Source organism: Ixodes scapularis, unplaced genomic scaffold (genome assembly GCF_016920785.2).
Source record: "Ixodes scapularis isolate PalLabHiFi unplaced genomic scaffold, ASM1692078v2 PGA_scaffold2__306_contigs__length_199485367, whole genome shotgun sequence".
In the NCBI taxonomy this organism is placed as follows: Eukaryota; Metazoa; Arthropoda; class Arachnida; order Ixodida; family Ixodidae; genus Ixodes; species Ixodes scapularis.
In genome coordinates, this window is record NW_024609857.1 from 122,204,394 (window position 1) to 122,492,751 (window position 288,358).

The 288,358-nt window shown below is 45.8% G+C and overlaps 2 protein-coding genes, 4 non-coding genes and 1 pseudogene across 6 annotated transcripts; all 7 read left to right on the forward strand.

Annotated features, from left to right (window-relative positions):
* The first annotated feature begins 11,593 nt into the window (after positions 1-11,593).
* Positions 11,594-14,180, forward strand: LOC115316876 (putative nuclease HARBI1). The gene is made up of 3 exons (XM_029976399.2): positions 11,594-12,168; positions 12,758-12,899; positions 13,693-14,180. The coding sequence occupies exons 1-3, from the start codon at positions 11,626-11,628 to the stop codon at positions 14,178-14,180; spliced, it is 1,173 nt and encodes a 390-aa protein (XP_029832259.2). The 5' UTR covers positions 11,594-11,625.
* Positions 14,181-54,493: 40,313 nt separating this feature from the next.
* Positions 54,494-174,205, forward strand: LOC8032054 (fatty-acid amide hydrolase 2-A). The gene is made up of 6 exons (XM_040219488.1): positions 54,494-54,875; positions 131,090-131,312; positions 138,768-138,977; positions 152,264-152,544; positions 155,535-155,633; positions 173,315-174,205. Exons 1-6 carry the CDS (start codon positions 54,678-54,680, stop codon positions 173,954-173,956), a joined length of 1,653 nt encoding a protein of 550 aa, XP_040075422.1. The 5' UTR covers positions 54,494-54,677; the 3' UTR covers positions 173,957-174,205.
* On the forward strand, positions 84,204-84,275 carry Trnap-ugg. The gene has a single exon. It is a non-coding gene; the product is annotated as a tRNA-Pro (tRNA).
* Positions 94,106-94,177, forward strand: Trnap-ugg. The gene has a single exon. It is a non-coding gene; the product is annotated as a tRNA-Pro (tRNA).
* On the forward strand, positions 106,242-106,313 carry Trnap-ugg. The gene has a single exon. It is a non-coding gene; the product is annotated as a tRNA-Pro (tRNA).
* Positions 112,458-112,529, forward strand: Trnap-ugg. Its single transcript has one exon. It is a non-coding gene; the product is annotated as a tRNA-Pro (tRNA).
* Positions 174,206-197,540: 23,335 nt separating the features above from the next.
* Positions 197,541-198,073, forward strand: LOC120847622 (annotated as a pseudogene).
* The last annotated feature ends 90,285 nt before the right edge of the window (positions 198,074-288,358 follow it).

Genomic DNA, 288,358 nt, shown 5'->3' on the forward strand with positions numbered 1-288,358 from the left:
GCAGTTTAGCCTTGACTTCCGCGTTGGCAGGATCAAGCACGAGGTAACGCCTCCCTCTGATTTGCAGTTCTTTCGCTTCCACCAAACGCTGCTTTGCGGCGAGTGAGTGCAGACGTAGCACCCAAACGTGATTCATTTGGTGGGCGCCTGCCGACGCCAATTCTTGAAGGACATCCAGTTGCTCCAGCTCCTGTTTGAAGTCTTGAATTCGGTAGGGCGGTTGCGTACGTCGCAGTGCAGGAAAACTGCATTCGTCACGATGTATCCGGTAGGCAGGGGACAGCCATCGCATAGAACTTCAGGCAGGTGAAGAAAGTGTCCCAACAAGATCAAAGTGGCAGCCAAAGAATTGTAGTTGTAATCAGTTGGATCTTCAGAAACAGATATACCCCTGCCCGTATCGGCCGTTGCTGCCGCTCCAACAGAGCTCGTCATCCTGCGTCCGTCTCGGGCGAGCGCTGGAGGCAGAATAGCCACGGCCGTACTGCCTACTTGTCCAGCTGCGCGCCCTGCAATATATACTAAAAGCGCAAATCATGGGACATTCGCTGCTCTTGATTGTTTTAGTCCAGGGGTCTCCAAACCCCGGTCCGCAGAGGTCTTTCGACCTGCGCGGGGCTGGCCGTGGTCCTTCCAATAAAGCCCGGCCCCCAGCTCGCTTCCAGCAAACCCGCTGTTAACGCAGCGCAACGGAAAACAGCGCAACAACGTGCCAGTTTCTTGCATTTTCTGAACGCGTAGATGCTTGTACCATTTGAAACAGTTTACGCGGTTATTTCACCCGCGTAAACAAAGATAAAAAAGCAGAGAAAATACAATCTTAATGCATGTTCGCTCATGTTCTTTGTTGCCAATGGATAAGTGACCTGTTTGTTTTATTTCCATGCCTGTATGTACGCGCGCTAGCATTCCCTGAGGTTATCTTTCCACCACCATGCCTTGGCCCTCAAAAGTTGGCCGGCAGTATTCTCAAATAAATAAAATAAATAAATATTATTCATTTGACATTGTCACTTCCATCATCACTATTTCTTTCATATCTGGGTAACTACGAATGTTAAACTTATCTTTCGTTCCCATGCATAGTTTGCTTAATGTCCTGTGTCGTGTCTACCGAATCTTGTCAGAATTAGTTCTTTTGTTCTCCTTAGCCTTCTGCCAGCTGTGAACATGCCCAAGTTCCTACTTTGATTTATGCGTGGTAAGATTTCTGGGTCCCAATTATCTTGTAATGTCATAATGACCTATACTCGTTTCCACCTATAAAAACAAAAACAAATTTTCCGCAATGTTCATACGCCGCTCGAAGCAGTTCTTACAAGATTTGGTTGTCGGAGGAAGAAGCGATGCTTTTGTCGTTTGATACGCGTGTGCGTCTTGGTTAGACGACACGTATCTAATCTAAAATGCTTCGACATATATCTTAATTTTGTATATATTGTGGGAGATTAGTAATGCGCCACGAGGAGCCGGACTTTTTTGTTTCATTACGGTTATTGACGTGAATACGAGTATAGATATTGGTTTTGAAAAATAAAGTTTATGTATTCATCCACTTTAGATTCTTTTGTTTTTTTCACTCCAACTTTTAACTTTGTATTTAACTTTGTATTTTTAACTTTGTACGAGGAGCCGTACTTTTTTGTTTCATTACGGTTATTGAGGTGAATACGAGTATAGATATTGGTTTTGAAAAATAAAGTTTATGTATTCATCCACTTTAGATTCTTTTGTTTTTTTCACTCCAACTTTTAACTTTGTATATGCTTATCTAGGCTTATTAATGTAGTGCTTCCTGATTTATCTTGACTCATTTATTTTCCGGCCCTCGAGACAGCAACAGATCTCCGATCCGTCCCCTTAGCCAAAAAGATTTGAAACTTCGTGTTTAGGTGATAAAAAAAAACAAAAAAAAACACGTATAGGATTTTGGACGAATGCCATGATGTAGCGACTTGACACTCTTTGGTTAGTCCAATTGGCTCATAGCGTCGGCAGTGCTTTGAATTAAGGTGAAACAAGGTTTAGGGATTGCTCGCGAACCGCGGTGGCCGGTGGATGCGCTGGCGGGTTGATCGCCGGCATCGTCTAAATTTTCAGACGATGTCGGCGATGTCAGGAACCAAAAGTTCGCGAGAAAACATCGCAAAATACTAGGATGGTGGTTACTCTGATGAGACAGGACCAGGGTCTTGTACTCCTGATGAGATCACTTTATTATCAGGACTGCCGCATGCCCCCGTGCCGCCTGTCACCGCATTTCACCATCGCGCGCGTCCATGTTCACCGTTTTGCACCGGAGTGCTAAGAGCAGCGATAGGCTGGGAAATTAGGCTCAATACTACTAGAGGGTCTTGATTGTAGGTTGATCTCTATTTTTTAAAAAGCCTTACCGAGAAAGACAAAAACAAAAAGGCGTATTTGAGTAGTTCCCATGCAGCTGTCGATCGAAATACCAGCGAACTTTGACAGTGACTTCACCCTGGTTCAAACACCGGTACAGGGCAGTGTCACATTTAAAGCACAAATACAATATTAATATAATATTTACGGGTGGTTGTTTTGCAATTTATAATATTAGTCTCGAGTTTGGTTGCATTATAAAACTTTGTGTGAGTGGTTGTTTTGCAGTTTATAATATTTTTTTATTGATAGGTGTACTCTAGCAGTAGGCTGGTTTTTGCATGCAATTTTACATAAATCATATTTACAGGCAAAATAAACTAATGTTCAAAAAGCGTGAACAGTATTTTTACTCGATGTTAGCACGAAGACACTTCAGTTGTAAGTCAGCGCCTTGTTCGTCTACCTTCTTGTTCTTGTCGTGTCCTTGCGCTGCTTTAATTTTCACTCATGAAAAAACAACTAGCTCAAACTTCTATGTTAGGTTGTCAGTTGCCATTTTTCTCACGTTAAGGAATCAAAGGAATGGAATGGTGGAGTTCAGCCATTCCAAGAGTGGGAAAGGGCACAATGTTTTCATTCCAAGGAGTTGAAAGGATAGGAATTGTTGGACGTTCTAATTCCCCGCAACGGAATCGGAATGGAATGGGGGTACCTATTCCTTAACACTGATTTGTACATATTATCTCATAATCGACAGCGTCATACATATCATCTCATCAATTGCCATCAATCGCCATCCATGAGGCCGGACTGTTGCTCTTCTGCGCTGCCGTGGCTCTCCTGAGCCAATAAAGATAATTTTTTTTGTATTATTATTAATATGATTGTTACTGGATTTAACGAAAAGACAGCAGGAATCGGCCAAGAAAGCACAGGAGGTACAGTATACAAGCGTCGGTGTCCGAGAGACCTCAATGTGAGCGACCTTGTCCTTCGAGACAGTAATACGCCCAGCGACGCGAGCAAGGGCATCTCGGCCAAACTGGCTCCCAAGCGTGAGGAACCCTCCCGTTAGGGTTGGGCAGTATCGCGATACAAATGTGTCGCGATAGTATTTCACAAATAAATGCCGTATCTGTATTTTTGTATCGCGATACATTTTTTCACCAGTATCTGTATTCCTGTATCGAAATACATTTGGAATGTTCCTTTGTATCGCGATACAATCAGGGTGAAATATGTATTTCGTCACATTTCTTGAGAAATACACCCCCCCCCCCCCCCTTTCCCGGCCCCCACAGAAAAAAAAAAGTCCGACCGTTTTTTTTTCTTTTTTTTTTTAGGGTTAAGGAGGTGCTGGGGCATTGTTACTATGCTGACCAAGATTCCTTCCGATTCTCAAAACTATTTTTCTATGCGTCCTCTTCTCTCTTCTGAGAAGTGTTGGGTAGTCGGGGACTCGAACCAGGTGGCGTGCCAGGAGTGGCGTCAGCGTCTTCTGCCGCAAATCCTTAGGAAGGGATTTCTTGAGTAATTGTTTGCTGGCATCCAATACCCGCTGCTAATAGTCTCTCTTGCCTTAGCGTACACAGTACACCGAGCCGGCAAAGCTGAGTCACAGTCCATTGCAGCACGAGCCTAGCGGTGGTTTACTTGAAATGGTAGGATGACTCACGCTGTGAAGTTCAACCCATATTCGAATGCGTCTGTGGCTGCGCCCGTAATATTTCACGGCTCAAAGGTACGTCATCAGCCGACGTGAACTTGACCCGCTGCTCTGGTGATTCTAAACCCAGGGAGGAGGCCAAACGTGGCCTCACTGTTGCCACCCAGACTTCGTACACCTCCGACTCATCTCGAGCGCGCTGTTTCTCGGAGAGCTCCAACCTGTCCAGGCAATATCAGCTTGCAATCCACGAGGTCTCTGTTTGGATGACGCTAGGCAAAACACGAGGACTGCAATCCATGCGTCGGTGGCGGAGGGTCGACAGGAAGGACCTACAGAACAGCGATGCCACCGTATCGTTTTTTCAACCTTAACGAAGATAAGATATGTGTTCCAGGATGCTTCAGGTGGTCCACTATTCTCGAAAATTTCAAATGACACTGCCTGCACAATCTTCAACGAGGTAACCTACAATGAAAGTACGTATCGTCCTTTCATACAGCAGCGTGGTAAAGTTTCATCTTCAAGGCCACACCCACAGATAAAGAATACTAGTTCATTCCACCGTGACGTCATGTGATCAATGTTGACAGGGGAGTCCTTATTGGACAGGGGCGTGGTGACGTCTTGATGGGATTTAGGCTGACATAAAATTTATTTAGAGGTCGAAGTCTTTTCGCATCCCTCGTCAGACAGACAGGATGTCAGGGAAGGGACCGCGGTCAGTCCTTGATGAAATGGTTTTTTGAGCCGACTGAAGACTCCTCGTCGTTCGAAACCACTACCTTCAAGGCGAAGTGCCAAGCCTACGGGAGAGTAATTCCGGGATCAAAAACTTCCACTTCACACTTCAAGCTTCATCTCAGTTGGCGTCTCAAACAAATTTGAAAAATGTATCGCAGTATTAGTATTTCTGTATTTGTATTTCTGCCCTCCCTAAGATGTATTCCTGTATTTGTATTTCCAAAGACTTTTTGCCTCTATTTAAAACATATTTGCGATACGTATTGCGATACATTTTTACAGATATATTTTAGTATCAGTATTTTAGCTAGTATTTGTATTTCCAAATGCATTCTTCAGTATTTCTGCCCAACCCTGCCTCCCGTGTACTTGACCGCGTTGGGGAAAACGACTTCTTCCTAAGCGACCCAGCTTCAGGATGTTGCCGAGGAACGGCCCACGCCGGCCACTTTTGACTTCACCATGTAGCATGGTCAAATTCACCTTTATTCACTGCTTCACACCTGATGTGCCATGTGCCACGTGCGAAGTGCCAGGTGAAATGTGTCAAACATCTGGGCAGAGAAGAAAAAAGGGGATTAGGCATAGCCATTTATCTCAAGAATAACCTAGTCTGAAGTTACGAATGATTTTACAAGAATGCGTGAAAATGTCGAAAGCTTTTTCAATAGAACATCTAATACTGTAGTTGCTGCCTTTTAAAGACCATCCTCTGGCAATGTGTTTTAATTCGTGCAATTTCTTGAAACGCAATATGCATCCTCGGGTCGTTATATATGTGTCACTCATTATTGTCCGAAGTATGAACCTAGATACGCTTTCGGGTGACCGTCATGCGAGAGAATTACGTGACATCATCCATCAGTATGCCTGTAATAATGTGGTAACACTGCGAACCAGGGTGACTACAGACACTGCTGGTACATCTCTCGACGTCTGCGTCACAAACCTAGATAGTGGTCATATTACAGCTGGCGCTATATTATACGACCTCAGTGACCATCTGTTCATCTTTTGCTTTGACTCTTATTTTACTGGGGAAAATAATCGAAATACAAATGTTTTGGCACCGCCCAGGAAACGACGACTCACTACAAAAGTTTGGCTATTACAAGAATTTCCGCGGAAGGCGGTGAGTAGGAGACCCCTGTGTGTGTCTTACAGGCAGATAAAAACGTACCGGATTGCCAGTTGAATAGTTGAATAAGGCAGTGCAGCAAGCTGCAACTAATCCAGCAAATCCTGCCTTTGTTCCGGGCAAGAGCCGTTAAAATTAAACGTATTCCCGCCTGGATAGAAAAAAAAGTGACTCAAAAACACTACCACAACAGCATGTAAGAGGGGTCTCCTGGAATGTGGCCCGAACTACCTTTGAAAGTAACGTCGACAAAAAAATCTTAGACATCAAATACAAAAAAAAAAAAAAAAAATGCATGCTGGCAACTACACCAAGCATGCAGAGAAAAGGGAAAACATTTAAAAAGGATTGGCAGTTGAAAAAACCATCATACCATCCTGGGTGAAGGTAAAACCGTACGTTGGTACACTAAAATGACTGGCGAGTTAAATTGCTTGTCAGTCAGGATGAAGGATGGAACTATTTCCGCATGAAGCGGTTAAGGCAGATGAGTGAACCAACGAGTGCTCGGGAGGAAAGCCACGCCATATCCCACCTGGGAAGGCCGAGTAGGCCTTCTCCATGAACAGTCTCGTTGCAGAGCATGCTTCTGGCCCCGAACGCCAAGCCGACTGCCGTAACGACCTTATCAGGGAACATTGGTCTCAGGCAGTCGTACTTGGCGCTCTTGAAGTTACACATGCGTGTTAGTGATGCGGGGCGGTCGTCCCAAGACACCGCAACATCAGCTATGGTCACGGTGTTGCCCTCGAGTACAATGATGTCCGGCTTGAGACGGTCACCGGTCGGGCTTTGGTAGACGTGTTCTGTTTGGATGGTGGCCGCTGGTCGATACTTGGCGACCAGACGACACACCTGCTTGCATATGAAATTGTGTCTCTCTATCCTGGGTAGTTTAATGAATGAACACTCCTGTAAGATGTGGAAGGGTGTTTCCACGGATAGGTGGCACTTCCTGCAGAGCCTTGCCGCCTCGTTGTTATGATGAAGCATGGCGTTAGTATGATAGGTGTTAGTACGCACCCGTAGTGCCTTAATGCGATCTCCATCCTTAAGGTGGTGAGAATCGGGCTGAAGCCATGTGTTTCCTAGGGCTTGCCCGTGGTGAGCAAAAAGATCTTTGTTTGTTTATTGAGCCCGGTGCTCATTCCACCGATTGGTCCGGGATGCTGTCGTTAGTTCTTCCGCCTCGGTCAAGTCGGGAGGCACGTGAAGCTGGGAGGCCAGGCGACAGTGGAAGGTGCCGATGGTGGTGTTGAAGAGGCTGTCCACCGCCGCGTTGCCGAGGCGAATCAGGCGAGCGAGTGCCTTCAGTTGCACCTCCGTGCTGACCCGCTCGATGTTCATTGTGCCGAGGCCTCCATCCCTCGCTGCGAGGTATACGTGTGTGTTATAGGGAATGATTGTGGGAGATGGAGTATTGTCTTGATGCGCACCCTGAGTTTTTTGTCGATGCCGGCCGACTCCCCTGCCGATCCCAGAATTGATGATGCTGCGCATACAGGTATTTTGGTGTGATTAGGGTTTTGATGCACCGCAGCTTCTGGAAAGGCTTCCGGGAGGCGGCCTCTATGATTGTTATGTCATCCTCGGCGTGATGGGAATGAACCATTGGGCATTTGCTAATAAAGAAGTCAATGCCGAGGTAGCGGAGGGGTGTATTGATGGGGGTGGATGGGACGGGTATGCCAGCGACGATGATTGGAGGTAGGTCGTAGTGAAGTCGGTCAGCTGTCGCCTTCCAGCCAAACAGGACTGTCTTTGCTGGGTTAAGCGACAGCCCCACCTCTGCTAGGTATGATTCTGTAGTCGCCAGCAAACTTCGGAGCCCCTCGAAGCTGGAAGATGTTAAGATGAGGTCATCGGCGAAGGCGAGGGCTCCAATGGTTTGGCTGCCGACGTCCAGACCCACCCGGCCCCGGTTAAGATCGATTAGTAGGGGGTCAAGCACACAATTAAAAAGGAAAGGTGAAAGGGGATCTCCCTGCTTAATTCCCTGTCGTACAGGGACCCTGATATTGTCTGTTGTACCGCCGGGCCCAGAAGGTGGTGGATGAGCCGGCGTATAGATCCCCAATGACTTCAATTTAGGCTGGTGGCAGTCCCCTCCCCTTGAGGACCTCGATGATTGCGTGGTGGCTGACAGTGTCAAACGCATTTTTCATGTCGAGGCTCAAGGCTAAAAGGCTGCGGCAGTCAGTTTTTTTTTTTTTTCATGAGCGCTTGTAGTATGATAATGTTTGATGATGCGCTTCGGTCATCCCCAAAACCCCCCTGAAAGTCGTGGAATTGATGGTCCTCTGTGAAGCGTTTTAGTAGTGACCGGGTGTACAATCGGAGGAGGAGGGAAGAGATAGTAATGGGACGGAAGTCCCCCCCCCCCCCCCCCCCTCCCCCGTTGTGGCATTGCGTGTCTGGCAGAAACACCGTTCGAGCAGTTTTAAGGTCCTCTGGAATGGACGCGAACACCAGCCAATTAGTAAACAGGATAGCCAACACCGCTGGAGGGATCCTCCGTAATTCCGGCAGCGTTAGCCCGTCCGGTCCAGGGGCCGTGCTGGTGTCTGTACTCTTGAGTAGTTTTTGTACCTCGAACTCGGTGAAGGCCGGTATGTCTATTTGGTCTAGGTTAAGTTCAGGAATGATGGCGCTGTCAACTGGTCGTGAAAAGCTAGACATGAGGGGGTTATACACTCTATGCAGTTCTTGTAGGGTGATGCTAGGATCCCCTCCCCCTATCCGTAGTTCGTCGACCAGCCACTTTAGGTCCTAGTTTGTATAGTCGCTGGTGTTCTGCGTATTGTTGACGGCGACTTTGTGACCGGTTTTTTTGGCGGATGTTGGTTTTGCCGCCTACCGTGCTGTTCCTTTGGCTGCCGTGCTGCAACCCCGAAGTGTCGGAAAATTTGGTTAACCTCTGCCATACCCGCGGGGCGAGTGCAGAGGGCCCCAATCAGTGCCTCGTTCGTGAGCCCCACCCTTTGCAGTCACGTCTGCACCTCCTGGGCATCCAGCAACGGGGAGGGGGGGGGGGGCGGACTGGAAAGAGGTTGTTGCAGGGGTTGATGGTGCACGTGAAGGCGTCCGCGCTGGCCTCGCTGGTTGATGTCCCCAGAGTCTCCTTCAGATCTTGCTGACTCCAATGTGAGTGGGATATCGATGGAGTTTCCTGCCCGAGGATGACTGGGTGTGGCTGCCTTGAGGGACTCCAAGATATCTTTATACCTCTTGGTATTCCGTTGCCCTGTAATACCTTGCCAGGAGCGGGTTGTAAATGTCTTGGCGAGCGTCAGGTTCATGTGTGGCTCGTTTCCGCAGGCGAGCTCCGCTCTGGCGAGAGCTGTCGACTCCGATACTGTCCATCTCGCGTGGAGGTTGAATTCAGAAGGTGGTGGTGGTTCTGAGGCCTCGATACTTGTGGTCTCGTTCGGTCTGGTAGTAGTTATGGCATCTGGATGGCTGTCTTCCCTTCGTGCCGCGGTGGGAGCGGTCTTAGGAGGTGGTGTCGGTGGGGTTGGTGGACGCTGCTTATCCTCTCGCGCCTGTCTCTCTTGCTGCAGCGCCTCTTTATAGGTGGATGTCTGGCGATGGTCGCGAACACTTTGCCCTGAGCGGTTTGGCAGTAAAGCAGCCAGCTCCTCGTCGCTGTTCATGCAATGTGGAGCCTGCAGCTCGCATAGAACCAGCGCCCTTGTGTCCTGCGCTGTCCAAGGCCTGCTGCCTGCTTCGGTTGAGGTTTCCCGTGGTGTAACTGGCGCTCTTGCACCAGTGGTATTTGTGGCAGGTTTTCGTGGGGGAGTTGTCGTGTCCGTCTTAGAAGACCTGGCTTTCGGTTAACGGCCAGAGTGGTCTTTCCCATGAGGTAGTGTCTCGGATGGGGTCCCTTTAGGCTTACCGGGGGAGAGCTCCTGTTCCTGTGGGCTGGGCAGCCTTCGCCGCATCTGTTCTTGCTCCCGTAGTCCCCGGTATAATTTTTTTTTGCCCGTATGTCCTTAATCTTCTTCCAGGACACCCTTACGTAACCCTTAGCGAGTTCTTTATTTACGAACTTGACCTTGGTTGCCATAGATAGTTCTCTTTTTGCTAGGGTCCGAATGTCTTCCGTGCTCGATGCACCTGCGGATGGGCAAGTCAAGGCCTCCATGCCGCTCCCAGGTGGACTCGGCGTCGTCGTCCCCTCCAAGTCTTGGGTGGCCCCTGGGTTTTTTTTTTCCTTGTGATCTAGTGTGGAGGTGGGTGCCGTGGGGTGCAGTGGTGTGCTGCCAACTGTCAGTAGTGGGCTGCTACCCACTACCGGAGCTGAAGATGACACGCCTTGTTCTGTGTGTCGACATTTTGTGTAGTGTGACGATAGGGAGGTGCTTTTATTGTAAGTCTTCACCTGGCAGTGGGAGCACCTCCATAAGAAGTGACATTGATGGACTAGTGTGTAGTGATCTCCGAAAGCGATGCGGGAGGTGAGTCTTTTTTTCGCACAAGTGACACACGAGCTCATCCGGCGGATATAGCCACTCAAACGTGGGTTTAGTGCCGGGTGTAAGATGATTTCCTAACATGATTAAGGTAATGTAGGGGTGAGAGAAAAAAAAAAGTGAAAGCCGTTTACAAATCCCTGTAACGCCGAATTGGAGCGCAGCTCTTGAGGAGGAGGAGTGAAGGGTACTGAGGGGAGGGTAGACCCCTCCCCCTTCTCCTCCTCCCCTCATTCTTTAATATGCTCCGGGGGGGGGTGTCACGTGACTTCGGGGAGGGGGTCACGTGACCTCGGGGAGGCGTGACCTGGGGGTGACCTCAAGGCCACGTGACCCCAAAGGTGACCCCCACGTGACCTTGGGGTCACGTGACCTGGAGGGGTCACGTGACCTCGGGGGGTCACGTGACCTCAGAGGGGTCACGTGACCTCAGAGGGGTCACGTGACCTGGGGGTCACGTGGGGTCACGTGACCTTGAGATGACCTTGGAAGGGGTCACGTGACCTTGGGGTCACGTGACCTCGGGGGTCACGTGACCTTGGGGAGGCGACCACGTGACCTCGGGGGTCACGTGACCTCAGAGGGGTCACGTGACTTGGGGGTCACGTGGCCTTCAAAGGGTCACGTGGGGTCATCTTGGGGTCACGTGACCTTGAGATGACCTTGGAAGGGGTCACGTGACATCGAGGGGTCACGTGACCTTCAGGGGGTCACGTGACCTTGAGATGACCTTGGGAGGGGTCACGTGACCTTGGGATGACCTTGGTTACGCCGACGCCGACGGCGACGGCGACGCCAACGCCGACGGCGACGCCGCTCAAGCCGGGAACGGGCCCCTAAGAGCTGCGCTCTAAAATTAGATAGATAATAAAAAAAAGGGGAAATTTCCCTTGCCGCGTGCGGCGTAAGGGAGTGAGAACGAGGGAGGCAGCTGTTAGGCCGGGGGGAAAGCTGGTAGTGCGGCACGTGCTGGGGGGCTAAGCTCGGCGCGGCGAGATCGAGGCGAGTTCTCCGCCAAACTCGCCGACCGCCGCGATTGGTCGGCGCCGTGCATGACGACACGCGCCGACACTCCCTAGATCTTGACGTTAAACGGAGGGTTTTGAGGCGGTCGGAGAGTTGCATATTCGGAACTCGCGGTGCGATGCGGTGACGTCATTGTGACGTGGCAGAAGCCGCCGCGGATGGGAAAAGCTTGCCGGCTCCGACGTAGGCGAGCTTGGGCGAGTTGGGCGCGAGATCGGGGAGAAGCGTCCAAAATGGCAGCGTTTTTGTTCGTGTTTCGCCGCCGGCGTAGGTACTTAAACCACGCCAATGCGTTTGACATGGACGACGTTGATTTTCAACGACACTATCGCCTCTCGAAAGACGTGGTAAGGTGGCTGTGCGACGAACTGCGTGACGATCCTGGCTTGAGACGGTGGAGCCGTGCACGGACCGTCGTCACCGTTGAGCAGCAAGTCCTCGTGGCGTTGCGGTTTCTCGCGACGGGAAGCTACCAGGGGTTGGTGGGGAGCGATCGAAATCTCTCCGTCCACCAGACCACGGTGAGCTCAGCCGTCCGTGCCGTGGCCGTAGCCATCGTTCGCCGCCTGGGCCCCGCGTGGGTCGCTTTCGCCGAGACCGTGGAAGAACGTGCGGCCCCACAGGAAGCCTTCCTGCGACGAGGCACCCTCCTGGGCGTCGTTGGGTGCGTCGACTGGACGTTTGTGGCCATCAAGGGTCCGTCACGGTTCGACCAAACCGTCACCAAGGCGTTGTATTGGTGTCGCAAGCTCCACTACGCGCTAAACGTCATGGTGGTAAGTTTCCATTTTTGGCTCCTACCGAGTTTGTAACATGTGGTCACGTTTGTTGTAATCTGAAATCGTTATAAATCGGGGGCTTGGGGGGGGGGGGGGGGGGGGGCGGGCGGGCTGGGGGCTGGGGTTGAGGTGACTGGGATGTCCACGACTTGGGGTGCGGAGAGGGGGATGGGGGGGGTCACAATGCATGTGTATATTTAGGGTCGGCTAATTTTTTTTTTTTTTTGGGGGGGGGGGGGGGAGGAGGGCGGTTTGGTTGGGCTCGCTGGCTGGCTGGCTGAAGCCCCATGAGCCCTCCCCCTGGCTACGCCCCTGGGTCCGAGTAGTAATTGCTGCACAGCTCTATGGACATTGTAAGAGTGTTGGGAGACGTGCTTCTATTCATAATTTATACCTGTTGATGTTCACCGAGGGCACCGGTACAAGCATATTGCACAATACTATTGACAGATGATTATTTCTTTCTCACAGTGCGCGGGATCACTGCTAAGTTGTCTTTTTCAAAATGAAAGGAACGTAACAGGTGTACACAAGCTGCGATCATCTGTTCGTCTCTCTCTTACTGTCGCACTCTTATTTGTTGCAGGTGTGCGACGCCAACATGCGAATCCTGGCAGTCGACCCTTCGATGCCTGGCTGCTCACATGACGCCCTTGTGTGGAGGCAGTCTTGGGTGCGGCAGCAGTGCATCGCTGGCAGGCTCATCAGGCACGGGGAGTACCTACTCGGTGAGTGTACCTAAAGTGGCAGCACATTGTCAGCTCGCATGAAAACAAAATGCAGAGTACCCAGACGTTTCTTGACTTTCACATGAACAGATTGCTGTAGAACTATACACCAGTGTTTGGATGACTGGCCTAAAGCAAGGCATCATGCAAAGGCTTACTTTCATGTCCTTGCTCGAGGCTATGGAGCAGAGATGAGGAATTTAACAGTTCATCTTTAGTGCATGAGGGTCGAAACTGTTGAAATCAAGAAGTGTTGTCAGTTAACCACTGAATTACACTAGGCACTGCGAGAAAAGGAAAGAGAGGATTGTGGTTGATAGGTGCTCCGTGTCCAGCCTCCAGCTGCAAACAAGCTCCTTCAAGTGTACCATTGCGTTTTATTTCAATCTCATCAAGGTGAGACTCTCGCGGGTAACAGACATGAGAAATACTCTTGGAGATAGCCTCACGGTCCTCATTCCCAGAGCTTCCACAGCATTTTCCAAAAACTCGTTTCCAAGGCGTGTCATCATCACCATAGTCGGTGTCATCTGTAAAAACCTGTTGAGACGGCAAACACCTGATATTGGTTGACACGTCTGCGGCGTCTCTGGCATGCAAAGAAGATATAGCGGTGGTTTCAACAAGTAGTACTCGTTATCAGCACTACTCGGAAGCTACAAGGTTAACGCTGAATGCACACCACCTGCTTGTGGAAACGGCTTATGGAGGGTCGGACGGGATAAATCAAATTTGGTTAAAACGCAGCATGTGGTTCACATATCTGAGATTAGACTTGCTATTTTTCATGCAGGAGACAGTGGGTACCCGTTGGGGCCATGGCTCATGACTCCCGTGCCTGGCCGGCGAGCTGTCTCCACACCTGCCGGGCGTTACAACGCTGCCCACGCCTCAATGAGGTCGGTGGTGGAGCGCTGTATTGGGCTGCTGAAGAGTCGTTTTCGATGCGTGCAAAAACACCGGGTTCTTTACCACCATCCAAGGATCGCCGGCACGATCGTGGCAGCCTTTGCAGTGCTCCACAACATCTGCCTCAGCGCAGGGGAATCGGATCCGGGATCATCGTCGTCGGAATCCGAGTCAAGCAGCGGCTTTGACGATGACAGCGAGGCAGACGAGAGCAGTGACGCAGCACGAGAGCGCAGAATCCTGCAGTCGAGGCGCCTCTACATTGAGGGTAAGGCCATGCGGGACCAGCTTGTGCTTGGAGCTACCACAAGTCATGTGCGTCGTGTACGTCGCCGGCTTCACCGGATCCGCCATCGTGGTCGCCACCGGTGATGGCCTTATACTTTCTGAGTGTAATGCGTGCTCAGTGCTGTAGATGTTCTGCCGGAGCCTTGTCGGACCCCGTGTGTGTGCCTGTACAGTAAGGTCTGTGTTGTGCCGGAGCCTTCTCGGACTCCGTGTGTGTGCCTGTACAGTGAGGTCTGTGTTGTGCCGGAGCCTTCTAGGACTCCGTGTGTGTGCCTGTACAGTGAGGTCTGTGTTGTGCCGGAGCCTTCTCGGACTCCGTGTGTGTGCTTGTACAGTGAGGTCCATGTTGTGCCGGAGCCTTCTCGGACTCCGTGTGTGTGCCTGTACAGTGAGGTCTGTGTTGTGCCGGAGCCTTCTAGGACTCCGTGTGTGTGCCTGTACAGTGAGGTCTGTGTTGTGCCGGAGCCTTCTAGGACTCCGTGTGTGTGCCTGTACAGTGAGGTCTGTGTTGTGCCGGAGCCTTCTAGGACTCCGTGTGTGTGCCTGTACAGTAAGATCTGTGTTGTGCCGGAGCCTTCTCGGACTCCGTGTGTGTGCCTGTACAGTGAGGTCTGTGTTGTGTCGGAGCCTTCTAGGACTCCGTGTGTGTGCCTGTACAGTGAGGTCTGTGTTGTGCCGGAGCCTTTTCGGACTCCGTGTGTGTGCTTGTACAGTGAGGTCCATGTTGTGCCGGAGCCTCTTCGGACTCCGTGTGTGCTTGTACAGTGAGGTCCGTGTTGTGCCGGAGCCTTCTCGAACTCCGTGTGTGTACCTGTACAGTGAGGTGTGTTTACTGCCGGAGCTTGCTCGGACTCCGTGTGTGTGCTTGTACAGTGAAGTCTGTGTTGTGCCAGAGCCTTCTCGGACTCCATGTGTGTGCCTGTACCGTGAGGTCTGCGTTGTGCCGGAGCCTTCTCGGACTCCGTGTGTGTGCCTGTATTGTGAGGTCTGCGTTGTGCCGGATCCTACTTGGACTTCGTGTGTGTGTGTGTTTGCCTGTGGGTGAGGTGTGTTTACTGCCGGAGCTTGCTTGGACTTCGTGTTTGTGTAGAGTGTTTCCACTGTCCTTTTCGCAAGATTCACAGGTATGTGGATCCTATGCAGTGTTTTGAGCTTTTTGTTTGGTGTTCTTTTGACAAGTTTCACGTGTACGGGTGTCACGTGTGAAGAAGTAGTGAGTGATGTCATGTTTGATGTTCTTTTTTGCGAGTTTCACGCATACGGGTGCCTCAGGAGAGCAAGTAGTGACTCTGACGTCATGTTTGATGTACATTTTTGCAAGTTTCACATGTACGGGTGTTCCGTGAGGGCAAGTAGTGACCCTGATGTCGTGTTTGATGTTCTTTTTTGCAAGTTTCGCACGTACGGGTGCCTCAGGAAAATAAGTAGTGACTCTGACGTCATGTTTGATGTACATTTTTGCAAGTTTCACATGTACGGGTGTTCCGTGAGGGCAAGTAGTGACCCTGATGTCGTGTTTGATGTTCTTTTTTGCAAGTTTCACACGTACGGGTGGCTCAGCAGGATGTGTTTTTGCATTAGACTTTTGTTGCGGCATTTCTGCAAGTGTACGGATGAAGGTACCTTATGCAGTGATGCCCGGCTAGCAAAGTGTTTGCTAGAGGGGAAAGGAGCTGGTATCAACACCTTTACCCACGCATGTGTTGAACCATTGATGGAGCACATTGCCGGGCAGTTTATAACTCTTATCTCAACAGTTGCTTCCGAGGAGGCTCATGGGCTCTTGTTAAACTCAACTGACAAATGTAGTTTGTTATACGCCCTGTTTTCGTCAGCCAACACGCATTGTTCAAGATTTCGCTTGGTGTACAGATTCCTCGGTGCTTGCAGAGGTTGCGAGGTATCTAAAACTTCAGAAAAAGCGCTTGTGAAAAAACTTTTTCACAACATGCATATAGTTGTCGGTCCCTGCCTGTGAATGAATAGGTCACACTGATGCATAGCTTAAGGCAAACAGAACTTGCTCTCAGTTCTAATCTTTATGGGGAAGAATGTTTGATGGTTGCAAGAACAGGGGCCTTGCAGTCCAGAGCTTGCACAGCTGGTTTCACGAGCTCTTCAAGACAGAAGCTTTCGGTATCTCCTAGTCGCAATGCTTTTCAAGGACGGGGTAAGGGGATATTAGCTCAGCCTCGCAACTTTTGTCGTTACGAGGGAAAAGGTTACATGATTTGTTGTTATTGATGGAGATGAGGGTTAATTTGTTTACATGTTTCATGTCCCTCGTAGGTTGGGACGCCAGCTTTTGTTACAAAAGGTCATACGGCCACCTACATAATCAAGAGCGGCAGTAGTTCATTTCACAGAATGTTCCAGATTTCTCCACGTAAATGTTTGTGAAACATGCTAGAAAAGAAATAAAATGACCACATCTTGTAAAACATCTTTGTTGACAATGATTCATAGAATACTATTAGGAATACAGTCGCCCACCAATTTTTCGGATGCAGATAACTCACACTTGTTCGATATTTCTGGCCTAGAGGAGGAACCGTGACCTACCCGATAGAAAGGGTGCATATTCACAACTGATGTATCGGACAGCTTGAAGTCCGAACGTTTGATTTTTTGGAAAAAAATCGTCGCGAGCGGTCACCATGAAGCACCACCGCCATGCGGCTATTTTTAATTCTTGGTTTGGCAGGCCTCATTGAGTACTGCTAAGTTTACTGCTACGTGATGCTGTATGGTTTTTTTTCTTTTATTCTAGCTGCTTTTCATTATCATCATCATTGTTGTTACCATTTTTCTTTGGTGATTCGCCATTGCAGTCGTGGACTTGCGCCTCATCTCGACCTCGTTTCGGTGGATCGTGTTTTTGGAAAACGCTAGCTTGGACGTCATTGCCCATCTGTTCTTCGCTGCTATGATGTTTTGGTAAGAAGCGCAGAAAGTACTCGACCATAACGCTAGAAAAGAAGGCAGCAATTTTCAAGTTAGTAAAAAGTTGCTGAACGCAAACGGGCGTAACCTAAAACAAGGCGCGTTGACATAACCCGAAGTAAGCTACTATTTATGGCTTTTTTAAGCCGGCTTAGACGTAATAAAGGCAGTTTTTTAATCTGCTGAATTTTCAGACTACTATCTTATTCAGACGGTTTTTCAATCACTGCGAAGTCCGAAAAATCAATTGGCGACTGTATACATTGTCCTAAAAATAATTATGCAGGACTACAAACTCTGTAGCATTTCATAAAAAAAAAAAAAAAAACGGGTAGGAGTGACTTAGTTCAACTGCGGCGGTGTTGGGGGCCTGCTCGGCACAAGCACGACGCGCTGGAATGTGGTGGCCAACATGGCCACAAGCAGCAGGAGTGCTCTGGGCACCTGCATGGCCGCAGCCTGCTGTTCCATGGCTGCGGCTTGCCGCTCCATTGCCGCAGCCTGCCGCTCCATCGCTGCAGCCTGCCGTTCCATGGCAGCGGCCTGACGTTCCGTTGCGCTGCATTGTCGCCTCATTTCGGTTAGCAGCGATTCCACGTGCTGGATTGATAAGAGGTGCAGAAGATAACTCGGTTCACAAAAAGTTGCCTGTTTGTCACCATCAACCTGTTTCAACACTCGGTACTCCACATATTTTGGACATGTCCCCAAGACAAGTAAGGCCTGTTGCTGTTTCCAATTGCCCGAACATCATTTTGTTGATATGTTGTTCAACGACATGCGCAATTTAAAGAATATCAGAATGTATGTTATTTTAATACCAGTGTATCATGCAACTTGCAGCAATCGGAGCCATCAGTCTAATCAGATGACCTGATAAATCTATAAATTGGAAGCACCCCATAATTTGAACGTTTCATACTTGCTTTGCTTATTACCATTCTTCCGAATGATTTGGCTTTCTGGAATTTACTGTCGGGACATAAACAACGAAAACACTGATTATGATGATTCCGAGATAGCTCTAAGTACCTCCCCCCCCCCCCCCCCTCCCCTCTGTGTGATTGTCGAAAGGAAATTTTGGGCCGGGTATTGCCGTATATATAGCATCTATCTTTCTCTAGTCAATCCGTAATCTTCCCTGGTCACGCCTGTACCAGGAACACCAAATTGTAACAGCTGTAATTTTTCTCATCATTAGACCATCAATTCTGTACCATAACCGTGCTGCTGAAAGGATAGGAGACAGCAAAGGCATGCACTAACAAATATTGGCACATGCACCAAGACATGTCAGATGACATCAGCCACCGAGGCAAATGCCGCTTGAGGAAATAGGTCCCATACCCGTTCCGAAGCAGCAGCCCTCGCCTCTGCGGGGTCCACCAGGCGTCGTTGGTCTTCAACATATTCCTCGGCAGCATCATGGCCCCCCTTGCGTTTTCGACGCCGTGGTGCCCGTACAGGACACTGTGCAAGGGTGGTTGGCTGGCTGGGAACTAAGGGCGAAAGCAATTGTAAACAAAGTATGAGGTGAACGAGACACAGCCAGTAAGCAGCAAGCAAGGACTCTTTGCCAAGCTCCATGTGCTATCTCAAAAAGTATTAGAAACACCTGATAACTACCATAATATGCCCAGAATGTGCATGTTTCACAGTACATGTAAGGGTGCTACTTTTAAAATGTGTGGAAATTATTCAGAAGGTAACTTGGCCACCCAACTGATTGAACTGACCCGTCGTGTCGGCTGCTTCTCCAAGCACACCCGTGCACGGCAGTCAAGGCTGACGCGGGTGCAACAATTCTGAACGTTAAGGCCTGCCATATGCTATGTATATTTTGTGCAATTTTTTTTTTCTTTTTAACTGAACATGTGCTTAGACACTAATTTTTCAGAAATCTCACACTTCGATTGCACATTTCCTCAGTATTTTCAGGCAGCACTCTTAATGTGGCCCACATATTGCTCTTCCATGCAGTTATCTTATGGACGCGTGCATTGTCAGACCTCGAGTCTGAATGTAATGTAACAAGCCATGCATTTGTCTTAATTTAGGATCATTCTTAAATTTGTTCTCACAGGCAGGACATATATCATTCGAAACACTGATAGCAATGCTTGCTATAGTAAGAAACTTACCGGATGTGTCGGTCGTGCCCTCATTTCCAGGTGACAAAAGCCCGGAAGCTGGTGGTGCAGCTTGGTGTCCTGCTTATATTTGTTCATATTATAAAGGACACATATCAACTGAAACACAGACAGCATTGCTTACTATATTGAGCAACTTAGTGGATGCACCACTTGTCCCTGGAATCTCCCCAACCGAAACTCTTGGTGGCGACTCGGGTGAATGTGGTAGTGGTGCACCCTGAAAGTGGTGCAGGGTTTTGAAGGTAAATATCTCCGTCGTCTAATGGCAAGAGGGATTTAGAGACGGAGGCAAAACAATACTTTTTGGTGAAATGGAAAATGGGGAAACTTATTGCTGTATGCTTCAGCAATATTTACAGGTGTCGACACTGCACTATGAAACAACATTCAGAAAACTGTGTTTTGCTTTTCTTTTAGGCTGTGGCTAGGGTTCCCTCTAGACAGAACAATTGTCATCACTAGGGTCCTGTCGAGACGGAAAGTTAACAAACCTTGTAGACTTCCGTCCAGACAGAATCACATTCACCACTGGAGGTCCATGCAGAGAGAACTCTAGCCGCCGCTCAAATTCCGTCCAAACTAAAGAGAAACACGCGACAAGCTCCGTCCAGCTACACGGGGGTTGGTCGCTATATGCTGGTGCCCCTAATCCATTTTCGGAGTAACAACTGGCAATGTTCCAGTGTCAAGTTTAATTTAGTCTTTAAGTTAATTGCGATTGTCCCAGCAATCATGTTTTTTTAAGTTTGTATTTATTGAAAGCCAGGCACAGTGAATGTGGTGGATCATTTTCAAAGTTTTATTTAGGAATGACAACCATTCTAATGCAAGACCTGAGGCTGGGTGTATTCTTATAATGAAGGAGCAGTTCCTGTCTCCACTTCCCTCAACGTTTCTCCTAGATTGCAGCATATAGTTTTGTAATTAGGTTTGAATAAAAAGAAGCTTGTGTTGTGGCTCCAGGTTGCAAATATTCACAAAAAATATCCTTGGCGTCCGAAAAAATTGACTGAGAGCTTCTTATTGTTTTTCAATCTTGAAGACGAAAAGACAAAATGCTATCCACTAGGCCCTCTGGGCGGAACCCTGCTGGGCCTGCTACCGTTCCACCTGGACAGAACTCTCCTGCGTCTGCTGCTGTTCAGACTGGACTGAACTCTAGACACTCCATTCCTCTTATGTTCTTTAGACTTGTCACATTCTGATCCCAAGCAGATCAGTGTGCATGCTCCCTGCTGATTTCAAAACCATGAAGCAAAAAAATAACCACATTGGAAAAATTGGCATGTTAAATGGAAGTTTACCCCTTATGTTTCGATGCAGCCTCTTATTCGTGTAGGTATCCTCGCCAGATAGCACACTTATGTGGTGTGCTCGACACTTGGCCCAAAATCCGTAGAATGTGCTAAGCGACCAGCCTCAATTTCTCGGTGTCCATATATAATACACCTGTATAGGTCCTATGCACAAATAGTCTACTTAGCGCGTCCCAATTTTTTTTGTTTATGTACAATCATTTCAGCTTTAGAGAAGCTTACGTTCTTACCTCTGGCCGACCAGGCAGCTTCACGGAGCCGCAATCGTTAGATGCGTCGTGACCAACGACGTCCAGAACGACGCCGGCCTCGCCGGGCACCGAGCCGCCGCCTGTACCGCTGGGCAGGAACGTCGAAAAATGAGTTCTTTCTGATTCGCAGGTATACAAAGATTGCACTGACGGGAATTAGGAGATCACAGGGCTCCCTCGAGATATCAATGTGACTCCGTAAGGCCAGCGTTCCCGAACAATGACGGGCACATACAGGTTACACATCAAGGATCAAGGGTCACTACTACTCACCCACTGCTCTGGCGGAAATCTACGGCCTTTTTTTTGGCCCAGGACACCTTGTCCGTCCAGTAATGTCGCCACCGGGCGGGCGGCTTGATGGCTGGTCCGAGGGCGTTCAGTTCAGCCGTGAGCTGTCTCCACAGCTTTTCTTTGCTTTCGCGCGTTACCCCTCCTGTAAAATCACTGGAGGCGCGTGTAATTTGCGGGTGGTCGCGCATGAATGAATACAAGTGCTCTTGTTGAGCAGCAGAAGCTCGAGGCTGCAGCCTTTTAGCTTGCATCGCGCTTTCTTGGCCGTCGTCAATGGTGTTCTTTTCGCCCGCGTTCGCTCATAGCAGACGAACAGCATGCTCGCAGTGATTCCTATAAACACATGGGTTTTTACGGCAATTCGCAACCAGGAACACAATTTATTATTACCTAAAGGCTTTGATAATTAGCATCCATGCTTTTTCCGATTCTTATTTGTCATTTCCGATTTAAATCAAATTAAACCCTTCACTGCGGAGCGTAGGGGCAAATCGGAGCTACGCTGGGGAACTCGCCGACGTCGGGGGGGGGGGGGGGGGGGTGTCGGAAATGTAAGAGGAGGAGTGGGAAACTCGCCGGGGCGGAGTCAAAAGAAGCTCCTCCTCTCCCTCGCGACGCTGCATCGGAGAGATTCCCGCCGGAGGCGAGCTTAGCCCCCCTGGACAGGCCGCGGAAAACAAGTTGTTTCTACCTAAATGACCAGACTTCCAACCAATAGAGGTTAATGGAGATGCTGCACCACTTATGGTGCATAACCACAAAGTGGAAGCCCCAGCATCTCTTTTGCAGTGAAGACGTGTTCACGGGGCTGTAAAAGAGCTCCTTGGTACGTGTTCCATTGAGTTCGCACTACACTAAAGAAAACTCAAGCCGAGGCCCCGCCGCCCACCTTGCGGTCAACGAGGCAAGCTTGTACACGTGGAAAAAAAAACTGTTGCCTTCAACCCCCCTGAGATGTGAACCACCGTTCACAAGGCATAGTGTAGCCTTAGTTGCAAAACAAAAAAATAAAAAAAAAGGTTTGTGGTTAACCACCTAAGCCGTGTGGTGGTTAACCACAAACCACAAAGAACCACAAAGAAAAGGGAAAAAAGTTTCCCCCGCTGCTGGTCAGACAGAGGTGGTGAAATCCACGAGAACGGGTGGAACGTACCGCTCTCTGTTGACCGCCGGCGCAACTAAGCACAATCGCGGGCACTCTCAGTCCGCGCGCAAAATTCAGATTGAGAGCCGGCAAAACTGCCTTGAAGAGAAAAAAAAAAAAAAAAAAAAACTTAAGGCAGTGGAATCAGTGTCGGTTTTGCGCGGTTCAACGCAGTGAGACTTAAAAAAAAAACGTTCAAGGTACCAAGCAACGACCGACTAGCACAGAGCACAAACTCCGGCAGCTAAAAACTAGCGACCGCTGAGGGTGAAGGGGGACCCAACGGCCAGCTGCTCACGGTTTTGGAGATGTGCTGAGATTGTGCGTAGTGGACTTGGTCACCTCCGAAGGACAGCGGGGATTGAGCGGCGGTGTCCGGATGCACTCAACAGTCTCGTAAGGGTGCAGACCCGGCCGAGGACACGACCGTCGAAAACTCCCCTATTGAAAATTCCATCAAGGTACGTAATTTGAGACACTGACTGCTAGTCAGCAGCCTTGGTGGAACGTGATGGACCATCAGACGTCATCTGATGGTCCATCAGATGACGTCTGACTGCGACTGCCAAGGGAATTTCATCAACAAGGGCAGCATGTATATAAAAGTAAAGCTATACGCACTCATAAATATCGCCAAATGCCTCGATAAAACAAAATGTTCGAAAAAAAAGGCAGGACCACCGCGCATCGAACCCGCCACCACTTGCGTACAAATCGGAGACCCCGAAGGAAAAATCCATCAATGTAACCCTGTTTGGCAGTCAATGTTTTCTAGTGGACCGCTGACTGTGCCTGACTGTACGTCAAGCATGTCTGATTGGCCAACAAGTTACTCTGACCGACAGTCAAACTCCAGTCAGACCCCGCTTGTCGGCTTTCTGATGGTTTCCTGGTGGCAGTCGGCCGCCGCGAAATGCCATCAGGATGTCCTGGTGGTGATTCTGACTGTACATCGATTGTCTCTAACTGTACGCCAGAAAGCTTTGACGTGCAGACAGACGTACGGTCAAAGGACGTAAAGTTCGTTCGGATACCACAATTTCGTCAAATCTATGAATACGAAAAGTAATCTGTGCACGAGAAAACGATTTTGGGACGTGAGCCCATAAAACCGCTGACGTTAGAGATATGACACGCAACCGACCGACAACCTTGATCAGAAGCCCGCCGAAGCGCCGAACACGACACTTCGCACTTCGCTTCGCCCATAGAGGCTTTGCCGAGCTTTCATGAACGATCGCTCTCGACTCGTTTTGTTTGCCCGCTCGCTCCAACCTGTCGATCCTGCCCGGGCTCTTCAATGCCTTATGTTTTAGTAGAATTTCTACTCGACAAGACCCAGCCTGTTGTGAGTTCCGACGATGTAAGGGGCTTTAGCCGTGTAGTTGACGACGACAGGGTATACCAGGTCTACTGGGCCGGTGATGCGCGAACAAAAGGATCGTTCTACGACGCGAAGGTACTCTTCATGGCAGGTGAGTAGAACTGAAGTACGGCGAGTGATGTACGAGTGCTTTGCATAACATGCTGACGGCTTAACTGCATTTGCAGCCAAAGCTTTTCGTATAAAACGAATAGTCAAATCGAGTTTCTCTAACGGGACCCTTCCATCACCCTTGTATAGGCCGCCGCCAGTACCCGACGGCACAGCAGGACTTTTCAAGCTCGTGCGCCGTCTCCCTGTCTCTGCGGCCAGCAAGGACTTTTTTGTGCGCATGCATCTGGAGGTGCTTCCAGTCAAAACATGGCTGCACCGGAGGGGGATTTTTGTGCCCTGGTCGCTCAACTGCGACCTCTGCGGTGCCACCGAGACCATCCCACACGTCCTCGTCGAGTGCTCGAACGCCTACCTGTTCTGGGACGAGATGAGGACGATTTTCAACCTAAGAACGGCTTTCGACGTAGAGTGGGTTAACCTCAAGTATCTGGCTCTAGGCGGCAGGGAGACGGCGGAGGTGACCTATGTGTTGGTGCTACTAGGACTGCACGCCATCTGGCAATCGCGCACTGCGATGGTGCAATGCCACATAGACGCACGCCCAACCTGGGACTACTTCGTGGCCAAGCTGGACTGGGTGATATCACTGATTGACAGGGGGACAAGCACAGCGACCGACGAGTGGCGGTGCGTGGAAAGACAGCTGGAGGCCGGGGGTATCCGCCGTAGGCACCGGCCTCAGCGTGGTGGGGTTTGGCGGCTACCTCGCGAGAACCAGTGCGGGGAAGCTGAGTGAGGGGCGCGCTGCGCAGGGGCGCCCTGTTGTGTTGTAAATACGTCATGCCCATGCCCATATAACGTATCTTTCCTCTGTTTTTGCTCGGGCCAGTGACGGTCAAGTTCGTTCTGCTTTGTAAGTCTATCTGTTCAACTGTTGTGCAAACCACCTGCGAGTGGAAATCATCTGTAAATAATATGTAAATAAATGTGTTTTTTAGGAAAAGAAAAAAAAAAAAGGTGGCGTAGCATAGCGGTTAAGGTGTCCGATTTGTACGTATGTGGTCGCGGGTTCGAGGCGCAATGGTGCTGCTTTTTTTTTTTTTTTTTTCTCGAGCATTTTGTTTTATCGAGGCATTTGGCGATATTTATGAGTGCGTATAGCTTTACTCTTATATAAATGCTGCCCTTGTTGATGAAATTCCCTTGGCAGTGGCAGTCAGACGTCATCTGATGGACCATCAGATGACGTCTGATGGTCCATCACGTTCCACCAACGCTGCTGACTGGTAGTCAGTGTCCCAAATTACGTAGCTTGATGGAATTTTCAATAGGGACCCTAACCCCTATGCTATGCCACCGCTTTGGAAACTCGATTTGACTATTCGTTTTATACGAGATGCTTCGACTGCAAATGCAGTTAAGCCGTCAGCATTTTATGCAAAGCACTCGTATATCACTCGCCGTACTTCAGCTCTGCTCACCTGCCGTGTAGAGTACTTTGGCGTCGTAGAACGATCCTTTTGTTCGCGCGCCACCGGCCCAGTAGACCTGGTACACCTTGTCGTCTTCAACTACACCGCTAAAGTCCCTGTCGAGTAGAAATTCTACTAAAACATAAGACATTGTAGAGCCCGGGCAGGATCGACAAGTTGGAGCAAGCGGGCAAGCAAAACGAGTCGAGAGCGATCGTTCATGAAAGCTCGGCGAAGCCTCTATGGGCGAAGCGGAGTGTCGTGTTCGGCGCTTCGGCGGGCTTCTGATCAAGGTTGTCGGCCGGTTGCGTGTCATATCTCTAACGTCAGCGGTTTTATGGGCTCACGTCCCGAAATCGTTTTCTCGTGCATAGATTACTTTTCGTATTCATAGATTTGACGAAATAGTGGTATCCGAACGAACTTTACGCCCTTTGACCGTACGTCTGTCTGCACGTCAAAGCTTTCTGACGTGCAGTCAGAGACAATCGATGTACAGTCAGAATCGCCACCAAGACATCCTGATGGCATTTCGCGGCGGCCGACTGCCACCAGGAAACCATCAGAAAGCCGACAAGCGGGGTCTGACTGGAGTTTGACTGTCGGTCAGAGTAACTTGTTGGCCAATCAGACATGATTGACGTACAGTCAGGCACAGTCAGCGGTTCAAAAAACATTGACTGCCAAACAGGGTTACATTGATGGATTTTTCCTCCGGGTCGGCGCGTGAAACCAGCGCGGCCGACGCGAAGCAGAGTGTGAAGAACGTGAGGCGAAGAACGTGAGACGGCCCGTGCCTATAAAATCTTTGGGACGAAACTTAGACAGAATTATGATGCTGCGTTTCCCTTGAGAGAGCTAAAAAGAAGGAAGAAATAAAGAAAACCGTGGGTATCTGGTGACCTGTATAAAAGAATAAAAGAAAAAAAGCCGTAAGTATCATATTTCATCATAAGTCAGGATCGTTGTTGTTTAACTGAATTCAAAAGGCTTAGAAACAAACACTGAATTCCGGTCTGAAGAGCGCGAAGTGTGATTATTATTAAAATAAGTTTCTGCATGCTCAGAATGATAACAGAAAGGTATGGGACACCGTAAATGATTTACCCAATAGAAGGTCAACACGATGTAACTTGAAGGAAATCTTAATAGATAATATAAATACTGAACAAAATTATGTTGCTGCTGGAGATGATAGAATCAAATCTTAACCTGTAATCAGACTGCGGACATTAAAAGTCCCATTTTGTCCGATATAATACATACGATGCTTGAGTCTGGTAATTTTCCCGAAGAATTAAAAATAGCCTAAGTAACCCCTGTGTATAAGGGAGGAGGAGAGGAAAATATTAATATTCATAGGCCGATTTCGGTTCTTCCAGTATTCTCAAAGTTTTGAGCGCATTATCAATGACAGTCTAACGAGTTTTTTTTTTTCAGGAGCACCAAATAAAAACGCAGGCTCAATACGGTTTTTGAGAAGAATAAGTCTGCGGGACAAACACTAACTGAGAAAAAGGATAGAATTGGTGAAAATATTGAAAACAAATTAATCACTCTTGATAAATGTTTGGAAACACTTGAAATCTACGGTGTACAAAGAGTTGCGCTAAGACTATTAAAAACGTATATTTCAGATCGTCCTCAATATGTATAATAAATGACCATTCATCTAATAAAGTGAAAATACGACATCGCGTTCCTCAAGGCCAGATTTTAGGCCCTCTATTATTCATCGTGTACGCTAATGGCATTAGAGCAATACCAGGTTCTTGTGAACTAATAATGTACGCAGACGGCACAAATATATGTTTGCTGGTGCGACGAAAAAGCGCGTCGAAAATTTGGCTAATGAATATCATTCCAAATTATCAAAATTGTTGCAAATACATCGTCTACTTCTAAATACAAAGAAAGCTAAGCATATTTTAATCTAATAAATATTCAAGACTACAGTTTCATTAACGTGATATACGAGGGCGTATCATATTAGCAGGTGGCAGAACAAAACTTTATAAACGTATGGTTTGCTGAGAACTATCATGGAATTGTCATGTAAACAAACTAAAGGCTGATTTATCCCGGGTAACAGGATGCATTTATGGAATTCAAAATTTGATACCTATCTGGTTAAAACACACATTATATTATTCCTTATTCTATACCGAAATTAGTTATGGCATTCTGGTCTGGGGAACGACGACAGCGGTGAATTATAATTAAATTATCCTTTTCCAGAAAAAAATATCTTACGAATATGTGAAAATTATAAAGGGACCATGTTGAATAAACCTGAGACTGGGGCAGAAATGAAAACATAAGTGTTAAAAACTATTAGAAACTATTCGAAATGGATAAGTCCGGAAAGTTTGCCGTCTTGCCTATGACAGTATTCAAGAAAAAAACAAAAGTTGCAATGGAATCTTTGTTTTTTGATTAAGCAGGCAATGTTGGAAAATTCAGAAGGAACATTTGTGCAGTCCTGAAGGAAGACGACTTAAAGGATGTAGCAAAAAGTATCACGAGTGCTACACATTCGACATTAAGTATCAAGTTCTTTCTCGAGGACCATAGACCTGAGATGCCTCTTCGTGCGGTCATGAATGAGAGCGGTACTTGGCAGGAAGTAGTTTCAAAGTTTCTCAAGCGAGGTTTGAATTATGCATGATTAGAGAAATCGTTGTCTCTGAGAAATTCAAATGAATTGATCGACATGTTGGAAAAGTATCATGGGCAGCAATGTTCGATATTGTCCATGGATATTAAGGACCTTTATTACTCCCTAGAAAAGACTCGGTTGATGCAGAGTGAGAGAGGCATTGGAGTTAACTCTCGTAAAGTTCCAAGCAGGTTCAGGTATATTGGTAGGGAGCTTCCTAATGATCCTCGAGTTTTCTCTGAAGTCGACGGTTGTCGAATACGAAGGAAGGAAGTACGTACAGAAAGAACGGTGTTTGCCTAGGTTCGCCGGTCGCACCGATTTTAGCGGAAGTCTACTTAAGCTCCTTGGATCGTGTAGTGCATAATAATGCAGGCGATGTCTCCGGGTATGGCGTTAGTAAGAATATATGTGCACGACATCTTAGTAATATGTACCGTAACGAATGGTCAATCAGGCAGTCTAGAACGTGAGATAGGATCAGCGACACGGAATTGAGGCTAGTTTACGACGTAAAAACCGGAGAAAGAAGTCCCAGAGTTCCTAGACTTACGTATTCATGTGAAAAAGGGTTATGTTGGAAATACGGAAAAGAAAATTCTAAACTGGTGTTGCCAAGGATTAGCCGTCACTCGAAAACCGTAAAAGCTGAGGTTGTAAAGTCGTTGGTCAGATACGCGCTAGACAGGTCGTGTGTTAATTTTATCCCGGATTCGGTTGAAAGACAGTGCAAAAGGTTGATCAGTGTGGGGTATGGTGACAGTTTTATCAAACGGCAGTTAGAAATGGTTATCAAAGAAAGGAGAGAAACGGAACAAGGTAAAAGGACCAGATTCGCCGTGATCCCATATTTTCATGAAAATTTTTCACAACTTGAAGGCATGTGCGAAAACGTTTGGAGTAGACGCGGTCTTTAGCTCGGATTTTAAACAGGTTAGATTAGCGCCATTTCAAACAGGTGCGAATAACTGCAAAAAGAACCATCGGGAAAAATCGTTCAATTGCGAGAATGTTGTGTATGAGATACCACTGGAATGTGGGTTTAAGTATGTAAGCCAGACATCACGATGCATCAACGACAGATTAAGCGAACACAAAAGAAACATGAAGAACAGTGCACCGAACTGGAAAATCTCGAAACATGTCCACGAATGCACAAGTTATTTAATATGCACAAAACGAGAAGGAGCCAGCCACCGTTGACCGTTGCCGCCGATCCGATTAGCATGGAATTCTTCGCGCTTTCGCGCTCGCGCTTTTTGACCGCTGGGCATCTTCGTCCGCTTTGTTGGTCGCTATAGACCATTCCATTTAGCGCTTTCTGGGTGGCACCATTTTGTTCGACAGCAGCGCCCTCTCCATACATCCGGGAAATTCAGCGGGTTCGGCGGTGTAAAACGAGAGAGAGGGCACGCGCCCGACTCCGCTAGCAGACGACAAACCGGGGGTTTCCCATTCTCCATCTTTGGGCTGTACCGGCGGGCTGTACGGAACATCGAACTCTCGCTCGTGGCTGCCGTTGTGAAGTGGTTCGCGTTCTTAAAACAGTTATAGCTACTTCAAAGTCAGCTTAGAGCTCTTTGTTGTTCTATTTCGGTAAATGATCAACTGGCATATCTTTTTTCCGTTACTTAAATAGTGATTGAGTCAGCCGGCAGTACTACCCTCAACTACTGCGTGTATTGCGGCAAGAGCACGTTTTAGAGCGCAGCTCTTAGGGGCCCGTTTCCGGCTTGAGCGGCGTCGCCGTCGCCGTCGCCGTCGCCGTCGGCGTAACCGCGCGGTGCATCATGGGAAATGTCCCATAATGCACCGCGCGAGCCCCCCCACCGGGGTCACGTGACCTCGTGGGGGGTCACGTGACCCCCCCCCGAGGTCACGTGACCCCCTCCTCAAGGTCACGTGACCCCCTCCTCGAGGTCACGTGACCCCCGCCGATGTCGCGTGACCCCGATGACGTCATCGTCACTGATGACGTCACCGGCATCCACATCGTCATCGTCATCATCACTGATGACGTCACCAGCATCCACATCGTCATCGTCATCATCACTGATGACGTCACCGGCATCCACATCGTCATCGTCATCATCACTGATGACGTCACCGGCATCCGCATCGTCATCGTCATCATTACTGATGACGTCACCGGCATCCACATCGTCATCGTCATCATCACTGATGACGTCACCGGCATCCCCATCGTCATCGTCATCATCACTGATGACGTCACCGGCATCCACATCGTCATCGTCATCATCACTGATGACGTCACCGGCATCCACATCGTCATCGTCATCATCACTGATGACGTCACCGGCATCCGCATCGTCATCGTCATCATCACTGATGACGTCACCGGCATCCCCATCGTCATCGTCATCATCACTGATGTCACCGGCATCCACATCGTCATCGTCATCATCACTGATGACGTCACCGGCATCCACATTGTCATCGTCATCATCACTGATGACGTCACCGGCATCCACATCGTCATCGTCATCATCACTGACGACGTCACCGGCATCCGCATCGTCATCGTCATCATCACTGATGACGTCATCAGTGACGTCACTGATGTCGTCACCGGCATCCGCATCGTCATCGTCATCATCACTGATGACGTCATCAGCGACGTCACAGATGACGTCACCGACATTCGCATCGTCATCGTCATCATCACTGGTGAAGCCATCAGTGACGTCACTAATGACGTCATCGGTACCCGCATCGTCATCGTCACGGATGATGTCATCAGTGACGTCAGTGATGACATCATCGGCATTGGGGGTCACGTGACCCCCAAGGTCACGTGACCCCCCCCCTGGTTAGTTTACCCCCCCCCCCGTGCCCTTCCCTCCTCCTCCTCAAGAGCTGCGCTCTAATTCGGCGTTACAGGGAGTTGTAAGCGGCTTTCATTTTTTTATTTATTATTTCAGACTTTCGCTCATGGTCACTAAAGGCCTACACGAGTACGAACTTTGTATAGTAAAAAAGGTACATCAACCGGATTTACTTTTAGCCGGAGAGACCGGCCAATCTGACACAGTTTTCCCTATTTTTTTTTAATTTGCACACAGGTAACAGCGCAATTGGACCCATTTAGTCTTTTTTATCTAGCATAGTATTACATGATAACTGACACACCAAAATCTGCGCATCTGCGCTTGAAATTTTCGAAATGACGCGATTTTAGACAGAGTTTGCACGCCAGCCGGATGCTAGGTACAGCCCACTCGGCGGAACAGACGACATCGGGTGAGAGGAGGAGGGCATTTTTGTCTCTCTATTACCCTTTCTGCTATGACCCACAGCGGTCTATAAGTGCCCCCTCTTAGAGTAGTGGACGGCAGGGAGGCTTAGCCCAGGTGACGCGTCGACAGCCACGTGGCTCGATGGCAGCTGCCAAGTGCGCAGCCTGGAGTCGGTCAACAGACACAGTGTCTGTTCGGCCTCCTAAGTCCAGTACAAAATGTTTGTCTCTCCGTTCTACCACCCTGAAGGGTCCCTTATATGTTTGTTGTTGCGGCTTACGAACTGCGTATCGTCCAACGAAGACGTGTGTAGATGTTCGGAGATCGTGTGGCACATAGATCGGTGTTCGTCGTTGTAGTCTTGGCTGCACTAGACGTACTCTGCGCATGGCAGCTTTTAGTTCATCAGCGTAGGTTGCCGGGTCCGTTTCAGCTTCTGGATCACTTGGGGGAAAAAAATCACCTGGAAGACGTAAAGTGCTGCCTTATACGAGTTCTGCAGGGCTGCAGTTGAGCTCTTCCTTGACTGCCGATCGGAGGCCAAGCAGGACGAGTGGCAGCTGCCTGCAACACTGGGTAGAGTCTCCTTGTGCCTTGAGTGAGGACTTGAGTGAGCGATGGAGTGTTTCCACCTCACCGTTGGCGATAGGATGATACGAGATTGTGCGTATACGGTGTGTACCAAGTACCAAGTAGATGCATAAGGGAGCGAAATAAAGCTGACTCAAACTGCCGTCCGTGGTCAGTTATTATGGTGGATGGCACACCAAATCTTGCAACCCATCCGCTCACGAAAACCCGCGCGACGGTGGCTGGCTCCTTCTCGTTTTGAGTATTTTAAATAACTTATAGGTGGTGACCCGAACGTGATTTCAACACGCAACTTTCTGGCACCAGAGCAGAAGGTTGCGTGTTCAAATCACGTCCGGGTCACCACTTATAAGTTATTTAATATTCACAAAACGATAAGAAGCCAGCCGCCGTCGACCGCTGCCGCCGACCCGATTAGCATGGAATTTCTTGCGCTTTCGCGCTCGCGCTCTTTGACCGCTGGGCATCTTCGTCTTCTTTGTTGGTTGCTATAAATGTAACAACTGCACTGCGATTTGGTAGGAGACAGAAATCATTCACGAGGAGAGGAATGATCCAAAAAGATTAGTAAAGGAGACGGTGCGGATAAAATCTCTAGGAAATTGTGTAAGTCAGGCTTCGTTAGAGTTCGGTAAAAATTCCAAAAAAATTTTAAGAATATAACTTTTTTTTTTTTTTTTTTAGTACGAGATGTGTGTATTGAAAACATTTGCCCCGTTGTCCAGGTTAAGTGTGTGTCGTCCCTTTATTGTTGGCAAAAAGTTAGTGTGTTTTTGCTGGTAAAGAGGGCATCGTTTTTTTTTGTTTTTGTTTTTTGTGAACCTTGGTTCAAATATGATAGGCACTGATCCTTTTGTTAAATTTTTTTTTTTGGGGGGGGATTGTAGAGTTATTTTTGCTAGTCGGCCTGAAAGCCGTCCATAGTAGTACTTTGTGTTGGAGGCTTTGGACTGTTTAGAATTTGCCCCTTTGTGTTGGTGTTCGCTGATTGTGGGTTATATAAGGAGGCGGACTAAATAAACCTGGTAGCCTAGTTTGAGACGTCGACCTATCCTTTTCTGTTCCGTCGACTTATGTGTTCATCTCTGCTCCAGTCTCGGGTTTATTCAACATGGTTAACATTCACCAGCTCGTCTGCACCTTTATTATATTATTTATAATGGGGACACCGGAAATATAAGCACAAACCACTTTTCATGAAATATAATGTGCTTAAGGCAGACCAAGTTTATTACTTCAAACTTTTAAAATGGACACATAAAAATAGACTTTACACCGCACGGCAAGCAGCCTAAGGGCATATCCAATTAGAAACCCAAAGCGAAGAATACCATCCATAAGAACCAACTATGGTCAACAATATTTAATTTTTTCAAACAACTAAAACTCCAAATTGAAAGGACCTGGACATTAACTTTAAGAACAGTTTCTTGGTTGGCACTGAAATCGAATTCTCATTTGGATAGTGTATTGCACCAATAACATAATCTCTAGGTATAGCTATTTTCAAAGATATATGTTTTCATTGTATACCTTCATCTGAACTTGCTTTTGATGCTGACGTGTCGGAGGTACATACGGTTGCATTCTAGTTTTTCGTTTGTTGTTTCTGTCTTCGCTTTTTCACGACCAACACTAACTGACGTTTATAGTGTTTTTTTTTTTTACCGAATGATTGTAGTGCTTATTTTCCCTTGGTTTTAGAACTTTCTTTTTGTTTTATTCAAATTTTATAATGTTTCGTAGAATCTGTCATTATGTAACTATTTTGAGCTGCTTAACTTTAGGGCGCAGAGGTTTTGTAGGCACCACGCCTTTATCTGTGCCTCTTACGCGGCGAACCCGCGAAACAAATAAATAATAATAATAAAAAAAACTCAATTTAATTTTTTCTCAATTTTGGACGCCGTTTTAAGATTGTTGACTTTACTCTGACGGTGGATAAATTTTTGCGTTGTAAAGAATGTTATGGATAGTCTTTGTCAATGAAACAGCGAATTTTACGGTTTATATATAAATATTATAAAATAGTGAACTTGGAATTTGGAGCAATATCGACTCCTATTTGAATTGTGCCATTAAGCGAACAGTTATTGATAATGACATAAAATAATTATCACTGCAATAATCGTAAGCTATCTTGTGGTATAAATTTTATCTTAATATTATTTATATATCGAAAGCATTATGTACTACCAAAGTTTTGTGTCAGCTGTAGTATCAATTTCCTTTTCTCATAGCGAATTCTCTCTCATCAATCAAGCTGACACATTTATGTAACCGTTGTGATGAGTTTGAGAACTGTTTAATAAATTTAAACTTATAAAAGTTTTGTCAAGGAAAGGGCCTTACTTGGTCCTCGCCGCCAGGTTTTAAGTACTCTCTCTAGCAATGCGGCTTCCGTTATATCTCCCTTATTTTTGTTTGTTTTAGAGATTCATTCGAACTGGCGCCTTCACTAGCCTTCCTGCTCTTGTTGCGCTTGTTGTACCATGCTTATTTGTTGACTGAGATTCCCTTTCACTGCAGCTTGTCCCGCTGGATGGTGGAGAGTCAATGCTTCTCTGGCTTGTAAGGTGTGGCTGTGCGACAGTGTGTACCGCAGTTTTTGTGTCTTTCAAGTCTGCATTGGTAGGTCTAATGAAAGACCTATTTATTCTGAGGTTGCCCCTTGTCTTCACAATGAAAGACCTTGGGCGAGGCGTCTTTCCCACGATTGTTCCTGGGATCTATTTTTGGTGACTGCCGAAGGCTCTGACTTTGCATGCTTCTTTTACTTCTGGAGCGGATGCTGCATGAACGTCTGCATACACCTTTTGCTTTGTACGCAAAAGCGCTTCGAGCGTGTGCTTCGAGCTTTCATTTTATGTCGTCAAATTTTTTGGGCTTCAGGACCACTGCGCTAATTGATAGTGTTGTCTTGGCTCGACAACGAAAGATCTTTTGTGCTTATGATCCGACCTCTTTCTTTCTTGGCACGTTCCGCATGTTTAGCAATGCCTTATTTATGCCTGTTCCGTCTCTTTCACATTTCTTTATGATTATCTTGGTCATTTACACCGCTCTCCTAGCTAGTTCATTTGATTGTGGGTACCTGGGACTCGATGTTTGTGGTGTCCATATACCCCATTTCTTGGTGTTCAAATACCCCCTTCCTTTTTGAACTCTTGGAAATATTTTGCTGAAAAGCAAGGTCCATTGTCCGACTCGAGTATCCATGGTACTCCATGTGTTGCGAACCAGCATTTCAGTATTTTGATGACGTCTGCAGATGGTACACTTGTTTGGGCTTTTAAAGTCGATATAGCCCGAGTAGCTGTCCACTATCACCAGGTTGGTTTTTCTCGTATGATCGAAGCAATCCACTGCGACTATTTCCCACGGGAGGCCTCGTACTTTTTTTGGTAACACTGCCTCCTTCGGTGGCTTCTTCTGGCTTGCTTGGCATATTGCACAACGTTCAAGAAACTCCATGATCTGCTGTGACATTCCAGGCCAGTATACTGTTTATTTGGCTCTCTTGATGCAACTTCTTGTTCCAAGATGTCTCTCGTGTATCTGCTAGATCAGACGTTTCCTCCAGGTTTTGGGAATGATTGAGCACTTGACTTTGAAAAGAACGTCCTCGTAGACAGCAAGTTCGTGCCGGAATGAACAAATAAACTTTGTTTCGCCTGACAGTTCACTCGTTTGTTCTGGCAGCCCTTGAGGGTTGCTTTGATGACTCCTTGTAGCTGTGTATCTTGATGTAGGGCTCTGTTTAACTCCACCAAAGTTGTTGGAGTCATAGAGATGATGCCCAACAGCTCCATATTGCCGCGCGCGCAGCTGGCCAAGTAGGCAGCGCGCGCGTGGCCTAACGGTTATCGCGCTTGCCTCTCACGCAGAAGGCCGGGGTTCGATTCCTGGCAGCGGCCACACATTTTTGTTGACAGTGTAATTTGATGTTCTGGTGAATTCGTGAACCGTCTTGTTGATTCGCGGTTAGAATGTTCTACGCGCCGAACCTTCTACGCCGAACGATCCAGAAACCCACGAGGGTACATAAGGGATTCCGCCAGGCGAGCGCAGTCAGTCTCGCCCCAGCGTTCGACTCTGCTGCCACGCCGACTTCGACGCCCGCGACGCTCTATTATTATCTTTTGTACTCTTTTATTTTTGGCACAAGTTCGCCACATTAAACGTTTATTTCTTCCTGTTCATTTATTGTTTTTAGTCGCCACCCGTGACATTTTGGTGGAGGTGCGGGGTACCCGCATGCCCGTGCAGCGCTCCCCTCCGAGTTCCCGCAGTGCAAGTCCGGACCCAGCCTCCCGAGGACCGAGCGAAGACCAGATCGAGACCCGATCCAGTCGCCGCACCCAAGGTCTACCCCCGGAACACGGACTTCTACCACCCAGGACCAGGCAGCCGACGATGGCCAACCAGTCGCAGACCCCCGCCGCTCCTGCCGTCGTCTACCTACCCGTCGCCCCTCGAACACCGGCTCCATTCCACGGCGAACAGTACGAAGACGTCGAAGACTGGATTGACCAGTATGAACGCGTTGCCCGCCACAATGGCTGGACCGACGAGCAGCACCTGCACAACGTCTACTTCTCGCTTGAGGGGACCGCCAAACACTGGTACGAGAACCATGAGTCCTCTTTGACGTCGTGGGACATTTTCAAGACCAATCTGAAGGCTACGTTCGTCAACCACCACCGCCGAGAGAGAGCCGAGGACCTACTGCGAACCAGGACCCAGGGCCCCAATGAAAGCGTCACGAGCTTTGTGGAAGACGTGCTCCGCCTGAGCTCCCGCGCCGACCCTCAGGCCACCGAGGGAAAGAAACTGCGCATTTTGATGCGGGGCGTGTAGGACGACATCTTCGGAGGCCTCGTCCGCAACCCGCCGGCAACCGTCGACGCCTTCGTCAGCGAGGCGACAAACATCGAGCGCGCCCTTCAAGCGCGCGCTTCCCACTACCAGCGGCAGCCAAGCGTCACTGCAACCGCTCTGCTTAGCGGCGAAAACGCTCCTGGTACGGACATCCGCGAAATCATCCGGGAGGTCGTCCGGGAGGAAATCCGCCGGTTGCTGCCAGCTGCAAACCGACCAGCGACGCTCTCCATCGCCGAGGTTGTGCGGGAAGAAGTTCAGAGAGCCATCCAACCAGAGGCTCCCGTCGCCGTGGCAGCCACCGAGGAGCCCACGTTGACTTACGCCGCAGTGGCCCGACGGCCACCGCCTCCTCCTCGAGCCTATGTTGCGCCGCCCCGACGTCACTCTCCTGCGCCGCAGCACGACCGACGCCGCGACGACCAGCTCCAGTACGCCAGTCAGGAGCCCCGTGCACCCCGGAAGCCCGATGTCTGGCGAACGCCCGACCGACGCCCTCTGTGCTTCCATTGCGGGGAAGCAGACCACACCTACCGCCGATGCCCATACCGTCTACTCGGGCTGCGCGGGTTCCACCCGAACGACCCGCGACCCCGTCATGGTGAACGCCCTCGGGAGATCGACGAGTACCTGCGACGACCTCAGTCCCCCGAGCCTACGTCCCGCCGAGAGTTCCGGTCGCCGTCGCCACGACGTCCAGCTTCGCCGATGCACCGACCCCGACGTGAAAGCCTGTCGCCCCTCGCTCCTCGCCGGGGAAACTAGGCGCGGCAACCCCTGGAGGTGGAGTTGCCGAAAACGACCGACGCCAAGATCCTCCACGAACGTCGGAGGGCCCCCACTCGAACGCTACCAGAGATCGAAAGCACGCCCCTGCAACGGTGTCCAATAACCTAAACGTCATCATCGACGGCCACGACGCATCAGCGCTCGTGGACACCGGAGCAGACTACTCAGTCTTGAGTGGGAGGCTCTCCCGTCGCCTGCGAAAAGTGACAACGCCGTGGGAGGGCCCTCAAATACGAACCGCCGGTGGGCACCCCATCACACCAGTCGGGCGATGCACCGCTCGCGTCGAGATCCACGGTGAGACGTGCCCTGTAAAGTTCGTCGTTCTGCAAGACTGTTCGAGGGACGTTATCCTCGGAATGGACTTCCTCTGCGAGTATGGCGCCGTCATCGACCTCGGAGCAAACCGGTTGACGCTGCGAAAGCCTGTTTCACCACCGGAGGAACCCAAAGCGACGTCATCTGCGGCCCGAGTCCTCGCCAGTCACGTGAACTTACCGCCGCGGTCGAGTGTTTTCGTACCCGTCGGGATCACCGAAGATTTCTGCGGCGAAGTTCTGCTCGAAGGAAGCCTCCAGTTGCTTCTGGGAAGAGGAATAGGCGTCGCAAGAGGAGTTGCTGAACTTCAGGATGGCCGCACTGTGGTCCTCGTCACGAACTTCCGAAATGAAGCGCAACACCTCACAAAAGGTGCAGCCGTGGGCCAGGTCGAGGAACTCCAAAACTCCGCCGCTGTCGCCGCCATTACTGACGAATTCTCGCCACCTCAGCAAGACAGTGCGTCGCCAGCGCAGCTCGACATTGACCCTAAACTCCCGGGCCCGAAACAACGACAGTTGATTAACCTTCTCGCCGAATACCGCGACTGCTTTGCCACGTCGTCGAAGGTGCGCCAAACCAGCGTTGCGAAGCACCGCATCGTTACCGAGGACGACGCGCGCCCTGTGCATCGATCGCCATACAGAGTCTCCGTTAAAGAAAGGCAGGCGATCCAGGAGCAAGTTCAAGAAATGCTCAACGACGACATAATTCAACCTTCAAGCAGTCCTTGGGCCTCTCCAGTCGTACTGGTTAAGAAGAAAGACGGGACGCTTAGGTTCTGTGTAGACTACCGGCAGCTGAACACGGTGACGAAGAAAGACGTCTACCCACTCCCCCGCATCGACGACACTCTAGACCGGCTGCGCCACTCTCGATATTTCTCATCGATGGACCTGAAGAGCGGCTACTGGCAGATCGAAGTCGACGAAAGGGACCGAGAAAAGACAGCCTTCGTCACGCCGGATGGACTGTACGAGTTCAAAGTGATGCCCTTCGGACTGTGCACGGCGCCAGCAACTTTCCAACGTGTCATGGACACCGTACTGGCAGGACTGAAGTGGCAGAGCTGTCTCGTCTACCTCGACGACGTCGTCGTGTTTTCCAGCGACTTCGACGAGCACTTGCGACGACTCCGAGCAGTTCTCCAAGCCATACGGACCGCCGGACTCACCCTGAAGCCGTCAAAGTGTCGGTTTGCTTATGACGAACTGAAGTTCCTCGGCCACGTGGTTAGTAACGAAGGTGTCCGCCCAGACCCAGAGAAGACTCGTGCCGTCGCAGCATTTCCAGCGCCAAGAGACAAGAAGGCCGTCCGAAGGTTCCATGGGCTATGTGCCTACTATCGGCGCTTCGTTCGAGATTTCGCAAGAATTTCCGCACCGTTCACACACCTCACGAAGGACGCCGAGAAGTTCGAATGGGCCGATGAACAGCAGCAGGCATTTGACGAGCTGAAGCGACGACTGCAGACTCCCCCTGTTCTTGGACATTTCGACCAGGATGCGGAAACCGAGATTCACACGGACGCAAGTAACGCAGGGCTTGGCGCGGTTTTGGTTCAAGTACAAGAAGGCACCGAGCGAGTCATCGCCTACGCAAGTCGGGCATTGACCAAGGCGGAGAGAAATTACTCCACGACTGAGAAAGAATGCCTTGCGGTCGTCTGGGCAATCACGAAGTTTCGTCCTTACTTATACGGGAGCCCGTTCCGGGTAGTCACGGACCACCACTCGCTCTGCTGGCTTGCGAACCTCAAGGACCCGTCAGGACGCCTCGCGCGGTGGAGTCTCCGACTACAAGAGTTCAACATGACCGTCGTCTACAAGTCAGGCCGCAAGCACAGCGACGCCGACTGCCTGTCCAGAGCTCCCGTCGCAACACCTTCCGGCAGCAGCGACGACGATGACGACGAGTGTTTTCTGGGCGCAGTGAACATCGACGACATGGCCCGGCGTCAACGAGACGATCCTGAGCTGCGCGCACTAATAGAGCACCTGGAAGGGCGCGGGAGTGCTATGCCACGTGTTTTTTCACGAGCGCTGCCGACCTTCGCCATTAGACAAGGTGTACTCTACAAAGAGAACTTCGGGAACAACAACTCGCCATGGCTGCTGGTAATCCCGACCGACCTTCGGGAGGAGATCTTTCAAGCCTGCCACGACGACCCGACGTCCGGACACCTTGGTTACAGCCGGACCCTGGCCCGTATTCGTGAAAAGTATTACTGGCCCAAGCTCCCCAAAACCGTCCACCTGTACACACGATCATGTCATGAATGCCAGCGACGAAAAAAACCTCCGACGAGGCCGGCCGGACTCTTGCAGTCAATTCCTCCGCCAACAGCACCCTTCCAGCAGATCGGAATGGATCTACTTGGCCCTTTTCCGCCGTCGACGTCGGGAAATCGCTGGATCATCGTCGCCACAGATTATCTCACGCGGTATGCCGAAACGAAAGCCCTTCCTTCCGGAACTGCTGTGGAAGTTGCCAAGTTTTTCATTGAATCCATCGTCCTCCGGCACGGCGCTCCCGAAGTCCTGATCTCAGACCGTGGATCATCATTCATGGCCCAGCTGACGCAAGAAGTCCTTCGTCTCAGCCACACCAGCCATCGCCGCACCACGGCGTACCACCCGCAGACCAACGGGCTAACGGAGAGACTCAACAAGACCATCGCCGACATGATCTCCCTGTACGTCGACGTGGAGCACAAGACGTGGGACGAGGTGCTGCCGTACGTCACATTTGCCTACAACACGGCCGTACAAGAGACCACCGGAATGACACCCTTTCAGCTGGTGCATGGGCGCAAGGTAACGACAATGCTGGACGCTATGTTACCCCACGAAGCGGCTGTCGACGCAAGCTGATCATAAAATCCTGGTATTCATTATTCAACTCTCTAAATCGTCGTCCCAAAATTTTTGTCCGGGAAGTGTTGTTCGAGATTTTCAAAACTCCGATGAGGTGTCTATTCTCGACTACTTGGAATGGCATTTTGATGATTTTTGTCAACTCTCTGACGTCGGTGAGCTATGGGGGAAATTTAAGAGTATTGTATCTCACTGTATATATCATTTTGTCTCTTCAAGAAACGTCAGAGCAAAGAGGGTCCATCCTTGGATTACGAGGGAAATCCTACAATTAAAACGAAAAATAAAACGCCGAAGGAAAAGCAAAGTTAAAACTTCCGCGGAGATAGCAGAATTAGGGCGAAAGCTAAAGAATCTCGTCACGCAAGCTCGAGAGAGCTACTGTGGTAACGCGCTCTCACGGTTCTTGAAGGAATGCCCACAAAAATTTTGGCGTTTCTTTTCATCACCTAAGGAGGTGACCTCGCAAATCATAGTTAACAGTGAAACTGTTTCTTCTCCTTTTCAAATTGCAGAAGAATTTAACAAGTACTTTCAGTCAGTTTTTACTCTGTCACGTGACCCGTCGGGAGACCCTGCCTATGTTTCTTATCAGTCACAAATGCCGGAGCTCGTTCTGTCGGAAAGCGGTATCTTTAACTTGATTTTGAATATAAACGATAAAAAGGCATCTGGCCCAGATGACATTCCGAATGCTTTTCTAAGACGATACGCAGAGTGGGTGTCTCGGTACTTATTTGTAATTTTTCAAGCTTCACTTCGGCAGAGCAAGCTACCGGCAGATTGGTTATGTGGGAAAATTGTGCCAATTCACAAGTCCGGAAACAAGATGGCAACTGAGAATTATCGTCCTATATCCTTAACATCGACATGTTGCAAACTCCTAGAACATATTATATCAAAACATATCAATCACTACCTGGAAGAAAATAACTTACTGTATAAGCACCAGCATGGGTTTAGGCAGGGTCTGTCAACGGTCACGCAGCTACTTGAATGTACGCATGAGTTCGCGTCTGTTATAAATGAGCGTGGTCAAGTTGATGTAATATGTATGGATTTTTCGAAAGCCTTTGACCGTGTTCCTCATGACAAATTGCTCGAAAAGCTACGTAAATTAGGACTGAATCGGAGTTTGCTATCATGGATACGTTCATATTTAAGCAACCGAATGCAGTATGTCTGTTATAATAACGTATGCTCTCCCCCATTAGCAGTCTATTCAGGAGTACCCCAGGGTTCCGTTTTAGGGCCACTCTTATTCTTAGTCTATATCAATGACATAGCTTCGAATCTGCCTTCTTCTGTACATGTTAAGCTTTTTGCGGATGACTGTATGCTATTTTCTAAAATTACTACAGTTCAGGATCAGGAGTTACTAAATGAGTCTTTGGGGGTAATCAGCTCATGGTGTGCTACATGGGGCATGGTTATTAATTTTAATAAGACGGTATTTTGTAGTATTACAAACAAGAAGAAAGTGTTAGATTTCCGCTACACTATAGGGAGCACAGAACTTGCAAAAGTAGATGAATTTAAGTACCTAGGTGTGATTTTTTGTAATACGTTGCGCTGGAATAGTCACGTGGACTATATATGTGCAAGGGCATATCAAAAACTAGCGTTCCTTAGAAGGCACCTAAGACATGCAAATAAAGATGTTAGATTAACTGCATATAAATCCTATGTGCGTCCGATATTAGAGTATGCAAGTTGCGTATGGGACCCCTACAGAAGAAAACAGGTCACACAAATAGAAAGAATTGAGAACCTTGCTTTACCGTTTATTTTTTCGGAATATAGGCGTACGTCGTCTGTTACCGCAATGAGAGCTGAGGCGCGGCTGGATCGCCTAGAAAACAGAAGAAAAATTTCTAGATTAAAAGAATTATACATTATAGCAAACGGACTGACAAAAATAGATCCTGAAACATATCTGCTACCTTCGACGTCTCGTTCCCGGAGAACGAGCAACACTAAAGCCATTTCACCGTATCAATACAAGAATGATGTATTCAGATATTCATTCTTTTGCAGAACAATAATTGAGTGGAACGCTTTACCAGAAGAACTTGTCAGTTTCTGCAGCCTTGAGCTATTCGGAGCCAAATTGACCGAATTTTTTAATTAAGTGATGCATGTAAAGAATGCGCAGGCACTTCGAACTGCCTGCGCACGCTTGACCCGCACAGAGTGCATGATCATGTATTTATTATGTGCTTTTGTACTTCCTCTCCTGCGTAGACCGAAAGGTCCGCAGTATTGTAAATAAATAAATATAATAAATAAAAGCGACGACGCCCAGGTGGTTGCCCAAAGGGCAGAAGAAGTCCGTCAGCTGGCCAGACTTCGGATTCAGGCTCAACAACGTGTCGACACTGGCCGCTACAACCTTCGTCGTCGGGACGTCCACTTCCAGCCCGGAGACAGGGTGTGGGTGTGGACACCGATTCGCCGCCGCGGTCTCAGCGAGAAGCTCCTGAAACGTTACTTTGGACCCTACAAAGTGCTTCGTCGACTCGGGGATCTGAACTACGAGGTGATGCCCGACGGAACACGGACTTCATCACGCCGCCCTCCACGACCAGAAGTCGTCCACGTCGTGCGCATGAAGCCGTACTACGCTCGATAGGACAGTGGATCTTACGTATTCCAAATACTCTTTAGTTTACCGTTCTTTTTATTTGCTTTGTTTTGTTTTTGGGTTGCATCGGGACGATGCACTTTTTAAAGCGGGGAGTAATGCCGCGCGCGCAGCTGGCCAAGTAGGCAGCGCGCGCGTGGCCTAACGATTATCGCGCTTGCCTCTCACGCAGAAGGCCGGGGTTTGATTCCTGGCAGCGGCCACACATTTTTGTTGACAGTGTAATTTGATGTTCTGGTGAATTCGAGAACCGTCTTGTTGATTCGCGGTTAGAATGTTCTACGCGCCGAACCTTCTACGCCGAACGATCCAGAAACCCACGAGGGTACATAAGGGATTCCGCCAGGCGAGCGCAGTCAGTCTCGCCCCAGCGTTCGACTCTGCTGCCATGCCGACTTCGACGCCCGCGACGCTCTATTATTATCTTTTGTACTCTTTTATTTTTGGCACAAGTTCGCCACATTAAACGTTTATTTCTTCCTGTTCATTTATTGTTTTTAGTCACCACCCGTGACAATATCCTGTATCGCCGACTTTGCTGTTTCTGTCGGTCTACAGTCTCAGCTCAGGTGGTCTGCAATGACCAGCTCCTTGTCCTTTTTGTAGACAATCTTTGGCATATTGTGCTCCCTATCAAGCAGCTGCCTTTGGAGGCTTGTTGGGGCTTTTTCCAGCTGCTTTTGGCTGATTGTTTCCAGAGGTTTGTGGCCCGTTTCTAGCGTCATAAGTCTTCTGTATATGACCTGATTAAGCTTCTTACAGCTATTCCTGAAGGACGGCCAATGCCACCTTCTCTATCTGCAGAGAGTTTTGTTGCGCAGCAGTCCGTGCTGCTGAGGCATACACCGCTGGTTTTCTATTTCTTAGGAGCATCGCACCTAGCGCTGTCGAGCTTGCGTCAAACGAGACTGTCATGTCTCCATTCACGTCGTAGTAAGCCAGTGTTGGGGCCTTTCTACAGTAGAGCTGTTAAGGGATAGTTTCTCGAGGATCGCGTCCGGTACCAAACAAATGTCGACACCCGTGGTCGACACAATTCTGGTTGCCGCCGTCGCTCATAGATAGCGGTAGCTATTTAGGGTATCGTGTTTGCCGGTTGTCTGCTTGCCGCCGTCGCTCATAGATCGCGGCAACCTTTCCAGCCTCGGCAACGAGACGACTGGTTGCTGCTGTCGCTCATAGATGGCCGCAGCATTTCTTTGGAGGAAGAAGAGTGGGAACGGAACGAGTGGCGATGTGCGCAGCAGCGCGAATAGTTCCGCAATCGCCGCGAGCCTGTTATCGCTAAAGTTCCACTGCGTCAAGCGCTTCAGATTCCCTTGCGAAAGAGGAGCAGATCGCTCGCCTGGAAAGCCACCGCCGAGAACAGAAGCTACAGCTCCGCTGCTCTTCCTTCTTGACCAGTGTGGAGAGGCCGAAAGTTATTTTAAAGCTTCTTTGATTTCTTCCAAAGCGGAGCTCTGTTTCTCGGTCCATAGCCAGTCGATGTTTTGTTTGGCAAGTTTTCTTAGTGTTGTGTTTTTTCCTTCAAATACGAAACAACTTTTTTGCATGTACTGTAGCATTCCTAGCACTCTCAACAGCTCCGCCTCGTTCTTCGGCTCACCATTCCTCTCAATGGCATTCACCTTTCCATCGTCAATTCGCACTCCTTTTTGAGTGAGCACGTGAACAAGGAGCTTCACCGTAGGTTGGTCAAACACACACTTTTCTGTGTTTAGCTTCGCTCCTGCTTCACGCAGTACTTCCAGGACAGCGTCTGTGTGCTTTTGTATCTCTTCGCTGGTCTGGCCGTGAACCAAGGGGTCGTCCATGAAGTTCACTATGCTTGGAAGGTAGCTGGCTGATTACCTGTTGGAACATATCTGGTACTGCAGCTATTCCAAACTGCTCTCCTGTGGAGTAGCATCTTCCCCAGGGCGTGCTAAATGCGAGGTAGCTCTGTGCCTTCTCCAAGACTTTCAATTGCCAAAACCCCCCTTTTCAAATCCAGCAACGCAAATAAGTTGATCATTGGATGTGCGCCACTGCTTGTTCGAGAATTTTGAGAAGATAGTGTCTTCTCAGCAACACCTTGCTGAGTTGGACTGGGTCTAGGCAAATTTTGAGTTTTCCATGCTGATTAACTACCACCATCTGCGAAACGGCGTTGGTTCCGTGACTTTCTCTTTCCTTGTCTTTCCATGCTTTCTAGGTCTTCCTTTACTTCATCCATCAAGGCGCACGGAACCTTTCTTGCTGGCTTGTCTTCCAGATTTTGTGCTGCACCTTCCTCAATGTCAGCTTCGTAAACATAGTCTTTGATGCAGCCTATCTCCTGAAAGATGCGCTGGCGGCTTTCGGTGTTTCAAACGAGCGTACACGCATCACCAGTTTGATAATTTCACATGCTGTCTATCCAAGAACTGTTGTGATCAGGGCCGTCCACAGCAATAAATGTTAGTCTTGCTCTTTGTCCACTAACTCAACTTTGCCGCAACGGGATGAGGTTCTAGTGTTTGGTCCTTTTTTTGCTGCGAGCTGGCTCCAGGGCTCTGCTCGGCGTTGCCGCGTTCCAATTGTCCCGTCTTCCTCACGCTCTGTGTTCTATACGTCTTACACTACAACAACCTCTGAGAAAGTCGCATTTCCATTTCCGCTACAGAAGATGGCACCCACAAGTAAGGCATCCACAGGGCGATTTCGCGCTTCCCGCGCACGAGACAGGGCTGCGATGTTAGCTGTGCGCCCGGAGCCTTCGAAGGCTGCTCCCTGTCCGCAACCAATCGGATGAGACTCTAGGGGAAACTCTTCAATATCAATGCGGCACCGAATTCTACCACATGCGCTATTCAGTCTCCACATGTGTAGACATGCAGTTTCTCCGCACAAACTCATCAAACACTACCTTTGCCACTCAGAGTGCGGTAAAGGAGTGACATATTTGAATCATTGGTACTTTGAATTTAAGGTTCCGTTTGCGTGTACATATGATATCTTTTCTTTTTTTTACAAGGGTGGAGTTTTGTTAATACTTTATTTATTTATTTATTTATTGATACTGTCGGCCCTTTACAAGGCCTTTACAGGCGTGGTAATACATACGAGATGTGAAAGAACAATCATGCACTGACACTTCAAAAAAGTGATTCACCCGGAGGAATAAAAAAGCAAAAGAAATACATTCAAAACACAAAGTCACGGCACAATATCAAGCATTATACTGTTTATATGTTTAACAAAATCACAGACATTTGTCATAGTGACAACGGAATTCGGGAGTTAGTTCCATTCGTTTATTGTCATAGGAAACAAACTCAATTTAAAACAATCATTTTTGTCAGATGGTTCTCTGATGTGCATTCTATAACGATGTCTCGTACATTCACTGACGCGTACGTCCATGTAATCATTTTTGTCTACCTTAACTAGACCATGAATGATAAAAAAAAATTGAATTTCAGGCGGTCGCACTTTGTTCCTAATTCAAGAGAAGGAAGTTCAGCAAGTCTACAGAGTTCGGTGGGGGAATGGTCACGATTATATTTATTAAAGATAAACCTTGTGGGAACCACGTGTTTCCCGTCTCCCTATCTAGGCCTAGCACAAGCAGGCCGTGGGAGCGTTATGGCACGGCCGCTGGATCTTCTTTCCGCGCGCTCCCTGTGGTTATGGCGACGTCATCCCGGGTACGGGGGTAAGGCCGCATTCCTCGAAGAGGGCGTGTCTTCCCTCGCCCTTTTGGGTGAAAGTGCCTCCGGCGCACCCTTCGGAAATGATTGTGGACGTGGCCCATCTGCGGGATAAGCCACACTACCTACCCCGGGCGCGTCCACTTTCCGCTGGCTAGATAAGCGGCCGCGAACGGCGGCCCTGTCTAATGGCGCGTTCACACTGAAAGCGGATCCGCGTTCGCGAAGCGGATCCGCGCGTTCTCAACCGCAAAGCGGCTAGGATCGAGCGGTTGGAGCGCGTTTTTGCCAACCGCTTCGGGACCGATTTCTCCCAACCGCTTTCACGAACCGCAAAGCGGTAACCAGTCACAATGCGACGTTGACGTGACGTCAGTGACTTTCGAAACAAGATGGCACCTGTCGCTGGGTTGGCGTCCAAGGCGCTGTAGTCCTAGCGCCGTAGTCTCAGCTTTCGACAAATACACGGAGAAACTTGATGTTCACGTCCGTCACTTGAATCCGCCGCGAAAAGAATTGACTCGTAATTTTAACGGGCTTCGCACCGGTGATTTGGTTCGGGTAAGGGTTTGTTTATTATTGCGGGTGCCACAGCCAGAGCTCGCTGCCTTCTTAATCTCTGCCTGTAGAACGTCGGAAACCGCCTTTAAACAACCGAAATGTCAGCTTTTCTACCCACTAAGATAGTCGCGAGAACTATTGAAAGCTTTCGACACCGTTCATGACCACCACGAAGGCCGATAGAGACGTCGTGAGCTTGATTGCGTAGCCAACGCACTACCGCGGACGGGGCAGGGTACCTGCGCGAGCTCGACTTGTAACGTGTACTACTAACAAAATAAATAAAGGGAACCTACTCAAGGAATAAAGTGTACGTACCAGACAATGCAGAGGTAATCCATACGGCGTTTATTTGAGCTTAATGTCAAACAGTAGACTCGATCGACGACCGAGAGACGAGTGGAGAGTCCGCCACCAACGAAGCCACGACCGGCTAGCACCGAACACATTCCTTCGCACCACGGTCCGCCCCACCGCTCACAACTTCGAAAATGAGAAGAGCGAAAAACGAAAGGGGAAAACTGGCCCTCTATCCCGAAAACAAGGTCAGCTATTCATGCGGGAAGGGTCCACTTCGAAGAAAAGGTCGGGGGCATCCTGTTCTGAGCCAGCAAGGTGCGCCTAGCTGGGCTTTGCTTTTGGGCGAAGTCGAGGGAATCACAGGCGAGTCTGGTGGGTCCGTGCTTCTTTTTTCGCTGCCTGAACTCGTGATGCGTGCGAACATCCCGGAGAAAAATATTCCGAGTGCCAAAATGGCCAAAATAGCAAAAGTTTGGCTTTGGATCTTGAATTAAAGTGGATTTTGGATTGTAAAACAGGGTTGCCAGACGCAAGTCTCAAAAGATCACGCGTGATCGCCGAGAAACCGCCAACCGCCTTTCGGTGTGTCTGAACGGAGTCGTTCGCGAACCGCATCCGCGACCGCTTCGCGAACGCGGATCCGCTTCCAGTGTGAATGCGCCATAAAGGTGACATATTGAGCTTCCGGCTCAGCAACACTTCCTTTGATTTCCTTCTCCCAAGACTCTGACTGACTGGCGGCCCTGTCTCTCGTCGGGGAAGGCTCTGGGCCACGGAGCCTCGTTCCTTTTAAAGCTTTCCCCTTTCCACGAATCTGCCTAATACGGCAGCGTGGGCCCCCTCCAGGTGAATCTGTCTAATGCGACAGCGCCGACCTTTTTCCGTTCATTTCTTTTATTAGTTTGGCCGACGGGCACAGCGTGGTGGCACAGGAGCCAATTAAACCCGCTTCTTCAGTATCTTTGTGTTTTGGAGTGAATCCTCTCCTTGGAGTCCACGGCAGCCTCCGGACGGACCCGGCCGTAGCAGTCCTCAACATCGAGCTACGGAGTGGGATCGACCTCGTGGTGCAGTAAGGCAAGTTGGATCCCACAACCTGGAAGCAAGCCGCTGGACTTTATCAAGTTTTGACGAGTTAGCTACTTTATATGGATCACACACTACTTTTGCGTATTCAAGGATCGGTCTCACCAGTGTTTCGTAAGCTAATGTTTTTATATCTGGCGAAGCGCTTGCAAGATTTCTTCTGATTTACCATAGTGCCTGGTTAGTTTTTCTGTGCACTTTTTCCGTGTGTGTATTCCATCGTAAGTCGCTTGTAAAGGTCACTCCTTAAGCACTTATTTTAGTCTAAACGGGGTAGGTTGGTGTTATCTATAAAGTAATCATAGTTTAGGATGTGTTTTTTTTTCTTTCTTTTTATAGACATAACGACTGATTTTCGAGGGTTTAACTCCATTTGCCACTCGTCGCACCAATGTTTGATTTTGAGGAGTTCATTTTGCAGTTTTAGTTGATCTTGTTCAGTTTCTATTTTATTGTACAAAATGCAATCATCCGCAAACAGCTTAATTGGAACTAATATTAAAGCGTATGTCATCTATAAATATTAAAAATAAAAGCGGTCCTAGCACACTACCTTGTAGAACTCCAGAAGCAACTGTAGCGGGTCTAGACACACAACCTCCCAACTCAACGAATTGAACTCTCGATGAAAGATACGAGCAAAACCAGTTTGTAATGATGGGGTTCTTAAACAAGGCGTAAATTTTAAGCAACAATTTAGGATGAGACACTTTATTGAATGCTTTTACAAAATTAAAAATATGACGTCTGTTTGACCACGGTTATTTATAGTTTGGGAAAGATCGTGCACGGTTTCGATGAGTTGTGTCCTTGTGGAAAGACATTTACAAAAATCCATGTTGATATTGAAACAAAATATCGTGATCGTTAAGAAACGTTAAAAGATGCTTTGAAACAATATGTTCGAGAAGCTTAGAGCACGTGTTGATGAGAGATATAGGTCGGTAGTTTTTCACACAAGAAACAGAGCCTCCTTTATGTATGGGTACAATTTTGGCAACCTTACAGGTTGCCAAAGTTGGAACATATGGAACCATTATTTATAGACGACTGTAGAATTGTAGTAAGATATTTGGCAACCCAATCAGCGTACCGCTTCAAAAACGCATAAGGAATTCCGTCAGGCCCGGGACGTTTCTTTACATCTATGTTAAGCAAGAGGTTAATGACTCCCTCCTCTTGAATTAATAAGTCACTAATTGGAGGATAACCAGCAAAATTTCTACCTCTTGGTAAATGTTGGTTGTCTCGAGTTAACACAGATGAAAAAAAGGTATTGAATTCTTCCGCTCGTTGCTGACTGTTGTCGAAAGTAATTTCCTTTTTTTTTTTTTTTTGGGGGGGGGGGGGGGGGGGAGGATTAAGATATCGCCAGAATTCACCCGGGGCTTTTGTATTAGATTTCTTACGAGTGACATTGTAAAATTTATGCTTTGAATCTTTAACAAGCCTCTTCAGATCGTGACTCAAGCTTTGCAGTGTCATTTTCTTAGTCATTTGGTTTAATTGCATTAGCTTTCCGACATCGCTTTATTTTTCTTTTTTATAATTTCTTTAGTGATCCAGGGGTTCTTATTTCTTATTATTTTGATACGCGTAGGCACAAATAAACCAATACACTGTGCTGTCACATCAGCAAAACAATTTCGGTAGCAGCATCTAACTGGTGGAGTGACTGGAAATCGTCAAGCGATTTTTCAAGATAATCTAAAATGCTAATGTCATCTGCTGCCTCAAAATAAAGGGCCTTTTTATGCGGAGGGCGACCAAGCCTGCAAGGGCTGAAGTTTAGTGTCATGCATGTCATTTCGTGATCTGAGATGCCTTCAAAAAAGTTCACATTCCGAAAGAAGAGGTGTTAGGTTTTTGGAAACAAAGATTAGGTCAAGTAAAGATGATGCAGCAGAAGTCGTTCTTGTGTGCTCTGTGACAACTTTAGATAAATTATAGCAAAATGCAATTTCCAGTAGTTGCTCGCAGCTGGCCCCGTCTGTTGTTCCCACCGAAAGCGTACTCCAGTCAAAGTCTGGTAAATTAAAGTCGCCTACTAACAAGATGTTTTTATTATGACATAATACAGAGTCTATATATCGTCGCAACCTGACTAAAAAGTCAACTGAGGAATTGGGAGGTTTGTTTACACCGCCCAGGACTATAGCCCGGGCATTCATTCTAATCTGGACCCATAGAGCTTCGATATCTTTAACCTCATCCAGTACAGTAAATACAATATCGCTTTTGATCAAAATTGCTACGCCTCCGCCACGTGCTTCCCTATCTTTCCTAATTATGGTATAATTTGGTGGTGTAATTTCACTGTATAAAATATTGCAATGTAGCCACATTTTTGTAATTACCATAGCGTCGGGTTCGTGCTCAAAAACAATGCTTTCATTTAGGTCAACTTTATTTACAATAGTTCGGGCATTTATGTTAATTAGTTTGAAGCGTGCTTTGTTGTGACGTCATTGATCCTTATCCTGCGTACTCGGATATGATGAGCATCGATATCTTTCGTTTCTAACCTCGTCGCAGGCATAGAGAACGTCGTTTATTTTGACGTTATCAAAAACCAATCTAGCTTTTTCGCCTTCCTTTCTTTCATCTGCAGTAGAGTTTCACAGGTTCTTTCGTATCTCCACAACTCTTTTTGAGAAATCATCTTTAATGCTGATTTGGGTACCCTTTAGTTTGGAACAGGGATGGGCAGTATTTCACATACAAGTATTTGAAATACGTATTTCAAATACTTTGTGTATTTTGCATTTGTATTTAATTACAAATTGGGTAATGTATTTGACGTCTGTATTTAAATACTAAAATGTGGGTATTTCAAATACAATTGTAATTAAATACAATTTTGTGGGCGAAAATACATCCCTCAAATTTATTGTCACCGTCCAGAGCAGGAAGAAAGCTATGTTCTGCACCGAATGCAGCGCCTCTCAGTCAAGGACAAGCGTTTAGTGACTTTGTAATTACGGTGCTAGTCCAGGGAAAGAATAGTGACGAAATCGACGTTCACGGGCAGACTGGCTAAATAAGTGCCTTTGACAACTTGTGATGCTTTGCAGCCTGATTTCCATCCATATTTTTGCCTGGAACATTCTAAATGTGCGGGTCGTCCAGATTTTCGTAACTTGTGCGAGTTGCAACAATAAAATATTCTCTAGCTAGTGCTGCGTGTCTTGGTCGTCTCGGTTCTTTGTTGGTCTATAACAAAATGTAATCGACAAAAAAAGCTGCTTGAAGCTCTGTACTTTTTTCACCTATTACATTCAAGCTGATTACATTTTTTTGTGATTATATTTCTATTACGTTACTATCTCGCACTAACTCCCGAGTGTGCGATGCAAAATTAAAATGAGATACCCAGAAACCCGTTGCAGGTGCCCTGAAGTCGCTGACGCAAATTTTGAGGAATGTATTTGGAAAAGTATTTGGAGGAGACCAAATACATTTGGTTGTATTTGTATCTTGTACTTAAAGGCTTTTTTAGAAATGTAATTAGATTTGTAATTAAATACATTTTTGACAAAGTATTTTGTATTTGTATTTCGATACATATTTGCATGTATTTTGCCCATCCCTGGTTTGGAGCAATGGTTAAGAATTTTCATTTTATCCCGAGAGTCAGCGAATTTCATAATAACAGGCCGAATTCGACCGGGTATGTGCCTCCCAAGCCTGTGAATTCTTTCAATGGAATCAATCTTAACTTTCAGTATACCATCAAATACCTCATGAGTTACGCTTCTCAGAAGGACTTCTTCCGTTTCTGGTGTTGCTTCACTGATACCTCTAATAATCAAATTATTTCTTCGGGATCAATTCTCAAGATCGTCGATTTGTATAAAGAAGTAATTTCGTGATCGTGACCGGTAAGCGTGGTTTCAATTTGATCAAGCCTGCCACTGGTTTCATCGACGATTTGTAATTTTTCCTCGATCGTGTCCAGCCTGTTTTGCAGCTTCTTTATATTGATTTCTGAAGTGTCTTGTTTTACCTGAATTTCGTTGACCTTTTTAAGGATCTCTTTTTGAGTCTGGAGCATCTCAGAAAACATCTTTTCAGTTATGGGCCTAGGGTTTTCTTCAACATCGCCGGATAGTTTAAGTAGCATGCCCGCCACAGACAGACAATCATAAACACACTGGCCAAGCACCCGTGGACACGGCAACAAAACCAAGGCAACGTAGTCACTACGGAACCCGTATTTGCGATCGCCAACCTGTGTGAACGTGATCAGGTGCATGTTAGCCGAGGATGCCACGGCAGGGTTGCCGTGTCCACTGGAGCTGGCGGCCGAGGGCATGCTTCTTATATACTGTTCGCCAGGCAAGCGGCGGTCTCCTGATGACGTCATCCTGCGCAGAGCTGCTGCGCCGGGAAAGTGATATTATTCTCCACTTTTGACAGGATATTGGGCATTCAACAAAAGAAGCTCCGCTGAACGAGATAGCCGCCTTCCGAATCTCACGAAAACAATGAACGCCCAAAACACGGGACCCTAATAATAACTAAGATCCTTCGTTTTTGGGTAATACTCGATATTTTCGTACCTTTACGCCCCAGACATGTTTCTTAAAAATCGTGATAAAACCGATTTATTCCCAAATTCGGAAACTTAATTTCACCATTTACCGAATGACTCTGCTCTGAAAGTATTTGATAAGAATCAAAGGGTTTGTAGGAACACGTGTGCTAACTCCAGACCTCGGAAACGAACCTAGACTCTGTTGGCTTCAGTGTGCTGTAGTGACATAGATCGAATCCCACAATGACGCTTTTATATGCCCATCGTGAAATATCCTTGCCCTTATTTTATTACCATTTCATCCAGAAAGAAAAAAAAAAAAAAGAAAAGAGAAGGATGAGACACTATGCTCCCAAAAGTTTCGAAAGAAATAGCAGATATATTTTGTTCCTGTCAAACTGAAGTGATAATTATTTGCATTGTAAATGTGCGCGTAAGCTGTGATTTTGAGAGAACGTTCTCTAACTTAAACTATGTCCAAAAATCACACGTGACTAGGATAGAGAAAGAGATGCTGCGCATGCAGATTATTTAAAACTAAAGGATTCTGAAAAATCGAAAAGTTCAAGTCAGCTTTTATACCATGTTGCAATGATCTCTTGTGTATCTTTTGCTTAAAAAACTGCATATATTGAAGCAGATAAATACTTCCTATTGTTTATTGTACTTACAGATTTTAAAACTGAACCTAAAAAAAACGTATTCCAAAACAATTTTTGAAAAATTCGGTTTCTCCCCGATTACGAGCTTGCAACGTAGCGCCCGATTTTTATCCCCGATTATTTAAATATATAACACGTGAAAATGGAGGGTGGTAAATAAGACTTACTCTCCAAAAGTTTACATCAAGGAAACCTATTATCAGTTTCATACTTAATATACAACGCTGTCAAAGCTGCTGGCGTGAGCACGGGGTTGGATCTCGTAGTTCATTTGCACGCGTTCTCGCGCAAACGAAACCATTGACGAAGCCACACTCTCCCGCCTGTGGCTTTGTATGAAACGAGAGTATAACGGGAAGCTGCGCGCAAAAACGGCCACCGGAGTCTGTAAGCGTCACGCGCACGCTCGCTTGAACGACGAGGAAAACTTTCGCGCTCCGTCCTCGTAGGTCCCTCGGCGGCCCCCAGGTGGCGCGACGCTCTGCATCGATTCTCGCGGTCCTCTTGAATACCCCCAACAGCTGCTGGGCCCCACCGCCGGGCTTGTAGCGAAACCGGTGCGGTCGAATCTCCGCGCGCTCGGACGCCGTTTGCACCTGCACAGAGGAGGTTGGTGCGTACGCACGTTGGCTCCGCTTGTCCCGCTTCTGATACTGTCGGACGTCACCGTGGGCTCGCCGTCCAGCGAGAGACTAGGGTGTGCGCAGTGAACGGCGGAGGCGACCCTTTAGGGCGGCTATGGAAAGCCGCGTGGGCCGTGCTCGGGCCCGAGTCGGCGGCGCCTTTCGTCGCCTTGTGGATGCCTTGGTGGACGGGGCCTTCGGAGCCGTCGCCCTGTGTCGCAGGGGCAGCGGGCGCGGGGCCCTGGCGCCGGTCACGGACCCGCTACTGCTGATGCCCGCCACTAGCCTCGCCGCCAAGATCTGCTCGGGAGAGGTAAGCCAATCTAGAAGTGTTCTACACTCGGGGACGACGTTTTCTGGCATTTCCGAAGAAGTGAAGGCCGCGCGAGCGCAGCTGTGATCGGCGCTCAGTGTGCGCGAGAGCACGGGTACCCATAGCTTCGGCTTCACCGCCTAGAAAAGGTTTCCCCAAGTATAGAAGCGCGAGACAGACCAGCTTCTATGCGTGTTTCCGCTGTTGACAAAAATCAGTCTACACGCGCTAGAGCAATGTCCAGCCAGCGCTGGCTCGCAGACCTATTGCTGAATTACCCGCGCACAACGTTACTAAACCACTCAGTTGGGAAACTGCCATGAAGACTGTTCTGAAAAAGTGTCCCCGATCTGTCCTCGAGAACTGGGCTAATGGCGAACACAACGCCGCCATTTCTCCCGCAGCGGCCACTGAAGGAACTGCACGTGACGTCTATTTTGGCTTTAATCGTGGCCACTTTTGGCGCCGAAACAGATACAGCGAAAGAGGTTACAGGGGTGCCACCCCCGACTCCCTAGCGTACGCGCCGCGTCTTACTACCGAAGTTAAAATGCACCTAGGTCGGGACGCGCTAACTGAAAGCACCGCTGAGGCATGAATGTATAAAAACAATATTAATTGTTCCGCAAAACCTTGCAATCTAAAGGTTTTAAAACCATCACGCGCCCTTCATTTTGCACTAAACTCCAATAAATTTCATACAAAAAGAGCCTTTTTCTTTTGTTTTTACGGAAAAACATGCTTTCTAAAAGCTCAAGGTGACCACAGTACAGACAAATGATAAAGAGTGGCGCTGTTGTCGTATTTAGCTAGGTCTCGGTGGACGCCAGTGGCCCAGGTTTCGACGGCGAGTTTCCCAACTGAAGGTTCTAGTAACGTTGCCCGAGCATCAAGGAGAATGCAGGGATTGATGTTCCACGCGCCGCGCGTGCTGGCCTCAGCAGTAGTAACTTTTTAGAAGCAAATGCCTAACACAAAATGCATCTTGCACGCGCGTTCCTCAACGCTTTCTTTTGGTTATTTACTTCGAATCTTTTATACGGGGAAGGCGTGCGCTTGTGGCGCGTGGAACAGCAATCCCTCAGTTCTCCGTGATGCTTGGGCAATTTAGCCAAAGTGCGCGTGCATAACACACAGACACAGCAATGAACACGTCCTTATACGCTTTTATGATAAGGTGTATTAGCGGCGAGATGTTTTGTTGGCGCCCTCGTATGGTGCCCTTTCGTGACGTCATTACCTTGCGAACAACCAGTTTGACGGTGTTTGTAGTGAGCATGGTGAAAGCTTGAGATCATAGCGCTCTGAAACCAACGCTGCAAACACTGTCACAATTGGAGTTGTTGCATTCTTCTTATTTCTGGAGATAAGAAATCCTTTGCCGACGTCATAGTTAGCATTCGGCCAATCGTGGAAAGCCGACCACGGCGACGCTTTCGATCGCGCACGTCGCCAATACTCGTGGACAACTTTCTGTGGCTACGGAGTCAAATGTGCGAGGGCGCGCGCATGGATGCAATGGAAACTGTGCACGCGGCTCCTCCTCTCATCGAAAATGCCACAAAAAATTGTCCACAGGTGGAGATGAGAAGGTCGTTGTGCTTGGTTTTCGGCTCATCCTTCGGAGCCACAAAGAAGCGATCGAAAAAACTGTCCAATATGAGCGTTCGGAAAAGCGTTTCGAGAACGGTAGCTGCCGCAGAGTTGGCCAGTTGCCAAGTCGATTTCATTATCCTGTCCAGCTGCGTCGTGGCGTATGCGGAGCGCAAATTCGCCTGCTTCTTTTGCTGGGGTTGCGGAGGCATCAGAACGCCGAGCTATGATTGGCTCTGATCGAAAGATAGTGGGTAGACCTGAAGGCAGCTTGCTTTGAAGTCTTCCCACCATCCTTCAATCAGAGCGAGTCAGAACTCGGCGTCGTTCTGACGTCACTGCAAGCCGTGCAAGAAGCAGACGACTTGCTCTCCGTCAAGTCTACACTTTCGCGTCGCGTGTCAACGCGTCTCTCGCTCCAGCTGCGTCGCCCGCTGCGTCACTTACGCTCGAGCTCGACATGGCCGTGACGTTTTTAATACTTCTTAGTTCTTTCGGCCCAAAGGCGGCGCTCGCACTGCGCGACTCGTTAAATCGTCGAGGACACGACTACCAGCCGAACGCTGACCTGTATCCGACCCGCGCAATACCCTGGCGCCCAGCAGGTGACGTAGGAGGTCTAGCACTATGACTTGGGCAGACAGGCCCGATTTGCTTTCGCTTGCATTGAGATACTACACTTCCAAACGAGAGAAATAAAAACATAGGTATGATACTTTTTTTTTTTTTTTTGTCCGGATCAGTGTTTGTAAACTCGTTTGGCCGGCTCCTAATCGGTGCGTTCTTTCTTGATCTCCTCCGATGCCATTTGGAGTGGATCTATACATCGTTTCGAGCTTAAGTCCCTACACAGCCAACGATACGAGCTAAGGAGACCAGTCAAACGACGTTAAAAGCGCAACTCCCTAGGCCTTTTCTATTTATGGTTGGTTCAGCGACGATAAAACACGTACAGAAACATGAATGACACCATGGTGGCGCTCTTGTTATGCTGTTTGATTAGTCCCATCCGCTCGCATGGGCTGCGTATTGAATAAAGGTTAAACGAAGCGTAGGAAGAACTTCCGGACGCTTTTAAAAGAAATGCATTTTCTTTGTAGATAAAACGCATTACATACAGGCCAGTCTAATGATTAAAAAAAGTTAACCCATTTATCATCGACTGTTCGGCAAATATTTATTCGGTCCACTGGTACAGTGGAGGCTGATATAATTGTTAGAGTACTTCAAGATAATGATAACTTATAAAGGTGAACATGACGTCTGTATGATTAAAAAAAAACAGATTAAAAGAAAAGAGCTATGACAGAATGAAACACGAAAGTTGGTACGTTACTGTAACCGACTCATCAATCTTTTTTTCGTTTCTTGGGCTTTGATCGCCTGTTTCAACATATTGTCATTGAAGGAGAAAGCGCAGTGTGTTTTGTGGCACGACGAAAGAAAATTGCCAGTTCGTACCACAGTTCAGCGCAAGTTCAAAGATTAGTATGGACGAGATCCGCCAGATGTCAGGCGCATCAGAGTGGTGACCGCGAATGTCGCTTGACGAAACAATGGCGACTGCCAATGTTGCTTGACGGGGTTTTGAATGGACTCTTTTCGCATTGTTTACAGCCAGTCCTTTCGCTTCGGCTGTGCACGACGTAACTTGGCTCGAAATGGGGCGTCAACACTTCCTTAGGAGAAGCAGCTTGTTTGGAATTCACGATTTACTGATCGTGCTTTCTTTCTCACAAAACTGACGGCTTTGATACGGGGGTCAGATTAACAAACAGGAGGGCCCGGTTCAATAAAACATTGGGTGGCCCCCATTAGTTTGTGATTCGTCACTTTTTGGCTCGCAGTCGCGAGAAGAAACAAAACGCAACAGTTCACGGTGTTGACTCTTTGATTTCCATATGTTTCAGCTTGAAGGGTCTATTAAAATCGCAGTACGCTTATTTGAACTATAGCTGCCGACGGAACGTCAGGGCGCAAGTGAGTTGGTGCATACTGAACATTTTGAAGTAACCCGAGATTGAGGAATGCTAAAGAGCGACACCCTTCTCTTGGTGTCACCTTCCGTGCTCCTCAGTCTCGGGTTATTTCGGATTGTATAGCTCCTATAATTTTATGCCGAATTATGATACAAAATATACCAACCTTACATCACCTTCTCATAACAATGCGTAAATCGAAAACTATCCAGAAAAGCAATTTGAAAAGAAAACAGTTTCTACGCACAACATTCGTCCAAGAATGCGACACTCTTTATAACTTGGACCTAGAGAAGGAAGTATACTTTCGCTAGACGAACTTTTTTCGCCTTTTGTTAGAGGATTGAACTTCTTCAGCAGATTGTGGAATTTAGGATTCAGTCCATTTCACTTTTCATAGTCGGTGACAGCTGAAGAGCAAAGTGGAAGCTCCTCCCACTTCTTTGCAGTTTAGCAGAGCGACCGCTGGTAAGGAGGTCGCCTCCTCGCCAACGTTTGCTTCGCCCAAGGGGAGAGGTGGGAGGAGCTTACAATTTACTCTTAAACTGTCATCAACTATAAGTCGCTAGTTTTTAATTTAAGGAATTTTTTCATTACCTTGAGTTACGCGGTAGTAAAATCTAAAGAGACTAATTTAAATGACGCAATGACAAACCAAGCGAGAACTATCTTTTTTAAAGGAATTGTAAGTTTAGGCGACCAAAGGGTACTGTAAATATTAGAAATACCCTGCTGAAATATCTAGCAAAGCCTTTCGAGAGAGCTATTCGTGCAGGCTATCCTAAAATTAATAACGTTATAAAAATAGAACCACACAACAAAAATTCACCTGTCAAGTTTAGTTTGAAACAATCGCCTGAAAATATACGATTGTGAATATTTTTTTTTGTTCGATATTGTGCGAGAAAATTAGAAAGAAGAAACTCAACCTACAGCTTAATCTTTGCTGAAACAAGCAGCCACGTGTCGGATTGAGTAAATATCGTGCTCGTGAATTGCACAGCGCGCGGATATTGACGACGCCACTATTCCAGTGCGTCTTGCCGAACAACACAGGGTTGCATAGGTAAGATACGGTGCAATCAATCCACCTTACGTTGAGCAAGCGCTCTTTGGATGGAGGGTGTCCATTTGGCATTGAGCATGATAGCTTATTCTAAAATTCAATACATCGGGCCCAAAATCAGTATCCAAAGTGGTCGGCTCAGTAGCAATATCGTTGAATGAAAAGACTATATGTTTCTTTTTATGCGGCCTAGGTTCATACAACTGAATGTATATTAAAGCGCCTCATTTTTTATTTCCAATAAGTATCTGAAAAAATTTGAATTTTGTGTGTTTAATTTCTATTCTGGATCCGGTACTAGTTAGATTTGCATAAGCCTTGAGATTGGTAATAGACTCAATCGATATATCGACCTTATTACTGAATCAAGATAAATTATATTGAATCCTTTCTAGGCATTGGATATTGGCACCAGGACATAGTTCCCAGTCGGGACTGTCATAATCAATGGTTTTTCAGAAGCAAAAATTTAAAGCCATTACTTTCACTTGCGTGCTCGCATGGCGAACTTTGTATTCGGCACCAGGAGTTTTTGTAAATCTCTCTTACATAATAATAATAATAGGGTGGCTAATTAGGTCACGATGGGGATGAACAGCTTAAAGATCGCGGACTGAGGAAAAGCAGAAACGCGCCAGTACACTGCTGGTCTGTTACATATGGATTCAACAAGAAACTTCCAGTTTACGTCGTAATCTGAGGTGGGCTTCTATGCGCTTATGCTGGTAGCTTTAAAATAGGGGAGCTCTAAATAAATCTTGATAGTCACTGATTTGCCTCAAATGTTATTCGATACAATAATATACACATCTGAACTTATAACCCAAAGTACAAGCCACAATATTTTTTTTTTCGCGAAGTTTCCAATTTGGTTTGATAGGCTATGCTGGCTACGCAAAAAAAAAAACGTGACGTTACCTGTTCTAATATGGAGTAATAGGGGGCAGTACAACTTGTTCGCGACGGGTTACAAGAAGTTGGATGGTGTGAAATTAATGCTGGTGAAGCTCGCACCATTAAAAAGTGCTCAAAATACCTTTTTTTAGACTGCCTGCTCGGCAAGTTATACATATGACGTCATCCTGCTGGAAAGCAAGGAATTTTGAACCTTGGTTTTGGAATCACTCTTGTTTACCATCTTCTAAATAGTCATTTATGAGACAAAGCTGGATCGAGACTGCGCTGACAGAATTATTCGACGTCGAAACTGGTTCAGGTATCTCGCGCCAGATTACTGGTCTGGCGCGAGATACTTGAACGATATTGTGGCATTATATGCCACAACATCGATCAGATAACCTACCGGTTACCTGGTCGATGTTGTGGCATGTAAACCTGGTCGATGTTGGTGGCATATCAATAGGGCTCTGTGTTTTCGGATAAATTCGCTAGACTCCAGATTTCGAGGTCAAGATGACAACGTGAAAAGACAGAAAATACGGTATTTTACGAATAAAGTTTGTAAGAGCACAGAGCTAGTGGTTCCGAGAACGACCAATCCAGTTTTTGGTTTATTTTAGACTATTGACAAAAAGGAATTTCCCGCGTATCGTGTCAGGGTTCGTCCAGTACAACGGGCCGATGTGCTTCTAGACCACGGCAAATACTGTTCCTGTTTCCAGTCTGAACCACATTATTTGCGCGTTTTAAAGTTTTGCGTTTTAGTAACAGTGAAAGATGTGAACCTGTAGATTTCATGGGGTGGGGAGGGAAGCTGAATGTTTTATGCGACCAAGGGCTTCACTACTTCGAAGTGCCGACGTTTATTTAACAGCACTTGTCTTCCAGATTTATTGTGGGACAGTTAGTAGTGCCGATTGCCAGGGCGGCAATGCCACATGCAGCTGCAGAAATATATTTCGATACCGGTGATGTCTCTTTTTTTTTGTTAATTTAGTTTGCGTTTTTTGCCCGGGCATTATTTATTTCTATTAATAATATATATATATATATATATATATATATATATATATATATATATATTATCTTGAGAACAGAGTAAAACTAAACTCCGAATTTCGGAGAATGGGCAATCTAACAAAACCAAACTAGGTTAAACCCCAAATTTCCAGTGATAACTGAACTTCGAAAAACACTTTCCGAATTTTATAAAAAATATACTCCGAAAATACGGAATCCTTCATATAGACTGCATTGATTCGCTCTTCCAAACTATGCGGAGAGCAAGTCGTCTGCTCCTTGCGCGGGAGTTGCGGTGACGTCAGAATGACGCCGAGCTCTCATTGGCTTTGTATGAAAGGATTGTGGGTAGATCTCAATTCTATGTGCATTGGGGTCTGCCCACCATGTTTTTTAATCAGCCAATAGGAGCTCGGCGTTCCGACATCATCGCAACCCCTGTGCAAGAAGCAGACGAACTTGCGCTCCGCATTGATAACGCAAAAGAAGGACGATGATCTCTCTGCAGGTATGAGAGCAGGTGTTCGTGTCATAAAATGTTTAGGTTATCTCTAGCCTGCAGATAACGTTGCACACAGAAAAGGTATGTGCAGAGCGTTTTGACACTAAGTGAACTGGCCCTTGCAAAGCACGAAACGCTTTAGGGAATCTAGGAGGGAGAGCCGATGGCTGAACGTTGTCATTGGAGCTAACCTTGCACTCGCTCTGTCGGAGCGACTCTGCAGGTCTATTTCCTTCGCAGATCGATGTGGGTTATGATCCCCACCATCCCTGGCAGGAAAGTAAGGCCTCCCCAGAAACCGGCGCATAAAGTGTCCCAAGTTTGTTGCGAAGGCGATATTGGGATCAGCCCCGACCTAGTTGTGGTGCGCAAGAAAGTAAAAACTTTATGAGGCTGGGGGAAGTTTTGTTACTTGTTTCTCCTTTACAGGAGGCGACCCCCTAGCCAAGAAGGGTGTAGAGTGAAGCGGGGCGTCACAGTGAGGGGACGTACTGTCTACAAACTGTGGCACTTGGAGGTGCCCTATGATCGCTACTCCCCAAGGCGAGCGAGCAGCTGTATGCCTAGTAGGGCAGCGGCCTTCAACTCCGCTAGCCAGTCCCACTTGGTCGGAATGACGTGCTGCCGAGATCGAGCCCAGCTCTACCAAGTAAGGCAGCGGACATGACTGCCGCTAGCCCGAAAAATACCCTCTAAAGGATTGTGCTGGCTCGCATGACGGGGACTCCATTGCGATCAAGCGGTATCTGTCTATATCGTAAGACAGGAGACCTAACTTGTGCCAGGCTGAACCGCACTCTCCGACAAGGGCAAATGGTATCTTGCCCAAACTATCCCGCATGTGTATGGAACCGTCGTAGAGAAAGCTCCGGTGACCTCGGGTGGTCACTTTTGCAAAGTGCACTGCTAGAATGCTTTCACGACCTCCACCTTTGGTAGAGCCGGAAAATACGTTTTCTTGGACGTCAGGAGTACGGTGTCCGTAGAAACCTTTCTTAAGGGTAGTAAAACATGACGGGATTGCAGGGGCCAGGTCGGTCGGTGGGTAGGAGGCTTTGCGGCAAGAAACCTTGCGTGTCTGCTCCTTGTTACCTTTCTGGATAATGCCGCATCCACTTTATTTAAACTCAGTTCACCCGAGCGCATGGGACGCTACCTTTACGTTCATGACGGAACGTGAGGAGGGTGCCAATGGGCCCTACAGCACCTTGGCGTTCACCTTGTGTTGGTCGACTGACAAAGAGGGAAATTCCCTCGGGTGCTTTCACCTCTAATCGAAGTCTAGTGTCGCCACGTCGTAGTAGAACAGCGGAATACGAAAGTAAACAGTAAGCTGGGCTGCAACTTTAGTGCGGTTGTTTATGTCGTTCAGGTTGAGTGGAAAACTGTTCCTCTGCAGGAGCTCAGAGTGATAAGAAACTGACAGTAGTATGAGCATCAACCTGACCTCACGGGCCAGCTAAGATGTTAGGAATAATAGGAAACTGAAGACGGACTATCTCGAAGGTGACGCATCGCAATGGCATTGAATTTGGATGCGGGGATAGATAGGGCACATTTAAGACTTGGGCCGAGATTAGATCGAAACCAAATTGGGTTTGGGACAGGTGGCGAGGCTAGGCTAGTCGCCCTGATGATGAAAGATGGAATCCTGCAGATAAACATGGCCGACGTAAGATACGACCCCCGTCTTCTACTTTTGGGTAATTTCGTTGACTGTGTGGATACCCCTCAGTCAGGGATAGGGATTGGTGCTCAGCACTGAGCGGATGCTAAGCCGGAAGAATTTTACGCGTGGGGATATGATATTGTGGAAGAAAATAAAGAGAACAATAGAGCTATAATAAAAACATACGGATCGTTTTGATAGGACATCTAAAGCGCAAGCAGCATTTTTCTTTTGTTTATTTAACTTTTTTTTTTTTTTTCAAATGCTTTGTTTCCGCGAGCAGACAGATGCTGACACGTGCTTGTAAACGACCGTAACTCGTGCCTAATCGGACGCTGCAGTGCCGCTTTATGCTCGGTATAAGCATTACATGGTCGCGTCTCACGTAAAGTTCCTATGTAAGAGCTTTGCTACGTTGTTCGTGACAGCTGGTGTTACTAATCACACGAGACACCTGGATACGTGTGGAAGGAATTTACTACGCAATTAAAAATAAAAAAAAAAAGATTCATATAGTAAGAAAGAACGCGTAAATACAAAATTATACATGAACAATCATAAGTAAACAAGTTGGTTGTTAATGTTTTAATGGGTGGGGCGCACGCTTAAGAATGTCTGTGGATCGAACCTAGCCGTTGACATGTATCTTCGAGGGGTCCGAGATGCGTCGACGGTTAGGTGGTTTGATGGTCGGATAATCGGGCGGTTGATTGGGCTTGCCCGGGTCTTCTTACTTGACGGCTCTTGTTGCGTTCGTTCCCTCGCGGTCGAGTCGGCCTCGCACGAGTCGGCGCCTCGATAACTTGAGGAGATGGGGTGACGCGTCGGGCCTCTGGGAGCCTGGGCGCTCCGACGGAAGTCGTCGTTGTGACCTTGGCAGCGATAGTGATTTGCTGCTGGTCGTCTCCCAGAGCCTGGACACTATTACGAAGGCTGACTCTCTTCGTCCTGGCCGGTCCGAGCTAAGTTTTCGACTTCTCGAAATCTCTCGCGCGCCGCCTCGTCTCACGCGCTTTTGCTTTCTTGTATTGTCTTCATTCTTCTCTTTTTTTGTTTCCGGAATGACCATGACAAGTTTCCCACAAGCAAGCAGCGACAATCTTAGAAACACCGACTGCGTGGCGGTGCAGGTTCTAGAAAACGAATGGCTGCGCGCAGCAGAAGACTGAACTGAACGACGCCACTTTGTTCCAGCTGACTGTGATTTGTCACTTGTATTTGTTGTCGTTATTTGTAGAATGAAGAGTCGAGGGATCTTAGTTTTACGGACGCCCTCGCGCACCCTGGCGGAGAGAGAACGGGCCTATTGGGATGGTGAGGATGTTGGTGTTTAAAGGAGCGGTGCAACGATATTCAGTTGGAATGTTTTTCACTTGAAACGAGCTTACTGGCACACCTGCGACTCAAGGATACTCGCACGCGACGCCACTGGCCAAGAAACTCCTTTGTTGCGTTGTAATTTCAAGGACAAAAGTGATGATTTTCATTCCATCTCTCCTTTGCAAAATTTGATGACGTAACGTGGGGATCGCAGTACACCCCAATGACGATATTGCCACGCTCGTCGGCGAGCGACCACGTGCGTGGCCCAGTGGTTACCGTGCTTGAGTGTCGCGCGTAAAGTCTGGGTTCGATTCCAGTCAGAGGAATGCTCTTTTATTTGTTCTTTCAACATTTCGTTCTAGTGTGTTCGAGAACATTCTCGTATGATCGAGTTCCGAATGTTCCAGATCGCCGAAGAATCTAAGCCGATTGTTCTAGAACCCAACGCGCGTACATAAGGGACTCCGCGTGCTGATCTGCAGTCAGTTTCGCCCCAGCGTTCGACTCTGCTGCTACGCCGACTTCGATGCCCGCGACGCTCTGTTACTATCTTTTGTATCCTTTTATTTTTGGCACAAGTTCGCCACATTGGACGTTCATTTCTTCCTGTTTATTTCCTGTTTTTTTGGTCACCACCCGTGACAATATTTGAATGCGGCTCATAGATTGGACCCGAGCATTGCGTGGACACTCGATTTGGGCTCGTGATAATCTATAGCTCGAGGAGCATTTGGGTAGTGGCCCGTGTCCAATCGCTGCAACGACGACAACAGCCGAGCCATAACAATGTCTGGAACTCAGCGCGTGTCCTGTGCTTTGCCAACCCCAGCGCGTGGCTATGATCAAGATTGGCGGCATATAATCGACTCCAGATCACGTGACCCCTTGTTCTGGCTGCGAGTTGAGGGGGTGTACGGTGCTCGTTTTTCTTTAATTTTTTTCTGGGACTTCTATTGCATGGGGTGAAAAACGAACGCCTGTTTCATAGGCCATTAACGTCAGGGATCCGTTCTAAGCGGTATTTGCGCAAAGTACAAAATTTTTTGCATCGCCCCTTTAATTCTCACAGACCCTTTTATAAGAAAGAAGAGATTGACCGTTATAAAAATACCGTTTTCACAATGTACTTTCGGACTCGGCGGAGATTATAGTCCGTGTCACTAGTTGTGTGCTGTCAAGGCGAAGGCGACGCCAGTTGAAGAGAAGAAGGGCGAGCACTAGGAAGGCGAAACGGGGGAGGACGGAAATGGAGGGCAGCGGGCAGAAAGGGAGAGCACTGGGAACGCTAGAGAGGAGAGGAAGTTTCTCTTCTCCTTCCCAGCCTTCCTAGTGCTTGCCTTTTCTGCCCTCGTTTGGCGTTGCCTTCGCCTGTACTGCACGCAACTAGTGACGCGGAGTATAGACCTTTTCCTTCACTTTCATCCCCAGCCACCTGGTTGGCATACTCGGTATGGGCGACGAAAAAATAATAAAAACATATCTACCTGCAAATAGTAAAAAAAAAAAAAAAAAAAAAAAAAAATTAAACAGGGAGGAAAAACGAGAGTGGGTGACGTTTACGCTTATATCCTAAATGTATTCTATTGGCGTGGCGACGGCAAAACAATGTTTTCGTCCATACTGAAAGTGACGATATTCAAGATGGCTCAGCCGTGTTAATAAAATTTTTAATTATCGAATGTCTGTGTCATGTTGCAGCTGCAGTCTCGAAGACATTCCTTATTGGCAATGTTGTACGGAACGACGTTTCAAGAAAGGGCGTTTCTGGAACGCGTTCCTTTTAGTGGGAACGAAGGAACGCCGCCGTTCCATTTTTGCAGAGGTGGAACTAGAACGGGAACGCGTTACATTTTTACTAGAACGGAAAAAAAGGAACAGAGTTTCTTTTCTTTATTTTTTTTTCAGTGAGGTAATATTTATTTTCTTTCAAAGAGGGAAATTTTGAAAGTATAAAGACAATATCTTTACGAAGATGAGGATCTCGTTAAGTTTTTGGTTACTTATTTTCGGGTTTATTTTGTGTGGTCCTCGCTTGGTAGCAGTCAGGTGCGGGAGATCTATTGGGCATCGATTATTTCTTCAGTGTCCGAGACTGCGGTACAAAAAGCAAAACTTTTAGTCAAAGGAAAATACACAGAAAGAGGGACGTTTCAAACTCAACTACTTATTTTTTTGCTTCCAGAATCCCTCATACACCCAGAAATCTAATGCCGACCACAGCCATCACTGAACTTCCACAAAGAGACCTGCAGTAACGATATATCGAACACAATTTTGTATCCTGAACATTGGTCACTTAAAAGATAAACAAAAATTAACCTTTATTCATTTTCCCCTTGTCCGCCACCTTCAAACTGAACAAGAAATCCAACCTTTACGAAGAAGGACTTGTAGTTTTCAAGACTGACCTTCCAAAAGCCCTACCCTCTTCTTCACTTGCTCGTCTTGCGGACAGCAACATCGAGAAGCGACTGTTGTTAAGTTCGAACAAGGGACCTTGTTATATTGAAACGTGTGAGGTTGTTGTAAAACGCTCGAACAATGCGGGGTAACAGTACGTTTGGCTCGTCTGAATTGCCTACCGCAAACATGAATATGGTTAAAAGCTAAGATATTTAAAGGTAAATATATCAAAGACTGAAACACTGCTTCTGCTTGTTTCCTTCTCCTGGTGCCCTTCCATCACGGCATTCAAAGTCGTATGTTTTCATTTGACGGGATAGATGAAAAAAAATTTTAGAGCCTGTCCACTTTACGGGAAGATGGAGAACCAGCGAAGTTATCTATACGACTTTACGACAAGTACACGACTTCTATACGATTTACATATAATTGCAATAAAGACAAGTACACGACTTCGTTTTTTGATTTTCTTTATCGAATTCTTATTGACTAAAGTGATCATAGCCTTATGGTCACTCATGGGCAAGTTCTAAACCCAAATGTTCGAGGCACACCTCGAGGAAAGTTTTTTCTGATTGAGTCCGTCTCTTTATCAGCACCGCGGCAGCGAAGGAAAAGAAGGGGCGCGTTCTGCCCTCAGCCTCGTCACAGCGCAACCTTAGCTGAGATAAGTCGGTGGCCGTAGATGATAACGAGGGATCAGGACCTCACTATCTAATAATGGCAAGGAAGGCTGACTCACACAGGTTGCCCCCTCTTTTTATTTGTACTTGCGACGATCAACTGGAACGAACGAGCGCCGTTTAAACGGGAGTTTTTTTTTGCTAACATCTATGGACGCATTTTTTTTTATATCCTAGCACATAACAGCTTTGCTGTAAGAAAGAAGAAAACTTTCCTCGATCTAACTAAATAAGATAATCGGCAAAATACAAATGTAACGTAAATGTACCGATACGTTTTATTTTTTTTAACTGTAACGGGAACGAGTTCCTTTTTCACACGTATAACTTGTAACGGGAACGCGTTTCAAAAATCAGAAGGATCTAGGAACAATCTTTGGTTCCTTTTTTTTGAGGAACGCGTACAACACTGGTTCTTAAGGGGTAACTTATTTTATACCATTTGCGAGAGAAAAGAAAGACCGGGCTGTAAGTTATTTTTTAATTTCTCTTTTTTGTTTCATTTCTGTCGCTTTACTTAAATTAGATGCAGAGGGGTATCTCGAGCACTGCACAGAATGACCCTAGTATGATTGTGAGGTCCCAGTGCACCTCACACTATTTTTTGAGAAAACGAGATACGAACAAAGTGAAAGGGGAAGATTCAGATTCGGACGCTGCAGATAAGGTGTCCTGCCTTGATAATCTCTGGGAGCGTGTGCATTGAATTCCTGCGCCCGAAGGCAACAATATGTTGAAAAATCAACTCTAATAATTATAAGAGGTTACCAATGGCAACAGTAAATTAGACGCGAGAAGAAACCAGGAATTAGGTTTCATTTTATTTATTTCACAGACCGCTTGATTTCTTCATTTATTTATCTTTTGAGATGTAATTTATGTGCACGCCTCAACAAATATAGGGATCTAAATATTTATTTATTAATTTGCTTATGGTAGCGTGCAAACAACCAGGAACCCAAAATGCTGTCGTTTTGGGCTCTTCGGCTTTAGGTTGCGGTTTATACAAAAGCTTGTTTTGTTGATTTATCGTGCTACGCTCGATGCAGTAGCAAGGTTTCAGTTCTCAAGTACCAAAACTATTAAATCCACACCCAGTATGTCAGGTATGTTCCACAGTAATATCTCACTGCAAGATTAAAACAATGAAACAAATATAAATATCTTTAATAGCTTCACAAATGGGAACAACAATGTCTTGAGCAAATCGGAGGAATTAGTATCAGTACTTAGGATTTGAACTTCGAAAATCGTGACCTATTGCTTTGAACACTTTTCGGTTTCGACATTGTCTGGGTTTCTTTTACAGTGTATTTTAACTTTCCTTAGATGTATTGCTACACCGCTATAGTCGAAGAGGTGGCATGGCCTAGCCAGGCATCTATTGCCTTTACGCCCCCAAGTCATTGTGGTTGTCCCGAATACATTTCCATTTAAGTAGTTTGGGATGCAAGAGGCATGTGCAATCGGCCAATGGGTCTTTTCGTGACACCTTCAGTCATTTTAGGCCAACCTGTAACAATGGGCATGATCTCGCCGGCTGTCATTAACCCAGCTTAAGATTTTACTCGCGTAAGTCCGTTGCTTTCATAGCAGGTCATTGCGAAAGCTTTCGCCAGCCGCCTGTTTTCTGCTCGTCTAGGAATCACTTAGAAATTCCGAGGGTGATGCAACCTTAGCTTACCCGTTTACCGCTTTGCTTCCAAGGGCACAATACCAGCGGGGCAGCCGATGAATGCTTATTGCTTGATAGCTTATCTCGCGGAGCATTGACCGCGTAAATATGCAAAATAATTCACAAAACGAGTTCGATAAAAAAAAAATTGGACAGCTAGAATAAATATTTGCTTTGTCATTGAGCATGATGCGTCCGTATCAAACGTCACGGGTCCCATGTCGTTGATCAAGGTGCATCGCGGAAAGCTCTAGTACGTACACATACCTTCACTTTGTCAAAGGGCGCAGTTCAATGCTTTAAGGCGCGACAGGAGGACATGATTTACGACGGTTTTCGGCGCTTCGCGATAGATGTTGCAGTATGACACGTTAAATTACCGGTGACGTGAGGTCATGGCGGCTGTCAGCGACCCTTCATTAATAAGCTGACGGAGACTGCTATTTAAAAATATTCCTACACCACCGCCTCACCGCAGTGCACCAGACACTGCAATGTACGGAATACGCCGTACAGAAAACGACCCACCCCTCCTTTTCCCACAAATAATTTTTCCTCGAAAACTCTCTAAACTGTGCAACAGGGACAGCCCGAGCTTGACCTTTCGCGTGCCACTTGCAATAATCTCGAAAGGCCGTTCGCGGACCACGCTGTGAATTATGGGAACGTTCCGTACGCCCCTGCAATAGCGTCCACCCCGTGAAGCTGAAGAGAGCGAGACAGAGACGATGGCGCCAACATTTCTTAGAATACAAGGCCTTGGTGCTGCTTTCGCGAGACCGAGAGAAGAGGCAGACGAGCACAGGGGACCTGCGCTGGCACTCTGGTAGGGGGTGCGGAAAGTGCAGCACTGCGGCCTTGTTTTTTAGGAGGAGATGTAGGTTGGACCGGAGTTGTTAGCTTTCCGCACGCGGGGATGAAGAAGATGCTAGACATCCCTGGTTGTCTATCAGGACCTGTCTCATCACGACAAGTGAACCTGGAGAACTCAATGAATTTCCGCGGTCAGCGGCATTCGCGAGAGCTGGTTTAATGGTTGGACGCCTGTCCGGCCGCACGCATTGTGGGCTCGGAGGGTCGTCGCCTGCCCGGCACCCCTGCACGCAGCCCGAGGAGGTCTCCGCCCTCCGCCCGGCTTTTTCCTGTTTCCATTTTCGTGCCCCGTGTTTTATCCTGCTGGTATCCGTTTCAGCGCCGCGGTGTTTTCCTCCTTCCGCTCTGCTTAAAGCGCCGTCGTCGCGCTCGCCAAAGAGTTGAGTGCTCTGGTTGCACGAACCTCAGGCGGGCTCTGTCCAGACTCCTTCCACACAGCATCCTTTCTCTCTGTCTGCGACTTCTTTTGTTGTCGTTTGGTCGTATAGCGGCGTGGGTCATTGTTATCATACGGTTCCCACGAGGCCAGTGACCTCCGTAAGACGGGAAACACAATTAACGTCGCGGTTTTGTATGCCTTTTTCCACGTTTTATAATTCAGAACGGGAAAAAAAAGCATTATCCAAGCCCGGATTCGCGGATTTTGATAAGAACTATACGCAGGACGGCCGTGTTGAAAACCGTAGAAACTGTTTGTTGTATTATGACTAAGGAGGCTTAGTGTTTCAGATACAAGTATTTAAAATACGTGTTTAAAATATCTTGAGTATGTTGTGCTTAACTACATATTACTAGATGTATTTGTCAGCTGTATTTACACGCTGAAGAATCTGAATTTTACACACAATTACGATTGAACACAATAGCGGACCCCCTTATTTTACAACGTGAAAGAAAATTAGACATTCGGATGTTTCACAGCGAAACATCGGTCTGTCCGGGAGATATGGCAATGCCGGTTCTGGTTATACGGGGTGCGGCCGTAAGAACCCGCACATTTGGCACGCCTCGCAAGATTCAAATTTTATATTCGTACATACCTGAAACTGGGCACGCGAACGTCATTTCGCAAGAAGATTTTGTGTCTATTTTTTATAGCTCAACTCAAAGGTGGTGAATTAGTAAAAATAGTGCGAAAACGGCGGCGTGTATTTTCTGTCGTCTACCGGATATTCGTCGTCTGCACGCTGGTTTGCGAGTTTGCTCCCAGGTTATCATAGTTGGTATATTTCGTTAAAATGATTACTTATCGCAATAATCCTGCTCTTCGCCAGCCTCTACTCGGAATTCTCAGCGCTTTTGCGTTCAGCGAGCCACCCAGCAGCATTCTCGCAAACCATTGACCAGACGACGAAGAGGCCGGTATAGGACCTAGAAAATAACCGGCTGCACCTTTTGCTTCATTTTTTTTATTTTTTATATATCACCACCTATGAGTTGAGCTATAAAAATAGTAGACACAAAACGTACTACGAAGCGACGTTCGCGTGCCCAGTTTCAGGTGTGTATGTTTGGAATTCGCATTTTGCGAGGCGTGCCAAATGCGCTCGTCCCTACCCTACATAGGTAAGCGGTTTGTCAGTGCAGTGCGACTGATAACCCGGGATCTTTTTGCGTATCTCATTGTGTGGTGATTATACAACCGCTCGACTGTACGATGTTCGTCTATATCGAAACGGGCAGGAGGCCGGGTCCCTGAATTTTGCAGCAGGGAATTTCGCTCCACGTGCTCCGTGCTGTTGTCACACGCGGCCACTGATCCCGCCTTGACGATGGTAGTCGTTTGTCAAGAGCATGACTTCTGTCGTCGTTCGATCGCATTGAATTCACATTAAAATAAATAACGAGGAACGAACGGGCGCGGTTCAACTATTGGCTTTTTGTTTGGAGATGCGTTTATTTTCTCCTACAATTAATCTGCTTCAGAGCGTGCGGCGGGATAGAAAGATTTCTAATCTGGAGCTTTTTTAACTTTGCGACCCACTTGTTTTGTTTCTCTACATTGTTTCTGTACTGTTAAAAGCGAATGGGTGATACATGAGGATACTGGTTCTTCGTCCTGCGCGGATTTTTCGCTCCCGCGAAGGTTCCTTCGGCCATATCGAGTTGATTACATCAATTCAACTGTATCGTTAAATTTTCGATTTTTTTATGCGCTTGGATGTCATAAATGTACACTCCATTCTTTATTAGTGTATTGATTTCATTTACACCGGGTAAATTTTAGAGAATATACATATAGCAGTCTATGCGAACGAAATTCAAATCGAAAAGTACGTATACAAAAAGGATTATATACATTGTGTCGTATATTTAAATACCTTTGTGCCTAAGTATTTCCTATTTCTCGTCATCAACCGTGATGAAAGTAACACCGGGAAGGGGACGGACAACAATGACTTGCAACTAGAAAGGTTGCCAGTTGGAAGTCATTATTGTCCGTCCCTTTCTCTGTGTTACATTCATCACGGTTGATAATGTCTACCAACACGCTCGTTTTGCACATAATGCATATTTATATTTCGACACTATTTTTCCGAGTATTTTGCTCGCAACATTGACTAAATATACTCGCGAAAAGTGTAAAGACTATGGCCCTCCACCACGTACACAAACGGCTCGTAACCTTTGCGCCCGGTCGGAAAGAGGTGCCAGGAGTGAAACAAGAACTTATTGCTGTATGCTTTCGCCGGAAGTATGGTAGGTAGGCTATTTTCTGTAATGACGAATGAAACATCCCGCACAAATATACGACGGTGTATTTTTTTTTTTCGGTGGAGTATCCAGATTTCATGTCGCAATGTTGAACAGATCAAGTTCAAAGAAAATCGACAAAGCCGGCACATGCATGCTTGACTAAGGGCGAGTAATTGACTGTTTCATAATACGTGTTTAGCGCACAAGGACGGAAGGTGGGATACACCAATCGAAGGGAAACGTAGAGAGCACGTTTGACAGGCGCGATGACGAGGTTGCGATGCGCCAGCTGTCATTGGTTGGGATCAGGGAGAAACAAAACCCGATTGGCTGCACTTGACGGGGGTAAAAATGAAACGCACCAGGGGCGCGAAGAGCAGACGAACTGACACGCCGTATGGTAATGTACAGGGTGTCACAAAAGAAAATTTACAGGGTCTTTTGTACCGCAAAAATAAACTAGGCATTGCCGAACGCTCATTCTTCGCCCAAAAGTAGAGCTAGAGGTCACAACCAGATGCCAAAGTTTCAGCCCGATCTGATAACTTAATCAAAAGTTATAAGTGACTTTCTGAAAATTTCAATGGGAAAATGGAGCCCATTTTCGCTTGTTTTCGGTTTCTGGTGCCATAGAGCCCCATGTGTTTGAAAACTCCGTTGGCCGCCATTTTCCCATTGAAATTTTCAGAAAAAAAAGGTATAACTTTTGATTAAGTTATCGGATCGGGCTGAAACTTTGGCATCTGGTTGTGACCTCTAGCTCCACCTTTGGGCGAAGGAGCGCTCGGCGATGCCTAGTTTATTTCTGCGGTAAGAAAGACCATGTAAATTTTCTTTTGTGACACCCTGTAGTAGACATGAATGAATAAGGAATCACGATGACAGGCTTCCGTAGTCTTTTCAGCGTTATCGCTCGTTTCCAGATCGTAAATAATGTGCAGGTGTAAGCTGTTTCCTAATATATATATATCATAATGAGAGAGGAGCGTGTGCTTCTTGTTTCGTGACTTTCAAAGACTCGTAGTTTACTATTAGGCTAATCTTACTGTTTAACTATTTTTTTTATGGAGTTTGCAGACTACGAATGTTTCAAGGAGATATTAATCCGTTCGAGAAAACAGTGTGCGGAGTGGAAAGAGTACCTTAAGACGACTCGGACTGGTATCTGAGTGACAGAGACATCCAACAATCGGCCAGCTATTTCAGGTGTAGCGGGACGTTCTAGTGGAGTAAAGAAAGAACCGGTAGAGGTGACGTTGCATTTACGATCTCTAATCACAGGTGTCAAGGGGGGGGGGGGGGGGGTGAGAGCGATATTTCGGTCCCTCCTCCTAATTGTTTACAGGAAAATTTAAAAGAAATATAGGGGGGGGGGGGACCTACATTCCCTCTCTCCCTACCCCTCTGTTCTGATGCAAAACCTTGTGATTGGTCAGGAAGGTTCTATACAGTATATTTTTGTGCCTTCAAGACTATTGTTTTGCGCGTCTCTATGCACTATGAGACTTGTTCAATGGGCGCCAGTTTTATTTGTGATATCAATGCACATATCGAATCGCGGCGTTCCACAGCAATACACCACCGCCGTTCTGTGGCCGGAGCTTTTTGATGAGATATTTCACACCTCCCTTCCGGGGCTGTCTTCTTTCTTGAGTCCTGGTCCTGCTCCCCCTCTTGAGATCGAACATTTTCATCATGCGTTGTGACTGAGCTGTAAACAGCCCGTGGAGGTCTCAATATAAGCCGCGCCTTGCTCCGTGGAAGTCTCAATATAAACCACGCCTCGCACCGCATCGCTTTTTAGCCGCTAGCAAACACACTTTTCTGAATTTTCTTAAACCCCTGACGTTTTAAGCGACGATAGATGCAGACCCGGAAATGACTATAATTAGCGTGTCTCATATTCTCGGCTCTCTCTTGTGGACATACACGCATATTAAAAAGTGACCAGTCTTAAGATACCATCGCCTATTCTGTTTCTTATAATTTGCACAAACTTGTCGAATAGCAATCTTATATTTAATGACCTCCTTATGAAAATGTATTAATCGATGCTCGTTTTCCCGAAAAATAGGAGCCGTTGTAATGAAACCGCCGTTTATTTCCAAAAGTGACTGCGAGAGATACGCTCGAGTAAGCGACTGATAAGTAAGAACTACAAATAAACTAAGATACTATTTATTTAACAAATCTTCATTGGTGTATTTTTTTGTTGTAGAGAATCACCGATATAAGGCGTCTGAACAATGCTTCGTATATGAAATACGAAACAAACTCAACACGGCAACAATGAGATTTTGCCCTCAAGTAAAAAAGGAACGTTGATTGTTTTTCATTCTCTAATTTCTATTCCGATTAAAACAATGGAACAGTGTTTTTTGTTCTAACATAATATGATAAGATTACTAAACTGAAGACACTCAACTTCTCCGGAAATGAAGCCGACATTTGTTTTTTTCTCCTGGTATTCTCTTAAACAACACACGACCTGTATAGGTCACGTCATGTCACAGTTTTTTGTTGTATTAAAAAAACAACAAAAAAAAAAACGACGATGATTAAAATTTGTGACGCCCTCTATGTGCATTAGAACAGCGAACACTCAAAGCTTTGAGAGCCAACAGTCGGACAAAAAGCGAACACCCTCAAAGCTTTGGGGGCGAAGAGTTGGAAGAAAGGCAGATCATTTCCCGTTTATCTTTCGAAACCGAAGATTGCGTGATTTTGTTTTCTTCTTCAGACGGGTGCTTCAGGGGCAGCCCAGAAAGCTGCTCGGTTTCTCTCCGGCCTAAACGACTTCTTGTCAGATTGTTAGGTTCCAGCCACATATGTTGGGGCGACTTCAGTCATTTCGATTCTGGAGTGTTGTCGATTTATTGGGGCAAATGCATTGGTTACTTTGCCTAAGGGGTTTGTATTTTACCACAAACACGCAGTCTGCATGGGACTGAACATATGTTTTGTATACTCTTCGGCTCGCGGATTACTTGGGTAAAATATTAAAACATCGTCATTTTGTATGGTAGGGTTCGTTTGGTTTCGTTAAAATGAAACTGATAGTGGCTGCCGTATAAAAATAGGGTTTTGATTTTTTCCTAACCCAGGTAATTCCGGGTGCTTTTGCTACAAAACACCTACACCAGTAATTCGATACCTCATTGCGTCTTTGTGAAAACGTACATCTCACCTTATCGGACTACCGATTTAGATAGACTGCACATAAATCGCACGTAAAAAGAAAGCATTGAGATATTGGTGATTCTAGTTATAGCGCCATATGTTTCATGAGTTTATTAACTCAAAGATATTACAGTATACTATTCATTCATTCATTCATTCATTTGTTTATTTTCTGAGCTCATGAACAGCTTGTCGCCTTGGTAATAATGCACAACGAAATGTTCACAGGTTAGTTACAAAAGTCTTGAAAGCTACGAAATTTGGGTTAAAAACATCAATATCTGCTCCCCTGAGGGTATTCTAGAAGTGTTGAATACGGGTCATGGGACTGGTTTGGATGATGTGATTAACATGGAAAGTTGGAGAAACCCGCAAAACTCGACTCGGAACGTGAATACTAATAGCAGATGCGAGATCTGGGCAATCAATTACTCCATGAATACATTTATACAGGAAAACGAGATCGCGCTCACGCCGTCTGGAACTCAAAGTTCGGCATTTGCATCGATCCAAGAGTCTCGCATAGAATAACAAACAGTACGACCAATGTAAGGATCGTAAACAATTAAAAAAAAAAACGCTTTTGAACATTTTCAATTATCTCTTGGCTCGTAGAACTAATACAATTTCAGAGTACAGAGGAAAACTCAAACTTTTCCGGATTAACGAGAAATATAACCGTAGAATACAGGTTGATGTGGAGAACTCACGCGTGATTCTAGAAATTACTCCCAGCTTACGCAAAGAGCCATTTATAAGGTTGTTAACATGCACAGTAAAGTATAACGAAGAGTCCACTGGCTAAATTGCTCATCTACAGCGAGTTACTCGTCGCACCTTTAAATGGCTGACCAACTACACGCTATATAAATATCCACATAACCCAATTTTCTTTTAACGAAGAGTCTATGTATACACCAAGGTCACGTATGCACTCGACTCATCGCCGAGGATCATTGCCAATCTGGTAACAAAAGTTATTTTTTTCTGCCTTTCTAGACAAAGACGTAATAACGGTTTTATAAGGATCGAGCGTTAGCATGTTCTGACGACACCAATTGCACACACGCGTAACATCCTCCATAAGTTTTTCACGGTCTTCCAAGGATATGATCTGCCTGAACAACTTGACATTATCTGCATATTGCAAAACGACCGAATTGCGAACAATCGAGCTCAAATAATTAATAAAAACATTGAAAAAGATCGGCCCAAGTATGGAGCCTTGTGGCACACCCGAAGAGGAAACATAAGGCCGGGAGTGATGTCCAAGAACACGAACAAAATTGTATCTATTAGACAAATAATCTAGAAACAGGGAACAAAGGGAGGTACTCACGCCGTATGATTCTAGTTTGTGTGCAAGGAGCGAATGGTCTACTAGGTCAAAAGCCTTAGAGAGATCAAAATATACAACGTCTACCTGTCCACGTTGACACACAGTAGGCGAAACAAAATTTAAGAAAAAGTCACCAGATTTGTCTCAATAGACCTTCCACGCATGACGCCGTGTTGCGAAGGGCTTATCTTATGATTAAAAAAGTTTGAAATGCGCTCAAATAAAACAATTTTAAGGACCTTAGCAAAGGGAGATAGTAACGACACAGGTCTGTAATTTTTTACGTCGTCCGTTCTGCCATTCTTATTTACTGGCACAGTAATGGAGTACTTCCACAGGGAAGGAAATGTAAGGAAATATGCGTTAAGACGGGTGCAAAAATAGAGGAGCATCCTTTAAAAATGAAGCTTGGAATGCCGTCAAATGCAACTGATAACTTTGGCTTCAGTTTCCTGATAGCAAGTTTAATATCAGTAATTTCAAAAGATAGAATTGACAGGTGATCACTGGCATTATCGCTGACGCCATGCACGGGCAGTCCACTTTGGCCGCAAGAATAAACCGAAGAAAAATAACTCGCGAATGCATTTGACACATCTTCGGGCTCAGACAGCATATCACCTAACGAGACAGCTATGTTTATTGATGACGAAGTTGTAGTTGTGCGATCCTTTCCATATCGCTAGAAAAGCATTGGGTCACGAATTAAGCTGCGCTCTACTGACTCATGGTGTAACATTTTATCGCGCTTCAACAATGTCTTAGCTAGCGCACGCGACTCAGAAACTTTTAGGTACCAAAAAGCGGAATTCGCAACCTTACATTTCCTATGATAATGCAATTTTTTACTTAGAACTGATCTAAGCTCCTTGGAGTACCAGTGCGGATAACGAATTGTGTAAGGACGCTTTTTTGGGAACGAACCTTTTAAGTGCATCTACGATATAGTTTGTGAACACTTCAACGGCACGATTTACATCGGTCATACTTTATATGGAAGCCCAATCTGCATTATCTACATGTTGATAAAGGCCAAAGTAATCGCCTCTTGAGAAAGCAAGCAACTCGCGGTTTTTGTGCTTTACTTTCCCCACAGAAACCATAAAGGAAACAGAAAAAGGAACGTGCCAAACATCCGGTAAAACAAGCGGATTTGAAACAGATATCAGGCTGTTGATAGGAAAGTTGGCCAAGGCCAGATCGAGCACATGTCCTGCTGAGTTATGAAGACCGTTCATTTGGGAAAATTCGAGAAGGTTAACAAATGAAAAAAGGGCATTTGTGTTAAATGATGCAGTATGAGCAGACAGTGCAGGATGTACCAAATTCCTGTTTATTTCAGGAATATTGAAATCACAAAGTATGAGTATATGATGTTGATCCACATACAATTTATACCCTAGCTTTTCTAATTGGCCAGAAAACTTAGATCCGTCGACATTAGGAGGAAAATAAAAAGCTATTATTATCACGAAGACGTATTTCAATCCAAACGGACTCGCACTCGAATTCGAGATCAAATGGGCAAACAGCCCGTAAATGTTTCTTAACTGCTATTGGTACTCCACCACCCAATTTAGCGGAAAGTTTTTCGTAATCTCGATCCCGACGAAAAACTGTGTATTCGGGAGGGGAATAGTCCAGGGATGCAAATGAGCTATTTAGCCAAGTTTCACTTAAAGAAATGATATGGTAATCCCCTAGAACAGGGATGGCCAGGCGGACCTGGCCTAAGAGCCGCAAACAAACCCACGACACTTCCAAGAGCCATGGGGGAAGGGGGGGGGGGGGGGGGGGCAAACTTTTGTTTAGGGCAATAAACGAAACTTGAACTACTTTAAATCTATCCAAGCCAAAGGCAGTCCAACTGTACGTAACGTAGCAGTAGCACAAGACTATCAAACCGCAACCTGTCTTTCGATTTCGAACGCGTTCCATTTCTCTTTTTCTTTTTTTGGGAGGGCGGGGGGGTAAGGGGAAGGGGTGAAGTTGGGAAGGGAACCCCGAGCCGCACTTTAACGCGCAAAAAGCCACATGCGGCTCGCGAGCCGCAGCTTGGCCACCCCTGACCTAGAACAACGTTATTGAAAAAAAAAAATAGGAGCCTTATACGCAGGCCGTGGACGTTTTGATAAAACACTGAACAATTCATTTGACAAGCTAGTTGGGCGTTGCTGTGTCACGAACATCATTGCGCCCTGCAACATCGAAAATGGCCTAAAAAGGGAGCCCGTTGGCCAAGCATCTGCATTGTTCACTCTGTCGAAGTCATCCTCGTTCACAGCAATGCGAAATAACGAGTAGCTTTCGTGTCTAGTTTTTAAATTGGTGCATGCAAAAGATGTTCCTTTTAAAACTGCCATTAGCACCTCTCCAACATCACTGCACGTAGCGTCAGGATTGAGACGCGATACAAAAAGCGCCTTGAGCCTGGGTGCCTTTTTTGTTATGAAACTAAAACAAAAATCGAAAGACGTTTAAAATTTTCTGTAACGCCGAATTAGAGCGCAGCTCTTGAGGAGGAGGAGGGGAGCATGCGGAGTACAGGGTATGCCCCTCTTCCTTCCCCACTAAATTTAGCGGGGAAATTTTTTTCCTCGTGAGGTCGCACGTGACGTCACGTGCGATGTCACAAGTGTCGTCACACGTGACGTCACGAGGATAAATTTAGCGAGAATATTTTCCCGCAAGATTTAGTGCAAACATTTCCCTGCTAAGTTTAGCGGGAATATTGGCAATTTTAGATGCGTGTGACGCCGCGTGACGTCACACATGACGTCATAGTCACGTGTCCTCTATAATGACGTCACATGTTACGTCACAAGGGTTACCCTCACGTGAGGGTAACTCTCGTGAGGGCAACTTTTGTGACCCTCGTGAGGGTAACCCTAGTAACCCTCATGGGGGTAATCCCGTGACGTCAAACGTGACGTCACGTGTGACGACATTTTGGGAAGCGTCCCATAATGCAACACGTGGTTACGCCGACAGCGGCGACGCCGCTCAAACCGGAAACGGGCGCGCTCTAAAAAAAAAAAAAAAAAAAAAAAGCTACAGGTAGTTTTGAAATTAAACGGTTTTGGATGTAAGGATAACAATTTGAGCTATACGAAGCAGTGTTGACGGTAACGTTTTACAAGTATTGGCGTTACCGGTAACGTGTTAGTTTTTTCGGTTACATAGTAAGGTACTTGTTACGTTTTGAAAACAGAAACGGGCAACGTACTTATGTTACTCATTTCAAGAAACGGGTAAGGTAGTTACGTTAAGGCACGACCACATTGGCGTCGCGGAGGCCTGCGGCGCGGCGGTCGGCGCTGCCGTTTGCCGGCCCAAACCAGTTTTCGGCTTCAACGGCGCGACGTACGGCGCCGCAGAGTCAACCGCTCCGTGCGCGGTTCAGAGACGGGAGCCGCACGCCGCAGAATAGAGGAGCCAATGGGAGGTGGCGTAGATAGTGACGTCGCGATGCCATGGCAACGCTCAAGCCGGTTCTCGGCGCGTCTTTCACGTTTCGAAGGACGTGTTTCGCGTCGTCTGCTCTTCCTATTTTCCCCGGATGCCTTCCCCAACGGAGCGGTTCCTTGAAACTGTGCGACTGTTTCCCTTTTTATATGACAAGACGCAGCCACACTACCTAGATAAGGACGCCAAGAACAACCGCTGGGAAATTATAGGAGAGGAATTCGGAATTACAAGTGAGTTTCTCCGTAGCACTTGTTGCATGTCGTCTGTGTTGTGACGGATGTCGTGTTGATTTGGTGACACTTTCGAAAGTAGCCTTCATCTCTGGCGCGCCGCCGGGGCAGCAAAGCCCCGGCGGCGCGCCAGACCTGTCCTCTCCTTCGGTGTTTCGGTAGAACCAACTCGGCCGGACCCAAAACCTGCGCCTCCTTCTTTTCAGAGCGCGGCGACGTCGCAAGATCAACGAGCAGGCTAGGAGAATCACATTCGCGCTAATCACCAGGTCATTATGGACTCCTACCATGTAGGCAGCGAGTGCGGAACGGAAGAATGTAACGAAAAGCAGACGACGAAAGAGCGGGAAATCCGACGGGAGGCGCGATCGCGGGAACCGGTGCTGTCACGTGACTCCTGCAAAACGGAGGCCAATGTGGACTCCTCGCGTTGGGACGCCGGACGGCGGTGCCGCCCGGCGGCGCCGCCCGGTGGCGCCGTTCACGCTAGTGTGGTCGGGCCTTTACTCGTTAGATCTTCAAAAGACCTGAAAAAGTACACTTCAATTTTTTTTAGTTTCTTTACTTCGTTTTACCTTAAGTCCAGACACAGCCGATGCTACGAGCTTATTGGACCAATGAGACGACTTTAAAAGTGCACCATCATGGTGTTCGTCATGTTTATGTACATGCTGCGCTCACTCCATATTCAAATATTTGCCTGTATTTTCTCTGCGCAAAAAAGCCCCACTTTAGAAAAACGCCGACGCCCACGCCCTTTGTCTCAGTGTCGACAAACGCTGTCGCCCAAGAAGTGCTATTACCGTTACTTTATAAATAAAAAGGTAGGCAAAAGTAACGTGCGCTACTTTTTATTGGTAACGATAATGCGTTCCTCTTCTATGGAGGTAGCGTAGGTCGGTGACGCTTTCCTTTATTTTGCAAGTAACAAGTAACGTATTTCGTTAATTTGTTTCGGTAAGGTCGCGACGCCAACTGCCGCCAACGAACGAGCAGACGACCCCGAGAGCCGGCCCTTTTGCAGACAAGGAACATGCAGTTCCTCGCTGTTACCGCGCCTGTCTTTTTTGTTCCTGCGACTGTCGCCGCCTGCGGAACGCGCGCCGCTTTTGAGTCAAAAGGATCGTCTGCTAAAAAGGCCTGCTCTCGGCGCCGTGTGCTCGTTCGTTGGTGGCGTTTGTTGCGCCATCTCTTGTCTCCCGTGCGAAACGGCGCCGTGTTTGCAGACCGGTGGCGTCGCTGCGTTTCCATAGGAGCTAAGCCTTTTTCTTTCTTTACTTTTTCCTCAGGTAAGTTCGCCCTTCGCAAATTTTACGAAAAAAAAAAAGCACCATCTGTGGGCAACGCTGCACAAAGTCGTAGCGCGATAGGTCAAGAAACCGAATTTTCCGGTCGATTTAAAGAGCCTGGCGTCTCCTTGTTTCACCCTGTAATGATGAGGCAAAAGTTTCACTGCGTGTTGTGTGAAAGAGGCAGAACAACGTCTAAAACGTTAGGGCCATAGCAGATACGTTTTTCGGACTATTGATAGTGACTGACTCGTTAAATTCGTCTGTAAAGGGAGCTCAAATATACGTACTTTCAGGGATTATCCTGCACTCTAAGAAGTGCCTGCCCGTTTCCTTACCAGGAAAACACTCAAAGAGCCAATCTCTGCGATCTAGGAATTCAGATCAACGAGTGATGAGGCGGAACATTTGTTTAGACCTAAAAATGAAGTCTACGCTGTGGCATTACGCAGTCGAAAGCTTCATATGCTTGTATTGCGTAATGACACAGCACGTTCCTAATTTTGAGGTCTAAACAGATGTTCCGCCTCATCATTTGCTGAGCTGATTTCGTAGATTGCAGAGGTTGGCTTTTTTAGTATTTTGCGGGTAACTAGATGCACAGGCATTTCTTAGAGTTTGCGCACTGCTAGACCACATGCACATTTCTGGAACGTGCGTGTGGAATGCGCTGCAGGGTGCTGAGCAGTTATAAAGTGACCCAGAATGTCTCTATCATTGCATTATTTCAGAAAGTGTAAACTTAAAAACATTTCAGTAAGGCAGAACTCACCCTCACATACATTCTTTGTTTACGATCATCATTTTTTATTCTAAAACAATATTTACAATAGAACGAAACTAATCGTCAAATTATCCTGGCATGGGACTTTAAGTCAAGGGTTACATCAACATAGGTTTCTCAACTGTGCTTATGTAAGAAAAACAAGCGATATAGATTACTGTGCAACTTTAAACCTTAAAACAACCTAACTTACACGAAAAAAAATGAAGAAAAAAACCTTGCTATGTGGGTTGCGGTTTTGCACTTCTACGAACAAAATTGGTCCTGCCTGCAATCATTGCAGTTATCAATGTCAATTCATTTAACTCGTATAATTATATTGTAGACATTGATTATTTACTATCAGGAAGTCTTACCTGATTTTCCTAATTAAGAAAATGTTGATTTTTGCCCCATAGATCCTTATTCCACGTCGCAGTAAGACGCATCCGTCTTTTCCTTATGGTTAACAAAATACTCGATCAGCTCGCGACATCTAGACACGTAAACATTTGGATGGAGGCTAACGACATCCTGTCTGCAGCAAACATACGGGTGGCCAAGGTCAAAGCGAGGTTGCGACTGGAGCAGTCCTCGCGTTCAAGTAGTGAGCAAACCAGTTCAGTGATGAGCGCGGCGCGACCAAATGGAATACGTAACGTCCGCTATTCATGCCGGCTCGTTGGTCTAGGGGTATGATTCTCGCTTTGGGTGCGAGAGGTCCCGGGTTCAAATCCCGGACGGGCCCTGAACTTTTTCTTATGTTTTATTGCAATTTGGGGATGGCTTAGCTTGGCTTTAAACACTCTGGACAAGCATACATTACGTGTTTCCCTCTGACGCAGTGTTTAATTGACTCGGGTTCAACCACCTGGAATAACTCAAAACCCGTACACTGAAATCTATACGTAATTACTCTGAAATCGAGCGCAGAAGCGGGATTGGTCACGAGTGCCGCGTCAGCGTTCGGCTGGACCCGGTGTCCAATCAGTGCGTCGAAGGAAGCTTGGCTTTGGACTCGGGGGCCCATGTGCTGAGCTGGCGCCGTCCGAGTGATATATGATTGGTTCAGCGATTATAGAAAACGTACAGAAACACAATAAACGCGTTGATGTTGCGCCTTTTACGTTGTTTGATTGGCCACATCAGCTCGTAGCGCCGGCTGCGCTTGGACTTAAGGTGAAAACAAGAATTGGTGGTGTTGGCTCGACCGAAAGAGATAACGTGAAGGACCCAATGCAAAAATCATCTGTGTAAAAAAAAAAAAAGAAAAAAGAGGCGACAAAAAGTTTTCCTGTGGCTGGATATCCGCGCTTATACACTCAAAGAAGTGCCTGCGTGTCTACTTACCCGCAAAACACTTGAAGAGCCAATCCCTGAGATCAACGAAAAAGCTACGCGAATGATGAGGCGGAACATTTATTTATACCTCAAAATTAAGTCTGCGCTGTGGCGTTACGCAATGCAAGCATGACGCTTTTTTTGTATTTGCAAGTCTTTTTGCAAGTCTAAAAACGAATGTTCCGCCTCATCATTCGCTGAGCTGATTTCGTAGATCGCAGAGGTTGGCTCTTTGAGTGTTTTGCGGGTAAGTAGACGCGCAGGCATTTCTTTGAGTGCAGCAGTGGGCTCAAGGTACCGGCACATTATTGTCGAGTACTGCCCTTGCTTTAGCTGTGTGTTGGTCTTCCCTACGAGTAAAGTTGGTTCTGTTGCAGAGAAAGAGATCTGTGGGTCTACTTTACCGCGAAGCACTTTGGAAAGCCAATCGCTCTAATCCATGGAGTTGGCTGGGCGAATGACGAGGTCCGAACCATGTAATTATGCAGTCGTTGACAGCTTAAGAAAAATAGTGGTGTGGCTTATACTACCTTAACACTTCTTACTTCGCGATTGATTTTTCGGTGTTCTTTTCAGCAAATGCCGCATTTTCATTGCCTGGGGAGCGATAATGCCGGACGTGGCGGACCCCCGGGCCCGCCACGACCGGCATTTTCACGTGAAACGTGCTTTGTCTCCTCAGGGGGGGGGGGGGGGGGGGGGGGCAATGAAAGTGAAACCGTCGATTAACTCGATGCTGATCGGCTGCGCCAGAATATGACGTCACACCCCCTAGCTCGACGCTGATTGGCTGGTTCAGGTTCTGGAAGAGCGCCAGAGGTTTAGAACCCGGGTTGGCGTCAGTATCTCCATTCCAGGAACTGCTATCGAGTGTGCATGCCACGCGTTAAGCCAGTCGCTAAGCTAAGCTAACCGACGAAGAACGACCAAGAGCATGGACGTCAATCCCAGAGGAATCGTACTGAAACCCCACGTTTCACATGTAACACAATCGCCCGGCAATTCGCTTTGCATTTCTCGTACGCTGCTCGTGACTAGAAACGTAACAAACAGTCTCATTTACTGAAAGAAAAAACAAAACAAAAAAACGTGCGCGACTTTACACCGTTCTCAACAGGTTCGTACTGGCCACCTGTATTCCCGCCTGTACCGGACACCATATGCATATTTATTTTGGTTACCGGTACGCGGATACCGACCACCTAGTAAAGGATACTAGATGCTGAAATGTGCTATCTAGTCGGCGGTAAAAGGAGGGATACAGGCGTTCAACACATTCAAAGTAGCACGAACCGTTAAGTATACACGTTTACAAGTACGACTTCAAGGCGCCGCCATGTTGTTCATTTGGGGTGTGCTTGGCAGCCTGATATTCTGAATAGGACGCTAAGGCGTCGTAATCGAACTATGACGCCTAGCGAGCAAGATGGCGGCGCTCTGAGGCCGTACTTCTCGAATAACCGTTTAGTTACAACTACAAAAAAAAAAAAAAAACGTTCATTTTTTTTTTTTTTTTTTGATGTTCAGACACCTGAACCTTGAATGGAGGCTAACCACGCTGTACGCGCGGAAAACTAACCATCGGCGAATGTCGAAACAATGCTGGGCCTGGGCCTCTTCAGTTAATTACGTAATGAACGAAGCAGTTAAACGATTAGCACGGCGAAACCGGAGGGAGTAGGAACCGTCCGATCTTCATGTCGGCTCTTTGGTCTAGGCAGTAAAGGAAAAAATGTCAGCTCTTTGTTCCAGGGGCATGGTTCTCACTTTGGGTGCGAGAGGTCCCAGGTTCAAATCCCGGACAGGCCCTACGTTTTTTTTTAAAACTTATTTACATGCAGGCGGGCACGGTGTATACCAATAATAATCTCTGGAGAGGGGAAACAAGGGAGACAAAGGACAAGAACAGATTTCCAAAGACAGATAGGTGACTGGATCGATACCTGGACCAGGCGGATTTCTTCAGTCGAGCACCAGTCACCTGGCTGTGTTTGGAGATTCGCGTTTGTCCTTTGGCCCCTTTTGTTCCCCTCTCTCCAGAGACTATTATTGTTATTCTTTTCCAGCTCGTGGCACCTTTGCATTAATTGCATTAATATCATAACGGTCTATACTTCGTCTCACCTTAGGCCCAGGCGCAGCCGACGTTGCGAGCTCAAGGGACCAGACAGCTTCAGAAGCGCCCAATCGTGATGTTCGTTATGTTTTTGTACGCGTTATATTATCGCTGAACTAATCATAAACATGAAAGGCCATGTGCCTTGCGCTTCTTACGCTGCTTGATTCGACCCATTAAAGGGATACTGAATCGAAACTTAAAATATACACGAAACACCTAGAGATAAGTCAAATGGAATCAGATAAACCAGTAATTGATAATCGCATAGTCGTATTTCAAGCGGATGGCTGTATTTTTCGTTCTAAATGCCTGGATTTCGGCGAGCGCTTCGAAATCAGCCGTCGAAGAGCGCGATGGACCTCGGGAGATCCGGCGCGGTCTTGACGTCATCATGCCTCGGAGGGCCAAGCATACCGTAGTTATGAGTCTTGCCACTTGGTGGCGTCAGCGTGTTAGAATCTCGCATAGTCGAAGTACCCGAGGGCTGTAGTAGCATGAAGGGACACTCTCTTAATTCAATCTCCTTTTTGTGTGTGTGTGTGTGTGTGTGTGTTATAGAGCTCAAATAAAAGCCATATGGATTGCCTTCGCAACTTGGGTACGTACACGTTTTTTAGATGTCCATTTTATTTTGACATGATACGCCAAAACATGTCGAGTGAGAGCAGTTTTTGGGAGCGACTCAATGCCGGTCCAATCTTTCTCTGCCGAGCGTCTCGTCAGCATCGAGTTGCGATTGTCTAGAGGCCCAGCGGTTCATAAAATCGGTTATAAAAGACCGTTTTCGAAGCGGTTACCAAGAACGCAATGCCAGTGCGGTTCTGCTCCCAGCGCGAACAGGTATTTACGTGGATCTTGCTAGCTGACACTCTTTTACTTCAAACGCATCTTCCTGGACGTTGGCTCTCTCCCGCATCCCCGAAAAGCGCCGCAGGGATTTGTTTACATGCGCGCCGCATTGCACAGCCGTACGGGCCGTCTAGTTTTAGCAACGATGGTAGTTGTGTTGACTTCTTAGCGATCGAGTTCGTTATCAGTTGCGGTCGACGAAGGCGGCTATCTCGTGATCAGGAAAGGTGGGCATGCGGGCCCGTTTAAACAGACATTTCGTAGCGTGAATATTACATCGCACGAACACAATCTCCAAACCACCCCAAAGAAACGTTGCCGGAAAGACCACCCGATACTAAAACGAACGGTGGCCAACTCTGCTGTTGCTTTCTTCACCAAAGCGCCTCGGTACTACCAGTACTACGTTCAGGCCTAAGTAATGCCTATGAGTGACCGTATTTCCCGTTGTGGCGCTGCTCTTACGGGCATGTTGTCGTCACGACATTCCATCGAAGCTTCACAGACATCCACGAGGTGGTTTTTGGTTGTCGTTTTATTCAGTTTAAAATTCGTTTTCTCGCGTTATCCTGCGGAATATTGTTATTGGTGAAGTCCTATTTTAAACCTCTTTATGTTCAAGCAAAGAGATGGGCTCTGGAATTTGGTTTCCGTACCGCTTTAACTCGCAGCGTCGTTGCCTCTGGACTTACCGACATCGAGTGCGCGTGCAACTGTACTGGATCTTTATACAACCGCGTTCGCAACCGCTTTGCGAACGCGGATCCGCTTCCAGTGTGAATGAGCGGTTAAGTTGAAACGAAGTTTAGTTTCGTTTGACAGCTCATTCAACCATCTTAGCACACGGGCCTGAGCTTCTTCGTTTCTCTGCGGCAACGAACAGTGAAATTGGTGGTCTAAACGTGAGTTATCAAAAACAGTTGTGCTCAGTTATTCTCGCTTAACGTGACTGCTTGGGATAGGATGCCATAGTACTTTGTGCCATTAATAATTTTCCATTGAACATTCCTAAGCAGTGCAACCCTGGAGGTTTTGACTTATAAGACACAATAATGTTAGTTTATTGAAAAGAGTGCTCCAGCCTGTTCTTGCTCTTGAAAACTTGAACTGCTCGAAAATGCGGATTATGCGAACTGCGATTAATGTATAGCGAGAATAATACGCATTTTTAAGTCAGCTGTTTCACTTTAAACAAGAACTAGCTTCTTTTTTTTTTGTTTTGTATTCGGAGGTTTCTTGAGCTTCCCAGGGATTGGTGACAGCGCAAGTGCACTGAAGCTCGGAGCACATGGAGCGAAAGCTCGCGCTGCCGAACCGGGGCGTCGTTCCATGGCTCGATCCACAATCTGCAGTCCTATATCCCTTTTGACCTCAATGCGCTTCTCACCAGCGTGCGGCCGTGTTTATCGTGACTGCACGATGGTCATGTAGGAGTTCACAGTGTGAACTCCTCCACCACTCCGAACAATATGTTCGGAGTGGTGTGAACTTCACACCACTCCGAACATATTGGCCATCTGCTGCCAGGAAACGAGTCGTAGTTTTGAAATCTTCCCGCTACATGAACCTCCATACGACGAAGTCGACTTGAGTTGCAGTTTCGGGCATACCCCAATACATGTCCTTAGGCGCATGCACGAATGACATGTTTCATCAATTATCTGATTTTCCTGAAATGCTGCTTACTAGAACAAAGAAAGTATAAAATTATAGCTCATTTTCTTTCAAGTTCATCATTTTAAAGAATTTTATTGGCTCCTAGCAAAGCTGTATTTGGCTGATCTAAAATGACATCTTTGACATATAGGGGGGATAAATGATTTTTAGCCTATCGATGAAAGTAGTCTTGTTGCAAAGTCTTTAGCGTACACCGTGTGTCTATGCTGGTCAAACCTATAAATTATTTTTCATCGTTACGTGGCCACAGAGCAGAAGCCATAACTTCACAAGCGCCCAACTGCATTGGGGAGCATCTTTACAGCGACATGATGATTCACGGCACTTGTTAGCTTGAAACTTCCTAGATTTTGAGGAGCGAGGAAGTCCCCGGAAGGGAAATCTGGGGAGCACGCTCTACGTCGACTGCGGCGCCATTTTTTTGAGAAGGAAACGAAACAAAGATACACATTAGGAGAACTATGCATATTCCTAATAAAAAAAAATAAGACGTGGTTTGGTGCACGGAAATATGCTCATCGCTGGCCACCGTCTCTTGGAAGCCGCCAGTCGCGTACAGTCGGAAGGCACACAACACCAGCCGCTCGACAGTTATTACATGTGCGGTTTTTCGGTCGGGTTGAAGATCGGGACGGATGCTTATTACATAGCCATCTCGCGGCTTCCTTCGTTAACCGGTAGTCTCTGAGGAACCTGTCTTCGGAAAATTCAAAGGCGTCGCGGTGCTCGCGTATTATGCGATCCGATTGACGACATAGCAGGTGCGCACAGCGCAGTTCCGCAATCTTATGAGGAAAAAGAACGAGAAAATGCAAGGACACAGAGGAGAGACCACACAAGACAAGGCGCTGACAGCTTTCTTACTAAGAAAAACACATTATTGATCACGCGGTCATATGGTCTTCTTTCTCTTTCGATGTGGGGTCGCTTCTTCTTTCTTGTTTCTTTATCTTTACTGATAACTCTCCAAACTTTGAGCTCCCAAACCGTCGAAAATTTCTTCACGGAAACAGCTTCATCATGGCGACATTTTGACGTCACGGCAAACTTTACGATTCTGACGAGCATAGTATACACCAAACTTTATCGCCATAACTTTACCGTGACGTCACAGCCCGTCCCGAGGAGCAGCAGCCAATGGGCGACCGAAGATGTAATATTTAGATTGAAGTTCACTCCACCAGCATGGACACAGAAGTCTGTTATACAAAGTTTACTATCTTCATAGTAACGAAAAATCAGATGTGTGTTTTCACAATTAAATAAATGTTGTTTAGTCAATTTCATGAAATGCGTTACACAATTGAATGAAACGTATAAACTCCATTTGCTCTTTTAATAATAAAAAAAATATAACATTATACTAATTTCTCAGCGAAGACGGAACGCGCTTTGAGGTGAGAAGATGCAGGACTGTTATTTTTAATCGATTCGGTGTTAACCAATCTATATCAATATGGCATTTCCTAGGTGTTTATCGGGCTTCACAGATATTTGATGAGTCAATAATCGTCAAGGTCACTTAATAAATAAAACTAAATAAGGTAGATGACTTTAATAGTTTTATAAGCCATGTCGAAATTCAAGATTTAGAGGCTGTCCTTATACGTGTGCTTCAATATCTGCATTTAGAAGTGGTTTAAATAAATATATTCTAGTTAAGGAGGGACCTCACGCACGATTTTGGATCATTTCGCAGAGTGCTGTGCTTTTAAAGTGATCCCAGAATTTGTTTACCGCCTCTGCTTGATTATGCTACATCCAGTACCAGGAAAACATCCGATAATAAAGAATGCACTCTCACAATACACTGGAAAATGGAAATGCTGTTTGTATAATATTATTTTAAACATAACGATACTAATGATCAAACGATGTATTGAGTCTAAAACATATAAAATGTTTCATAACACTAAGATTTCTTCGCAGCGATTAGGAAAAAAAATACAAGGGATACAAAATTATGTAAATTATATGACCTACAATGATAATAATAATAATATAATAAAAGTTCTTATTGCATGCCCAAGAACAGCCAGTAGCCTTTTTGTTGAAACACAAGGAAAATACCCAGACAAAGAATATAAACAAGAGAAGGAAATCAAGGCGTAAAAATGCATAAAAAGCGACACAAAGACAATAACACAAAGTAAGTGAAGTCAAACACTAATGAAGAAAATAAACATCTAATCAGTCAACAAAAGTACATTCACCAATTTGCTCCAAAAACAACCGTAGCAAAAAAAAAAAAAAAAGTCTGGAACATTATTAATTGCGTCACAATAAAGACTGAAATGCTGTGCTTGAATATGTATAGTTTTTTTTTTGGGGGGGGGGGGGACTCGTTGTACTTCGGTTGCTTGCAGGTGACAGTGTTCAACATATTCGCCGCAAGGAGATAAATGGCGCTACTAGACGCAGAGCTGTAGTGTGGCACGCGCAACGAAATAGATGATAAAGTCCCAGGATAATCAATCTTGCCGTGTAAACATTTGAAGATAAATATCAGCAGAGAGCCTGCGGTGATACAGAGATTCCATGCTGTGGTGGCTACAGACACTGGAATGACTATATTGCAAGTAGCGGTAGTTAAGAATGTAGGCGAATTTCTTTTGAACGCGGCCAAGTGAAGCTTCATTTGATCTCGCCAACCCGTTCCAGACTACAGATGCGTACTCCAAGCTGGAATGGCAAATACCTTTAAAGAGTGATAAATACAAAAGGCTACAAGAATTCCCTCGTTATACGGCTGATCCCTAGCGTTTCATAGCAGTAACAAATGTTGTCTCTACATGAAAGCGAAACTTTAGATACTACTGCTACTACTACTACCACTACTACTACTAGTAGTAGTAGTAGTACAAGTAATAGTAGTAGTAGTAGTAGTAGTAGTAGCACCACCACCACCACCACCACCATCACCCCCCCCCCCCCTTTATTTCCTTCAAAGCGATCGGGCAGGTTGCGGTGAAAGAGCTTAAAATCAGCTTGACAAACTTCCTCCTACCCAGAAAACTATACAAGTAAAGATTACGAAGGCATACAGTACACTACCTATATTAAATAAAAACACCCTTCACAAATAAAACAACTACATAATTATACACCAGATTTAAACAGAACCAAACATATATAGAGCACAATGAAACAACACAAATAATGACTATAAACGCTAAACAAATCATTCTGAAATTTTTTATTAAGTTCCATTCGCATAAAAAAATAACCTTAAATCTCCTTTTGATGTGTATCCAAGACATATATTGAAAATTTTTTAAAAGATTCAACAACTCCGAAAGTTCGCGTTTAATCATTTGTTCCCCGTAGCTTGTTTTGCACCAATAGATATTCCAAATATCGGTGCAACGCGTGGAATATCTGACCGTTCTTCAAGATCAAAATGCTAATCTTTCAAGAAAATGCGTGTGATTTAATATTTCGTGCTTGTAGCGTAAGCTTAAATGATAGGCATACATGTTGTAAATGTACATTATACAATATTTCTGAACCAGCGGAGCAGAGGCGTTGTCATATGAAACGTTTTCTATATTTCTTATTATTTTTTATTTGTAATACGGGAAAGTTTTGTAAGTCTTTGAGAGTTGTGTTTCCAAGCACTAAATGACAGTAATTTAAGTGCGATTAAAATAGTGTGGTGTATAGAAGACGTTTGACTGTAGTAGGTAAAGTGTGAAGATGCATATAGGTTTGCCTACGACGCTTTATCGTTTTGACGCGATGTAGTTTGTATGGTCGTCCCAGGTCATCCGTTTTGTGAATAATATGCCAAGCGTTTTAAAGACATTGACTATTTGAATTATGAGTTGCACAAGCTGATGTCTTTATTGATACATATACTTTTGTTCTTGGGGCGAAAAGCAAAGGATTTTGTTTTATGAGTGCTTATATATATATATATATTCCACCCGTTACATTCAGTCCATCATTCCAGATCTAGAAGGGCATTATTCGCTTTGTAATTAGTTAGGAAGGACAGTTACCTGAAAACAATATGGTGTCATCTGCATAAATAGAAAAAAATCGTGCAGTTTTATCAATATTTATTACATTTTTCATATATAATTTAAATAAGAAGGAACCTTTGCCCATGCAATATACAGATCGCTGTTCTTCATTTCTATGATAAGAATTGCTTCAGCGCGCAAGCAGTGCAGCTAATCGAACACCACAGTCGAGTGTCAGTTTATCTAAATCGCAGGCCTGTGCTGTGGACATAATTATTATGAACTCCGCAGAGGGTGTTGTTCTATTTGCTCTATCTATAGATATGTCGTTTCCTGCTTTATAGAACGGCAGTAAGCGTGTCAGGCGGAGCATCGAGCTGCTTTTTCAGACGTTCGTTGTGCGTCCGCGTGAAAAGAGATAAAAAAAAAAAAAGATAATCTTCTTGAACATTTGGACACGGAAACGTTAACGATACCGTGCGCGCAGAGAACAAACCGGTGATCAAGGTCAAAACAAGGCGGCCTCTGGGGCTATGCTGCAGGTGCTGGTACTCGTGCAGCGAACAAAGCAATCCAGCGATGAGCGCAGCTCAACCGAGGACAGTAGGAAATGCTTGTCGCACAAGTGGCCCGTTGGTCTAGGGGTATGATTCTCGCTTTGGGTGCGAGAGGTCCCGGGTTCAAATCCCGGACGGGCCCTGGACTTTTTATTTTAATTTTATTTTTGAATTTTAATGGGGGTGTCTCTTTTTGGACGGCCGAATCAAATTATTTAGCGCACGCCCTTCAACACACCTCAATTCTGCCCTGCGTCATCGTACGGCAAAGAATGAACTACGTGAGCGAATTCGGAAGTATGGTAAGTACTACGCATAGCCCAATACGTTGTTTACAAACGAGCCTGCCTTTGCCCACTCCGGTTATGGGCATTGGGTGTGCGCAGGAGTGCGACTCGCGAGAGGTTAAGCGCCTTCCCCATGCACCCTGCCAGTAGCGGCGCGACGTCAGGAACACGGGTCGATGTATACTTGAAAGGACAGGGGTGGCGATTTGCGAAGGTCTCGCATACACTTCTTCTACGTGGCCGTCACCGTCTAGAATAGTGGAATTTTCGGTACGAAGGAAAATATCGTTCTTTCCTCGCAACGCCTCTGGGATGTGTTCCTGTTTTGACCGCAGATGTCAGTGATTCTTGTTTTGTATCCTCTCTTTTATTTTTTCGTTCCAAGTTTTAATGCGTTTTTTTTTTTTGTTATTTTGCATATTGGATATGTGAAGAGACTGGCTGGGGGGGGGGGGGGGGGGGGGGGCGAGGGGTAAACAAAAGGTGCCAGTAAGATTATACAAGATTCAACTTAAAATTTATTGGTTCTCCGAGCGGAGAGTGGGAGACAAAGGCGGACGAGTGTCGGTTCACTCAGCCTCTTCTCGCCCCCCTCAGCAGGGAAACACACTTTAAACGGCGCTGAATTACGCAATACGATGGAAAAATTGGTCAGTTGGTACTATTTGTCGACAATTTAAACCAAACAGTCACTACTGCCTTTTTTTCCCCTTACTTGTTCGTTTTTGAGAGGGCTGTGGTTCGAACTTTGGAATGGATAGCGAAGTTGATGTCCAAGACTTGGGACTACTCGACAGAATGAGAACTGATACAGGTGGTGGGGACCGCAGGCGCAGAAAAAGGCAGTATCGGGTGTTTCTGCTCATATTGTCCACGGGGGTACATTGCTATAAAAATAATGGCGCCGTGGAACATGACAGAAAGTTCGACAGTCATTGCTATTCCAATTACTGTTAGTTATGTAAAACGATGGTTAGAATGTTGAAATGTTTTTTTTTTATATTTCCATCATTTAAATCGGTACTTTGAATGTTTATTCCGACAGTCATTGCTAATCTCTTTACTGTTAGTTATGTAAAACGATAGTTGAAATGGTGAAATGTGTTTTATTTTTTCTATTATTTGCATATTTTGGATCAGTACCCGACACCTGCCAGGACGTAATGAAGGCGTAATAAATACGCAAAGAAGACAAACAAAAATGCTACAATCAACTAAAGTGTGAAGAACATAAAGATATCTAGTCGAAAGAAAGTGCGATTAGAATGTAGATATTCTTTTCGCATTATTTTCAGTGAGTCGTTGCTTTTCGTTTGTATTATTTCTTTTCCTCCGAAAATAACACCGAGAAGAACGATTTATTACAGAAAAGGGTCCTGCAAGTTATTCACCTACAGCTCAAAATAAATACAGCACACATCATTTCCGTTCGTACTCATAACGACTATGCCACGTATTTTGCTCGCTCCGATATTCCCGTTTTCAAGCACGTCATCGTCACCTATTCATCTGTATTACGGTACAGTGGCCTCAAAACGCTGGCACATCATGATTTACAGTGATGTCTCGTTAATATATGGACACCTCCGTTCCCGTATGAAATCGTCCATAATGTGAGTTGTCCATAATAACGAGACAAAAATGCATGCTTTTTTCCAGTTTGTCCCCAAAAGTGGTGTCCATAAAGCGGGGCATCCATTTTGACGGGTTCCGTATTAACGAGACATGACTGTAGTAGTCAGAAACTCAACTTGGCTCAGTGACAGCTACTTGGCGTTACTTGTCTTGGGCTCCGTTTGGAGTCCAAGACAAGTAGCGCCATCTCACGGCGCTTGTCAGAACTACGAGTATATCTTCGCCCGCCGCGCTTGCTTTACGGCGAGGCGGCGCCGTTCAGAAACCCGTCTCTTCTTCCACGGTCGTCCCGAATTCAAATCCCGGCAAAAAACCAACCCGTTTTTTTTTTTTTCGTTTTAATAATTTAAAACTAATCAGGTATGGTCTAGTTCCGCTTCGCGGTTAACTTCTTGCAATTGTTCTTACTTTTACCAATGCCAGGTCTGGTATAAACAGTTTATATTCATCTAGATTCAACACCTTGCACCAGAGATCTTCAAGTCTCTTGGCTACGGGGCCAGATTATGGATATATGTCGCACTGTCGAGGGCCGGGAACAAAAAGTAGCAATCACAAACGAGGAAATTTAAGTAAATAAACCTAGATAAGCGTTTAAACACAAAAATAAATGTTAGAGTAGTTACAAGAAAGAAAAAAAAAACAAAAAGCCAAGGTGGATGAATGTATAGACTTCACTTTGAAATGTAATATTTAACTAATTAATTTTGACATACAGCAATTCTGACCAACTGACCAGGCTTAAATCAAAGCGCATGGACACTTTGGCATACTCGCGGAGTGCAAACGACTAATTAAAATGATAGACCTAATGCGGACAATATGCAGTAGTTCTGACAGAGGACACTAAGCACAATGAACACGAGAACGCAAAGGAATTTTAACATACCCTCAAAGAAAAAAAGGAGGAAGAAGGTAACAACGATGCGTTTTCCTCCCTTCTACTGACGCGCCCCCAAGCGGACCCCAGAAGCATGGGAGGAACAGGACGACGTCCGCCCTTGTCAGGCTGATGGGACAATGTTTCTTCCTCGCGCATTCCTCTTTTTTTTTTTTTTGAGAGGCAGGCACTTCGCATGCGCAGTTTGATAAGCAGTATTTATGCACCCGCGTATCCCCAAATTGTTAACGGATAATACCGCCGAGAGCCAACCCTGTAAGTCAACCGCAGGCCGTCCATAACACCCTCCTCCTCCAAGTTTTCCAAGGACGACGAGCATTTCGGCTGCTTTTCTCTATTTGCCTGCTGCGCCGTTTCTACCATTTAATTTGGGAATATCAGTGAACGAGGCTGTCGTATACAGCGAAGTTCCGAAATTGTTCTACGTACACTGGGCATGGCAGTGCCGCCTGTGTTGGGCCAGCTGAGCATCGGCTTGTAGCATGCGAGCGGTTCGGGCAGCCGTAGACCCAATCATACGAGTACGCTCAAAAGTCGAGAGATGTGCAGCTGCCTGCCCGTGAGAAATGAGACTGCGAACTTCGCGTAGCAGTGACTCTCGTGTCCGTTACTTGTCTGTGCGCCTAATGTACTACGTTCCTGCCGAGTGCGTAAACCGATGATCGCCCTGTTTGTTTCTCATGCTCACAACCAACATCGCTCAGTCACTGCTCTCTGTTGTGAAAGTGGTCATGAGCGGCTACGCGAACGGTCGCCGATGTCTCCCTAAGTCCGTGTGTCAACCGACGATCATCTGATAATCATCTTGTTTCGTGTCTCTGTGCATCACCAATATCGCCAAAACAGTGCTGTCTATCCTGAAAGTGGTTGTGAACAAAGACGCGACCGGTCGCTCATGTCTCCCTGTGTTTCGCAGCAAAATGACAGCCGCCTGGAACCATTTGTGCGACTACGGTACAATCGATCGACCCGGGGATAGGTCATGTTTATACGCTGATCTAGACCGCTACTCCGGTCGTACTATGGCCAATATCGCTGTCGTCTTCGAGCGATGCCCCGATAGCCGCACTTCGGACGCTCTCGGAAAAGAAGGCTGAACAGCACTGAAATATTGCGGAAAGGCGACGTGTCCTTGTCTTAAAACAGCGGCGTGTGCTACTGGTGGGGGGTCAATACTCTTACGGCATGATGCGCCGTCGCGTCGATTTAACCGAGCTGAATCAGGTCGTCTACCGAGAGCAGCATTTGCCGACCGTCGACCAGTGTTCGGGCTGCTGGGAAGCGCTACCGTCTTCTTGAAACTGGGCGCAATGTCTGGGTTTCATTAGGTACGCCTCTCCAAAGGCTGCCAGGAGAAAATGACGTTCATTATACCCTTCGGGCGATTCTATTATCCCTGGCTGCCCTTCGGAATTACGCCGGCCCTATAGGTGTCTCAGCGTCCGATGTCACTGATTCTCGAGGGAATTAAAGGATAAGTCAACATGGTAGACAGGATCCTGGTGTTTGACAGAGACCGGTCTAAGCTCGACAGCAGACTCCAAATTTTTCTCGAGAGACTGCAGCAAGCGAGCGTTGCGCTGAATGCCTCCAAGTGCCGCCTCGGGGTGTCGCCGGTCAAGTTTTCGGTGTGTTGTTGAGCACCAGCGGCATAGCACCGGAACCCGACAAGGTTCGCCGCCATCACTGGTATTCAATTTCCGACAGACGTGCAAAGTGTCCGGCGCCTTCTTGGAATGCTGATCCACGTCAGATATTTCTTGCTGAGCCTGTCCGCCAGCACTGCATCGATCAGGCCCGTCCTGAGCAAGGACACGGTCTGGACCTGGAGGTCTGGTCAAGCTTTAGCCTTCGACTCGCTTAAGAGGATGGTGGCATGCAGCTCCTGCGTGGCTCCATAAAACCCAGAGTATCCCGCAACCGTTTCTGCAGGCATCAGCTCGTACGGCGAGGGCGCCGTCCTCCTGCAGGAGCAACATCTAGTGAGCGGCGAGCGGTTGCCTTTTCGTCGCGGTCACTGACTACTGCCGAACAGCGGTACAGCGAAATCGAGAAGGAAGCTCTGGGAGTCCCGTGGGCCGTCTAGAGGTCCAAAAAGCTTCTGCGCGATCTGAGCTTTGTTGTCGAAACCGACCACCAACTGCTGGTCCGGTTGCCGTGTTCCACCGACCTTGACCTCATGCCTCGTCGCGTCCAGCAGTTCCGTATCCGGCTGCTGCGCTACCAGTTTACAGTGCAGTATACTGCAGAGGCCTGCCGGAAGAGAACCTAAATGTCCTCGGGGTCAACCGGAATGTCTACAGTCAGCTCAGGGGGCAGACAGCACCAATTCCTGGCTGCGCGCATTAAACAGGACTCGAGGTGGCGTAGCGGACCTGCCAGGAGAGGCTGCATATTTTCGGTGCGGGCATTGAAGCGAGGAGCGTCTGAAGGCTTCCTTGAGGTTCCCATCGGGTTGCAGGAGAAACGAATGGAAGCCACATCTCTTCTGCGTGCAAGGCTGTGCCAGTTAGCTCCCTGTCGGAGGGCTATCGTAGATATGTCCCTGTAGGCTGAAAGCGCGGAACGAGAGACACTGCGCCTGTAGAGCGTGTAAGCAGCTCTGCGCTGCACGCTCTCCAGGGCTTGTGCGAAGGATTTCTGGAAGGGGCTCTACATAGGTGAACAAAACTCTAAGTGGGGTAGTATCAATCCCGTGTAGAAGTGCCGGAACGCGCTCGGTTGCATGCTACGTGTGACGTGTTACAAAGCCTAGTGACCGATGCGCCTTAGCCATAGCGCCCCTTATGTGGCCTACGAAGCTCAAATGGTTGTCGAAACTCACCCCCAGCAATGTAGTCTGTAGGGGAACAGAGCCCAAAACAAGGAGCGGGGGGTCGGGCTTTTCTTAGCGTTGAGGGGGGGGGGGGGGGGTAGGTGGCTTATAGACCAGATGTGGCATGCGTCTAGGTCGGCTTGAAGTTCGAGGTAGGACTGAGATGATTTTAGGGGCTTAATCAGTGTCAGGTCGTCGGCGTACAAAATTGCTGTGGAGCGCAAGACTTTCGTGACCCCGTTGATGTAGAAGAACAGGGTGGGACCAACTGCACTGTTTTGAGGGACGCCTGAAAGAACGGCACGAGACGTCGATGCAGCCATTGGAGCAGAGGACCCTTGATACCTGCCTCAATGAGTTTCTGAAGCAGGAGGTGGTGATCAATGCGGTCGAATGCCTTCTCAAAATCTAGTGTCACCAGTTCACAGGGCGTGCTGTTGTCAAGAGACGCACTCGCAGTGTGGACCACGACACCCAGTGCTGTCTCACAGCTCCTTCCGGGCCGAAACCCATGTTGGGCGTTTGGCAAAACGCTGTTCTCCTCAAGGTTGACACAGGACCTTCTTGTTAATAATTCGCTTTAGGGTTCTGCAGGCGACCGATGTTGAGGCGATCGGGCGGTAGGACTCAATGAGGTCGGTGCGCAGTCCACCCCCCTTGTGGAGTGGGGTGATGAATGCCTGTTTCCATGAAGAAGGGACAGAGCCTGCGTCTATGACCTTTTGAAGCATCATAGTTAATAATGGCCCGTGGTTGTGTCCTGAGAGCTTCAGGAGTGAGGGATGTATGGCATCTGGTCCGGGGCTCTGAAAAGGGTAGAGCCTGGATGGGACATCTTCTAAGTCGCCTTCTGTTATAGTGAAAGAGGGTAAAGAACCTGTGGTTGTGCACGGGGCTCCCTCCAGTGCTTCTTCTAAAGTTGATGATGCTGCCAAGGGAGTGTTGCCACTGGACCAGAGCGAGGCGAAGTGGGTGCTGAAGAGCTCCGCTATCTCCACAGGAAGAGTTACTGGTTTGTTGTTATGAGCAAAGCAGGGGCTCAAGGGTGTTTTACGCAGTTGCTTGACGTAGGCGCAAATACACTTAGTTCGCTTGAAGACCAAGGCCGCAATGTCAGCTACATACTCCTGGTGGGTTATATGGACTTGCCTTTTTATATCCCTCTGGATGCGTTTGGCCTCTTCAAGGTAAGTCTAGGGGTTCCTTTTGTCTTTCGGGAACAACCTCCGCTTTTGCCTCGAGAGATTCACTATCTCCTTTGTTATCCAGGGGGCTTTCCACTTTTTGTTTGAGCGGGTCTGGCGGACGCATTCAATCTCTAAGGCCGACATAAAGTCTCGCCAAGCCTCACACATGTCGTCAGTTGTGGCTTCATTGAGAATCATGGACCGCGGGGCAAGGTATAGGGGGTTCTGCAGGTGATTGCTGTCCGTTTTCTTGTGTTGGTGCACAAGTCGATCATAGGATCCGTGCGGTGGGAGGGACGTGTAAGTTCGTAGAAGGATAGCTCTGTGGTCGCTCTCGTACAGACTCTGGTCCTTGGTAAACCAGGTAAAAAGTTAACCACAAAAGCGCGCGCGCAAGTTAAAAAAAAAATTAAATCAAATATGCTCGATTTATGCTTAAACAGTTTTTAGGTTAAAGCCAGCAAACTTTTTCGGGCTCATGTATATAATCTTTCAGGCTCGAGCCGAGCTCAGGCTTACGTTTTAAAAAAATATTATCGGATTTTGGGCCTGGCACAAGCTTCTGTCTAAAAATTCTGCCGGGCCCAGGCCGTGCCTCTACCGGGCCGGGTCGTGCCGCGCCTAGAAATTTCGGCCCGCGATTTACGGGGTTTCGAAGCATCGATCGAACACCGACACGTCGAGCATGCGATCTTGATATGATTAACCTTCCTGCGTGGCTATTCTGCTAATTTTGTTTTCGGGTAACCAGAGAGCTTACGCGAACCTTAACTGAAGCTTAAGGTTTCTCGCAGTTTATCGTGATATCGCACTATGATTTCATTATAAGCGTGCGACTCAGCGCGAGGGCGCTGCATGCTTGGGACGTCAGGTCGGTGACGCGTAGCGTGAAGGGGTGGGAGCTTGTACCTTAGCCACTAGGCAAACAGATAGGGTACTTTTAAAAGCCTTGTGTAGCGATGAAAAAACGCAGAAAATGGAAGCTTGTTTGCGTTTGACCTGTCGCTGTCGTAGGCCTGAGATAAGAATAGACGAAACTCGCTATCAAACTAATGAATGCTGCTAAGAGCTTCAATTGGTTATCGAATTTTTAAAGAGATTTTGTAGCGTGAGCTGGTAATGCGATAACATTTTTGAGGGCAGGCAGACGGTAATGCTTAAAATGTTGCCGAGGCTTCTGTCCCCAAAGTCCTATACCACGCGGAATGCATTTTTAATGAGCCGTCGTTTAAATATGTTCAAAAGCCACTAAAGAGTCGTTTAGTGGAATGAGGGCGACCATATTGTTTATTCATTGTCATCGCCCTTTCTCTATGGCGTCAGCATCCCCTGCCAAGAGTATGGGCATGTGGTAACTGTAGTAGGAGACATAGGTCGTGCTCCTTAGGCGGTGCACATATTGACGATATCCAGCGGGCGGAGACGGAAAGAAACAGGCTTCGGCCTAGAGGTTCCGGGTTCTATCCCTCGTGGGGAGTGAGTTTAACTTTGAGTAAGTGCTTGCGCACATTGTTTCGCTGATGTTGTCATGGTAACACAAACCGGCGGTGCCGACTTGCCCTGGCAGCCACCTACGCTTCGAAAGGGGTATGGACGAAAGCGCGAATGATCGGACGGACGAATTTCTGGGGCACCAGGTTCCATTATAATGCTTTTTATAGATTAAAAAAAATTCGCACTGCAACCGAACACTGAGGGGGAAGGGAACTCGTAGGAAAAAAAAAACAAAAAAAAAAAACACGCATCTGAATACAAAAAAAAAAAAAGTCATACGCGAACTTTACTTTTTAGGGACATTGGTAAAAGAGTTCGGAATCAAGGCTCGAATGAAAACATTTTTATCGCAATAGGAAACCAGTGCTAACCATAACCGCACTCCGGTTTCGAAGTAACTCTAAGAGTAATCAGACCAGAAATAATACGTGCAAAAACACAGAGACTTATTCTCATAGTGCAAGGTCATGATGTCTTAAGCGCTTGATTGGTTTAACCCATGATAGCATACGTACCCAAGGTTAGAAAAGGCCGTGAAGTTGCGCTTTTATCGCTGCTTGGTTGGTTCCATCAAAGTGTACCTTTGGCTGAGTTCTGGCCTAAAGCGAAACGAAATACGGTATAGGGTAATTGTTGGCATTATCCAGATAGATATGTTCCGTATGGAAAATCTTAGAACCCCGAGAGCAAATGTAATTACTTTTTTTTTGTGCGAAGCGCCAAAATGTAGTGTTTGTAGACACCACCTAATTAATTGTGCTAATTAAAGTCGCGTTTTTGCTGAGAAGCAAGTGAGGTCAGATAGGGCACTCGCACGTCAAAAAGTAACGCAAAGACCCCTGGAAGTCACGATAAGTTTTGGTGACTAGGCGTTTGAGGTTCCGTTTAAATCAATGTTGCTTTGGTGTTTCTGTCGTCACCAAAATTACAATTTAGCAGTTATGTTCATTTAAATATTTAATCTGTGTTACTTTTTTTCCTTTTTACACCTCGAATATTCCTACTCCGTGTCTTCACCGGAAGTAAGAAGAAGAAAGCGTAAGCGGCCCGAGCTAGAAGCCGGTTTTGGACCGATGGGTTTCCTGTAAAGAAAAGCAAGATATTGAGCCACCCTTTTTTCTTTGTTGGATCCTTGCATGTGGAATTTCAGTAATAGTTTCGTTTTATTTATTTCGCGGAATTTTTCGCGTGGGAGGAAAATGCATGTACAACTATCTTATCAAAGACTATTTAGCATTTGTTGAACCAAATGCATCCAAAACACTTCCAATTTTTTTTTTTTTAACAGATCTACATATTCGACATTTTAACATTGCAGAAAATAAATGTTTAAACACAACACGATATCCTTTCAACAAACCATATGCATCTAGGATTTATAGAAAATATCTTGCTGTCCAGGAATTCATCACTCACCTGAAAACGTTACCTTATGGAAGGCATTTGTTATAAAAGGCATTTTATATTTTATGCTTACTGTGAGTATCGAGTGTCCACGAGTGCATAGATGCCACTTGACTCTCTCGGTAGATAGCGTTCTTATTCGGATTGAACAATGGAGCATAAATGTTGCATATGCAATTGCTGCATCGTAAAATATGTTGCGTCAAGCGAGAATCTGTTTGCTCCAGGAAAAAGCTATAATGGCACAATAGCTCAATTGTGTGTTGCATGGAATATACTCAACACAAACAGTGAAGACATAGCAGATATATTATTCGGACTATTTTTGGCGCTGCAGCTTGTTAGTGAGCTATAAAAAATCGTGCCCCCGAACACAAGAATATTCAAGCATAAGTCTAGACAGTGCGTGTATTTACAAAACAAAAAAAGGCAAACTAATGCAGAAATCGGCATTTCTAGATTGGTTAATAGGGCGCTGAGTGGTCAAAGAAAGATTCCAGAACTGTTTAATGTCATTACATGAATATCCACTAAAGGGACCTTACTCTGTGGAAAAAGAGGAAATACTGATTGTAAATAACTAATTCAAACGGAACATTTGCAAATTCAAATTAATCCCAGGATGCCACCTCAAAATCTACTTAGTTCGATTACGAAATAAATGCAAGATACAGAGATTGACGTACCAGGTGTTTTGAAACAAATGTAACTCATTATTCTCATCTTCAAAAAAAAACAAGCGTGATTGTCGTAAAAAAAAAATCGAACAAATCAGATTTATTTGATTTAAATCAGTTTAATTTGATTTAAATCACTGTAGCTAGAAAACAGTGACTCTTTATCACCGCATGTACTTTTAAACATGGCAGATTCATCAATCCGTTCGATCCCTGATAACAATGTAGCAGAAAGAATTACGGTAAATTTATGCACATTTTAATTAAATACTTATTGATGTGATCTCCGCCATTCTAGGACAAAAGAGGCTTGATTTTCTTTTTCAGCTAAATATCTTTATTTGCTTTTTATTTCGCGTTCTGATTTGCTTGCAGTAGGATGTTACGATGTTACGTAACCGACGGACGAAGTGGCTTTAATTTGTACCTCTGCATCAAGTCTTCAATCGCACTTTTTTATGTTTTTAACCATTTACCAACCTTTTCCTGATGTATTTATTTCTGTGTCTGTTTTTCCTATGTATAATATGAATAATCTACCCTTATGTAATGTCCTCAGGGGCCCTTAAGGTTCAATGAATGAATGAATGAATGAATGAATGAAGGCAGAAAGAAAACTCAATGTTCCGATTTGCTCAGTTGAGCACGACATTTTGCTCGTGTTTTGCATGATTATGAAAATTTCCTGCTTCATGATACTTTAAGGAGTTCAGATCAAAAGATAGAACAAACATAGAAAGCGTGAAATGATAGAAAACGGGACATAAAAACGATATTAAGGGTTATATTTTTGCGGGAAATGTTTTATTAATATTATATTAAAACTTATCTGATATAAATAACAATTGCCAGTATTGAATTTTGTTCTCCATCTTGAAAAGAAATATAACATAGCCGAACGCTCAGTCTTTGTCCTGGGACGAGATGTCAAATTTTCACAAGTTTTTTCAGAACGCGGAGATGAATGACGTCTGGTAGCAAAAAAACGGACAACATTTTTTCTTTTTATTTTTCTGGGAAAAATTGTTTAACACTTTTGATTTGGGTACGGCAATTTATTAAACTTTCGTGTCTGATCCCACCCGGGAGTGCTACACATTGTTGGAAAGTGAACCTTCGGCAATGCGTGATTTATTTTTGCGGTGGAAAAAGAGGGTTCCCTTTCTGCCGAACGCCCTACATATCTATCTTAAATGCAACAATTATTTATACAAAAAAAAAAAAAAAATTCAGGCAATGCAGTTTTTTTTGTTTTTTTTTTAATTCTAAGATCACAATTCATCCAGTCTGCAAGCTGCGCAGCCATAGAATGCATTACTGGAGTCATGATTTATTTAAATCGTTAGACTATGCTACAGAAAAATAATACTAACTGCGCCACTGTATAGAAGCCTTGATTTGATTTCATCTATTACAAACATTGCTGGTTCTTGCTTTATAGAATCATATCCAACGTGGCAATGGGACGGTGTATACATTTACTTCGCGAGTTTTTTTCGCAGGGCTAAAAGAAACCGTAGCCAGCTCGTACATCTAGACACATTTGAATATATGCTAATATGGGCATGGAGCGTGCGACAGACAATGCGATCGCCAAGGTCAAAGAAAGTTTGCGGCTGCAGTGGCGTCACTAGGGTCAGCAACGGTTCCCCCCAGCGACACCCCCCCCCCCCCCCCCTCCCTCCCCTCCCCTTAGTGACGCTACTCTGCGATAGGCATCGGTTTGTTATGCACGTCATGAACAAACCAGTTAAACGATGATCTTGTCGTAACCGAAGAGAGTACGAGATCTACACTACGCACGTCGGCCCGTTGGTCTAGGGGTATGATTCTCGCTTTGGGTGCGAGAGGTCCCGGGTTCAAATCCCGGACGGGCCCTGTGTTTTTTTTTTAATATTTAAGTGCAATGGGGCGGGGCGTGTACTCCGTTTCACTATACTCCGTTCACCACTTAGCTGAGTGCTCACCGAGTCAGCCATCCCTCTCATCACCTGACCCGGCTCTCTGTGCGTGGGTATCGGCGAGAGCGTGATCACGTGACGAAAGAGAGGCGTAGTGCTGGTCCAACAAGGACGTGGCTTCCATTGCAGCCCCAGGGGTGAACGGAATATATACCTCGATTCACCTCAAGTCCAGACGTAGCCGACGCTACTAGCTGATTAGATCAATCAGACAGCGTCAAAAGCGCACCATCATGATGTGCGTCATGTTGCTGTACGTGTTTTATTGCCGCTGAACCAATCAATAACAAACAGAAAAGGTCTAGTGACTCGGGCCGCGTTTTTGACACTGCCCAGTTGGTCTGGACTTAAGCTGAAATGAAATAGGGCCGTGCGAATAGCGAATTCGAATAGTGCAGTGTCGTAGCGAACTTCAAGAAAAAGCTGATACGCAGTGTTTTTTGTCGCACTGGTAAGGCTATGAACGATGCGGCGCTAATCAATTTGAACCACTACCCGGACAGCGTACGTTTCACATCAAGTTTGACTGCAGACGCAACGGTCTGATGGCGACAACCAGATGGCGACAACCAGACGGCGTCGTTATCCTTTGCGTTACGATACCGTTACCCATTATCCTTTCAATCGAAGCCAATCGAATCTCGGCGTCGTTCTGGCGTCACCGCAACCCCTGCGCTAAAAGCAGACGACTTTCTTTCCGCATAGCATCGGCCGCGGTCAGACTCGTGAAACGGAGTATAGCAGAGACGGAGTGAAACGGAGTACCTCACTTGGCAGGTCATTCAACCATGCATCTTCGCACACCGACTTCAAACAACCTTATAGTTTCTCCTTTTCATCTCTCTGCGGCAACGAACAATACAAATCTTTAGGTTAAATCTGTAATCTCGGAAACGTGTAGGCTCAGCTCTCGGCCACGATGTCTCTTAGGGATAGAATATATTATGTATTTGTGCCTAATATAATGTTCTTTAGATCATATTTGTAAGTCTCTAAACTCTAGACGTTGTGACACATCAAATTGTATTCAGGATGTTTGTTTATTGAGAAGGGCCTCCAACCTGTTGTTGCTCTTGAACATTTTAACTGGTTTAAAGTATGGGTTGGGTGAACAGTAATTCATGTACCTGAGGAATGCTATTAAATTTCAAGTCAGTCGCGTTCTTTTAAACAAAAGTTGTACAGTTGGCAAGTGCGCTGCTGCTCGGAGAGCATAGAGAGAAAGGTTGCACTGCTGAATCCAGGGATCGTTCCTGGGCTCAATGTGCAGTCCTTCCAGTGTCGATCTCCAGGCACACTGTGCAAGCACGAGGTCGTGCTTATCATTACCGCCTCAATCGGGCACCTGCAGCCAGGCCACGAGTCGTCGTTTAAAGACATTCTGTCTTCCATAGACTATATAAATTTTCATACAACAAAGTCGGACTTTCAGTTTGAGCATACCCCAGTACGCGTTCTTAGGCGCATGCCGATGGGGCATATTTCGTTATATTTAGATTTTTCTCAAATGCTCTTTATGCGAACGAATATAGTATAAAATTCTCACTGAGGCCGGTACAAATTTAACACCATTTTAGATCGTTTTCTGGACTCATTAGGAGGCTGGAATTCACATTAAAAACATCTTTGACATATTGTTTTAAAAATTTGATTTAAAAGAATAATTTATTCTTAGCCTATGTAGAAAATTAGTCTTGTAAAGTCACACATGTAGATGACACGAACTTCATTACCTTTCGTCTATTAAAACATCTGAAAAGTATCTACACAATTAAAATGTTATAACACCATCTTTGCACCTTTAATGAAAGAAGGAAATAACATTAAACCAATTTTACAGAAATCACAAAGCGTCGCTTTAGGTGCAGATATGCATTGTGATTGTTTTTAACCGATTCAGTGTTAACTAATATACGTGAATACCGTCTTCACTATGTTTATTGGGATTGGTGGAGATTCGATAAGGGTGCAATAATCACGGCCAGGTTATAAATAAAATAAATAGTGTTAAATAACTTTTTAAGCAATAGTTTTTGAGGCCGTCGTTGTAAGTCTGAGCCATTATCCACACTTGCAAATGGCTGTAGAATTTATTAATTTTTTATATATCAGTAAATAAATATATGCTGGTCATGGTGAGAACTCAACTACAAGTCTGGATTCAAAAGTAGGGTGCTGGGTGTTCATAAAGTGGTGCCGGAATTTGTCTGCCGTCCTTGCATGGTTATGGTAAATCTCGATTATAGGAAACATCCGATAATGCAGAATTGACTCTCAGTACTCTGGACTAGCGAAATGCTGCTTTGATTATTATTTCAAACTGAACAATACCAATCAACAAACGATGCAATTATATTAAAACATTTTAAAAAGTTGCATACCACTAGCTTTCTTAACTGTGATTAGCAAACAAACGCAAGTGATACAAAATTTTGTTAACATGTTTAGAGTACCGCAACCTATTTCACATAAAAAAGACCTGCCATTCAATATGCGGGTCGTTCTAATATACCTTTATATGATCCAAATTGATTTAGTGTGCAAGGAGCACAGCAAATTGTATATCGGCGATAAGCAATTTTTGTTCGACCATAACACAAACTAAGTTTATGAAGCCGCCTCCTAACTAACTAGAGATAGCGCGTTTGAATCTTTCCCGTCTGAGCTAAAAAAAAAAAACGCCGGTAAACACACGGGTAGTTCCCTTTCTTTGCCAAATGAGATTTAAATTCTTTTTACTAACATAAGAAGCGTAGTCCGCAACCGCGATGACCTGTCAATAGTTATTGATGCATCATCAAGCGATATTGTTGTTTTGACAGAAACGTGGCTTTCAAGTGTTGTCCGTGATAATGACATTTTTTACTCCGTTAAATGCTACGATTTTTATCGGTGTGACAGAACAGATAGGCGTGAGGGAGGTGTTTTAATCGCAGCGAATAAAGCCATTGAATGTTATCACCTGAATATTGTTTCCCCGTTGGAGCTTGTTTGCGTACGCCTACAGTGCGCTTATAGAAATATTATTTTGTGCGTTTGCTACCGTCCTCCCAACGCTCCTGCAAATTTTTGCTCGGATTTGCATGATGCTTTAAATATGATTTGTTCAAGGTTCCCCCTTGCACCGATGTTTTTACTAGGTGATTTTAATCTTCCCTTGATCAACTGGTCTGGACCGTTTCCCGCTGCATCTAGTAGCTCTTCTGATTACTCGGATTTTATTAGTCTCTGTACTGATTTTTCTTTTTTTCAATGTGTCACTGAGCCTACTCGGATTACTGATGCGACGGCCAATGTGTTAGACCTTATTCTTACAACTGACCCTAATCTCGCTTCTTCTATAACTTATTTACCGGGCATTAGCGACCATGCTATTTTGAATTTCAGCCTGCAAGCTTCCTCGCATGTTGCTAACAAATCTACCAAACACTCTCTCGTTATAGCAAAGCAAATTTCGCTGCAATAAATAACGAGTTGGCTTGCTTGCTTGACGAATTGCTGCCTGCGTTGTCAGATCGCACGATTGAGACTAATTGGAACATGTTTAAAAACAAAGTAAATTCTTTAATTACTTTATTCATTCCGTGTAGGAGTATCGTATCTAACCACGTGTCTCCCTGGTTTAATGTAACTCTTAAACGCCTTGCTAATAAGAAAAAACGCCTTTTCCGCGCTGCAAAGTTGTCTGGCCTCGCTGAGCGCTGGGAGCTTTATAAATCTGTTGTCAATGCTTATAAGGCAGCCATCAAGCAAGCAAAACTGACTTTTTTTAATGTTACCCTTCCTTCAATGTTAGCAAATAGCCCTAAACAATTTTGGAGTGTTATGAACGGGCCTAAAGGAATGGCTGTATCGCTCACTGATGTTGAGGGTATTGACATTCCGAAAGCTGAATGTGCATCAATTCTGAACGACGTCTTTGTTAAAGCGTTTACTGATAATGATGGTTTAGATTATCCTATTTTTCCAGATTATGCATTCTTTCCCATGGATCCGCTTGCTTTTGATTACGACGGGATTGTAAAGTTGATTGATAATTTAAAAGTTTCTTCCTCGTGTGGTGTTGACAACATTACCTCTAAATTTCTTAAGAACACTAAACATTACATGTCAATTTTTCTTACAAAAATTTTTGAGCAGTCGCTCAACCTTGGTGTCTTACCGGATTATTGGAAAAAAGGAAAGGTGGTTCCACTTCACAAGGCAGGTAACAAACATAATCCTCTTAATTACAGACCCATTTCGTTAACCAGCACCCCGTGCAAACTTTTAGAGCACATTATTTATTCTCACTTAGTTAATTTCTTAGATTCAAATTCTTTCTTTTCACTCTCACAACATGGTTTTCGCAAATCTCTCTCTTGTGAGACTCAGATTTTGTCCTTCCCTAATGACGTCCTTTCCATTCTGGACCGTGGGTCCCAGGTTGACTGTGTGTTTCTTGATTTCGCCAAAGGTTTTGATAAAGTTTTTTTTATAAATTATTACTTTTTAAACTTAGCAAACTTAACATTGATCCTAATGTTTTGTCGTGGATTACATGTTTCCTAACTAATCGATCGCAATATGTTTGTGCGAATGAAACTAATTCTTCCCTTAGTCCTGTTGCCTCTGGTGTCCCACAAGGTTCCGTTTTAGGACCTTTTTTGTTCCTTATTTATATAAATGACTTACCACTGTGTGTATCATCCTCAATAAGTTTATTTGCCGATGACTGTGTAATTTATCGTGAAATAACTAACGATTGTGACGCAACACTACTTCAATGTGACCTGTGTGCTGTATTCGAATGGTGTAACTTATGGAAAATGACTCTTAACACTAACAAATGCAAATCCATGAGGGTTTCCCGTCGGATCACCTCCCCATCACCATACTCAATTTCTAACAACCTACTGGAATCTGTGACGTCTTACAAATATTTTGGTGTTCACATTACTTCTAACGTTTCATGGAAATTACATACTGATCATATTATCGCCAACGCTAACTCTATGCTTGGATATCTGAAAAGAAACTTCTCTTTAGCCCCAATATCATTAAAATTGCTATGTACAGAACTCTAGTTCGTTCAAAATTAGAGTACGCCTCATCAATCTGGGACCCCGGTCACACAACGCTTATGACTAACGTTGAAGCTGTTCAAAATCGTGGAGTACGTTTTATCTATTCTAACTATCATCGCACCGCTAGTGTATCATCTATGAAAACGTCATTGTCCCTGCCTCTTCTTTCCTTACGGCGAAAAATATCTCGTCTATGCCTTTTCTACAAAATTTATCGCTTCAACGCTTCACTAAAGGATAAGTTATTCCTTAACCCCGCATATATCTCTTCACGCATTGATCATCGTTTCAAGGTCGGCATTCCTCACTGTGAGACATCAGCATACAACGACTCCTTCATACCAAGAACGTCTTCTGAGTGGAACCACCTTCAAGCATCTTTAGCAGCTATCCCATCACTTGATTTATTTAAAGAAGCGCTTACTAATCAGTTTTGTTAATATTTTGTCGAATTGATTGTGTTTTAATCACTGTCTTTTACGTTTGTATTTTCTTTTGAGTGTATTCTTATGTGCCCCACCCCCTCTGCAACGCCCTATGGGCCCTGAGGGTATTGAAATAAATAAATAAATAAATAAATAAATCGAGTGCAACAGTGAAGTTCATTGAAATCGCATCACTATGCTGTACACTGTAGACAATAAAATTAACTGCGCTACTATCAGGGGGTGTTGTCCCATGTGCTCTATACTTGCTTCATGGAACCGTATTAAGCGAGGAAGTTGGTAAGCTGATTTTTAGACGTCCGGTTTGGCGTCGTCTGGAAAAAAAAAGAGAAAAGAATAAAAAAAAAACCTACTAATCTTGAACATCAGGACACGTAAACGTTCCAATAGAGGCTGACGACATCGTGCGCAGAAAACAAGCCGGTGATCAAGGTCAAAGCAAGGCGGCCACTGGGGCTGGGCTGCAGATGCTGGGGGTCACGTGGCGAGCAAACCAGTTCGGTGATGAGCGCAGCACGACCGAGAAGAGTATGAGATACGGCACATGTTGGCTCGTTGGTCTAGGGGTATGATTCTCGCTTTGGGTGCGAGAGGTCCCGGGTTCAAATCCCGGACGGGCCCATATTTTTGTTTCGTTTTATCTTTAAATTTAAATTGAGGTGGCCTTGTTCGGTTAAGGGAAAATCAACTTATTTAGCGCGCAACCTCCAACAAACCTCGTTTTTCACCGGTGATACGATAGAAAAAGAATTCATTAATAGGTTGGGTGAATTCTGAAATATTATAATTAAGTATACAGTTATGCCTAGTTTATATGGACACCTCCGTTCTTTCAGAAAAACGCCCATAATGTGAGTTGTCCATGATAACGAGACAAAAATGCACGAATTTACCCTGTTGGCCCCGGAAAATGGTGTCATTGTAGCGAGGTAAGGATGTTAACGTGGTCCGTACTGATGAGACCTGCGTGTACTTTAAGGCACAGAGGTTGTGTTGTGTGAAGTATACTGTTTCTACGTAGCCTTAGTCACAGAACGGCGGAAATTCCGGTACGCGGGAAAATGCTGCTTTGCTGGCAACTCCTCTGTAAAGTGATTAGATTCTGATCGTAACTGTTGCACACTCTCGTTTGATGTCTTCATTTTTTGGTATTCCAGAAGTCTTGTTTGTGTTTGTTTTTCGTTTTTTTTTTTTTTGGCTTTTTGGATATGTGACTGAATACGAGTTTATACAAGGAGGGCCTGTACAATTATACACAATTCAACTTCAACTTCATTGGTTCTCCTCTGGAGAGGGGGATAAAAGGGCAGACGAGTTTCGCTTCACAAAGTCTATTCTCGCACACTATAAGCACAGAAAACTTTTATACAAACCGATGAATTAAAAATAGAATGAAAGGATGGGCCAGTTTGTATAATTTATAAAAAAATGGGCGCCAGAGGACAAAAAGACAATACAAACAAGCGCTACAATCAACTGAATTTTAATGGGAAAAGGGCAGAAATATATCTTCCCTGCAATCACTGTGATTAGAAGGTAGATATATTTTTCACGTTCGAGTTCAGTTGATTGTAGTGCTTTGCTCGCCTTTTTTCCCGTTCTCTGGCGCCTTCATTTTTTTCATAATAATGCGTTAGCATTAGTACCCACATGACAGGGAAAGGTGACCGCGTCCGTCTGGGGACAAAACAGTGGGAAGCGAAGCGCGCCACGCAGAGAGGAGGAGAGCGGCGAAGGACAAAGGCGAGAGGGACGCGACGTCACGGGGCGAAAGCCAATGCACGCGTGGATGCTGGGGCGGCTCTGAAATTGCAGGTGTGCGGAGGGCGCATGCCTTGGCCTGTGCTGCAAAATGGAGTGTGAACCAAGCACTAGCGCTGGTTCAAGTAGGCGGCAAAACAAAGGAAAATATAAAGGTTAATTGGTGGATCCCCAGGAAGTACGTGAGCATGACCCTTGGGAAACGCCACACGCGTCCTCCTTCGGGAAACGCTAACACTGACCCCGTAACGAAGCAAAGAAAAAAAAAAGGCAGAAAAAGATCGAGGACACAAAAGAGAAAGCCAAAAGAAAAAGCCAAAACAAAAAGAGTCGAAGGGTCAGTGTTAGCGTTTCCCAAAAGGGAACGTGTGTGGCGTTTCATTTCATTTATTTCTCCTTAAGGGCCCCGTGGGGTATTACATTAGGGGGAGGGGGGGCTTGTGGGCTAATACAGAGCATATAAACACCAAAATGGAAAAAAAAATTTGATGTAAAATCAATAGTCGTACAGTAATGCATGTTAAAATTTTAAAAATTGATTGTATATGTGCAGTCACTCACTGTCGAAAAGTGGATTGGTCAGTAATAATGATGACTTTTTCAGAAAGAGAGTTCCAGATAGTCATGGCACGAGGAAAGAATGACGTATTAAAGGCTAGCGTTTCGCCCGTTATGCGTTTCATGCAACGGCTGTGATTGAGGCGTGACGAAATTCTGTCAGGAGGTGATATCAGGTAGTCAGATAAGTTGGTGCTGTTGTGGTAAAATTTATGTAAGAGACATAATCGAGGGACTATTCTGCAGTCAGAGAGCAGTGAAAACTCGAGAGTAAGTTTAAGCTACGTCGCACTGGTGTCGCGGGAGTATGCTGATGACATGAATCGGGCTGCACGGTCTTGAATTCCTTCCAGACTGTCGCTGAGGTAAGCTTGTGACGGATGGCAGATTAACGAGGCATACTCGAGCTTGGGGCGGACGAATGTAGTGTACGCTAGTTGCTCTAGGTGAGAAGGTGCTGATTTTAGATTCCACTTTATGGCTCGTTCATACTTGCGACATACGCACTCACCGCCGACTGGATTCGCTCGCCGAAAAAAATCGGGCCGTTCACATTTATTGCCGTCTGCGGAGTGCGCGGCGCCAGCGTTCACACTTGGGAACCGGCCGCCGGTTCCCAAGTGTGAACGAGGCATTAAGTAGGCGAGTGTCCGTGAAGCATCAGCAGTGATGACGTTGATATGTTGAATCCAAGAAAGTGTGGAAGCCAGATGGATACCGAAGTACTTGTATGAGGGAGTTGAGCCAATTGAAACGCCATCAAATGAGTATGAGTAAGAAAGAGTAGATTTTTTCCGCGTGAATGATACAAGTTTGCACTTCTGGTAGTTAAGGGGCATAAGCCATCGATCGTACCAAGTGTTAATTCTTGTTAGAGCCCTCTGCAGGGTGATATGATCTGAGGGGTTTGCGACTGGACGGTAAATAACGCAATCGTCTGCGAACAGTCTAATGTTTGATTCGATGTTATGCGGAAGATCATTTATCCTCCTGAGACCTGGGAAAACTTTTTTGTGCGGATTCTTATTCAATTTACAGGCATACCTCTATATGATAAAAGGAAGATATAAGAAATATTTTATTTCAAAATCTCAATAAGAATTGATGCACATTAATATAAATTGGACATTCGCTCTTAACATGCTTATTGCTAGAGGTCTTTTATGGGGACAAGCCTTCAAATAGCGTTCCACGTTAGCGTGTCTAACAACGACAGAGAGAAATTGCAGAGATATTGTATCAAATGTTTAATATCGGTAACACAGGAACAAAAGAAAAAAGATCATTAGCTTTTTGCCACTAATGACGTATTTTTACAACGCGCTACAGAGCAAGCCAAACCTCTACTTGGTCGAGTGAGCCATCTCAAAACAGCGTCTTTCTTTTGTTATGCAAAACAAAACCTGGCACTTCGTTAAAAAAAAAGAAAAAAAAAAGAAAACAACTTCGTTTTCATACTGCACCCTTCCAATCTGCGACGCGCAGAGTTCGAAACATCGGCAAGCCTTGGCATGTGCCCCGGGGTCTTGGCTCTGCTCTCGGCCGGGGGAAGGGGTGCCCGTTTTGTTGGTGGACAATAGTCTGCATCGCTCTCGTCGGTGCTCTCCTGACTACATTGTGTAACCTGCACTTCGCCAACAGAGAAGCGAAAATCTAGGAACTTCAACATGTCCTTTTGCCTCTTTTGCATTGTCTTCATGTCTTTCGTATAGAGGATCCATGCGTTAGTAAGAGCCATGTCAAACATATGAAAAATGACCCTTATACTCTATTTCTTTACTCTTGCCTTAATGCGGTAATAGCTGATCATCCTGTCTGCCATGTCCACTCCCCCCATGTTCACATTTTAGACCTGTACAATGTGTCGCCTAGAAACATCCATGTATCTTTTTTCTTATGCATTCCACCTGCGGCAGGTGTCCTCCGGTTTTTTTCTATGCACGGATGACATTAATGTCACTGGTTTGTTGTCATACCATCGCACGATGATCTGTGGGTCATCACGGCGAACCCACATCTCTGAGGTCTCCCGTCCTCTGGTCTTAAGCTGCCCTTTTGACGACAACTTCTCCCTCTTCGGCAGGCGGTTGTTCATCACAGTACTCGTGCCTGCTATGTCCTTTTCGACGAGCTTATCTAGGAGCGCTGGGGACGTAAAGTACCGGTCGAAGAAACGCCTGGTACCAGGTGCAAGAGCTTGGGCAAGCCTCAGGACAGCCGATTCTGCAATCCCGGAACTGGCTGAACACAGAAGAGACTTTTTTCCCTGATAAATTTCGAAATCGAGAATCAGGCCGTTTGGACTTGCCAAAACAAAGTTTTTCAGTCCTTCGGGTTTTGGCTTTCTTGGTAGAAACTGCCTTAGTTGCGTTCTGCCATTAAACGGTATCATTTGTTTATCTACGCTTGCGAGTTCCTCACGAGGGAGTTTGTGGCATTCTTTCAGCACCTCCGCAATGAGAGGCCAAACCCTCCAAAGCCTGTCCTGATTTTTTTCTTCATCAGTTATGTTGATGTCGCTCACAACTTTAAGTCGCGATCTGAGCTGAAAGTACCTGTCCCGCGACATATTGTTCGCGATGAGTGGCACCCTCCTTATTTTCATCCAATACATTTTGATCTAGGGCTAGCCCAGACAAGACATCGTGACTGAGATGCCGAAAAATATTTTCATTTCATCTGCAGAGGTGTTAAGGCTCTTTCCTGTCTCAGCCACTTCTTTGGTGTTCATAGCCATTGCCATCATTGCATACATTTCGTCAGTGACATACTGCTGAAAATATTCATATGGGCTGCACTCAGCTCTCTTTCCACGTCGTCCGGAACGGCTTGGAAATCTGGTACCCAGGACGAAGGAGAACTAAAAGCAACATTGTACCAGCTCTTTAAAATATGTACCGAACCTTTCGAGCACACCGCAAATTACCTTGTAAACGCAACAAAGTGTGGCAAAGCTAGCAGTATGACAAAAACAGTGGTCAGAACAAAAACAATATTCCTCAAAGCTTACAGAAAGCTGAACACAGATAAGAGCCAGACGCAATGCTTACATCATCTCGCCTTCAGAATATGTTGCAAACAGCTATCAACGCGGAACAAGCAAATTTTCATACATCTATTTTGTTATTATGTATCTCGATAGCGGGTAAATTTCACCTCTGACATCCTTTCCACAAAGACGGTCTCTTCTTCGTAGCAGAAGTACTAGCCTGTGGCTCATCTTCCTCACTGCTGCTGCCCTCTGCAGAACCGGGCTCATCTTCAACAGGAACCAACGGAGGGTCGTATTCAACGATGTCGTCCTCACTGTCTGACAACTCGATGTCAGACGTCTGTCCTTGGGCAATTTTGACGAGTATTTGGTCAGCAGTTTCTTGACTGATGCGTGGTCGATCTCCTAAACCAACCCAAAATATTAACAACCCGCGTGAAAAAATGTAAAAGACGGCCTTTTTCTACGGCACGCACGTGAGCAACCGAATGTTAGGTCAGGCAGCCGAACTTCGCACTGAGCCCCATTGTCCCGTCTAGTGGAGATCGCAATCTCAAAGGCGTCGCTGTAAAACAAAGGCAGCTGGAAACCAACATTGTATACCGGCGTGGCCCCTAAATAGTTAACTATGACTTCCAAACGAAAAAAGTACCAACACCGAGAGAAAATGAGCAAAAACATACTTACGTTTTCGGTCGCCACCGTAGAACGCACTCGTAGTGAAAGCCGCCATTTTGGAAGCCTTCACAGCTCCCGCCGGTGAATGGATTTTCACGCAACTTCACAGATGGCGACACCAGATGTCCACAATGTTGGACATCGGGTTTCATCAACGAAAACACTGTTGATGTTTGTCTATGCGTTCAGTTCCTTTGTCAAGTATGTTACACAAATTTTCTATTGCCGGGTCTCAGGAGGGGAGAAATAGGAGTGCAACATTGTAACCTGTTCATCCGTATTACAGCGCAGATGCTCAAAATTCGGGCGTATTGCCATTTAGTAGTCATAAATACAATTGGTCATAATCTCAATTCCGTCTAAACTTCTCTGCGAGCAAAGTTGGTCATGTAAGCACAATTTGGCTGAAGGAAACAACCACTTTTATTCCATTGCTTTCTAGCGACGTGGAAACGGGGTAACTTAGATTTCTATGATGTTTCGTTTTTTATGCCACTTGTGACAGAGTTTTAAGCACCACTAGAAAGAAAGAAAAAAAAATGAAGAAATAGCTATAGAATGTGTTGAGCAATCTTTAAAGAAAGCACAAAAGTATCCATATGTGATACATAAAACACTCGCGGTTATTGCAGTGATTATAAAGATGACAACAATAAATGTCTGAATTTTGATTTCATCAAAGATTTATTTCAAAGTACTTTTGCTATACATCACGAGGGATGATTTAGAGATTTCGCTTTGAACTTCAGTTTAAACATTGGTGCTGTCTACGAGGCCTGTTACATTTGGGGGATTATTGTTTTTTAACATTGCTTTGAGCCATGGAAGTAGGAATAAAAGGAAACGACATGGCTGGCTGAAATCAACCAAACGAGAGAATCCCAAGTGAAGCCGGAAGTAGTGGTCGCTGTCAGTGAGAACGCCCCCAAGGGTGACCGAATTCGTACAGTAGCCCCTTTTGGTTTTGGTCATCGTTGGGGTTCTGTTCCTCCAAGCCAGGAGTACCCCCCCCCCCCCCCCCCCCCGCTTTCAGCTCTGGTGGCGTCGTGTCGCCTCCAGAAGCTTCCTCCCTCCATGCGTTGAGCACACAATATTCATGGTACAACAGGTTGGTGTTCTGTGATCCGTCCTGTTACGGGACAGCCATTTCCACAACTTGGTATCAAATAAAGAAACTACGAGCCTAAGTTTAAGATTAGCATGCGTGGACGAAGAACCGTATGGCATTTTAATGAGGTGAGATCTAACTGAGGTGTAGTCCTCAGCCTAAACCGCCAGCGACCCTTGCTTGCCTTTTCTTCCACCAATCTGTGAAACGTCGCGTTATTACGGAATGAGAAACTGACATAATCGGAAAATTCTCGAGCTACCATGCATTTGCTCACCGGCAACCTAATGTTTGCACGTCTGAAGCACGGAATTGTATTTGGTATAGATTCTCGGATAGACTTCCATTATCTATATATATCCGTCAGATACAGCTGGGATGTTTTAATTGATCTCTACCGCGTGAGTCAAATTTATCGTTGGGTCTTTGAAGGGGCCGCATAAATCAGTCTCTGAACGCAACGTGCTAAGATTATGTTCCGAGGGATGAACCTATCCGAGTAAAGAGCAAGAAATTAAGAACCCTGCACACAAAGAATGGTCTAATTGGCGCAACCTTCAACATCCCGAGGCAGGCAAGACCGAGGACGCTGACACTGATCTCCGATAGCAAACGATGTTTTTGATTCAAACGCGGCACGAGCTTTATCCGTGTAGTGCATGACTTTGCTATTTTTCAAATGTAACACCGAACAGTCACAAAACCAGCACACAAAAATTATTTGCCTGGCTGTTTTGGCAATATAAGCTTTCGCCATATCTCAGCCGTAGCGTCACCCAGACGTCTTTCATTTGCAGACGGCCGCCGTAGGGAGTGAATTTCCGCTCTTTCTTAATGTTTTACTTCTTGCTCGCATAAGCTCATTCTTCGACATTTGTGTACACAAAATGCCCCATCTTTAGCTACCTCTCTACAAACCTTTACCTCATTAGATTAAGAAACCGATTTATTCGGACCCTTCGAAGGGTTAACAACCCGTTTTAATGACGCAGGATATACTATTAAAACTCAGAAAGCACAACAGAATGCGAAGTCGGCAGTCCTCTACGCAACATTTTTATGTACAGGGTGGCACAATATGTTAATTATTATTGCAAAAATAAGCTAGGCATCGCCCAACGCTCATTCTTTCCCCAAGGGTAGTGCTAGAGGCCACAACCAGATGCCAAAGTTTCAGCCCGATCCGATAGCTTATTCAAAAGTTATAAGTGATATTCTGAAAATTTCAATGGGAAACGGAGCCCATTTTTGCCCGTTTTTGGTTTCTGGTGCCATAGATCCCTATGTATGCGAAAACTCTGTCGGCCGCCATTTTCCCATTAAAAATTTCAGAAGATCACAACTTTTGAATAAGGTATCAAATCGGACTGAAACATTGGCATCTGGTTATGACCTCTAGCGCTACCTTTGGGTGGAGAATGAGCGTTCGGCGATGCCTAGTTTAATTTTGCGGTAAAAAAAAAAAAAAAAACAAAAAACAAAAAAACCTGTAGTTTTTTTGTTTTTGTTTTTGTGACACCTTGTATATAGCACATCAAGTCCTCATCCAGCCGTCAGATCTTACGGAAATTAAAAAAAAAAAAAAAAATAGAAGGAAATGGTTTGTTTTCATAGAATGATGTGCCGCACCGTGAGTCATACAGCGAGTTCATGTAATACATTGGTATAGCTTGAATGAACAGTTTGCTGATCTTATTATCGCTCACCTGAAGTCGTGGATGGCTAAACGAGCCGCGTCGCTCGCTGCAGCGGTGCAACGGACGCTCTTGGCATGGCGTTTTGCCCCGTGCCGGTCTTGCCCGGCTGATAACGAGCTTGTCCTTGGGCTCCCCTGTCAAGGTCCTTCGTGCAATGGACCTTCTTCGTGTAAATACGGCGCCAATATTGAACGTTTAAAGATGTTTTGGAGGAAAGTGGCAATGAGAGTGACGTGGTAACAAAGCTTGGGAAATTAGAGTGTGTTTCTGATGTGACAAGAATAAACGTAAAGCGACAAAAAGGACGTCTTTAAAGAAATAGCAATGAGTTTCAATTGAGCTTTTAATGTATTCTTAAGAGTGAATTGAAACTCAATATAAACTCAACGCCTAATGAGTTTGATCATTCTTTTCTTAAATCCGTTCAAAACAAAAGTCATGTCGCTGTCAAGAAAGCGTCACAATTTATCCTATGTATATATGTTCTGGAAAATGAAACGATCTGTCGGACCACGCAGATGCGAGACCTAGGTATTCTTGTGGACGACCATCTTTTTTTCCTTTCTCATGTAAACTCCATTATCAGCCAGTCATTGCGCACGCTAGGAATAATGTCTCGCTTAACTAGACCATTTATCACTCATCACTGTCTCTTGAAATTATATAGTACCCATGTACGTTCGAAACTAGAATTTGCATCTGTAGTCTGGAACTGCATATCTATAACAGCAAGTGAAAGTATAGAACATGTACAAAAGCGATCTGTGCGCATCATTTACGACCGATATTTTGGAAGAAAGTGTTTTTATGAATATAATTCGATTTTAGCAAATTAACATTGGGCACCTTAGGTAAAAGAAGGTCGATTCGGGATGTTCAGTTTTTACATAGGCTAATTCATAATGCAATAGACAGCCCTACTCTCCTCACCTGTGTTAACTTTCGCATACCACTTAGAACGAACTTTAGAAATCCTAGAGTCTTTTACCCAGACCTCATTCGAAACGCATCACCGGTTTCGCGTATCCAACATGTTTTAAACACGCAATTTACTGACGTCGATATTTTTAATACAAACCTGCCTTTTGGAGAACGATCATTTTGATGCCTGTGTTTTTAATTGGCATATATACACGTTTGTGTGCTTGCATGTTTTTTTTTTGTTTTTTGTTTTTTCACAACTCTTTATTTTGTCTACTCTGTATTTTGGGTGTATTTCAATTGTGTGTGCTTAACCCAGTAGGCTTTCGAGCTGTTGGTTAGCACAAGAGAAAAATAAACATTGATTGATTGATTGATTGATTGGAAAAACTCAATACCTATTTTATTAAATTTACTCATTAGGAACGCGATTGATTTTGGTCACTAAGAACTTAATATCCATTCTTTTGAATTTACTTATTAGGAATGCAACTATAAGGTTGGTTATTAAGATCTTTATAATCATTATTTTTTAATTTACTTATTAGATATGCAATTAAGTTTGGTCATTGGGAATTAAATTGTTATTTTTTTTTAAATATACTCATTAGGAATGCAATCGAATTTGGGCATGAAAAACTCGATATCCATTATTCTAAATTTCATAATTTCTGATGCAATTGAGTCTGCACATTAAAAACTCTATATTCATTATTTAGAACTTGCTCATTAGATATGCAAGTGATTTTGTCATTAAAAACTAAGTATTTTTTTATTAATTTACTCCTTCGATATACAATTGAGTTTGGTCATTAAGAACTCAATGTCCATTCTTTTAATTTACTTATTGGATATACAATTGAGTTTGATCATTAACAACTCAATATCATTTCTTTTCAATTTATTAATTAGATATGCAAATGAGTTTGATTGCTAAGACCTTAATATTAATTACTTTGAATTTACTCATTCAATTTGGAAATGAGTTTTATCATTAAAAGCTCAATATTCATTATTTTGAATTTGCTTATTAGAAATGCAATTGAGTTTGTCATTATTATCTTAATATTTATTATTTTGAATTCACTCATTTGATATACAATTGTGTTTGGTTATTAAGAACTCGATGTCCATTATTTAGAATTTACTCATTATATGTGTAAATAGGTTTTATTGAGGACTCAATGTCCATTATATTGATCTCATTCTCTAGACCCGCGCTTGAGTTCTATCACTGGACAAACATTTTTTTTGTATCCTCATTAGAGGTCCAAATGAGTTTCTATCGTTGAGTAGTGGACACCAGCTGATTTGCACCCTTTGCAGTTGAGGAATCCCAGCAAGAAGATAGCTGGAAATAACCACGAGTTCACTTATACCACTCAGAATAAAAAAAAAAAATCCCACATTCAAATGTGCAAAAAATTAAATCGACATTGTTTTTTTTAACCTATTAGAGCATATTTTTCAAAGTATTTATTGACAACATTGCACAATTCATCGCCCCAGAGAATTCCAGTTGAATTTCTGCAGCCAGTGTCAATACAAAAGCATCAAACTTTCTGTTGACTTCATATTGAACATATTTTTGCTTTTTGCCTTAAGTTTACAATAAGTTTCTCTATAGTCGCTGACACTGCCCTTAGCAAAAAGAGGCCGTACTTCAAACAAAGTTGAAATATATTTAGTACGAATATTCATTTTGTATTTATTCTGTATTATTTTGGCCGCATTCGAAATACGCGCGTAAGGTATTCAAAATGCATTATAAATATGAATAAAAAAATATTTTAAATTTACCAAAAATATTATCCCTTCACACTCAAGATGCCATTTGTGCATTAAAAACCGGTTACACAATTTTGTTTTCGATTTTGTCAGCAAATGGTGTTCTGTGGTATTTGAAGGCACTACTAAATTACATCTCACAAAAATACATTAGAAACGAACACACACACAAACACCATGACGCACTGAACAGCTCATTCACAGTCCCGTTGACTGCTCTAGAGCCTTATATAGCCTACATATAGAAGGTAATCATTTTTTCGGTGATCACCTCTGCGCTTATTAAGGTTCCAAGTATTCGATCTTCTCCTCGGGAGTCTGTCAAAGGGGAAACAGTGTTTTGAAGTTCGTGGACGATATCTCTTAGTAAAAGGCATTGGTAGAACTAATAACAACTCGGCGCAGTCCTTAAAACAATATCCACACAAACGGCTGATAAAATACATGTTATTGCTTCTCTGCGTAGCATCTCTCAGGACAAAGCGAATCAAGGCAGTATCTTCACTTTAAAATACTGTAAACGACTTTATTTCCGTGAGGACCTAATTCTCGCGAAGTTCGCGAATCGCTTACAATTCCGAAAAATAGGTCCCGTGAACAATTCCGGCAAAATGTAAAAACATTAAAAGCTATAATGCGATCCCAGCGCGTCGCGAAGATTAGAATTTGCGAATTATTCCAAAACTCCAACTTTTACCTAAATCGCAAAATATTGAGCCCGCGAAAAAAAAAAATATTTTACAGTAGTTGTTTTGTTTTTCCATTTTAGTACTTGACTATTTAATATGGTAGTTAATATCATATATATATTAAAGTCACTATTCGCATCACGTACAATGGTGAGTATACACGTTCAGTGAACTAACATTGTGCTAACAAAACCACGCCAAACGTATCTGTTCACAGCACCTGCTGAAGCTTTCCAGCATCAGCAAATGTTGTGGTTGTAGTTCCCGAACCCCGTTTGTGATTGGTGTGCAAGGAACTGATCAGGTGTGTTCTTGATAAAGAAAAGGAAACAATAACATAAACTGGGCTGATTTATCAGTGCGATGCTCCGCAATTCAGTTGACAAACTAATCAAATGTTGTATTTAGGCGCTTCAGTGTACTCCATATCTGCTTGAAGCGAACTTCTAGAAGGGGAGCTTTTCAATATTCTCGTAGTTTAAGTCAAACTACCAAAGTATTGCAGTCAAAAGGTACTTAGAGTATAACACAACAGTATTTACGATTTTCAGGTGTTTTAAGAGTATTCTGCACGTATTTTTAAATGCTCCATTTTTTTAAGGTTGGAGTATATTTTGCATGAATTAAATAAATATTTCAAGAAATATATGTGAAAGGTATTTATTTTGTGCCTATTAATTTAGTATTTACATATTTCAAAGCGCATGAAGGGAACTTCAAATGTAGTTTAAGTAAATGTATTTTAAAATGATTTTTAGAAGTATATTTTAGTACTAAGTAAAAAAAAAGAAGTTTATATTTTCGGTCTATTTTTCATGTACTTAAAATTATGAACTGTATTTCAAATACACTCAAATTAGAATGTGGTATATTTCAAACGTATTAGTTTTCGCTAAGGGTGTGAGAGTGACTAGGCTAGGTGGCGCAAGCTACCGCCCGTTACAAGGGGTATAGTCATTAATATCCCATCCGTTCATCCTGGATGAGCTTCACTTGCGTCCCGCCTTCAGCGTGAGCTTTCTTTGTTCGAAAACGCTTCGACATCTCGCGCACCTCGAGAGCGCAAGCGTTTTCAAAGCATGGCGGAAGGCATGGAGCGCGTGCTGAAGGCCGGGCGCTCGAAAGACACGCCATACCGTTCTCACTTCGTCAGTGATTGTAGTGACTTCATTGTGTGACCTCATTGAGCTTATCATATTAGTCACTTTGTAAAGACAATAAGCAATAGAGATTTAGTAGACCGTTCGGTGCGGAGAACGGGCCCAGCAGGCGCGTGCTCAATCCATTCTTCAAAGTGACAGCACGAGCTCCCGCTAGCAAAGCATAGCTATAAAATACGTTTTACTAAAAGTCTATCATAATACAAACCTTTTAAGGCCAAACAACTACCGCAGCTCGTTTCGTCCATGTTATCGCTTCTCTGTGCAGAGGAGCGATAACATGCCCGCTAGTTACCGCCTTTGTGGATTTAGCATCTGCAGCGAATGATTATTGCTCGTGGCAATGTTTCTTTTTTTTTTACTAAGAAATTGGTTTATTAACGTCCTAACACTGTTTATCATTTGTCAGACTTCTGAGGAGAAGGTAGCATAGTAGGAACCTTGATAAATGCTGAGGTTGTGACCGTTCAAATGAATATCTTTCATACCTAGGGTATATATAAGGCGGTGGAGTAGGTATCGAGATATCGATTCAAGTGTTGTTAGTGCTACATGTTGTTTCTGTTCTTTTCCTCCGTGCACTTCGTTTCCTAAGTTCAGGATTTAAAAGGACAAAAATGTTAATCAAACTGCAGGAATATTTTTAACCGCAGTTGAAAAATTCAATATGACACTGTAACCAAAGATTTTATTAAAATTCAATTTGCAAAATTAAAATTCAATTGAAACTAAATTGCTAAAATTTGAATTGAAACGCAGTGACCAATATTATATGAAGACTCAATAGGAACAAAAGAAAATAACAATTAAGTTTCAATTTAGACTCAACACCGATGCATCAATTGGGTAAATTCTTTACAATTTCAATTGAAACTAATTTGATTTTGCTGCAAAAATTCTTTACAATTTTATTTGAGACTCACCACGATGCATTGGGTGAATTCTGTATAATTTCAATTGAAACTAATTTAATTTTGTTGCAAGAATTCTTTACAATTTTAAGAGACTCAACACGATGCGCTGGGTGAATTATTTACAATTTCAGTTAAAACTCATTTCATTTTGTTGTAAGAATACTGTCTTTGTACTTTTTTTTTTGTTGCTCTTTGCTAATTTTAGATAAAACTATTCTTTACATCCGCTTGCTTCTAAATATATGGATCCTTTTATGCTAACTAAGTAATCCCCACATGCGAATAATGCTGTACTTTGGAAGCCGATTGTTGCCTGGTTTCTCTGACGCGCACAACTGAAAGTGCAGGAGGCGCTCTTCGCTCTCGCTCTTGTTCAATCGTTCCTGTGGCATTCTGGAACGGAATGACCAGAGTCTTCAACACAGGTATTCAATATTCGGGAGGATAATGAGCAGCGGTTCGGAAACAAGCGTCACGCAGATCAAATGAACCCATTAGTGCCTCTGCAACGGCTTTAGATAATGTGGGAAACGACGGCCGACTGTAATTGCTACTGATGACCTTAGCTTGGCTATCAAACTTCTCATAGTAATATTAGTCTCTTGAAAAGATCTACCTTGGCCAGGAACTTTAGCACTTTTCGCAAGGGAGAACTGGATGACGGGGTTCGTGGATTGCTATAAACTAGAAAAATATAACGGCGTTTTCAGCGTGTAATTTGGCGTTTATACGTGTCAAACAAACCAAGTGAACCTGGCACTCGGAAAAATGGGAAATAATTTAAACCACATGGGCATCTTTTGATTTGCAACCGAAATCCCGGTTACACGACGCCTCCTTTGCAATAAACCTCCATCAGATTGCGGGTACCTCGGCCGGGATGCGAACTTGAAAAACCCCACAAAGTGTGCTGCGATTGACAGTGGCAGCTGGTAGCCATCATGCCGCCATTTTTGGCGCGACAGTGAAATGCATGGAGCGAGAACTCGCGCGTCAGATTCGCACATCATGAGATCATGAGACTTATCCGGTTTCGGTATCGGAGTGTATACGTTGCGCCGAATTGTGCTCGTATAATAGAAAATATTGGGCGATCATTCCGATAACTACAATAACAAAACTCGATACCCCACCGGCGCTTTTGTGCAAGCATCGTATTGCTATCGGTTATTGTTATCGGAGTTGTCAAATGAATCTACTAAAACATCCTATTAACCGCGGTTCTCTATAAAAAAAAAAAAATTGTTTGCGTTTGTACAGCGCTGGGCACATTGCCCCTGCTCAGGAAAGTCAGCAGACATTAGTTAAGGGCGGTCACGACTACGTTTGGGTAGTCGCGATGAAAACACAAAAGTGCCGAAAGTACTTTTGCAAAGTTTTCTGGCGCTGCCCTGGCCCGGCAACTTTGACATAACCGTGTGGCTAGTCCGAAAGCTAATTCTAAGAGGACGTCTGCGCTAGAGGACCGAGGGGCAAAAACGCGTCAGGGGACTCGTCGCTTAAAAAAAAAAAAAAAAAAAAAGAAGCATTACCATGAACAAAATATTTTCTCCTGAGTATATCTACGAAATATCTAAACAAAATAATAATTTTCTTTCGAGAAAATCAATTTTGAAGTTTTCGCGTACGCCTCCGAATCACAGGCTGCCGCTCTACTGGCAACAACGAGCAGGGGTACTCGTGACGTCAAAGGTTGTATTCGAGAGCAAACGATGCTTTCTGCTCAAGCGCGTTGTGCGTTGTAGTGATAGTGAGCGTCTGTGGTTTTGTGAATTACGCCTGATTTAGGCTATTTGCGCCAGGCAATGGAGAGTGGAGAAATTGGTGATGTGGTGTGGGGTGCAATGACACCAGGAAGAAATGCAACAGAGTAACCTCTTATTGGTTTCCGACCGAGATGTCTCTGCGACGGAAGGGGGTCGGAACAGTCTGGTGCGAACGCTAGCTTGATAGCGTTCGCGTCGTGCTAGGAGACAGTTCGCACCATGCTAGCAAACAGAACCTTCCATACCATTCTGCTTCTGAAGCGGCGTCTGGGTCCACATGTCGGCGGAACGCGAATGCTGCCGGGTGGTCTCTTCGGAGGCGATGCCGGCGGATCCAATGCGAACGGTGAATCGTCTGCAGTCTCGTTCTGAAAATCCTAAAACGTTTGCTGGTCATTGCTTGACACAGACAAGCTTGATGAGTCGTAGTCTGTTATTTCCCAGGGACGATCGTGAGGGCCTTCCGACTGCTTCTGACGCTGAACGAAACAGGCTCAAGCCACTGCGCCGATGTTTATACAACATCTGATCTCATAAAAAAATGGCGGACCACTCAAGTTGCAGCTTTGCAAGTTTGTTTTGGTGTCGGTAACATTCTGTTTCTAAAATAAAAAAAAAAAAGGTTTAGTAAGTTTCTTCGAAATTGATTTGCTGCTCTTAGCTGTTTCTTGTGCTCTTTCAGAAAACATGTTTAGTTGAAAACGTTCAAATTGGCGCTTTAAACCGCGAAGTTTTTGCAACTCTCGTTTCCCCTTGCTGGAGGAAAACATGCGGTTCAGGTCGAGCGGTTTGGAGAGCGAGCGGCCAGTCGTAAGGGGAAGGTGATCGCGTGTTTTTTATCCCTCGCCCGCGCCTGACGCGAAACGAGAGGTAGCTTTCGAACACTCTTCGAGGGGCCTGACACTCGTCAGTACAACGGAATGGATAAAAAAAAAAGTCACAATAAAAAAGAATAGATCAAATGTATTTGAGTTAATCGGATTCATGTAATTGAAATCACTGCAGCTATAAACTAGTGCGTATTAATCATCAGATGCATTTTTAAACGTGACAGATTGATTGATCACTTCGTCCGATCACTGTAAGCAGTGCTGAAAAAATGATTGCTGTAAATTTAAAGTGCACTTCAATTAGCAACTCTGCCTTGAGTAAAACCTGTCGTAGTAGAACAAAAAACAGCTTAATATCTTTTTAGTTAGTGAAAACATATATTTGCTTTTTTACGCTCCGATGTAATGCAATCAAACATATACATTTCCAGTGTTCCTTTTTTTTTTCCCCGTTCCTAATTACTCGCAGCAGGACGTTACGCGATTCACGAGCGAAGTGAGTGGTAGAGAGAAAGATCAACGTTCCGATGTTCTCAGAAGACCACCGCTTTGTGCTCGTGTTCAGCCAGATGTAAATATTTTGTTCGATGATTCCTCGAATTAAACAGAAAACAAACGCGTATATAAAGCATCAAATGACGAACAAACTGTAAATAAATCAATTATTTCAGGCTATTTTACGGAAAAGGTTCGATCTAAATAATCATAGTAAAACCGGTCCGGTGTAGATACGATTTACTTCACGATTAAAATCATATTGATTTTTTATTCTCCACCCTGGGTGGGAGTGGCACGGTACGACGAGGTGCAAATTATGGAAGACGTCCCGCCGATGAGGAACCCCGAACGTGAGAGTATGTTCAGATCCGAATGCGGCTGGCGGACGTAGCAAAATGTAACCTGGTAACGTCACACGACCCGCAAAAACTGCGGTTTCCGGGGCCCGGGACCTGCCAACTTGCAAACCGGTTTCTAATAAGCTGAGCTTTATAATGGCGGTACATACCGGCCGGCAATCCGTTCTCCAAAAAGCGGAACCGTTTTTTTTCTTTTTTCAAGTGGTGTCACAGCGACGTCAACGATGGCGTATTCCCATTTCCACTGGCTTAATTGAAAGTTTGATATATCCGAACTGTTTGGGGTGCGCGCCGACTGCACTGGAGAGGGAGGTGGGAGCGCGCTCCTCGCGGACTCTCGAAGATTAGCTTGGCAGTAAAAAGTCCCACAATAGGGGCTGCTTTCCCCCTTCCGCCCGTGGCCTGCGTACCTCCATAGCGCTGCGCGTTTTTCTTTTGATTGGGCGGCCCCCTGGAGAACCGCCGTGGCGTTAGTTCATCGACCGCCGCCGGTGCGTCGTCCAAACAGAAGCGCGCACTTTCGACCCAAAACAATTGTCGGAAATGAGGAAAAAAAAAAAAAAAGTGTTCCTTTAACCGCACGCAGCAGAACCCCGTGTGGTTCGGAGTGCCCCCAAGCTCCATGTTGAGCTCCTCTCCCGTCGCTCTTTCGTCGGCACCCCTTGGTCTCCTCTTTTCAAAATCACTTCTGTGGTACTCGAGAAGGCAAATTTTAAGGTCAGTGGAGAAGTTCTCTTGGGGACCCAGGAAAACTACCCGTTCGCGGCTCCCGACGCCTTCTGCAGCAAATTAAAGGGACACTGACAGGATATTTATGGTGACCAAGGTTTTTATTTTTGCATGACATATGAGAGGCCAACTACCCAGAACAGAGTTTGCGGCTCGAAATTCATTTTTTTTTCGCCCGAAAACCGCCTATCGTGGTCGCGTGCCGTTTTGCATGGTTAAGACACAATCACCAAAGATAATCAAAGTCCTGGGTCATCGAAGGCGCACACTCACTACTAAAATAAACAACAAGTATGCTACCCATTTTTTTTTTTTTTGGCGGGGGGGGGGGGGGGGGGGGGGGGGGCTTCTAGAAAACTGCAAATACGTTCATTAAAGAAAAAAAGTTGCACAGCTACGTGACGTTTCGTAACTTTCTCCTCCACTATAATTATCTTCCGCTCCAGTCAAGTTTCGGTTTCGTTTTCGAGTGGTTGCGCATTTTGACTTTATTAAAAATATACGTGACGCTGTAGCAAAACATTGATTGGGTTGTCTTCTTGCACCGTAATAAATCGCCTAACAAAAAAAAAATGATTTTTTCTTTTTTTTTGGGGGGGTGGGGGGGGGCGGTTGTGTTTTTTTAATGATTTATTTGTTCGTAACCCGCGAAACTTGCAAGGCTGATTCCCCGCTACTCTAACACTCACACAACAGACTCGATTTGAGCGCTTCGCCTTCGGTGCTTTCCCAGGTGTCCAGCGAGTCCGTCGTGTTGGCGTTCACCGCCCGCATCCGCCTGGTGGCCCCGGTGCTTCTGGCCGTGGTCGACGAGCGCTTTGAGGCCGCCCTGGACGAGGCTCGAGCCGTAGACCGCCTGGTCCGGGCCACGCCGCCCGACGAGCGACCCGCACTACTCGCACGGAAACCCTTCCTCGGGGTCCCCATCACGGCCAAGTCCCCCGTTGGCATTCAAGGTACGCACTATCGGAAAGATATTCGCGACTCCAACTAACTATAAGTGGCGCCACTCGCTTTCCGAAATGGCGGTTATAGTAAGGGTCGGAGGTGCGCGCCGGCTGCTGAGCCAGTCGAGTGTGCTGGCTTCACTGAGCGACACAAATTATGTGTGGTAATATGAGGAAGCTAGGATGTGATGAGAGCAGGTCACCTCTTTATCCTGAAAACAAAAGCGGTGTTGGGCGTAATACTTACTCCTGGAAGCACGTTTTAATTCCGTAGTGAAACCAAAACTAACCTCCATTTTGGATTTAATTTGACGGTATAGGACTATAGGTCTTAATTTAGAATTTTTTCATAGCTCAAGATATGTCTCACATCGTAAAGATTTAGTGACAAACGTGTTCGATTCAGGCACTTCAAACTATTTTGGAGACTTCAGTGTCCCTTTAAAGACAGGGTCTTTTATACAACTTAGAAGTTAGAGGTAACATAGAATATTGTAGTTGTTGAAAAAAATCAGTGGTGATATTTGTGTGTTCTCGTTGCCTTTTTTCGCTCAAAAAGTTGTAATGTGAAAGATTAAACTGCGGGCCTTTTAAATGGTTTGGGGTATTTAGATGGTTAATTGCTTTAACATTATTCCCAGCCCAATCATAACAGAATAAATAACTTTTTACAATATGCCCCAAAAACGTATAAATCAATAAACGCTGTTCTCACTACAACAACCCAAAGACAGAACCGAGTCAGACAGTTTAAGTGTGTGTGTTTTTTTATATCAACGCGTGACGCATAGGACTTCATATTGCATCCAGTGTTTGACTGTTTGCCTATCTTGATAACAATGTCAGAGTGTTTATATGCTAGAAAAAAATACCGTTCTAAAAAGACTATTATGGTTAAATAACGTATCTTTGTGATCGTAGCGTTAATGGCGTATTAATAATATTAGTATTAAAATTTAATTTAATACGCAATTTTTTTAATACTTAATATAATTTTTTTATTTTTTTATTTCATAATACTATCAGTCCCCCAGTGGGGACTATGATAGGAGTGAGTACAAAAAACAGTAGACAATGTAATACACATGCAGAACACAATGACAAAAAATGAAGGACTATACGACACCTAATACTCATATTAAAAGCAGAAGGTACAGCAAAAATGATAACAGGAGGTCTATTAGTTACATGGGAGACACTTTGTAAAATCAAAAACCGTTTTGGATATAACAACGCTTTCAGGAAGTGTATTCCATTCCCTTATTGTCCGAGGGAAATACGAATTCTTGAAACATTCTTTGTTGAATCTGTACTCTTCGATTGTCCTAGTATGCTTATTACGTGTGATTCTAGATAGATGGGGTTTGATGAATTTATGTTTATCAATCTGCAGTGTGCCATCTAAAATCATAAAAAGCATTTTTAAACGCTTATTTTTTCCCCTCTCTTCTAATAAGGAGATGCTTGCCTTAGAATAGAGCTCAGTTGGTGAATCCAGTCTTCTGTACTTCGAAAAAATGAAACGCAGTGCCATTCTTTGAACTTTTTCTAATTTCAATATTAAACCTTTTGTGTGAGGATCCCAAACTTCACTGGCATACTCCAATCTAGGTCTTATTACCATTCTATAAGCTAGCAATTTAGTTTCAGTGGTTGCCAGTTTTAATGATCTTCTTAGTGACCAGAGTTTAGCTGTGGCTTTTTTTACTATATTACTGACATGTTTGTTCCAACTTAAATCACTGGTTATTGTTACTCCTAAATACTTAAATTCATCTACCCTAGACAAAGGTTCACTCTTCAAGTAGTAGTTATACACAGAAGGAACTCTCCTATGTGTTATTGACATGCAAACTGTTTTGTCAGTATTTAAAGACATTTGCCAGATCTCGCACCATTTGCTAATTTTCTGCAAACAGTCGTTTAGTTCAACATGGTCAGAATCATCCTTTATGTAAGTATACAATATACAATCATCAGCAAAAAGTCGTGCCTTTACTGTAATATCGCGAAGAACGTCATTAATAAAAACCAAAAATAACAGGGGCCCAAGTACAGAACCTTGGGGGACTCCCGAGTCGACCCCGCGAGGCATGGAAGCGTGACCATCAATGCTCACAAATTGCCTTCTACAAAACAAAAACATTTCTATCCATCGCAGAACTTTCGTGTTTTTTAGTAAATGCTTGAGCTTTAAAAGTAATTTATTATGGTTTACCTTATCGAATGCTTTTTGAAAGTCTAAAAAAATTACATCAATCTGACCTCTTCTGTCAAGGGTAGAAGAAAAATCGTGAATTAATTCTGTTAATTGAGTTGTGGTAGACAGGCCTTTTCGAAAGCCATGCTGTTTTTCATCAAGCACAGAGTAGGTATCTAAAAACATCCTTATAAGCTTCGAAACAGCATGCTCAAGTATTTTACAACAAGTAGATAATAATGATATGGGTCTATAATTCGTGACCTTACAGGCATTTCCAGTCTTAAGAATAGATATTATTTTGGCCAGCTTCCAGTCATTGGGAACGGACCCATCTGAAAGCGATTTATTAAAAATGATCGTGAGATATTTTGAACATCATTCGCTATAACGCCTTAAAAATTTATTATGAATGTCATCCGGTCCGGCGGCTTTCTTTGGATCGATAAGAAGTAGCTGTGAAAAAATTCCTTCCTCTGAGACCTCCACGTCTTCGATTGGGGGCACATTCTCAAACAAACAAAATGTTGGTAAGATGTTATTATCAGCGGAAAAAACACTGACAAAATATTGGTTAAAGCAATTCGCAATTTCAGTTTTGTCCTCAATCACTTTTTCTTCTACTATCACTTTGGTAATTACTTTCTTACTTGGTTTTAATTGTCGCCAAAACTTCTGTGGTGAATATCTCAAAAAGTTTTGCATTTTTACATTAAAGAAAATTGTTTTCGAAGTTTTTATTTTTGCTTTCAGCTCTTTGCTCAGTGACTGTATTTTTGCCTGCTGGAACCCGTCGTGTTTTTTGCGTGCTCTTGCTCTACACCTTGACAATCGTCGTTTGTGGTGGATTATGTCCCTTGTAATCCAAGGACTGTTCAAGTTTTTTTTTTCTTATTTCCACTGGGACAAACTTACGAGTGCATTCAAGTATCATTTCCTTAAAATTGAGCCATAGGTCATTCACTTCTATCAACGGGTTGCCAGCTAGGTGCTCGAAGTTGTCATAGTTCAGGCTAAGTTGATCAATAACTGACTCGTCATTGGCTTTTTGAAAGTTTTTATACGAAGTAATTTCAATTCTCCTGAGCATAGGCTTTAAGGACAACGTAAAATGTACAGTGCTGTGGTCCGAAACTCCCGGGCTAATCTTGCAATCATACGCGTGGTTTATAAGGTTCTCATTTATAAATATTAAATCCAAAAGAGCTTCTGATTTCCCTTGTATTCTAGTATGTCCCTTAACAATTTGAGTTAAATTATGTGAGAAAACTGTATCTAAAAGTTCCTCAGCACATGGTACTTCGTGGTTCCCAGATCCTAACGTTACCCAGTCAATTCCACCGAGATTGAAATCTCCCATTAAAACAACCTTCTTGGAACTTACTTTCAGTTTAAAAAGGAACTCACTTAGTTCTCGCAAATATCCACATGGCATTTGCGGGGGTCGATACAGTACTCCCACAATTAACTCACTTTTTTCCATTTTGATGCTACACCATACATTTTCTATGCCTGGAGATCCCTCGATTTCTGAAGAATTTAAACAAGATTTGATTACTAGAGCAACACCCCCTCCTCTACTTTCTCTGTCCTTTCGATAGAGCACGTAACCGGGAGGTATTATGATATCATCTGTCACAGACGAGTCTAACCAGGTTTCAGTGATAGCTACTACATCGGGGTCATGCTCTATTAAAATATGTTCTAGCTCGAGGGTTTTATTTACGATACTTCTTGCATTAAGGTTAATAAATAGGACACTGTTTGCCTGTGGGAAATCAGATGCCTGTCAATTATCATGCTCGGATGAAGGTACTTCTCTGACTGAGTAAAGTTCAACTCTCTGGTTTGTATCTACTTCCCATGCGTAAGTCACTCCATTAATCTTCAATTTATCATACGCTAAGTATACCTTCTCTCCCCTTTGCCTGTTTTCTTTCGCACTGTCCCACAGTTTTTTCCTTATCATTCTAACATTTTTCGAAAAGTCCTCGTTAATAAATATGCGCGTTCCTTTTAATTTTTTAGCATTTCTGAGAATATTTTGCCTTTCATTGTAGTTTCCAAAGCGCAAGATTACTGGTCTCGGTTTACCCCTAGCCACCCTTCCGAGACGGTGAATTCTTTCGAGAGATTTAACTTCAACAGCCATTTTTGTTTTAAAGAAGCCTTCCACCACTTTTTCCACCAAATGTTGCTCCGTTTCTGCGTCCTCTACTACGTAGATTACCAAGTTATTTCTCCTACTTCTATTTTCCAAGTCATCGATCTTTGACTCGAGCTTTACTACGGTCGCTTCTAAGTGCACTAGTTTTCCTTGTGTGTTATTTAGCTCCCTACTGAGATCCTTTATTGCTTGTTGTTGCTTCTTATCTAATTTCAAACGCGCGAACAAGTGTGACAATCAAAAGTGGGCTAATTATCATCACTGGTGCAAACTGCAACGTTTTTAATGACCAAGTTATAAAACAATAGTCTAAAATCAATCAAAACATTCTCGCTAATGTGGGAAATCCCTGTAAAATTACATTCGTTGTGGATAAAGCGTATTTTGCTTTCAATGTCGCGACTTTTGACACTCGGCAAGAGTTACAAAGTCGCCGCCAATAGCCTTCCCGACCTAATGCCCTAAAATAATAAAAATAAAAATAAGGAAATATAGATTTTTTTAATTATTAATTTTTTATAGCATCTAGTTACTTGCTCGTGGAAATGGAGCGTGCTGGTTAAGTTACGGTGTTTGTGGAGAATAACATGTTTTCGTCCTCTATGTTATTCTCCACAAACACCGTAGTTACTTGCATTTTTATGGTCCGCGGTTTCGCCAATCTCAGCCTTTCCAGCTCGAAGGAACGCCTACCTGCTTACACGTCTGCTCACTGCAGCACGTTGCGTTGGCGTTGCAAGCCGGTGAAACAGTCGTGAGTCTCAGTATTGCGTATACGAGCAAACGCAAGCACTGTGTGTTTGTGTTAGCTTTGCGTGTTTGCGCGTGCGCGGAGCCCAACATTTTGGCCTTGGATTGGCGCATGGCGATGAGGCGCACGCACAACGTGGGGCACGCAACTCTAATGCAAACGCACAGCGCTTGCGTTTGCTTTTATGCCCAATACTAAAGCTCTCCAGTAAGGTACAATCCCATACCGGCTGCAGCACTACGTCGGGACAGTGAAGAATGTTTTTTGCGTTTGGAAATGACAATAGACCGATCTCACCAAGCGATCGGCGCATGCGTGACGCCGCCTTAACTTTAGTTTACAGGAGGCAAACGGCAGTGCACGAGAGGGCTCTTACTGTCTCGTGCTCCACGCGCGCAGAGCTCCTGCGAGGTTGTCGCACGTGCAGAAAGACTCAAGTTCCCTCGATGCATTGCGGCAGCGGTGGCGTAGTCAAACTGACTGGTGAGATCGGTCTATTAGGAGTATTCACTGGGCGCCATAATTGTGGGTGATGTCTAAAGCGCATGAGTAAGTGAGAAAACGTATTTATTAAAGGAATGGGATACATCACGATTTCTTGATAAAGTCATCCAATCGCATGCTCTGAACGAGCCCGCACTAATAGGCTGCTAAGACCGGCAATCTTGAGGGTGCGGAATGCACGTTACAAAAGAACTGCGGAAGCTCGCCATCAGCACGCGCTCAGCAGTCGTGCACACAGCTATGGCCGCCAGGGAATACTTCCTATTCGCGAGCTATGATCGCGTGCAGTTCCGCCGCGCCCGCTGCACAGGAGAATCGGGGGACCCTCACTAGAGTGCTTCCCTTTTCCGCCGCGGGAGGGCGAGCAACTAGCTGGAGAGGCGAATAGTCCGCCGTGCTTATTTGACGCACATATAGGTTTTCAAAGACGCTGTCGTTCAAACTAGGGCAGTTCGAAGTTTAGGTTCTGGTCTCTAAACTGAATGACATATCAAGAATTTATAGAAATTTGGTGAACCGCTGTCGTATAAATAGCCAGATTGGATGGTGTCGCTCAAATTGGGCGTGGGTGTTTATACATCGTTTGATGCCCTCCCTAATAATTTGTGAAATTCCCGACTCTCAACAACGAATTTAAAGAGCCGAATTGCGAAGGAGGCGGTGGTTAGATGTAGTGCACACCGACCCGCCGTAAGTTCAACTGGATGGAATAATCCGAGTATATAGAGTAAGACGCTTCGAAAACAGTGCCGTTACATTTCTGCGTGGTTTTGCAGAGGAGCCTCCCGGGCTCAGCAAATGTGAAATGTGAACCCATCTTGAGGTAAGACAGGCTCGGTGAGCACTGAAGAACGTGTCGTAGAACGGGCATTCCAGTAGCTCCGTAAGTTGCCGTTTTGGGAGACACCATCTGGCCACGATGTGGCGGAAGGCTGCTGGGTCGCCAAAGGGCTGCTTTCTTCTGTAGGTCAATATTATTTTTCAGAAAGAACGGAGAATAGGCAGGCAAGCAGGCGAACTTTCAGCATTGTGAAAAGCGGAGACCGAAGAAGAAAAAAAGGGGGACGAGAGGTCTCAGGCCCAGCTGCGGCGGTTATTTTCACTTCCTTGTTTGTAAGGACGAGCTACAGTCGACCTTCTGACGCGTAAGGTCAGTCGTTATATCAACAACACCCAACCACACACCAGGTCCAGTCTCACCAACAACCCTTAAGTCCCGTTCGCACACTTGCGTTGGCTTACGACCGACTTCTTGCGATTTCTTACGATGAGAGAGCACGCTGGCAGCGCCATCTATGAGGTGACCCTGGAAGTGCATTTCGCCAGAGCCAAGGTTTTTACTTGCGAGCTCGACAAACTATACAAAATTGTCGTATATAACATTGTCAAAAGTTTTTCAAGTAAAAAAGAATGAACGATCTCCGAAAAAAATATACCAGAGTGGAGTGGAGCGAACGTTTATTAAAATGTTCTAACGGTTACGTTTTGGTAAGACCAGAAAAAAAAGAAAAAAAAGCAAATATACTGGAGTGTTATGTGTTCCACGGTTACCCGACAGATGGCACCAGTGCGTTCTCTCGTCGTAGGAGATTTTCGGAGGTTTCAAGGCGCACGGTCGTAAGCAGTTGCAAGTGTGTGAACCAGCCTTTACGAGTTCACACACCTGAAGGGCGCAGAAGCAGCCGACCGAGACAGCTCGGCCTCATTCCTACCCCACGGTCACTTCTCAGTGTGCGTCGTTCTCCCTTTTTGTTCCCCGGTCTCGAGTGTTTGTCCCTTGTTCGGCCGGTGGTACCACCAGGCCGACGCTAACGACGTTTCTTCCTGTCCCGAATGACGCAGGGCTGGTGTTCGACGCGGGACTCAAGTGCCGCCGCGGCGTGGTCGCGGAGCGCGACTCGGACGCCGTGTCGGCAATGCGCGAGGCCGGCGCCGTGCCACTGGCCCTGACCAATGTGTCCGAGCTGGCCATGTGGTGGGAGTCCTTCAACAAGGTGCACGGACGCACCAACAACCCGTACGACCTGAGGCGCATCCCCGGAGGATCCAGCGGTCAGTGTGCACACGCCGTCTTCACCGTGAACCGGGGTGACCTAAAGGCACAACGAACCGGCAAAATCATCTTTTTGTAGTGCCTGGCACGCGTCTCAAAAATTACTTAATTCCACGCTTCCTCTAAAAAATAAGAGCGCTATTTATACTATACGTGGCAGACTTTGAGTTAAAAGCGCAAACGAAACTAACCTTTAATTGAAGGCGTCGACTTCGGTGGCAATGTAACTTTCGGTTTTGCTCCTAAAATAAGCGCGTGAATTGTTTTTTTTTCTTCAAAGGCTAGGATTTATTGTGTGGCGTTGAGTTCGGCTGAAAAAACAAAACAAAAAAACGTATGCACCCACGCGGTTAATATCTTGTAGTACCGGGCATTCGTGAAAAAAAAAAGAATCGTGTTTTTCGGCCCGCGTAGATAAGCTATGCGCCACAGAAAGCTCGGTCTTCGTAACAACGCGGCGCTAGTGGTTGGGACAGAACTCGAAGGTTTGAGAACATGACGTTACTTGTATCTAAATATAGTTGAGAAAGACGATGTCTTTCTCAGTTATCACAATTTTAGGTGGTATCAAAGGAGGGTCTCGTTAGACAGATAAATCACAAAAACTATTGCCTTGCTGTGCACATTTATTGCAGTAGAATATAGCCGATCGTAAAATTATTCAAAAACCCGGAATGTAACGACACATTCATGTTCTTCTTTCCTCGAATTATTCAGTGGAATGAATTAGCATGCGGAGTTGTGAACGGTGCTAGTTCTCCAGACTTCTCTTCTACCTATGTTATCGCGGCAAGCGCCACGTGCGTGATATCGTTTTTTCTTCTACTTCCGTAACAACCTGGGAAACGATTAACAGTAGTAATAAAGAGAGAATTAGAAGAAGAAGAAGAAAAAAAACACGGCATGTATGCACCATCTGGCAGAGAAGGAACGTTAAGCAACCACGGTTCTACACCAAATTGACTGGAGCGTTCTTCATTGGTAAAAATAATATAATACGTCATATGGCTTTTTCGTATGACATTATGGAATATAGGTCGTATGTGTGCAAATGGTATTTTGTCAATAGGAATATTCTATTTCCAGGCAATCTTTTGGGGAGGTTCAGTGTCCCCAAAGACGGGTGCAAACTCCTTCTGCATCGTACAAACGACAGTCTGGCAGACATCAGTCACCGCGATATGCGTGGTTCGAATACCGCGTGTCAAGTCTCTCCTCAAACTCGTTGCCATACGGCATTGGAAGCACGGATCTCGTGGCGACTCGGGTTCGAATCTTTGTGCAGACTGTCTTTTGATTGATGTCTGAGCAGCTGAAAGCCGCAGTCCCTGCGCTCGTCCATCATGCAAAAGACACCACGGGGTATCTCCGGTGACACGATGAAAGAATTGTGTGCGAACACGCCTCATGCACGTTCCAAGGCTTCGTCCACGTACACTCTTCGAACAAGACTGCAGACGGTGTTTCTATGACTTACGCGAGAGGACCGTCATACAAGCAAGAAACACGCTTCAGAGGGAGAGCGTCTGAAGACCGTCTTTGTATGATCTAGCACGCAAACGTGGCTTAAGAGTTTGGAACACAAACAAAAAGCGAAAAGGGCTCATATCGCAATCCTCTTAGCAGAACTTGAATCTGTGCGATTATTCTAGTTTTGATACCTCGTAAATCGGAAGGTGCAACGAGACTATATACTCGGAATGATGGGTTCTATAAAACGTCCTAGACGACAGTTCATATAAAACGGCTCTTCTCCAATATGCATATTAGGTCGAGGAATTCAGTACGTGCTTTCTTTCAAATACGCTTAAATAATAAGAATGATTTTTTTTCCGTGTGTGTGACCTTTTGCGATTGCGCGTGAGCTTCGGCTACACGCGCATTCGAGTCGATCCCCCCGTCTCGCACGAGTGAGGCAGATAATTGGCGGCTGAACACGAGGAAAACACGACCGCTCTCGCGACCGGTTTTGAGTTGATATATGATACCATTTTCCTGGTACAACAATCTACACTCGCGGCAAAAAGCAAAACAAAACAAAAAAAGAGGAAAAAATCCGATAGTTTCGAAAGAAACAACATTATGGTCACGTTATTCCGAAGCACAATTCTTCACTTCGTGGAGCAACATTCCTCGGCAAAGTCCTACTTTGTCTTTATAGCACACACGAGTAAATCCGTGTTTTGAAGGAGAGTTACAAATACGACGTTTTACCATCCGATTATTTTTTATTGAATTGTAAAGTGCGCGCGTTTTCCTCGCCGCGAATGCTGTTAACCCGAACACGACATTGGCACGTTTTGAGATTTTATTTCGATGGGGTTTTGGCGGTCATCAAATATTACCGCTTAGATTAGTGTCCCAAACGACTACTTTCTATTATTATATATTACATTTCGTGCACCATCATGGTGTTTGTCATATTTCTGCACGTGTTGTATCATCGCTGAGCTAGTCATAAACTGAAAAGGCCTCGTGACATGCACTTTTGACGCTGCTTGATTGGTCCCATTACATGGTAGCGTCAGCTGCGTCTGGACCAACGTTAGTACAACGTTTTAATAACGTTGGCGTGGACTTAAAACGAGGAATAGGGAGTATTTACTGACGGCCATAGCTGCTTGCGAGACTGCTGAGCGCGTGCTGGCGGCGAGCTTCCACAATTCTCTCGCAACGTGCATTCTCCATCATAAAGAATACCGGTCTTAGGAGCCTAGTAATGTGAGCTCGTTATGAGCATGCGCTCTAAACAGCATACTCAAATAAAAAAAAAAAGTTTAGTTTTGAAAAAAAAATCCGGTGATATTGCGCAGTGTACAGGGAATTAGCAAGTTGCACAATTATTACCGTAACCTAAAGCTACGTTCGATCAATCATGCCATAAGAAATGCCTCGATATTCTTTTATCTTTTTGAAAGTGCTACAGAAACGAAGGGTTTGCACCTATTACTTTGTTTAGCTGTAGTCTATGTTGTGCCGGCAGCCCAGAAACACTAATCTAGACTAGTGTTTCTGGGCTGGAGGGAGAGGAGTCATTAAAACTAATTTTAAAACGAACGAACAGATTTCAAAATTGCGCCTAGTGGCAGTCTGCGAAGCTCCTTTGGTATGCTGCCACGTTATGATTTCCTAAAAAGCAGCGCCAGTTCGCGGCAGTGTGGCTCGCTCGTGGAGTTACTTAGCACTGAATGTGACTTGGCGGAGAACGCTAACGCCTTTACCACATCGTATATGTTGAAGCTTCCACAGTGCTTCCGCAACGTGCATTCCACACCATCCAGATTTGCCGTTCTTTGCTTACGATAGATAGGAGCTTGGTCTGAGGAAGCGGGGACCTCCGCCAAGCCAACCGTACCACTCCCCCCCCCCCCCCCCCCTCCTCCCCATCCTCCCGATGTGCCGCAACATAGCCTCTTCTATACTCACAAAGCCTGGCAGTTCGACGACGGACCCATAGGGTGCCCGGTCGCAGATTTGGAGCGCTAAGATCTGGTACCACAGAGCATCAAAGAGCCATTTCTAGGGGAACCTGGACGTCAGCGCACAGCTTTTACAGCGGCGAGGACCCGAAACACACTTGTTCGCTCGGGAGAAACGTGTTTCGGCGTCTCGCCGCAGCGGGGCGCCAGTCACGTGGCTCTCCTCTCATCCGTTGTCTGCCGCTCCACCTTTTCCATTTCGGCGGCCGCTTCTCTTGGCGACCTGCCAGGATTTGTTAGTATATACACGTTTGCAAGTCCGGCTTCAGGGCGCTGCCATCTTGCCTGTCTGGGGTGCGCTTGGACCAGTCATAATCCGATTACGAAGCCTTGCTAAGGCGTCGTAATCGGAGTATGGCCGCTCCCGAGAGCGCACCCCACTGAGGAAGATGGCGGCGCCCTGAGACCGGACTTGCAAACGTGTATAGGAGGCTATGGCTGTAAATACAAGCTCAAATATGGCATTCAGTGAATACCTTATATACATAGCTTCCAGGTGTCACCTTTGCTGGAAACTGATGGTTATTTCTACTTACTGGTCCCCTGCGGTGTGAAACTAACACGGCGAACCGAACGCTCTTGCTTCAATTTCACCTATAAAGCTTAGATAGAAGAGCGGGTAGCGGGAGCGCCCTCTGCGCCAATTGGTTGTCAGTGCACACGAGCCTTATGTCGGGTGGCGAGAAGGAAAGTGGGCCGAAAGGCTGACACGTTTGCAGACGATCAACGGTCTGTTACCTTTTCGCAGCTCGTATTGCGAACAGGGCCCATAAGCCACTAGGCTCGGATCGAGCAGTTGGAAACCCTTCGTAATATAGGCTCTCTAATTACACCGAATGCCAGGGCCCCACATCGCTGAGGCCAACAAAACTATCTCCTTTCTGCTGCTTCCACGACAAACAAAAAACTAGAAAAGAACGCGCAGTGACAACTGTATTTTTTCGCTCGTCCGGGATCTGTGACTCACCACGCCAGCTTACTGTGTTCCGACGTGATCGAACAGGAGCTTGCTAAGTATTCTTATGCGAGGTTAAAACCTCCAGAGAAGGTGGAAAGTTTGCGAACGAGAATAAGTTCACGTTTCAGCGCTACACTAGATACAGTCACCGACACAATGAGAAGGGCAGGGTGTGTCTTCCGAACGCCCAGCCTCCAGCACGCGTTCTGAGCCTACGCCCTGATTTGGCTCCGCGCTCGCGATCGAGGTGCACTCGACGCCGAAGCGTCGGGGAAGGTAGGAGGCTCGCGCTAGAGGCGAGACAGCCGCAGTGGAGCTCCACCCTGCCCTTCCCACCTTGTCAATGACCATAGCCGAGGGCGCCGAAGATACAGCGATGAAATCGCAAAGCCATTTGCGCCAAACTGCGCCAGAGTAGTTACCCTGCTACGTCCTATTGCATCGCTCTGAAATGTGAAACAAGTTCGCGCCAACATCGCACCGAAACTTAATTTTTATTTCATTAATGCTAAAAAAGTATGAAAGATGCCTACAATTCTCTATAATGCCGGACTAGAACACAGCTCTTGAGGAGGAGGAGGGAAGGGTACGGAACGGTACGGAGGTGAATTTACCGTGAAATTGTGGGACAATTTCCCGGTATATTCCCCCGCTAAATTTTGTGGAAAAATTTCCCGCTAAATTTAGTAGGGAAATATCCCCGCTAAATTTAGCAGAAAAACTTTCTGCCAAATTTAGGCACCAATTGACGTCACAATAGTGATGTCACACGCGGCGTGACCCTCGTAACGTCACACGTGACACTCATGACGTCACACGTGACGTCATTTCGGGAAACGTCCCATAATGCAACGCGCGGTTACGCCGATGGCGATGGCTACGGCGACGTCGCTCAAGCCGTAAATGGGCGTCTCAGAGTTTCGCTCTAAAAATATTATATAGCTCAGGCCCCACCACACGGCCGGATTGTTGCGGTAAGCGTGTGCAAATCTTTAGAACCCTATATATGATTGCTGCCAATAACGAAATTCTCCCTTTCATCTTTTTACCACATACTGACGGAGCTAGGAAGTTTCGCAATATTTCTTAATCTCGTGCTCGTCCGTGGTCTGTTCAGGCCGGTGAGGTTGCTCCGTTGAGTGCGCTTCTCACTACGCCCCGGTGCGATGCGGTGGAGCGACAGTTTGCGGGGCAGACATCGCGATTTTGTGCGTTTAGATTCGCCGCACCGCCTCCGCGTGCTCAGGAGAAAAAGCACTCCTCAAGGGAGGGATGTATACTCAGTTCACCTTTAAACTGAGGCTTGAACCTTCACCTTCAGCCCGAGCTTTCAGGCCTTGCTAACGCAAGTGTGAACGCGAAGGCACGCGCAACAAAAGCATTGCGGAAGCCAGCGAGCTCGCGCGGAAGCCGGACCTTGTAGTCACAGCTTAAAGGAGCGGTTCAACGATACTCAACTGGAATGTTTTAGGGGCGAAGCTCCTTAAGGGGTATTCACACGAGGGAGAAATCCCGGGGATTTCTCCCCGGCACGCGCGCATCACGAGATAAAAACGCGAGGCTTTTGCACATGGCAAAGCCTGATGTTTTCGTCGTTGGATGCGCGTGCCGGGGAGAAATCCCCGGGATTTCTCCCTCGTGTGAATACCCCTTAAAGGGGCTAGCCATGTCCGTATGTCCGTCCGCCGTCGGGTGCACGTGCTCCTGCTCGTGAGCTCACGCGCTCACGTGCTCCGTGTAGGGCAAAAAAAAAAACAACAAAAAAAACAACCACATCTCCACGTGGTGAATGATGTTGATTGGGGCAAAGCTCTGGTGGTGCTTTTCTGCGTAGACGGTGAGCCGCAGCATGCCGAGCCTTTCGTTCGTTTTCATCAATGTCAGAAAGGGAATGTGTGGTATGGAACGTGGTTATATACGCATTTGAGCATTTGAACGCAGCGTGACATGAATAAAACGAACGAAAGGCTCGGCATGCTGCAGTTTAGCGTCTACGCAGACAAGCACCACCACAGCTTTGCCTCAATCAATATCATTCACAACGTGGAGATGCGTTTTTTTTTTCTTCACTTTACAGGAGCTTACTGGCAGTAGCGGGACTCAAGGATACTCGCACGCAACGCCACTGGTCAAGAAACGTCTTTGTTGCGGTGTGATTTCAAGGACAAAAGCGATAATTTTCATTCAATCTCTCCTTTGCAAAATTTGATGACGTAACGTGGGGATCGCAGTACACCCCAATGACGATGTTTGAATGCGATTCATAGATTGGACCCCAGCATTGCGTGGGCACTCGATTTGGGCTCGTGATAATTACTAGCCCGAGAAGCATTCGGGTCCCGTGTCCAATCGCTACAACGACGACAGTAGCCGAGCCATAACAATGTCTGGAACTCAGCGCGTGTCCTGTGCTTTGCCAACCCCAGCGCGTGGCTATGATCAACATTGGCGGCATATAATCGGCTCCAGATCACGTGACTGCTTGTTCTGGCTGTGAGTTGAGGGAATGAACGCTGCTCGTTTTTCTTTAATTTTTTTTCCGTAACTTCTATTGCGTGGGGCGAAAAACGAACGGGTGTTTCATAGGTCATTAACGCCAGGGATGCCTTCTAAGCCGTATTTGCGCAAAGTACAAAGATTGTTGCATCGCCCCTTTAAAGGGGTACAAAAACCAAATTCTAGACCCCATCTGTTTGCTTGAACATGAAGAGGGTTAAAATAGGACTTCACCAATGCCAATATTTTGTAGAAAAACACGAGAAACCGTATTTTAAACTGAACAAAACGATAACCAAAAACCTCCTCGTGGAAGTCTGTGAAGCTTCGATAGAATGTCGGGACGACAACATGTTCGTAAGAGAAGCGCCACGACGGGAAGTACGGACACTCATAGGCATTACTTAGGCCTGAACGTAGTACCGAGGCGCTTTGGTGGAGAAAGCAACAGCAGAGTTGGCCACCGTTCGTTTTAGTACCGGGTGGTCTTTCCGGCAACGCTTTTTTGGGGTGGTTTGGAGATTGTGTACGTGCGATGTAAAATCCTCGCTACGAAATGTCTATTTAAATGGGCCCGAATGCCCTCCTCTCCTGATGACGGGATAGCCGCCTTAGTGGACTGCTACTGATAACGAACTCGATCGCTAAAAAGTCAACACAACTACCAGCGCTGCTAAAAGGAGACGGCCCGTACGGCTCTGCAAAGCGACGCGCATGTAAACAAATCGCTGCGGCGTTTTTCGTGGCTTCGGGGATGCGGGAGAGAGCCGACGTCCAGGAAGATCCATTTAAAGTAAAACAGTGTCAGCAAGATCCACGTAAATATCTGTTCACACTGGGACCGGAACCGCACTGTCACCGCGTTCTTGGTAGCCGTTGCGGGAACGATCTTTTGCGACCGACTTTACGAACCACTGGGCCTCTAGACAATGGCAACTCGATGCTGACGTGACGCTTGGCAGAGAGAAATTAGAGCGGCATTGAGTCGCTCCCAAAAACTGCTCTAACTCGACATGCGTTGGCGTACCATCATGTCGGAATAAAATGGACATATGAAAAACATGTATGTAGCCATATTGCGAAGGTAATCCATATGGCGTTTATTTGGGCTTTATAACACAAAAAGAGGAGATTGAATCGATAAGATTGTCCCTTTTCGACGAGAGCGTTCGTTACCGCTGCATGAAAACAAGCTAGGTACGACGAGGGGAAAGGCTGGCCTTCGTACCCCAAAACAGAGGTCAGGGTTCACACTTTTCACACGAGAAGGGTCCACAAAGGTCGCGTGGGCGTATTCCATTCGTCAAGCCAGCCGGCCGTGCGCAGATGGCCTTGTCCCGGGTCGTCGAAGTGTTTCGCTAAGCCTGGCGAGTCTTTGGTGGTCGCTTGGTCGGCGGGACCATTGTTGTAGCTTTTTCAGGTATTCGTGGTTCTAGGGTTTGTCTCCGCTGCGGCGTCCAGTTTGAAGTAGTACTTTTTTTTTCTTGTTGGGACGCGCACAGCGAGCACATAGAAATGCACGTTGGTCGTCGCGACTAGCGATGTTGCCGGCAATGTAGATTTGATCATAAAAAGTGCGTAAAGCTTTGTAGCTGTCGTCGTGGTCGTAGGATTTCATCGTAGCCTACGAAAAACTTGCGATAATTTCGCTCCGTGAATACGGATCTCTTCTTAGGTTTTGCTGTAAGATCGTTTCGTAAATAAGCTCTGTTACCTGTTGCGGACGGCGAAGACAAGGCAGATGGGTCGTACAAATACGACTCTAGGCCGAATCGCTTCTTGGCCATTATGGCCACTGGTGATGTAGCGGTGTGGCGGCGTCTTCGTCCTTATCAATGTCATCATTCCCACCGCTCTCGTCGCGTTGGTCGGCGACCGTTCAGTCGCGGCAGCTCCGCAATATGCTACAGCCCTCAGGTACTCTGACTAAGCGAGATTTGCGAGATTGTAACACGTTGACGCCTCCAAGTATCACGACTCATAACTACGGTACGCTTGGCCCTCCGAGGCATGATGACGTCAAGACTGCGCCGGATCGGCCGGATCTCCCGAGATCAGAGATGGCAAAGTTACTTTAAAAAAGTAATTAGATTACATTACTAATTACTTTCTTAAAAACTGCAAAATGTAATTAAATTACATTACAAATTACCGCAGACTAAAGGTAATGACATTACATTACAATTACTTTCCTAACGTAATTTACTTTGAGACTACTTTTGAATACCTTGAGGTAGTAATTCGTGCTCATATTATTTACCGTATACACCAACATAGTGTTTACAAAACAAGCCCTCGTTTGCCCACACAACGCGTGTGCATGAACCAGATCTGGGAGAAGCATGGCGCGGCGCATGCGCAGTGCCGACAGCAGCGCCACCGCAGTGATGTGGCGTCAAAGAGCTGAGGTGGTCTGTATGTACCAAAACTCACATCTTCCTGTTTATACCGCAACAACCTTATGTGCCTCAAAGTGAACCATACTGAACAGCGGTTTCGCTGGCGCACACGACATCAGTGTTAAACATGATGAATAGCTTCTTTTTTAGATGCGACTCAGAAAGGCAGTCGACTCACCGGTTTCGCTGTTCATTCGACGGTGAAGGTTCTTACTAAAATGGTGATATGTTCCCGTCTTCCTGATTTAAAAGTTGTAGTCCGTGTCAGTTTGTTAAGTCTGGCAATGGCAGCTCGTTCTTAGAAGGAGCCGTCACGTGAAACGTTTCCCTTTCGCCTCCCAGACGCAGTCTAATTCTATTCTCCCAAAAGCACTTACTAAACTCGGCAACAGCTTTTCTCGGCCTTTCCGGGAAGAAGAGGGGATCCCGCGCACAGTTTTATTCGGCTCTCAAAATGGGAGCGGGAACGCGTGCCTCTACCCTCCACCGCATTGCTAAGAAGAGTTGGTGGCGTCGCCAGTTGAGGAATGGCGCCAGCTTCCTAAATTGTGCACTTTCCAAACAAACGGGGGGCGATATATCCTTGTAGGCTTATTCCCGAATAAGCTTCCCAAGGGAAGGCAGTGAGGCATAGCGTGAGCGCAGCTGCTTTGCTCGAGGACGCACGAAAAGCTCTGGGGCTTTGACAAGGCATTTGGAATTCACTATTTATTCCGGTCGTTTGTTGTTCACAATGATCGAAGCTTACGGTTTGACCTTACTTGACAAAAGTACAAGGCTGGGGACCTGTTTTTTGCTGTCTTCTTAGGTGTTAAATTATGTTTAACTCCCTGGTGACGTGCCAATCGCCTTGTAGCCTATGGGCCGTTCATCCCTAAGCTGACGCAAAGTCAGCTTAGGGATGAACGGTGGAAGCTATGTGTTGTTGGAGCGGTCACACGTCTATCGTTCGCCACGTAACCACGCTCTCGTTCATACCCACGCGCAGAGAAAGGGACGGGACAGGTGATTAAAGGAAGGTGTCTGATTGGTTCTGGTTCGCTTGCTGCTCCCACCGCACTGTCTGCTTAGGGATGAACGAAGTAAAGTATCGTCGTGATGACGCGACGCCGTGAATCTGTCGAGCCTGAAGTTCGTAAGCCTTTGCCTTTCAGCGATGTTTACACGTAAGCTTTTTTCCTTCGCTATTCCAGCCCTCCTTTGTGCGCCTGTTCAGCTCTTCGTACGAGGCTTTGCGCTCAGGTGGCCGTTGATTATTTCCTCTGATGCTCTTGCACAAAATTTCACCATGCAAAATCAATTTTCTCTTTTTTAAAGCTTCCAGACGAATTTTCTAATTTAGGACAAAAGTAATTTCTAAAGTAATGAGTAATTTTCTCGAAATTGCTGCCTGAAATTAATTAATTACAATACCAAATTACTAGTCTAGAGAAGTAATTCATTATATTACTCATTACTCTAGAAAGTAATTTATTACTGTAATTTCATTACAGTAATGTCATTACTGCCATCTTTGCCCGAAATGCATCGCGCTCTTCGACGGCTGATTTTGAAGCGCTCGCCAAAATCCAGGCATTTAGAACAGAAAAAATAGCCATCCGCTTAAGATATGATTACGCGATTATCAATTACAGATTTATTTTATCCTGTTCGATTTATCTCTAAATGTTTTCTGCATATTTTAAGTTCCGATTCAGTATCCTTTTAAGGGTGAACGGAGTATAGCGCACACGCGGGGTCAGTCACTGTTGGCGGTAACGCGTTACAAGGGACGGCGTTACCCGTAGCGCGTTATTTTTTGTAACGTAGTAACGTTCTTTTTACAATTATAAAACAGTACCAGGTAACGTACTTACGTTACTTATTTCGGGTAACGGGTAACATAGTAACATTGCCCCTTACGTCTTCCCAAGCCTCTTAAAAAAAAATACGCTGAACAGTTTTTCGCCTTTTTAGGCGCCAAGTCATGTGATTTCTTGCACTCACCCACATACCTTACCTTCAATATCTGAACCGTAGAACAGAGGAGGTAAAAATGCTAAGTTTCGGCATGGATGTGATGCTTCTTGACATAGGGCGCTTATGGATACCTGTCTCGACGAAACAGTAAAACACTTTTATTCAAAAGTAAAACGGAACGTTCGATATTTTTATCGGTAACAATAACGCATTTCTTTTATTTTAAGGCAACGTAGGACGGAAACGCTTTGCTTTTACTTTCAAGTAACAAGTGACGTACTTCGTTTCTTTTTATATTTTCTTTTTTTTGAGCGTCATCAGGTAATAAAGAAAAAAACGAAAAAAAGAACACACAAAGAGTAACTTGGCTAGTGCCGATATACATAATTCTACTTTTGAAGCAAAAACAAATAAATTAAACCGCGTCTTGTGTAAAGGGTGTTCATTTTAATTCAAATACACGTATTTAAAAGCCGTAAAACTAAGGCCCACTAATGTGTGATAATGCAATTAATGCAAAAGTGCAAGCGAGCTGGACAAGGATAGCGATAATACTCTTTCGAGAAGGTGAACAAGGGGGACAAAAAACAAACACCAATCTCCAACCACAGCTAGGTGACTGGTCCGCGACTGAAAATATCCGCCTGGTCCTGGTATCGAACCAGGGACTTCCATATTTCCAGTGGAGCGCTCTATCAACTGAGTTAACCTGGAGTTGGACGTCAGTTGAGCAAACGGGTTTTAGCAACTGCCACCAGTCGAACACCAACAAGGTTGAACGGCCTGCATTTGTTAAGGGTTATGCTGATAATGCAGCTAATAGAACTATTGCAAATGTGCAAGCGAGCTGGACAAGAATAAACGATAATATTCCCTGGATCAATGGGGACAAAGGACAAACGCATTTTTGTGTTCGTCCTTCGTCGTTCTTGTTCCCTTGTCCGAGACGTCATACGTCCCTTTAGTTACACCTAGTCATTTAGAAAAAAAAAGTTTCAAATATGCCGATATACAACACACTGCGTTGCGAAAAGCACCTTGGAAAATAAAAGTGTAGATTCACAAGATGAATGCAAGTGTATGCTAGTGAGTTGACCTGTTTCCACAGTTCAGTATAGATCAAAGGCAATGTTCCGTAATTTTCTTCGCGTACGGTCTATAAAGACAAAAGCAGCGACGATCTTTTGGTAGATCTAATCTAAATTCCCATAATAATCGCACGTGGTGTTAGTCTGGAAGTCTTGCAACTATTTAAATAAAATTGCGCTATGCATCACACTAAACTAGAAAAACTATATCTGTCAAAAACTTGCATGTAGCTTCCAAAATTTTTTTTTCTTTTTTTTCTTTTGATTTTTTTATTTCTTCGTTTTTTTCTTTCTTATTGTTACTATTTTCGAGAATATACACAGTTTGGTTATGCATGGGGATCTTGCTATTTTCTTTACAAATATTTGCTTGCATTGTCTTCCGAACATCGTTACTCTGTTAACCACGTTCGGTCGTGTCTATGACTTCTTCTGTCTTGCTCTCTGTGGTAGAATTGCCTTCTGAATATCTTAATCTGTCGTGTAGGTTCACCTTCGACTTGCGCACCTTGTGCGTTGGTTTACCTGCCAAAAGCGGTCACATGCTTATGTTTCCCTCTAACGTCGACCAATGACGACATGCAATTGAGTGCCACGTTATCGCGCGCTCTCTTAGTTGCTCCAAGTTGTTCTTTCATTGCGTTTTGACTTCCCGAAGACGGATTCTGGGACGCTTGCTCGCCGTACGTATTCTATGTCAGACTCGCGGACTCTGTTCTCCGCTTGTATTTCGTGTTTTGGGTTTCTTTGTTTTAGCGCGCCAGTATAAAGCCCGCAGGTTATTCCTGCATACTATCATGAACACATTGGTGGCTTGATTGATTTCACCAAAATTCCTAGTGCTCGTTTTATTTCTTTATGCTAGCAGAGCTGAATGCGAGCTAAACGGGTGCCCGAACCCTGCAGGCGGCGAAGGAAGCCTGCTGGCGGCGGCCGGGTCAGTGCTAGGCCTGGGCACGGACATCGGCGGCTCCATCCGCATGCCGGCCTTCTTTAATGGCGTGTTCGGCCACAAGCCGTCCCCGGGGCTGGTCAGCAACGGCGGACAGTTCCCACACGTCCAGGGGCACCAGGTCGAGTTCCTGGGCACGGGTCCCCTCTGCAGGTACGCCAGGGACCTAGCACCGGCCCTGGCTGTTCTGGTGGGACCCGAACATGCCCGACAAGTGTTGCGCCTGCACGAGCCGGTACGTGGGCTCCTCTTTGAGAGAACCGTGGTTTGAGAGAGAGAGGGAGGGCGGGTATTATATCTATAGTCTCCTGTAATATGAAAGACCCACTGGGAGCGCGTGGCCTAAACGGTGGCTGGCAGGGGCGCTGCGGGCGCTCCGGGTGATTTCCTTCTACCCCGAGGAGAGCACTCATTCAGGACTCAGCTAAAACACAGCACGCGCTTATCAGTTTCGGTTTCGACAAAGAGAGCAGTTCGTCGGCGTCATAACACGACTATGTCATGCTAACACCGTAATTGCTTCTTTGAGAGAGACGGGTCTGAGCCAAGGCGATTATTCTGACTCTGTTAAACGTGAGATCCGTGCCAACCTTTTCGCCAATGAATGCGCTCTTGAATAAATTGTTCCTCTCAGATATTTACTCCGTTGCACGATAGATTGGTGAACCGTGGAGGCTGCGGCGTCCCTGCACATATTTCAGTTCGTACCCGGCAAGCCAGAAACAAACCCCGCGCAAACAGCAGTAAATTTGGCCTCGACTGTTGACACTACGCCGGAGTAGTGGCGCAAATCAAAATACAAAACATGCGTAGTGCCCTCCGCGTGTATTGTTGTTTCACGGTTGATTCGCTTGATTAAAAAGCGTTTGCGCAGAAAAAAGGAAAACCGCAACACAGATAGTGCTTCAATATACTAAGATGAAAGCGTTGAGTCTCAAAGCACAAGTCCGTTTGTAACGATAACTAGATTTTGTTTTTTTTATCAAATCTACACGTGGCTATATTCGGGACATTTCAGAAAGTGCAAGGAATAGCTAGATTGTACTCGTTCAGTGATATATTATTAAACAAAAAATAGAAAGTAACGACAAAAGTAAAGTAGTTACTTTCATCGTTAGCTGAAAAAAAGTAATAGAATTACAGTTACAAGTTACATTTTTAAAAAAGTAAATCGTTACAGCTACAAGTTACCAAAAAAAAGTTGCAGTAACGCGTTACTACCCAAAACTGCCTGTAGTCCTACTACCATCATTTGCTCAAATGTTTGTGTCATCTCAAACACTGGGTTTCCTTCATGTAAGTGACTGCACACGCAGCCTTTTTTTAATCGTTTTATGCACACTTTGTTAACGTTAGGTTGTATTAGCAACATTTATACCCAGTGATGGTAGTCATATTTCCTGGTTACCATTCTAAAGCGGTGTTCTCATACAAGCATGATTCTTCTTCCACGCACTGTATATAAGATGTATAAAACGATTGTTCCTCATTCTTTACCCGTCCCGTACATTGTATGGGAAGGGAAGGGTAGGTTGTATGGGACTGCTGACTATATAGCTATGGTTATTCACTTTCCGTTAAAGCCGGTTTGTGCTTGAAATATTCACTCGGGACAGCTTAATCAGAATCCAGTATAACCTGACTTGCCGCCAATATTTCCGCCACTGGAGTTTAATTTTAAAACACGTGGACAACACACTAAGTCTCGCCGCACCATCTGATTCATGATGGAAAGCTTTTAGTATATCTAATTATGCAGCAAAGCATCTCTGAGTCAATATCTCTGAAATAGTAATCTTTTTTTTATTTATTTGCATAATCTTGTTGGGCAATTTTATAATGTTTTCCTTCAAAAAATATTTGAATTTCGATGTGAAAACGAAAACCAGAATTTTTGTCACATTTCGGTAAACTTTAAGTTACGTAATTGATAAACCTGAGAAAAAGGATGTGTACGGCAATACACGTTTCAACACTCACAAATACAAAATAACGCATAAGGGGTTACTTAACCCGCAAAGGCATTATAAGGAAACCTGGAAACTTTTTTTTATTACCCCAAATTCGACAAATAAACCGGAAGGCCTTGAACCTGGCTTCGTTAAAAGCAAAACTTAGATCGCGTATTGACGACTTGGTAGGAAATTAAGGGAATTGTTATAAAGTTAGAACGGATTTTACTAAAAGTACTATTAACTTCAGTCTCACTTTTATGGAATCATCGCCGCGACGCAATATTTCAGAACCCCTTCGTGTATAGTCATTACACGCTGACTGCAGCAGGGGGACGATTTAATGGCACTGCATACTGGGACTTTTGAAGTGGGGAACGCATGATAACGGAAACCTTTTCTTAAAGAAATACTTTGAAATATTTTTTATTAAAGGTAAAAAGGTAGTGGTACTAGATAAACGGTTCTTAATTTTTCTTCGTAGCATCAAAACAAGCTGTCACATTTTTTTTTTTGTCGAAAGTTCAACAACCAAGCGATTCCACCAAATACTTCACGAAGAATATACATTATACTCCGCTCATTTGCAGTAGATGGCATACATATAACGCTAAGTGCTCCTCGAGCGGGGAGGAAATTTCGCTTCCGACAGAACGGATGCGCATAGCACTGTCGACGCTATCACACTTTGACTCTGCGCCAAAGGAGAGGGCTGCTGCCGACGCACCGAAGCGGATTCGCCAAGACAGCAGAGACGGTTGTCTCCGCTGTGTTGACGGGTTTCCGCGGCGATAGATGGCGGAAGCCACCCCTCCCAATTCAAAGGGGAGAACCCCGAGGTTACGCGAGTCCACCAGCCGTTCCAACTACGCAAAAATTGTCCGCGCCAAGGTCAGTGAATTTTCGCGGAGTGAAATGTATTCCCCAGTAAAGTATTTGGGCCCACCGTTGCGGTCTCCCTGTCCTCGTCTGACAGCTTCAATGAGATTCCACGAAGAAAAGTCACTTTCTTTTTAGATTATGGTGCTGTTGCGTCCTATGTCAAAGCCACAGCGTCAAAAACGGATAGGAAAATTAAGCAGTACTGATCAACCCCGGTATTCTTCGCTGGGTGTTCGTTATGTCTTTGAGGATTTAACGAGTTCCGAGACTGAGCGTACGGAATATACTTCCACCTGCTATTCCCTTGTCCGACGCCCGACCCTCGTGGAAACACAGTGCTGACGAAAGATCAGCTGGCACCGACATGTTTTTGCCGAATCTGGTTTCGCAGGTGGACCTGAAGAAAGTGCGGGTGCACGTGGTGGCCGAGGCTGGTCAGTGCTTCATGATGTCAGCCGTTCATCCCGATGTCCGCAAGGCCGTCAAAGATGTGAGCGGCTGGTTTCTACATAATTTCATCGCCAAGACTCTACACTCTAAGAAAAAAGGGAGGAGAAAGGTAGCAAAAGCGACTGTTCCTCCTTGTTGCGGACAAGTTGCCCAGAGAAGGGAGGAACGGCAGTTCAGATGAAAGGAGGAGGGCGAGTTCCTCCTTGTTCAGTTGGCGCAGGGGTAGAACATCGCGCTACTGACCAAGTGGTCAACGGTTCGATCCCCAGGAAAGTGGGATTATTTTTTTTCTTTTTTTGTAAAGTTTTTTTTTATATTTTTGTTTACCAAAACACACGTAAACAAACTCAGACCGATGAAAGGAAAATTAAAGTCCTTATTATTCTCCGAGACGTTTTCCTCCTCCAGGCAGACCGGAGAAAGCTTTCGCCCTCCCGACCCATCTTCTTTCGGTTTCGTTTTTCGAGCACATCGCGCACGTTGTTTAATAAATTAATGTCGAGTTGATTGAGCTTCAGCGGCAGCGAAGGCCGCCTGTAATTACGTCTTCTAGTCCAAACGTGCAGAACATTTCGGTTGCATTGACGTTTTTACCACTAATTTTATCAAACGAGCTAACGAAGCCGCTAGAAACAGCGAACTTCCGGAGCAGTGCCAGCAGCGCTACATACACTGGGTAAGACGGCCGTCTCCAATTTGCGGGACGCACGCGGAACTACAGCAGCGAAACCACGAGGAACTGTGTCTACGTTTTCGACGTTATGGAAATCGCGGGAACTGCGTCCAAGGAAGGCAGGTTTTCCTGCCGGCTGCCTGGGTGCCTTCCGTGCTGAGTTCGGTTTCGTTGTCCCGTGCCGAGTGCCAGCCGGCGTTCAACGTGATTCTTCTGCGTGTCAGCAACGTCGTCAACGTGGTTCTGTATTTCTTCGTGTCAGCGACATCGTGATGGCAGTGTTGTGGGTTGTGAACAGAAGACTGGAATTATCGCCGATGTGACCGTGTGTTCGCGTATCAGTGGTGTAACAACAAGTTGAGATGACGTAAACTGTCGGGCATTGATGCCGCTAGTCGGGCCGTTATCGGAGGGGCCGGGGTGTCGCAGGATGACATTCCGCTTTACATTAAAGAGTTTAAAACCACTTGAGGGATTAGGTGCAGTCGATCGACGTGTGGATAGTCATGTTGGAACGCTGGTCTGAACGGTAAGCTCCTATCGTACAGTGGCCAATGTGACTGTCGGTCCCCGGTCGGTCCCCGAGAGCGATTGCGCTGTGGGGAAAAGACAACACTACGAAAGTATGACGGAAAGTACGTATATTGATAATGGAAGTTTAGCATAAAAAAAAAGACAGGCAAAATCGAAAAAAAACAACAAAAAAAAACGCTATCCTTTATTTGACTGTTTAAATATATTACGGTTCCTGTAGAAACTGCCCTCTAAGTGGCGCGCTGGGATGAGCGCTAGAAGTTTTCGAGCTCGCAACGGCGCAGCTCCGTACACTTAACAGTTGTCGGAAGTCGCGGCTTTGACTGCATTCAAGTTGATCGAAAAGCGATTTCTGTGCCCGTGAAGCATCACTTCCAGCTGAGTGGATATCCGCTCTACAGAGATTAATTCAATACGGCAATTGCAGCTTTGCGCGAACAGCACAAATAGAAAAACGAACACTACAATATAAATACTGGCTACGAAGGGCCATGCGGGAAAACAAACTCATGGCTTGGAACCACATTGGAGCGGCTCGATTTATTGGCTTTCAAATAATTATGGTATGATCGAGCGTCTTCTTTTTAATAAGAGATTCATCCCCTGAACCATTAAAAATAGCCTCAGATGTATGACATTGCTGGAAAAAAATGAACATGTTCGGAATATTTTTTTTTGCTTAGGGAGTCACCGAAAAATTCCGTACATTCAAAACGACCACTATAAAAGACGGAAACGCAGGGCTCGGTAGTAGTGATCGGGGTAGTGTGCTGTTGTATTGATGTTTGTATGTGCGATGCCTGTGTATGCGTTCAATATATGGTGACCTGATGTTTGTAGTGTGCGCAACGTGTCTACATGTGTTAGAGATTCCGAAGAAAAGGAAACGCAATTGTGGCGTAAAAAAATAAAAATATTTTTTTGTAAAACATGAATTGGGCGGTACCTAGCGCCACCTAGCCTAGCTACGTGCGAATACTCTGCTTGACCCTGCCATCTGGTGGCAAGCGATTTAACATCCTTTTACGCTACGCGGCTACGCCATAATTTCGTGTTACCGTGCTGAGATAAGCCAAGAGGTTGCTTCGGATTTGCTTTTTTTTGAGAGCTGCTTTTGGTTTTGCGGGCGAATGATTTTCACTCCTCCGTGATGTGCGGTTGACGCTACGGTTGACGAAGGAATTGTGGCTCGAGGAATAGCAAAGGTAGGACATAAAGTGCGCGAACTGAGTGCCGGTTGTCTCCGTTGAACATCGCAGTGCTGACGATGAGAAGACTGAGTGACTGCATGCTTTCGAAACGTAAGTTTCTTTACCTGCATTGGTAAAGAAACTTCGGAAATAAATACAGTTCGCGGAAAGCTCGTGTTACGTTTTTTATTTCCTGCTCCTCTCGCTTCGTGCAATAGACTTAGTGTTCTCGTTAAGCCTTACCGAGCTCGATTTGCTCGATTCGTGGCCGCCATAATGAGATGCAGTCGACGGAGGAACTTTTCCTCCCCTGCTTAAGGGACGAAAGTTTCTCCCTTTCTGAAGGAACATATGTGTCAAGAGCGTTCCTCCCTTTAGGGAGGACTATACTGACCCTTTTTTCTAAGAGTGTATAGTCACCTCCAGGTTAAGAAACGCTGGGCGCGCTAAGTATAACCAGGCTTCGTAATTGGTTCTTCGGCGTTGTTGTCGGCAAATGCCGCCATATCATTGGTTGGGAAGCGATAATGAGATGCTCGGTACACGCCCCGCGTTTCTTACGCTATAGAACCATAAATAATGAGCATTATATGGTCACCGATGAAAAACGGCTCGACAAATGTAGACTGAAAATGAAAGTTTTTGCCGGCGAACTTGTGCCAAAAAAACAAAAGGAAGAATGAGCGTCAGCGTCGAAATAGCAGCAGAAAACGTCGCGGCGTCAGCAGGAGTGACGGTGCATCGGCGCGAGAACTGGCTAACGTGCGATTGAATGAATTGGCAATACCGCGCTCGACTCATTATCTACTAAGCTCGGCTTCTCGAAGCTTCGGCCTAGAATGTTCGGGAATGAGCTAAGGCGAGACTGACTGCGAAAGGTCGTTCCGGTTTCCTTATATTTTACGCTCGGTGTACGGAGAAGGGTTTCTTCTCGGTCATGCACACGGCATTACTCCCTCTTTTAAAGGTGCATCTCTTCAATGCAACCTTAAAGGAGTTAACAAAAAGGTAATCCAGCAACCAGTGAACTGCGGGGGCGTCTGAACTATAAATTGACCTGAGTCCTATCGAGTGTAGACTGGCTTGGGTCGAACGCCGTGAACCACCTCGGGTCGTGGTCGGCGTCGTGATGATGTTTTCATTCCGTCGGGCACCACTTCGTAGTTGAGCTCCCCGAGGTGATGAAGTACCTTGTACGGTCCGAAATACCGTTTCGAAAGCTTCTCGTCAAGGCCCCGGCATCGTATCGGTGTCCACACCCACACTCTGTCTACCGGTTGAAAATGAACGTCATGTCGGCGGAGGCTGTTCCGGCTAGCGTCGACACGTTGTTGGCCTTGAATATGCTGGTGGGCTAGTTGGCGCGCCTCCTCTTCTCACTGACTGATCACCCGGGCGTCTACGGTCCCGTAGTCAACTGGCTCATAGGGTAGCATGGAATCTAGCATCGTCGTCATTTTTCTGCCGTGCGCCTGCTGAGATGGTGTCACTCCGGTGGTTTCTTGAACTGCCGTGTCACAAGCAAACGTTACGTACGGCAAAACTTTGTCCCACGTCTTGTACTCCACGTGGACGTACATGGAAATCAGGTCGGCGATGGTCTTGTTCTGCCATTTCATGAGCCCGTTGGTTTGCGGGAGGTACGCTTTGGTTCATCGGTGGCTGGTTTCGCTGTGCCGAAGAGCCTCCCGAATCAGCTGAGCTGTAAATGCTGCCCTTTGGTCCGTAATCGGTACTTTAGGGGCGTCGTGACGGAGAACGATTGACTGAATAAAGAACTTGGCGACTTTCAGAGCTGTTACGAATACGAGGGCTTTCCTCTCGGCGTATCGGGTGAGATAATCCGTCACGACGACTATCCAAGGGTTTCTCTACGTCGACTTGAGGAATGGCCCGAGTAGATCCATTCCGATCTGCTGGAACGGAGTGGTCGGCGGTGCGATCGTCTGCTACAGTCCTGCGGGATTCGTTTCTGGTTTCTTGCGTCATTGACATTCATGGCACGATCTTGTGCACTGGTGGACGGTCTTCGGGAGCTTGCGCCAGGAAGACTTTTCGCGGATTCTTACCAGTGTCCTGCTGTACCCAAGATGCCTCGCCGTTGGGTCCTTGTGGAAAGCTTCGAAGGTCTCCTGTCGGAGACCGTGAGGGATTGCCAGGAGCCGCGCCGAATTATTGTCCTCGAAGGTTTCTTTGTAAAGCAGGGCGAAGCTTGCCATGGATTGTGAGAAGACAGGGGGGGGGACTCCTTCCTTCTCCTTCCAGATGATCGATCAGTGCGCGCAGCTCAGGGTCGGCTCGTTGGAGCGCCGTGATATCGTCGACCTTGACTGTGCCGAGAAAACTGTCCTTGTCGTCGTCGTCATATCGCCGGCGGAAGCTGACTCGACGGGGTTACTTAAAGGAGCGATGCAACAATTTTTGTACTTTGCGCAAATACCGCTTAAAACGGATCCCTAACGTTAATGACCTATGAAACACGCGCTTGTTTTTCACCCCACGCAATAGAAGTCCCAGAAAAAAATTAAAGAAAAACAAGCAGCGTTCACCCCCTCAACTCGCAGCCAGAACAAGCGGCCACGCGATCTGGAGCCGATTATATACCGCCAATGTTGATTATAGCCGCGTGCTAGGGTTGGCAAAGCGCAGAACACGCTCTGAGTTCCAGACATTGTTATGGCTCGGCTGTTGTCGTCGTTGCAGCGATTGGACACGGGTCACTACTCGAATGCTTCTCGAGCTAGCAATTATCACGAGCCCAAGTCGAGTGCCCACGCAATGCTCGGGTCCAATCTATGAACCGCATTCAAATATCGTCACTTGGGTGTACTGCGATCCCCACGTTACGTCATCAAATTTTGCAAAGGAGAGATTGAATGAAAATGATCGCTTTTGTCCTAGAAATTACACCGCAATAAAGGAGTTCCTTGGCCAGTGGCGTTGCGTCTGAGTATCCTTGAGTTTCAGGTGTGCCAGTAAGCTCGTGTCAAGTAAAAAACATTCCGATTGAATATCGTTGCACCGCTCCTTTAAGAGACAGTCCGCGTCCCTGTCCTTGCGGCCACACTTGTTCACCACGGGCATGTTGAATTCTTGCAGCCGTAGGCTCTATCGGGCAAGGCGTCTTGTACATATCATCTCATAATCATCATCACTAGACGTGGCACCGCGGGCGTCCATGGTACGGGCTGTCGCCTTTCCGCGGTGCCACGGCTCTCCTGAGCCAATAAAGATTATCATTATCATTATCGTTATCAAGGCGTCCTGGCGGATCCTTCAGGTTAGCAAGCCAGCAGAGCGAGTGTTTGTCTGTGACCACTCTGACCGAACTTCCATAGAAGTATAGGAACAAAACATGGTTAGTGCCCAGACGACCGCAAGGCATTCTTTCTCCGTCGGGGAGTAATTGCTGTCTGCCTTGAAGAGTGTCAGACTTGCATAAGCGACCATTCGTTCTGTGCGTTCCTGTATTTGTACCAGTACCGCGCCAAGTCCCGTATTACTGGCATGCTGGTCAAAATGTCCGAGGATTGGAGCCGTCTAAAGTTTCTGTTTGAGCTCATTGAATGCGCGCTTTTGCCCTTCTGCTCAGTTGAACTCGACCGTTTCCTTCTCTAGGTCGGTGAACGGCGCTCACCAACGAAACGCCTGTAATACACGTACTGTCCTAGAAATTTTTTCACTGCCTTCTTGTCTTACGGCGGTGAAATTTCGGCCACTGCAAGGTCAGGATGAACACCTTCGTTGCTGACGACCTGGCCTAGGTACTTTAGTTCGCCGCAAGCGAACCGACGTCTCGAAGGCTTGAGCGTCAGTTCCGCGGTCTTGGTGGCTTGTAACACAGCATGGAGTCGTCCCAGCTGCTCGTCGAAATCACTTTAGAATACTACGACGTCAAAGAGGTAGACACGACAGCTCTGCCATTTACGACCCGGCAGAACAGTGTCCATGCTACGCTGGAAATTGGCCAGTGCCGTACAAAGTTCGAAAAGCATCACCTTAAACCCGTACAATCCGTCGGGCGTGACGAAGGCCGTTTCTCACGGTCCCGCTTGTCGACTTTATTCTGACAATAACCACTCTTCAGGTCCATCGAAGAGAAGTAACGGGCGTGGCGCAGTCAACCGATCGTATCGTCGATGCGTTGAAGCGGATAGACGTATTTCTTTGGAACAGAATTCAGCCTTCGACTACCGACGCAGAATCTCAGCGTTCCGTACACCTTCTTTACCAGCACGACGGGGGAGGACCCAGGATTGTTTGAAGGCTGGATAATGTCGTCCTCGAGCATCTCGAACTTGTTTTTGGATGGTCTCCCGTTCTTTCACGAAGACACACTACGGCAACTGGTGTACAGGAAGGGCGTGAACAGCCTTAGAATATATTCTTTTTCTTGAGTTAGGGTGTTCACCTTTCAGGTGAATCACTTTTGTGGGGGTCCGGTAGTTTGATTGACCCCAATTAAATTCTGACCTTTGTTATGGCTTACCACATGCACTCCTGGCAATCTGGCGGATGGAAGACTGGCGGAAGGACAAAGTTCCCACTTATTCAATCCTCGTCTACGTTTCTGATTGAGCTGCATTGGACTTCATGAGACAATAACAACTCTTTGAGTTCAAACACAGCGTTTCCGGTAAAGCAAGATGAACGCTGCTGTCGGCCTCCGGCCGTGGCATGAACTTCTTTCAGGGATTCGGTAACTGCCTCGAACGCCCCATCGCAGTGCACGATTTCTGTTCACGGCAGAGCTACTTGATAAAGACGTACAAAGAAGAAAGTTTGTCGAAAAAATTAAGAAACAAAGAAGAAACGCACGTCGAGACGCACCAGAATAAGAAAACAATGCATTCAGGAAGCGCAACATTGAAGAAAGGTGCTCGTAAACAAATACACTCTTTGTATATTTTTGTGAAAAATCTAAGAATGTATTCAAGGTAAAAAAAAAATAAGGGTGTCGAACCGGAACCGAACCGAACCGAAAACCGGAACCGAACCGGTATTTTTTTCCGGAACTGAACCCGAACCCGAACCGTTATATTGTTATTGCGATGAACCCGAACCGGAACTGAACCGGAAAAAAAACAACGGTTACCGGCTCACGTCAAAACGGTTCGGCCACGCGCTGTTGACAATGAATGTGCTATCAATGCCATTTGTTTTAAGTGCCGTCAACTGACACACACCTCGCTTACATATTTTTCTTCTCCACTCAGTCTTAGGAATATAAACGCTGCATCCATGAATCTTGACAAACGCTGCATCCATGAATCTTGACATAGGAACCAGTATTGCGCAGGTCGCGGCTTGCACGGAAGAAAAAAAATTGAAAAACTGTGTAAAAAAAAAACAATCGCGACACGGGATTTCATTTTTCTACAATCTCGTAAATCCTAAATGCTGCTGTGTGCTCATTTCATAACACGTTTCTAGAACGCGCGAGTTCTTGAAGCTTGCTTCAAGAAAAGACTGGAGTTTGATAATAATGCATCCGGTTTCGTATAGGCACTTAGAAGCTAACATATTTGTGAGACAGCGAACTCTTCTATTTTAATATTTATCCTATTACGTCCTTCTGGCGCTGTGTTCGGTGAAGTGTTTTTCATATTCCGTATCTTGTTTAATGAAAACTTCTTTAAGGGTCTAATTTGAGTTACCGAAGGCTAGTTCAAATAAAGAAAGCTGTATTTTCTCCCCAGTGTTCCTTCAATTGTTTACACGCCGAGGTGGCGGGATAGTTAGCGAGTTCTACTTGTAAGTGGGTTTGTAAGGAGGTCGCGGATTTTACAGCTACTGTGTCGGACCCAATTAGATGACGTCCGAATGCGTAAACGTCGGTGAGGTAACCTTTGAGTGCACATAAAGAAACCATTCCTGGTAGAAATCCCTGAGCCTTACACTACGATGTATCCCGTTTCGTATGTGCTGATTTCAGATGTTTTATTTGTAATTTATTTTGATGTTGCAATTTGTCATTTATAATTTCCGAACCGGTTCGCGAACCGGTTCAGCGCCCCGAACCGGTTCGCGAACCGGTTCGCGGATCGAATTAATCGAACCGGAACTGAACCGGAACAAAATAAATTTACCTGAACCTGAACCGTAACCGAACCCGATTTTTTTCGGTTCGACACACTGAAAAAAAAAAAATATATATATATTAACGGTGACTACGCGAGGAAACACAATTCGAGTAAGCGAATTAAGAACTTTTTTCGCCGCCTTGAGTTACTGGTGAAATGGACACTTGTGCACGTTGCAATCTGTTTAATATGAACAGTTAGGAAGCCATCTTGAAATTGGTCTAGTCACCATAAGTAATTCTATTCTTTTATCTCGAATCAAGTCAATTGTTTTTCTTTAGTGATTGTAATAGATCCTTCAGACAGCGCGGTGGGAACAGAACAGTTTATTTCCGTATGAGCGTTTATATACACTGCGCATGTTATGATAAGCGAACGCGGCTTGCGTTGGTGATAGGCGCTGACAACGATAACAACAAATATACCTTGTCACTACATGACACTCCTTTCTCCTACGATTAGATGCAAAAAACAATAAAGAACGCTTGGTTAATCATTAATGCCATAGCGTACAACAGGATGTCGATTGCGTGTTGATCTTCGTGGTGGAGCCGGAGCTTGCGTTGCTGACTCCGTGCTCGCCTCTGGCCGCTGCGACGTTCCCGCTGTAGGTGGGAGCCTGAAGTGATAGTCCACCCTTGTGCTGGCATCCCCTTGAGGCGCCGTCCAGGCTCGTCTCAGCTGGTTCCGGTGTCTGTGATGGCGCTCCCCGTTGTCCAGTTGGACCGTGTACGACACCGGGCCTCGCACTTCCACCACGGTAGCTGCTTTCCACCGGGGTCCTGGATTGAAACTCTTTGCGTAGACTGCGTCACCCACAGCAAAACACTTTGTTGGCGACGCCTGAACCTCAGGTTCACGCTGACGATCTGGGTGAAGTCTGTCCAAGGCTGTCCTCAACCTCCGCCCCATCATCAATTCTGCCGGTGACTTTCCCGTGACAGAATGCTGCATGGTGTGTTGTTTAAACACGAACCGCGCAATCTTGCACTGAGTTGTGCCTTCCTGTTGTTTCTTCAAAGCTTCCTTGACTTCTCTTACCATCCGTTCGGCCCTGCCATTACTGGCGGGATGATAAGGTGCTGCGAACACTGTACGAACACCGTTCAATTTCAAGAACGTTTGCAATTCAGCACCACTGAACGCTGTGCCATTATCAGAGACGATTACGTCTGGCACCCCGTGAGTCGCAAACATTTTCCTTAAGCTGGTGACGACAGCTGAAGATTTCATTGATGGCATGATTTCTACCTCTGCCCAGTTGCTGTACGCATCAACTACAATTAGAAACACTTCTCCCTTGACTGGCCCCGCGAAGTCTATGTGTAGACGACTCCATGGTTGATCTGGCTTGACCCAGAAATGCACTGGAGCCTTGGGGTCGCTTTGGCGGTTACTTTGACACGGCTGACAGTACCGCACAAATTCTTCAATCTGGCTGTCCATCTTTGGCCACCACATAAGCCCTCTTGTTGAAGCTTTCATGGCACTCATTCCCGGGTGGTTTGCATGCAGCAACTGAAGTACCCTCTCTCTTGCCACTTGCGGGATGACCACACGGTTTCCCCACAGTATGCAATCACGATGCAACGACAACTCGGGCTTCCTTACCTCGTAAGGCGCGAACGTATTGTCCGGTTGCCTCGACGGCCAGCCACTGAGGATCCAATCCTTGACCTTGGATAAGATGCAGTCTTCCTTGGTCATCCTTGCGATGTCTGCCGCCTGGAGTGGAGCATACTCGACAGCTTCAAGCAGGAGCACGTCCCCCGGTGGCTGTGGCTCGTCTTCGTCTCCCACGATTGGCAGACGACTAAGCGCATCAGCGTTGGAGTTGTCTTCGCCCCGCCTGTACTGAATGCGATAATTATACGCCCCTAACAACAAAATCCAGCGAAGCATCCTGGGCGACAGCACTTCTGGCACCCGCTTCTCTGTGTTGAACAACCCCAACAGCGGCTTATGATCCGTTACTACGGTAAAGTCTCTTCCAGCCAGGTACTGGTGAAATCTTTTCACTCCAAAGACGACTGCTAAACCTTCTTTGTCAATCTGGGCATAGTTGCGTTCACTAGCACCGAGAGTTCGTGAGGCGTATGCTATAGGTTGCTCTTTCCCGTCATCAGCCCTATGCGCCAGCACGGCCCCTACCCCGACAGGCGACGCGTCGCAGCACAAAACCAACGGCCGCTTGGGGTCATAGGGAACAAGTACTGCATCCGAGCTAAGCAACTTCTTCAGCTTTTCAAACGCCCGCTGGTGCTCACCTGTCCATTTCCATTCTTGCTCGTGGTCCAAAAGCCGATGAAGGGGTTCCGCCACTTCTGTCTTCCCCCTGAGGAAACTGGCGTAGAAATGTAACAACCCCAAGAAAGCTTGAAGCTGCTTCCTGCTTGTCGGCGGTGGCGCTTGCTGAATGGCGTCCGTCTTGGTCTGGCTCGGGTGGATACCTGCGGCATCGATTCTATGTCCCAGGAATTCAATGCTTGCTTGACTGAATTCACACTTTTCTTTGTTTACTCTTAGCTGCGCTCTTTGCAGACGCGCCAGCACGGCTGCAAGCCTTTCCGAGTGTTCGTCTGCGTTGCTTCCCGATATCAAGATATCATCGAGATAAGCCTTCACCCCCGGAATCCCGGCCAATAACGTGTCGATGACTCGCTGAAACACCCACGGAGCCACCGAGATTCCAAACGGCAGCCGCCGGACCTTGCATAGCCCTTTAATCGTGTTGACGGTCAGTATTTCTGCTGATTCATCATCTAGGCTGAGTTGTTGATACGCCTGAGTTAAGTCGAGCTTGGTAAAAATTTTACTCGACCCCAAGGTCGCTAGCATTTCCGCGGTCGTGGGCAAAGGATACCCGCTGCTTTTAATAGCCTTGTTTACGGTACTACGGTAATCCCCACATAAACGCAAGGTTCCGTTTTTTTTCCTCACCACTACCAGCGGTGTCGCCCAGTTTGAGTACTCAACCGGCTCCCAGACGCCTTGTTGCACCAGGCGATCCACTTCCTTGGCCACGTCGTCCTTGAGGGCCAGCGGGACAGGACGACTCTTGAGAAACACCGGGCGGGCGTCCTCTTGAAGCTCTATGTGAACTGGCGGTCCGTTGAATCCAGGCAGGTCACTGCCGAAAACCTCAGCAAAACGAGATGTCACGTCCTCCACCTTGATCTGCTGAATTCCACTCAAACGGATGCCCAGCGACTCAAACCAGCTACGTCCGAGTAAACTGTTACCACGCTTCTTTATTACTAACAAAGGTAGCTCTGCTCTACAGCCTTTGAATTTCACTTCCACGTTTGCCCGACCCACCACGGACAATGATTCATTCGACCAGGTTACAAGCTTTGTGCCTGCTTCTTGCAGCGGTATCTGGCCTCGATTCTTCTCGATCAACCGAAACGTCTCTTCACTCACAATCGAGCAAGATGCTCCTGAATCGACTTCCATCGGAACTTTCTCTCCTTGAATGTGCACTTCTACCATGAACTTTTCAGCCTGTTCACGCACTTCGCATACAGAAAACAATGCGCTCATTTCATAGACGCCCTTGTTTTTTCCCTCCCGCTTGCGCAGGTCTGTTGGCTTCCGCGGCGTCCGATTCTCGTCTTTTGAACGACAAGCTTTTGCCACGTGTCCAACCTTTTTGCATTTGAAACAAGCAGCCTTTCTAAAACGGCATACATGCGGAGCGTGCTTACCGTTGCAGCGGAAGCAGCTGACGTCGTCCGCCTTGGTGTCCAGTTTCATGCGTGTCGCTTGAACCAGGCCCTCGCTTTCTTTGGTTCCGTCTTGAGCTTGCTTGCGTATATCGCGCTGCTGCTTCTCCGTTGCCTCCGCCGTCAGCGTCATGTCGTACGCCACCTCGAACGTCAGGTCGCGTTCTGCGAGCAGCCGCTGTTGAACCGCTTCATTCTTGATTCCGCATACGGACCGGTCCCTCATCATGACGTCCAGTGGAAGCTGTTTGTCACCGAAACCGCAGTCTTCAGCCAGCTTACGGAGTGCCGTAGCATACTCCGACGCCGCCTCACCCTGAGCTTGGTTTCTTCGGTAGAATAAGAATCTTGCGTACAGCTCCGAAGGCCTTGGATGCATGTGCTTCCGCACCGCCCCCTTGATGTCGTCGTAGCTCGCCGCCGTCGGTCTTGCTGGCTTGACCAAGGTCACGATCAGCCCGTAAGTGTCCTCGCCGCAACAACTCAGCAGAACCGCTCGTTTTTGCTCGTCCGTGGTTATCTTGTTTGCAGCGCAGAACATCTCTAGCCGTTCGACGTATTCATCCCAGGACGCATTCGTGCCGAGACGATATTCGCCGATCCTGCCGACCGACATCTTGCCTTACTCGACCGGGACTCGCCCGTCCGTCAATTCGCCTCGTCGCCAATGTAATAGATCCTTCAGACAGCGCGGTGGGAACAGAACAGTTTATTTCCGTATGAGCGTTTATATACACTGCGCATGTTATGATAAGCGAACGCGGCTTGCGTTGGTGATAGGCGCTGACAACGATAACAACAAATATACCTTGTCACTACATGACAGTGATATATCGCTTTTTAGAGTGATGTGTCCAATATACATATGGAGCATGCATACAGGTGACATATTGTGTTTTACAAGTTACAATTTGGCACGCACCAGTCCGTTTTCACTTTTCCTTTTCAACCTAATAATATACCCTTTTTCCAAAGCCCCATCAAGCAGCATAGGTGTCGCCATTATTGTGGCACGAAGCATTTGATTGGGTTCGAGTTCACGCCGAACGCTGACGCAGACCTCGTGTCCAATGGGGGCGCAGAGTTCGTGCCCAAACAATAGCGGACTCGGATAGTTGATGCAGCGGCTACTAGATGTCGCGCACTTTCGAAAAAGGGTCTATCCCAGAGCCTTACTAGAGGACGAAGGAATAAATCTTCTGGCACAGTCTAGGGTCTTAAGTTGAGTGCGTTTGCTTTTCCACGAGAATGTTCCCGTGTTACGTCAAGATACAATTACTTTTCAAAAGTGTTTTTGAGCCCGACATGAGAGGAGAATATCATATTGTCAAGGAATTAAAAAAAAAGATGAATTCATAACTAAATATAATGTTTAATAAGGCGAATTTGTGCCTACCAACTAAAACAGAAGGTATCGACCATACTGCGTCGGCGACGGGACTGTCCCGAAGCGACGCTTTAACCGCTGCTCTTATACAGGCGGTTATTTCAGAAATCTTCCGAACTGGAACACACGAGTGTAAGGGAGCGAGTGACGCTGCGTATGCTGCGGCTGCACTGCGGCTGGCGCGGCTGACGGAAGCCAGTTTTGTTTACTTTATAAACTTTCCACCGCCAATTAATCAAGATCGTCCGAACTGATAACAGCAATCGGCAGCGTGGAATAAACGTTCAGTCTGTTGGCAAACCAGACACGCTGCCCATGGCTCCTTTCTTCAGCGTTCACTTCAACGGTGACAGCCGAGAATGAGCTTGGACCTTCCTATAGGGTATAGCATCATAATAATAATAATGTTTATTTCTCCATCAATACCAGTACATGATGGAAGGGGACTGAGGAAAAAAGCTGCATTTGTTCAGCTTTTTTCTGGCCCCCCTCCCCAAATTGGCAACAGCGGCTGGTCACAAAAGAAATGTATCACTTTGTAAACGAACGAACGAAATAATAAATGCGCAGGTCAGTAATTCAATATAGAAAATTCCAATGTAGCAGATAATAGAAGATAAAAGAAGGAATCGGGTCGAGCGGGGGTCGAACCGCTTTCCTCTGCCTGGCAGAAGCGTGCATTGCCAACTCCTCCGCGCATGCGTCAATATTATTTTTAATTATGTTAAATATTGAAATAATCATACGAGGAATTTTATTTACCTATTTAGTTTTACGATTGCACCTAATACGACCAGTCTAATTCAAATTATGTTAACTTGTACAACTTTTAAAGCTAAATCATGAAGTATTAAAGTTGCAGTTATGTTAACATGCGTATTCAGCAGATTCAGATGTGTGGACATGTATCTGAGCAGTCTAACACAGGATACAACAAGGAAGCGGAAATAAGGTTGAGACAGGAAGCGGATATATACTCTTAGAAAGAGGGGGTGTATAGAGGTACACCCCTTGTCCCGCATGAAACACCCCAAGACTACATCTGGGCGTTCAGTCCACTGACGTCGAGCTGGCGGTACCAACTTTTACGAGCGGCTTGGTAGCTGTTGGATATAACGTACGCGCGTATGAAATATTACAAAAAAAAATACAGAAAAAAACCATGGGTTTTGAAGCCCGGCCAAAGAAAAACCTCGATTGTCTTATTGTAGCTTTTAATGCATACATGATCTATTTTAATACGTTGTATCGGTCGACTATCAAGCCGCTCTTGAAAGTTGGTATCGTCGGTTCGACGTCTGTGGACTGAACGTCGAATTGTTGCTTTGGGGTGTTACATATGGGACAAAGGGTGTACCTCTATACACCCCCTATTTCTTAGAGCCAGGCACAGAAAATATTAATATTAAAGACATTTAAAAAAAGTGAAAGTCGTTTACCACTCCCTGTAACGCCGAATTGGAGCGCAGCTCTTGAGGAGGAGGAGGGGAGGGTACTGAGGGCCACGTGTTCTCGGGGGGGGGGGGGGGGTCACGTGACCCCCCCGAGGGCACGTGACCTTGGTGGGGTCACGTGGGGGCAAACACGTGCCCCCTCAGAGGTCACGTGACCTCGGGAGGGGGTCACGTGACCAAAATTTTTCCGCTAGATTTAGCGGGGAAATTTTTTCCGCTAGATTTAGCGGGGAAAGTTTTCCGCTAGATTTAGCGGGGAAATTTTTTCCGCTAGATTTAGCGGGGAATTTTTTTCCGCTAGATTTAGCGGGGAAATTTTTCCGCTAGATTTAGCGGGAAAATTTTTTCCGCTAGATTTAGCGGGGAAAGTTTTCCGCTAGATTTAGCGGGGAAATTTTTTCCGCTACATTTAGCGGGGAAATTTTTTCCGCTAGGATTTAGCGGGGAAAGTTTCCCGCTAGATTTAGCGGGAAAATTTTTTCCGCTACATTTGACGGGGAAATTTTCCCGCTAGATTTAGCGGGGAAATTTTTCCCGCTAGATTTAGCGGGGAAATTTTTTCCGCTAGATTTAGCGGGGAAAGTTTTCCGCTAGATTTAGCGGGAAAATTGTTTCCGCTAGATTTGACGGGGAAATTTTTCCGCTAGATTTAGCGGGGAAATTTTTTCCGCTAGATTTAGCGGGGAAATTTTTTCCGCTAGATTTAGCGGGGAAAGTTTTCCGCTAGATTTAGCGGGGAAATTTTTTCCGCTAGATTTAGCGGGGAAATTTACCCATAATGCACCGCGCGGTTACGCCGACGGCGACGGCGACGCCGACGGCGACGGCGACGGCGACGGCGACGGCGACGCCGCTCAAGCCGGGAACGGGCCCCTAAGAGCTGCGCTCTAAAAATGTTTGCACGACTGTTCGGTTAAATTTTAAAATTAATATATATATATATATATATATATATATATTATGTAACAATACAAGAAATTAAACCGATAGCACCCGATGTATCGGGCTTATCATGTACAAAGCCTCGTATGACAAGGCACTAGTCATGCGCAGTGCGCCCGGCGCTATTTGGTAAATACCGCCGACGTCCATTAAAGGCTATGTTCTTGTTGCTCTGCACACGATCCTGTCGACTGCCTCTCTATCGTCAATGATACAGCCGATACCCGATGTACGTAACTTCACTCACATAGTATCTTGTAAGCGACATTTATTAAAAATCGTGAATACAAGACCCCCAAAATGTCGCCAAATGACAGAAATAGATGCGTATTGCTCTTATTTCAGGCATTAACGCTCTAAACATATATTTGTTTCCACTACAAACGCAAATCACATAACATGGATCTATGCAAAAAAAAAAAAAATTGTAAGCTGCTCTTGAATTTGTATTTATACCACCTAACCAAAGTGTATACAAAAAAGGACAGGAGATTTTGTTTAATTTTGTACGCCTTATTGCATTTTTGTGAATTTGTTTTCCTAAAACCATTTGAGAGAACCAAGGTCGTTTAAATACTCATAGACCAGGCACGACGTCATGCTCACTGACTCCGAAAAAGGACTCAATCCCAGATTGCCTCGCGCACCGACGCCATCAACCATAACCAACACGCCGCTCCCATCGTCTGCTCGCCGCTCGGTCGGCTACATTAGGCTTGGTCAGCTTAATCTGCCAGCTGTCGCGGCTGGCTATCGATACGATCGCCGCTCCAAAAGAAGTTTTGATGCGAACTCGCATACTCATCATGGAGGAGGAATCGGAGATCTGCTGGAAGCAGGGCTTGTACAGCTTTCTCAGCTCTCGGTGCTATTCTCAGCGTTCGTGCGTACGACGGCTGATAAGCTCGATTTCCAAATCCGCGCTATCGGACGACTCGCTGTAGACGACGCTCTTGGCGCGGTGTTGAGAGCGTCCACCACAGGCCGACTTCCTGGTGGTCAGGCAAGTCTTGGGCTTCAAATTTCATCTGTTCGACTTGTGTTCAGTGGTCGCCATCTTGTAAATATGAGACAAACAATCACGTTGCCCCGTATTAAATGGCGACGTTCATTAACTTAGTTTCTTGATTTTTATAAAAATTATCCGAGACTGTGGTAAAAAAAAAACTTAACAGAAAAAAAAAGCATAGGAAAAGTACTGTCTCATTGGCCGAGAGACTGAGGTGGCATTTTTTAATGACGTCTCAACTTCGTTGCCATGGCAACGCGGTTGTTTGACCTATATTTACTGGCGGCGTTCGTCAACCGAGTCTCCTAATCATTATGAAAGTCACCTGAGACCGTGGCAAAGGAGATTTAGTTTAAGGAAAAAGACACAGGAAAAGGATCGTCTCCATGGCTGAGAAATTGAGGGGACATGTCGAGGCCACGTTTACTTCCGTTACATTTCGCTTCATGTATGCAGAATACGGACGCCACCTCCTGCCCACTATAACGTCCTTGTAGAGAAACGTTTCGCTCTCGACGGTCATGGTGTTGTTTCGTTAAATTAAATGACGTAAATTAAAATACCCATCCGTGAAGCGTGTTATATTTCGCATGAAACTATTCTTTGGTATTTTTAGGATGACCGAAAACCAGAACTGGTCCATGAAAGCTTTATTAGGCCGTGTTGCGCGGACACTATACCATTGATCAAAATTCAACTTTAATATTTTTCCCGTCCTTCGAAGGTGGCGACTCACCTGGAGCAACGGGCAGGCCTGCAAGTTAGCGCCGCCAAGGTACCCTCTCTGCGGTACGCCTTCGAGATGTGGACGGCTATGATGACCTCCGGAGACTCGCCGACGTTCGCAGACCTCCTGCGGGACAGCGGTTGCCCCATGTCCCCTGGCACGGAGCTCCTCCGCTGGATGGCGGGGGTGTCGTCGCACACCTTCATCTCCATCAGCCTCGTGCTGCTCGAGAAACTCGGTCCCGCTAAGGACTCAGCCGCATCTCGCCGCCTCTGCGCCAAGGCCGACGCGCTCCAGAGAGACCTGGAGACTCTGCTGGGCGAAGACGGCGTGCTGCTTTTGCCGACTCACCCGGAGCCGGCGCCGTACCACAGGGTGCCGACGTTCAGGGCCTTCAACTTCGCCTACACCGGAGTGTTCAACGTGCTTCGCCTGCCAGCCACGGCGTGTCCCGTCGGACTGGGCCGAAAGTCCGGGCTTCCGGTCGGTGTGCAGTTAGTGGCAGCGAGGAACAACGACCGGCTTTGCCTCGAGCTGGCGGCCGAGATCGAGAGGGCCTTCGGAGGATGGAGGGACCCCGGGCTCGGGAACGCGGCAGCGAGTGGTCCGTCCAGTGGCGTTGACGTTTTGTCGCACTGATACATTCCTTGGACACGACGTCGACTTTTAGTGTTCAATATAGGTGTTCGAAAATGCAACTTGCTTGAAGCGAAGAGCGTACTATATGAGGACATAATCTTTATTTTTTTTTAACACTTGAGTGGTGGTGTGACTTTTAGCGTTTTATATTGGCGTTCGAACGTGCAGCTTGGAAAGACATTCTCTCCTTGAACATATGGAAGGTGGAGTGACTTTCAGTGTTCCCATAAACTATTTTAATACTCAAAATCTACGTTCTGTTGTCTACTGGGTGATTAGCACTGGGAAAATACATAGACGTACGAAAATTCGATTTCGATGAGGCGAAGAGTCCTACATGTGTGCGCAGACATTCTCTGCTTGGATACGTGGGTGGTGGAGTTACTTTCAGCGTTTTCTATGAACCATTCCAATAACCGCTATCTGTGCCCTACAATCTCTGTAGAATGCCCTCTGATCATGCGCACTAGCTCCCTTCTGCGGATACCAGATGCCGCACACGCATCCACAGCCCAGTGACTCGGCATTTTTCACCTGGACGACAAGCATTTGGAAGTTGTGTAGGCGTTCGAAAAGGCAACTGGAAAGCCGGAGTCACAGTGCTTATACGTCAAACAAAAGACAGTGTGCAAACAGATTCAAACGCGAGTCAGCGCGAGATCCGGGCTTCGAATGACACATGGCAGTGACTTCAAGGAAAAACTTGGGCTACGCGACGTTCGAACCACGGATTTTGCGGTGACTCGTGTTTTTAAACTGTCGTTTCTATGGTATATGAACAGTGCGACCCCGGCTCAGAGCCGTATATAGAGAGGGTTTGGTTAATGGGAGAAGAGTGCAGAGCCAGGACGTGCACGAGAAGCAAGTAGAAGGCTTGACGTGCTCTTTTGGCCTACCAGAAGACGGAAATGATCCCCTAGCGGTTTTAGCGAGAAACAGTTTTAGTGAACCCGTAAGAGAATAATGGAGTAATTCTTCAAGGTCTAACACATAGTGCATTCGACGTTTCGATTAGGATCATGCAAAAAGGTGTAAGAACCGAATGGGCCCCTTGAACTCAGTTTTGCTCGGTCGGAGTCTGACCGCTTGGACAACATTTTCCTGACCCTCGGCGGCTACCGTACAAATCACGCCGATCGTTCTTCTAAAATTTGATTTTGCATGACTGTGATAGAAAAATCACGTGCACCATATTTTGAGACACCGACAGTTACTCTGACGCGCTTATTAACTTTTTTTCTCTCGACCACCGTCAGGGTATTCGCGGCTTTTGGCTAGCCACATTCGGATCTGTGAAGACGCCCTGGAATACGCCCAGCCCGCTCTCGGCCATTGGCGTCTCCTCATTTGCGTCCTAAACTTCCCAATGAATGGCCAAACTCTTTCTATGTACGGCTCTGCCCCGGCTGGATGAAACGAAGCGTGTACCGCATGTGCAGGCAGACACTACGAAGCAGTCACCATGAACCCCTCCCGCGTTAGTTTTTCCTTCTCCGCGCAATAGCAGTCGCTAAAAAGAGAATAACTACAGTCGTTGATCATCAACATCATAATCGTAAACTTTATTAATCGAAAAGTGAAAGGACTTTTTGGTCTCTGGTCGGTGCCCTTAGTCCAGGTCTCCGTTGGCCGCCCAGATTCAGCGGACTAGCTCAATCAGTCTAATTAGACAGTCGTTGGCAGTCTAATAATCCAGTAGATACTCCGCCTCCAGCGTGAGTTCGTTACTTTCTGCTGGGCTTCGGCTGCGCGTGCTGCCATGTTATCAAAGGCAGGAACCTCGCACTCTAGGCGGAGCATCGGGTGGAGCATCGTCTGGGTTCTTAAAGGGTAACGGACTATACAGCAGCGTTCGCCTTCTCAAATCGCAGCGCGAATAAGTGGTCACATGATCTGGTGCCCGATTATATACAGCCAATGTTCATCATAAATAGCCACGTGCTTGCTGGGATCGACGAAGCATGGGAAACATGCTGAATTCCAGACATTGTTAGAATAAAAATGATTGGGGTTGTCTGGATATTTATACAGCGTGTAGTTGGTCAGCCGTTTCAAAGTTTCGAAGAGTCACTCGCTGTAGATGAGCAATTTAGCCAGTGCAGTACAACCGCTAGCCTGGGAATCTTTAACGTGCACCAGGCAGTTGTGGCACACGACTGCACGCCGGTACGATGCTCATCCAGGTCGAAATGGGCAGGGGTAGGGATTGAACCCAGGATCCCTTGGTTCGACAGCCCGAACTTTCGCTTTACGTGCTCCGATCTGGTATGCGCTAGTCCACTCGGTCCCCAATCCCCCCGACATTGTTAGAGTACAGCTATTCACTTCACAGCAGCGATTTGACACGAGCCACTACACGAATGCTCGTCGAGCCATTGATTGTCATCGAGCGGAAATTCACTGCTCACGCAATACTCGTGTATTTATGAGCCGCATTACAAGATTGTTACACTGCGGGTACTATGCCAGCACTGCCACCCTTGTCTTACGTTTTCAAGATTTTTTTAAGTGGAGACTAAAAAATAAAAGTATGTTTTTATCCTTGAAAGTATACCGCGACAAGCAAGCTTCTTGTTCGGTGGCGTTGCCTGAGAACTTGGGTCCCACTTGTGCCAGTGCGCTCCTGTTAAATGTAAAACATTCCCACTTATCATCGTTGCGCCGCCGCTTTAAAGTTTTCTCTTGGCGCTCAGAAGATACGACTTCGACGTAAAAAAAGAACGTCGGAAATTGCGTTTTATTATTCTTTTAATTTTGAAGCTTATTCGCGCTATTTCTTTCTGTTTGTGTGTGGCCTGTGGGGGGAGGAAAGGTTGCGCACCTTCCCGTAAGGCGATCGGTGCTCAAAGGGGAATCCGATGCCCGTCCCACTGCGCGGCCGGCGGCTAAAAGCGAGGGCGGTCGCCACGCCGGGTTCGTCGAACGTCATGCCAAGAATGATGATTACGGTATTGAACAGCGTTTACTGAGTACCAGGGGTCCCCAACAGGACACTGTGGTCAAGCGAGCCGTGGACACAGTGTGCCCGCAACGCCCGCCGACTTGAGAGACAAATGGGCAATTGCGAGCGGAGCCATCGGCAGACGGGCCTCTCGGCAGACGGACGTCCACTAAGGGGACGCCGACTGTCAGAGCCAGGGGAAACGCTAGCGCCGCATCATCGCCGGTCGGACGAGCTCGTACGCCGCGACTCGCGCCGTCGCCCGGAGTCCAGTCTAGGACTCCTCGACCAGACGGCCGCCCGCTCGAAGGCGGGCAGGCCCAACTTTAACGCGTGATCTCGTTCGTCTCCGAAAACGGGAGACGCGCGGAGGAGTGCGAGAGAGTAGGCCAGCATGGTGACGTACTCTTCCCGACACACTACGGAGGGACCAGGCTCGGAGTCAGGCGGCTTCGCCTGGAACGTCCGCGGCTTACGCCTTCTCGGGGGAGGGAAACCAGTGGCTCCCACAGGCCATAATTAAAGTTTTTATATCCATTTTTTTTGCCTCTTATTGGTAGTATCAAGCTTGAAACGTTAAATATCTGATATCAACAAACGTGAATCCACTTCTGGTGATTTTAGATGGCGATCTTATGTTTGTCCATTCAACGAAATTGCAAAGCGTTTTAATAATAAAACGTAGTATAAAGCACTCGTGGGACAGGTTACGAGTCAATAGCGTTAGAACGATAAAAGCCTGTGTACTCGGATTTTGACGTCATTCCACTATAAGCTAGCGCGGGGACAAATTCTCTACCAGTGATGTGTCAGCGTTAGGTTCGGCCACAACCTTTTATGTTGGGAAATACTAAAAATGCTGTTACCTGGACTTGACGGCATGGACTTCTTCGCTAAAAGAGTGAGCAGCAACTCATTTAACGCTATTTTAATGATCGATATTCTTTTTTTTTAACGTCCTGGTCTGTGTTGCAAATAGTGTAGCCCCGAGGCCTCATTCGGTTTACAAACTAATAGCATCAATATTTAATAGCATATTTATCATTCTCCTTTTTAGGGTTCGCCCGCAGCTTGACTTTCCTTCTATATGTTGTTTATGCCTCGGTAGTACCGAACTCCGCGGCATGACGCTCTAACGAGGATACGAGTGTGTCATCGTGACGCTTGCAATGCTCTAGGAGTGCAGGCCACGTTGATAGCAGCAACACTGTTTATCGCAGATAACAACAGTGGCGGCCGCCGCCGCAGTCGGAACTCTCCGACGATCGAACGATCGGCCCCCAAGGAGTCTGAGTACTGGGTATTCACTCACTGGGTGGTCGGTCATTTCTCCGCCGAAAGGTTCTCCGCGCGCGCTCCAGGCTCCCGTGTGACGAGCTAAAGCCTCGGCGCTAGGGGTCCCACACCAACAAAGCGTGCCCTTCGTTTTTGCTGAGAGGGGCTAAGTGGTCAATAGGAACAAATGATGTCCACTGCTAAGGTGAGAGGGAGGGCTGTCCCACTGGAGTAGCAAATGCTTACTTCTTACTCGGCGAAAATCTAAGCATTTTGGGGTGAACAGTTTTCGCTAAGTCAGAACGGCTGGGCGGGCCGGAGATTAGGAGTCTTCCCCTTCGGATAGGTGTGTGTGTGTGTGGGGGGGGGGGGGGGGGAGGGGGGCGGGGGGCGCTATTTGTCGTCGCGGGGCGTAGAAAGAGCAGTGCGCAGGCGTTCTCGGATGCGGAAAGCCCCCACCGCTGTGGGAGGATTGGCACTGTGGGTGCACTGTCTAATGCAAATGAGCGAACTCAAATGTATTCCCCAAAGTAAAGCACAATTTGGGAGCACGGCGGTATCCGCTTTAGTGCTGTCCTCTCGCTATAGCCCCCGCGTGGTCGCAATATCGAATTGACGCAAGTGCCATGTGAACTGCTCGGTACCGTAGTCCCCACGACGTGCGTGTGCGTACTGTAAACCCACCCATAGCACTCTGTGGTGGACATATTTTTACGTAAAACGATCTTTGCCTACGTATTTGGCAAAAGATTGTAAAAACAAAATCAATCGAACAACTAACAGTATTTAAACGTTATCAAAACCAATCGAACAAAGAACTCCAAAATGCTAAGAAAATTTATTTTTCTGAATTTTTTCTTTCTTGTGATAACAGAGCCGACGTTGTGTGGAAAAAAACTAAACTCTGTATTGGGTCGTTCGTAAGCCACGAAACAAGTTTTAAAGATCAGCCACAATGGTCAAGAGCTATCAGGACAAGGATTGTCAAATCCGTTTAATGACTATTATGTAAGTCTAGTTAAAGAACGTTCGGAGTCAGATGCTTGCAAATATATCAATGCTCGAAATAATGAATCCATGTTTTTTATGCCTATTACGGCTTCAGAGGTAATATCTGTCTTTAATGCACCAAAAAATAGCCAAAGTTCCGACTGCAATGGATTGCAGATCAAACCAGTTAATTACGTAATTGATCTTACTTCTCTTCCCTTAGCGCACATATTCAATCTCTGTTTTATAAACGCAGAGGTCGGCATTTTAGGTCGCCCTCATTCACCCTCACCCTCGCAGCTACACTCACCTAAGCCCCTCACTCACCCTCACCCTCACAGCTACACTCACCTTCAGCCCCTCACTCATCCTCACTTTCACAGTCATACTCACCTTCAGCCCTTCACTCACCCTCACTGAACCTCACGGCCCTCACGCACTCACCGCCCTCACGGCCCTCACGCCCCTCACCGCCCTCACGGCCCTCACGCCACTCACCGCCCTCACGCCACTCACCGCCCTCACGGCCCTCACAGCCCTCACGGCCCTCACCGCCCTCACGCACTCATAGCCCTCACGCCACTCACCGCCCTCACGCCCTCACCGCCCTCACGCCACTCACCGCCCTCACCGCCCTCACGGCCCTCACGGCCCTCACGCCACTCACCGCCCTCACGCCACTCACCGCCCTCACGCCACTCACCGCCCTCACGCCACTCACCGCCCTCACGCCACTCAGGCCAGCTTCAGATGGGGCAATTTCGCCCAGGAACTTTGCGTCGCAACACCAGCAACACGGGCCGCCCGCGATCACACACAGCAACCAATTGCTGCAATTTGCCATCGTCATCATAAATTTGTTTTGCACTATTTAGACACAATTACGCGTTATAAACGTGTTTTATGCATTTAAATCTCGTTAAGAATACTAATGCACCTTTCTGAAACAGTTTATTTCTAAAAAAACGATCGATTTCAAACCAGAACCAAGTCTTTCGGTGTCATCATCACCGGCACGAGGTATCACGTGAAAATTTTGCGTCCCTGATTGGATGCAGCCGCTTCAAACATATTCGAATTGCTCCGAGTTGCTTGCTTATTTCGAGCCGGACCCGATCTCAGCAATTCGTGTCGATCTAGGGAAAGCTAGAGAACAACCCGCCATTAACACCAGAATTGCTGAGAAAGATGCTCGATCTGAAGGGCGCCTCACGCACTCATCGCCCTCACGGCCCTCACGCCTCTCATGTCACTGCCCTCACGCAGTCATGGCCCTCACACCCCTCATGCACTCACCGCCCTCACACCACTCACGCATTCATGGCCCTCACGCCACTCATCGCCCTCACGCCCCTCACGCACTCATGGCCCTCATACCCCTTACCGCCCTCACCGCCCTCATGGCCCTCATGGCCCTCATGGCCCTCATGGCCCTCACGGCCCTCACGGCCCTCACCGCTCTCACGGCCCTCATGGCCCTCACGGCCCTCACCGCCCTCACGGCCCTCACCGCCCTCACAGTTCTCACGGCCCTCACCGCCCTCACAGCCCTCACGGCCCTCACTCACCATCCCTCACCCTCACACTCATGAATTTTCCTGGTTCAGAAACTCACTCACCCTCACCTCACCTGTGAAGATGAGGGTGAGGGAGGGTGAGTGAGGGCCCTCATGAGTGAGGTTTGCCGAGGTATGCATAAACGGTGTGTTTCCTTGTCAAATGCAACTAGCGAAGGTAACAGGTTTATAAAAAAAGGGAAATAAAAACGAGCTAGGCAATTATCGACCTGTTTCAATTCTTTCTCTTTCTCTAAGGGTTTAGAAAAAGTTATACTACTTCGAATGGCAACATTTTCTGGAGTCATGACTTAATTAGCTCGTCGCAGTTTGGTTTTCGAAAACATCGATCCACAGAACTGGCTCTCCTTACGCAAAAAGAACATATACTTAGAAATTTCGAAAAAAGGAAACTAACTCTCGGCTTATTCGTAGACTTTAAAAATTAAAAAAAATAATAAATAATAACCGGATGTAAACGTATGCCAGATAAAAAATAAAACGCGCTTGTATCAATTAAGATTTCTTCAGTTGAATTTGGCGTTGGTGTCATTGGCAATACCAATTTGTCCCACGACAAAAGTTGCACACAAGTGTGGCTTCGATAAACGTCGATACCTTAAAATCACTAAACTGCCAGAGGTAGCCGCAAGGAAGCTCGTAGTCATCCCATCAATCTATCCCGCGGCCGCGCGAGGTGGAGTGGTTAAGGATGTAATAGAGAGGTTTCAACTGCCCCTCTTCCTTATTTTATACAATCTCTATGGTCCATAGCTTTCACTGTTACCCCCAGAAACATACCCTCTCCTTTCTCTAAATCCCAAACCCCATGGCCCAAACTCGAAACCAAAAGTGTGGCTTTTGTCGTGACATGAATGGTACGATGACCTGTTTCCCTGGACCAACCTTGACGAGACAAGCCGTAAGACCCCCTTTTGACAACGGTCCGAGGCTTGAAAGATAATTATGGTGTCTTTTTCCCAGGACCATTGATGCTGCGCTGCTCAATTTGTAAAAAAAAAACAAAAAAAAAAAAACTTTTTTTTTTTTTTGTGGAAAAGGGGGGGGGGGGGGGGTGGCATGGGCACATAGTAATTCGGAGTTTATGGGATAAATCAGAATTGAAAAAAATTTTACCGGCGGGTGTTTTTCGGAGTTTTCGGATTTATCCGAAAACACGGAGCCCTAATCATATATCAAAATTATCTAGCATCGTCGGTATTCTATATCGTCATAAACACATTCTACCACTTAGAACAAAGTTAATATAATATGATTCATTATTTTTTCACATTTAAATTAGGGTCAACTCATATGGGGCACTACTACCTATACCAACTTCCACAAAATCTTTATGTTAAAAAAAAGATATTAAGAAGTATCTCTAATCTGCCACTAGAACATCCAACTGATGATCTTTTTAGTAAAATTGATGTGATGAACATTTTTGATTTATATAAATATCGTTTATGTACAAGGTATAAAATAGAAACAAATTTATCCCAGTATCACCTTAAAAATTTAGCAAAGCTAAGAGATAAAATTTATAGATACCCAACGCGAATTAAAGAACCTTGGGAAGTACTCTTTTTTAGAACAAACTATGACCACCGAAGTTTAATATATACTTTGCTGACTACCCTTAACCAGCTTAGTAGGCAGGGCATTGAGCTTAGCAATATATCGGTGAGCATCTTACGGGAAATTTTTATTTCAAATGTTTATTTCGATCCAAGTTTTCCACAATAAGCGCAAAAATCTCTGGAATCGATGTTTTCTTTCGCGTTTATTGCAGTGATGCTCTAAAGTTCTGTCTGTGTTTTCACTATTGTGTAAATTTTATCAATATGCTACTTATCTTGTATAGCGTCCGCTCTTTTTTTAGTGAAGTTTCTCATACATGTAGTGCACATGTCATGTTTTATTTTTGTATAAATCTTTAGTGCCTGCATTGCTACTGCTGGTATAGGTGGCTCGGGGCTCGTTAAGCTGTTTTTACAGCTTTTTTTCCCGTGTCACTTTTTCAACATTGTTTTTGTTGGAAAAAAATAAAGGTACTATTATTATTTTGTGAAGCCGCGATAAAAGCGTGGCCGTGAAGGTCGATACTGATTGGTTGACGGGTGGGAGAGGAGGGGTGACGTGCTCGACGCTGATTGGTTGACGAGGAGGTCATGTTAGCAGAGGGGTAGACTAGGAGGATTGAGTTAGGCGAGGAGAAGCTCGGCCACTTGTGTGCACTGAGGGAGAGGAGCTCACGAGCATAGAAGGCACTGGAAGATCGCCAGGTTTATCAGCCCGATTAGCGTTAGTATCGCTTCATTCTAGAAACACCTATCAGGTGTTCACATGGTACGCGAAGAGCGCCATGCACCTAGGCGTCTGGCGTCTGGAAACTAAGAGTATCGCTAAACGCTTGTGATGCTGGAATGTTTTACGTATGCAACACAACTGTCTAGCAATTTACCATGCTTTTTTTTTTGGATTTGCGCTAGGCAGACTTCAATGTCGTTACGAAGCTTCCTGCGAACCCTTTTGACTTCGGCTGGCACAATGACTTAAAAATATACAAGTTTCCTTGCTGGAGTAAAAAAATCTTCAGAAAAGGCACCAGTAATTTGTGTTCCATTATCGCTGACTATCTGCTCCGTCCACGACGGAGAAATATTTCCTTGAAAAATTCCAGAGTTCGTTCTGCTCATATCGACGACATCAGCGTGAACTCAGGCCACATATCTGTACGCGGCGATAACCACCAAGTAGCTTGTGTTCTGGTATTCTGTGAAATCTGTCTGGTTCCAAAACCAGGGTCGTTTTGAAACCTTCCACTTGTGTAAGGGAACCTTTTTGTTCCTATTAGAGACTGAAGAGCAGGCTTCGCCGGTCTGACTTCTCGCCTCAATGTCTGCCTACATTTGACCACCAAATTTAAGAACGGGCAAACTTCTTAATTTCTTGTTGTCCTCCGTGCCCTTCATCGATTGTATACAAAAAAAAACAAAAAAAAAACCGTCAAAACGCCGGATGATTCACTGTGCTCATGCACCAAACTAGACAGCAGTTTATCACAGTGAGTTCTGACTGTTTCAATGCATATGGTTGCATTTCGATGTCGCGTTAACCGCCAGCCATCCTTCCATGACGTAGCGGTAGAGTCTCGAGCATGTTTTGTCTTTAGTGGTGCCTGCAGTGACGTCTTATACCCTAAATGAAAGCTTGGTCATGTTTTCTTCAACGATCGCCAGAGTGTCTGAAGAAATTAAGCTGATAATAGTGGTGACGCCATGTTGAACTTCCGCATCGAACTTTACTTAAGGTTTCACGATGTAGTCGCCACCACCCATCCGCGTTTCTAGACTGAGCTTTTGGGGTGTACTTGAGGTCGTACGAATAGCCTTGTAGAATCAAGGTCCATCGATGAAGCCTCTTAGCTGCAGTCACTGGGATTCCTTTGACTGGTCCAAATATCACTGTAAATGACTTGTGATCTTTATACAACACCAACCTTCGCCACATATAATGGTGAAACTTTTTTATGCCAGATATTATGGCAAAACCTTTTCGCCTAATCTGGGCATGTCATTTCTCTGCTAAAGTTTGCGTTTTCGACGCATATCTTAATTGGGCAGTCTTTCCCTTTTATCTTAAGTAAGGTGACCGCCCCAACGCCAACCAATGACGAATCACTTGCCAAGTACATTGTCTAGCTTGGATCGAGCTGAACAGGAGTCTTCGTGAATGTGAGACAAGATTTGATGTATTTGAAAGCTTCCATGCTAGGCAAGCTCCATTGCCAAGGAACCTCTTTTTGAGAAGATTGTTCGGCGATGCGCCAAGATCTTCTAACCAGGGTAAATACTTTGCATACTATTGAACCATGCCCCAAAACATTCGTAGGTAATGAAGGTTAGACGGCGCCGGCATGTTTAGTATTGCTACAACTTTCTTGTGAGGTGGATGTATTCCTTCCGCTGACAAGAACTGACCGAAATACCCCACTTCTGGGCACAGAAACTCGCGTTTTCTTTTCTTTGAAGTTTCACCGTAGTCAATGGCTGCGTTCGATTTATTTACACCTCCTGCGCCGGTCCAGAAAAGTGTAGGGTGGTGTACTTCAGGTCGTATTTCAATACACATGCCGGAAGTAGACTCCTCTACACTTCTTTGCACCGGTGCAGGAGGTGCAAGTAAATCGAACGCAGCTATTGAGTTGTAGGAACACGTTGTACAAGTTATTTATGTGCTGTTCATCAGTTCCTCTGGTGGCGATTCTATAATCCAGTAGCATGCCGCACTTTCTAGACCAGATGTTATTTGTTCTATGGTCTTCTAGAAAATGACAGGCGTTGATGATATGCCAAAAAGGAATACGGTTAAACTGGAAGAATTCCTTGTGAGTGCTGATGGAGAGATACTTCTTTGTATCTTCCCCCAGCTCCATGGGAAGATATGCCTCCGACAAATCTAGTTTCGAGAGCTTCTGTCCTCCGTTGGATTTTGAAAAGAAAGTTCATCAGACTGTGGGAGCGGGTAGTGCGCGACGTTTCACTGAGGATTGGCGGACACGCCGAAGTCTCTGCGTACTCTCACAGAACCACTGGCCTTCAGGATAACGACAATCGGAGACGCCCACTGCGCGGTTTCCACTGGGGTCAGTACTCCATTCGCAACTTGCGTCTTCAAGTCAAACTCTACCGCTTCGCGTAATGCAAAAAGTAGTGTTCGTTGACCGATGAACTTCAGAATGACATTGTCTTTTAGTAAAGCTGAGCACCGATTTTCGTGCACGGACCAAGCTCTTGTTCCTGACTAGTACCACGTACTACCTAGTGAATAGCGCCTTGAGGCTTACCTTTGTGTTTACCAGAGCGACAGTTTTTGAGATCCGATCTCAGAGCTCTCACCCAAATCCTCCCAAACAACTTGACTTGAGTCGTGGTAGTAAAAATAACCTCTGGACTACTTTTTCCTTGAAATTCTACCTGAATTTCACGTTGGTCCTTTACCTTGCAGTGAGGGTTGGTGTTCTCGCATCGGAAACACTTGTTAGCAGACCTTAGTACATCTCTGACTTTACTAACTGTGAGACATGCTTCTTCAGCGCTTCTCAACTGACGGGAGTTTTGTTCCGCTCGAAGGAAGCTTTCCGGGAATCTAAGAGCAGTGTCGATCGATGGTTCTTCCTTCTGGACGAAACGTGCTCTTAAGCGTTGATCTCGAAGCCCAATGATGAAAGCCGTGAACAGCCTACATGCGCGAGCATCGGCCTTGTTTTAATAGCCGCAGTTGCAAGTGACTGATCGTTGGCGAGCTAGGAATTCGGTCGATTTCGCTCGTCCTGGCGTGTTGAAAACAGCTTTGCTCGGTAAAATTCCTCCAAATGTTTTATAAAAAAAAAAAAAAAAAAAACGATCGTCCAGTGTTTTTTTTTGTTTTTTTTTTGCCAATTTCGCGTAAAGAACTTCACTGACCTGCCTCGGTTGAACCATAGAACGCAGCAGGTTGAACGTGTCGGGACCCAATGATGCAATCACAAAGTTCCGTTTGTTGGCATCATCTGTCCGGCGATGTCCACAGCTGCCTGAAACCTTATTTTAGGTAGGTTCTAGGTGCTCCTTTACCGCATCGGATGTCCTGGTCCCACAGAGCCAAATACGTTCGATATTGCCCTCTGCGATGCCTCATTCGATGCATTCAACGCCTTCAGCCGTCCTCCAGAAATCGGCCAAGAACCCTTGTCGCCAATTTGTAGCGGAGTAGATGCAATCCCATGCGGTAACATCGGAACCCTCGTTTTCAGTTCGGAAGCAGCACCGCGACTGTTGTTTTTCTGTCGAGTACCAAGATTTGAATTCCTCATTCACGTGCGCCTGGTCGTCTTGCACTGCACTACAGGTAGCATGCGTTTTTGCGCTGTAGTGAATTCACCACGAACACCTTGGAAAAGGCTAATGAGTGTGTTCGTGCGTCTCCAGTTTGAAAGAAGGAGGCTGACAGACTAGCTAGAGAAATGCTGCAATAGATATTTCGGCATGCCTTTTTAAGAAGCTTTCGACAGTTTCATTCTGATAATAATAATAATAATAATAAATTTCTTATTTCACGTATTTCATAACAACATACAAGAATGCGGGTCCGTCGAAAGCCAAAAGAGGCTTGTAGGACTGGACCCAGCAGCGGCGTGAAGAAAATCAAATACTGACGCTTGATTACAAAAAACAAACAAAACACTTTAAAAAAAAACAATTCCAAAAACTATGCATAAATAACTCTTAAAAAAAATTACTGACATGTAATCATACACCACAATAAATACACTAAAAGGGATTAAGAACGCATGGCCACGAAATACACTCTTTGACCACAAAAAATCTTCTATTCAAGAACTGGGAAGTGTGAAAACAAAAAAAAGATAAAAACCGGCACTCTGGTATGTATTATTATAATGCAATTAAATGCAAAGGTGCAAGCGAGCTGGACAATAATGATGAAAATAATCCCTGGAGAAGGGTAACAAGAGGGACAATATGGTTCCTTTATTGAATTCGCTATGGAACAAATGTCTGGGGTCTTCCTTTTACAGGTATCGTACCGGTAATGGAGATGAATTCAGTACGACATTTGCCATAGTGCCTTATAGCAACTATTGCATGTTTCATAATCTTGTATGGTTCCAAAATGCTTTCACCATCATGATACCTACCGCGTGCCCACGAATCCCGGGGGAGCCTTTCAAGTGACCGCATGAATCGGCTTGCCAACGTATTGCGCTACGATTTACCACAGAGGTTCCGGGAGGTGTTGGAAGCATCGGATAAAATTTTTGAAGAGAAAACTTACCTGACTAAAAAGTAAAAAGAAAAGATAACGATATTTCGCGTTACGATGCTCGTCTGCTATCCAAGCTCCCTCTGACTAGCTCGACAACCGACAGATGGCGGCAGGAGCTCCGGCGTCAGCTTACCCCGGTCGCGCCGAAAGCAGACAATGTTTTCGAATCAAATGGCGCGCGATTTTTACGTACTATAATGATCAGTGCACGATTTATTTTTCGCTCCCAATAAAACATTAACTGGATACAAAATAAATTAAACAGGTAGTTCTTCGAGTAATTCAGCTACATGTTGTCCTGTTCTGGCAGGACCGGGTGGTATAAGCTGACATAGAACGTAGAGCGCTTTTCCCGCGTACTTCTCTCCCGTCTTTGTTGTTTTGCGCGCTGTTTCATATATTTCATAAACATGCACTAACTAAGTCGCCCACATCGCCAGTCTAATGACGTGGAGACCCTAATTTGTGTAGAGGGCTCAACTCAAACCGTGGTTTGAGTTGACCCTTGTCTGCAATGTAATAGCGTACGTCTCTTGCGGAGATAGATCGCAAGTGCACATGTGTTGCATTGTCGCGCGGCGAGGAGGAAAGCGGGTGGAAGGTGGGGACATTGGCAGTCGATCAACTCTTTGGGTACCGCCAAGCAGCGCGTTATGTCAAACGCGGCCTATACATCACCTGGCCCCGATTGAGCAGTTGGAAACTCTGTGTCAGGGCTGGACAGAAATACCCCCAAAAGTATATTCGGAAATAAAAATACTGAGATAGATGTATCTTAAGGTCCAAAGCACAGATACTGAGATGTAGCTTTCTTTTATGCAACGGAATATCCCTAAATACTTGTGAAATTCGTGGCGAATGCGCAATTGATGCTTGTGCTCCTCATTTTGTGCCATTTTCTGGACTTTTCCTTACCCTCGAAACCTTTATTTCTCATTAATGCCGCTAAAAAAAAATGTCATCACCGGTGAACCACATAGTTACTGAATGGTAAAGACAGCGGGCCATGCTTGACAAAGGGCGTCTCCACGAAATAAACCCTGTTTGCCATAAGGGTGCATCTCAAACTGTCGTCTTATGTGCTTCTGTGTCACCCTTACAGAAATGTCATATCTGGACTTATATTAAAAAATACAGATATGGATATATAAGGAATTGGGCAGATATGGCCAGATATGCACAATCAGGCCATATCTGGATGGATATAGCCATATCTGCCCAATTCCTTATATACCCATATCTGCCCGATTCCTTATATATCCATATCTGCCCAATTCCTTATATACCATATATAGACTGCTTTATATGATCCCGTGTTTGGGTCTGGTAGATAGGGTACCCACCCCATATAAAGCAATTTTCATGTGATGCTCCTTCTGGCATCACATGAAAATTATTGCCATGGGACAGTTACCATACTTTCCAGGTCCAGACATGGGATCATATAACGCATTTCTATGAGTATCCACAAAATATACATCGTACTGCTATCCCACACTGCCCCAAACGTGTGTTCACGTAGATGCACCCACAGTGTGGGGAGATTGGACAACAGAGCCGTACCTTTTCTGCACTCAACTTCTTTACAGCGTTCGCTCTGCTAAATTGGAAAGAGTGGAGGGCTTTGTGAGAGGAGGTTATCTGTTATTCTTGCAAGTAACCTTCTTTAAACCAGTTTTTTTTTTATTGTTTGTGATTCTAATGGGTCATGTTATAGGGCAGGTTCCATATACATTCTGAAGCACCTTGCACCGGACAGATGTTTTTATCTTTTAAATTTATCGTAAGAACGCCAAACAAATGTAACGATATTTCTAAGTCTGGCAAAGTATCGCAATACACCGATACATTGTAAATGTATGTCACTACTGAGATACAAATACATTTTTCAAATGTATCTCGATACAGACATACAGATACTCGAAAGTTTACCTTAAATTCTATCGCGATACGTTTGTAACGCGATACTGCCCAGCCCTGTTCGTAATACAAACTCTCTAAATTGACGAGGGGGGGAGGGGGGGGGGGGGTTGCACTGCCGCCATCTGTCAGTTGTTGCTTCAGTCAGAGGGTGCGTGGATAGCAGACGGGCGCCGTAGGTAGGGAAAAATCAGTTACCGTCTTTTAATTAAATTTTCAATCAGCTAAGATTTTTTTTTTAAATTTTGATTTTATGGTTTTGCTTTTTTCGGGTACATCTGTGGTAAATTGTATCGCGATACGTTGCCAGGCCGATTTATGCGCTCAGTTCAGGATTCGGGGCCACGCGGAATATCAGAGTTCAATTCTGATGATTTAATAAAATATGAATATATACCCTGCGCTTCGCAACAATACATTTTATATTACTAACGAGCGAACATTTTTATTATGATTTAGCGTGTACTGAAACGTATGAAAACGCTCAAATAGCAGACACTAAAACAAGAACGCTGTATACCGGAACGTACTCTAACGTTGGAAAGTGAAATCGAAACCAAAATAAATAGTTGAATAACGGGCCGACAGATAACGCCAGCTTTATCCTCCTCGCCCTCCTTTTAGGGAAAGCGGGTTGTTCGATTTCCCAAGATTTGAACTCTCGTGGCAATGAGGGGAGTTTGTTAGGAGCCACTTAACGGAGTGGGGGGAGCCGGTTCCCGGCGACAGCCGGTGATGCGTCTTGACCCGATCCTGACCTTCGCCGGCTGAGGCCGTTCCCGGGGGACCTTAGTCACGCTGTCGCGTCCCTGTGAGCTAGCGGCTCGGTCGGCCTAGAGGAAGTTTTTCCTCAGACTCGGTGTCCCAAACTGTCCGGACAAATATAATACAATGCGGAGCGTAAGTTCGTCTGCTTCTTGCACAGGGGTTGCGATGATGTCAGAACGTCAAGCTATTATTGGCTAATAAAAATATTAAAAGCAACATAGTGGGTAGACCTCGAGGCATCTAGAATTCAGGTCTAGCCACTATCCTTTCAATCAAAGCCAATGAGAGCTCGGCGTCGTTCTGACGTCACCGCAGACGAACTTACGCTCCGCAATGTATCGTCCGCTAGACTTGGTGAGAACTTTTCTTTGCATTGGCTAGAAGAAAAGGAGACCGCGCGCACAGCTTTGATCTGCGCTCAAAATGGGTGGCTATGCGTGCCCGTACCTGTGCCTACATTGCCAAGAAAAGTCGTCCCCGAGTATAGGGTGCGTGTACTCTATGTTCAGTAACTAACACTCCGAAGAGTAAACAAAAATGACTCAATCAGGGTTGGGAAGGGTTCCTATTTACATATCTTTATTTTACATAGTCAATGAAGCCCTGAGCTCTAATAGTGTAGAGGGGCAGACACAGGGACAAAACAGGAAAAAAAATAAGTGCATAATACCCGTTTCACTCCATATAGTATATTCAGAGGCGGCAAAAATAAAATCGAAAGATAAAGACAAAGTTGTCCTGATGTCACGCCTAAAACTCGAATTATTTCCAGAAGTCTCAAAGCGGAAAACAATCATAAATCAGTTTTTTTTTGCAAAATACTTACAAAATACTTTTGCAAAATATAACATGCGCGTTGTGAATACTTATTTCAAAATTTATTTATTTTGTTCTTTTTTTTTTTTTTTTGAAGTCATCTAATGTCAGTGCATCAAATTGTGAGGAAATGGGTTCAACTTTCACTATTGTAACACTGGAAATATCAAATATTTCCCCTAAAACACTTTATCACGATCATAGCACACACATATGCGGTTCTGAGACTAAGAAACTGCTCAGTAAAACTGCCAGTCGAGTGCTTTATCTTCCGTCTACTGTTCCCGTCAAAATTCCTTTAATTTTCAGTAAACGAAAATTGCGTGACAATACAGTTTCTGTACAATGTGGAAACTTCACATTCTAAACCATTTCGAAACGTCTGTTAGTCTAGAATATTTGCAATAATTCCACTCGCCTACACCTGCGATAGAATATTGAACACATCACAACCAATAGCAAAACTTCTGCCTCCATCCAAAAAGCTTGTTTGGATATTATAGAAGCGATTGGATTTTGCCTGCAACAATAGAGGCAAACAGTTCGGCTAATTTGGCTAAGGATGTGTCAATGAGCAACATTATTATTTAAAAATAAGGGATCCGTAACTTTTTGTGCAGTCGTGGAAAAATTGTGTTTAAACGCCCGAATTCACTGTACCGTTCACAGCGCTATGTTATTCGATAGCGTCAAGAAAAATCTACATGTCAGTGTTAAGGAGGCATGCAGAAATCCCTAAAGATTTTCCTGAAGGCTTATTTTATCCATACAAATCTTCAATAAAACGAAAAAAAAGATTTTGGGACGAACCGTTACTTTTGAAGATTGTTCGGGTAATCAAAACGCTTAACTGCTTATGCCCAGAAGAAAGAATTTATTTGTGTAAGACTAATGGGACTGCACTGTAATTTACTGCACATACAATTGCATCATCACTACTTAACACGATCAAATAAGATCATATGAGCATACAAGAACCTTATAAGAGCAATATAAGATTAAATAAGAAGTTATAAGAAACTGATAAGAAGTTTTTTATTACTTCTTATAATGTTTTATATGTTTTTATAAGGTTCTTTCATGCTCTTATATGATATTAGTTTATCGTATGCGTTTCTGTGACCAAGATACGTATTATACATATAAGATTTTGCATGAAGGCAACTGCTTGCATTTTCTAATGTCTTCGGGACGATTAATACTAGCTATTATTTGTAATAACCTATTTACCTGTTCATACTAAGCTGTCGATTGATAGCTTCATGTTACGTTTTACGGGGCTATGTATGAGGTAACAGTTAACCCTGCTTGATTTTACGGCATTTCTGCATACACCATTGCTAATGAGTCAACGCATACACAAGAACTTATTGTTATATATCCGCCTAAAAGTAAAGTTAAGTTCTTTGATTATTTCGGCTCCAGAAAACTAAACCCAAAATGTTTTTTTTTTATATTTTGTCAGCACTGATATGCCAAAAAGCCTCATGTAACATTAACCTTTAAAGTGTACAAATACATCACATACTGCCTTGTGTTGAAACATTTCAGCTAGAATTCAAGAAAATATGCTCGAACCACAATCAGAGAACCGAAGGATTTCTATGGAACAAGTTTTAAGATTTAAAATTGTACAAACCACGGTTCCTCCCATGCAAGCCCACGTCAACTGTTAGCACCCGACGCTTCCATCCTGTTAAACTATACATTGATGTTAACTCTGTCATAAACCGATTAGTACTAAAGCATGTTCGAAATGCTGCAAATAATACACCTGAAAACTTATTAAATATAAATGTGACGTCTGCCTAGACACACAAATCCAGCAAAGATACCAGACGCAAAACGTTGAACAAGTCTACGGAGCAGGCACGTACTATGTACAGCTGAAAGTCATTATTCTGACGCTGATTACATCGGGCAGCTTCCGGAATCGGACTTTTTTTTTCTTCTGAACACCGGCGTACTTAACTTCTCCTGTCGTATTCTTCTCTAACAGAGAAAACTTTCTTAGGCTGGTCTGGCAATGAGCGAACTGTGAGTGTGAGCGCGCGACCAAAGGTATGATATGGCTTTGTACATTACACCATTAACCCGTATAAATTGGCGCAGTCACTTCGAATGAAAGTCTTATATGACTGTGTAGTGGATAAGTAGTGCGTTTTTTTTCATTAAAAGGAAAGAGATGAGCCGAGTTCGCATGAACTCGCTAGGGACCAATCTTTCACCGAATTGATACTACCCATTTTTTCTTAGTCACCGGTAAGTGTAAACTTTGTGAATCATGTAAGAGAAAATAATATTTTTGTGCTAGGGATGTTCATTTTTGTTTCAAAAGGAGGCTAACATTTTACGATAGCTCCTCGAATGTGCACGGTTTCATGATCTGCAATTCATTACATATGACTGCGACTGGATATACAATAAAAATGGACATTTCAAGATAAAAAGGTGTCAACTACTCGTATATATAAATATTTTCCTATTAACAGCTCTTAACATGATTTAGCATAAATAAACATTTAAAAACGCAGATCTGGTCGCCAACTTGATCACAAAACGATTTTAAGGTTTGTAGGTCTTGCAAATGAACATATCTGCAGCATTTCAATGAAGCACAGCGGCCATGAAGTCTTGACGCTGGAGAAAAACTTAAAACAAAATAAAAGACTGTTAAATCATCTGTTGAAGTCATATGTTGAATTAGCAACATATGCACATATATTTCACGATAGCTTAAATATATGAAAGCGAATTTACGCGCAACCTCCGCCGTGTCTTTGCAGTTTTGTTGCAAAGAACCTTTCTAGAACGTTTTTTTTTTTTTTTTTTTTTTTTTTTGTGAATATGAATATATTAGACCTCATGCCCTCTTGCGGGAGTCGACATGATTTGTCATTACAGTGTTTAGTACGCAATACGAATGTGAAATTTCGGGAAGGAAACTTGGACGCTTCTTCAAGATTCGTGCGCGACCCCATGTACCTTAATATGTATCTCATGCCTTGAAACTGTTTCAACATCTCGCGTAGTTTCCGAGCTGTATAGCGAATTAATAAAACAAAGCAGTACCTCCTGACTCAGTGCATTATTTCCACTGCTGGGTTTTGACGTGCTGGCGAGAAAAAAAGAAATCAACATTTAGCGCGCGGCTTATCGGCATTTCTAAAAATCTGCCCCTCCGGCTGCCATTCAGTAAACCTCGCATTAGATGCGGGTATTGAAACGTCTGAGGTGGTCACACCGCCTGGCACGGCGTCATCTGAGACATTTGTGCCCCCGCCTCAAAGAAAGAAGTTTAGGTGAGCTTCTAAAAGGGATGGAGCGCAGCTCTTATGCTGCAATTCCCCTCACCTAATAAACCAATCTGTGCAGTGGCAACTCAGAGACCACCATTCTGGGTGCTCGAAGACATGATTCTGGCTGATTCATGAGTAGACATGGGTTTCCGGCTCCTACAAGATGCACCCATAAAATTAAGCTTTTTCTGCGAATTGATTTTACGTCGAACGTGAAAAACAGTCCTCGAGCTTCTAAAGATGCAGCATCAGGTAGTTTCGTTACATGTTTGAAGGCGCGAATAGGCGTTATACGTAGAAAACCGATTTCGCGTGTTCAGTAACATCGTGTGCGTTAAACACCCTTAAGAGTTTGTTTTATCTTTACATGTTCCGGTGCCCTTTTCTCGCTCTAAACACATCCCAATCTGATAATTCATCTAAGGAACTCTGCATGCAACGGTAAAAGATGCGGCATCAAACCTTCGTCTCAAGCAGTGGCGTAGCCAAGGGAAAAGCTTATGGGGCTTCAGCACCCCCCCCCCCCCCCCCCCCCTCTTTCCGGCCTTCCGAAATCCAGCCGATCCTACAATATGGACGCGCAATTTTCAGTTTTAGCCCCCCTAAAAAAATTCCTTACAACGCCACTGGACCCGAGCGTCTGTGCCATAATTCGTACATTAATAACCTCGACCATCCCCACAGCTTCCAGTCGGACCAGGTCCGGTGGAAGCCCACAGGGGACAGCGGGTGACCACTATCAATATCACCAAAATACAAGGCCTATATCACTGCCCCCTCTCCACAGCGCTAAACATAACACTAGATGTCAAGACAGAGCTTGCTAATGACCGCGCCAACAAGGCGGCGCGAGTACGATAACAAATGTCTAAGAGGGAGCGAACCAACAGCCCTGCTGCCCGTTATTGTACCATTAAGCGTGGTCAGACCGCTAATACATTGTTCAAAATACAGTCTGCAGATACGGTCTCGAGCGTCGTGACAGTTCTGTCATCATGTGCGCAGCGAAAAGCGCGTCTTTTGTATACGATGTATGGGCAGTGTGATAGCGACTTTAGCGTGACGTCATGGGGACAGTAAGTGGGCCTTGTCTAGGTGCCGTCGATACTACACGGCGTGTTGCGTGAGCAGCTGGAGCAGGGTGTCGTGGTCCATGGCCCCGAGGGCCTTCTGGTCTACGCCAAGCGCCAAAGCGACGGCGTCCATGTCGAGGCCGAAGGAGCGCAGCAGGTCTAGGAAGTCCACCTCCTGTCCCGTGAGCGGGTTGAGCATGCGCGGGCAGTGTCTGTTACACTGGGGCCACGTGCAGCTGTCCATGAGCCAGTGCTTGCACAGGTCCTCGTGCAGACGCCAGCGGTGCTGCACGTGCCGGCTGTCGGGCCGGGGCGACGACTGGCGGCCGCGTCGGTCGGCCAGCGCTGCTGCGGCTGCTGCCGCCGTGGCTGCTGCGGCTGCGAGCGGTGAACCAGTGGGGCTTTGAGAAGTGCGCACCTAGTACTCCGGGTTTCATAGGCAGGATAGCTTCATTAAATTTTTAATGCGTATTGCATTCTTACGCAAACAAAGTCAGATTTCCCGGTCAACGTCACGTCACTAGTATCCCGTGCCATAGTGAGAATTGGCCAGCTGCCAAGAGTGCTCCGGATGACAAAAGGTATGAAAGCAAGCGCGCTGAGAAATTGAGGGAGAGATGGAGACGAGAGGGCGCGTAAGCGCCAGAAAACCGAGCTCTGACTGGAATGATTAGTGGGTAGGCGTAAAACTAGCTCAGTTTGTCTCTACTCACTCTTAGAACGCGTTAGAACGCGAACGCTAAACTCCGACGTTTGACAATCAAAAGCGTCCGAACTGTGAGTAGAGAAAAGGGCAGCCAGCCTGGCGTCTACCCACTGATCATTCCAACCAGATATCGGCGTTTTGACGTTTGCGCGCGCTCTGGTTTCCCCCTCTTTCTGTTTTTCGACGCATAAAAGAGAATGGAGAGAGCTCGTGGAGACGCTGAGGACGCTTCGAAGGAGCTTTGCCAGCTGCGAAAGGCGTCGGCAACAACAAGAAGAAAACACAAAATCTACAAAAGGAGGACGTGGGGACGCTAAAGGCTCAGGTATACTCCGACGTCGAGCGTAGCAAACGCGGCATAGCGCAGCGCCCTTACAGATATATTATTGGTCGCCGATATCGAGTTTCTGCTCGCCGGCCAATGAAAGGCACATTATTAGCACTACGCTCTGTTCGCTGAGCTCAACGTCGGAGTGTAACTGAGCCTTAAGAGGCAAGCCCGCGCGTGCCAGCAAAGGCCACGCGAGAAGGGACGTCCGCGTCTGTTGCGTTATAAGACCTTTTACAGCGGAGCTGTTAAGGGCTAGTTTCCCCAGGTTCGTGTCCCCCGCAAAGAAATGTCGACACAAAACTCTGGTTGCCGCCATTGCTCATAGATGGCGGTAGCTGTCCAGGGTGTTGTGTTTGCCACCTGTCCGCTTGCCGTCGTCGCTCATAGATGGAGCAACCTTTCGAGCCTTTCCACTCTGGTTTGCCGACTTGCGGTCGGCCATTGCTTTGCTGGTGCTCCTTCTTCACCAAAGTGGAAAGTGAGAAGCTCTATCGTATGATAGAGGTTCTCAGGTGGATTCTGTTTTTCTTGATTTTAAAAAAGCGTTCGACTCTCACACGAATTAATCTTACCTAAATTATCCTCATTAAATATTCCAGTTAATGTGTTATTGTAGCTAAGAGATCACTTTACTGAGCGAAAGCAGTGCGTAGTAGTAAACAGTAAAAAATCTACATATGTGGACGTCACTTCGGGTGTCCCGCGGGGATCCGTTCTAGGTCCCCTTTTATTTCTCATATTCATAAATGACATTACCATGGGCATAGAGTCAAGCATTCGTCTTTATGCCGACGACTGAGTGATATATCGAACAGTTCAGAACTTCGATGATAGCACTGCTTTGCAACGGGATATATACCGCATTTCAGACTGGTGTGAAAGTTGGCATACGAATCTAAACATTGATAAATGTCATCATGTGCGCTTCACAAAATAAACTAAACCGCTGCTTTTCTCATACAGCTTGAATGGCACTACACTGACCGTAAGTCCAGAGATAAAATATCTTGGGACAACCTTTACAGAGCGGTTATCTTAGCAGTTCCATATTAACAAAATAACCGCTAAAGCGACTGGTATGTTGTATTTTTTTGGACGCAACTTCAGAAACTGCCCTCCCAAAGTTAAGGAGACATGGTATTTGACAAATATAAGGCCCATTCTTGAGTATGCTTGTGTACTCTGAGACCCCCAGATATAGTATCTGTGTGACGACCTTGAAAGGGTTCAGAACAGAGCAGCGAGATTCGTGACCGCGGAAATTATGATTATACTGCAAGGTCGAGTCTCCTAAAAGACTGTCTTGGTTGGCAGCCGCTAAAATGCGGAAGGTTCGCTTTACGTTTAAAACTATTTCATAACATTTATAATAACAAAACGGGCATAAACAGGGAATCGTTCCTTCAGCTGCCTCACTTCATATCACGCAGGGTAGATCATCAGAATAAGGTTCGCGAATATTCGTGCCGCACTAATATCTTTAAACACTCTTTTTTTTTTCCTTTTACCCCTCATCAATGGAACTGTCTACCCGAGTCGCTTGTCATGGTACTATCCAACAATGTGTTTTTTTCCAGACTTATTGAAGAGTGCCTGTACCTTATCTCCTGATATGTCAAATGTATTAATAATTGTGTAAAGCTTACTATTCTTCTTGTTCTTTACCCTAGCAAAGTTTATGCCACAAACCTAGAGTTCGTTTATTGTTTTCCTCTGCCCCCCCCCCCCCCCCCCCTCTTCTGTAATGCCTCTGGGCGCTGAAGGGTGTATTGAATAAATAAATAAATAAATAAATGGCTAAAAGTTTTTTTATCCTCTGTCACATTGTAGCTGACATCTTGTAATCACGTGACGCGGCCGCCATGAGGTTGCTTCAACCTGTTGCTTTTCTCTTCCCTCCGCACCATGGCGGATGCGTTGTATTCGGGTTTTTCGTCTCGTTTCACCGCGCTTTCTTACTTCGTAAGGTGTAGTTCGATACTTACGTCTACTACCTAATTGTACATCATAATGTGCGCCACTTCTGCTGCACTCTAAAAAAGCTCGTGCGTTACTTTTCCGCACAACACTCGGAGAGCCAATCACCGCAGCTTACGGAGGCAGCTCAGCAAATGACGATGCCGACGCATATGTTTAGGCAAAAAAAAAAAAAAATGCAGTCTTCTTCTCTTCTTCTAAGCGTTGTGAAAGATGGTGGGGGGGGGGGGGGGGGGAGGAGAGGGCCAATAGTGGTTGCGCACCGGGCGCTTGGTCACTGGCTCTCGGGGGGAGGGGGGGTGTGGGGAAAAAGGTTGGGGGTGGAGGGGGGAGATAGAAATAGATTTGTAGAAGGGGAGGGGGGGCGGGCATGTCGGAGTACGCGCGAGGGGGGATTAATTTAGTTGCATCGAATACCGGGTGGCCGGGGATGGGGGGCGGGGGGAGTTGGGGGTCCAGCGCTGGAGGCTGGCACGGCGCGGTGTCCGGCGATCAAGCAATCGTCCGGGGCGACCACGTCGTGTGGTGGGAGGTCCCACTCTAGTCCATCCGCGCCAGAGTCCGGGCGCGTTCGTCGAGCACGCGGCAGGTGCGCGCCAAAGCGAGCGTCCAGGGCACGACTGAGCACAGCCGTCAGGGCCCCGCTCCGCAGTCGGCGGGCGCCAGGAGGAAGTTCAGAGGGACCACAGGAGCCGGGTTTCTTCCAGAAAGGTCAGTAGGGCCCTGAGCGCGCGTTCTTTGCCGCGCCGGTCGCCCCTGGGTCTCAGTATTTGTTCTGTGGTGTTGCAGGGCAGCCCCAGTGCGGCGAGGGATGTTGTCATGGCCGCCCGGGCGTCAGCGTGTGCCGGGCAGGTCAGGAGGAGGTGGTCGAGATCCGACCATTCTCCGCAGGTCGGGCATTCCGGGTCGGCCTCGTTGCGCAGGAGATGCATCCGTGCCGGCGTCAGGGCGCACCCCGTCCGGATCCTGTGGACGACTGCGGCGGCTGGACGGCCCGTGCCCCGAGGGGGCTTCGCCGGTCGGTCCCCGGCCGCGTACCGCTCGTCCGGGTGGTTTGCGGCGGCCTCCCGTGCGATAAGAAGCTTGGCGTCGGCGAAGGGGCCCACGTCCGACGTCCGGAACTCGGCGGCGTCATGGACCCGGTCCGCCAGGGCGTCCGCGCGCTCGTTGCCAGGAATCCCGCAGTGGCTCGGGACCCACTGGAACGCCAAGCGGTGGCCGAGGCCGCCGAGAAGCAGAGCCTCACCAGCGATCTCCCGAGCGAGGGGGCATGCCCCCTCGAGCCCGTACAGCTGAGACAGGGCCGCCTGGGAGTCGGAGAGCAGCAGCCAGCTGTCCGGGCGTCGGCTCTTGTAGTGGATCAGGCGCAGCGCCAGAAGGATCGCCGCCAGCTCCGTGGTGGTGCTGGTGGCGTGGAAGGCGAACCGTTCGCCCACGCCCAGGTCTGCCCTCTCCACAAAGACAGCCGCCGTCGACGAGCCGTCGCTGGGCCGCACGGAGCCGTCGGTGTACACCCTTGCCCAGCCGGGGTGGTGCCGCTCGATGTGGTCCTCCGTCAGCTGTTTGGCCACGACGTCGGCCGTCCTCCGTCGAGGGCCCATCCCGTCGACTCGGAGGTGGACAGTCAGTGGATGGGGGTCGGAGTGCAATGGTGGGAGGGGAGTGACCGCCGGTGCAGGGCCTGCGACGTCCCCCAAAACGCACAGAAGCTGCCCCAAGCGCGACTCGGGCCTCTCCGCAATGCGTGCCAGCAGCGGTGCCGCGGACTCGCAGGTGGAAATGCGGATGAGGTGCCCAAGTGCGCGCTTTTGGAGATGGTTGCTGACGGTGTTGGCTCCAGCTTCCGTGTACGTCGGGATGGACGCCGCCGACCTGGATATGCCGAGGCAGATCCTAAGTGCGATCCGGTGGACTGTCTCGAGGTTTGCTGCCTGTGAGGTGTTGAGGCTGAGCAGCGGCAGCGCGTAGAGCGCCACCGACAGCACCAGTCCCTGATGTAGTTGGAGCATCATGTTCTGGGATGCCCCCCAAGTGCTGCCGGCGAGCGACCGCAGGGTGTTCATGCGGCGCCGCATTCTTTGGACTACGCTCGCTACCGCTGCCCCCCACGTCAGCCTCCTGTCCAGGACGAGGCCCAGGTATGTGACCTTCTGCTCGTGGATGATCGGTTGCCCCTCGATGAGCAGTGTCGGTCGGAATGAGGCCGAACGCGGGGCGTAGATGAGCGCCCGAGTTTTTCCGCCCGACACAGTGAGTCCGAGCTGCCTGAGATGATGAGTTGTGACATTAAGCGATGCATCGGCATCATCATACGCTGAGCCGCCTCCGTAAATTGCGGTGATTGGCTCTCCGAGCGTTGTGCGGGAAAGTAGACGCACGGACTTTTCTCAGAGTGTGTTCACTTCATAGCACGATCTGGCTTTTTTCACTGCCGCCGTACCGAATGCGTGTGAGGTTGAGGCAGAGGAATCAGCGTTAGCACTGAGCCGCATTGATTATGTGGATGAGTAAGACATCACTAGAGACCAAAGGTCAATTCCTTATGAAAACTGAGGCTTGTTTACCAATAGTGGCGGAACATTTACAGTGAGAAGAGCGTATATTTATATCGCGCATTTAGGATCGAAGGCTGTGAAGAATAGTCCGCGCAAAGAGACTATCTGTGTTTCCTGACAGTATCGTCATTTATATTGATAACTGATCAAAAACAGTTTCTGTTGATTATGTGAGGGAACTCGTGGAGGAGGTAGGCAACGAACGTTTAACTTGCGTTTTATCTGAGGGTAGAAATAATGGTACGTCAACAGCAGGCGACTTGTTTGTTCACAAAATCACACCTGCATATGGACGAGGTTCTCAATATTTTTTGCGATGTAAACATTCGGTTGGTCATTCAGTTAAAAAAAAAACGTTTAAAAAATGTATACCGTGCTCGGTCCCATTTCGGCAAGTCTTTTAAGTGATTTAGTGATTGTCTTTAAATAACCATTTCAATTCACCTTATTTGCCACAAGGATTGTGACTTTCCGCGTAAGGAACTGCTACAGAGATCTAAACAGAAGCGAGTTTTATATTAGCGTACGCAAGGAAATGGCATTGTCTCTCTTGGCCAATCCAAAACGCGGTTTGGGCTTGGCACATGCGCAGTGACAATGGTAATTATATTTTTTTCGTGCTAAACTTGGCGGGAAATTTTTCCAGCTAAAGATTTTCCCCGCTAAATTTAGCGCAGAAATGTTTTCGCTAAATATAGCGGAAACTTTTTCCCACTAAATTTAGTGGGGAATTTTTCCGCTACTTAAAGGCGAAATGTTCCGCTAAATTAAGTGGGGAAATTTATCCACTAGTTTTAGTAGGCAGATTTTTACGCTAGATTTAGCGGGGAAATTTCTGCGCTACATTTAGCGGGAAATTCCCCGCTAAATCTAGCTAGAAAGGATTCCCACTAAATTTAGCGGGAAAATTTCCCTGCTAAATTTTCGGAAACATTTTCCCGCTAAATGTAGCGAGAAAATTTTCCGCCAAAATTAGCAGGAAAATTTTACCGACGTAGGTCGCATGTGACGTCATTATGAGAAACGTCCCATAATGCTACGCGCGGTTAAGCCGACGGCGACGGCGTCGCCGCTGAAACCGGAAACAAGCGTCTAAAAATTACTCTCTGAAAAAAAAAAAAAAAAAAAAAACAGGTCGAGACAATGTTATTTTTTAATATAAATTATCTGCGTCATTTTACGAGACCTTTTTTTAGAGCGCAGCTCTTATGGTACATTTACACTTGCGGATCCGCCAGCGAATCCGCCCAGCTTTTGCCGCTGGGGCGAAACGCTGGGCGGAAAACGCGGCGGGGATCTATTTCTGCCGCCGAACCAGGCGTTTCGCTGACCGGATGTGACATTCTTGCGCAGCGCGACGCTGCCTACGTCATGAGTACTCGTTCTTCCGGGAGCAGCAACGCCCGGGAGAGAGAGAGCCGAGGCGGAAACTCTCGCGCCTTCTCGTCATATTTGACGAGACGTTACGGGAACCGCTGCCGCAGCCGGCGCTGCCGCCACTGTTCGAAGGAAATAGATGTAAACACAACCAGCTCGTCGCCGCCGCCGCCGGGAGCGGATCCGCTCCCGCGGCAGCGGATTTCTTTTGAGGTGTAAACGTACCATTAGGCGTCTGTTTCTGGATTGAGCGGCGTCGCTGTCGCCGTTTACGTAACCGCGTGTTGCATTATGGGACGTTTCCCATAATGACGTCATACGTGACGTCACGAAGGTCACGACCTTAGCAGTGAAGGTCAAATGTAGGTCACTAGTGAAGGTCACGACGAAAGTAACGACGTTTATAGTGAAGGTCACATGAAGGTCATGATCTTTACGAGGCCTCCACGAGTGACGCAACGAGTGACATCACTCCACGGGTGATGTCACGAGGGAGGAGGGAGGGAGCACACCCTCCCCTCCTTCTCTTTAAGAGCTACGTTCTAATTCCACATTACAGAGAGTTGTAAACGTCTTTCATTTTTATTCCGCAAAGTTCACTATAAGTTGGGTGTCCATGAAAACCAAACAATGAGTAGTAAACTCGCGAGCTCATCTGTTCTGCCCGACTCAGCACGTTGCTAATCAAGCTGTCGATGATCTTCATATTCCTGTGCTAATATCTTCATTAGTTTATTTTTCTGGAAACTAGTGTCATCGAGTACGGCCGTAGACGATGTTAATCTTTCCTGTACATCAGTTTAGGCGTTTCGCCACCGACCATAACCAGATACATCAAAGGAGTTCGTAAAAAATCCCGCAATTTAGGCTCAAAAACACCTTGTAGTCCTCAATGCGGCTCTACCACTGTTTCATTGGTTGTGTGCTACAAGGGAAACAATTGTATCACAAAATTAAGCAAAAGCTATATAAAAGAGCAACAGCCGGATGCATGTTGAAACCGGAACCAGCCAAATTAAAGCAACCTAATGGGGCGAAGCACGTCAGCGTCCTCTATCCGGTGGTCAGGCATTTACTGAGATGAAAAGGTCTATAGGACGATTTGATCGATGAATCGACGTATCAATTTTTTTTAGTCCACTTAATATGAAAATATTAAATTCACTGTAATGCTTTGTTTTTGATTCTGCACACTAAACTGAGGTAGAACCTGGCGTCGAAACCTAATTCGTGACTTTCCTTTATGAATAACGAACATACCTTCGACACAAAGCAGATGCGAGTTCTTTCAGCACTGTCGCTTCCGTGCAAAATGCTTATACGTGGCAATAGAAAGTGTGCACCTCTTAGAATGGACGTGAAAGCTATTTCCAGGTACTGAAATTGATACTTTTAGTTGAATTAAGGGTTTCGCAACTTAGCAAATCAAAACAAAAAAGCCATCGTTTCTATGTGATTCCGACTCAGCAGGTCAACGCGTAAATTGGGAAAGGGACATTTCGTTCTGGGGTAACAACTACCCTACCCAAGCTAAAAACCACCAGCGACCTGATCCAGAAGGAGACACTGAGACAGGTCAAAGAGCTATCAGAAGGATGAATGTTTTAGACAATCTTTGAAGTTTTATTTGTACACACCTGGCTCTCATAATTTTAAATGAACCGCCTTAATGATTAGATTGCCTCAACTCAATAATTATTTTTTACAACTGTAATATTGTAAAGTTTTCAGTTTACAGAAGACAAGTGTTTTATAAACTACTTTCTTAATGTTTCTCTAGGCTGTAAATTAAAACAAGCGATGTTGACGTGAAATTGTGCAATCACTGTACGAAAAAAAAAATCACATATAGCTTGATATTGATAAAAATGCTCCCCCGCTCAATGAGTATTGCTCTAAATTCATACTGATTTCAATCTAGAGGTGACAACACACCTCCCATCGCACACACACAATTGTATTTTATAAAACTGAAAAAAAAAAAAAATAGAAAGATCGTCGGTCATTTTCCAGAGCATTACCTTGAAGGAATCACATGAATCCAAACTATTTCGAGTGGATTTTGCATTATAGCAGAATTCAGAAGAACAAACCATGATTCTAGAAGATATTTAAAACGACTACTTTTTTAGTGCTGTATATCACATGTCCTAAAAGAGGCAATTTGCTTAGAATAGATTCAGGGCCAGTGGTGTATATATTGCAGATGTGCGGCCCACAGATATTCTATCTTGTGTACTACTTGGTCTAGCTTCTGAAATGAAGTTTCTTTTTAATGCATGAAATGCTTTTTAATCCTACCCCCAATCCCAAAAATGTCTACGTTCGTCCGTTTCTGCAGTTTCCAGTAGCGTACCAACTTGTATTTGAGAGGGGGACGGGGAACCAACCCAACACCTCCTAGAGAAGAAGGCCAGAGCACTCTGAGAGGGTACGTCACAATGGCGGAGGAAGGAAGTCCATGGCGCAACTACGTGAGAATACGCTATCGACGTGAAAAAAATGGACCTCGGCGCGGTGGTGTTCATGCGCGTTTATCCGGCATTAATATACGTTTTAAAGGCGCAGTCTTGTACGATTTATTATCTATATAATATAAACCTAATATACAACGCGTTACCAAGGTTGAGAGTACCAAATTTATATTTAGGAGTATCCCCGTAACCGCGGGACTACGTGCAGTTCCGCAGCACCCCACACTTTTCGAAAGGACCGGCTCCGATGCTGCCGATGCCACATGGCTCCGATTCTGGTAAATTTACGTTGTGTGTGAGCTGCTGACTGTCTGAAAACGAACGCTGAGACATCTCAGAAGGGAAGGATACCGAAAAGAAATCCAGTCATTGTCGCAGGGAGCGCACACGAGCAAGAGATGGGTCGACAACGTCAAGCCTTTCGTCGCCGCTGCTCTCGTGTGTGGTACTTTTGAGACTTGTTTCCCGTCGTACTTCTGTCATCACCGTAGTCTCGGGTAGTTTTTTTGTGTTCGCTTGATACTACGGCATTTACGTGGATTCGTGAAACAAGTCCTGCTTCGTTTTGAGTGACATGTGTGACAACTAGCCAACGAAGACTGGTCGATTAATCGATAGACCTCTCTCGACAGAGAGAGGCTCCTTGGAGTTCGTGTTCAAATGTGTACGTCACGGATATTGTGGGACGTATGGATACGATCGACAGGTGAGAAACAACTTATTTACGGACTTTCTTGGTCATGTAGGACGCAAGTAAGATGCTGCAATTTTTTTTTTAATCGCATGATAGATTGCCGTTTTGTTCTTTGTCATGATTTGTGTGCAGTTGCGTCGACATTTGTAAATATGCGCGCTAATCTAGTTTTCACTGGAAGGCGAAAAACAAGTTTGTGTCATTATTGGAAGTGCGTTGTTCGTGGTTCTGTGTTTATTTATACTAAAGTTATTTTATTGCCTTTTCCGCGTTTAAACTAGAATCTTAACTGTAGTAAGGTAATAGTATTATTATATACAAAATAAGTTATGTGTTGTTTATAAGGCAGCTCGAGCCCCATAGGGAGAAGTAAATGAGTAGACTAAGTAAAGTTTAGTACCCCTGCCACACGGAAAAGTTAATATATTTTCATTCAGTGATATAGGATTTAATCAGCTCGCGGTCTTGAGTGATTATACGAGCGCCGCAAGCGGATTTGTCGACCCCACAATGTCATTCGATGGAAATTGCATTCATTTTGCCATGTGGCCGGGGTATGATGCAAGAATTCAGTGACTGCACGCGATAACGTCGCTTACATGATCGAGAGAAACACTTGTCTTGCCTTGTCCGCGTTGACTACGTCTACCTGATTTTTAACTGTTCTGTTTTGCTGTTTCCAAATCACTGCGTGTCTCGCCATTTTGTCAAAGTATTTCTGTATAAGATATGCATTCCTACAACAATAATTGCATGACTCAATGTTTTCTACTTAAAACAATCACATTTTTTTATAGACGTCTTGTACGCATACCTCGTGCCATTTCGTACCGATTATTTAGCGTTGTAATATTTTCCTCGTGTAATAAAATGTTTTCTAGACCCGTTGCAATGTGCAACTTTCATTTTAGCTAATATGACACGCGTATGTGACTAAAAACGCGTTACGACGGTCGATCTACGCGCGTTGCATTCGCTTCGACGCGCGCCCCCGATGGCCTTCCTTTGCGACGTCACGAGAAGAGCGCTACGGCCTTCTCTTCTAGGAGGTGTTGACCAACCAGACACCAGATCCTCCCCCTCCCCCAGTGCCGGAGGGGGTGGGGGTGCCCGTGGTATCCCTTGGGCGCCGCCGGCCAGTATTTGCCCTGCCCAGTGGCGGCTGTTTCAGGGGGGGGAGGGGGGGGGGGGGAATATATGCCTTGCCCCCAACACTCTGAGAACTGGGGGGGGGGGGGGAGCTCCCCCTTGCCCCCCCCCCCCCCGGTTGGTACGCCCATGGCAGTTTCCTTTAAACTTAGCAAAGAGACTGACATCACGTGGAGTAATGTCACGTGGCCTACACGTTAATATAGTTTCCGCTCTAAATTTAGCGAGAAAATTGATGTCACGTGACCCATAATCCAATTCAGTTTCCCCACTTAGTCAGCGGGGATACTGACGTCACGTGACTTAAGCACCAATTCGGTTTCCCCGCTAAATTTAGCGAAGAAAATCGACGTCACATTTCCCACCCATTTCCTCTCCCCATTCCCATTATTCCTTTCTTTACCCATCCCCCCCACCTAAGTTGTCCTCCCCATCTGCCTTCTTTCCCTCGATAGTCCCCCTCTCCTCTCCCACCCTATCTCTCCCCATCTTTTTACGGTACCATCCCCTCCCTCCTACTCCCCCCTCGGTCATGTGACAGAGCAAATCGGTTTGTAGTGATGGCCTGGAGCTGAGCCGGTTGGTTAGACATGCTTACTTGAATACCAGCTCAACGTTAGGAAAAGTGACGGAGAGAAGAGAACAAAGAACCACACTGCTGGACTATCAACCTTTTAATAAAACTTCCTTTTCCTCAACCTTATCCTAAAAGGTATCTTCTTCTTCATCAGTCAGAGCTTAGATCTGACTTTTCCTAACGTTCAGCTGGTACTCAAGTAAGCAAACCGGTTTCACCGTTGAATTTAGCTAAGAAAACATACGCCACATGGCAGAGATTTCTTCTTCCCATTCTTCCCTCCTTTCCCCTCCCAATGCCTTTTCTCAACCTTCTACAATGCCCTAACTCCTCCTACCTCTCCCTCCTTCCTCTTTTTCTCCCCCTTGCCACCCTTCCCCCATCCCCTCCCATACTCACGTGACACACCAAATTAGTTTTACCAAAATTGATTAAAAAAAAAAGTTTTTTACGCCCAGAACGTCTGTTTAACAACTTTCAAAGATCTGAAACAATCTCTCCTAAAAACTGCAATTCATGCATCATAGGCCTTTAAAGGTAAATGTCACTGTCAACTGTTATTTTTCAGGTTTACGAGAAATTGTTTTGTGCGCTGAGTATAAGGATTTCAAAGCGACCTACAAGCTCTCCTGGCGTTGTTCCTGTTGCTGCCCTTCCTCCTGTGCCTGTGCTTGCAGTTCTTGCGCCGTCTCTTGCCCTTCCTGCGCTTCGACCTGGCCTCGTGTGGGGCGGTGACCAGAGGGAACGCCGGCAGCGACATGTCGGCCACCATGCTGGGCGGGGAACTGGAAGCCGACCAGAAACATCACAACTGCGAGAGACCCTCGCGGACTTTCTCAAGAATGCTACGCTAATTCGCGCATAGATATTCCAAGTATCACAGCGTTGGAAATTGTGCGAGTTGGTTATGCATAGTTACGAAGAAGGAAACAGCGCCAAAAGTACGGAGGAAAAAGAGCGAGAAACACACAAAACAGCGCTGAGTCTGTCTGTTCCTTCTTCTTTGTCCTCCGTACTTTTGGCGCTGTTTCCCTCATCGTATACCTATCACCAAACAGGCATCTCTCCGAGCTATCAATATTTTACAAAGTATAAAGACTATAAAAAGGTTTTTATGGATAATATTTAAATTTACCGATCGCAATCTCTATTTCAGCTTGATGCCAAATAGCATCTAAATACGGTCAAATGGAGAATCGATTGGAAACAAAGTGGTACGTGAAAACCAAAATGGTACGAAAGAGCGCTGCTTTGTCGCAGCTGCTCGCAGCTGCTGAAAGAGGCGCAATCGCATTTAAAACCTCACTCCTAGTGATTCATTTAACACTGGATTTATTTTATGCTTGACATTTTCAAATTACCCGCAATAATTACCGTATTTACGCGAGTAATAATCACACTATTTATGAACAAGGCCCTTGCGTCTGCTTTCCCAAAGAACACATATGCAGCCAATCATTGCGTTGTGCTTAAATACCATAGCGAATAACCGGATCGAGAACACGATTCTCCATACAAATGCAATCTTCACAGATGGTATCTTCGCACGAAGACATTATCTCTGTCCTGTAAACAGCCGGAATCGATCATGCTGTCGATAGCGGTGATTGGCAATCTGCGTGCTCCGCGGGAAAGCGAACCCTCAGGTTTTCATCATAAACAGTGCGGCTATTACTCGAGTAAATACGGTACGCAGTTTGGTTTTCATTTCTATGTAACAGCAAACCAGGGGCGTAGCCAGGAGGGTGCTTATCGGCTTCAACCTCCCCTCCCCCCCCCCCCCCGAAATCCAGTCGACCCTATAATATACACATACATTTTGACCCCCTCTCCGCACCCCAAGTCATAGACATCCCAGCCCCCTCAGCCCCCCCCCCCCCCCAAAAAAAAAAAAAAAAAAAAAACGTTCCTGGCTACGCCTTGGAGCAAACCAGTTTATGCACTCCCCTATTATGCATTGTGAACTGTCTCACGCTAAGGTACATATTAGTAAAACTGCTGGCGCAGCTGCGCACTTTCGTCTATTGAGGTTGTGGCCGTTGCAGCAAAACAGTGAAGACGATATCTCTACAGGAAGGTTCTTGTTTAGGTGCGTTTTCATCGCGCTCATCTTCAAATTGTTTATCGACTGTACACCAAGATAGCTCGCAACGCGGCACATGTATTTAGAGCTTTGAGCTCAATGTGGGCTCACTTGGTCTCGTTGTCCCTCGTGGGCAGGCGGTCGTACAAGTGATGCCGCGGGTGGTGCTCGTGGTGGTTGTGTTCGTGGCGCTGTAGCTCCCAGCAGCGGAGCGCCTGGGGCAGGGAGATGCCGCAGATCTGAACCGACTGCCAATTCCTGAAAATAAAAAGAAGTTGTAAAGAGAAAGAATGATCAGAAGTAAACTCGAGGGATGAAATGGTTAAGTCATGCAAGAAAAAAGGATTCTGTTTTCATCACCTCTTCGTCAGGACCATATGAGAGATGCAGGATGGTGCAAATAAAGCGCTGAAACAACAACAAAAAATTGAAATTACTCACAGTTGTTAGTTTTTTCGATGAATGTGTGATGAGTATCTTACTGAACAGTCGCTCAATTAATAAAACAAGTTAGTGCTGTCTCTAGGCCCACTTCGCTTGTTCTAAACTTATCAGAAAGTGCGAAAGTTCTGGCACAACTATTGCCACCCCCAAATAAGACACTTAAAGGCTCTTCATACTCCGTCGAAACGTCGACGAGCTCCCGATCGCGTTGGCCGACGCTGGCTGCGAACGACAGTCGGTGCTCAGTAGTCATGCGCAACGCGACGTAGCCCGGCGTAGCCCAACGCGCGTCGGCGTGGCTCACGACTGAATATAAAGGGTGCTCAATTCACGTCGTCGACGAGCGCAGACCGGCGACGGTGGCTATCCCAGAAGTCCTTGGAAATCCGGATGTCGGGGCCAGTTGGAACATGATGCATGGAGCGCGTCTCCGACTGGTGTGTTTAGCGTCCCATTCCGCCCACACATCAAAAGTGGCACCCAAGTGGCAACATATGACGTCACAGAAGCCGGAGTGTCATACTGTCGGATGTCGCGATCCTGGCGGTTGGTCGTAGAAATGCTGGCGAAGAGGACGAGCGAACGCGAGTGTCGCTGTCGTCACGGCGTCCCAACTTCTGGCTGCCCAAGCTTCTGTGGAGTGTCAAGCTGAAGAGCGACCAGCAACAGAACAGGCGTCTGCCACAACTACCACCGATGCTGGAACACCGTCAGGATCGCGACTGGCGGCAGCATGGCACTTCTGTGACGTCACCAGGCAGAAATCAAGGGACCACTTTCTTGGTCGCGGTAAACACACCAGTCGGAAACGCGTTCTAGGCCCCATAGTGTGAAGAGTTTACCCCGTGGACGTGGTAAACTCTTTAATTTCTGAGATGCCAAAAGTGCACGAGATGTTCATTTCTGCCAGCTCCACCTGCCGTTCTTGGCGTGTGTCGTGTGTTGTTCTCGTGTTCCCGTGTTGGTGTGCGCACTTAACGTTCGTGCTCTCCGCTTGGCAAGTCCATGCGTGGACGTCGACTGCTCCAAGGATGCGCTAGCCCCGAGAAGCTTAGTAGGCCTAACGAGCCGGACACAGATGCACGGGGTGCCGGCAAAAGCTGGAAGCTCGATGATGCGCCCAAGGTAAAGTTAATTGGAATTAAGAATGGCCTAATGTGTGTGGTATATATGATCATGTGTTAGTCGTACGTACAGGCAGCTGTTCCCGATTGAAACAACAGGCGCCGTCGAATGTATAGAACGACGGACCCATTAAAACATCTGAATTATTTAGCCGGCCAGATATTTTCAACTGGGGTGTCTCAGCTTGAAAATGATAATATCGGTACGTGATGAAAATTTAACTGTATCCTCTACTTTTTTAATGGGCTCCGTAAAGTGCGCTACAATTTCGAACGTGTACATCGAGTAATTTAGGCATCGTCCGTTCCCTTCGGTGTAAGTTTCTTGAGTCAACCTGAAAGGCTACTACGATGATAACATACTGGCCATATGTCAGAAAGAGGTTGTTGTGTAATATTGAGTGCATCGTCTTCATCGAAGTATCCCGGCGGAATTACCGGAGTAGCTTGGCCCTACTTCGGCGATCCTGCCAAGAGGCTAGCTACGACGAATGCGTTATTGTGAAAAGATTTTAAGTGGGCAGGCGATGTGGTGGTAGCTAATCATGTCATTCAACACATGGAACTGTGGTGCGGAAAAGGAAATAAACAAAGTTTTCTTCCTATCTTGAGACTAAAAGTTGTTTTACTTTCAGTCTCAGATGTTAAACGACATGCTTAGCGATATTATGATCTTTTGTTTTCCCATAGACATTGGTGTGACATTTCGGACAAAAAAAATGCTGGTTTGCACTCGTTATCCTAATCATATGCTTGTTTTTGGAGCTGCTAACCACTTCCTAGAATTGCTGTTCTAAAGCTTGAGTGACTTTAGACTACACGACATGGACCAAGCCCGCCGACCGACCACATGATTGATAAAGATCAGGAAGCGGAAATACGGTGTGGAGACGATGCGTTTGCCACGGAAACGCGCACGCAGAGAGTGGAGTAGTTCGTCGGGTCGCGGTGGACCGTGCTGGACTACGCTGGACTGTAAACACGGTCGTTCGAGCACTCCTCGGCTCGGCGTGACGAGGCGTGGTGGCCGACAAACGTCGGTCTACGCCGGAGCGCGTTGTGTTCGCGGACGTTGGAGTAGAAAAAAGTCCTTTAGGGCGCTGACACTCCCTTCCCTATTGGTCTTGTGGGCGTCGCCATTTTATAGTCTACTGAAGAGGGGGCGGACGTGGCGATATTTACGATTCGAAAATTTGACTTCCTGAGCTTTAGATGGGGAAGTCAGGAAGCTCAGGTGTCATTGCTTTGCTTTGTTCATGCTTGAGTTGCACAGTTCGTCCTTGGCCTATAGGTATTTTATAAGGGTTCGACGTGCTAATGCATCGCACATTCTTGAAAGGTTGAGTAAAGACAATGGAAACTATGTTTGCTATACACAAATCAGACATGTACGATACTTATTAAATGTAATCAGATGACTTGTAAGCAATTCTTTCGGAGCAATTTTGTAATCAGTCTAATACATTTGTTTGGAACTAATCGCAAGAGTAATCTGATTCCTTTTTGAAGCTTAAAGATGAACCGTTACTTTTTTTCAATGCATTTAAGAAGAGTAACTGTTACAGGTAATTTACAGGCATCGCAGCCCAATGCCTCGCAGCACGCCTCACAGTCCAATGACTGGATATTTTTCGTAGAAGCGATCAGTTCTAGAAATGTGTATATAAGCCAACCCAGCGCCGAGAAAATACCACGTGACTACGAGGCCCGCGCTCCTCTGCCTTGCTCCTGAAGGTCCCGCAACGCTCACACAACGACACTGTATTGGCTTGGATGGCTCGTATAGCACTCACCGCGATTCATCGTAAAGTAAAATGAAGTGTGCGAGCACCGCGCTTCCAAGAAAGGGGCGTCGTCTCACGTGACGTTGCTGAGCGTGCTCCTGAGCTTGCTGCCCATGGAGTGGATGTAGTCCCACTGGGCTTTACTCGACGGCGCGGCCACGTTGTCCACGGTCATCTGGGCCTCGTCGAACAGCCACTGGAACACAAACGTGGGCGCTGCAAAGAACACGCGCCTGCTTCAGATGGCCTCGCGCCCGACTGCTGGGTAATGAAAGGAAAGCTCGCTAATGAAAAGGAAATCTCAGGTTTCAAAAGGGCTAGAACAAAATTTACTCGTTTGCTTTATGTCAACGAGAGGATGAAATTATCAGAAAGGTATTTCAGTCATGCCGCCTTCAGCGTCAGCTTCCTATAGGCCATGCAAGTTCGCCTGCTCTCTGAGCACCTCGTGGTTTTGTCCCCCCCCCCCCCCTTCCCGCCCCTCCCTGCCCCTCACCCCGACCTCAACCAAGAACGGTGCGCGATTGGCTGCCTCGACATTGCTCACACCCTGGGCGTTCTCTATGTTGCCTTTTCATTCGCATGTTCCTGCTCACGTCCCGACGCGCCAAGGACACATTTTGGAGCACTTGCTCGGCGTATCCGGAGCGCAAGTTCGTCTGCTTCTGGCGCAGGGGTCGCGGTGACGTCAGAACAACGAGCTCTGGTTGCCTCCGATTGGAAGGATATTGAGTAAACCTCGAGGCAGCCAGCATTGAGGTCTACCCACTTTACTTCCAATCCGAGCCAATCAAAGCTTGACGTTCTGACGTCACCGCAACCACTCCGCGAGAAGCTGACGAACTTGCGCTCCGCATAGCCTCGGACAGCTCAAGAAACGCTGTGCGTGCCTTATTATTTTCGCTGGTCTTGCTTGTTTCTAGAAAGTATTAGAGTTATCCTAATTTTATCGTTTTAGTTATAAAATTTCAAACGTGCCTCCTCCATCAGTGCGCGATAATGCAACTGTCCACCTCATCATGCCTTACAATTTTTCCTGTCCCCAATTTCTTTTTTTCTGGTCAGAACTAAGTGTGAATTCGTTTATACGAGACACTAGACAATGAAAAATAAAAACGTCAGTTGATTGAAAAATTTTGACTAGCCACCCTTTGGTCGATCTTATCTGAAATCACCCAGTAAGAGAAACAGACGCGCCCCTAGCGAGCTTCTCACCGCAAATTGTCCTGTGCCAAGCATCCTGTGGCCACTTTTTTCTCTCTCTCTATTTCTATACTTCGTTTCGCCATAAATTTACAGACGCAGCCGACGATACCAGCTGATGGTAGCAGTCCGACGGCGTCAAAAGTGCACCATCGTAGTGTTCTTCCTGTTTCTGGACGTATTCTATCCTCGCTAAACCAATAGAAAAGTCCCTGTAATTTGCGTTGTTTACACCATATGGTCCATCCGTGCCTGAGTGGTATTTTTTGCCTCATAACAACCGCTAGGAGTTCTTTTCATTAAAGGGACACTGACAGATGCTTTTCAAGGTTTTTATTTGTACATGACCTAGGAGAGCCCAACATCCCAGGAAATAAATCGCGGCTCGAAATTCGTCTTCTTTCCGCCCGAAAACCACCGATCGAGAAATGGCCGGTTTGAATCGCGCTCACTTTCTTCTCCGTGGTCACGTGCAGTTTTCTATGGTTTACACATAACCGCCAAATATAATCAAAGTCGTGGGTCATCGAAGGCACACGAGCAATATTAAAAATAGAAAATAAATATGATACATATTTTTGCGGCTTCTAAAAAGCTGCAAATACGTTGACTGCATGGAAAAAGGAAAAAAAACAATTGCACAGTCACGTGACGTTTGCGGACTCTCTCCTCCTCTATATGTCTTCTTCCTCTCCAGTCCAGTTCTGGTTTCAGAATGGAAGAGATGTGTTGATCTTTTTTTTTATCTGGGTATACGTGACGTTCTAGCAAAATATTGATTGGTTAGTCTTCTGACCCCATAATAAATCGCCTGGCAAAAAAATAATAGATAAATTTTGGAGGGTGTCAGTGTCTTTTTAGTAGTCTACGGCACGGCTAGACCGTATAGACGGGGAGCGGCAACGCCCCCAAAAATGAAATTGTAAAGGATTGATGTAGACGTTCTAGATAACATGCTATATAATTCATTTATTCGCGTTTTTTATAGTGGCCACCATGGACACCAAGTAGACGGCAAGGCTGAAAAATCCCTAACGGAAGTTTCCTTTTTTAAATAGTTAATTGCCTAAACAAACATCCTGTTTTCGATTTTTAGAGGAATAAAAGTTAAGACCATATGGGCTTCTCGAAGGTGCTGATAATAAGAAGGAAGATTCCGTAAGGAACAGCATCATAATTGAGTGTGCCTGTGGCATATCCTGAATACATTCACATTTATGGGCAAAAAAAAAAAAAATAGAGGAAGTTTTTTTATTACAGTTTTAACAACGGCATGAGTAACTTTTCATGGCCGAAATATTTTCTATGGTAGATAAGTATAGGAACCCATATTATTGAAAACTTCTAATTTTCAGAGTCTTTCCGAAACGTAATTTTCCTTCTGATGTTTGCATTGTGCTTTTATGTGTCAGCCTTGAGCATACGCGGTCCGTGAGCACTGACCTCTTAGCGTCGGATAAATCCGGTATCCGAAGTAGCATCGCCACTGCTCGTCCTCGGGGTACGTGGGCTTACATCGCTCTGGCACTTGGCCTTGCCAAAGTCTGAAAAGGAATTCGATCGAATTGAAGCCAAACGATCAATAAAACAATTTCGCGAGAATCGCTTGCAGGCCACCTTGAAGTTTAGATGTTTGCGGGGAGATGGTATCCTCAAAGTACTACGCTGCATTAGTGGTCAAAGACGAATTAGTGTTGTATTTGGACAAACTAGTGCCACTAAATAAGCTACACCTCAGAGTAACGACACTTGACCATCCTGTGTCTTAAAATCATGGTGGCCAGTTATCTTAAACTTTATCTGAAATCACCAGAAACGCTTTTCCGTCCTCCACAAATGTTTAAACAGTTCGCGACAGAGCAAAGCCGTACTACATAAGCTTCCTAACACCTAATATAATGCTGAGGAAGTCGTACTTTTTAATCATGACGATCGGCAGTTGCGTCTGCTCTGCACAAGGACCAAGATGGCGGCACCCACCACAATATCGGGGAACAGAGTGCCGATACTCTAAAGGCCTGTTCCCACATGCAGCGGAGCGCTACAAGCATAGCGCTTACCTCGCGCTAAGCGCGTGCTGATGGGAGCGTTCACCAGCTTTGTATCGCACCGTCAAAACTGTTGCTCATGGCAGACGATAAGTAGCTGACGGCACGTGAGGAGCGCTACATCAGCGCTTCGCTGCATGTTAGAACCGGCCTTAAGCGTAGCGTGTCTCTAGTACACACTATTTCAAGCAGGGCATCCCCTCTCGTGCCGATGCGCACAAGCACGTTCGGTAGGCACGAGAAGCTAGCTGCAGCAGGCTAGTAATTGCACGTGCTTGTTCACACGAGCAGATACATGGCGGCGGCCCGATGCCCTGCTTGCAACCGTGTACAGCCAATACCACCTAGAGCAGTCAAAGCCCGAGAACAGCCTCCTGTACCTCCTCCTAACGCCATCCCATCCGGACGGCGCCAGCTTAGCAATTGGGCCCCAGTGAGATGTCGAGAGTCCTCCTATTTATTGAATGGACACGATGGCGAACGCTCACGCAGCTGCAGCCATGTCCAATCTGTCTGCGCTCTACCTCACTCTGATGCACGGTGTAAGATAATACTCTTCAGGTGAGGACAGCGCACTCCTCGCGACGTGCCCGATAAAGTTCGCTCTTCACTCTCTCCCCTTTTCTTTCTCACTATCGTTTCAACCGGCGCCGGCAGGTGGCTCGTCGACCTGTGGGCGCTTAGTGGGCACGGTGTAAGACGCAGGAGACAGGCAGCAGTGCACAAGACGGCTCGTGACGCCTCATGGTCCACGCGCGCAGAGCTCCAGCGAGGTTGTCGCACGTGCAGAAAGCCATGGTGTACCGGGGTGTCATGGCAACGAGATAATTTTTTTCGCTCTGACACAGTTTCGCCGTTTGGCCGCCGGCGACACTGTCAGCCGCGGGCACGCGGTGGCCGCGGTTGGATGCAGCCTTTCGGATGTCCGTCGAACGAACGCTATCTGATTCCTCGCGCCGCGCGTTCAGCCCCGCCGTGTCCTCACCTAATGAGCGTATCGTACACCGAGCTCTGATGACAACGAAACACCAGAGCACGGGGTTTGCATATTTTCGAGCGGGGTATGGCGGCTAATTCAGTATTTTGAGCAACTCATCATGGCGGAGTAGCTACCATAATTTTCCCCGGTACGACGCCCAATCACGTTGCAACTTCCAGGGACAGGACGCGAACTCACGGTGTCTTCACTAAAAGATAAGCATACATGCACCTCTACTTTCAAACAGAACATGCCGTGAACGAACCACGGCTGACTACGGAGCGCGTGCCGTGCATGATCTTTTCCCCCACACGATCGGTGATATTTTTCGGCAAATGAGTAAACTTTCATAATACCTTCTAAAAGGCTTTAACTAGCTATTACGCCGGTATACGCTGGTTCCGATGCAAACGAAGTGGGAGAAGGTCGCAGCGTGTTTCAGTTAAAACGCTGGACTGCCCACATCCCTGTAAGCGCCACCAAAATGGCGGCCAGCCGCGTCTGCTAATGAACATGCGCACGGGCAACCACAGAAAAGGCCGGTTACTAGGCTCGAGAGGGCGGTCTGGCTTTGAGGGGCACACTGCGCAGAAACAACGAGGGCGACGTTTCGCTCGCGCAGTGGCCCTGCGCAGATCGCGTTTTCGGGTCAAGGGTCACTGGCGTCTCGTCATACGCTGGACACGCCTAGTGGTTTCACCATAGGTCAGAGTCGCAGTCAAAGACTACATAGAAAGAAACGCGCAGAGTAAACGGGCAAGGTCACGCTGCCTTCGCTATACGCTCGATTGCTTGTTTGGCCGGTGATAGCAACGCGCAAAAGACGCCGAACGCGTGACATTGTGCTTTTGGCGCCGCTTGAGAGACCTAGTGGGCTAGAAGCGACGGAACAATCTGCGTGAAAACAACTGCGTCTTTTAGTTCATTCTGCTGCTGTGTGCCGCCATTAGCTTCAAGAAACCTGCCCCGTCGCACAGTCGGCGGCGGCGGCGCTGCAATGGATATGAATACTCACAGAAAACACGAAGTGCACCTCTCATCTCTTTCGCTTTAAGTTCGAGCTTACCGACACTAGAATCCGATAAAGCCAATCAAGCAGCAGTAAAGAAAAAAAAAAAAAAAAAGCACGCCGAAAACATTTAAGGTTCCTCTCTTTCGCATTAAGTTCGAGCTTACCGACACTAGAATCCGATAAAGCCAATCAAGCAGCAGTAAAGAAAAAAGAAAAAAAAAAAAGCACGCCGAAAACATTTAAGGCTCCTTACGTGTAGGAATGCGAAAGCATTATAGACCGGCGGTGAGATCATGCTCCCACCCCCCTGCGCAGGCGCGGTGCCCCCGCCGGCTTCACAGCTTCCGTGACGAAGCATCTGCGTTCTCTGCTTTTTTTGTGTGTTTTATTTCTAAGGAGCGTCCGCTTTGACCTTGGGCGGTGCATGCTTGTTGGCGTATTTTTATGGCCATCTTTCGGGGACAACGCCTACGCCTTTTCGCGTAACAGGACAGATAAAGCTTTCGCTTAAATAAAAGTTAATCACCATGGCGTTTGACGTTTTTGTTCCTTTGATATACTTCGTTTCAGCTTAAGAACGACACGCATCCGACGCTACGAGGCATTCGTAATGAGACTAATCAAGCAGCCTCAAAAGCGCGACTCAGTAGACTTTTTTGTTGTTGTTGTTTATGACTGATTCAGCGATTATAGAACACGTACGAAGACACGGCGAACACCACAATCGTGCCGCGTTCCAAGCTGTCTGGTTATAGTCCCATCAGCTGCTAGCGTCGACTACGTCTGGACTTTAAGGGACCCTGCAATCCTATTTAAGCGTCTACCTTTTTTGCGCTTTCCACGTCTCTTGGTGTTCGGGAAAGTCAGCGGGCACGGAGAGAGTAACTAAATATCAGTGCGTCATATTTTAACTGGACGATGCGGAAACCTCCTCCACCTACGGGAGCGACACGCGGTGCCGAAAGCGCGGGATATGTGACGACATCGTGAGGTTTTTAGTCCTGCCCATATTGGTCAGAGCCGCTAAAAGCTTTTTTTTAGTCGAAATACAAAATATAACTGGCGCGAACCGTTTCAATTATTTATGAAGGTAGTTTTTATAGCGGAGCTGTTAAGGGCTAGTTTCACCAGGATCGTGTCCGGTACCATACAAATGTCGACACAACACTCTGTTTGCCGCCGTCGCTCATAGATGGCGGTAGCTGTCCAAAGTGTTCTGTTTGCCGGCTGTCTGCTTGCCGCCGTCGCTCGTAGATCGCGGCAACCTTTCCAGCCTCGGCAACCAGACAACTGGTTGTTGCCGCCGCTCATAGATGGCGGCAACATTTTTTCGAAGGAAGAAGAGCGGAAACGGAAGGAGCGGCGATGTGCGCAGGAGCGGGAATGGTTCCGCAACAACCGCGAGGCCGCTATAGCCTAAAGTTTCACTGCGTCGAGCGCTTCAGACTCCCTTGCGAAAGAAGGGCAGATCGCTCGCCTAGAAAGCCACCGCCGAAAACAGAAGCTACAGCTCCGCTGCTGTTCCTTCTTCACAGAGTGGAAAGGCTGACATTTTTTGTTCAGTATTTTAGATCACAAAAGAAACAAATACAGTTTATAAAGTACGGAGAAAAGAAATGACCCGTTGGAATACCCGCCACCAAGCGGTGGAAAGGGCGGCGTATACTAGAAAGGGGTAGTGGAATCAGGCACCAACGAGCGGCGAGCGTAGAAAGGTCCCGGATGCACGTGGCAGCGCTTCGGTCGTATGGGTTCGAGGATACGACCGGTCCCGAGCGTTCCGAAGGCCTTCGGCGAGCAGGATTGGCTTGCGGTTTGGTCGTTCAGCGGTATGGCAGCGCGAAGTGGCTCCCGTTCTGAACTGATCTTTCCCCTGTGTTTGCTGCCGTTTGTGGCCAATGAAATGTCATGCCGAATTAGTGTTTAATCGCGCAGCAAATGCAATGCGAGCCGCCCTGGCCGCCCGCTTCATCCAGCTTATCCAGCATATGCTTTAGTGGCGCCCTCTCGAGCCGTCGACACGGAATGCCAAGGTCTGTAGGAACCTCGGCGTCGTCTCGTTACAACCCAAAAGACGAGTCCTGCGCATGCGTCATCGCTAGTGTGCCCCCGACCCTACCCAAGCGGCAAACACGCCGAAGCAGGATGAAAATCGTTGCAACATGGCAGATGCGTTCGTGTTGGCGTCGCCGCCTTCTGCTAGCGTCGTGCTTGTTGCAAAAGACGCTCCATGAAGAGTTGGCGGCGATACTGACACAAGCCAGGCGGAGTTGCTTGGATCTAATCTTTATAATGTTTAGGGGGGGGGGGGGGGGAGGTCCGGGCTTTGTCTTTCAAGTGGGTATTGGTCGGCTAGGCTCTGACCTAAATATCACGGCGATTGGCCCGTCACGTGCCCAAGCAGACGCGTAGAAATTTTGAATAGGGTGTTCCGTGCGAGCTCTCGTTTCTCGTCTAGTTGAAACGCATCTGCAGAAAACTATTCAAGAATCTTGCAAGAATCAAAACACACACGCACAAAGTGCACACACACACATATACATCCACACACATAAATATATATTCACACGCACACACATATATATGCATAAAATATTCTACGCTGCGTTTGTAAAACAAAGAAATTGGGTGTACATAGAACGCAAATGCGGGTTCGGTGTAAAGCACATCTTTCGATTGGTATACAATAAAAACTTAGATGTGGTTCTTTTTTTTTTCTTCAAAATATAGAGTACGTTTATATTTTCAAGCTCTCATTGGGTGCCATTCCTGGTTTGTTTCACGCCTATGTGCTTTGTCCTTTAAGCCATGTTTCATTAAATGAACGCTGAAATGATTTTTAAAGCGCAAAATGCTTTCTTACTTCAATTGCCTTAACTTTCGGAGTTATATTCGAATCCACTTTCGAAACCACGACTCCGCGACATTACGTGACAGCATAGCATCGCATGATAGTGCAACGCTATGCTGTCACTTGACACTGCGATGTTATGTAGCATCGTCACAGAACTAGAAATGCTAAGCATTTAGAGCGCCTTCCGGATATATCAAAGAAAAGGCAGATTTTTTATGGCTTGTATATTGAGGCCGTTCTTCTTTTAACGTAAACGAATATTAAACAAATCTAAAAAAAAAAAGAAGCAGATACGAGGACGCACAGTACTTATTCAAGTGTGCTTCTTCCGTTTCTTAGTCAATCTTTCTGTTTAAAATATTATTTTACCGAGATGGTCATTACGATTATAATGAATATTGGATGTTTTGTTTACGCGACAGACAACGAGGGCCATCTTTCCAAAGTTTTAAAGTACCAAGCTGCAGTGCTTACATCATAGCTTCATTCGGTTTCGGATACGCCCAAAGTGGACATTGTAGGATCCTAGAGTGTGTCCAAATGAGCTCTCAATTCATGTGTCTCAAACAAATCGTTCTTTAGTATTGCCCCGAGGACAACGCGGGTATTCACTAGATAATAATTTCCCATTTACGTTTAGGACACGCGGACCGCAGAGGACATGGCTCGTCCTGATGCAGACTTACTTCATGCCGCGCTTGATGACCTCCAGGGGCGCGCACGAGTGTGGCTCCAGACACTCCCTGTGCTCGAAGGGCTCGTTGTCCAGGAACCAGCCGGAGTCGGCCACGCCGCGCACCTTCACCCTCGACCCCAGGGAGCCCAGGAGGTCGGCCACCCTGTCCACGTTCAGCAGCACGCCGGCTCCTCCAGCACTAAGGATCCAGAAAATATCAAACTCTCGTGATTGACAAGTTGTAAGAAGCTCCAGAACACTTCACTAAGAACTAGAGTCCTAGGACATTGAAGATTCGGCTAAACGTTGTGGGTACTATAAGTACGAATTCCAGAAATATAAATTAAGTGATACCAGCAAAAAGACAGGGCCTGTGCCTTTCTTCGTCTCACGCCATTACTAGTGAATCCGTGCCGCGCCAGCTGTTTTGCACCTGCAGCGCCCCGAGTGCGTCTTGCAGCGACTCAAGGGCTGGTCACACTGAGCACGACTCTCCATCACCACCTTATCGTGCACAACTTTACAATCCACAGGCGCGCACGCAGAGTGGATCCGGTGGGGGCAGTCTTGGCGGTAATGCGTTACAGAAACAGCGTTACGGGTAACGCGCTAGGTTTTTCCTGCCTCGTTGTAACGTACTTGTTACGTTCTAAAAAGGGTAAGGGGTAACGTGCATGCGTTACTTATTTCGGTTTGGTTAAGTTACCATGTGTTATTCAGAAAGTACCAGTGCTTATTCCTTATTATACAAAACTAACGGTGCTCACGTCTAAGTTTCTTAAATACAGTGTAAATAATGGAAGTATATCAATTATTATATAATATCTTTATAAGATGGAAGAAAAAATGACAGGAGGATACTTAAAGGGACACTGATACCCTTCAAAGTATATGTTTTATTTTTTGCCAGGCGATTCATTATGGTTTCAGAAGACTACTCAATCAATATTTTGTTACAGCGTCACGTATATATGTAATAAAGTCAAATAACGTAAACTGCTCGAAGCCGAAGCCGAAACTGGACTGCGGAGGAAGGAGAAATATAGAGGAGAGAGGTGGCGGAATTCACGTGGATGTGATACTTTTTTTTCCCCATACAACGCATTTGAAGCTTTTTAGAAGCCACAAAAAATGGGCATCACATTTCTTTTCTATTTTTAATAGTGTGTACGTGCCTTCGATGACCCACGACTTTGATTATATTTGGTGGTTGTGTCTAAACCATAAAAAGCGGCACGTGGCCACGGAGAAGAGCGTGAGCACGACTCAAACCCGCCAGTCCTCAATTGGGTGTTTTCGGTCGGAAAGAAAACGAATATCGAGCCGAGAAGTGTTTTCTGGGTTGTTGGGCTCTCATTTTTAATGTACAAATAAAAAATTTGGTGGTTATAAATACCCTGTCAGTGTCCCTTTAAGACTGCTTACGGGTAGGAATACGAAAGCATTCGTACACGTAGCGTATTCCTACAAGCTGCGCGCCCCGCTATCCTCTGCAGAGACCGGCTGAGCAGCCCACGCCGTGCGACCGGGCTCTGGGGAGAGACGGGTGCACGCTGCTGCGGCGGCGCGCGGGAGCAGCGCCAGGAGTGCGGGGTGGCGTTCCTTGGAACTATCCGGCGCGGGAGCCGCGTCGCAGCCATTTTATCAGCCGTTCCGTGAAGGCAATTTCTCTGCCGTTTTTTCCCGGTTACGGCCGGACAGAATTTCTCTTCCGTGTTTCGCGGTTACGGACAACGCCGGCTCCGCTCCATAATACAGTTATTGATTTCGCATTAAAAAAAAAACAAAAAAAACATGACACCTTGTTTTATGATATTTTGAATAGGATTACGATTATAGTCCCCTGACAGACACACAGGGGGTAGCTGATTGTGTTTACGTTACTTCGTGATTCCGTCTTCCGCCTTCTCATCGCCTCATGTCGAATTTTTATTGAAATTGGAGCGATGCTAAGGTGCTCTAAACCAGTCTTGGGCAGTAACTAGTTACTAGTAACGCGTTACCGGTAACTAGTTACTTTTTTCAGTAACTTGTAACTGTAACGCGTTACTCTTTAAAGGGGCACTGACACTCCAAAGGTCGTATTTTTTTATGGTCTAAAACGATGCAAGTTGCAGTCATAGACACGCCAAAAAGAAACCGCATCGCGAAAAAAAAAAAACTTCCTGCGCGCGCGCGCGCCTTTTTATTTTTGGCGTTTGATTCTCCCGCCTCTCGCCTCCTCGCTTCTTTTGAATCGTGACGTCAAGAATCATGAAATTTAGAAGCTTTGTAGGCGACATTTCTATAACATTTAATAACGGCAATCGTAAAACATGTTTTTTAACGCAATTGCGAACGCACTACGGCCTTCCTTTTTGAAATACCAAAAATCGGAGTCCGTTGTGCCTCCTGGATTTGTATCCTCCAACAGAAGGCAGCCGACACCGCTCAAAACCGGTCCGCCGGCGTTTCCTCCTTTCCTCCTCGCTTTGGGTCGCCTTGGCAACAGCAGGGAGTCGTGAAAGAAAGTGGACTCTCAGGACTCCGCAATATTTGACGTCAACGCACCGGCGCGAATCGCGCGGGAACTTCGAATTCGGCCATTTGGAAATTGTTTTTTTACTTAACAAATACTGAACTTCCAAATTTCGAATTTTGAGGGTAATGTTCCGGCATCGTTTTCAATCGTTTCGGATAATAAAAAAGAAATATAATTTTGATGTGTCAGTGCCCCTTTAATTCTGGTAACTTGTAACTGTAGCACTGTTACTTTTTATCGGGTAACTGTAACTGTTTAGGCCGTTACAGTTACTTTTTTTACCATATAAATTATAACCCACTGCCGCGAACATGAAAAAATTTCCATCTTGAAGTATTTTTCTCTAAGCTCCTCGATGACAAAAAAAAATATAATAAAGAGAAGCGTGGTCACGCATTAAACAAACAAAAAAATTAGCCTCCGACCGAGAATGGACGAAGGACGAGTCAGCACGAAACTGAGAGATAAAGGAAGCGGCGCCTGCTGTGGTAGGGGCGGCAAACAATGTCTGTTTTCACCGACCTTGGCTCACTCTTCTTTCGTGGGGACCATCTGCGGGTGTCGGTGGTCGAGTGATATGTCTCCGAGTATTCCGTCTGGCCTGTGTCCGTGCTGTCGTTTTTACACCCAGCCGTCCCTATATTGTGCAGAAAGCCGGCGCTTGTATAACTTATTCATTTTCTTCGGAGGCTCTCGAGTGAACACGACTTCTACAAATGGCGTTTCGGACGTAGGCGCCGCGGTGGTCGTCGTACACTCGAAAAGCACCAGAAGTTAATTGCCTCCTTTCCCCCTTTATTCTTTCGAAGCTGTTTGACCTGCTATGTTTAGGCCTGCTTCCAAGTATATCCCATAGGTAATTATGTGACTATATATGTCCTCATTCGTTTCGGTGTGAAATATAAAACAAAACGTTCACTGACACGTGCCGATGACAATTTTGAAAAACGGTTGATTCTAGGTTATAACAATTATTGCAAATAAATTATGCACATCAAAATGCTGAAATAACGAATGATGAAAAAAAAAAAAAAACACCCTTCGGGTTTAAATTTTTCTAATATCTCAGTTTACCTTTCTTTTCAGTATAGTCTAACAACTAAAATATTATTGTTTTGGTTTGGGATTTCTTGTGTCCAATTTTCGTAATGTAACGAGAAAGTAACGACGTTACTGTTTTTGCAGTAACTGTAACTGTAACACGTTACTTTTTTGAAACCGGTAACTGTAACTGTAACAGAGTTCCATTTTCCCCATAGGTAGCTGTAACACTGTTACTTTTTACTGGTAACGTGCCCATGACTGCTCTAAACTCAGCACACCCTGCCTTTCTTTAAGCTGTCAGTGACCATTTGCAATTCAAAAGGTGACGACGGCACTCGGTGGAAAAGACGCGAAAGAGTAAGTTGAGGAGTTACCGCCTGTCCACGCGTACAAAGAAAACCTGCGCGGCCTGGCTGCCAAAATGTGAAACGGGCGAAAGGAAAATAAATGCACGCCATTCCACGGAGTTGGGGAATAGGAAAGGCGCGAACTCATTTCGTCTTACCTGCTTCCCGCCAGCAGTAGCATCTTGGCCTCGTATAGTCCTCTGTCCAGCAGTTCCAAAATGACTTCCTGGACGATCAAGGACCCCATGAAAGCATAACCGGCTGCAAGGAAATAAATGACGGTCACCACCATTGACGCGTGAACTTTATGTTTTTTTAAAGAAACAAACGAGTATGGGCATTTATTTTTTAGAAATAACCGTGATACAGAAAAGTATAATGATCATACTGGCATCTCAATGTGCGAATGTCATTTTATGGATACTGACACAGACAGCGGGAACTCAGTCTGCCCAAGGGGCGTGTGATGTCTTCGTTGTACGAGTAGATGAGAGATTTAGCCACGGCAGTTTGTCTGCTAACATGGGTTGGTTCGCTCATCGGGAGGCTATCTCTCCCGGCGGTTAAAATATCCCCGAGAGAAGTCTTGAGGCAACGTGATTGGGTCCGTGGGGACAAGAAACAAAGGGCCCCTAGCGTTCCAGTCAAATGGCTGCCGTAAGTCCGTCCTCACTTCCATTACTCACGCTCGATTGTGCGCGAAGAGAGTGGGTGAACAAGCTTGAAATCTAAGTGAGATGGTTCGCATTTGTGTGCTTTAGGCGATGTATGTCAAGTTATTTCTGGGCAAGGTCGTGTTAAACGAGAAATAAAGAAAATTACAGGCGAGGCTTACGTGTGCTGAGCGGAATCGGCTAGAACGCTAGGTGCTTTTTCCCAACGGAGCCGATCACGTGACCTCAAAATCCCCCTTGCATCTATTTTAACCACCGGGAGAGAGACCGGCATTTACAAGCAAACCGGCACTGGGACGCTTATAGAGAGCCAAACGTGCAGCGGCGGGGATCGAACCGGGATCCCTGGGTTCTGCAGCGGGAGCTTTTGCTCCCTGTGCTCCGACGTGCGGTTTTCAATCATGTACACTTGTAACCAAAGTCCGCAAATGAAATAAGTTTGGTTCACTTAGGGGGCTTAATAATACTTAGCAATATAACATAAACAAGCGCAACATAATGTTTACGAACAGGATTTTCTTGTCGCCGGAGTAAAAATGTTTTGGAGGGATGCAGGCCTGCGGCCTCGGCTGTTCGACCACCCTATTGAACGCTTACTTACCAGACAGTTGGCGCTGCTTTTGAACACGTCGACTACCCCGTACTGAAAGAAGCGATTGCGTTGGAGCGAGCTTGTCTTTCCGATCCTCAACCAAATGTATTAGAGCAATAAATTCAATGTGAAACTCGCTCAAGACATTGCCTCGCAACTTTTTTGTATTACTTTAATTGACAGGATTAGTGTTCGCGTGACAACAGTGTTTGCAGAAAGAGAAATATCACCTTCGGTTTTTCCGTTCGTCGAACCACTCCAGGCGTCGCTCGAGCAGTAGGGAATCAACCTGAAACCAAAATTTTGAATTAAGCTCATATACACATAAAAAATACGCAAAATATACCCCCACCCCTTTTTATATAAAACCTTGTGTTCCTGAATTATTAAAAAGAAAAACAAAATAATGTTCAACGGATTTTGCTCGAAAGGGCAAGGATATTTTAATAATTTCAATGTATATACTATTTGCAATTCTCACAATATAATTGTTGTATCTTAATACCCTTACGTGAGGTATTAATAACAATTAAGAGTTTTATGCGCCTATATAAAATCGCGACTTTCCAATAAATTTGTTTCGTAGCACCGCAGACGTGTACCCGTCTCGTTAATCCGGTCACAACAGGATGCCGCCCAAGTGCACGGCGCGGCCATGCTATAGCGACAACTTAACCCTGTCGGTAAATAAATAACCATAAATAAAAAAACAAAACAAAAAAACATTGGCATGTACGCTATAAATCGATGCACTTGGATTCGGTGTTGTGTATTTCATAATATTGTAAATAGTCGTTTGTGTATATCATTTGCATTTCTGTTGGTTTGGTTCGTGCATTTGGTTTGTATGCAGGAACCAAATGCACGAAGCGCGTGGGTTGTTGTTGCTTTGTTTTGTATACCTACGCGCAAGGAAGGAGAACCCCGCTGAATTTTTTTCTGTACTTCCGCCTGCTGTGTGTGATTTCACGACAGTCATATGCAAAATAAATTAAGGATTTCATCTCGCTCCTAACATTACATCAATATTAAATGCCTATGTTGCTTAGCACTGCGAATGCCTTTTTAGTTATTTATTACGTTGGGCTCTAACTAAATTAGCTGGATCAAGTTTCGTGCTATGCACAGATAATAATAGTTTTGAGTATGCAACAGACTTGAAACAAAGCAGACTGGGGGGAACACAAATGTCGAAGCAACCATCGTAAGTAGCGTATGCACGATTTCCGGACACATGAGCTGCGGCAACGATGTGCCAACAGATCCAGGTTTTTGAAACCGATGGACCTTTTTTTTTTTCAGTAACGAGCACCGTCTGCGGAGTTGTCTTCGAGCTACGAACGAAGGGCAGCCCAACTTACCCCTGCCCGTCCGAATCCATTGGTATCGTGCTTTTGTATTGATATTTGTTACATTTTATACCCTATACTAGCGTGTACTCCAAAGAGAATGGTCGAACAAGACGAAATACGCGCAAAAGATAGGTTTCGAATATCTTGGTCCACAGGGACTTTGCCCCGCGAAGATGGCGACAGCGGGAAGCAAGGCCTGGGGAAGTGGTGTACGCATGCGCAGAAGCTTACTGGGAAACAGTACATTGTTTTTCTTTAAAACGAAAAGTGATGCGTGCCGATTATTATCCTTTCACTTAAGTTTCGAACGCGTGAATCTGCGACAGTCACCACTGGAATCGCACCTTAAGGGGAGTAAACAAAGGGTGTTGGTTTTATGATCAGATAAGCGGGTGTACTAGAAAAAGAGGCGCCCTGATTGAGCCAAGATTTCCCTAAAAAGCTTAAAGCTGCGCCTATAAAACAAAACAAATTTGGACGTTGTTAATTCGTATTCGTGTTTCGATAGGTCACTCTTGTGACACCGCGTTTTCCAACGTCGAACTTTCCGACGATCATGTTAAACAGCAGCGACCCTTATCTCAAAAATCCTATGATGCATGGCATGCACTATTGAATAAGTTATCGATTAGATCAGCTTAAAACACATTGACCAGCAATTTAATAAATAAGTGAAAACAAAAATTAGAAGAAAAAAAAATTAAAAAAAATAAAAACTTCCCATTACATTTTTCAGGGAAACTGGCTTGGGGTATGGGTCCCGTGACGTCTGGTCGTGCGACTTCAATTTCCCAGCTAAATTTAGCCGGGAAACTAAATTAGTGCATAGGAAACGTGACGTCAGGTCACGTGACGTCAATTTCCTCGCTAAACGTATCGGAGAAATTATCGAACGCACGGACGGACGGACGGACAAACGTCTGGGATTAAGCGAGTTTTAAAAACCACATCTTGGTGCGATAATAATCTGACACAAGTTCGCTGAAGCTATTTATTGCGGAAGAAGCGGCAGTAGAAGACAAGCAGCGTGAGCAAAGTATGTTGGCTGCAACAACTCGGCTCCAAAGGTCTAATGGCGCTCCAAGAGACCGCCGCTGTGTAGCGAATCATCCTTTCGAAAGTCACCGTACCAAATTTAAGCCTAAATTAATATAATTAATGAAATACACGCTCGTTTGTCACAGCAGGCTTTAGAAATACAACAAAATAACGCGAAGAATTTGCCTTACACATGATTAGCGTTCCACCAGTACTGGTTTTCTTCGGGATCCGGAGACAGGATACCGCCCACTGCAAATACAAGCATAGTCAAAAAAGAAAAACAAATGAATATGTCCAAGTATAACTAAATTGAAAATTATTCAAATGCTGTTTTCTTAAATCGCAAACCTCATGAACTTACGTCTTTGTTGAATCCTCCCACCGTTTGTATTGAACAAAACCGCGAAGGCTTCAAAACTAAATAGTGTTCAAATACGAATGTCTCTAGATCTTCTCTACATGAAACAGAGCTTATGCTTAAATTTTCCCACAAAGGGCCATCAATGCCACAAAAAAAAAGGTGCAAGCGAGAAAATGCAAAAAAAAAAAGCACGGCAAGTTAAAAAAATAATAAAGATATATTTTAAAATTACAAAATACCAAAGAAATTGCGAGAAAAATATGTTGTCCTTTATAAGACTCTGAGGTCTGTTTTATATGTCAATAAGCAAGGAGCCGTGATTTTTTTTTTTTTTTTGTGGGAAGAATTTGTTGGAGTAATGACCGTGCTTCTTAAGAACAAGGCAAGCGTGTCTGCTTTCCCACAGAGCACGGGGACAGGAAATCACCGCGATCGATAGAAAAATAGTATCGATATAGAGGACTGAGATGACGCCTTCGCGCTAAATTGATATCTGCTCAGATGAAATTTTGACGTAGAATCGTGTTCTCAACCTTGTTATTCCTTTTTTTTTTTTTTTTTTGCAGAACGCGATGATTGGCTGTAAGTGTGGTCTGCAGGAAAGTAGACGCAAGGTCCTTGATCGTAAGAATTGCGGCTCTTGCTCGAGCAAATGGTGTACCCGCGCTTTACGGGAGAGCTGTCTACTGAGTCACCTGGGGCCCTAATCTTTTACACGTGGCAAAAAGGTCGGCGAGAAGTCCGGCGGCTGCGATTGGCCGGCGCCAAGGTCAAGTGCGGCGTCGCCCAATCACGGCCGTTCGATTTCTCGCGGAATGTTTGGACAAGTGTCCAGATTAGGGCCTCGGAACTGCGATTCATTTTGGTTCACCATAATGTAGCCTAGGGATTAATCGAGCCTCGATGAGACAGGCGATGCAACTATGGTCAACGAAGGCTAAAGAAACGCATGACGTCACCAGTACCAAGCACCTTTTTGACACTCTGCATGCCATTGCGGTATTGGCCAATGAGAAAGCAAGGATCGTGGTCATGATAGACCAAGCAAGGCGTTCCTCAAGCTGTCAGTTACCAGGACTCTAAAATATTTGGCGCCACCATTTTGTCCTAGCGAGAATTTTGTTTATAATAAACATAACATGTGGACTGTGAAAGTAAAAAAAATAAAATAAAATAAACATAACATGTGAGAGAAAAAAAGAAAACAGAAATGGGGACACTGTTGGGCTAAGGCGAGAGAATGAAGTCGTCGGAGCACACTTTCCTGCCTCTCCTACATCCACACAACTAAGTAGCCTTTTCATCGTCTATAAGTTTACGTGGGACATAATTACATTTACGTCACCATCTTAGTCAATAAAAACGCGGCATCTCAAGTGATTGAAAAACAAGAAACGGGGCTGGTTAAAAAAAACAACAACAACAACAAAAAAAAACGCAGCAAGTTTATTTGAGAATGTACCACGACAGAAGCGCCTGCACAATCCTAAAACAGTTGGGATAGGTTCACACATTTGCGTACGAGTGGGACCGACCGCGTTTCAACTGCTTGTGAGAGCTCGTGGCGAGAAAACACAATGGCGCCACCTATCGAGCAGCACCCTATTGCTTACGATCTGCGTATATATTTTACGCACCCTTCTCTCGTTTTACTCTTAAAATAATTCTGACATCGTTATAAGCAACTTTTTTCCTAGAGAGTGCGTTGATTTCATAGTGCAAATAGCTCAAAACCTTCGACCTAGTTATACGCTGATCATAAGAGATCTGGGTCCACCTTATAGATGGCGCCAGGGTGGCAACGGTTTTTCTTGCCGGAAAAGGTTACAAGCGGATTTAGCGCAGTCAGTTACAGGCGGGTACAAACATGCGAACCACTATTTATTTTGTCTCCTTCATGTAATGTTAAGCGGGAGACTCACTCGAGAGCCTTGCATTGCGTTGAAAGAAAGCGCCGAGAGATGGCGCGTCCAACTCACCATGGCGGGTGTCGTGCCACTGGGCGGACGACATCAGCTGGCGCGTTCGCATCCAGCGACCAGCGCAGCTTTTCTCATCGTAGCAATGCCAGCCACCTACCGAACGAGAACGCCTCGTTTCAATATGGAATGCCGATTAAAATAATTCCAGCAAATTGTACGAGGTACGGAAGAGTTCGATACATTTAAAACTAATTACAAATGCAGTGTGGAAGCTTGCTGTCCTTACGCGCTCAGCAGCCAACGGACACAGCTATGGCCGCCAGTGAATACCCCCTACTGCAGTGGCGTAGGCAGAGGGGGGGCTTGGGGAGTCGAAACCCCCGCCCCTGAAATGCCAAACCTACCCCCCTCCCTTCCTTCCCCTCCCTCCCCTCTCCCCCCCCCCCTCCCCCCCCCCCCCCCCCCCCCCCCCCCGGGGAACCGCTGGCTCCTTGCACACGCAGTCGGTTTTGCACGGGGCATGAAGCAAAGGGGGAGCGCGGACTATCTCCAACTTCTATATTGTCGGGAAGAGTGTTTGTGGGGTAGGAAAGGCTCGAATAAATAAAACAGGTAATATTCCTTTTTCCATATATATTTAATGGGATGCGAAACTTGATCTCAGATATATAGAGAACGGATATTTCGAAACACTTGTGGGGTGAAGGATGGCAATTTCAAGGCCAAGTATAACAAACCAAAGCAAACATAATAAAACGAACAGATGGTGATAATATAAAACAATGTCAGTGATGTAAGCAATGTTAAATAAATTGTAAAAACAACTGCACTGTAAGCAAAGGGGTGGCGCTGCGCTCACGCACACCTTGAGTACTGATCAGAATTACGTGCTTTCGGCTAAAATTAACAATAAAAAGATTTTTCTATCGTACGTTGATGATGGCACTCAAGGAAAAAAGCTGTACGACACAGTTTGACAAATCCTTGACAAGTCGACGAAACAAAAACGTTCACAAATCGACGTAAACAAGAGCAAAGTCAGACTCTCAACTATGACGGTGTTGAGTTGGTAACGTGATGACCAAGGCCTTCGCCGCGCTTTTTACGCATCCTCGAACTTGTCGTTCGCTGCAAATAATCTCGGTCGTTACGTCAGGGATGGTAACCATACGAGGGCGTCATTAAAACATCTCGTCGCCAGGAGCCACTGACAGAATGAGAAAGGTAGGGCGTCTCTTTGCGGTGCCCTCAACACACGATCATTGCCTTCTGTTGTACTTCGGCTACGCGTGCACGCTTCAGGCACACGAGACTCCGAAGGGCTTTATCGATCCAGGAAGCTTGCGCCGGGGCGGAGAAATTGTCCTCCCTGCCGTTCTAGCCCCTTCGGTGACTATAACGGGTATTGGTTGGACGCCATATCTGAGTGCACTGTTCACTTGGCATGCTCAGAACGAGCCCACACTGATGTAGGTTCCCAAGACCGGGAACCTTGATGGTGTGGAATGCGCATTGCACAAGCACTGCGGAAGCTTGTCATCAGCGCGCACTGAGCAGCTGTGCACTCGAATATGGCCGCCAGTGAATACATCCTATTCGCGACTCCCATTCACTATAGGTGGCGTCACTCTTTTTTTCAAAATGACGGTTATAGCGAGGGTCGGAGATGCCTGCTGATATACCACTTGCTGAGCCTGTCTAGTGTGCTGGCTGCACTGAGCGACTCAAATTATCACTGCTCGTACGGAGACGCTAGGGTGTTATGAGCGCAAGTCACCTCTTTATCTGAAAACAAAAGCGGTGTCTATAGAGTGATATTTACGCCAGGAGGTATAAGTTTTAATTCTGGAACGAAACCCAAACTCACCTCTGTTTTGTACTTGATTTCTCGGTATAGGTGTTAATTTCGGATTCTTTCATAACTCAACATCTGTCTCACAGCGTAGTTATTGAGCTAAAGAAGTTGTACCCGGAAACCTTATATTGCGACATACGTGTCCGATCCAGACACTTCACAATATTTTGGGTTTCGCCTTAAAGGCCGACAACCAGACTCGAGATTCTGCAAAGCAGAAGATCCTCCTCCCCATATCGGAGGAGGAAACAGGAAACCGTGGACAGGGTAAAAGGGGGAGAGGAGGTAGCGTGGAATAAAGCGGAAAACGCGAAGTGGTTGTCGACCTTTAAAGACAGGGTCTTTCATATACACTTAGAGGTACATTTGAATATTGGATTTGTTGCAAAAATCAGAACCGATATTTGTGTGTTCTTGCTGCCTTTTCTCGCTCAGATAATTGTCATGTGAATTAATAAACTGCGCGCCTTTTAGTGGGTTTCTGGGTATTTAACTGATTAGTTGCTGTAACACTGTTAACAGCACAAGAACAGAACCAATACAAATTTTACAAAATATAGCAATGGGCGATGGGTTTACAATATATTTCCAAATGTATAAATTAAGAAACGCTGCTCTCACTACAAAAACCCAAAGACGGAATCCAAGTAAGACAGCAAATGTGTGTGCGTTTTAAAGCAACGGGTGACGCATACGACTTTATATTACACCCCGTGTTTGACTGTTCGTGTATTATGACTAGGATGTCAGATTTTTTCATATGCTAAAAAGAAAACAGAATTAGACCTTTCTGAAAATGCAATGATGGCTAAAGGACGCATTTTTGTGATCGTCGAGTTTGTAGGACCTTAATTTATACGCAATTTGTATCAAGAATAATAATACAGTTAAGCTATTCTAAGACATAGTTTTTCAAGCTTCAATATAATGTGTTGCTTATGATTAAATGTTCACATGCAGTATGGCCATAGTAGCTTTGCGCCATAACGCCCGTAATCAAAAACAACATTATTGAATTTCAAACACGCGAACAAGTATGGCAATCAAAAGTGTGCAAATTATCATCACTGTTGCCAATTGCAGCAATTTAATTACCAAGCTAAAGAATAAAAATATATTTAAATAAATTAAAACAACCTAGCTAATCTGAGAAGTCCATGTAAACTTACATCAAGTATGCGTAAAGCACATGGTGCAATCAAAGTCGCGACTTTTGATAATCGGCAAAAATTCCAAAGTCGGCTACACACCTTTTTCACCAAATGCCCTCCCCCCCCCCCCCCCCCCTGCCCCACACTTTTCCTCCAAAAAAAAGAACGATCATTTTTTGTAATCGCAGTTTTTTTTTTTTTTTTTTTTTTTTTTTTTTAATTTTTACGCGCCGTCGTTTTGCCAATCTCAGGTTTTCCAGTTCGAACAAACGCCTACCCGCTCGCACGTCTGCTCACTGCAGCAGGTTTTGTTGGCGTTGGTAACCAGCGAAACAGTAGTGAGTTTTAGTGTTGCGTATACGAGCGCGTGTCCAATATTGCGGTCTTGGATTCATGCATGCACCGCGTCGAGCACGCAACTCTAACGCAAACGCACAGTGTTTGCTTCTATATACAGTACTAAAACTCTTCAATAACGTACAATCCTATACCGGCTGCAGCACTAGATTGGAGCAATGAAGGGTGTTGTTTGCATTTAGAAATGACGTTTCGCGAGCCATGATCACGAGCAGTTCTGCCGTGCCCGCTGAGCAGGAGGACCAGGGGACCCTCACTTTAGCGCCTCCCGTCTCCTCCACGGGACGGCGAACAACGAACTGGAGACACGAATACTAGAAACATTCTGCCTGACTCCGGATTATGAGAGTAGTTCCTATGAAACCGGTCAGGTGAGAATGCTATCTGTCTGAGAGCAGTACAAGAATATACTGTGCGAAAACTGTAATCCGTCTTGGTATTCTCTGAGTTTGCTTTGCCGCATTACCCTCGTGTGCTTTGGGAAAGCTCGCAAACTATGCGGGAAGCATGCGACACCACTACGTAATTTTACAGAAATAATATTAGGACGATATAAATGCTTAGAGGAGTTGTTTTCGGAAATGGATGGAGCCTGGGCAGTTGTATTTCAGTACAATTGTATTTTTATTCTGTATTGTACTTTAGTATAGTATTCCCGGGTTCGAATCCCGTCAGTATGATTACATTTTTCGTTTTTCCTCTGGGAAGTTCAAGTTCGTCCTCGCTAGTTTTCATGCGTTCTGTCACAAGGCGTGTCTACAAGCTGTATCGAATCAGGCTTGCACTACACTCAATCCTGCATTGTCGGCGACATCGACGCCCGCGACATTCATTATTGTTTTCGCACAAGTTTGCCACATCCACCCTTTGGTATTCCCAGTTATTTCTACCTTGTCACCTATTATTCGCGACAATACACAACTCGGTGGCAGGGCTAGGCACTGTAGAAAAGTTGCATAGATCGTGGGTATCTCTCTGTCGCGATTGAATTTGAAAAAGGTACGAGGATTTCTGACTTGATACTCATTTTTGAATGCATTTTTTGTATGGCAATCAAATCTGTACGTAAGGTATATCCTTATGCTGTTCCGGCAATTGCTCCCCTCTTGGTAACAAACATAAAAACAACTGAATTTCTTCTTTTTTTTTTGTTTGGGGGGAAATGGGAAGGGGGGAAGCAAGGAAAGCTAGGTAAAAAGGTGTGTAGTGATGATAATGCAATTAAATGCAAAGATGCAAGCGAGCTGGACAAGAATGCGCCTTCGCGTTAAATTGCATTAGCGTCATAACCTTAAAATTGCAAGCCGTTTGTCCTTCTTGATGTTAGACTGGTGGCAGCTAATAAAACCGTCTGCTCTACTGACGTCCAACTCCTGGTTAACTCAGCTGGTAGAGCGCTCCACTGGAAATGGAGAGGTCCTTGGTTCGATACCAGGACCAGGCGTGTTTGGAAATGTGTGTTTGTCCTTTGTCCTCCTCGTTCCCCTTCTTCAGGGATTATTTTCGTCAGGCGTGGACTGAGTTCGAAATAATTTGGAAGTGCCGGTTGTAGACACATTCGTAATTGAAAGCTCGTGTAGCTTTTGTTTTTTTGCGCTATCGTTTTACCCTTCCTGTTCGCATGCTTTTAATACTAAAGAGTTATTGCGGTTCTGTTTTTATACTGTATTTTCGGTGTTTTTTATTATAATTTTTTTTTGTCCAGCATTTTTTTTGCGAATTTCATTAAGTTTTTTTTTCGTTTTGTTTTGGCGTGGCGAGAACTGTTTTCTCCATAATAATAATAATAATAATAATAATAATAATAATAATAATAATAATAATAATAATAATAATAATAATAATAATAATAATAATAATAATAATAATAATAATAACGTTTATTTTTCCGTCAAAACACAAATGACGGAGGGAGACCGAGGAAAAAAGCTGCATCAGGCAGCTTGACGGGCCCTCAGCCCCCCCCCCCCCCTCCCCCCTTACACATGACAGCAGTGGCACAAGTAATCCAAAAAGAAAACCAAAGAGAAAAGATAACAATTTCAGAGATAAGAACAGGACAATATTACAAAAAAAGTAATATTCCCGTTGTTTCATAATTATTTGTACTATCACCGTGCTTACTTCGGTGTACAAAGTGAAAGAACTGAAGATTTTTAAACGGTGGTATGTTATAAGTCGTTTTATTTTATTTTATTTTTATTATTCGCGATGAATTTGGTAAAAGGCTATTTCTTCAGTTTTATGTGTAAAGCCTGAAGTGAGAGTAATTAAGGAACACACGGTTACGTCCACCCCGTCCAAAGTTGAAGCTGGTAAGTGAATAAACAGTATCGCGTTTCATAGCAAGATTAGGAAACAAATTTAATCTACACTTTTTTCTTATTTTGTGAATCAATACCACGTCATTATTTGACATGTGTGCGGTATGTACCCAGTCAAACTTTTAGACTGTTTTAGGAATGTTGACGTAAAACATAATTTGGGAACATAAATTTAAGTTGCTGTGTTTGGGCCACCAACAAACTATTGTTTCACGTATACGTATAATCATAAACACGTTGTCTTCCATCTTTAAACTTATTTCTAGTGCATTTCAGCATACTTTTTTGAAATTAATTTAATTATCCCTACCTTTTTCACATGCAGAAAGTTTCTTCGGTACGTATTTTGACTTTTAAAGGAGCACTAACAGGGTATTTATGATTGCCAAGGTTTTTATTTGTGTATGACATATGAGAGTCCAACTACCCAGAACATAGTTTGCGGCTCGAAATTCGTTTTCTTTTTGCCCGAGAACCGCCGATCGAGAACTGGCCGGTTTGAGTCGCGCTCACTCTCTTCTCCGTGGTCATGTGCCTTTTTGTATGGTTTAGACACAACCACCAAAGATAATCAAAGTCATGAGTCACTGAAGGCACACGCTCAATACTTGAAATGGACAAATAATTATGCCCATTTTTTGTGGCTTCTAAAAAACTGCAAATACGTTGGTTAAAAAAAAAAGGGGTTGACCAGCTACGTGACTTCCGGTAACTTTCTCCTCCTTTATGTCTTCTTTCTCCCCAGAGCGAGTTTTGATTTCAATTTCGAGCAGTTCCATTTTTTTCTTACTTTATTAAAAATATACGCGATGCTGTAGCAAAATATTGATTGGCTAGTCTTCTGACACCATAATAAATCGCCTGGCAAAAAAAAAAAAAAAACTGCTCGGGGGTGCTATAGCGTCTTTTTAAACTTTCACATATTTATCAGTTTCTTATGATGCGGACTGCTGTGTACTTTTAACGGGCGCAATTCAGTATAAATATCTTAGCTTGAATTAACACGTCATTTAATATCCGTACTTCCCGATAATTTTACCAGTATTTTTGTTCAGCCCTGTGTTGCAGGCTACATTCTCTTTTTACCCAACAGATTTCTTCCTTTGTTACAAAATTTAGGACAGTCCTTTATACTGAAGAGCTTACCCTGAAATCAATGAAAAGCCTGATAAGCATCTTTGTTCCTGCAGACGCTTGCATAAAATATCCCCTTTGCCCTATCCATTTTGTGTGCTTCCTCCTCTCTCAGAACGATTTTTACTTTAAAATTTGCTTCCAAAGGTTTGAATACTGAAGGAGCTTAAAGCTTTGCCAACCTTTATTAGTCCTTTTCTTCACTCTTTCAATAACCTCGCAGTTTCAGAGAGGAAAGACGCAGCAAGCTCAGCGTTGTGTGCAAAATAAAAACACCAATACGTCGGTGTTGATTTTTAAACGACGTTTTAACCATTGTTCAGTTATCGAATGCTCATTATTTTTGTTCCTGATTTCAGTAAGAATTCTATGCGATAGATATATTTCGAACCAAATTAATTATAGACCCACAATACACAGAAAGAATAAAACACATGAAGGACTAACACAGAAGTGTTTCTTAAGTACATAGACCGAGCCGTGAGGACCCAACTTGACGTTATCGCTCCAGGAATTCGAGTGTTTCGATATGTAGATGAGTATCTAGTTGTTCATCCGTCCTCCATCTCTTCACTGGCCATTTGTGACGCCTTCAATTCTTGCTCGTCAGGTCTTAAATTCACGAGTGAAGAACCAACAGATGAAGGTCTACAGTATCTGCGATTAAAACTTCATCTTCATCCTCAAGCTCTATGCTGGAGCTTCCAGCAACGATCCAAAAAACCCGTTCTTCCGGTTTTCAGTAACCATTCCAAGTCGGTAAAGCTTGGAATCATTCGAACCTTTTTTTCCTCTCCTCGCTCAAAATCCTGTTCACACCTCTCATCAGAAAATGTCCGGCGACAGCATGACCGCCTGCTCCGAGCAGGTTATCCAGCCGACCTCCTCCGGAGAACCCTTCAGCGTCTCATCACGGGCCCTATCCGTCCCCCATTGAAACAAAATAGTCATTCGCGTCCGGTTTGCATTCCATACGTGCACAACACCGCCTACCGCCTGAAGACTCCTGCTGCTCGGTTTGACACGAAGGTGGTCTTCCCTTGCAGAATGAGGTTGAAACAAATGTGCCAGAGGGTGAACAACGAGAGTTGACCACTTGAATGCGCCATCAAGCACTCCAACAAGTATGTTAAATGTAAAGATAAGACAGTCTATTCAATTCCACTGAGCTGCGGAGGCCAATATATCGGCCAAACTGGAAGATGCCTAAACGTGCATGCCCGTACCTGCCACGATTGCACCCCAAAATTTGAACACACCACTGTGCTTGAAATACACAGAGATAAGTGTGGGCGATAAATCATTGAGGCGTTTAAGAACAAATATGCCGCGAACAATGTTTCTGAGCCCTCTCTGGTGTTATCGTCAAAAGAGCCGGAGTTCCTCGCGCCAAAGTTTTCGAAAAGCCAGTTTTGATCAATTATTAACTTTTGCCTTCTTTTCCTTTTCCCCGTATTCAAGGGCTAATTTCCTTTCTCTTCTTCTTCCTTTTCCCCTTTATTCAGGGGTTAATTTCCTTTTTTCTTCTTCCTTTTCCCCTTTATTCGGGGGTTAATTTCAATAAATGTCCTATCGTTTTAATTTAGTATTTAAAAAAATGTTGACCAATTTAGTTTTATTTTAAATTTGGGCATTTTCGTTTTCTTTATTTTTGGGTTAATTTTTTTTTCTCTTTCTTTCAATACTTTGAAGTTCACGGTCGTAGTGTTATGGGCATTTTATAAATGTTCGTTGCTCATCGAAAGAGCTAGCTGTGCCTGTCTGTGTTCGTCCTTCATGTGTTTTATTCTTTCTGTGTATTGTGTAGCTTCCAACGCGCTCTGCTACGTGTAATTATAGACCTTTTCAAATTTCCAGAATCTGGGTGAGCTTTATGTTGCCTGTATTTAAAGAACAAAGGTTAACTCGGGAAATATTTCGTACGGAGCTGGAAGATGACTGATTGAGAAAAAGGGTTTCACGGGTGAGCTCTGCGTTATTCGAAAACACACAAAACAATTGTTGCGTGGAAGGAAAGTCATCGACAAGATGAAAACGACAGAGTGGCTCTTTTGAACTCCCGGCCTCCAGTAGACGCTTGTTGCCTTCCGCCGTGCTTTGAGTGCGCCTACACGCTCGAGGATCACGTGACGCCGAAGCGTTATCGAAGGTAAGAAGTCCGCGCTGGATGCGGAACAATCGAATCTCCTCCCTGCCGCTTCCATCATGTTAAGTGATTGGACGTGGTCCGTGCTAATTTCGCACCGTAGCTCAAAGACCGACGAGCACCCAGAAAAGAGAAACATTTCCCCCATTCAAGTTCAAATTCACATTCAAATTCGTTTATTTTGCCACAACAAATTTCCTCCCTTCCATTCGAAAAAGAGGGAGACCTTTCTCCTTTTCGCGGGGAGTACCTCAGAAACCCTCAGAGAGATGAAGAGACAAAAGTGTGAGAGGGAATGAAAAGACGGAAATTGGAAGTCGATTTTCTTTCCTTTATCGGCAGAAGGCGATTCTGTGGGCTGGCCTTTAAGCAACGTTTTCGCCATGAGAGTTCGTCTATAAAAGCACGCAAGCTAGTGATTCCTGTAGCGTTGAAGTGAACTCCTTATTTTAAATTCACTGTGCCAGGCTTCTATCTTAGTTTATTAAGGTTTTGGGGTAACGCAACGATTTGAAATCAATTGGTATGTACATCACCATTGGATAGCGGATCATAACGAAACTAATAAAACCGATACCCGAGTATAATATGTTTTTTGACATAGCATGCGCGCTTATTTATCAAGGAAATGTTGTTCTTGGAGCTATTTAGTTTTTCCCCGACCTGAAAGTTATGGTGCAAATAATGTTTTGTTTTCTCTGGCTCAAGCAAGCGAGTTTAGGCACCACCTTCTAGAGAAGGCCGATATTATTTCCGGGAACAAAGAGCCAACGATTGTAAATGACTCAACATCACAACATGCTCACGGTAATCAACTACTTAAAATTCAATTAAATGAAATAGTCCAGTTAATTTTTTTGTTTTGTCTTGTTCTGAAAGCTATGTTCAACTGTCAAGGAGCAGCCGAATAAGAACTAGCATATTGACCGCGAGTGCTGTTTTAACCCTCAGCCCCCTCCCAGTCCCCACTTATCTTGGGATGCAAAAGTTTACACAAAACATTTTGTGAAACAATATCAAACGGCACATACTTGGTTTGACAATACTCAAAACTACGCCTCTTTGTTTTATTGCTGCTCGAAAAGAAACGCGTCTCTTTTAAGCGCGCGGTGCACAATAGGACCCATACATAACCAATAATTTCTAGGACAGTAAATGCAATTCAACTTGCGGAATGGTCGCAACGGGCACTCACCTTCCAGGAAAACGATCCAGCGTCTACTGCCGTGCCACTTCCGGATGTAGTAACTGCAATGGGAGAAGACAGTTTGTGAGCGCCCGATATAAGATAATTGAAGTCATTCGATCAATTCGTTCCATCATGGACCGCCAATTATAGTTTACATTTTAGCATAGTACCTGTGTGGGTGCCATTAATATTCAGGGGAACACTATAAACCGCTAAGAAACTAAATTCTACATTTGAATGTATCCGGTTATCACAGCTGCAGGCAAGTATAATCACAAATAAAGAAGGCTTATTTTTATGTACAGTCTGCTTCAATATGAAAAAACCCACTTGGAGCGCGTAGGCGAGACACCGGTTGGCGGGGACGCTGTGCGCGCCCTAGGTGATTCCATTTTACCCCGAGGAAAGGACTCAGGGCTCAGCTAAAGCGCAACGCGCGACTATCAGTTTCGGTTTCGCGGAGGAGGGCAGTTTCTCAGCGTCATGCCATGGCTATGTTTTTCTAGCGCCGCAATCGTTGTCTGAGAGACACCTGCCTGAGCCAAGGCGATCATTCTAACTCTGTTAAAGCGCGTAATTTGTGGTATTTTAACCAATGAATATGCTCTTCAACATATTTTATATATTAAATATAGGACACAGGTTTAATTTTAACATTTGTTTGTTTGGCAGCAACGGTTCTGACATTTTATACCAGAAACAAGTGATAACAACACTAGCTTCTTGTTTCGAGCCTTCGTGACCTTATCTTAGGGCATGACGGCGATGAAGGGCGCTTTTTTCCTAAACCACAATGAAAAGCGTCTTCAGGTCAGTTTGAGCCCCGTGTAAGTGTCCTCCCCTCGAAGAAGAATGGAATCGCCTGAAGGGCGCGCAGCGTCTGCGCCCGCCGCCGCCTTCTCGGAAATGCGCTCCCAGTGGGTCTTTCATATTGCAGGAGACTGTACCATGTTCATATAGCTACTTCTCGCGTGAAGGTGCAAAAACACAATGGTAATAAAATATTTATACAAAAAAAATTAAAGCCGTTTACAACTGCCTGTAACGCCGGATTCGAGCGCAGCTCTTGAAGAGGGGGGTGGAAGGGTACCTAGGGATAGGTGACTCTCTCAGGTCACGTGAAATCAGGGGTGAGTCACGTGACCTCAGGGGGGGTGGTTACGTGAGGGTAACTCTCATAACCATGGTGACCCTCGTGAGGGTAACCCTTTTGAGGGTAACTAACCCTCGCAACACTCGCGAGGCTAACGCTCGTGACCCTCGTGAAAGTAACCCTCGTTTTTGAAAGATATTGTCGCTCCCAGTGGTTCTTTCATATTGCAGGAGACTGTACCATGTGCATATAGCTACTTCTCGCGTGAAGGTGCAAAAATGAAGGTAACCCTCGTAATTCTCGGGAGAGTAACCTTCATAACCCTCACGAGAGTAAACCTCGTGACGTCATTATGGGAAATTACCCATAATGCAACGCGCGTTCAAGCCGCTTGCATGCAACGCGCATGCAAGCTTTGCATGCGCGTTGCATGCAAAGCGTTTATTGCATGCAACGCGCGTGAAGCGCGCGGGTTGCATGCAACGCGCAATTGCGCCGTCGCCGACGCCGACGGCGACGGCAACGCCGCTCAAGCCGGAAACGGACGCCTAAGGGCTGCGCTCTAAAATAAAAAAAATGGCAGTGTGACGTAAAGGTTTTTGAAAGATATTGTCGCTCCCAGTGGGTCTTTCATATTGCAGGAGACTGTACCATGTGCATATAGCTACTTCTCGCGTGAAGGTGCAAAAATACAATGGAAGTAAAATACTTATAGTAAAAAAACAAAAATGGCAGTGCCTCGTAAACATTTTCGAAAGATGTTGCCACTCCCAGTGGGTCTTTCATATTACAGGAAACTGTACCATGTGCATAGAGTAACTTCTCGCGTGAAGGTGTAAAAACACAATGGGAGTAAGATATTTATACAAAAAAAAAATGGCAGTGTCTCGTAAACATTTTCGAAAGATGTTGCCGCTCCCAGTGGGTCTTTCGTATTACAGGAAACTGTACCATGTGCATAGAGTTACTTCTCGCGTGAAGCTGTAAAAACACAATGGGAGTAAGATATTTATACAAAAAAAACAAAAATGGCAGCGTCTCGTAAACGTTTTTGAAAGGTATTGTCGCACAAGACAAAGTTAAGTTACACCTACGAATATCTACGAGATTTGGTTTTTACGCCATGTTTATTAGTAAGTAGAAATGCCTGCCCTAGTTTATCTTGTCTGCTATCTGGCAATGTAAGAAATTATATATTTTTTTTTCATATATGTTCTTTCCTACGCATTAAGTTTCAAACTGTGCTCTTTGTGAATTATTCCTATGATTGCGACAGTTTGTTATCTAGTATGCATATTGTTCGAATGGCAAAACATTTGTACCGTATGACTTGAACATGAGAAGACCGTTGATCTCGATGAATTATTTACAAAATCAATATACAAAAGACGCAAATAAGCTTGCTATAAACAATCCCAGCTTTGAACGCACCTCATCATCTGTACCTCTCGTTACGGAAATAAGCTTCCTAAGCCATTTTTGTTAAAACAATAAGGGTCTAATCTACGCGGTGATAGTGGGTGGACAACGAAGCTGGGGTATCCCCTGCTGCGATTGCCCACTGCACTATAGACCCTTTCCTATGGCAAGCGCTACAGGCTGGTGCTCCAGTCTTTGACGTGCCAGACAACTTCCGGTTTATAAAAAGAATAAACAAAGGCCACCTTAACACCGCTGTTTGAAATGTAGATGAAACATTTAACCACAAATTCTCCAGGTGAACGGCAAATGAGCGTAGGAGTGCGAGATCTGTTAAAATGCTTCGAGTGTTCGGGTAAACCAACTTCCCTCCTCCAAGATGTAATATTGTACAGCCGAAGGCCCTCGTTAAATCTCCAACCTTGTTTGTGTAGCATTTCTACTTTCTAGCACTGGTGACATAAGCAAGCTCAACAGGCTTGCAAAGACGGTGCGACCGGAAGTCGCCTGGGACGTAAGCGGCGGTTCATGTTTGTAAATAGCAAAAGGTTCTATACCAAATCACTGACGAAAGAAAAGTAAATGCACAGTACCAAAACCTTTTTATATATGAAAAACTTCGTACGATGCCGTCGCCGCGGTATGCAACCGCAATCTTTACCGTGAAACGCATGCGGGGGTGCTAACCGCTTCGCATTGTTAGCGGGGCTAGTGAAGTCACTACACACTTCGTACTCTGCCGTTCCCGCGGCAGCTTATGCAAACGTAATCTTTACCATGAAACGCACGCGGAAAGCGCCACGTGCTTATTGTCATCATTCGCGCGTGCCTCATAATCTATCACGTGGTTTTGACACTTGTTTTGTGATTTTCTTATTGAAACACGTGTCAAACTCACATGATAAATGATAGGACGTGCACCAGCGGTGAGAAAGCGCGGGCGTGGGTTTTCTGCGACGGACACGAAAAACTCCCAACTGCGAGTCATATACAGCTTCGCTGTAAAAGCTAAAGTCACTGGATCTGGGAAAGTAGCGCCATTGCCTTCCCACCTGCTAGCAGGACACAAGCAAATACCAACATACAGACGGCAAAACCTCTCAAGGTGCTTGCCTCAACGCTGTCGCTTGTCATGGGGACCGCCATTTTGGACCCTTTCAAAGCTTCGAAGCTTCGAAAGGGTCGTCAAAACCAGTCGCACCAAGGTCGCTATGGAGCATCATCGTACTGAAAGCGTTCCTCGGCCAATATGAGCGTCTTCGGCTCGGTGCATTCAATCAACTTATCACTCATGCTTATTTCCCTAGATCTCTTACAAATATGTTGCTCTTCTTGCGTGTTTCAAGACAGAAAAATTATTTTTCAATGCCCCCAAGCATTGATGCCACGTGTGATGCCGTACATCTTCGTACCGCCATCACACGCAACGTCAGTGCTTAGCGGAACATTTACACGCTAAAGAGAGCAGAAACATTTCCCAAGTAAATTTAGCGGGAAGACGTTTCCGCTGAAGTTAGCGGGGAGTTTTTTCGCTAAATTCCGCTAATTTTAGCAGGGAATATTTTCCGCTAAATTTAGCGGAGAATTTTTTCTGTTATATTCAACTCAGATATTTTTCTGCTAAATTTAACGAGGAATTCTTTCCCTTAAATTTAGCGGGGAAGTTGTTCCGCTAACATTAGCGGAAACAACTCAAACTCATTATATAAGAAGCGGAGAACAGCTCAATGCCCTTCTTAGGTCTGCCCCTGCACTCATTCAACGTCACCCTCAACGTATCAGCTCAAAAAGCAAAAGTTCCGTCCGTGCGCGCTTCCGCCACCTCAGCTTCGCATGCGAAAAGGCGCCGCAGGCTTCTGAACGCGCCACACTCTCGAACGCCAGCGCCTCCACTAGCGGCGCTACGCGCGCTTTTCAAAGCGCCCCTATAGTTCCCGCACGGAGCGTATGCACCGACTGCGCGGTTCGCAATAAAAACAACAACAAAATAAAACCACCAGGAGTTAGCAGCATTTTACACTGTTCAAATCGCCCATATACAACGACGTTATTTAAACGCAGAATAACCCGCAGCTGCCTTAGCCGATATGCTACAAAATTTAACTGTCAAATCATTCTAAGTAAGTATCCAGAGGGCACCTAACTTATGCTATAATTCAAGTTTCAACTAGTCATTTCCCTCGGTTTCCTCGGCGATTAGGTGCGAGTCGTGTATGAATCCCCTTACGAAAATGGCATATCTGGACTTATACAAACAAATGGTTATATAAAAAATCTGGCCATATCAAGCACGTCAGTTTATATAAGGCATATCTGGTCAGATATGCCCAATTTATTAATATATCCATATCTGGGTCTACCAAATCGGGGTATATCTGCCTCCCATATCAGGCCACATATGTCCCAATCAAATAAGGCAACCCTTATATACAGGGTGTTTCTTTTATTCTTGCAGATTTGTTTTAAAAAACAACCCTGAAAGCTACACTTATCTGGTTTGTGTGAGTGAGTTACACGTCCAGGGGGACATTATGTGGGTGGCTAATCTTTGCAATAAATCGACTAATTAATCAAAGTTGACTCATTAACTTTTAATTAGTGAAAATAGACATGGTTTCAATTAGAAACTTGCTGGGCATGGTCCAAAACCCTAAATCAGTAATTTTTAGAAAGACTTTGAGCGCGTGTGAAGCGCAGTAGTGCGCTAAAGTTACCACTTGTGGAGCAGGTAGTACAAGGCTGGGGCTAGATAAGAGACGGAAAAATTGCGCGGGTACCTTACCGAAACCGCTAGCCTTCTACCTGCTTCGCGAGTGGTAACTTTAGTTCACTACTACGCTTCTCACGCGCTGAAAGTCTTTCTGAAAATGACTGATTTAGGGGTTTTGGATGACGCTTAGCAAGTTTTTAATTGGAGCCATATGTCTATTTTCACTAACTGAAAAGTTAAGTAGTGAATTTCAATTAATTAGCCGACTTATCGCAAAGATTAGCCACCCACATAATGTCCCCCTGGGCATATAACTCACTCGCACAACCGGATAAGTGTAGGTTTCCATGGCTTTTTTTAAAAACAAATCTGCAAGAATAAAAAAAAACACTCTGTATATAAAGGTTGCCTTATTTGGTTGGAACATATCTGGCCTGATATGGGAGGCAGATATACCCCGATTTGGCAGACCCAGATATAGATATTAAAAAATTGGGCATATCTGGCCAGATATGCCTTATATAAACTGACGTGCTTGATATGGCCAGATTTGCTTAATTTTTTATATAACCATATCATTTTTATATAAGTCCAGATTTGCCATTTTCGTAAGGGATTGCTTGCACGACTGAAAAGGGCCCATATATCATTATCAGGGGCTATATTTGCACGCGTATATGGCGATATATGGCCGTATTTACGCAATTATATAGCCACATCTGGCAGTATTTGCCACTCAGATGCCGTATTTGCTCCCATATATAGCGGTATATTGCCATATTTGACTCCTGATATTATCGTATCTGGCCATATATAAAATATATCAGGCCCATATCTGACATTTTCGTACGGGTCTGCGCGTGTGGCGAGAGTCCACGCTCCCCGGCATATGTGCCGCCTGGGAGGGTTTGGACGTCACGGGCGGTTCTTTTGCTCACCCCTTGAAATTACGCCCAATTGGCGGCAGATGCGGGTAGACTGATCGGACCGGACGCGGCCCTTACACTCGTTCGGGCTCGTTCTCGCACTGCTTTGTCGGCGGGCGGTTGCCCCTCGCGCCGGCAACACTGTATCAACATCCCTGGCTTCGTACCGAGCAGGGTAGCGCAACTGATTTACTGTCGCTTCATGCGCTCGCGCGCATGCTTCGTGAGCGATACGAAGATTCAAATATTCCGTGAAATGCGTGGCCGGATTCCCAAACAAACCGCGCTGACGTTACTCCTTGGGAACATCTCCTTAAAAAAAACCATTATTTGTGACGATTTGGAAATGTTTTGATTTCTCGTTGACTCTGATTACCTATTTTTGACTTCGGCTTCCTTTTGACATCATCAACAAAAAGTCTACAACATTTCTTTCTGGTTTTGCGTTGAGATGTTTCTGTTGACTCCCCGCAGTCTGACTCAAAAGAAGAGCTGTCGGTTTTTTTTGATAGTTTACCGTTGGTGTTCTTCTACTGCATTCTCATTCATGGCCTCATCCGAAAAAAATTCAGGCGTTTTGTTTCCTTCGTGTTTAAAATCTTTAGTTGACTTTCTATAGCCAGTGTCAATGGAAAAGCTGAGGACTCTCTGTTGACTTATTATTCAAATTTGATTTGAGTATGTATGAACCGCTTCCACTAAGCTTCTTTAAGGTCACCGACAGGTAAAGAAGCGCGACACAAGGTATTTTTACGCCATTCTGCGGCAGCCAATTTGGAGCAGAGCGTAGGCCGTTGTAAATCTTCTAAAAGTTCGTTGAATGAACAGTTAAGACTTAAAGTATTTTCATTTCTGTACGGCTTTAGGCTTTTGACATGAAAAGCTGTAGCTTTTTCCGTTGAAAAGCTACAAAAAAGTGCTTTGAAGGCACCGAAAAGTCTGTTGATTTTTATTGAAAAGTGGGCCAATGTTTATAAAGACGTCAACAAACAAGCTAGGGATAGAGTCAGGTGAAAAACTGCTCGCATTATAACCTCTGGTGACTTTTTTCAGCAGCTTTTCAACAAAAAAGTAACTCCGTTTCTTGTAAGCGCACATGGGGCTGTGAAGGGTGATTCGGTTTAAAGGGTCCATGAAATGACCTTTGTACTTTTTCCGAATTACTTTTGCATTAAACCTTCAATGTTCACTCAACGCCGAACACGCATCCGTTTTCGTTTCAGTTTATTAACTTATAAAGCAAAAATTATTCAAATATGGAGTTCTTATTTCTCTCCAGCTCACCGCAAAACAAGCCTCGACGTGATTTTGGCGGTTGTGACGTACTATGGCACCGGCCAGTTGGAGAATGGAAGCGTTAGCGGCGAGCGGGCGGTGTGCCGGTATGGTTTTACCACAGGGTTCTATTGCGCTGATGGCGCCGATGCAACCGACATATTTTCTGAATCGGCGCCTCTCATCGCCGCGATAGCCGTGGACACATCGCAGCTGAGCGAAATTCAGTTAGATATGTTGCGCTACGGCGACAGCATGGGACTGGTCCCATATGCCGGTCCGAAGCGCAGCAGGTCGTCACCACGACAGCCTCTTCTCCGCCGCCGCCAGACGTTTTCGCGGTATTTCTAGAAAGAAGGGGACGCGCTGTTCCCACTGGCGTAGCAGAAAATTCAAAAACGTTTTTTATGGGCTCAAGCTTTATTAACTTTTCTTTTGTCAGGATAGGCTCGCGAGGCACAGTGGATAAAAACAAATGCAGTCCCCACTTGGACGATCACGACTTTAAAGCACGAGTGCATGGAGAGTACGAATCTTGCCACACGCCTTTTCTACGATTCCAAAAGACAGTGTAATTTTAGCAGAGATATAGCAACGTAGAAATATGGTTTCGTAATAACATAGACGTTGCGATCGTTCAAGGAATGCTAACACTAATCACTTTTCTCGGGTGATGAAAACGCGTCAAAATTCGCATCTTTATTCGTACACGCCTTTAAATACTGTACGCACCAGTAGTACCTTGAACTTGAGCACACGCATAAAATGCGCAAAAAAAAGAAAAGACCCGGGCAATGTTCGAGGAGATGAATGCTATAAGAAAGCATCACTGGAGTCGAAGTAAACAAAGACGGCGGCACGAGCGTTTGTGCTGTCTTGAGGGTGCCGTCACAACGTCGCCGCGCGAGTGGGTGGGTCTTCCCTTCTAGGACATGCTGGGTTATCATTGCGACACGCGACAAGAATTCAGTCAAGGATAACGCTCTACGCGAAACAATGAGCTTCCACCACGCGCACCACGTCGATCATCACCACCGACGCCATGTTTTCCAGTAGAAAGCAGGAACCGCGAAAACAACGCAGGCGCAGTCTTATCTTTCTCTTGCTTCGTTTACCATACGATAAATGTATAACGCATAGCTCCGAGCATTATAAATTTTGGCAATTTCCGTCACATCGCTAATTGTTCAACAAAATGCGGATCAGCATATTCTTTAACAAAGCATTTGAGAAACATTCGCCGGCTATTTATTGTTTATGTTTGTGGTGCTGGTTAGGTAGGCTCTTATCCAATAGGCGACCTGGATTAGGCTGACATGCATTGGCACCGCGGATGCATCGCAGCCAAACGGCAGAGAGCGTTCGAGGGAAAGAAGATATAAAAAAGTCCGCTTTTCTTATGAAAGTTTTATAGCGCAACAGTTTTTTGTCCTCTCTATTTTTGTGTTTTGGTTTTCTTGTGATACCTTTTAAGACGTGTGGTGGATGAAATTCGATTTCAAGATCGTTTCATGGTCCCTTTAATTTGACGTCGGGTTATATTTAACTATATACAGACATTGTATATTTCATTAAGAAAGTTGTACGCTTTGCAAACAGATTTCCAGGTCATGATATCCAGAAGAGTCACGAGGCACAGTCGCGATCCATATGAAAGGAAACACACGATCGTCGACCGCTCTGTACTTGCAGTGTCAGGAAGCGGAGCCTGAGCTCCCAAAAAACGCGCTCTCTGATAACGCGCTCCTTAAAAAAACAGTACGTAGTGACTTTCGCGCCTTCTCTGGCGCCTTGAGACGGCAGGTGTAGCGCTGCGCCAAGTGACTCCACATAAAAGATCATGCAAGTAGCTCTAGTAAGTCTAAGTTCGAACCAGGTTACAAAGTTTCCGAATAGCGGCGTGAAAATAGAGGTTCGAATCGAACAGCGGTGCACCATTCCGTATTCGCTATTATTTATTCGCACACCTTGTTTGAGAGCTTTCTGTTATCTAATTTAAATGATTTAGAACTTCTTTTTTTTTTTTAAATAGATATCCGGTAACAATACGGTCCCGTTCCCGGTGGCCGACGCCGCTCATCTCCATGTTTGCGTTCCCAGTGGCCTCCTCGGCAGATAATGGCAAGCTCCGAAACTTTCGCATCTGTCCCTGACCACTAGCGCCTCACTGGGGCTCAGACTGAAAGTTCGGCAATACGTACTTCATATTTCGTAATAAAAACAAATAAAAACCACGGCTTTTTTTTTGTTGCGAACACTTAGTATTAATTGCCACCTGTTGAAAAGTGAAAGACCTCATGGCCATTATTTCATACCTTGATTGTGGAAAACGTGTTTATTTCATTTGACATATCGAGACCGTGAACCGGTAAAAGGGCGAAATGGATGGCAGTTCTTACATAACTTTCCCTGTCTAAGTGTGTTAGGGTTGCACCAGATAATCTGCACCGGTGCTGCGTGCCTGCTTAAGTTATGAGCCGTGGCAAATCTTGGAAACACGTCTGATGCAAAAATAAATCAATAAATAAATTTTAATTAGAATTAACGCCAGGGGAGGCTCTCGAAAACTGAAAATCTTCGGTAAAATTTAAACTCTAAACATACCATATTAGTATAGTCAAAAATAAAATCTGAAAAAAAAAATAATATTTTTTTTTCTTTTTTATGGCACAATCTGCCAAGTGCGATTGCAAACTTGCATTTCGCGATCGCCAGATGCAGACGGTGTACGCAGGTTGCCGTCTTTAAAACTGCCTCTAAGCTGCTGGAGTTCAGATGCAATGCCGGTTTCACTCTGCAGAGTTTTTTATCATCCGGGTTTTCGCATTGCCGGCCTCACACTCGCCGCACGTGTGGTAACTTGAGCACACCCCCGCGTCTCGCACGAGTCTCTCGGTATCGTAATTTAGATACCGACACGCTCAACCATCAACAAAATAGACCGATTTAGGGTTTTTCAATAATTTTCGGCAAGTATCTAATTGAAACCATATGTTTATGCTCACTAATTATTTATAAAGTTAATTAAGAAATACATGTGATTATTTTGCTAATTAGTTTTTTTTTGCAATTTCTGACGTCCGTCGTGGCTGACAATTTGCTCCCTTAAAACGTTTATTCTTATTTTTTCTTAACCACACTAGTTTCACAAACCTTTAAAAAGCCTTTGCAAAAACACCCGGTGTCCATACGGAGACTAAGTAAATCTCGTATGTATCCATCAGGGATGGGCAGTATTTCAAATACAAGTATTTGAAATACGTATTTCAAATACTTTGTATATTTCGAATTTGTATTTAATTACAAATTGGGTACTGTATTTGACGTGTGTATTTAAATACTAAAACGTGGGTATTTCAAATACAATTGTAATTAAATACAATTTTGTGGGCGAAAATACATCCCTCAAATTTATTGTCACGACAATTCTTGTTTTTATCCATGTGGTAGTAACATATAATCTCCATCCTTTATTCGGCCATGGGGCTTTTTTTCCTTTTCTCCTCCGGCTTTATTTTAAAGGTACTGTCCAGAGCAGGAAGAAAACTACGTTCTGCACCTAATGCAGTGTCTCTCAATCAAGCACAAGCCTTTAGTGACTTTGTGATTACGGTGCTAGTCCAGGGCAACAATAGTGACGAAATCGACGCTCACAGGCAGACTGGCTTTTAAGTGCCTGTGACAACTTGTGATGCTTTCCAGCCTGATTTCTATCCATATTTTTGCCTGGAACATTCTAAATGCGCGGGTCGTCCAGATTTTCGTAAAACAATTCTCTAGCTAGTGCTGCGCGTCTTGGTCGTCTCGGTTCATTGTAGGTCTATACCAATATGTAATCGACAAAAAAGCTGGTTGAAGCTCTGTACTTTTTTCACCTATTACATCCAAGCTGATCATATTGTTTTGTGATTATATTTCTATTACGTTACTGGAGCCTCGCGCACTAACCCCCGAGTGTGCGATGCAAAATTAAAATGAGATACCCAGAAACCCGTTGCAGGTGCCCTGATGTCGCTGACGCAAATTTTGAGGAATGTATTTGAAAAAGTATTTGCAGGGAGACCAAATACAGTTGGTTGTATTTGTGTCTTGTATTTAAATGCTTTTTTGGAAATGTAATTAGATTTGTAATTAAATACATTTTCGACGAAGTATCTTGTATTTGTATTTCAACACAAATTTGCATGTATTTTGCCCATCCCTGATATCCATAAAGGCCTTAGACAAACGACCGCTCTGCTTTGCGTCACTGGATCCGACAAAGATGTTTAAGGCCATGGTTCCACTGAATGTGGCATTTTAGGTACTTTTTGGCAGGTCATTACTCATCTTCTTTTGAATACTGTTTTGTGGGATTGATGTCTTTCGAAAGGCAATGCAATCCTCTTTCATTTTTTATTGTGTATCTATTGACTTATATTGTTCATGTGCACTTGTGGCGTTGCGAATAGGATGTCGCGGACCCTCACTTGCTCCGCTGGTTCATATTTCCTGAACGATATATTAAAGATAACACGGTTCCAATGGAGCAGTTTTGTTAAGATGATGTCGGAGCAGAATGTAACGATACACTTTTTTGGTATTTGCACTACTTTGTTTTGTCCATCTCTCCAAATATTGCCCTAAAATTGTACATTTTCAGCACAAATCTGTTTTTCGTGACATGCGCTAGGGCAATAAAATTAGCTACAGATGTAGTGATTATAATTGGTAATATGCAGAGAAAGATTTAATGATGTGTAAAGTCTCTTTGTTTAGATATTCTATATCAAACATAAAAAATTTTTGTGCCACGAGTCACGGTGCTTGAAATGACGCCGAGAAAATAATTAAAACTGTGATAAAATATTTTATAACATTTAGAACTACAATGGTTGGCCAAGAAATGGACGACGGCTATTTTTTATTTTCTAAGTCATAACGCCCCAGGAACCCTTCAAACTTAGCTGTTTTTGGCGCATTTCTTTTATGGGCATCAAACAGATTTATTGGCAGCTAATAACATTTATTGCTTAGAATATATATACATTGCGATGTATTAGATTTTAACAATGATCTTGTTAGGTGTCTTGATATGTGTAAAGCTTAGCTCATTTTAAAAACATTAAACTGTCTAGGTGTTTTGTTGCGCTACCTGTGGGTTAGCAGACAAAACTGCTGATTTCTGACTTTCAGGAAATCGTCGAGGGCGGCTTTGGCGTCTGTATCATCATCAGTGTCCGTGTCTTTTTTACCTGAAAATAAATAATTTGAGTACTGGGTCAGGTTAATAACTCTAAGATAAATAATTACAGAAGCGTAGTGTGATATATGTTCATTATTCGATATGATTGAAATTAATAAACATTAAAGAGGAAAAGGCAAATAATACACCCGATTTCACTTCGTGAGAAGAGCCACTAAATGAGCTGCGCTTAGAGTATCGGCATTCCGTTCCCCGACATTGTTGTGGGCGCCGACATTTTGGATCTTGTGCAGAGCAGACGCAACTGCCGATCGTCATGATTCAGAAGTGTGACTTCCTCAGCGTTAGATCGGGTGCTAGGAAGCTGACGCAATATTTCATTGCCCTGTCGAGGACTGTTTAAAGGGGCACTGACACCCCAAAGGTCGTATTTTTTTTATTGTCTAAAACGATGCAAGTTGTAGTCATAGACACGCAAAAAAAACCGCATCGCGAAAAAAAATTTTCCCGCGCGCGCGCGCGCCTTTTTATTTTTGGCGTTTATATTTCCCGCGCTCACCTCCTTGCTTCTTTTGATCGGTGACGTCGAAAATCAGGAAATATAGAAGCTTTGTAGGCGACCTTTCTATAACATTTAATAACGGCAATCGTAAAACATGTTTTTAACGCAATTACGAACGCACTACGGCCTTTCTTTGTGAAGTACTGAAAAGAATATTTCGGTGTGATGTCGCTTCCTGCGTTTGTATGCTCCCTCGGAAACCTCGGAAAACTTGGCGGCGCTCGAGCAGAGGATTATCGGCGAGTCGGGGAAGAAACCGGTTTTTTTCCCGCGCCGGCACCCTTTTATCCCGCCTGCTCGCCCCCTCCTCGCTTCGGGTCGCGTTAGCAACGGCGCTTAGCTTCACACCGTGGAGCGGAGGTCTGAAAGAAAGTCGAGTCGCAGGAGACCGCAAAATTTGACTCACTGCGCTGGCGCGGATCGCGCGGGAACTTCAAATTCGGCATTTGGAAATTGTTTTTTTAATTCAGAAACACGGAATTCCCAAGTTTCAAATTTTGAGGGTAATGTCCAGGCATCGTTTTCAATCGTTTCGGATAGTAAAATAAAATATGATTTTGATGTGTCAGTGCCCCTTTAAACATGTGTGGAGGACGAAAAAGCGTTTCCTGTGATTTCAGACAAAGCTTCAGATAACTGGCAACCATGGTTTAAGCCACAATATGGACCAGTTTTGTTACTCTGAAGCGTAGCTTATTTAATGACACTATTCATGCCCTTGTTCACGGAGCTTGTAATACCGGGAGGGACCATGATGTAAGCCCCGTGAATTCCACAAGCCACTACCTTTTGACGCCTACCTCTTCCCCATTGTTCCCGCTAGTGCCACTAAATTAGGTACGCTTCAGAGTAACAACACTTGGCCATATTGTGGCTTAAAATCATGGTTGCCAGCTATCCGAATCTTTATCTGAAATCACAGGAAACGCTTTTCCGTCCTCCACAAATGTTTAAACAGTTCGCGACAAAGCAAAGCAATATTGCATGAGCTCCCTAAACCGGATCTAATGCTGAGGAAGTCGCACTTTTAAATCATGACGATCGGCAGTTGCGTCTGCTCTGCACAAGGACCAAGATGGCGGCGCCACAACAATGTCGGGTAACGGAGCGCCGATACTCTGAGCGCAGCTCATTTAGTGGCTCCAGTTCCCGCGAACCTTCTTTCCCCTGACTGGAACTGAGACTAAATATAAATATTACACCCCTATTATAGCTTATTTAGTTATAACCAACTACACATAATGAGAGGAGGAAGCGGCCGGGTAGGAGAAACGCGGGTTTTAAGTGCGACCGTTCTAACCGTCTCAGAAGAGGGAACGCGCGAGCTTGCGCTGGTTTCAAAAAGGCGATCCAAAGAAAAGAGGCGGCACGTTGTGTTCTTTGTGAATGTGCGTCTAATTTATATACAGGTATATCTGAAGATCGACGATAAACGTCGATCATCTCGAGGTAATGTAACGTAATAGCATTATATAAATAATAAACATAATGAAGGACTGAATGACTCAATTTTTCAATTCTTGGATTGTAATATGGCGGTAGCCTATTGTACTTACTGTTGATGAAGAGCAATATGAGATGATGAGGCTCTATAAGGACGACAACATTAATGGGCGTCAAACCATAACATACAGAGCCAGACTTGTTTGAAGTATCGTGTAGCCAAAGACTTTTCTTCACCCGCAACAGAATATGGTAGGATCATTGAGGATGCTGCTTTACAACTGCACGTGGAACAGGAAAACTGCACTGTGCAAAGGTGCGACTTATTCGTTAATATGAACCACAGATTTGTAGAAGATTCCCCTGATGGACTGCTTGGAACAAATGACCTCGTTGAGGTAAAGTTTCCCCGTTCCAAAAGATTCTTGAAGCCTACTGAAACTGCAAAAGAATATGAGGCAAAAAATGAGAAAAGGGAGCCGGACTTCCGCTGAAATTCCTCACGTAGACGAGTTGTCCGATCGAATAAATTGCCATTACTCCCTATCCGGGAATCTTTCGATCTTCGCTTCCAGGCCATAGTGCCATGATATCGAGGGGTGTGGTTTTTCATCCGCCGAACATTGCTTCGGCGCGTGTTTTCCTCGTGGAAGATGCAACCGTCGCGTGCTGCCGGAGCAAGAACCTGACAATACTTTACTTAACTGCTTCTTCCGTAAGCTTCAAGAGGACTTCGTTTCGCACACCTTCTGTTCTGCTTGCCCGTTAGTTGCAGGGTGGTACGGTGCACTAATGTAGTGCCTGATACCGTTATTTTTAATTTGTTTATTTTATTTGAAACAAGATTCGGCGCGTTACCAGAAAAAAGTATTTTCGGTAGGACAAAAGTAGCGAAAAGAGAGCGTAGAACGTCAATGACGCGTTTGGACGTCGTGGCATGCATCGTGTAGACTTCCAACCACTTAGAGTACGCGTCGACCACGACTCCGCAGATGCGCATACGTTTCGCCTCCCACCGACTGAGTAGTGGATCGTTTTCAGTTTCTGTTCCTGATGGCGCTGGACTTGAGGAAGGCTTCGAGTCTTTCCACAAAGTTAGCCCAGGTGCCAAAACTTTTGTCAAAAGCGGTAAGTGTTCGAAACGTCGACAACGTCGGTAGTGACGTGCTGTGCTTGACAATGGATGCTTACTATTCGCAGAAAACACACTTGCTTGTTCGTCTGCGACGAGTCGTCCGATCTCAGGTCATTACCACAACTCCATCTCCCGGCAAAACAGGTCTTCATTGTCGGCATGTCCATAATTAGGAATCATGTGAACTTATAAATTCCCGAACGCTCATCGCTTGCCGTCGCTAAATGCCGCTCATTCATAGCGTCTTCATTGCAGACAAACGTCTTCTTATTTATACTGATGCTTTTCATCATATTCCTCCTAAGCTGTACTTACAACATTATGTCTGTTGGTACTTCCGAAAATATTGTAACGGCCTTTGTTTTCTGGAAACTATAATGTAACAACCTATACAACATCTTCCGGATCCCGTGAAACACAATATTTCGTGACGTCACTTTTCAGTCGTCACTATAATGGTGAGGTAAGTACCGTAAATCGCGAAGCCGTTTATTAGACCTCCCGTTTCCACTGATGTCTTGAAAGATTGAATCTACTCAGTGGGCATTCCTGCAGAATATTTTTTTATTGGCGGAATATTGACACGTCAATCAGCAAGTGACTCCTTCTTGGTAAGATTTATTGCGAAAGTTCGTGGCAACCGCTGAACCGCATGTCCCTATATCAGAGAACAATTCTTACCCAGCCTGGCCACGGCCGGACTGGAAGCGCGCGCTCTCTTTCTCTTCTTACGGCCTTTGCAATTGTGGCAGTCGCCACCTCCCGCCGCAATTCGCGGGGGGCGCTCTCACCTCACCCCTGGGCTACCCTTTGCCGTTTGCACAGAGCATGTCTGACAGTGTATCTCAGCGCTGTCGCAACTTGCGGCCGAGATTTTTATAGCCTTTGACACCTGATCCTTACGTTTAGATCCTCAGCCATTATCTAATGCGCTTCTGATGAGCCGAAAACGGTGAATATTTGACACACATCTTCGAGAGATTCGGGACTAAAAAGTAGTAAGTAGAAACCGCGGATGCAATTGCGGAAAAAATATACTCTTCTTTACCTCCAGGACTTCTGTTGGAACTCAAGAACAGGAGAAGACGGACCCCTTCTACGTGGAGGAACTTTAAATGACAAATAATTCGTACACTCTCGTGAAATGTAAGCAGGCCCAATCTATCTAATGCCGTGGTGTGCATTATCATTTCATAGAGCGCACATAAAGTCGGTCAGCTGCTCTACACGAGGGTGTAGTAGTCTACAATTTTCGCACAGTGCATATTAGAGCCTAAAGTGCTTCCTCGAGGGCTTGTGCACATATCCAGCTAATTTTTCGTTTCTGTCCGTGACCGCCTTTGCATGGTTAATCAGAAGTATTCTGAAGAACTTGTTGCAAATTAAACCAACCAAGCGCTTTGAGTGACTGTTGTCAATGCCCTCTGGGAAACTTAGGATTGGCGCGTCTTCAAGATAGGGTGCAATGAGTAGTTGCAGAACTTCGTGCACATTTGTACGTGGAAGGTGCTTAACAGCCTTTAAGAAAAAAACAAAAAAAAACAATGTTGTCCAGAAGTGCGAGGAACCTAGGATTTGAATAATGAAGTCCGCTTTTATTCTGACCTTGCAATAAGACGAACAGAGGATCACCTCTGTTACTCGTAGTCAACAGCATAACACAGGCGGCGCACCCAAACTCATTACTGAGTTTCACCAGATAGCCAAGTACACCAGACCAGAGTATGTCATGGATGGAGATGGAGCGCAAGGCTCTTTCAGTTTTTTTTCAGGTCAGTGGTGATCAAGTCGGGCACAGCCGCTGCCAACTGCTCAGAATCAGTGTCTGACATCTCTATTTGCTTAGAAGGGGCCTTTTCTTTGACAATGTGATCAAGGGCTGCTGAAACAGCCCTTGCATGACTTAAATCGGAGCGAAGTTCAATAAACCGTTGCCAAAACAACCCCCTACGAAGCTCGAACACCAGCGCAAAGCAGCTCGAAGGGACTCTCCGAGGGGGGTGAAGTGGGGTGAGGTGGTTGCGCCCCTGGCGGCAAGCAAACGAACTCCATGCGGAGAAAAAATGCCATTGACTCTCGGGCGATTGCAAAGGCCGTAAGAAGAGAAAGAGAGCGCGCTTCCAGTCCGGCCGTGGCCTGGCATTCTCGCATACATGAGTTTGCTGGGCCACGCTATTGAGCCAGCTGAGCCAACACCACCTAGACAGAAGGCCTCCGCATGGTTTCCTCTTCTTCTATGAAACGTCTTCACAGTCGGATCGCGCTCGGTCGGCTATTGGACCCGAGCCCGACCTTCGACGCGCTGATTGGCCACGAACCGCAGCCGAACACTGACGCAGCACTCGTGCCCAATCTCTCGCCTCGATCGATCTGACTATGATGACGCGTGTGGAGGCCTTCTGTCTAGGTGGTGTTGGCTGAGCACAGTTGGCAGCGGCGCGAGCAAGGCCACGATGGGAACGTGGTGGTTCTCGAGCCATCCCACCTTGAACCAATATTTCGGCCACGCCACTAAAGCCCCTTGATAAAGCCGTTTTTTACAAGTACCGCCAACCATTGTTGTGGAGATGCGCGAGACACGTGCCACGAGCGGGTGCTCCGCCGCCATTCGCTTCCAAGGGCCGCTCATTTCAGTGCTGCGCCGCCATTTGTTTCCAAGGGCCGCTCGAGACACGGGCCACGTAAGCTCGCGCATTTGACGCTACTTGCAAGACAAACGCAAACATATTGAGGGGCTTTACACCCCACGGGTGCGTGTCGCCATCTATTGGTTGAACTACCGCCTTGTTCAAGATGGCTGCCGTGTGACCGCAGCCTTAAAGAACTAGAAAGAAAATGAAATTTTTTGTTTAGTCCCCAAGATTGTATTGTCATTGTTCAAATGGTCGAGACCTACTGGGACGCGCACTGCTTGTTGTGGTGGAAGAAAAATTTTTTTCGTGTTTTTAGTTGTGGTTTGCTTGAGAAAACAACTTTTGACATAGCCGTCACGTGTGTATACCTTACATTGTAAGAAAAAGCGAAGATGGCGTTCGTAGACGGTTCGTCTGCTAACACGAGCGAAGAGCGCGGCTCGTCTGCTGCAAAGCGTAATTATTGCGCAATTTGTTTTTTCCGTGAAAAACGAAAAAAAAAAAAACGGCTCAAGGCAAGTCTAAATTTTATTGTGCTTTATTTACTCGATTTAGGTATGTCAATTAGTCTGCTAATTTGCACACAGTGAGGCCGTAAAGAGCAACAAATTTGGCACGCTTGGCGAAATTTGAATTCCGAACGTACATACTTAAATGATGATGATTGGGGTTTTATGGCGCACAAGCAACTTAAGCCATATTGCGCCAGACAAAATTACTTAAGACGGCTATACTAGGAAAGAGATATTAAATTTTTATGGTAAGAGTTACAGCTGATGTATATATCCGGTCTTTTTAAGAAAGTCAAAAACACGGTCAAGTGACTTTAAAGGATGATCACAAAGCAAAAACAGAGGACGAAATGGAAGGTGACCTCTAAAAAGTTAATGAAAACTTTTTCGGTGATCTTGGTGATCAAATCTAAAATTCCATTAAATGGGAAAAACTGTCAGTATTTCTCCACAATAGGCACAGAGCTTTTCGTCCTCGCCACAAAGATGATGTAGATGAGTCAGACGTGAATGGCCAATCCTCAGGCGGCATAGCCAGAACCTCCAGTCGACGTTCCTTATGGAACGAGCTCTCCCACAGAGCCAAGATGGGTTTAATGACATGAAGTTTATTGTTACACTCCGCGTCCCACGCCGACTGCCATGCCTTCAAAAGTGAGTTCTTCAAAAGTGGCCTAAGGTCCTGATAAAGTAACCCAAGAGATGTTGCCGAGTCCTTTGCACTTGCAGCCAGTTTATCTGCTTGCTCATTCCCTGGAATTCCTACATGACTGAGCACCCAGCAGAATCTTATGCTGTGTCCAAGTTGGAGAGCCCGGTTTATTTTAGACCGTATATGTAGTACAAGAAGGTTCCTTGTGGGAAGTCTAAAAAAGAGCCTGTATCACGCTTTGTGAATCGACAAAGAGGGTAGCCTTTAATGTGTTGTTACTCGTGATATGTTCAATGGTTAGAAAGACACCATAAAGTTCTGCAGAGAAAATGCTTGCCATACCATTCATTCGCAAAACTTTCGCGAAGGAACCAGAATATACGGCACAACCCATAGAAGATGAAGATTTCGACCCATCAGTATAGAATTCAGTATAATCTCTATATGTCTCCTGCAATGACTGAAACTTCTGCTACAGGGCTTGAGGGGAAATAGCCCACTTATTATACATTGTGAGCGACCAGTCGCAGAAGATCGGCACTTCGTCCCACGGAGCAACTTTTTCTTTGTGCTTTAGTATGACAGCATCATTGAGTGAAAAATGAAGGGAGGCACAAAGGCTTTGAATGATGAAGATAAAAGGACGTAGAGTACATGGTTTGTTTTCAAAAAAGTTCAGAGAATCAACAGGTACGGATGGTACTGAAGGATGGATGTTGTGGGTTAGAATAGACCCCGCAAGCATAAGAAAGGCTAAGGTACTGTCTACGCTCTTAAAAAGACATATGAAAGGTGCCTGCATATATACTCAACACAGGTGATGTGCGAAAAGCACCTGTAGCCAGTCGGAACCCCATGTGGTGAACCGGATCCAGCATCTTTAGTGTAGATGAACGTGCAGATCCATACACAATTGCACCATAGTCGAGGCGAGACCAAACTGAGGAATTGTAGAGTCGCAGGAGGCGGCGAATGTCAGACCCCCACGAGTTGTGGGACAACACCTTGAGAATGTTTGAAGACTTTAAGCATTTGCGCTTCAATTCCGTCAAATGAGGTACAAAAAAGAGTTTCTTCTCGAGCATTACACCCACAAATGTGTGTTCCTGGTGAACGAGTATGTCAATATGGTTTAAATGCAAGAAAGGATCGAGGGATAATTTCCGGCAGCGAAAAGGGAACGCATACAGTTTTTTTCGGGAGAAAAAGTGAAACCGTTTTCATCTGCCCATTTGCTCATCCTATTGACTGTAAGTTGTAGTTGTCGTTCACAGCTGGAGAGGTTGCAAGAAGAAACAGAGATCTGCACATCATCCACATACAATGAGTAAAACACAGACGGTGGTATCAGCCTCGCAAGACTGTTAATTTCCACAGCAAACAGAATAACACTTAAAACTCTTCCCTGAGGGACTCCATTTTCCTGAAGAAACACATCGGACCGTGTAGAACCCAAGCGGACCTGATAAAAGCCCGGTCGCTTAAAAAATTCTGTATACACTGGAGCATGCGGCCTCGTACTCCATTGCTGTGCAGATCCCGAAGAATTTTATACCTCCACGTGGTATCTATCATAGGCCTTTTGCAGATCGAAAAATACCGAGACGCAATGCCGCTGATGTACAAATGCCTCACGAATAAAAGTCTCTAAACAAACCAGGGGGTCTGTGGCTGATCGTCCCTTCTGAAATCCACACTGATCAATGTCCAAAATATTTTCTTCTTCCAGAAAATACACCAGACGCCGGTTGATGAGCCTTTCACAAGTCTTCCCAAGACAACTAGTGAGCGGAATAAGACGGTAACTCGCCGGAAGAGAGGGGTCTTTACTAGGCTCCAGAAGAGGAAGAATGTGGGCACTTTTCCAGCATCGCGGGAAAGCAGCTACTTTCCATAGATGATTACAAAACCTCAGCAAATGACTTAATGATGCCGGAAACAAGTGCCTCAGCATTTCGTAATGAATCCTGTCTGGACCTGGTGCAGGCTGCTTTTTTACACCAAGCGCCACTTCCAGTTCGCACATACTTAACGGTCTATTGCAAGCTGCCCGGCCATATCCTGACATCGAGATTGATTGCTTTTCAGCAGTAGACTGAAACTTCTTAAACATTACACTAAAGTTGGAAGAACTAGATACTTGTTGGAAGTGCATACCAAGAACATTTGCCTGATCTTTGAGAAGTACGGCAGGCAAGGGGAAAAGAGAAATTCGGAAGGGTTGGTAGTCTCCTCTGACTTCGCAGGTGGTTCCACACTTCATTCGCTGGAACAAGGCTATTTATAGAAGAGGCATCTTTGGCCCATGAAACCGTTTTGGCCTGTTTTGGTGTCCAATTCGCCCTAACCCTACTTTTCTTGAATGCAATAGGTGACCGTCGTTTAAGCCGAAAGTTTCGTCATCCGAAGCGAGGCACCACGTGACTTCACGATTCCGGTTCGTCCGGTGCCGGTCGTGGTTCCTCCAGCTGCATCGAGAGCCCTTCTAGGCGTGGTAGCCGTGCTGTATTCGCGGTGAAAATGGTTCACAGTTCCGCGGTACGTTGTTCTAACGCAAGCCATAGAGGGCATAAGATGTCCCAGTTCCCGTGAAACAAAGCATGGAAGCAACGATAGGCCGTCGCTGTTAAGCGAGTGATGGAGCGAAGTGACCTGTGACAGACAAACGTCGGTGACCGTTTATGCGCGGCCAATATTGTTACAGACCAGTAGAACGTGTTCTTTCTTCAGGTAGGGGCCGCGGGAAATAAAGATCTCTAACAGTCTTTTGGCACCCACCAAAAAGGTCTCGATTAATCCGCGAAGGGGTCAGCACTGCTTGTCGTACAAGGCATCCGCGAGAACGCGAGATGCGATCTCGCAGGCAATCAGTTCATGGCATGGCGTTTCGTCGACATACAGTGCCATCGCCAGGCCGTTTATTTCTTATATTGACGGCTCGGATTAACTTTTTCTGTAATGAGCCGCCGCAGACTGTTCCCGCGAAGCGGCGGTGAATGGGTGGCTTACTGTGATATAAATAAACAAAAGAACAGGTCAGCTTGCTGTAATATAAAGAAGTAAAAGCAAATGGGCAGCACCTTCATATTGACTGATAATAAAGCGGTAGTACGACCCTGCGTAGCTCATATCAAAATCGGTGCTCGTTCAGGCATGCTTTCTTACTCGACATCATAAAAAAAAAAAACGCGAGGGGGGGGGGGGGGGAGGTATGGTAGTTCACGGGGTGCAACTTAGTTGAAGTACCAAAAACGCGTGAGTGTTAAAAAGCAGGGGAGGAAGTGGCCGAGTGGGCTAACGCGTCTCAGCTCGGAGCATGGAGCGAAAGCTTGCGCTGGGAACCTCCTGGGATCGGTTCCCCACCGCCCCCGCCCGTTTCGATCTGGATGAGTTTCGTACCGGCACGCGTTCGTGTGATCATTACTGCGTGACGCGCGTTAAAAACCCCAGGTTAGTGGTTGCACTGCACCGGCTAAATTTCTCATCTACAACTAAGAGACCGATTACCCGTTGAGCCGCATCAAGGCTGTATAAACATACAGAGCAAACCAATTTTTAGTGTTAAAAAGCAAGGATTGTCACGTAGTCAGATGTAATCGAAACTAACTTGTGTACGGAAGTGGCGTTTCAATCGCGCGAGAAAACATATTAGCTGAGTTTGAAACGCCGTCTGAACGACTTCTTTCCCTGTCTTCAACTTTTGATTGCTTCAAGATTTTCTTACCCAGTCTCAGGTGTTCTAACAAAATGAGAAAAGTACGCCAGACCTCCGATCGGGCATTTCAGCTGGCCGCGTCCTACGGCTGACATTCGCACCTATATCAGCCGTGATGTGACCTAACGTAACCATAAAAAATAAACAGAACCCAAATGAAAAACGCTGGCTCAAAAGGAAAACGAAACATCTAACCTGAGATTTCATGCGAAAACCCGGAAAGCGCGGTGCGAGTGCAGCTTGCCGCCGGCCGCACTCGCTCTGCGCTTTCGTGGCCATTCTCGATGCTTCTGCGTACCGGCTACTACTTAACATATCCGTAGAAGTAACTTGAGACGTTCAGAAGTGCGTAAGTCACCGAGCAGCAGAGGAAGGTGGCCCGGATTGATCGGGTTTCAACACCCGCCCACGCTTCCATAGCCGTCCTGGGGCTGCGTCGGCTGCTAGCTACGAACCGGAAGTGAAGAATACCCAGAGTGCTTTGCGGCTGCTGCCAAACGCCGGTCACCTATTATAGTCCGTTGCAACCTAAGAACGAAGGGCGAGGGTAAGACGGGCCGGGGGGGAGGAAGCAGACGGAACGCTAAAGAGAGAAGGAGGTTTCCCCCTCTCTTCTCCTGCGTTCCGCCTGCTTCCTCCTCCCCGGCCCGTCCTACCCTCGCCCTTCGTTCTTAGGTTGCAACGGACTATAGGTTTCGATTGGTAGGGTACCGCCGAAAAACTACCCAGGCTTTATTCTGGTCCTTGCGAGTGGTTGTGCACTCCTTAGTCCACCACGGTTTGCACCTCTTAGGAAGATGTCCAGATGTTTGAGGAATAGAATTCGGAGCCGCACTAATTATAAATTCAGTGACATAAAGTGTCGCATTGTCGGAGCTCGTAGTACGAAGCAAGGATGGATCGATGACAGCCTCTAATTCAAAAATAGACCACTCGGCATTCTCCCACTTCCACCTAGAAAGGCGAGTCGGAATCGATGGAATCGGTTTGAGGCTTTCTAAATTAATGGGAAAATTATCACTGCTAAAAGGGTTGTTTAAATCTTCCCATGAAAAACATGGGGGTAACGATGGTGATGATAGGGACAAATCAATAGCTGTAAAAGTGTTATTGACGGCACTAAAAATGTTGCTTCTTGTTTCTTCAAAACACATAGCCCGGATGATAATAAAAGTCGTTCACAGACTCCACCATGAGATTCTTGTCGGGGACTACCCCAGAAGGGGTGGTGTGAATTAAAATCGCCAAGAACTAAAAAGGGCTCGGGCAGCTGGCCGACGAGTCCCTGAAGTTCTTGCAGATGAGCGCAGTGTTGGGTGGCAAGTAGATTGATAAAGGGTAATGAGGCGGTCAAGAAGAATTCGAACTGCAACTGCCTCAAGTGGAGTCTGTAGAGGAAATGGAGCACAGGCAACTCCACTCTGTACTACCACTGCTACACCGCCCGAAGGGTTTGAGGAAATCCGGTCAATTCGGAAAACCTGATGACGATGTAGCACTTTCGTGAGGGTGTCACTCAGAGATGTCTCCTGTAGGCACAAGGCCACAGGACTGAGCTCATCAAGAAAAAAATGTTTGTCATCAGTGTTACGAAAATGCCGCGACGATTCCACTGCATAATGCTAAAATTGTGGACCATTGTAAAGTTTATAATAAAAAATAGAGTAAGCAAATTTTGTACGACTTAAAGTCTATCTTTACGTGCGGAGCGTTTTTCTTTTTGAAGGTGTCATTCGGCCTGCCCGTGGTGCCACTGGAGGCCTGGAGTAGATATTCGGAACTCGAGTGGAATCTGTTCTCATCGGACTTTGACCCACTCTCGTCCATTGGCTCAGCTAGAGCCAAAAGGGGCTCCTCCTTGGAGGCCTCTCACCTCGACGGCTCCCCCGGTTTCCGAGATCCACCAGGGGCAGGGGACCAAGTCCCCAACCCCGTGGTGGCTGGTACGGAGGAGCAGGGGGTGCAGAACCCTGTGCAGGGAACGCAGATCCCTGTGCTCGCGTGGATCCCGACGGACCAGCATCCACCCTGTCATCTCGTGGTGGAACAGTGTGCACTGCTCCAGGGGTACTTTTCTTCTGCGACGTGGTGGCCTCCGTCTGCTCGGTTGATGCACCCGAGCCTTTCGCACGGTTGGGGAGGGCACCTGCCTGGGCAGCTGAGGTAGCACGCCCTGGAAGTTGCACCTTTAGTTTGGGGCCAGAGGACTTTAGTGGTTGGGCAAGGTCCCCATAAGACACTTGCGTTCCCACAGACGCCATAAGCGATGGAGGTCCCCGGCGCATCACCTCGGCAAAAGAGCCTCTCTGGAAACCCAAGAGGCGACGCTTTGCTTTGGAATAGATGTTTTTCTTCACTTTCAGGGTCAGAATTTCCTTTTCTCTTTTAAAGTGTTCAGATGACCTAGAATAGGCGGTGTGCTTGTCTTTACAATTGACACATTTCATGTCTTCATGACAGTCGTCGGCGTTGTGCTCACAGCTACCGCACCTGGCACATGTCTCACGGCCATGGCAGGACCGCGAGCCATGCCTAAAGCGCTGATAGCGGAAACAACGGACAGGATTAGGTATCTAAGGCCGGACTCTACAATTCAAGTACCCCGCTTTCACGGAAAAAGGCAGGCTGCTGAGCTCAAAGTAAGGACCAGGTGTTGCGTAGGAAGTTCTTTGTCATCTCTACGGATGGTGATGCGCTTTACGGCGACAACACGCTGGCTGCGCATGCCTTCAAGAATCTCTTCCTCCTGACTCTCCATCAGATCATCCTCAGATATAACACCGCGAATGGTGTTGAGTGTACGGTGTGCAGAGACGCTCACTTTCGTGTCAAGGATATGGTTGAGGCATAGCAACTCTGCTGCCTAATTTTTCTGAAATACTTCTACCGAAAGATCTCCAGAAAATGTCTTTTTTGCATTAAACTTTTCCCCTACCAAGTATTTTAAGACCTTAGCCGCAAGGAAAGGTGAAAGTTTCGACATCGGTCTCGTCTGATTTTCGGAATGTACACTGAAAAACTTAGTAACATAGTCAGTGTTGTTCTTGCCCAAAGTTGGTAGATATGCACCGGTGCGGACCCTTTTGGGGGCCCGATCGGAAGGTTTAAGCTTGGAACCCGTAAGAGGGGAATGGTGTTCGGAAACTGTGGTGCATGCCGCCCACCACGGAGCCCAACGAGGGAATAGTTAATGGGCCATAATAAAAAGGGCTTTGCTGGAACCGTTACACTATTAGCACTGCCCAGGTACTATAACCACGTGTGGTTTTGGATAAGGGGTCTGTCGCCATTCAAGGTTAGCCCTTGCCGCCAAAGGAGTTGAAAAAGGAAAGAAGAGAAATCAGAAGAGTGAAAAGAAGGAGAAGACGAAGGTGAAAGACGGGAGGGGATAGTAGAAGTGGCGACTGACTGAATCATCCTGGTCGGCCAAGCCAGGACACCCGTCTACGGGAAGCGGGGGCCGAAGTGGGGTATTGCCCCACCCAGGGGGCCTTGAAGGGTCCAAACCTACACCGGGCTCGGCTCAACCACCAGGATGCCCTTTTCCCCAGACACGGGAAAGCCACGCACAGCCAGACGTGGGTGGGCGAACCCACATGACTCGGCGTCTGTGGTGACGCCACTCGCCAAACACCTGCTTTCACAGGTGTTCCTTGCGGGGGCATACTTAAAACTGGACACCCGAACATCGTTTTGCAACAAGTTCTATGCCTAATTTATTTTAGACCTCAACATATGAGTGGTTAAATATTAAAAAAAAAAGCAATCCGGCGGCACGAAAAGTTCACCACATAAAAAGCAGAAGTTTTTTTTTTCTTTAAAGAACTCGAAGTAAAAAGTAGACGAAGACCAAAACAAAGATATGGTCTTGTCGTCGCGTTTCGACTTTCTTGAGACTGCCGATCTGGAATACCCCTAATAGCCTACTTGTTACCCTTTCTCTATTAATTACCTTTCCAGAGATCACTTGGAGTCAAGTGTCATATCGCAACACAGTCGTCCAATACAAGCATCTTTAACCGCAACAACAGACTAGACATTAGCAATATCGTAGCATCCTATCCGCTTCCAACAACACCAATGCTTATCTTTCATTTCTTTTTTCGTGCACCGCTCGTTTTGGGACGCCTCAATAAGGTGTTTTAGTAGATCGTACTGATAACTCCGGTAACGATACTCGGTAACGCAACGATGCACGCGCAAAGTTGGTGGCAGAGTATCGGGTATCGTTAGCGGAACAATCTACAAAAACTTGCTAATTAAACCAAGTCTACAGCAGTAGGTTTGCAACGTCAACATCTCTCTTAAGATCGCCGCCGCTGCCAGGACAAACAATAATAGAATAACAATTAAAAAAAAAAAACTCTCGAGATCTATTTATTTTTTTTTTACAAGAAACCAAAATTAATAAACCCTGTTTATCTCGTCCTTTTCCAAGCCCTAGTTAGTGTGCTCGGGCACTATATCAGCGCGGTCTCCTCCAATTAGCTCGAGCGCTGTCTAGGGAAGAACCGAGCACGGCATCCAGGGAGTTTCGGGGCCGGCCGAAGTAGCCACGTCGTACGCGTCGTACGGTCGTACACGTACCGCCGGGCCCCTGGGCGAGCGAAAGCTAAAAGACAAGGCCGCTGCATGACGTCATCGTTAGTGGACTTCCGATCTGTTCCAAACGGCAAACACGCCGAAGCTCGACGATGCTGCTGACGCGAGCTGGGCGAGTCTGCGTGGGTCCACAAGCGATGACGTTTGTGCGGCGGAAGGCCTCGTCTTTTCGGTGGTACTTGGCGGAAGCCCGTCCGAGCGGGAAGCCCGGAGGGGTGGCGCAGCGGGCGAGGAGTCCCGCGTGGACCCTTCTCGGGTGGAGGAGGAGGCGGCGTCGGCGAGATGAAAGCGGGCGCTTCAAAGGCGCCGCCGTCCTCGCACTGATCCCTTTCCTCTCCCGCCGAGACAATGGGGCTAATGGAGTGCCCGCACCTGCCCGCCGCCGCCGCAAAGACCTTCCGCCTAATCCGGGCTCCGCTGCCGCCAAAGCGTCCGGCCGCACGCGCCCTGCCCTGCCGAGGCCTCCCCGCATGGGAGCCGACGGGCTTCTTCGCCGGGGGATGCTTGGGTGCGTGGAGGGGGCCACCGGCGCCCACGGCCTCCTTCATCGAGGAGGGGAAAGTCGCCCGCCACAAGTTCGGCGACATCTTTCATCTTTTGTCGGGCTCTCCTATAGGTGATATCGTCGTCGTTTTTGATTTCTGGCTTCTCTCAATCATTCGAGAAAAAAAAAAAAGCTTCTGAGATTATTATTTTTTTCTCTCTAGAAGACTTGGGACACGACTGCTCGGTAGCCGCTGTTTGCGCAACGGTCACTGAATTCTTTAGGCATCCGGGCGGAGAGGCTTGAATCCTCTTGTATATCCACTTCCGACTCGATCGCTCTGGAGGAACTGTCGGCAACCACAACCCACTTTAGTCTAAAATAGCAGCAACTGACATCGGCCGAGTGTGTCAAGGTACCATAGCTCGGAGCATGTTGCTGCAGAAACCAGGGATTCTGGGCACAATCGCCACCCCTGCCCGTTTCGATGTGGACGAGCATCGTACCAGCGTCGTGTTTCTACTGCGTGATGCACCGTTAAAATTCCAAGCTAGCAGTAGCACTGACCCGGATACGTTTCTCTCCAGACGCCCGTTGGGGTTGGGTAGCCTCCCATAGCTTGAGCATACCCACAAGGCCACAACGCAACAGAGAGTTTTAGAAGAGGTGGCCCCAACGCTATGGGTCCCCAGCTTGGGGGAGTTTGGGACAGTACACACGCACAGTGTTATGCCCAAGGCCTTTAGGGGAGCAAAAGCGATGGGGACGGCTATCCTAAAACTCCCTTACTAGTTTAGAGCGACCACGGCCGCATACGGAGTGGCTGTCTTACGACCTTCCCAGTGAGGCTCTACAGCACCTGTGTCGTCTGCTTATGGCGCGGGAGTCGCGCTGACGTCTAAACGGCGCCGAGCTCTGATTGGCTTTGATTGAAAGGATAGGGGGTAGACCTAAATATTAGATGCCTCGAGGTTTACCCGCTATTTTTTTCGATAAGCCAATAGGAACTCGGCGTTCTGACATCATCGCAACCCCTGTGCAAGCAGTAGACGAACTCTTGCTCCGCTACACCTTTTTCGTTTATCTTCGTCCCCAGCCACGTAATTAACAAACCTAATATGCAAAAAAAAAATGTCAAGGCATTATACAATTTGTAACAGGTGAAAGAATACAGACAAAGCAAAACAAGAGCGATACATAGCCGCGATTAAAACGTGAGCTTCTCCCAGCGTGTGCCGAAGGCAAAACGATGTTTCCCACGTACTGAAAGTTCCGCGATTCAAGATGACGGCGCCCGCGTAGAAAAGGTTTATACTTAGGGTATCATGTTTTCGGTGTTTATTTTTCTTCAAATTCGGAGGTGTTTCTTCGGGGTTTATTTTCCTCGGGGAAAAAATAGTGCTGTTCACTATCAATTTTCGCTCTCCGACAAAAAATCGGGCTTTATGTTAAAGAATATAGAGCACGCACATGGAATTCCCGAATTTTCAAGGACTATACACGTGACCCTACCTGGAAAATGTGCCTGTACCGATAACACAAGAAAACACAATAAACGTTTCAAGGGCGGTTCATTGTGGCCGTGTTCCTGGTAATCTGAAAATAAAGCTGCACATAAAACATTTTTTTCCCGTGAAGCTCGATATTTTCCCTCCGAGACCACCCTACCAAAAAACCAAGTATAACTTTTCGCTAACTCGATTATTGCGCTGAAAATCTATATGGATTCTAACTGGATTTCAAGTTTTCAGAACTTAATCCTTTGTCTGCCATCTAAATTTCAGGCTTCCAGCAAGAAATCTAGTTAGGTGTCTAGTTCCATAATCCAGAAAGTAAAAGGTTCTACTGTTTCTTGCAATAGGGCAGTGCGAATTCAAGGTTTATCCGTTTTCCCCGATTTGGATAGGGATAAGTTTCGGACTTAATCGGTATGCACCGAAAACACGGAACCCTATCTATACCTGGGACAACTTTCTTTGACTATGCAGCCAAAGGTATACGGGAGAGTATGCTTGAGAACCGTTTGGTTCATTTTGCTCGGTCTGTTTACCATTGTTTTGGGGAGCCAAGACATCTTTCGCTTTCTGCTTCTCGGCGCAGGCGCCGACTGCTTCAAAACGGGTTCTCTTTGGGCTTTCTTGGGTACAGTCATTAGGTCCTTTGAAGACTCACTGAAGACGGCGGGCACGGCTTCAAGGGCTGGCTTCTTTGTGCAACACTCCGGTACATCATACTCTGGCATAAAGTGCCTGCTACACACAAGATTGATCGTTCGCAACAAAGTTCGCACTTAGTATTTTCTTTTTTTACGTGGTTCTCTGCGACTTATCACTCGGAAGCTGATGGAAAGACAAGCCAGAAGTCTTTCCCGATGTCGACTCGCCAATCCTGGACACAACAGTAAACCATATTGGACCACGCGAAACAGAACCCATAAAGGGGTACGGAATCCAAATTATGTAGCTCATTTCTTTGCCTCAAAGATACGTAGGTATCAGTACAACCTCAGAAACATCAATATTTCGTTCGAAACTGCAAGAATACATATTTGTAACTGAAATAAACGATAACCAAATACCAATTGATCCTTGAGGGAACTGTCGTGACGGCATCGGCCTGCGACGGCAGCGCCACTATTTGGGAAGTAGACTCACTAGTACAGATTACCTAGGCCAGTACGTAATACCGAAGGTATGATGAAGAAAGCCAGAGCACAGTTGGCCACCTTGGGTTCAGACCACCAGCCAATCGATTCCAGTCTTTCTTTGACATCACTGACGTCAGGGGCTGACGAACTATATTTTTCAACATGGCGCGCGCTCCTTCCGACATAGCAGGGATGGGCAAAATACATGCAAATATGTATCGAAATACAAATACAAAATACTTCGTCAAAAATGTATTTAATTACAAACCTAATTACATTTCCAAAAAGCATTTAAGTACAAGATACAAATACAACCAAATGTATTTGGTCTCCTCCAAATACTTTTCCAAACACATTCCTCAAAATTTGCGTCAGCGACTTCAGGGCACCCGCAACGGGTTTCTGGGTATCTCATTTTAATTTTGCATCGCACTCGGGAGTTGGTGTGCGAGGCTCTAGTAACGTAATAGAAATATAATCACACAAAAAAATGTAATCAGCTTGGACGTAATAGGTGAAAAAAGTACAGAGCTTCAAGCAGTTTTTTTTTTTTTTTGTCGGTTACATTTTGGTATAAACCAACAAAGAACCGAGACGACCAAGACGCGCAGCACTAGCTAAATAATTCTTTTATTGTTGCAACTCGCACCAGTTAAGAAAATCTGGACAACCCGCGCATTTAGAATGTTCCAGGTAAAAATATGGATTGAAATCAGGCTGGAAAGCATCACAAGTTGTCACAGGCACTTATTTAGCCAGTCTGCCTGTGAACGTCGATTTCGTCACTATTCTTGCCTTGGACTGGCACCGTAATCACAAAGTCACTAAACGCTTGTGCTTGATCGAGAGACACTGCATTCGGTGCAGAACGTAGTTTTCTTCTTGTTCTGGACAGTGACAATAAATTTGAGGGATGTCTTTTCGCCCGCAAAATTGTATTTAATTACAATTGTATTTGAAATACCCACGTTTTAGTATTTAAATACACACGTCAAATACATTACCCAATTTGTAATTAAATACAAATGCAAAATGCACAAAGTATTTAAAATACGTATTTCAATTACTTGTATTTGAAATACTGCCCATCCCTGCAACATAGTTATATCGCCGAGGGATGTCGACTTCTCGAAGCGACCTGGGATTACGTCGCAGGGCTGTGCCGGTATCCGCTTTTGTGCGCGGTAGTTTCTGTGCTGGGATGTGAGAATTCATCGATCGTCCTGCCGCCTAACTTAGTCGCCGTCGACGCGCTATAAGTGCCTCCGTTTGAATGATCGAGTAAGCTTCGTTGGACGAGACCGACGAAAGCAGTACAGATCGCTTCTTTATATTCGTTTAATGTGCGTCATTGAGACAAGCCGTGTTGCCAAAAGTGACGATGCGAGCGTTGTTTTTGTGGTAGTTGTTTTGTGATGATGTGTGAAATTTGCAGTCGTGTTCTCTGTGCCCTGTGCCTTCGCTTGGAAAATCGCGTCCCGTCGAGACCAACTCAAGCTTCCTTCACGCCGAAGTTTTCCCTTCGACGGCGTGCATGTGTGCAACGTTAACCAAAGAAAGTCCTGCCAAAGCAAGCGCTCTAGCAGGAGTTGAACTCCAAGTTATCGTCTCTTACGGTTGCACACTTCAGCTTGTACTCTGCAATTTCGCGTCTCACCGGGTCCTCCGAAGCACGTGCGCGTACTCTCACCACCCCTCGCCCCCTGCACACTCTTCCACTATACATGTTAGGGTGATCAGATTCACAACTGTAGGGACTAGGGCCGGGCATCGATCAAACGTTTTAACCTGATTAATCGTGTAAAGGCTAGCGGTTGCGGTAAGGCGCCCGCGCAATTTTTCCGTCTCTTATTTAGCCCCAGCCTTGTACCTGCTCCACGAGTGGTAACTTTAGCGCACTACTGCGCCTCTCATGTGCTCAAAGTATTTATAAAAATTACTGCTTTAGTGGTTTTCGATGACGCACAGCAAGTTTTTAATTGGAACCATGTCTATTTTCACGAATTAAAAAAATTAATTAGTTACGTTTTTATTAATTAGCGAACAAATTAGCAAGTATCGCGCATTTTCTGACGTCCGCCACCACGAGTAATGCAGTTTAGAGAAAATGATCTTTTTACCTGGAATACACTACTAATTGTAGAAATTTGTGTCACTCTTACGTGGGACACCCTATACATACAGTGCCTCGAGCAAATAGCTGAGTCAGCACCATGCTCGACTACCACGCCGCTTGCTGGGGTGGGATCCCCGCCTGCGCATGTCCCCTTTATATTTTTTGTCCTTTTTTTTTTTTGACTGGACTTTTAGATTACAGCAGTAAATATAGAGTTTAATCAATGGGAAAAGCGCGCAGAGCCAGGGCGTGCACCAGACGCAGATATAGGGCTTGCCATGCTCTCATATGGCCAACCAAAAGCCGAAAAAAAATCTCCTAGTGGTGGTAGCGAGCAACAGTAATAATTATACATATGTGGTTTTAATAAGCGCGTGAGAGCTACATGTAGTAATCCTTCATGGTATAAAATAAGGAGCACATGATGTTTCCATCATGAGCTTGCAGCAAGATGTAAGAAAGTAATGTTCCGCTCAACTCTGTTTTGCTCGAACAGACTGTGATCGCTCGGACAACAGACTCCCGGCCCTCGGTGCCTGGCGTACGGATTATGTCGATCGTTTCGCTAGCCGCGCTCTTCCACCATGATTTTGTATGACTGTGATTGAAACATCACGTGCACCATATTTTCAGTCACAGAGAGCTACTCAGACACGCTTATTAATTTTGTTTCTCGCGACCACCGCCAGGGTATTATTTCTGGCCTCTGGTTGGCCATATTCGAATTTGTGAAGACGCCATAGAACACGCCCAGCACGCTCTCGGCCAATGGCGCCCCTTTTTTTGATTCCTATACTTCACAATGAATAGCCGAACTCTCTCTATATACGGCTATGTTTTAGATGACTCGACAATTTGGTTGTTTTTTCGAGCTGGGGAAACTTCTAGATACCCAGGCGCTTACAAAAGGAGCTTCGCATGGCTGCCTGAGTCAGTCGCCCTTCTGTCGCCGCTAAAATATGTACGGTCTTTGTTACTTCATATTTCTCAACACAATGTCACCGCATCAAACGTTCATTTTAAGTTTTATTAATCAGGTTTATGTTGGTATTCGTGACATTTTGGGGGAGGTGAGGGGTAACGCGGTCTATGCTTACCATGTGTTTCACCTATGAACAGAATAACTCCTGAGGGGACGACCGAGAAGGCGATGCCACCGAAAACATCCGGGGATGACACCAGCTGTGACATCGACGGCCTCAATTATGGCCTTGAAAACGACCCGGACTATGACCTCGACGATAACATAATGACGACTTTGACGACGACGACGACGAGGAAATGGACAACCACTCCAAAGACAAAGCCTGGCTACGACGTCAACAATTACCCCGGCTACGGCCTCGACGACAAACAGTGCCTTCAACCTTGACGACGAGACTGACTACAACACTGACGATGATAAAGGTGACGACTTGAACGATAACATCGACGACGATCCCGACTACGACTTCGAGGGCAACCCTGACGACGACTTCGGCAGCGACCCAAAGACGAACCGGATGATGACTTCAACGAAAACCCCGACTACAACCCTGACGACGACCTTGATGACGAATCCGATGACGATACCGGCAACGAGTGCGATGTCGACCACGAAGACGAGCAGAACGACGCCCAGTTCGAGCCCGGCTACCAAGTTTGGATCTGAACGCCAATTCATCGTCTCTGCGAGGAACTGTTAAAGTGCTGCTTTGGCCTCAAGGTTATTCGCTACCTGAGGGACTTAAACTGCATGGCGTTGCACGACGGAACATGAACAGTGTCACGTCGCCTTTTGCGACCCGAAGGTGATTCACGTCGCCCGACTCGAACTGAACTATGCTCGACAGCAGACTTGTACGTAATCCGTTACAAGTAACGAAATTACTTGTAATCCCTTACATTTATCAGTAATTTAGTAACGGAATAATTACATACTTTCTAGAGTAATTTTAAAGTAATTCCCTTACATTTTTGACTTAACGGATTCCTTGTAATCCGTTACATTTTTTTTTGTCAGCTCCAGCCCCCCCCCCTCCCATTCTAAATAAAGCTTTTTTTTTTTTTTTTTTTTTTTTTTTTTTTCATTTTTGTAAAGTCGAGTGCAGTGACACTGTCACGCGAATCGACCAGCGCAAAGATAGGCTTGGCACTCCTCAGTTCCGCAAAACCTTTTTTTGCAACACCAAGCCCCTGAATCTATCTTTCTTTTAGACCCTAACATCAATGTCAAAAAATCCAAATGAACAATTCTTCAAAAAAAAAAAAAAAGGGGGGGGGGGGGGGGGTTAAGCTATTTTTGCTTTTTTTTTAGTCCCTTTGTTTTTTCTTTGGGATCGAAGACGGGGAGAGGAGGACACCAAGTGATTGTGCGCCTCTTCGAGAAGCTCGAGGGGGTAAGTGCACTGAAAAGAATTAACAATGTCCTCCTCGGTTATAGTGACTACGACCATTTTCATAATGTCACAACACGAGACAACGCTCCATGTACCCTACCCTTTTTGTGAGTCAGCTTTTTGCGAGCACTTAGAAAATGGTAATAACCTTCCTTTTTCTTCCTGTTTTGCCCCAGCAGGACGCATCTTATCTCAAGCAGATATTTTTACAAATGAAACATAATAGTGGCTGACCTAGACTTGATATTCTTAGGGTGCCTTCATCCCTAGATATTCTGGGCTTGAGTATAGAGTAAAATTCGCGAGTGGGGTCATAGCGCGGCTTACTTAGTACTCTACCCTTTGCTGCCCGTGGGATCAGTGGACGTCTATCTGAAAAACACCGGAGTAAACTGCAGTCGGTTCGTGCTCCGTGCGTTTTTGAACGGCACCAAGGTGCACACGGCAAACGTGCGTTTACATTTCCTTGTTTTAACCGACGTTCTAATTAATTGTTGTTATGAGTGTCCTTCTTTTTCTTTTATTACTTATATTTATATACTGGAAACTTTTTTTTATTCACCAACGTCTCAAGTGAGGCTCGAACTGTTCAGAACCAAAGGAAGAAGAATATCGAGACAAACCTTGTTTATTATTTAAATATCACCTTACTGTTACAACTATGTTTTGCTATTGATGACTTCCACAGCTTCGCGATTTACACAATAGAGAATTTTAGTAGATCGGTCCGATAACGATATCCGATACTTCGCCGCCGTCTTTGCGTATGCATCATATCGTTATCGGGTACCGTTATCGCGGGTAATGGAGGTATCGGAAGGATCTACTAAATCTCTCGAATAGCAGGCAACGGCTGCACACTCTAAAAAAAGGGGGTGTAGGCGTTACACCCCTTGTCACATATACGACACCCCAAAACTTCAGTTGGATGTACAGCGCGCTGAGGTCGAACAGACGGCCCCAACTTTTGCGGGAGGGTTGATGACGGTGCGATATAACATATTAAACAGCTAAAGTACGTATCAAAGTATTCAGGAAAAAAACGCACAGGTTTTGCAGTTGCGCCTAGAAAACCCCGATAACTTTTTTTGCAGTCAGTCACACTTACATTAATTATTTTAATGACTTGTACAACTCGGCTATCAAGCCGCTTGTGAAATTTGGTAGCGTCGGTATTATTTCAGTGTGCTGTACATCCGACTGAAGTTTTGGGGTGTCGTATATGTGACAAGGGGTGTAGCGCCTACACCCCCCTTTTTTTAGAGTGCAACGACGAAGCTTTGCTCTACATTCGAGGTAGATAGTACTTCCCTTGCTTCGCTAAAAAAGCTCAATGCAGAGCATGAAGCATTCGTGAGGAACAATATGGCACTCCCATCCAGTGCCTCAGCTCAAATGGTGTTCAGCGTAGCAGTCGACATATTGAGTAAGAAATAACGCGAAATGTTTGACGAGACTTTCGAGAGCCAGCTGTTGCACAAAATACTCAATCTCATTAAATGGAACAGGTGGCAAAAATAAGAACTTTAATAGCCCTCTTCCCTTTGTTCCTTACTTGAGGACAATAATGTTAAAAGTAGCGCCCCGAAAGTAACGGATTACTTTTTGTGGTAACGGTCAGTTACTTTCATGGGAGGGTAATTGTAATTGTAATAAATTACAATTTAGCCTTGAGTAATTGTAAATGTAATTCCTTACTATTTTTCAGTAACGTGTACAAGTCTGCTCGACAGGACTGTGAAAATGTGCGTTTTATGTGACTCTGTAGTTTGCCCTTGTCTTGTTTTGAGTTGTCAATTTCACTTTGTGTTGCATCGGGACGAGGCGCCTTCGGGACGAAAGTCTTAAGCGCAAGACACATGTACGGCAGAATCGTCCGATCCGTCAGTCCGAAAGCCGCTCTGAATTGCCGCAAGCGACAGTTGGAGACACACGCTTCTGACCTTGCATGCGATACAACGATTCCTTTCGGCTCCGCCCAGGAGATTCAGGCGCTCCAGCGGAGGTCCCTGTTCCTATACAGATTTCTGGTCCCTGGTTGACGGTTCAGGTCGCACGAGCGAAATTAGGAGCTCGTTCTCGCTTGCGCGTGCATTCCTTGCTGAAGCCATCAGTCTCGAATGGTCAGCGGGATTCACGCGTCCGGCTTCCCGTCACCCAGGTCAGTCCCATTTTCGTGTTCGTCCCGACATACCCAGTACGTCATCATGATGTTCGCGCTATCTGTGCTGTCATTAGGGAGTTTTAGCGAGTCGTTTTTCAAGCACACGGTTCCGAAATCACGAACGGTACAGCTGGTCCGTTCCGTGAAGCCGTACGTCAAATTTGACATACTTAAGCGAATCGCGAAAGTGGCGCGACCGTATAAACGATGATGATGATCGTGCTTAACGGTGGCGCCATCTTTTAGTAAACATGTAAACATGTGAAACATTCTGCAACGTGTAAATCTGTGGCGACGGTGGCGGACACCGTGGTGGCGGCTCGTGTTTCCGGCGTACGACTGATGTAAACAAGACAACCTACGTAACGTTTGCCGGTCGGAATTTCAAGAACTGCGAAGGTAGATAGAGTAAAAAGTGTCTGAACGACCGTAAAGGTATGTGGTGTGTCTCCGTCATTTTGAACTTGAACGATTGTTCACGTTGTGTGCCGTCGAACCAAATCATTTCGTCTGCTCGCGGTCACCACGGCAGCTAGTCTGCCCGCAAATCGCAAAACTTTACTAGCATACGCAATTTACAGCATTCACGATCGCTTACCATTGTCAGCAGTCCTCGAAATGATTTGGTTCAACCTCTTAAATGAAGCAGACCAACAAGACGGCAAATCGCCTCCCGCTGTCCTAAGCCTAACGCTCGGCTGGGTCGGCGAAGGCGGTCGCCGAAGCGACCGCCATCTTTGTTTTGACCCGAGTCATGAACGGTGCTGGCTGCGTTGCGGTGACGACTCCAGCGGCCGGAATGGGAGAAACGAACGAGAAGAGCCTCCCGACTCCCAGAACGACCCGCGCGCGCATGCGCAGTGGCGTCGCGGATGCGTTCGAGGGCGAACCGTTCGCGTGGAAACGTCCTGCTAAAACTCCCTATTGCCAGGACGCCTTCGACAGTCTGTCCGCCGTGCGAAACTATCTGACAAGTCAGACGCACGTCGGATCGCCGATCCGACGTCTGAAGCGACTAAACTTTTCGGATCAGTATTGCCGGATCGGACGTCGGATCGGATGGCTTTTTCGCGCGTGCCTCGCGCTTTATAGGTCCCATTATACGCGAAAAAGCGTCGGCGTTGTCCCCGAAAGATGGCCATAAAAATACGTCGTCAAGCATGCGCCGCCCAAGGTCAAAGCGGACGCGCCTCAGAAATTAGACACAAAGAAAAGCACAGCAACGCAGATGCTTCGTCACGGAAGCCGGCGGGGTTGCCGCGCCTGCGCAGTGAGGGTGCGTGACGCCACCGCCGCTTCGGCGGTGGCACCACACTCTCCCACTGTGTGTAAAAGGAAGACGTAAAGCGCTGCTTGTAGGAATGCGCCGCGTGTAGGAGTGCTTTCGCATTCCTACACGTAGGCAGTTTTAAGTGTCTTCGGCGTGCTTTTCTTTAAGAGGAGATTAATGCCGCGTGCGAATAGCTCAGTGAGCAGCGTGCTCGACTCTCACGCTACTGGCTGTGGTTTGATCTCCGCCAGGGCTCGTCCCTTTTATCTTTATTTTGTTTGCATGACTGGAATGTTCAAGATGACTCAAGAATCTTCGTGTTTCTTTGAGCTCGGAAACTTCTAGATATCCGCGCGCGCTTACAAAAGGAACTTCGCATGGCTGCTTGAGTCAGTCATCCCCCCGTCGCCGTCAAAGTATGTCTTTGATACGTTACGTTTATCGGCAGAAGTTTACCGCATTAAACATCCATTCTAAGTCTTTTTAATGAAGTTTGTTTGTATTCGTGACAATATATATCTACAAGCAAAGAAATTTAAATTCACGTAGAAGAATACATAAAATAATAAAACAAGTTTATGCGCAGGAAATTAGTGCAAATGATTAGTGGAAAAATTAAAACGGGGGCTTAGCGGGCAGGCGTCGACGTCTCGGCCTTTTCCAGGACTTGTTGCGTGCAAGCTTGTTTTATCATTTTATAGACTCTTTTACGTGCGTTTAAAGTTTTTGATTATCTCGAATTTTAGTGTATATATTATTTTAGAGCGCAGCTCTTAAGCGCCCGTTCCCGAGTTGAACGACGTCGCCGTCGCCGTCACGACACGTTGCATTATGGGACGTTTCCTATAATGACGTCACAAGGGTCACGAGTGACGTCGCGAGGGTCACGAGTGACGTCACCCTCATGACAGCACACGGGTATATTCTCCCCTCCTCTTCCTCCTCAAGAGCTGCGCTCTAATTCGGCGTTACAAACAATTGTCAGCGTCTTTCTTTTTTTTATATACTTCCAGTGTTTTACTTGGTTACCTACTTCGTGCATTACTTCCTTCCTACTCATACTATGAAATAAACCCTTTTTTCCATCTTTCAACTGCTGCCCCATGGGCACCCTCCTTCCTACCCATATATTTCTCGAAGGAATCTGTATGCCTTTTTCCCGTTACCTATATACACACGCATTCTGCGCTAAAAAAAAATCCGTAAGCGGCCAACAGGATTTCTTCGGAATCGCGTCTGCTGATCCGTAGTTGTAGCAGACGCGTCGGGCCGCCTTTTTGGTAAGAGCTTACGGGATAATATTGACAGTCAGCGACAGTGTCGAACAGGGCCAGACCCGCGTATTAATTGCAACACCCCGCAATTTCGTTCCGTTTTCGTTCGCATCAGCTTTGCACAGGGGTAATACGCAGCCGGCTCAAGTTATTTCTAGAAGACCATCAAAAATTTTTTTTTAATCGCGAATAGATAACGCCGGAAACTTTTCGCAGAAAGGATCTATCCCGAGCGTCTTCCCCAATGGGACGCACGTACCCTGCGGGCGATCCGTCGTTGCAGGCCACCGTCTTGTTGGTGAGCAGCACCTTGCGCAGTCGCTTGTCGGCCCTGGTGGGCACGCAGGGCAGGGCAGCCGCCGCCACGGTCGTCGCCGGAGCCTGGGTGCCGTTGCCTCGCCCCAGGGCCTGCGCCAGGGCTCGGACGACTCCCGGAGACCAGCGAGGACGGGAGCCTGCGGGCCTGGCGAGCGCCGGTCCTGCCAGAGGGATCAGCCAGAGCACCAGCAGCCGCAGCCACAGCGGACGCATGCTCTTCTCAGCCTGCCAGCAGAGACCGAGGGACGGCTTAGCGGTTACCTACGAATACAGAGCGTGTCTCCCCACAAAATGTACGGCGTTAATTTTAAACGCAAAAATAAACGACGCATCGCCGAGCGCTCAATCTCCGCCCAAATGTGGCGCTAGTGATTCGAACCAGATGCAAAAATTTTACTACAAATCGACATGTTGTTCGAGAGTTATAAATTATTTCCGAAAAATTTGATGGGACAATGGGGCCCACGCATCGGTAACTGGCGTCATTCAACTCCGTGTATTTGAGGAATAACTCGGCCGCCATTTTTCTATTAATATTTTCAGGAAGCGTTTGTTTTTTTCGGTCCCGAACTAAACAGATTTTAGGAATACCCAACTCTGTTTCTTCTCGGCAGGCTATCTATTATCTCTGAATTCCGAATAGCTATTGAGAAAGAAACAAATGAAGGCTGTGACAAAACAAACATTCAAATTTTTCCTTCGCTCTTGAGTGGGGTTGACGTCCCGTGTTGTGTAACTTGAAAGTCGAACAGAAAATCTAACAAAACAGTATTCCGCACTTTGTTTTCTTTTTTTTTTTTTTTTTGCTGGCGTGAGGCAACAAGCTGTACTTGCCCTATATCACAACATCTGACGTCAGGTTTTTAGTGCCCGTAAAGCTTAGCTTAGAGCCCCAGACCGAAAAGGGCAGGGGCCGGGATCGAACCCAGGGTCCCTGAGTTTGTGCCAGCGCCCCTTCCCTTCCCCACCCTTTCCCCTCCCAAGGCAATGTAGCTACGCGCAGCAGTGTGCAGCGTCTCAGCCGTCGCCAGAGTTCATTCGCGGGACACGCCAAAGAAACGGGAATTTTTTTTATTAACGAAACCCTCTATGCCACAAAGATTTCCGTCCATCTGTTCGTGCATTCTTTCGCTGAAGTTAGCGAGAGTATTGACATTTGCTGAAGCTACGGTATCACGTGACATCGCTACTTGGTGATTTACGTCACATCACGTCACCACGTCGGGTGACGTCATGGTATCACGTGATACCTCGGCGCCAAGGTGACGTCAGGCCGCGTGACGCCAAATCATGCGACGGCAACTTAATAAACAATATGCGATTCACTTTCTGAAACCACAGTTCAATGTCTTCCAAAAAAAGTTTAAACAGTATCTTCTTAAATGGTGTATTTCATGAATTAGGGACTTTGAAGGTATTTTTTGCAACTTGGAGGTCCACAATTTCGTACCCCGCGCCAAGCGCTCTCGTGTACTTCAGTATGGACAGGGTATTTATGCTCGCCATTGTCGAGGTTTTATTTGAACATGACGTATAAGAGTCCAGCTTTCCAAAACCTAAGTGGCGGATCGATTTTTTTTATATATACACATGAAAATAGCCAGTTGAGAATGGGCTGTTTCAGTCGCGCTCTCTTTTCCATGGTCACGTGGCGTTCAAACTATGTGCACCAAATATATTCCAAGTCACGGGTCATCTAGGCACATATTCAATATTAAAAATAAAAAAGATTATAAAACCCATTTTTGTGGCCTCCCAAAAGCTGCAAATACGTCGATAAAAATAAACGTTGCGCATATCACATGAAGTACATGTACGTACATGCCTATCTCAAAATGGCGACGTACAGCGGGCTGGACGACGTGATGGCGGCGCACGGCGGACCAATGTTGCAACGGACGTGGGGCCACAGCTTCGGAACGGTCGTTCATGTTACCGGCCAATCGGTCTCCAAGCGTAAAACATCGAGTGGAAGGGATATAAGTGTGAAACAATAGCACGACAAACGGTGCATGCAAATTCTTCGTTGTCGTCGTCTGTCTCAAACGCCGCAGAAGCGTAGAGAAGAAAAAAAACGCTGTTGGTTGTAGCCACGCGACTTCCGGCCATGAGCTTCCGTGCTCGGGTTTTGGTTTCGGTTTTGTGCAGTCGAATTTTTTTGGCTTTATTAGAAATATACGTGGCTCTGCAGCAAAATGTTTATTGGATAGTCTCCTGACACCATAATAAATCGTCTGGGAAAAAATGAATTGTTTTGAAGTGTCAGTGTTTCTTTAATGGCTGCCCAGTATTACGAGAAGCCATAAATTACCTTCCTTAGTGACTGGGGTAATGGCAAACAATATAACTTTTTTTAATTTTATCTAAATAACTTTAAAGTCGGGCAGAGGGATTATATACTATATTCTCATCTTTATGTCGACACAGATGTGTCTCTGAATTTCAACTCTCTTATTAAATGTACGTTTTTTCCAAACAATGTTGGTTAAAGGAGGAAAGGCTTTGAGGATTACATGAGTTTCTGAAAAACCACCGAAGTTCTTTTTTTTTCTTCTCAAAAGCTAACTTAAACTTTACATCCATTTTACGAAATTTTATAAAAATATAAATTGAACATTCGTGAAACTACGCCGAAGCGATCCCTTGTGCGATTTATGATTGTTATATGGAAGGGCCAGTTTATTAACCTATGATTATATTAGGCTGCTTGAGATACATCAAATTTTAAGTTGCACGCATTAAATCGGGGGTCTCCAAACATTTCGTCCAAGGAGCCGGATTGGAGACCTGCCGCTGTATCGAGGGCCGGAAAATAGCTAAGACAATATAGATTAGGGAATACAAAATGAATAAGTCTAAATAAGCGTTTCACATACAAAGATTTGAACTAGAGAAAAAAATTCAAGAAGAAACGTTAGGTTGCTAAATACATATTCGTTATTTTAAAGTACAGTATGTCGCCAACCATGAGATTGCAACATAATTGTGACCCCAATAACTATCCAGGAACCATTCAAAGGAACTTGTATATTTACAGATGGCAGAAGACTAACGAAAATTTACATCTGATGCTGAAAATATGAAAGAGTTATTACACAGGACACTAAGCACGACATATATGAGAACGCAAAGGAATATTGTCATAGATAAACTGACACGAAGTAGGGAGCCTTCATGTGCGCTTGGCTAGGGTGATGCCACCCTTTGTAATACCGCTCGCCGACAAACCAGCAGCCATTTTGGTTCTCGGCGATAATTCGTGGGGCTTATAGCCCTCCCGGAAACAAGCACCTTTTCTCACAAGTTCGGAGCAGCGTTGTGGAACCCACGGAGGGAGGATTAGCATTTTCCCCCTTGGATGGGAGGACCGATGGACACAAAGGCCACATTCCGGCGCAAGGGGAAACAATGAGAGGAACTAAATGGCGGTGGAAGAGGGTGTGAAAAAGGGAAACAGGCAGTTGGCATCGCTCTATGCGAAGCGCACATGAAGGCGCCCTAACATGAAGCATGTAACTACGAATAACAATGCGGGTGAGAACAATGCACAATACATAATATGGCGAGAGAACCTGCGCGTTTTGATGCAGTTGTCCATCCTTCTTTGCGTTCGTTAGAGCCTTTGGTGCGCGTCGTGTGCCATTCTTTTTACACGCGCTTATTGGGCGCGTTGGTATGAAACGAGCCGCGGGCCGGGCGTCACTGGAAAAACCACGGCAATCCGCGGGCTGGGCCGGAACACCTGCGCGGGCCGGATTTGGCCCGCGGCTAGCATATATTTCCTGTAGAATTAAAAAAAAAAGGAACTAACCACGTTTTATGTCGTATTTGTGAACTGTCCTACTGCAGGCTGTTTCAAATCTTAACGCAGAATCTGTTTCATGCGCAGAATTCCATAAGACGTCACGGAGATTCGTCATGAAAAACCATTGCGTCAGTCTCCCTGAAAATTTTAGCGGGAAAATTGACGTCACATAACCAAATCACGGAACTTCAAGTCACGTGATGCCAATTTACCTGCTATAAAATTAAGACACAGAACAGATATTGCTGTTTCATTCTTTAGATATCATGGTGGTTACTGAGACGTGGCTGCATACGCATATTACAGGTGCAGAGAATTTTTCCCACCACAGTACAGCATACTTAGGAAAGACAGGCTTCCCGGTGGTGGTAATGTAGCTATATCTTATAAAATATCTTTACTGATTACGCCTAGTCTCTGTGACAACTGACCATGAGGTTTTGTTATGTAAGATAATGTATGGAAAAGTACCTCCGGTGGTTTGTGCGGTATATAAACCACTCGCGTCCCCCTTAAACGGATGCTGAACCGAAATCTGGATTCCACAAAACACGCGGCCAAAAGCGTGCAACGGGATGCTACAAACACCAAAACATCACTCATACAGCGATATCTCGAACGGATGACTGTATTTTTCAAAAAGAGGAGGCGCATTTGACAGATATGTTAACGTCATGTTTCTCCGAGAAGGAGAGGGAATGGCCTCGCGTTTTCGCCTCGTCGCCTTGAGCGGGCGAAGCGAAGAGTGGAGGAAACGAGATATCCTAACGTCACGCGCCTCGTCGGCCTCGTTCAATCTCGACCTCTTTTTCCAATAATACGGCCGTCCATTCGAGATATCGCCTTACGAGTAGTGTTGTAGGGATTGTAGCGTACCACCCACAGCTCCTGCAATGTTTTGTTTTTTTGAAATCCAAACATGATTTTTATTTATCTATATATTGTTTTCATTCAGCATGTTAAACATTTAAGGAACTTTGTTATCATGGGTAATTTTATTGTACCGTGTGTCGACTGGAATACACTCACTGTGCCTAACCCGCATCATGCGCATGGGGAAGCTTTGGTTGACCTGACATTTTCCAATAATTTATTTTAAATAGTAAGCATTTAAATTTATTTTAAATAGTAAGCACGGATTCTCCACGGGTGTATCCGTGCTGAATCTGGTTTTCTTAAGTGGCAGTTTGTCGGCACGTATAAGTATGACCTTGACATAGGTGAAGGTATATCTGGCCATAAAATGTTGCTTGTTTCAGTCTCTTTAAAGCAATATGTGATTTCACGACCCGCAGCCATATATATTCCCGAGTTTCACAATGCTCATAATGTGGCATATTGTTGATTTTTTTTTGGATTCGTCTTACGACGAATTTTAGCTTATGTCAGTTGAATTCCGCTCGGACATTGAAGCTTTGTAGTAAAGTTCTAAAAATATAGTAAGAATGCATCAGATGTAAGGCTCACCGGATTAAAAGAAGAAAGAAAAAAGGTCGTAGTCCGTGTATCAAAAGATACATTTTGCACATAAAGTGTAGAATTGCGCGAGTAAGAAAGAAGTCAAAGGCCAATGGGACAGAGTTATGTCGTCACTTCTTGTCGGAACTGGACTTCTGGCTTAAAAACATAACTTTATTAACTAAGACAGCTATATTATTACAACACCTTGCTCTTTTATTATAAAAGCATCCCAAAAGTTCTGGCGTCATATTTTACCGAAGGATAGGTCATTCGTACAAAGTAACGTCCGCAAACGAGTTTAATTTTTTTAATTAATCTTAACTGATAACGATGGTGTTAGTCCAAGTTTTCAAGTAAACGACGGGAATGAAATCGACGATTTATGAGTATCTCAAGGGGGCATGTTTAACTTACTGATAAATAAATTGGATACTTCGAAGAGTGCGGGCTCAGATATGGTGCGTAACACTATCTTGAAGCGTTATACTGAATACCGGTCTAAGTATTGAAACGTCTTGTTTCCAGATTCTCTTGAGCATGCAGTTTTACCAAGCGACTGGATAACGGCAACAATAATTCCATTACCTAAGAACGGAGATTGAAACACAGCTTCAAGCTTCGGGCCCATGTCCTTACATGTACAATATGTAAAATATTAAAGCACATAATCTTTACACAGGTTTCACCTCACCTGGATTAACGTAGTCTTATTTCTAAGACTCAGCACAGCTAATCGAATTCACCCATGAATTGGCCGAAACAATTATTGACAGAGGGCAAACCGGCGTAATATTGTTAGACCTTGCTAAGGCTTTTGATTAAGTTTATCATCCAGAACCGTCAGCTAAACTTCGCAAGATAATTTTTGAAAATTGTAAATTGCATTACTACCTACTTAACAGATACACATCAATGTGTTCCTTACTACAAACTTGGTTCGAACAAACTTCCCGTCTCTTCAGGTGTACCCCAAGGGTCAGTGCTTGGACCTCTTCTGTTTTTGGTTTACACAAGTGATATAACGACTGACATTGATGTTTCTCTCAGGCTGTTTGCAAATGACTGCACCATACCTAAACAACATCAGTGAAAACGCC

Excerpts from the sequence above, each read along its gene's own strand:
- LOC115316876 (XM_029976399.2), top strand. The coding sequence starts at position 11,626 with ATGGCAGCGTTTTTGTTCGTGTTTCGCCGCCGGCGTAGGTACTTAAAC. Across the intron at positions 12,169-12,757 it reads ACGCGCTAAACGTCATGGTG|GTGTGCGACGCCAACATGCG; the intron begins GTAAGTTTCCAT and ends TATTTGTTGCAG. Across the intron at positions 12,900-13,692 it reads GCACGGGGAGTACCTACTCG|GAGACAGTGGGTACCCGTTG; the intron begins GTGAGTGTACCT and ends TTTTTCATGCAG.
- LOC8032054 (XM_040219488.1), top strand. The coding sequence starts at position 54,678 with ATGGAAAGCCGCGTGGGCCGTGCTCGGGCCCGAGTCGGCGGCGCCTTT. Across the intron at positions 131,313-138,767 it reads GTCCCCCGTTGGCATTCAAG|GGCTGGTGTTCGACGCGGGA; the intron begins GTACGCACTATC and ends CGAATGACGCAG. Across the intron at positions 155,634-173,314 it reads TCCGCAAGGCCGTCAAAGAT|GTGGCGACTCACCTGGAGCA; the intron begins GTGAGCGGCTGG and ends CGTCCTTCGAAG.